Below are 288,358 nucleotides of genomic sequence, written 5' to 3'. Positions count from 1 at the left end.
AGTTCATAATGCTGCAGAGCTATGTTGTAATGGTGCACTCCGATCCACTCTAATCGACACTCTAATCACTGATTTCTGTGATTTCTTGCAGTGAAAAGTTTTCGGCAATTCAATAACAAGTGTTAAGGCTTTGTTAAGTGTTGTTGAACCACGCAAAATTGTTCTTTTAATTTTTCTTGCCTATGCTGCTTTTCCAATATGCAATCCAACTACATGTCTGCATATCAGACTAATTGGCTTGCACAGGCACCTCCACACCATTTCTAAAAGAAAATCCAGCTTAACTGGAACACTGTCCCAAAAAGGTAGCCGATCATCTTTTTGGAAGGCCGTATATTTCAAAATTATTATGAATCGGACAGATACAAAATACGACAACACAACGAATAAGCTATGCCTTCAGTATAAATTCACTAGCGCCCAGTGTAGAATTCAATCCGATTTGGATAAACTTCAAAATTGGTGTCTAGCTTAATGGATCGAAATGTAAACTCATGTCTTTTTACCGATCTAGTCGTCACCAGGCTATGCACTTTCTCTATGGGAATGCCTTAGAACGATTAACGATCTAGGTGTCCTATTAGATTTGAAACTTAAATTTACCGACCATATATCTACTATGGTTTATAAAGCTATGGGTGTGCTTGGTTTTCTTAAAATATGGTCAAAAGAATTTAATGACCCGTACATAACTAAAACGTTATATACATCATTGGTCCGTCCGATTCTTGAGTATGGATCGTGTTTCTGGAGTCCTCAATACGGAATACACCAAGATCACATAGAATGTGTACAAAAACAACTTAGAACGATGCTAGGTGACACCTAGCATGACGTTTCTATATAAACTTATTTATGAAAATGTAGACAGCCAGCATTTACTAACACGCTTAAATTTTAACGATCCTAGTAGAAGGACTAGAAACTTTCGTCCTCTACTCCTCAGGCATATGCCCAACACGATCCGTTCAGGGTATTATGTTCGGACTACAATGGTCACAACCACATCTTGTCACTTTGCTCCACCAACAATCTTAAATCGCTTATATTAACCGCCCTTGCTTAAACTATCTCGGATCTATTCCCGCGATTCGAGCCGTACATTACGCGGCAGCGTCCCTCGGTCGATTGGACGGGAAAAAAAAGCAAAAAAAAAAGTAAAAATATTTGTTATATAGTTTTATGAATACATTTGATATGCAGTGGGAACCGTGCAAAAAAAAAGTAAAAATATTTTTTAAATAGTTTTATGTATACATTTGGGCTCACTTTATAGCTTCTTTGTCACAGTTGTACGAAAAGTTTTAATAGCACAGGCAATCTCGACTCAAATTTTACTTGCTTCATAAACTTTAGACTCTCCTCGGGATTTCCGATCGTTGAGTTACATGACAGCTATAGAATATGGTCGGCCGATCCTTGCCCAAAATTGAATCTGTACCACGTCTATCTAATCTAATATTGACTCATGAGGTGATCCTGGTCAAGAATATATTTACTTTATGGAGACGGAGATGTATTCTTCGTTGCGTTGTGGAAACTATAATATCCTCTGCAAGGTTATTAAAACGGCAACAAGCTGTAAGTAGAATAATCTTTGGAATACTCATTCAAAGTTGAAATTTCCAATGTTATAAATTTATTTTTGTGCTACTACAATTTAACAATGTAAGTCCCCAAACATTTTTCAATGGAAGATTTTTTTTCTGCTTAAATCAATAAAGTTTAAAAGCTTTAATTTTTGATTTAAGCAGGCACTGTCAAAGTTCTATTTTTTTTTCTAAAAAAAATCAAAAATAATTATTTATTGTAATTGGATTTTTCTTGTAAAAAATGAAAATATAAAAATAATTTCTTGATTTTTATTTAACATATTAGAAGCACCTTCTCCAAAGTTCCAAAGTAAACAGAGCCCAAATGAATTATTCAACAAAATCAATTTATTTTATTCAGAATAGTTTTCTTCTGCTTCAATACAGCTTTCGGCACGATCCCAAAGTTTGTCGATCGAGTTTAGCTCGTTTGCCGGTATGGCCGCCAGTATGCCGGTGCAAGCCTTTTGAATGGCTTCTATGTCTGCATAACGCTTTTCTTTCGTGGGAATATCCATTTATTCGAAAGTCTCACGGTGCCATATCAAGTGAATACGAATAATGGACAACTTCGTCTCTTTATCTTAAAGCGGACGGACGTGTTTTTTTTGGCGCACTGCGTTATTATCAAATCTTTTATTAATTTACTTTAAAAAATTCGCTCTTTATTTTTATTTTTAATATTTACATTTATAGAAACAAATTCGCGTGTGCAGTAATATATTTGAAGGTAAAATAATAAGTTTATAAATTTTCTTCCAAACATAACTATGCTCTGCTTCTTCATCTCTTACGGTGTTGCTTCTATTGTCGCTCAATAGAGATTCTTGTTTCTATTCTTTGCAGTTTACACTAGCCTAATTGATCCCTTTAATCTCTCTTTTTCGTATCCCTGGTAAAGTGGTTTAAGGTACTTCAATAATAAAAACCAAAAAAAATAATAATTTATTGAATTAATAATCATGAAATTTAAACTTATTTGTGCGTTAAAGTCTTTTAATTAGACAATCACCTCATCCCAGCCTACCATCCACGGCTGGCTCTGTGAAAACTTTTTACATGCTAAGTATGCCGGGATCACGGCCTCAGTTTCGGATGCTATTTCACGTAGGTCTGGTCTCCACTTTTTCTGTGACGGTTGTCGTGCTGTTCAAAACGAAATGAGATCGTTCATGAGACAGAGTAAAAGTGGATTAAAAGAGTTTATTAACGGTTTTCGTAAAACCAATGACCAACTCCGTGCGCTCGACACACTGTTTAGTAGTCTTCTACTACTAAATGAGCCTCCAAAGCGAAAGAAATCCTCTTTTAGGGATGTGCTTGTGGCGAATAATCTTCAGCCTACTTCGCCGACAATTATGCAACCGCCTTTATCTCTGGCCACCCCGTGGGAAAAATTCGGCTTTCGAATATCTCAGTATAAATGCGCAACTGTCTGATATGGACTCTTTGGCATCGCTTCAAGTGATACCACTAGACCCAATAATTCAAACCCCCTTAAGAGTCACCGAACAGGGTAATGAACCGTCCGGACCCCCGGTATGAACTTTTTCTTTTTCCGTTGATTTTATTTCTTGAATCTTCTCTTTGGGAGACTAACAAGAGGTGTATCAATTCCGTCGCAGGCGGGATCTGCTAGAAACCTGAGTCAATCCCTGAGCGAGGAGATTTGGGTGCGAAGACGGTTTTTCTTTGTAGGACTCTTTTTGCTTCTGAATTTCGTCTTTCACTGCGTGGATGCCCAGATCCCGGTAGAGGATTTGGTTGCGAACATACCAAGGTGCCCCAGTGATAATTCCCAAGATTTTTGATTGTGCGCGCTGGATGATGTCTATGTTGCTGCTGCTCGCGTTCCCCCACAGCAGGGACCCATACGTCCAGATTGGCTTTAGGACTGAATTGTGGAGTAGTAGCTTGTGGAGTAGTAGCAGTGGAGGCTGCTGGCTTTCAGTTTTCGGTGCACCTTCTTGCATTCGATGTGCTTACGCCATGTTAGTCGTCTATCAAGGTGGACGCCAAGGTACGTTACTTCGTTAGCTTGAGGGATCTGCATACCGTTTAGAGAAAGTGGAGGGCATGTTTGTCTATTAAGAGTAAACGTTACATGTTTACACTTTTGTTCGTTTATTTTAATGCGCCAGTCGGACAGCCACCTTTCCACTACTATTAGATGATTAGCCAATTGGTTTGTTGCTGGCGTTGGGCATCTGGAGCGACTAAGGAATGTTGACGTTGTTAGTTGTGCTTTCGTAGGAATATCCGCAGTATACAAACATATAGACACGGGCCGAATGCGCTTCCTTGTGCATCTCCAGATTCGATGATGTAGTCGCCCGAAGTAGCTGCGTTGCATCTCACGGAGAATACCCTATTGTAGAGGTATGATTCCAGTAGCTTGTGGGTGTATGTTGGCAAATACGTTTTAATTTAGTGCATGAGTCCATTAAGCTAAACTCAGTCGAAAGGTCAGTAGAGCCGGCTTGCTCTTAATCGCCGATTTTTCCATTTCGATATCGCGGGTTGAAAAGTAAGAGTAGAAGCCGTTTCTTTGGTTCACTGAGTTTCTACGCTCGTTCTTTTGATCGTTGCTCAATGAGCTCATTGCGTGGACCAACTGTTAGAAATAGCTTGTCTATTGCTTTTAATAAATTGTAGTTAATTGGCGTCTTTCCGCTTAGATTTTTTTTTTTGTGTTGCAGTTTTCCCGGAGCTCGGGCAAATCACGTCCGCTCAGTTCGGTAGCACTTGCTTGATGGTACGAACTGATGCCGTAGTATTAGTTACGGCGGCTCCAAAACCCTTGCAGGTGATCCCACCATCGAAACACATTTTTGTTTCCCGGCTTTCCCATGATACTTCTTAGATTGATATCTCGGCTTACATCAAAACCAAAACAAAAGTCGACATAAAGGTGGTGGATATTACAAAATTTAAATACTCATACACCAGGCACATCTTTCATCTTTCAAAATGCGCGTGCAGATGTTCAAGAGATTTGCCGGCTTTTGGCCAGAGAACATTTTCGTCCAAGAACATTAGCCAAGTTCCGTAAATAAAAAAAAATAATAACCAAACCTGTGGGAATGAAACTCTTTTCTTTTTAAATGTGAGAAACCGAAGGGAAGGAGGAGTGTTTATTTCCGTAGACTTCAAATTCGCTTCTGAAGAGGTAAATCACAAGAGTTTGGTGAAATTGAATTTCTTTGTATAAAATCTATTTGTCCGGTCAAACTTACCTGTTCTTACATACCACCATCGGCCGAACCACCTACATACTGGCAACATACTTTCTGATGGTGATGGTCTGAGCAGGTAGATCTGGTAGTTATGTTGATAATTCACCGTCTTTATTGCTTAACTCGCACCACGACTTCCCTGCGGGCATGCCACTTGGCACCACGTTAGAAATTCTTAAGGTCGGCTGCTGGACTTTCGTTTCACTTCTGATCCTGATGGAATTACTCTTTCCAGAACTTTGCTCCTTTTTAACCCTGAGGATCCATATCATGTCACTCTTGAGGTTTTATTCGAAGACAATAGCTTAAGTAACCTTAAGGCTACACTTAAATCTCAGAAAGTTCGGTTCTTCCGTAAGGATGACTTTATGAAACTAAATAAGTTAATTTTGGAAATTTATTGTTCCGATCTATTGGCATGAGAAAATATAAACATTGCCTACACAAATTTTATCATTTTTTGAATATATTTTTCGGCGCATGTGTGGAGTCCGCTACAAATAATCCGCCTTGGTATAAAAAGCACCAATTAAATTTAAAGAACGTCATGAATATATTTGTCAATGACCTTTAATCCGAAAATGAACACGAAATTAATTATTTTTATTCATTTATGGGCGCATATGAAATAGAGTGAGACAAAAGCTCCAATTTATGATGCGTGTGCACTGAGAAAAGGGCAAGAGTGAGCCTGCCTTAGAACATGGGCTGAGTGAAAGCTCGCTAGCTTAATGCTAAAGATAAAGCCCATTGTAGCCGAGCGGCCGATAAGATAAATAAAGATAAGAGAAACAAAAAAAAGATAGGAAAAAAGGTATTATAGACTGAGTCGCCTAGCCTCGCCAAGGCGGCTTTCAGGGGGTATTAACGGAAATCTGGGGCATGCAGACACTACGTCTTCTCATATGAGTGCCCGGCGGCCACGGCCACATCCATAGCCTTCAGAGTACTGCATCGCTGCTCGAAAAATTCAGCCGTCGATTCCCAAGTAGGGATCCTTCATCCGACTTGGCCTGGGTCCAACCTTTGAAGGAGAATTTGGACAATGATGTTGATGGGGAACTGAATTATCGTCCCCAAATTTTTCAAGGCTCGCATGTGGGCATTAAATTTGTCTGAAAGCCTTCGAAGCTGAGCCACTGAGCCATCTTCCAATAGAGTGAGTTCCAGAATCCCATTTACTTGAGCCTGAAGTATTAAACGACATTCGAGCAGAGCGCAACGACGTATCGTGCTCGATTTCGGCATGCATCGTCGCTACAAGTTCAGACACGGTCATTCGCAACTCGCTGCTGATCTCCGAAAAGCCAATTACACAGTGTTACAAAAAAAATTACAAAAGTGAATGAACTTTTGAAGTGACATAGTAGGAATTGTTTATTGGGTCGAGTATATCACAAAACCATGTTTGAAATATTTGTAACACCCTCAAAATCTTGATTTATGGTTAAAAAACAGTTTTTCGGGACTTTTTTGCGCTTAAAAATTCCTGAACGCGTTTTTTTCAACACATTTTAAAATTTTCGGTGATTTTCAATAGTTAAATGTTATAGCTTTTGAAAAAAAAATATATCTTCGATTTTGTTAAACAAAAAGGACATAATTTTTACACGTGAAATTGAAGTTGTCAACTTTTATTCGTGTTTTTCGGATTTTGATGCCAGTTTTTCTCCGGTTTACTCCTGAGCGCACGCAAGGTTGAATTGACTTTTTTTGGGAAAAGCGTTATAACTTCACCAATTTTCAATATTTTTTGATGAAATTTGTCTCGTTTTATTCAGAATTAATGAGACAATATTGATATGTGGCAAAAATGACAGAATTTTTGTCAAAATTGGTTCATTAGATCTTATTTATATTGCACGTGGATATAGCCCTTAAGATGAAGCAACTTTTGATATTCGCTTATATCTGGCATAATTCGTTAACGCAAAACAAAGTCCTATTAGTGAAGCTACCAATTTTGTCCAGCCACCTGTGAAGCTTGGTGGTACGTAACACATACATATATATGTATGTACGGAGATAAGTTAGGTTTAATTTCAAATAATATTTACTGATTAATTGTAAGTTAAATGTATAGTCTAAAAGGAAATAAATGAGCATTGCAAATGAAGAGAGAGAAGCTTATTTGAATAAGAGCGCGGTAGGGAAGAAGAGTAAAGCCCTGCTGAGCGTGGCGCAATGATGGAAAGAAGGAAGAGGAAAGGAAAGGCAATCAAGAACAGCCATTGTGACTCGCTGCGCATGGTGAAATACAAAATGGCTGAGGAAAACGACCACCATTTCCCGACATCAGAAGTGGGATCACCGCCCCTACAAGATAACTCGGAAAATAGCTGGCGCAGACTATTAGAATCGCAAAATAGCTAAAAGCAACGCCGCAACCTGACACGCGCGCCGCATCCGCGATGTTACCGACATTCAAGCCTGAAGCTGCTGAAGCCGACGCGGCAGCATGGTGCAAAACGCCGGACGTGCACATCCACAAGAAGGTGCATCCATGGTGAAGACGCTCAGCAAATCGCTACTCGGTAGTGCATCGCAGTGGCTGTCGCAAATTTGTTTTCCTGGAATTAGCTGGTCGTAATTCCGAGAATTGTTCATGGAACGCTACGAAGGCAACGAGACGCCGGCAGCAGTGTTGCTCAATATGCTCAAGGATTGTCCCAATGCAAATGAATGCCTCTCGGTGTATTCCAGTCGACTAATTACATCATTATTGACCAAGTGGAAATCAATGACCCATGAGAAGATCGCCATATCCCTAGTCTTGGCTCATGCATCCCAAATTGACCCCAGACTGCAGCGTGTAGCGTTTACTACAAACATAAAAACGCGTGCTGAACTGCAACAACAACTCAAGGCGCACATGTTCAGCAGAAATGTAGAACTTTCTGGATCAGAGGGACCCGAAAAGAAGAGATTCAAAATGCAGACGCCGATTAGATGCCATAATTGCGGGAAATTAGCAATGGAGTGTCGCAAGAGAAGAACAGAAGCACGAAACGAGACTAGACCAGGCCAAAGCAACAACAGAACAACGATGAAACGAGAGAGATCAACAGTATCTTGTTTCAAGTGTGGCGGCGTTGGACATATCGCGTCAGTGTGTACGAGGGTAGTAGACATGTGCCCAGTACATCAGCATAACGGGACTGCAATTCAATTTGGTGAGAAGTTTCCATTTTTCTTTGATTCTGGATCAGAATGCTCTTTGGTAAAAGAAACAGTCGGAGCCAAGCTGGCCGGTAAAAGAATCCATAACATGGTTGTTTTGAGAGGCATAGGCGACAATGTTGTCAAGAGCAATATGCACATTTCGTCCACCATACAAATTTCTGAATTTAATTTTGAATTGTCATTTCACCTAATAGATAATAAGTGCCTTCAATATGATATGATAATTGGACAAGACATTTTTGAGCCTGGTTTTTGAGTAACCTTAGAAAGAGATAGATTCGATATCTACAGAACTTAAACCTATAAAAATGTAAATGCGATAGATCATAAAAGTAATGTTAATTTTGAGTTAAGTAATAGTGATAAGTTATAATTAAACGACATACTGGCCAAATATTCCAAATTTCTCATTGATGGCTTTCCAAATAGACGTGTTACTACAGGTTCTTTAGAATTCCGTTTAGTGGACGTAAACAAAACAGTAAGAGAAAAGATTCAGCAAATGCTAGAATCATACGTAATTCGACCACGTAGCTCCCCCTTCTCTAGTTCAATGTTACTTGTAAAAAAGAAGGACGGCAGTGACAGACTATGCATAGATTATCGAGAACTCAACGCAAATACTGTGTCAGATAGATACCCCTTGCCATTAATATCAGACCAAATACATGGCCAGTGGCTTCTATCAAGTGCCAATTCACCACGATTCGCTTTAGCGAACTGCATTCGTGACCCCAGAGGGTTAATATGAATTTTTAGCCATGCCCTTTGGCCTCAAAAACGCTTCGTCAGTCTTCCAAAGTGCCGTAGTTCGAGCTTTAGGGGATTTGGTTAATAAATAGGCAGTAGTCTACATCGATGACGTATTAACTGTTTCTAGTACTATAGAGGAAGCATTTGACAGATTGGAAACAGTTCTAAGCGTATTATCAAAGTCAGGCTTTTCCTTTAACATTAAAAAGTACAAATTTCTGCAAACGGAGATAGAGTACTTAGGTTTTCTTATAAGAGATGGCGAGCTAAAACCCAATCCTCGAAAAATACAAGCACTAACCCAACTGCCCAAACCAGAATCAGTCACACAAACTAGACAATTTATAGGTTTAGCATCTTACTTTAGGAAATTTGTCCCACATTTCTCAAAGGCAATGAAGCCTCTTTATCTGCTAACATAAAAAATGAACGAATTTGAGTGGAACGAAAAGCATGAGGAAACTTGAAAAAAAATCATTAAGGTGCTAACTAGTGACCCCGTGTTGATCATATTCGACCCCAATTTACCAATACAGCTGCATACGGATGCTAGCTATTACACATGGAACATGGTCAGCGCCGTGTAGTTGAGTATTACAGTAAATGCATCACAATAACAGAGTTAAAATATCACTCGTATGAACTCAAGACATTGGCGGTGTACAACGCGATCAGAAATTTCCGACATTATTTAAGCGGCAGAAAGTTCACAGTATATACGGATTGTAATTCTGTTAGTGCAAGTCAAAAAAAGCGGTATTGACACCGCGGGTTCATCATTGGTGGTTATTTCTGCAGTCATACGAATTTCAGGTGGAATACAAGAAATGGAGCCAAATGGCTCACGTTGACTGCTTGTCTAGGAATCCCGTCACTAGAGTAGAGCAGAAAAGTTTGTGTAATTTAGTGGAGGTACGAGTTGACTTGGCAACTATAACCCACAACTGGCTTATATCCGAACAGAAGCGTGATCAAGACATATCGCAAATCATGACCGAGTTAAATAGTAATGAAATGCAAAAAGAAATAGCTAATTCTTATGAAATCAGGAATAGTTTGCTGCATCGTCAAATTCAAAGAAATGGGAAGACATGATGGTTGCCAGTCGTACCCAGGGCATTTAGGTGGTCGGTGGTTAATCATGTTCACGAGGCTGAAATGCACTTGGGGTGGCAAAAAACCCTAGATAAGATTTACAAGCAATATTGGTTTGATGGAATGTCAAAATACGTGCGAAGATTTGTAGAAAATTGTGTGACATGTAAATTGTCAAAATCGGTGTCAGGTAAAATTTAATCGGAGTTACATCCCATTCTCAAAGTAGAGATACCATGGCATACGGTATAATCGATATTAGTGAGAAATTAAGCGAAAAAAAGAACGAGAAGGAATACGTCATAGTTCAAATTGATGCCTTCACCAAGTTTGTTTATCTGTACCACACCTGGTACTTGGACACGGTGAACTGCATACAGTCAGTGAAGTCTGCGATATCAATATTTGGTGTTCCTAACCGAATTATAGCGGACCAAGGTAGATGCTTCACAAGTAGCGAGTTTCGAAAATTCTGTTTCAATAACAAAATTGACCTCCATGTAGTAGCAACAGGTCCCAGTAGGGCAAATGGCCAGGTGGAGCGTGTCATGAGTATGCTAAAGGGAATGCTAACGGCTGTAGAGACGAGTGAACGAACATGACAAGAGGCATTGGGCGAAGTACACTTGGCAATAAACTGCACCATGATCCGGGTAACTAACCATAGTCCATTAGAGCTGATGATTGGGAACGAAGTGAGGCCCTTGGGAATGCTCCCTGTAAATGAGGAAGAGCGCGTAGACATGAATAAGGCTAGAAAGGAAGCTAAGGAAGGCATAAGTAAGAATGTTCAGTATGATAAGGCAAGAGTTGATAAAAAGCATGCTCAGGTAGTAAGGCATAGAATTGGCGATCATTTATTACTGAAAAACGAAGAGCGGCACCAAACGAAGTTGGATCCAAAATTTAAGGGACCCTTCGAAATTGTACAATTGCTAGATAGTGACCGATATTTGTTAAAATCATAGACAACTAGAAGAGTGTATAAATATCCGAATGATAGTGTGCGTAGTGTGCCTAAAGAGAGACTTTGGAATTAGAAGAAGAGCTAAAAAGTAGTGCGTGCAAGCAAGAGATCTGTGACCTAAGAGGGGTGCAGAGGAAAGATTTTATGCAGAAGAGAGCGTAGTACTCTGATTTGATGAGAGAAGCCTGCTAAAATTATGATTTTATGATGAGTGAATTGGTGATTGAGCTTGAGCGGAAGACAGCGTGTACTCTAAACTATGTGAAAGAGAAGAAAGTTATCCTGCTAAGCTAATCTCTAATGGATATCCAAGTGGTTGGGTTTCTACGGAAGAGAGCTTGTACTCTAGAGAATTTGAGAAGTGTTATCCCGTCAAACTAACGCTTGAAGGCACAAGAAATGCAATTGAATTGGTTTTGAAGTATGTATAAGTATGCTTTGTAATCATAGGGATAAGTTAAGTAATATAGGATATTGACAATGGAATGTGTTCTGATAAGTCTTGTACTATGCAAAGCAACGCGAGAACGTGTTATAGTCAGGAAGGCCGTGTCGGAGATAAGTTAGATTTAATTTCAAATAATATCACAGGCAACAGCAAAAAATCTTCACGCATAATTTCACCTGCTTCATAACCTTTAAGCTCTCCTGAATCAAAGTTCAAAACAAACATAGGTTCTATCACCCACAGTTTCCGCAGTACACCTAAGAGAAGAAATTGATCAAATTATACCATATATTTACCATATATTTTCAAAAAGTCATGGCTATCTAAAACGTATCTATTGCAGGTTCAGCTTGTTTAGTAAAGCTTTACAGAAGTTGTAGATTTTACAACTTTTTGTTGGTATATTGTACGATTGATATTTGAGTTGGGTTAAGATTAAATTTCAGATGAATTACCTATTACGCTTTCGAAGATCTTAATCAGGTTAAATGATAAAATGATTGGTCTAAAGTCGTTTAAAGTTGCATCAAAGTTAGGCTAATTTTGAAAAGCTTAAGCAACAAAACCGTTTGATATTTTCTTTCTCGCATTGCCTTTTGAATAATTTTCTCTTGTTCCGCATCTCTTCACATCTTACAACTTTTAGGTAACTCACTCAAGACACAAATTAAAATTGAAAATGATTATGGCTTATGTTCCCATATATGAAGACAGAAATTCCGTAAGCCACCAGACACCCACCGTCTTCTAAAAATGTTGGGTAAATAATGAAATACAATTCGAAAAATATGTTTCGGAATTTCGGAAAATATGTAATTTTGGAAAAATACTCAATTTATTTTGGTATTGCACTTAGGTACGTACAACAATTTTAAAACGTACCAAGCATGCACGAAGTGTAAATAATGCGTTTACGTCCGGTACATATATAAATATAATATAATTTTAGTATTTTTGCATATATTCTTTCAATTTATAAATTTGTCCATGAAACTTCTGCCACACTTCTTCGTGAATCGCGGAAAAAGTTAGCTAATATATTCCGAAAAAAATTGTTGTTCACAATCTAATTTTTTGTTTTAGAAACAAATCAGAATGCAAGGACTTGGTCTTCAAAGCATTAAGAAAAATCCTGCTGTAAGATTATATAATCAAATTTATCTGTTATGTATAGGTTGCATAATCAATAAAATTTCAGTTAATACCGCTTTATGTGTGTGTTGCCGCGGGAGCAATTGGAGCTGTATATTACATGGCTCGTCTTGCAACGCGCAATCCCGATGTTACATGGAATCGCACATCAAATCCCGAACCTTGGCAAGAGTACAAAGATAAGCAGTACAAGGTGGGTCAGCTGTCTTAATACATCCTTATAATATATGTACATATAAAAATCATTTTCTTTATTTATACATTCATATACCTTTTCTTTATTATTGAATAGTAGGTAAGAAACGCCCCCGAGCGACTCCATTAAATATGTCAGTACTCTGCGAAAATTGTATTTTATGTTTTATATCTATTCACTTCATCAATAGCCAACCTGTAGAAATGTTATTCGCAAGAATTAGTGACAAATATTTTATGGACCATGGCACTCTTTAGAAACGGATATTTTCGTATAGTGAGCTTTCCAGTTGTTTCTAATAGGTTTCAAATGTAATCATTCAACTAGAATGTTGTTCATACATTTGTACATGGAATACATACAGAGTGAAACTCTAAAATTGAATCACTTTTCATTTAAAAGACCCATAAGTCTGACAACATAAGATTCATGTTATTCATTGTGATCCTTGGTGGGTCCTTAATAGGAAAATAACACTATCATTGCACTATACACTTCATGCTTAAACATTTTTTAACCACATGGGCATAATATATTCTCAATTATCGAGAAGGAAAATATTTTTGTACAATGTATACAATACATTTATTGAGGATGTTTTCTTTGGCTATATGTATGTATATAATTTATAGAAAATGCAATGTTACGTTTGAAAATGTAATACATAAATGCTCACCCGCATATGTATTCTTATCTTAAGAAACACTGAATACATAAGAGACAACACCACAGTGGAGTGACCTAATTATGACCTAAGTATTTTCATTTAATGTCTACCTCTAAACGGTTCCTAATTTTCGTTTTTACCAAGTTTACTTGGCTAAAAACTCTCTCTACCTCAGCATTTGACCATGGCAATGAAAGCAGGCTGAGAGCAAAATTCACCAGGTCCTCATAGGGGTTGTTGCCGGCCAGTGGCGTAGATAGCTTTTTGATATGGGGGGGATATGACTCAGAATAATATCCTGTTTTTTTGTAAGTTTTATTTTACACTGCGATAATAATCCGCAATCTGCGATAATAATAATAATAATGCTGTACTGCACAGTCATCGCGTAAAAATGTGTTTCTTTTTCAATTTTGAGATTATATCATCTTATAATTCTCAGACCCAAGGGGGGGGGAGATTCTTTTTGGAAGAATTAATAGTAGATTTAAAAAAAGACAGAACAATGTTAATTCTTTGGCTATATAGAGTGTCTCCTCGCGCACGCTAAAGCGTGCGGTTGGTCGACTCGTGAACCTCCGTCCTCAGTGATTGAGCATGGGAGAACACCCGTCCGCCCCACAAAGACTTTGAACGCGTTTTACTCGAATCACGCATAACCCGAATACACAGGGGATTGTTAATTAACGAAGAACTGCCCCAATTTTAAGTGATTTTATTGAAAATAAAATCTTTCGAAGTCCCTATTATGAAGTATCAAACGCGTATAGGATGTAGAATGGCCTGGTAGTAGACTGAATGGCCAACGCCAACCAATTTTGGTTAACGCAGGGAAGAGGCCAGCAAACGAAAAAAATTAAAAGTTAAAAACTTTTGTAAAAAACGAAATGGATATTCATTTGAATTGATAGTTAAATATTGAAAGGCCATTTTATTGAAATGACTAGTGTGAGATGATCTGTTATGAAAACTTCTATCTCGTGCTTTAGGTCGTCAAGAATTTCCATTCGTACTTTCTTTTGGTTCAACCCACAAAAATTGGTTCAACGCGGTTAAATCGCTTGACGGTTTGTCACGACTGTTACACAGTTCCACTGTTTAGTAAGTGGTCCCATCCTGCTACAGCTAACTGCCTCTTATGAATTCCCCTTCCATTTGGAAAAAAAACAATATTCCAGCAACTCACAACAGGATTCACCGCTTATGCATAATTTTTGCTTATGATCATTTTATTGAAATTTAAAACAATTTTTTTTTTTCAAAAACCGATGAATCAAAAAATATATTATTATTGCTAAGGCCTCTTCTAGTTAACAGAATAAAAAAATATATTGTTATTGCTAAGGCCTCTTCTAGTTAACAGAATAAAAAAATATACAACTTTTATGTAATAAAAAATGTATTACCCTTGCAGAGGGTATTATAATTTTGGTCAAAAGTGTGCAACGCAATGAAGGAGACATCTTCGACCCTATGAAGTATAAACATTCTTAATCAGGATCACCTTCTGAGTCGATATGAGCATGTCCGTCTGTCCGTCGGTCCGTCTGTCCGTCTGTCTGTTTTTACACAAACTAGTCTCTCAGTTTTAAAGCTATCGAGTTGAAACTTTGCACACGTCTTTATTTTGTTTGCAGGCAGTAATATATATATGTATATATATTTATATATATTAATACAAATTTTATAAGGATCGGCTTACTATATCGTATAGCTGTCATATATTTGAACGATCAAAAATGGATCAACCTTGCTTGCAACCTTTTCAAGGTTCTTGGGGTTGTTTCATTAGAAAATTGATTTGATGTTAAAATTCTCATAAGGATCGGACAACTATATACGATCTGATATATATAATAATATAACTGCAAGGGTATATCAACTTCGGTTCCGCCCGCTTTCCTTTCTTATTTTTAATAAACCAATCAAACAATCCAACCGGGGAAACAGAATGAAAAATCTTTAATTCTTCAAAAAATTGTTCGATTTAGCTTAATTCTGTTTTATAGATTTAAATTAGGCATTAGAATAGTCAAAATATTTGCGAAATTCTTTCCTGAACTGGCGCTACAGAAATATGCCATTTGTGAAAACAACAATAGGCGTTTTTTGAAACAAAAAAATTTGTTAACAAACTTGATCTGCGTGGGTGTTATAGGAGCCTGCAGGCAAAATCTTATTGCTCTATCTCTTATAGTCTCTGAGATCCACTCGTTCATACAGACAGACGGGCAGACACACAGAAATCGACTTGGCGATTGTTTCTGATCAAGCATATATATACATAATGGGGTATGTTCCCCTAAAATTCCCCTATTACATATGTGGATTCACACGAATGCAATATACCATTCTACTCTACAAGTACCGGGTATAGAAACATAATTATCTATTAATTATCACATTATAGTCATAAAATTAAATTTTTCCCATTATTTCATTATCGGCGATAAAAAAAAATATACAATTTCAGACTTTTTTGATTGAACAAAATCCGATTTATGTAACTTGATATTTAGATCACCAGGAACGTACCCATGTTACATGCTCTTCGGTTTTTCTCGGAACTACTTTTTTTCAAATTCAAGTCAGTCAGAAAGATATGCCAGTATAGTTGGTTTTTGTAAGGTATATGTATATATTCAGGATCAACTTCTGAGTCGAAATAATCATAGCATGACATTTCATCTTTTGGAAGTGAGGTTATTGCGTTTTAAGTGTCAGTATGTTTTTGTCATCGATGTGTTTCAGTTTATGGCAATGATTGCCTATCCCGTAGCAGAGTGCACGAGTGGTTGCAACGTTTTCAATGTGGTCGTGAGGACATAAATGACGATGAACATGTGGGTCAACCAAAATCCGTGGTCACCGAAAATTCCATCGAAACTGTGCCTGAATTCGTAAAAATCAGCCGAATTCATCATTGAAATTCTTGGAAATAGAATTGAACATCTCCAAAACATCGACTTATCGCATTTTGACCGAACATTTGGGCTTACAAAAGGTGTGTGCACGGTTTGTTCCGCACAAATTGACTGACGTCCAAAAATTGCTCAGAATTCAACATTCGAATGACATCATTAAAGAGGCAAAAAAAGATCCGAACTTCCTTTACAAGATTGTGACTGGTGACGAAACGTGGTGTTTTCAATATGATCCCGAAACGAAACGCCAGAGTGCTGAATGGAAGGCGCCCGACGAGCCGAAACCCAAAAAAATCGCACCTGGAGAAGTCAAAAGTGAAGACAATGCTGATTTGTTTTTATGATTCCAAGGGTATTGCCCACAAAGAATTTGTTCCACCCGGCCAAAACGTTAATGCGGTATTCTATCTTGGAGTTTTGAAGCGTTTAGTGCGCCGTATTTGACGTGACCGGACCGAATATCGCGAAGATGAAAGTTGGCGTTTGTTGCACGATAATGCATGCGCCGTCTCATCGATCGACGCTTGTGACCGACTAAAATGTGATTTGAGCAAAAATCACATTTTAAACATCAACCACTCCCCTTACATGGCACCGTGTGACTTATACCTTTTCGGAACAATGTATTTGCCGATGAAAGGAAAGCGTTACGCAGCAGTAGAGGCCATTCAAAAGGCTTGCACCGGCATACTGGCGGCCATGCCGGGCAACGAGCTAAAACACTCGTTCGACATGCTTCTGGACCGTGCAAAAAGCTGTATAAAAGCAGAAGGAGACTATTTTGAATAAAATAAATTGATTTTGCCGAAAAAACTATTTGTTCTGTCTTTTTTTTAAAGTCCTGTTTAATTTGGAATTCACCTTATATAATTAAATCAGCATCGTTATAACTTATAAGTTTTATGTTTTTGGGAGTATTAAGTTGGGACTTTAAAATTTTTTTTGAGTCGTCTTTATCCGCCATATATAACTTCATTCAGGTTTCATTTTTTTGTTGTACCTTCATAATAACTTTAACAGATATATGTATATTTAACAAAATTAAATTTACTAAACTTTGTTTATTTTTTATTTCAGTTTTACTCGCCTGTGAGGGATTACTCTAAAACAAAGAGTGCTGCTCCGAATTTCGAGGAATAATTTTAATCGATTGTTATAGTTACGCAGTTCTGTTGAAAATATGAAATTTATGTAATTTTCACTGCAAAAACTAATAAAAATATTCCCGAAAAATGTGTGATTCTTCAGATGGCAATTTACGATTAGGTATTAGGAATGACTTGATGTTAAAACCATAAGTATGTCTGTATTCAACGTAAAACTTACAAGAAAGTCAAGTTGTAGTTTAGATTTTAAACCAGTTAAAGACGAATCTCAGGCATTTGTAATGGCCCTTTGGATCCTGCGTGCTTGTCAAGGCTTTTTGAAAAGATGTTTTTTTTACCAAGTACAAACAAGTTCGGATTGAGAAAAAGTCATTACTGGACGTATTCCTGGACGGATAGCAACTTGACTACATATCCACCACTCATCACTTTCCAATGAAGACACCTATCACCCAACTTCTATCATAGTCCTCGACAGGAGGCTTACCTGGAAAAAGCAGATCGAAGCAAAGAAGACCCACTTCTTACTAATTTCATTTTAAGTCTTATTGTACATCTCTTAAAGTTTCTTAAACTGTTTTAAGGGGGCAGGATGGTTTAAGACTTCAAAAAAAATTTTTTTTTTTTGATTTTTTATATAATAGAAAATTATCTCAATAATATCCTGTGAAAGTTTCATGTCGATCGGACTAAAGCTCGCTGAGATACCGATTTTCTAGTGACTTTCCATATACTTTTGCTTTTAAAACTTTAGACGCGTTTTCCTCAAAACAACTTTTTCAAGTAGGTGCGTAACGTAACTCAAAAAGTAATGCTCAGATCTAACATCTATAATACAATAAATACTTGCGGATGAATGAACGCTTTTTTTTACCATTTTTACGGGCAATAATGGGCTAATTTTTATGTAAAAATGGTACCTCCGACTTTACAACCGTGCCAAAAATCCAAAATCGCATATTCTTATACCCTTGCTGAAGGTATTATAATTTTGGTCAAAAGTGTGCAACGCAGTGAAGGAGTCATCTCCGACCCTATAAAGATCAGGGATCAGGATCACCTCCTGAGTCGATATGAGCATGTCCGTCTGTCTGTTTCTAAGCAAACTAGTCTCTCAGTTTTAAAGCTATCGAGTTGAAACTTTGCACACATCCTTCTTTCCTTTGCAGGCAGTATATAAGTCGGAACGGCCGGGATCGGTCGACTATATCCTATAGCTGCCATATAACTGATTGATCGGAAATGCTTCCAAATAACTGTTAACCGATTCGTGCGGTCTCAAAATAAGTGTTTGTTACTGAGACTTTGAGCAAAAAGTCTGAGAGCAACCGATTGAGTTGCTCGTATAAAAATTTTGCTCGCGCTCAGTCAAAGCACACTTTTTTCTGTTTTCGTTTGGTCTGCTCATTGTAGGACCGTTTGCTTCAGTTCGACGATTCAAAAAGTCTTTTGTGCATGTATGTGTGTATGTGAAGTTTAGTGGGCTCAACTTGTCAATTTGCTTTGTAAAATAAATGAATTTAAAAGGAAACTATTCAAATCTCTCATTGAGCGATGTTCGGTAGATGAGAGTTTCATGGTTTGCTCAAAACAAAACAAAACAAAGCCTGCTGCTCAGGGAGGAACCGAAACGGCATGCTTTGTTTCGGTTGCTCTCGCAAACACAGCATAAGCAAAAAAACGGTTAACAGTTATTTGCAAGCTATGGAAATGCCATAACTTTAGTGTTTTTTAAGTTAGAGGGTTGGGACACACACATGTTATATTTGACCAAAATATCTTATGTTTAAAATTTCATAAGGATCGGCCGACTATATCCTATAGCTGTCATAGAACGATCGGAATTGGCATAACTGGTGTTTTTTAAGTTAGAAAGATGGGACTTGGTACGGATTACTCTTTGGGCAAAATAATTCAATATGCCAAATTTCATAAGGATCGGTCTACTATATACGATCCACTATATAGCTAATAATATAAGATGCGTGGCGCCACCTAGCGGACTGCGACTCAACTGCAAGGGTATTGTTGGGCTAAGCAACCACCAGATAGGCTAATTAGAATATTGATAATTTGTTCATCTGCAGCGGCATTTAATCTTCTCTTTTGTCTCCCAGATTCGCATGCAGTTAGTTGTCATTTGTAGCGCATGCGCTTTTGGGAGCTTTGAAAGAGTTTCTAGGCCAAAGCTGCTTTCCTTTTTGCATATTTTGGAGTTGTTCTTTGACGGCCGCTATTTTGTTATTCATTCAGCGGCGGCTATGCCGACTGGCCGGATTTCTGCGCCCTTTTGGTGGCTCATTTCACGATGATGCCCTTGACCTATTGCGCAATCGTTTTATTAATCGGCGTTTAATTTTTCAGTCTAACATCAACGAGATCCTGCAGCTTCTTGAGGTCGAACCAGGGTCTGTTGCTACTTTGCGGGAGCTATCGGATCGGCATATGCGGGCTCTCATGAGTTCCGGATCAGCTGCCGAGATCCAAGGATGCTTGTTCATCCAGATTGTCCTTCAAAAGTTGGATCCTGCCACAAAAGCCAAGTGGGAGACACTCTCGCCGGAAACAACGACAGCCTTTCCGTCTCGGGAGTCCATGGCACTATTCTTGGAGCAAAGGTGTCGGACTCTTGAACGCGTCGACGTTTTTTTGGCTGTGTATCCACCAGCTAATCAAGTGGGCCGATGTAGATCTTCGAATAGCCGATCTTCGTGCATGATTATTAACGTCCGTCCAGCTCTTTGCGCCCTGTGTGGTGTTTTGGCGCACGCGCTTCCTACTTGTCCAAGCTTCATTACCTTGCCAATTAGTCAACGGTACACCGAAGTGCGACGGCTGACCCGGTGTTTTGTATGTTTGGAGGATGGTCATTTTGCACGCGGATGTTCAGCTTCCCGTTGCCCAACGTGCAATCGCCGACATCATGCCTTGCTACATCATTGCGGGCAGCTGTCCAGCTTTAACAATTCCCCACCAGTATGAGGCTTGGTTTTCACCGCTGGTGTTGCCGTTGCTGCCCCATCTTCCCAGCCTATCAACACCGTCTTGACTCAGGATCACCATGAAGTGCTTCTGTCAACCGCCAATATCCTCATCCATGGTCGATCAGGTGCCTTCCTGCCTTGCAGAGTGTTATTGGACTCTGGTTCAAAAGTTCATCTTATCTCATCACGGCTGGGAAGTCAACTTCAGCTTCGTCGCTCCAAATGCTGTGTAGCGGTCGTCGGTCTCGGCGGCACTGAGTTTGCTACGGATGGATCCTCCGTTAATGTGTGTGTGAAGTCTCGACTAACCACATATTGTGCGAACCTTGAGGCGGTTATAGTGTCTCATATTGCGGACTGTCAGCCCAGCCTTAAAATTGATATTTGGAAATTGAAGATTCCTCACGGCATAGCGCTGGCTGATCCCAACTTCCACAGACCGCAGGGTGTGGACCTGCTAATTGGAGCCAGCCTGTTCTTCAACCTATTGTCAGTTGGCCAAATCCAATTAGGTCACTGCCTCCCAGTAGCCCAAAATACACTATTTGGATGGGTGGTTTCTGGACGCATTGGACTATCGCGGGAGGCTGGATTGCCCTATGCAGAAGTTATTTCTTAAAAATAAAAATTCCTAGATACTCTCCAAATATAGCCATTTATCGTGTAAAAAAATTGAATAAATATATTCACTCAGAAATGAAAACTTTAAATTAATGCATACTATTTGAAAGCATTTGACGCTTTCAGTGTATATTGTGATGATAAAATATGTATATCATTTCTGTAGACTCCAAATTCGCTTCTTAAGAGGTAAAATTGCGAGAGTTTGGTTTTTTTTGTGTGTTGATTTTATTAAGTGAAGAATCTGTACATCAAATAAGTACCTTAACATCAAATGAAAGGGTATATAAAAAGTAATCCTACCCAAAATGTAATATAAGGACTATGAATATATAATTAACCTAGCAATACCTACCCGTTTATGTCGCCTTAATGGTTTAGCTGGAAGTAATTTGTGTGAAGCAGACGTCCGATGTTTTCTGCGGATTGATCTTTAGATTCCACGTTCCACAGTAACATAATACTCCTGCGGTCCATTGGCAGCTTTTCTATGACATTTGTAGTTTTTAATGACTGTAATATCATCTGCATAGGTCGCAATAAGTGCTTTGGAGGGAGATACCATATGTTGACTTTTAGGACTGGGTGTATCTGCAGTATACAATGAAGACCATAGTACGGAGCAGGCAAAAGATTTTTAAATTTGAATAGTAAGCCATCATGACACATTTTATAAAAGGCTTGCTGAATATTAATATAAACTGCGTGGGAATACTTCTGATCGTCAAAGGTCTGCAAGATATGTTGCAGCACTTTGTGCCCCTGTTCCACGGTGCCGTTTCCTCCTCGAATGCCGAATTGATGATCTGGCAGGAAAATTTTTTTAGTCATAATCCCTTTAACTCGATTTGTACGAAGTTTCCCCCTGATGGGTTTCTCTAGTTTTTTCTACGGAAGCCAAGTTAAAAGGAGTGAAGCGAACCTCTAGGTGCTGACCAAAAGCATTGGCTTGCTCCAATTCATTTTTTGCCAGTTCACCATCAGGCCATATATTTTGGTCCAAAAGATCTTGAAAACGATTTGATATTATTCGAAGGCGCCTTTTTCTCTTGATTAACTTTCTGGCTTCCTTTGTAGAAACAATGCCATAGCTTATAGGACGAAAACCAGGTTCTGGTGGCGTTGACGCAGTAGCAGCTCTCTATATATTATCAGTAAGAATGTGAACTGCATTCTCGATGTCTTCTCTAGAGTTCAGAACAGAATTAAGTTGGAAGGACCTCTCAAGATGTTTGAAACTATTGAGATCAAAACGGCTTGTAATTAAGCGTGGGCTTGGTCTTATCTGAACACCATTTATTTGTAAATTAACAACGAGAGCTTGGAGATCATGTAGACGGCGTTAAGCCTGTTCATTTTCATTTCTTACTATTGAGGCATAAGATAAACCTCCACTATTGGCTTTAGAAATGTTAGGCATTTTCTGAGTATGTTGTTATCCAGTTGACTGTTGTTGCTGATGACTTTGTTGTGGCTTTTGTCGTGTTGTTTGCTTCTTTGCAGAACCCATAGATCGTCTGAGGTAGTTTTGATACCACTGACAACCCTTGTAGCTTTCCGAATGATTGCCTCCACAGAGCATACATAGATAGGCGTTTGATCTTGGGGACGTAAACCTTTCTTTGTAAAATGGTCTCCGCCACATCAGAGTTATTTTATCATATATAGCATTACTTCCTGTTCAATTTTACATCATGGTTCGACCATGATCTTGGGTTATGTACCTGTAGAGCATCGATGCCAAAAGTTTTAAAATCGGAAACAATTTCACGATTCTGTGAGTTTTTTGTTCCTTCAATTGGTATGTATGGAGTTAAATATCCAGTTTATCAATATGGTCCACAATAGCTCTATAAGTTGTAGAGTCTTTGGGAAATATTCTATAGGATTATTGCAAGTTTTTTTCTAGCAATATGGTACTTTTTTTCATTATTAATTTGCTTATTATTAAGCTGAGAGTAGAATAATGATTTCCATCCATTTACAATAAGCAATAGTTTTGCTTAGTTTCTTCAAGGTTTCTTATGCGCTGACTGTATTACCTCTCGTGTGCGGCATGTGAGGGTTGATTTACTGCCACATGGGCAATAATGCAGTTTTGCAAGTACACGTGCCTTGTTTTCCAAATTAATAGTAACACAAAACAAATTTTGCTCACAATTCCTTGGGTAGTGTCACCAGACTACCCGAGTTTGGTTAAAATCATTTTGTCCAGTCTTTTATGTTTATCTTTAGCATGGTAACATACTGTTCCGACATACCACTAGGTCCGTACATCCTACATACTGGCAACATTTGTCCGCTATTCGATTCGTTTTTAATCTTCTGTCTGAGTATGACCAGCTGGTAGCTCTGGTTGACTACCTCAGAACTCATGTGGTCTACTTTTTATAATTCACCGTCTTTATTGCTTAACACGCATCATAACTTCACCGTGGGCATGTTTGACATGTCTCTTGGTCAAATGAACCACGTTAGAAATTTGTTAGTTCGCCTGTTGGACTTGTATCAGATCCAGATGAAATTACTCTTTCCAGAACCTTATCCGGAGGATTCATATCATCCCACTCTTCAGGTTTTAATCGAAACGAAAACTTTAATTGACCTTAAGCCTTCACTTAAATCTCTAGACTTTAAGGCTGACAGGCTGACTTTAAGAAACTGAATAAATTAATTTTGAATTTTGACTGGCCCGATCTATTGGCATGTGAAGATATAAACATTGCCTGTCATAAATTTTATTAAACTTTGAATATATTTTTCGTCGCTTGCGTTCCGTGGAAATATATGTCTGCTACAAATAATCCGCCTTGGTATACAAAGCCCCTAAATTTAAAAAACTTATGAAAACTCTTTTAAATAATTTTAAATCATCTTTCTGTACAGTTAGTTTTTCAAGATACTTAGTTACTCGGTCCGATTTCACTGTGCATAACGCAGAATGTTATAGGAGATATATTCGCCGCTGCCGGATTCCGTTTATTCAGGATCCGTAGAAGTTTTATAACTTTTTAAACACTAAGCGTAAACATGTATCTTTTCCTCCTTTGCTTACATTTGAAAACTCATCAGCGACCACTGATCAGGCAATGGTCAATCTCTTCATACAGTTTTTTCAAACAACGTATTCACCATTCCATCTCAGCTTTACACCTATAATATACAATCAGCCAACCTTACATTTTGCCCATATTTTAATAAAAGTGGTGTGTTATCGGATCGTCTTAAGGTTAAGCCCGTGTATTCGCCATGCCCAAGGGAGTACCAGTCTGTGTTCTGAAGAAATGTGCCGAGGCACTGTGCAAACCAAACAAAAATCCGACGCTGCCAATTATAGAGGCATTTCTAAATTGTCAGCAATTCCAAAGCAAAAAAAAGAGGCATCCACATTTGCAACAACTATGCAGTTCATTAATATCACCGTCAAGCATGGCTTCATCAAGCGCCGCTCCATCACTATCAACTTACTGGAGCTAACATTTTCGGACACGGATGGGTTCCGAAATGGCGTACAAACAGACATCATTTACACTGACTGCAGTAAAGCATTTAACTCTGTTAACCATTCGCTTCTTATAAGTAAACTCAGTCTTTTGGGATTCTTAACTGATCTTCTTATCTGGATTTCGAGCTACCTACTTTTTACACTTCTTATTAAAGACCTGCCACTTGCCTTAACTGATTCACTTTTAATTATGTACGCTGATGATGTTAAGCTTTGTCTTCAACCTAAAGCTTAATGGATCGTGTTGGCAGCTAGAACCAAGAAATCAGCAATATCAGCGGTACGAATGACCAACTGACCTGTGCATGCAAAACCAGTGAGCTGATTAGAAACCCAATACCATGCGATCTGAGTCAGCAGACCCAGAACTAGTATATAGTACTTACATCCGTTAACATTGACTTTACCATCTAACCTTAGTTCTCTTAAAACTTAAGGTCTCTTAACTTCTCTTAAACCTTAGTTCTCTTAAGGTCTCTTAATACTAACCTACTTCGAGTGGCTCCTGTGTAAATGGACCACAAGTAGAACTTTCTTTATCTTACCTTCTTCGAGTGTTGCTCCCGTGAAACGGACCACAAGTAGGACCGGCCGATACGGAATCAGCCGAAACCCTTTTCCATCTGTAATTGGAGGATAACCAACCCAGGACTTCAAGTACCTCACATCAACTTCAGCCTGATCACAGCAAGCGCCTGGTCAACCCGAGCAGTCCCTTGCAGAATCCACGTACTTTTAGTCAGAACTTTTATACGTTCTTTGTGTACGACTCCGGGACCTACCGTTATGCCCGTGAGTTCAAGTTCGACGTAGTGGCCGCATAATGCTCTATGGACGAACAGATTGAATTGTAAACTCATGCCATTTTATCGATATAGCCCTCACAAGACTACGTACTTTCTCTATGCGTACGCTTTTATCGATTCACTCAGATTAACGATCGGAGAGACAATTTATCCACGTTGCTCAAAAGGCGGTGGAACCAAGTGACGTCACAGGTGTTTCTGAGGTCAATAAATTTTTGCCGGCCTTGACCTGAGACGCGCCATTTAGATCGTTGCTGCAATAGGTTTAAATACTCTTCCTTCCATCTGGACCAGAAACATTGCTAAAGAAAGACGACGCGCTGCCAGGCATTCAACCAAACCGTTGATGTGATTTATGCCAGGTCTAACTCGCTGAAACTAGAAGGAGGCCCGCCATGGAAAAAATGACCAGGACATTCAGATCAGCGGGGTTCTCACAGAGAGAGACTAACGGCCTCGAATTAATCACCGCAGCAATATTGTAAACAAGCGTCTGAAACTCGTCGTACAGCTTAGCCTACGACCCTGTAAAAATTATACTTTGCTGTCTTAACAGCAGCTAACAGCCGCCAAAGTGGGGAGAACGGGGAAGGATGAACTTTTATTCAAGGGACTATGGAGGGCAAAATCTAGAAATGCACGATGATGCTCGTCGCTAAGAAATAACCTTTTAACTTCGCACAGTTAATTTTTGGCTCCAACGAAATTAGTGGCGTTGTCGGATCAGGCTTCATCCTGATAGAATTAAATCTTAAATCTCAGACTGGCTCATCTCGAATCCAGGATAACACAACTGACGAATCGCACCAACAAAAAAACTTATCTTTGTAGGCGGTTACACTGAGAACCTTTACACTGAGAACCTTTGCCTGCATTCTCACCATCAACTCAGGTCCAGCCAGCTCTAACTTCGGCAAAGTTAACGTCTTCAGAGGCGATACACCAGACTTCGCACATAGAAGTCTCAGCCCCTGACGACCTGGAAACTACGTAGACATACCCTCCATAGGCCTCGATTCTGGCGTCACAGAAGCCATGAATCTCCACATCTCCACAAGAGCTCCAAAAGAAAGTGGCAGCCGCGGAAATCCTGCACGTTGGATGTGACTGAAGCTACGGCACATCTTTTGCCACTCCGCGTTAAAAGCCTTATGAAAGCTTTCATCCTAAGAAAGCTGCTACCGCTTTTGCTTCTGAAAGAATATTTTCGCTTTAGTAATAAGTGAACCAACTAGGCCAAGCGGTTCGTACAACCCTCTATTGACCCTTGATGAACCCTTGATGAACCCTCTATGAACCCTTCTGGCGTCACAGAAGCCATGAATCTCCACATCTCCACAAGAGCTCCAAAAGAAAGTGGCAGCCGCGGAAATCCTGCACGTTGGATGTGACTGAAGCTACGGCACATCTTTTGCCACTCCAAAAATTTCGGAAAATTGGGCTGAAGGTCATTGATGATGAAGGCAACGATCGCAGTTAATTGCGCCGAGTAGTCTAATCATTGGAATTGCAACAGCACTGGGATTATGATGATGATCTGCTTCGTTGTGCCCATAGTTGCCAGGGCTCGCATATGCGAATTAAATTTATCGCTTACCGAAAGCTCGCGAAGACTCGTCACCGATGCGGATTCTACAGCCCTCAGATGCTGTATCTCATTAACATTTTTTTTTCAATTTGAACATTTTTTTATTGAATCTTCTCTTTATTTTGAGACTAACAATAAGTTTATGAATCTAAACATTAAAATTTAACTAACAGTAAACTAAGACTGCATTCTGGTTTCGCATCCCTCAAGTCGGTCGCTGGGTGGGTAAGCAATTGCAACATTGTAACACCTCTCGCCAGTTGGTTAGGGTGCAACAATAGCTTGGTAAAGTTATTTTCCTTCTGGTCTGCGATCACTTCTTTGACTGGTGGAATGTTTAAGTCGCGATCTATGTTTTCGTAACGAACGTCCCACGGTGCCCCGGTGATTGTTCTCAAGATCTTCGACTGAGCTCGCTGGACTATGTCAATATTGTTATTGTTGCCACTTTTCCATAACTGGGAGCCCTATATCCATAAAGGTTTTAGTACCGAGTTATACAGCAGGACTTTATATTCAAGGGTAAGGGGAGACCGAGCGTTAATAAGCCAATGGAGGCTGCTGGCTTTTACCTTTTGGTGTGTTCCTCTGGTACCAATGTGCCGGCGCCATGTGAGTCTTCTGTCGAGGTGTAATCCTAGATATGTCACTTCGTTTGCTTGTGGGAGTGGAGTGTTTTGCCTGTTCAGGGTGAACATAACGTGCTTGCATTTTTGTTCGTTCACTTTAATTCACCATTCTGATTGACATTGACCAGATGCTAGCTGCGCAGTTGCTTGCATCGAGCATTTTGAGCGGTTAAGAATAGCTGTATCATCAGCAAACGTAGATATTGTTTGTCGTGTGTTTCTTGGGATGTCTGCTGTGTAGATGACATATAATGGTAGCCCTAGCACGCTGCCTTGAGGAACTCCAGCTCCTATAGTGAAATCATCAGTTGTAGCAGTGATGCACCTCACAGCAGATTTTCTGTCGTAAAGGTAAGACTCTAAAAGCTTGTGGGTGTAGTGGGGGAGCATTTTCTTTATTTTGTACATTAGTCATTGCAGCCAGACTCTATCAAATGCTTCAGAGACGTCTAAAAATACGACAGTGCATTTCTGATGCTCAATTGTTCAATTGTTCCGTGCTTTTCACGAAATCCAAATTGATGTAACGGCATTCCTTTCTGAGTTTCAAAGAGTTTAGATAAGCAGGTCTGTACGACTTTGGTATTGAGTGGTCTTTTCCCGGCTTTGCTATCATTATTAAAATTGACTTTTTTCATCTCACTGGAAAATGGACAAGTTTTGCGATGGCATTGAAAACCTGGGTGATAGTGCAAACTGCGCATCATGGGAGCTCAATGATCATTTTGGGAGTTATGAGGTCGCAGCCCGGGGACTTTTTCGGGTTCAGTTTGTTTTTGATGATGTTAGCGATTTCGTTTGGGCGAAATTCAATTGGCTCATGTTGAAGCTGAGTCTCATATGATAAAGTCAGCAAAGTAAACGCACTAGCAGGTTGGAAGACATTTTTAAGGTGGTTACCAAACGTGCTGGCTCTGTCTGCATCACTGCGCGCCCATCCGCATGTGGGATTTCTAATAGGCATCACAGTTTTGTTCGGTGAGCTCAGAGTTGGGTGAGACTTTCATAGTGAGTGTTTTGTAATAGAAGTTGAAAATTGTTCTATGTAGCGGCGGTGGACAAATGCTTCTGCTTCCTTTAAGGCTTTAATGAGTTGGTGTGAGGCATGTTTAAAGCTTTTCTTGGCTGATGCTTGGCTTGGCGATCTGTGGAGATGCGTAAGCGTCGCTTTTCCAGGACGAGCTGTTCGATTTATAGCTTTGTCTTCTTTTGGTTGATTTAAATTGGTTGCATGTAATTTGAGGTGTTGAAACTCGAGATGCAGAGATGAGTACAGACCCGAGTTAATTAATAAAGCTGTCTACGTCGGCTTCACCGTTGAGGGGAGGACTTAGCTCGATGCGTGAGATAATATACTTTCTGTACTTAACCCAGTTGGTTTTCTGTGAGGTCAATTTTAATGATTGTTCCAATGTTTCTGGATGTCGGAGTAGAAGAAGCAGAACAGGCGAGTGATCAAATGAAAGATAGAAAAGGCATTCGGCGCTAATCAGATTTTTAGGGTTGTTTTTTTAGCAAAGTCTATTAAGTCGGGTAGTTTCTTTGGGTCTGCCGGCCAGTATGTTGGTGTGTCAGGAGAAACGTAGTCGAGCTTGTTCTTGGCTTTGGCATGAGCTTGAAAAATAAGCCGGCGATTACTGAACCTTTTGTTTAGCAGCTCCAAGGCGACGTTGTTGTTGATGTTCATCAGCCCCAAGGCAGAATCTCGAAGTCTGCGGTCAAGCTTCTCCACCTGGCTTACAAATGGGCCCACTAAGGTAGAGAACAGTGACCAGAATTCATGCCAGTCCGCATAACCTCCAAGTGAGAAGCCGAGGCAAAACCTGGAAAGTTCTGCCAACGATACATCAAAATTTCCACCAATTAAGTAGCGCACATAAACAAAAGATAACAGCATTTTGGCTCAAAAAGAGCTTCCTTCCAGAAGAGGCAGATTCGAAAAACGGGTTAATTTTCGCAAACAAATTATTTATTTCAGTTCATTTATTTACTGCGCAGCTTAAATTTTTAGTGACAAATAAATCAACTGAATATTTCCCCGAGCACAATCGAGGTTCACCAATGTAAGTTACCGAGCGTTTTCGGGTATCTGCAATTAATGTTCAGATTTTCAGCTTTAAGTAAAATAAAAATTCTGTTCGATTTAAATATGGGCGATTTAAATATAATATATATATAATATTAATTTATTAGATCTTGGGTGATATATTTAAAAAATAGTCTGAGGAATTGGAGACCGAGCTATGAAGTACAAGCAGGGGCGCAGCTCATCACTTGATGGTGCGGAGCGACCGAGATTTACCGCAAGAGAGCAAGGCAGCGCAACCGCATAACGGCAGATGCAGGTGGCCGATCGAATGCACGGAAGCGGGTATGTAGAGACGCGAAAAAAGTCATAAAGAGCGAGGGCCCAAAAGGAACCGGGTGACTTTACAGGCGTTTCTGAAGTCAATAAATTATAGCTGGCCATTAGACATTAGTCAGAAGAAAAGCTGTCTGTGTTATTTCTGTTGAACGTTCCCACAATCTCCATAAGCTTGCCGCGGCAATTGTTGCGAGCAAAGAACAAACAAAAACAGTTCGTTGCACAATGAATTGGTGTTCGCTGTACGAAGACTCGCTTATTAATAGTGGGTCTTCCAAGCACACCTTAGACTTGGATACATTTGCATGGATACGCATGGACTTGGATACGTGCATTTTGTTCTCATTGACGACCTCTTTGCCAAATCGCTCCATTGACATATCTTCTTTAACACGATAGCAGATCTACGCGCTACCGTTGGCTGATCCAACGCAGGCAAGACCGATCCAATCGACGTTTCCTTGATCGTGGTCTTTTTACACATAGCTTTCAACAACGTTCTCCAAACACCATAACCGACGGCTTGACTCATTGATCAACTGCTAATTCGTAGGACTGTGAGTTCTTCAGTTCTTTGCAGAGAAACCTCGCATTTGGAAAGTTAAGAAGGCAATGGCAATCACTTTCATAGGAAAATATCCTCAGACACTTTGTGGCCTGCAATTTTATTCGAAAAACTGTATTTTTTTGCAAGCCTTGATTTTTACTGAGGCAAGCTACTAATACACAGATTAAGGATCAGCTTCCTGTTCCACGGGTCCAACCCACTGTTTAATGCACACCAGATTCGATTACGCTAGTCCCATATCAATAAAGGAAACAAAGGATAAATCCAAGGAACCAAGGAAAAGGAACTCCAAGGATAAAAAGCCTGGTTTGCTGTTTTTGTCTGCCTAGCCACAAAGGAACTCCACATCATCCACACCCTTTAAAGCATTCATCGCAGCCTTTCAACATTTCATATTACGACACTCATTGTCGGCCGACCTTTATTCGGACTATGATACTACCTTTCAAGGAGGCAAACGCATTCTGGATAACATGCAAAGACTTGGCCAACTTCTTTAGCATTTGGCACTTGGCACCTAATTCAAAGATCTTATTACCCGATTCAAGGTTGTCAAGGTAACAAGGTCAGTTACTTATAGCCCATAACCACCGGTACTTAAAATATACTCAGCTGCTTTCGTCATAATCTCGTCATCTCGCATTCGTCAGTGCCTTCGCTATGGTGTTCTAAGGGTCTTAGTTTTTCCCCAGTTTTCTACGAAGGTTCTCATCCTGAAGGTATAAAAACCGATGTGTTCAACAATGGTTTACTATTCGTGTTCCTGATCTAACGATTTATGGAGCTTAACTTCTTGATGACTGTTTTACTTTCGATTTGCTTATCGATGAGCTGAGGGGCCTAACAGGATCTTACTGTTACTTTTTCTTATATGATTGATTGTGATCCGCTTGCTGAGCGTGCTGAGCCTTTTGATACGAGATGACAATAAAAAAAATTTGGTGGCAGTGCTACATTATCCATTTTGTAATATTTAACGTTTTTGCATATTTTTTCTCAGAATCTGCCCTCACGATGGCTTATAATATGGCAATATTGCTTTATACGTTGAAACCATGTATTTTTACTCAATGCTTCAAATTATATGCCTGGATCGTAGCATATTTGCCACCATAAAAGTCATTTATTCGTTTGGTTAGAAGCGATTTAATTCGAACCGAACTAGACCGAACGATATGTAACACATCACATGAAGTGAAGTTGGGTTGTACTTGAATTGATTTGAATTTTTGTGGCTGGTGATGTGATTGATTCGATTTCCGAAAGATGATTGGGGGTAACGCGGTCGGGCTTATAAGGAACTGGATAAAGCAGAGGCACCGTGGAACGTAATGGTTCTATAACGACACTATTAAAATAAGAGGTATCCTCATACCATTATATTTTTTTTTAGCGCGGTTCCCACTGCATACGTACAGCCCTCCTCCGGTCCAACCGACCGAGTGACGCTGCCGCGTAACGTACGGCCCGAATCGCGGGAATATATCCGAGATAGATAAGCGAGGATTAGGAGAAAGATATCACGAGGAAAGTGTCGCACAGATAAGGCGGTTAATATAAGCGATTTAAGATTGTTAGTAGAGCAAAGTGACAAGATGTGGTAGAGACCATTGTAGACCGAACATAATACCCTGAACGGATCGTGTTGGGCATATGTCGAACTACAATGGCTGAGGAGTAGAGAACGAAAGTTTTAGGTCCTTCTACTAGGAATGTTAAAATTTAAGCGTGTTAGTAAATGCTGGCTGCCTATATTTTTTATAAATAAGATTGTATAGAAACATGACACCCAGAATCGATCTACGGTTTGTTAATGATGGTAAGTTGATTAGTAAAAGTCTACTACGATAAGAGGGGAGATAAAGATTTGCATCCCAATTAAGTCCCCTAAGAGCGAAAGTAAGGAAGTTTTTTTGTACAGATTCAATGTGATCTTGGTGTACTCCATATTGAGGACTCCAGACACACGATCCATACTCAAGAATCGGACGGACCAGTGATGTACATAACGTTTTAGTTATATACGGGTCATTAAATTCTTTTGACCATATTTTAATAAAACCAAGCACACCCATAGCTTTATTAACCATGGTAGATATATGGTCGGTAAATTTAAGTCTCAAATCTAATAGGACACCTAGATCGTTAACCTGAGTTAATCGTTCTAAGGTGTTCCCATAGAGAAAGTACATAGCCTGGTGAGGACTAGATCGGTAAAAAGACATAAGTTTACATTTCGATCCATTAAGCTTTAGATTATTTGCTTAACACCAATTTTGAAGATTATCCAGATCGGATTGAAGTCTAGGCTCGGCGCTAGTGAATTTATACTGAAGGCATAGCTTAACATCATCAGCGTACATAAGTACAAGTGAATTAGTTAAGGCAAGGGGCAAGTCGTTAATAAACAGTGTAAAAAGTATGGGTCCAAGATGGCTTCCTTGGGGCACCCCCGATGTGGCGCGGACTAAACGCGAGGTAACATCTTTAAAGAAAACACGTTGGGTTCTCCCAGATAAGTAGCTCGAAATCCAGATAAGAAGATCAGTTGAGAATCCCAATAGACTGACTTTACTTATAAGATGCGAATGGTTAACAGAGTCAAATGCTTTACTGAAGTTCTTGTAAATGACGTCTGTTTGTAAGCCATTCCGGAAGCCATCTGTGATAAAAGATGTTAGCTCCAATAAGTTGGTAGTGGTGGAGCGGCGCTTCATGAAGCCATGCTGGCACGGAGTTATTATTGAACTACATAGGTGTTGCAAATGTGGAGTGATAAGTTTTTCAAAAAGCTTAGGAATTGCTGACAATTTAGAGATGCCTCTATAATTAGCAGCGTCGGATTTTTTCCCTTTTTTATGCAGCGGAATAATGAAGGATTCCTTCCACATAAGGGGAAAGATCGAAGTTTCCAGCGATACATTAAAGAGTTTAACGAGCGGTTTGCACAGTGCCTCGGCGCAGTACTTCAGAACACAGCCTGGTACTCCATCAGGGCCTGGCGAATACAGGGGCTTAACCATAAGAAGATGCGCTAACACACCACTTTGATCGAAAGATGGGCAAAATATAAGGTTGGCTGATTGGATATTATAGGTGTAAGGCTGAGCTGAACTGCTGCTAGGTGAATAGGTAGTTTGAAAAAACTGTGCAAAGAGATCGGCCATTGCCTTATCAGTGTTCGCATAAGAGTTCTCAAACGTAAGCAGTGGGGGAAAAGATACATGTTTTCGCTTAGTGTTTACAAAGTTATAAAACTGCTTCGGATCTTGAGTAAACTGAATCCTGCAGCGTCGAATATAACTCCTATAACATTCTGCGTTATGCACGGTGAAATTGGACCGAGCTACTAAGTATCTTGAATAACTAACTGTACAGCCAGATAATCTAAGTTTGTTTAAAAGTCTACTCATACTATTCTTTAAATTTACAAGGGGCTTTGTATACCAAGGCGGATTCGTTGAAGCGAACGGATATTTCTACGGCACGCAAGCGTCGAAAAATATCTTCAAAGTGTAATAAAATTTTTGTAATGCGATGTTTATATCCTCGCATGCCAGTAAATCAGACCAATCAAATTCCAAAATTAACTTATTTAATTTCATAAAGTCAGCCTCACGAAAGAAACGAACTTTCTGAGATTTAACTGTAGACTTAATGTCAATAAAGTAATTATTTTCGATGGAAACCTCAAGAGTGGGATGATATGGATCCTCAGGGTCAGAAAGGGGCAAAGTTCTGGAAAGAGTAATTCCATCAGGATCAGAAACGAAACATAAGTCCAACAGCCGACCTAAAGAATTTCTAACGTGGTTAATTTGCCCGAGTGACATGTTGAACATGCCCTCAGGGAAGTCATGGTGGGAGTTAAGCTGTAAAGACGGTGAATTATCAACATTTGACCACATAAGTTCTGGAATATTAAAGTCACCCAGAGCTATCAGGTGGTCACCATCAGACAGACGATCGAAAACCAACTGAATAGCGGACAAATGTTGCCAGTATGTTGGCGGTTCGGACGAAGGTGGTATGTAAGAACAGGTAACATACAAAGATTGATCGGACAAAGTGATTTTGATGCAAAGAAATTCAATGTCACCAAACTCTTGTGATTTTACCTCTTCAGAAGCGAATTTGGAGTCTACAGAAATTAGCACTCCTCCTCCCCTTCGCAAAGTTCTATCACATCTAAAAGTGGTGTACCTACTAGGAAAAACTTCGGAGCTTAATATCTCCGGCTTTAACCAAGTTTCTGTAAATACAATAATGTGGGATGCAAAAAAAGAACTATCAGAATACAGTTTGGGAAGTTTACTACGTAACCCTCTAGTATTTTGATAGGTAAGTGTTAATGAAGACATTAGTTTTTTGAAATTGAGGAAGATGAGGTGGAAGGTGGATCAGTGGCCTTAACATGTGGGAGTTTTACACCCACAGGTTTAATTATCTTTTTTTTTCACCGTACTTGGCTGATGTTCTTGGACGAAAATGTTCTCTGGCCAAAAGCTGGCGGAACAGATCGTCTTGAACATCTGCAAGGGCACACGTATTTTGAAAGATGACGTGTGCCTGGTGTAAGAATATTTGAATTTTGTAATATCCACCACCTTTATGTCGGCTTTTGCTTTGGATTTGATGTAAACCAAGATATCTATCTCCGAAGTATCAGGGGCAAGCCGGGAAAGAAAAATGTGTTTCGATGGTGGGATCACCTGCAAGGGTTTTGGTGCCGCCGTAACTAATTCTGCGGCATCAGTACGTACCGGGGGATCCGGACGGTTTATTACCCTGTTTGGTGACTGTTACAGGGGTTGGAATTATTGGGTCTGGGATCACTTGAAGCGATGCCACAGAGGACATATCGGACAATTCCTCATTGATTCCGAGACATTCGGAAGCCGAGTTGGTCATTGATTTTACGAAAACCACTAATCAACTCCTTGAAACCGCTTTTAGTCTGAACGACCTCTTGAACGATCTCATTTCGTCCTGAACAGCACGACAACCGTCAGAGCAAAAGTGGAGACCAGACCTACGTGAGATTGCATCCGAAACTGAGGCCGTGAACCCGGCACACTTAGCGTGTAAAACGTTTTCACAGAGCCAGCAATGGATGGTAGGCTGCGAAGACGAGATTGTCTTATTACAAGACTTCAATGCACAGACCAATTTAAAATCCATAATTATTAAAAATTTAAATAATTAATTTATTAAAAATTATTAAAAATTAGATAATTAATTTATTAAAAATTATTAAAAATTAAATAATTAATTTATTAAAAATTATTAAAAAAATTAATAATTAATTTAATAATATTATTTGATTTTATTATTGAGGAATCTTGAACCACTGTACCAAGGAAACGAAAGGGGGAGATTAAAGAGAGTTATTATTACTCCCCCCCGAAAGGGGGAGATTAAAGACAGTTAGTGCAAGTTAGTAAGATTCAAAGAAATAGAGATAAGAATCCCTATTGAGCGAGAGTAGAAGCAAAATAATAGCAACAACACCGTAGGAGATGAAGAAGCAGAGCAGGGCTATGTTTGGAAGGAAAATTAAACAAATTATTATTTTACCTTCAAATATATCACTGCACACGCGAAGCGATACGGATCTAAGAAATTGCAATTTGTTTTTATATATGTAAATAAATAAACACCGATTGTTTATAGAATTTATAGTTTAGTTTATAGAATAGCTTATTACAAATTTTACAAAAACGTAGTGCGCACAAAAAAAACACGTCCGTCTGCTTTAAGATAAAGAGAGGAAGTGAGGACATAAGGAGGACATTACATTGAAGTGACAATGGGGAGTCTTTTTGAGGGAGTTGGCTTGAGTTATAGTACCACCTTTAGAGAGTCTGGCAATCAATATGAAAAGATTCCTTTAAAGAACTAGAACGTGATCCCTGGGCAACTGAAGCCCAGGGTAAACGAGTCGGGTTGGGCCATTTCCCAAACACATCAGGTAACCTGGTATCGAATTGTATAATCAAGCCAGTCTGGCATATGTCTTATCACATCCTTACCGCAACGAAAAGGCGTAATCCTGGAAAGCAGGATGTGGTCAACTTTGGAACTCAAACTAGTCTAGTAAACCGATCGGGGTCACCGCGGTCCAGTCAGGAGCCTCCTGATCCAGGCTCGATGGGGCGTTGCACAGTGACCACCTGGTGTGAAGAAGGCGCAGCCCGAGCGCATGAGTCAGAACGGAGGGTTGAACCGGCCGCCGGGCACTTAAACCGCATATCCTGCCAGGTGTATGTCTGGGAGGTGTGTCTATTGGCGACCAACCTGGAACGGCGACTAGTGAGCGACGGGAGGACAAGCGCTGACGGCGGAGCCAAGCAGAAGTAGCGAGAATCAGACGGAGGAGCAGACTTCGAAATTATTAATAATTGAAATCAGTTTATTGTAAATAATCAAGGCTTTTAAATAAAGAGGGCATTAGTCAGAAAAAAAGCTGTTCAGTTAACGAGCATTTTTGGTATCTTTAATTTTGTGTTCTAAATATTGGTGTTCAGTTACTGAGCGTTTTCGGGAGCTATATTTAATGTTCGAAATATTGGTTTTAGTAAAAACAAGCACAGTTCAATTTCATACAATTTATTTAGAATGTTTTGGCTTTATACAAAGTGGTTTATGGATAGAGGCGACTGCGAGGGGGTGAATACCGAATTAGAATACCAACGCGTGAGCGCGGCTCAACGCTTGATGCTGCGGAACGATCGAGAGAGCCCGGGAGAGAAAGAGACAAACGCTAGTGCATGACGGCAGATGCAGGTGGCCGATCGAATGCACGAGAGCGGGCGATGCGAACATAAGTATAAAAGAAAGTGACGTCACGGCCTCAATAAATTATTGCCGGCCAATCTTCTTTCCGGCGGCTGCTTGATTCGACATACTCCCCCCGTTGGAAGATGAGCTTTCAACAGATTCATGAAGGGGCAGCAGGTAGCATTTGTTGATTGCCCGCCTTGTAGCTCCGGATGCCGTCCTCAGCAGCGCACCCGACACACTCCGTCGCCGTCGTCTTCATCCTCGATGCTACTGCAGCTGGGCGATGGCATCTTGGTAGCCATTTCGCTGCCAAAGTCCAAGAGCGGCTTCACATCCACACTGGGTAACATATGACCTATCACACTAGCCACCACTGTGCAGATCCCGGCAAGACGCTTCTCCATGCGCTGCTCGAAGTGACGACAGTGCCTGTAATATTTCTTCTTCTCGCTGAGCCCTTTGCGGAGGGGCTTATTCTTTGGCTCGGAAACAAACCTGCGATGAGACTCCACCTTCACTGGCTCCGTCTGAGGCTGGACGAGCAACTCTGACTGCTCAGCTGCCATGGACCTTACCATCCGGCCTCCACAAACAATCCAACCAAGCCGAGTTTTTTGGATGGAGGGCAAACCAGGAGACACATGAATTTGCCCCACACAAAGCAGTTCGTAAAATAGTCCAGCTCCGATTAGCAAATCAACTGGCTGAGGCTGTTGAAAATGAGTGCGAACTTGCATATGCGAATTAAATTTGTCCGAAAGCTCGCGAAGCCTCGTCGCCGATGCGGACTCTACGGCCCTCAGATTCATTATCTCATTAACATGAGCTTGAAAAATGAGCCTGTGAAGGTTTAGTCCTTTTGTTTAGCAGCTCCAATGCGACGTCATAATTTTTGTGCGTGAGCTCCAACGATCGAACAGTCTCCAAGGCAGATTCACGAAGGCAGGACCGCAACCGTTGAAGCTTCTCGACACGACTGATGAATGGGTTTGTGTCCACCATGGTCGAGAACAGTGACCGAAATTCAAGCCACTCCGCATAACCTCCACTAAACGTGGGAAGTGGCAGTGGCGGCAAAGCCTGAAAGGTTCTGCCAAACGATGTATCGAAATTAATGGCAGAAGATGCGTTGTTCAGCGTCGAACTCGCCGGCAACAGACTGGAGCGCCTCATAATCTCCTGATCCAGGATGAAGCGTGCCTCCCTCGCCGCATCGTTGGAGTTGACGCGCTGATCGCTCCTGAGTTCTGCAACATCCATCTCGGACAGCTCCTTGTGTGTGCTCTTGAAATCCGCAACGATTCCCTCCAATTCGCTGAGCCGCACATTTAACATCGCCTCCGGAAATGTCTCCACTGATTTTAAGGAGGACAACAACCCTTGACGATCCTCAAAAAGGACAGCCGAACTTTGGCTCAGGAATTCTTTCCTTCCCGGAGAGGCACAATCGAAAAACGGATTCATTTTTTGCAACAAAGAATTTATTTTATTTTGTTTATTTATTGGCAGCTCACGACCCGCTGTGCCACTTCTATATAACGGGGTAATATATGTATGAGCGATTGTAGCACTCTGCAAACAGCGTATGTATGTATGTCAACAGATGCTAATATTTTTTGCACAAATCACAAACCGAATAATTTTTTTTTAATTTGTTTATGTTTATATGTTTTAAGCCGCGCAGCTCAAATTTGCACAATCACGTCGGGGTTCACCAAATGTTCAGTTACCGAGCGTTTTCGGGAGCTATATTTAATGTTCGAAATATTGGTTTTAGTAAAAACAAGCACAGTTCAATTTCACACAATTTATTTAGAATGTTTTGGCTTTATACAAATACCGAATTAGAATACCAACGCGGGAGCGCGGCTCAACGCTTGATGCTGCGGAACGATCGAGAGAGCCCGGGAGAGAGCGAGACAAACGCTAGTGCATGACGGCAGATGCAGGTGGCCGATCAAATGCACGAGAGCGGGCGATGCGAACATAAATATAAAAGAAAGTGACGTCACGACCTCAATAAATTATTGCCGGCCAAACTTCTTTCCGGCGGCTGCTTGACCCGACAATTGGCTTTAATAAAAACAAGCACAGTTCGACTAATAGATTTTAATACAATTTATTTAATTGTTTTTGAGTTTCTACTGAAATTAGAATAAAGACATGGGAGCGCGGCTCAACGCTGGTAAATCGTGCCTCCCTCGCCGCATCGTTAAAGTTGACGCGCAGATCGCTCCTGAGTTTTGCAACATACAGCTCGGACAGCTCATTGTGTGTGCTCTTGAAATCCGCGACGATACCTTCCAATTCCCTAAGCCGCACATTTATCATCGCCTCCGGAAATGTCTCTACTGATTTCAAGGAGGACAGCAATCCTTGAAGATCCTCGAAAAGGACCACTGTACTTTGACTCAGGAATATTTTCCTTCCAGGAGAGGCACAATCGAAAAACGGATTCATTTTCGCCACAAACAATTTATTTTAGTTCGTTTATTTATTGTCAGCTCACGACTCACTGTGCAACTTCTATATAACGGGGTAAAATATGTATAAGTGATTGTAGCTCTCTGAAAACAGCGTATATATGTATGTCAACAGATGCTAATATTTTTTGCACAAATCACAAACCGAATAATGTTTTTTAATGTTTTAATTTGTTTATGTATTTTATGCCGCGCAGCTCAAATCTTTCTAAGCACAATCACGTCGGGGTTCACCAAATGTTCAGTTACCGAGCGTTTTCGGGAGCTTTATTTTTGTGTTCTAAATATTGGCTTTAATAAAAATAAGCATAATTTATTTAATTGTTTTGGGGGGATCCCGCGAGAGAGAGAGACAAACTCTGGCACGTGACGGCAGATGCAGGTGGCCGATCGAATGCACGAGAGCGGCGACGAGAATAGATCGGGCGACGCGAACACAAATATAAAAGAAAGTGACGTCACGAATTCAATAAATTATTGTCGGCCAAACTTCTTTCCGGCGGCTGCTTGACCCGAGAAAAGCTATCTGTATTATTTCAGGGTTCGGGCAATCACGTCGGATCATATATTTGGTAGAACGTTACCACAATCACTGTGAGCTAGCCGAAATTTCTGATGTATTGCTCGAATTGTTAAAAATGAGGCCACCTTTGTCCCATAAGTGACCGTATCCAGTTTGAAAACCTGCCACTCATCCTGGGTGGAATTCCGCCAAAGAATGCACTGCAGATAGCTGTCCTCGGGGAAAACTCTGACGCATCGGTACATTTTGCAAATATCTCCTGTAATGGCCACTCGATGGCAACGAAACCTTAGAAGAATGTGCAACAGCTTTGGTTGGATAACTGGACCAGACATCAAAACGTCATTCAATGAATACCCAGACGTAGTGGCAGCCGAACCATCAAAGACAACCCTGAGCTTGGTTGTTGAGCTGTCCTCCTTCAAAACGCAGTGATGTGACAGGAAATGCTGTCTGGCAGGTGGACTAGGCGGGACTGGAGACATATGCCCCAAGTCTAAATACTCCTTTATGAACGCAGCATACTGATCCTTTAATTGGGGCTGACGGAAAAGCTTCCTTTCGAGGGAGAGAAATCGCCGATGGGAGGTATTTCTGCTGGTGCGATTCTGCTGTGGCGCTGTCCTGGATTCGGGAGGAGCCCGCTCGTTTTAATGTTTTCGTCGCCAATCGAGTTTCAACAATCCAGAAATTAACCAGAATGATGGAATGACCTTATGTTCCTACATCTTTGATCCCGGCAGACATCCTCTCTTCCCAAGGAGTTAGTCACTGACAACTTGTGGTCCCATGGTCCTGCGTTTCTTCTTGGACTTCAAGGCCAGTGGCCAGCAGCGGTTTTATCTGAAAAACCCTCTCTGGAGCTAAGGGCAAGGGTTCTGCTAATCAAATCCCCGTACGTTGACGTGGCAGCTGGTTCCAAGCACGCCAACTCTTTTCCAGCACTGCAGCGTGTGTTCGCTTATGCACAAGTTCTCACAGCGAGTCCGTCACAAAGGTGTCACTGCTAGCGACATCAAGGCTGGAACCCACCTACTATTGCATCTGGTGCAGCGTGTGTATTTTCGGGATGACATAAAGGCGCTTCAGAATGAAAAGGAAATTTCGTCAGCCAGCATACTTGCCACATCCTCTCCTTTTTTAGACAGTTTTGGCCTGTTGACACACATTATGGCTGATCTCCCGGAGCAAAGAGTCAGCGGTTGCCATGTTTTCGGAGTGACTGGTGAGGATTTTTGCGGCCCATTTTACTATAAGCCAAAAGTTCGCAATAAAGCTCCCGTAAAATATTACGTGAGTGTTTTCATTTGCTTTGCTACTAAAGCCGTGCACTTAGAGTAAAGGATCTATCCACATCTGTGTTTTTACATGCTTTAAAACGGTTTATGTGCACTCGCCGAAAGCCTCAGCACATTTGGCCTGACAATGCGACCAATTTTGTTGGAGCTAAAAACGAGCTAAAGGAGCTGCTCTTCATAAGCGATGAGCATCAACGAGCGCTTCTGTGGCATTTTGGCATTTTATTCCTCCTAGATCTCCGCATTTTGGTGGACTCTGGGAAGCGGCTGTCAAAACCGCAACGCATCCTTTTTACCGGGCCGTTGGATCCTCAGTTCTTGGATTTGATGAGCTGCGAACTCTGTTTTGTCACATGCTGTCATTAACTCAAGGCCTTTATTGTCTCTTTCAGAGGATCCTGCAGACCTTGATGTTCTATCGCCATCCCATTTTTTAACTGGTGGCCCGTCAGTCAGTTTTATCGAGCCTGATATCACAAAGCTGAATTTCAACCGTATCGACAGCTGGCAGCGTGTGTCTTTCCTGCAGCAGTCTTTTTGGGCCCGATGGAAGGAGGAGTATTTAAGCCTTTTCCAGCAGCGCTCCAAATGGCGTGCGTCCGGCCCTGCCTTGGCGATTAACGATGTGGTGCTAGTCAAGGACGAGAACCTACCCCTCATGAAGTAGCCGTTGGCTAGAATTCTGGATCTAGTCCCTGGTCGGGATGGAGTGCCTCAAATGGCGGTGGTTAGAACCGCTTCTGGAACTACCAAGCGCGCAGTGACCAAGCTTTGCCTATTGTCCCTTAAGGATGAAGTTGAAGGACAGGCCCCAACTGGGGGGAATATGTCGGGTCAGGCAGCAGCCACTGCATAAATTCAATATAAATGTAACATTTATATATATAAATGTAATAATTATAGTTAAGCATATAATCATTTTTCTCATCGCTGTTGTTAGTCGCAAGCCGACTCTTTTCGGCCGCTCGGCTTTATTTTATCTTTCTTATTAAGTTAACGAGCTTTCGCCCGTTCTATGCTAAAATGCGGGCCCGCTTGTACTCTCTATCTCAGTGCATACGCATTCTAAATCGGAGCTTTCTGGCACTCCATTTCATATGCGAATAAATAAACATTTTATAATGTTGTGAAACAGATAATCCCCTTTTTTTGTTATTTTGTAAAAAAGGTAAAAAAAAAAGTCATTGAAAAGGCTCAATGACCAATCTTCGCGATGGTTAGCGCAATGATTAGCGCTTTTCGTAAAACAAATACCAACTCTGTGTGCTGTGTGTGTGTGTGGTTTAGTAGTCTTCCGCTGCTAAATGAGTCTCTAAAGCGTAAGAAATCGGCTGTTAGTGATGTGCTTGTGGCGAATAATCTTCACCCTGCTCAACCGACAATTATGCAGCTGCTCATATCTTTGGCCACGCCAAGGGCTGGATATCTCAGCAATTGTCTGATATGTCCTCTGTGGCATTGCCTCAAGTGATACCACCAGACCCATTACTTCAAAGCCCCTCAAAAGTCACCAACCAGGGTAATCAACCGCCCCGGTAAGAACTGTTGCTGCAGTATTAGTTACTGCGGCACCAAATTCGCTGTAGGAGATCCCACCATCGAAACAAATTTTGTTTCTCGTCTTTTCCCTGATATTTCTGAGATTGATTTCTCTACTTATATAAAGCCACAACCAAAGCTGACATAAAGGTGGCGGGCATTAACAAATTTAAACCTAATAACCCAGCACTAGTAGACGGCGCCAGAAGCGGAAATCAGCAGTATCAGCGGGAAGAATGACCGACTGACCGAAGTAAGCAAAGCCAGCTAGCTAGGCCGAAATGCATGAACAAGCAATTTGAGTCAGCAAACTCAGAGGTGGGTCACACTGTCATTAACATTGACGTTCATAACATTGACCTTCTCTAGACTTAGTTATGTATAATGTAGCAGCTTATATAAGAATTGTTCTTCTGAAATAAAGATAGTTTCGAATACAGAGTAGATCGGTTCGTTACTCTGACTCTCTTAAAACTATTTACTTCGAGTGGCTCCTGTGTAAACGGACCATAAGGAGAACTTTCGTCATCGAACTTACTTCGAGCGGCTCCTGTGTAAAACGAATCATAAGTAGACCTTCGGTATCTAATCTACTTCGAGTGCTGCTGCCGTGAAACGGACCACAAGTAGAACCCGCGTTACCCAATCTGCTTCGAGTGTTGCTCCGGGGAAACGGACCGCAAGTAGGAACAGCGTTATCCGTGAGTTCAAATTCGACGTAGTGGCCACACAACGCTCTACGGAGGAACGAGAAGTTTATTTTGGAATTTGATGTTTTATGAAACCGTTGCACCTTTTGACTTCGGAGAAGAATGATTTTGTTTGGAAATAGGATGTAAAATCATTTATATTCAATTTATTTATTTATTCTTGATTTATTGAAGGAGCAGCAAAGATGCCGCTCCAATGCTTCTATTGGATCTGATTTTACATTATTCTTTTAATTCTAAGTAAGGCTAAGTCACGTCGCTGTGCTGCCCAAAGACGGCGGCAGCAAGACGGCTATGTATATGCTTATATATATGTATGCTATGCTCTCGTAAGCGGGAGCACGAGGTATATGCACATGAGGTCCGTTCGTGTTACAATTCTGCCGGCGCTTGCACTTTTTGTACGTAGTGATCGGTTCATGTTTAGACCATTTAAGTTTGGTTTACACTGCAACAAAGTGTTACAGTGTTTACCCTTTAGGTACTCTTGGTACAGTGGCTATTCAATATGTGTGCATACTACATCTCCCTCCTTTTGGAAAATAACGTAATAATATGAAGTTATTGTGGGATCTAACTTATGACCTGTTTCGTTTTTTAGTAAAACTTTATCCCCTACTGATATATCTACATTTTTTACTTTCTGATCATATAGTTTTTTATTTCTATACTTATTTTCTTCTAACATAATTTTAGCTCTTTTATACTTCGCTACTTCGAGTCTATATTTACTCTCTTTAGCATAGTCATCTATGTTATATATTGTTTTTATGTTATCTATACTATTGAATTCTTTTGGTAAATTATTTGTTCAAATACTAACTCATATGGACAATAATTATGTGCCATTGAGGGGGTCGTGTTGAAACAAAAGACGAAATATTGAAGCCATACGTCCCAGTCGGTTTTATCAACCGATATGTAAGATCGTATGTATTCATTAAAAGTTCTATGACTTCTTCGATTGTCCCAACTGTCTGGTGGTGGTGTGCAGTAGATGTTATGTTTTTGATGTTCAAATATTTGCACAAGTCATTTATAATTGAATTCTTGTATTCTGTTCCCATGTCCGTAATTAACGTCTTCATTGGACCGTACTTCAGAATACATTTTTTTTTTTTTTCATACTTTTATCTTTTATTTGTTGGATCTTCTCTTATTAAGAGACTAACAACAATTTTTAAAATCTTAATCTAATACATAATTAGTTTATCTTTGTAAACATCTATACTATGGGGCCTCCGATGTCAACGGGCTGGAAGGTCATTTCTTCTTAATCGGGATTGTTGACTAACTTGGTTTAGCGATCTGGCTAGAGGATTTTGGTGCGTGGAGAGTTTCCTTTTGTATTTTTCCTGGAGTTGAGAAAATTTCGACTTTGACGAGAGATATACCTAGGTCTCTATGGATATCTTCATTGCGAATGTACCATCGAGCTCCAGTGATGGTTCTGAGCACTTTAGACTGTGCCCTTTGGATAACGTCTATATTGCTACTGCTTGCATTGCCCCAAAGTTCGGAGCCATACTTCCAGATAGGCTTTATGACTGAATTGTAGAGTAGTACTTTATATTCCAGTCGAAGTGGGGAACGAGGATTGATAAGCCAGTGCAGTCCTCTGCATTTATGTCTTAATTGGTCCCGTTTCGCTTCAATATGTTTTTTCCATGTAAGACGCCTGTCCAGGTGGACGCCGAGATATGTGACCTCATTCACAGAGGGGACTATGGTATTGTTTAGAGTTGGAGCGGGGCAAGGTTCGGCTCCAATGATGCTTCGTGGAATTTTTCTAGTGATAGCAAAGTAAATTAGGTCTGGCTTCTTCCGTGGGTCCGCTGGCCAGTATGTAGGCTTTCCCGGTGATAGAAAGTCTATTTTATTTCCTGGCTGTATCAAAGCGTTGTATAGTTGTCTACCCTTTGGGTTGGTTAGGCGAGAACCCCAGTGAGGGTGCTTGGCATTGTAGTCGCCGCCTGCTATAAAGCAATCGCCTAGTGTATCAAAGAATTGCATAAACACACAGACTGCACGCAAGGTGCCGTACGACTTTCAGTGTCCATATTCTTGGCAGTTTTAACACTGTAGAGGTTGGTTGCGCTCATGAGATTCCTCTTGCACGCCTGCGCTTGAAAGGGCTTCGATGATTTCTTTTATTGGTACCGACGATTCAATACCCTTTATGACCACTTAGGCCCTTGCTGCTCTTCAATTGGTAGGTGTAATATTTTTTCTGGTTGTTGTATAGGTATTTCGTGGCTAAGCGATGATTTTCCTCCGTGTAGACTTGGAGCTTGGTCTCCCGTATATTGCCCTTGGTCAGTGGCATTGTTATTTCCAATTAGCTTAGCGAGACAGTTTACCATATCGCTGCTGTTTTGATCACGTATGTAAATGGGTGGGGGCTTTTTCTTGGCTTTGGGAACTTCCGTATTCTCTTCATTATTACTGTCTTCGCTTAATATAGAAAATCTGTTTTCAGACAGAAAATTAATCGGTTCGTCTTGATTGTTGACTTTCATTGCTTTTGCAGCGTTAGCATTTTTTTCGGCTGAGGACTGAGCTTTCGTTTTACTTGGATATATCGGTCAATGCCCGTTTGGATTGTTGCTCGGGGGGGCTGAGAGACAGCTACCGATGTTGCTGTTGTGGTTGATGTACACGATGTGGTAATCGATGTAGTAGTGCTCGTTGTAGGCAAATTTATCGGAGTTGATAGACCAGAGGGTGATAGTGCTGGGGAGGTGCACTGCGCACTCCAGGTTACTGCACTGCTTGTGCCTGGGAGAGCGGGAGAGCATGATCTTGCACGCTTTTCGTTTGCGACGAATGAGAAATAGGCGTTGGAAGATCGTCTACACTCTGTTTCTGAAACAGAGAGCTTACTTTCGTTCATGTTGTTGTTGCTTATGTTAGGTACTGCAGGCAGGGGGGCCGCTCTTATTTCTTTAAATGAATGTGCACAAGCTGTTGGTTTAGTTTGTCTTGATGGCATTTCAATTTTTGAATTTAATAAATTTTGATTTTGTGTTAGTTATTGGACACTTTGGAGTTATTGGACTATTGGACATGAGTTCGAGACTTATGTGTGTCCAAAAGCGTCCTTTCGCGATTTCTAGAGCACACCACTTCTTTTGCTTTTTCACTGAGTTTTCTTGTATTTGCATAGCTGCTGGCGGAGCAGCACAGAAACACGTCCACTCTCTCTCGCGACTTCGGTGAACTCGGTTCAGAATAAACGATTCAAAAATTGCTTTAACGACAGTATTTGCGTTTTTATTTGCAACTGGTATGGCAACTAGATATTTTGTTAAGTCACAAATTAACGTGACTACATATTCATTGTCATTTTCTGATTTTGGTAATGGACCAATAGTTATTGTTAATGGGGTCTTTGTATGCGATATAATTTTCGCTTGCTGACATTTTTGACATTTTCTTACGTACTCAGTTATATCTTTAGACATACTTTTCCAGTAATAATGTCTTTTTACTTTGGCCAAAGTTTCTGATAGTCATACTGGATGACTTCCCTGAATGGGATCATCATGAAAACTAGACAAAATTGCTTCTTTTTCTTTTAAATTTGTTATTTGGGTCACCAGGTTGAGTAGCGCTACCCTTAATGTTTTCAATATTTTATTGCCCATTAATTTAAAATTATCTATTGAAGTATGTTCAAAGATATTTTCCCACAGTGCCACTTTGAGTTGGCTGATTTTATGTATACCGGCTTGCATTTCAAGCCTTTGGAAAAATTGACCTAAGTCAATAACTCCATTAGTATATAAATCGCTAACATCCTATCTTGCATTAATTTTTCTGCCTTGTTTAAATAAACATAACGTATCTTTTAAATGCAAGGTCACTACTTTACGTACTTCATCATTGTTTATGACGTCGTATACGTTGGGCTTAGAAGCTTTACTTAAAAATTGCATAGGCAATTCTTGTTCTTGATTTTCCGCGCAGAATTTTTGTCTAATTTTTGTTTTGTCTTGTAATATTCTGTAGCTCTTTAATGGTTATTCTTGATAACGTATCAGCTACATGATTATCTTTACCCTTTAAATATTCGACTGTAAAATCATATTCTTCTAATTCGAGCCTCATACGTGTCAGTTTGGAACTTGGGTTGATCATTGAAAATAGATATATTAGAGGTCTGTGGTCTGTTCTAATTATAAAATGTTTTCCATAAATATATGTTCGAAAATGTAATATTACCCAATGAATTGCAGCTAGTTCCTGCTCAGTAGTACACTTGTTGCTTTCTCCTTTTGTAAATGCTCTTGATGCGTATGCAATGGGAAGTTGGAGACCATTATGGTTTTGAGTTAAAACCGCTCCACACGCTTGTTTACTTGCATCTGTGATTATAAAAAATAATAAATGGCCATCACAACCCTATCGGGTCACAGCCTGTTGCACAATCTGCCTCCACGCTTTCCTGTCCTGGGCCCGCGCTCGCCAGTTGGTAACACCAGATGTAGACAGGGCTTCCATCACCTGGTCCTGCCAACGTATCCGGGGTCGTCCTCTCCTCCGTTTTCCGACGATTACCGCATCAAATACCTTACGAGCCGGAGCGTCTTCTTCCATACGGGCGATGTGACCCAGCCAGCGGAGTCTTTGAATTTTGACTCGGCTTACTATATCAACATCCCCGTACAGCTCATACAGCTCGTGGTTCCATCTGGTGCGATAAGCATCGCCAACGCAGATTGGACCAAAGATTTTGCGGAGAATCTTTCTCTCGAACACTCCAAGGGCAGCTGCATCGGATTGCACCACTGTCCAGCACTCCGCACCATATAAGAGTACTGGAAGAATGAGCGTCCTGTAGAGTGTTATTTTTGTCGGTCGAGAGAGAGCTCTACTGTTAAAGTGCCTACTGAGCCCAAAGTAGCACCTGTTGGCAAGTGTGATTCTCCGCTTAATCTCCAGGCTGACATCATTTGTGCTAGATATTGCAGATCCAAGGTAAATGAATTCCTTCACGGACTCAAAGCTATGGCTTCCTGCAGATAGCTGGGAATCAAGACGCCGCGATTCCCTGCTAGAGCACACCATAAACTTTGTCTTATCCATGTTAACTGCCAGTCCTACTTTAGCTGACTCTTTTTCAATAGCCCCGAAGGCTGCTGTAACATCACGCTTGGTTCGGCCAATGATATCAATATCATCAGCGTAGCCAAGGAGTTGGACACATCTGTTTGTTAGAATAGTGCCCGTCCGATGCACACCAGCCTTCCTTATAATACTCTCCATTAGAATGTTGAAGAGCATACAAGACAGCGAGTCGCCTTGTCTGAGACCACACTTGGTATAAAAGGTTTCAGATTGGTCATTTCCTACCCTGACAGAGCTGATGGTGTTGCTCAATGTCATCTTGCAAAGCCGTATTAGCTTTGCTGGTATACCAAGCTCAGACATGGCGGCATATAGGCGATCTCGCCGGGGACTATCGAATGCTGCCTTGTAATCGACGAAGAGGTGATATGTGTCGATCTGATTTTCGCAGGACTTCTCCAGGATTTGGCGCAAGGTGAAAATCTGGTCAATAGTGGATTTGCCAGGCCTGAACCCGCACTGATAAGGTCCAATCAGTGCTTCGGCATGGGGTTTCAGGTTTTCACACAGTACGCTCGTAAGGACCTTGTATGCGACTGGAAGAAGACTAATGCCACGGTAATTGGTGCGCAATGTGGCATCACCCTTCTTCAGGATAGGACAGATCATGCTGTGGTTCCAATCGTCGGGCATGCTCTCCGTAAGCCATATCTTGCTGATTAGTTTGTGCATGCTCCCTACCAACATATCACCAGCAGCCTTAAACAATTCAGCCGGCAGGCCGTCAGCACCTGCGGATTTATTGTTTTTAAGTCGTTGGATTGCATCCTTGACTTCGGCATGGCTCGGGGTCGGTACGTCCACATCAGTACCATAGATTGGGGTTTGTGGATCATACTCTCCATAGTCATCATGGCCAGAGCCAGCTAATAGACTTGAGAAGTGATCCCTCCATAACCTCAGCACAATCTCTGCATCTGTGATTAGGTTTCCGTCATCGTCCTTGCACGCAACTCCTCCAGTCTTAAAACCTTGGGTCAGACGCTTAACCCTCTGGTAGAAGTTACGAGCTTCATTCCGGTCTCTGCTGCTCTCAATGCTCTCACACTCACGCCTCTCCTGTTCTCTCTTCTTGCGTCTGAAGAGGCGTTTCTCATCTCTCCTCCTTGACCTGTAGACCTCGACAACAGCCCTTGTGGCCCCAGCTTGCAGTGTTCTTCCGTAGGCGGCGTCTTTTGCAGCTGTTGCGTCGCGACACTCCTGGTCGTACCATGGATTCCTCTTTGGGGTACGTTGGAATCCGACGACCTCTTCTGCAGAAGTTCGCAGGGAGTGGGATATGAGTGCCCACATATTGCTGATGTCTTCAGGTGTTGGAGTTGCTCGGCTCAGTAGGCCTGTGACTTGAGTGGAGAATGCATCCCTTGTCCGTTGTGATTGCAGCTTCCCGATGTCCAGCTTTCTCAACAGTCCTCGACGTGCAACCTTCGCAACACATAGCCGTGTGCGAATCTTAGCTGCAACAAGATAATGGTCGGAGTCGATGTTGGGACCCCGACAGGATCGCACGTCGAGTACGTTAGATGCATGCCTTGCATCGATCACAACATGATCGATCTGATTTCTGGTCAGTCGATCAGGAGAGAGCCATGATGCCTTGTGTATGTCCAAATGACGAAACCCAGTACTACGAACTACCATATTATGCGCTGCGGCAAAGCCTATTAATCTGAGACCATTGCTCGAGGTGGTCTCGTGTAGACTAAATTGCCCGACGGTGGCACCAAAGATGTCTTCTCGCCCTACCTTGGCATTAAAATCCCCAAGGAGGATCTTAATGTCATGGGAAGGACAGCGTCCGTAAGCCCGGTCGAGCTCCGCATAGAAAGCATCCTTGGTGACATCGTCCTTTTCTTCGGTTGGGGCATGCGCACATATCAGGCTGATGTTGAAGAATTTGGCAGTAATTCGGATCGTTGCAAGTCTCTCGTTTATTGGCAGAAAGTGAGAGACCCGGCGCCGCAGTCTGGCGCCTACAACAAAGCCACAGCCAAATTCATGCCGTTCTGGATGGCAGCTGTAGTAAATGTCGCAGTTCTTCTTCCTAAGGCAACCTTGTCCTAGCCATCGCATTTCCTGGATAGCAGTGATGTCAGCCCTACATTTATTGAGGGTATCTGCTAGCTGTTGAGCAGCACCTGGTCTGTACAATGTGCGTACATTCCAAGTGCATACTCTCAAATCATTGTCCTTTTTACGTGTGCCATGGTCGTCAACTTTAGATGGGTTCCGTTCCGAGGCTTCATCTGCTACATTCACTGAAGATTTGTTTTCCGTGGGTGGATTTCAAGTCCTACGCCACAACCTAGTTTGAAGAGCTAGGACTCTCGTCGCGCGCTTTAGTTTGTCAAACAACGGGTGTTGAGTGACAATCCAGGGAGAACCACGTGGAGGTAGTGCGTCGGCTTGAGGAGAGCAGTGATAAGGATCATGCTGGCATTCACCAAGTTGAGTGCAATCAGACACTTTACCTTATATAATCTCCCCCGATCTCCCCAGATCTCCCCGATCTGTGATTATACAGAATTCTTTACTAAAATCTGGATATTGTAGCAAAGTAGGTTCCATAAGTTTGGTTTTTAAATATTGGAATGCATTCTGACATTTATCAGACCATTGAAAAGGGACATTCTTTTTACATAATCTTGTTATGTACCTTGAATAGTCGGCGAAGTTTTTTAAAAAGCGTCTATAATAACACAGGCCGACAATTTCCAACTTTTTTTTTCCTCCACGCATAATTTTACCTGCTCCATAATCTTTAGGCTCCCCTGAACCAAAGTCCAGAACAAACATAGGTTCTATCACCCACCGTTTCCGCGGTACACCTAAGAGAAGAAATTGATCAAATTTTACCATATATTGAATTATGTAGGCCGTGAAATGGCTACGACCATCATTGTTTCCAGTACATATCATTTTTGAAATGTATTTTGATGCTGAAATGATTTCAATAAGAAAATAAAAATCTTCCATAGAAAAATGTTTGGGGAAAAATCATAGAAGAGCAAAAATTAACGTAGAAAATCTGAGATTTCAACTTTGGATGAGTATTCCAAAGATATGGTAACTGCTAGATACCATTTTTTAATTTTAGTTGGTACACATACATTTCAAAAATGATATGTACTGGAAACAATGATGGTCGTAGCCATTTCACGGCCTACATAATTCAATATATGGTAAAATTTGATCAATTTCTTCTCTTAGGTGTACCGCGGAAACGGTGGGTGATAGAACCTATGTTTGTTCTGGACTTTGGTTCAGGGGAGCCTAAAGGTTATGGAGCAGGTAAAATTATGCGTAGAATTTTTTGATGTTGGCCTGTGTAATTACAAAATGCTACGAAACGTCTAGCGCTGTCCGCGTCGTGCGGTACTGGGTAGTTCATAATGACATCATATTTCTTCTCGTCCGGAAGAATTCCTTTATCAGTGCATTTATGACCTAAAAAAGTCACTTCATGCATAAAAAATTAACAATTTTCTGGATGTAACTTCAGTTTATATTTCCTACATTTCTCAAAAACATCTGTCAAGTTCTTAAGCATATGTTTTTCGGAACAACCGATCACTATTAAGTCATCCATGTAAAGGAATGCTTGAGAAGGTTCTAGTCCAGAAAAATAGTCATCATTCTGTGAAATGAGTTAGGAGCTATTTTTAATCCAAAAGGTAGTCGCGTGAAGCGATATGAGCCCTTGCTCGTTGAAAAAGACGTTATATCTCTGGAACTTTTTTCTAGTTTAATTTGATGGAATCCTGACATTAGGTCAAGTCATGAAAACTATTTTGCTCGACCTAGTTGGTCCAAGATATCATCAATTCTAGGTTGTGGAAATTTATCAGATAGTAATTTTTAATTAATCTGGCGATAGTCAACCACTAACCACCATTTCTTTTCTTCTGACCCGGGGTATGGTTTCTTAGGAACAAGTAACAATGGGCTATTATATTCGGATACGGATGGTGCAACCATCCCTTCGGAGATCAACTTTCCTACTTGCTTTTATATTTCATTTACCTGACTATGTGGGCTTCGATAATTTTTATGTATACTGGCTTATCATCCTTTAATCTCAGTTTTTGCTCATAGAAGTTGTTTGTAGTTATTGGTTCGATTTCCAATCCGAATACGTCGCTATATTGGGTGCATAAGCTACTTAAATTGTGGAGGGAAGTTTTTTGATGGTTGGGATAATACAAATTTTTTTCTATTTTCTAGATTGGTTTTGACTACGTCGTAGTTCGAAAGTGATTCATATGTTAGATTGTCTGTACTGATTACTTGGTCGAAATTTGTTGTATTAAGTAGCTTTATATAGGCGTTATTGGATGTTGCTATGGTATTTGCAATGTAAATACCATGCTGAATTTCTTGATTCGAAATTATTACACTGTCTTCTTTTGAATAAAATTGTATTTTTTGAATAACTTGGGATCTTGCTGGCAAAAGTATTGAATTGCCAGAATTGTGAGCTATTGGTACGTTAATTGGGAATTTTAAGTTATTAGGTCTAATTACACGATGAAAATCGTGTGGAATTATATATTTAGCCGTTTGTATTTCAATGGAAACCAGACCTTTGGATTTGGTTATTTCTTGGCTTATTCCTTTTATGTCTATAATATAATTATCTTGGATGTCGTGAAAGATATCAAAAGTTTCTTTTAAAATGGATATGTCTGCACCTGTGTCTATTAAAAAGATAAGTTCTTTTTCAGTAGCTACATGAATAAATGAAACGAATATATTTTGACTGAGATTAATAGTGTGAACTCTTGCGTCTTTTACTGCTGAACATTTAAAGGGTCTTGGGGGTTTTCCGATGTATTTTGGGCAATTCTGACATTGTTTTGGTTATCGCCATTGTGGCCTCTGTTAGAGTTTCCGCCTCTATAGTTTCCTCTTTATTGGCCTCGTCCTCTATTGTTATTTTGGTAATTGTTGTTATAATTATTGTTGTTGTAGTTATTTTCGTTATTGTGATTTTTTTTCGTGTAGTTATTGTGATTTGAGCCGCGCTGTGGATAATTCTTGTAATATACAGTGTTTGATTGTCCCGTTGCTTCTGTGCAACTATTTACAAATTACGAGATAATTACAAGATACGGCATCGTTCATAGTATTGAAGGTACCAGCTTGCATAATAAGTTTTACCTTATCGATTGCACAATTTTCAGTCATTGCTTTGATAAGCTTGGATGCTGTATTAATAAATTCAACATTTGATTGTGCCATTGTATTATTGTTGCTTATGTTATCCTCTTATATGCTTGAGCTATCATCAGAATCTGTAGAATTATCTAGATCTGGCATTAGTATAGCTGAAACAGTAACATTATTTAAATCTTGCTCTTCTATTTTCAGTTTCAAATCTGTAAGTTCCTTTGGTTCTATTTGGTCAATGTCAGTTTGTTCTGTTGATTCCGGCTGATCACCAGTTTCCACTGTTAGAGAAGTGTTAAGTATGGTCGGTACTGATATATCTAAATTGAATTTTTGCTTAATTGTTATTAAATTAGATCGTAGTCTGATCAAAAATTTTGATACTTGGGACTTGGGACAATGATCTTGATTTAATTTTTCTCTCTGGCCATGTATTAGTATTCGTGCTTCATTAAAGCATTTTACTAGTATTTCCACAAGTTTTTTAATAGTGTTCTTTTGAATAAGCCTGTTTTGAGTAAGTGATTTATACGATTTGTCAATATCGTTTTTTATTTTATTCTATTCGTTATATAACTCATTCCATTGCATTTTTGTATATGGAGAATTATTTTCGGACTACTACCATAACAAGGGTTATGCCTATCATTTTGTTTTCTTCTATTACTGATCTTACCTGAACACCTGGGATGGTGCTTAATACGATCGCTTTTTGTGTTTTTGAGCAATGTATCAATGGAGAAGTTTCGAAATTAAATGTTTCAATTAGAAGGTATTCTAATTGGTTGATGCCTAATGGAGTCGTTGAGACATGTTCAACAATGTTCATTAAAGTTAGCATCCCTTTCGTAAACCTGTCTAATAGCTTCTATTGTGGTAATTTTTTAGAGTTTTTTTATTAATTGTCTTTAAAAATATATATTTTTATTTGTCTTTATTTATTTCCATTATCTTTTTTTTTTTTGTTGTTTTAAGAGTGTACAAATGGATTTTTTTTTGTATTATTAATATTATTTGCGCTCTTAATTTTTGTTTTTATTTTTAAATTTTGTCCAGCTCATTTGCCTGGCTCATATATTTTTTCTTCAGGCATTTATTATGTAATTTATATAATTTATAAAAACAATTTGCACACATTATGACAAAAATTATTTTTAATAATGTGTGTATTAATTCTAAGTTAATATTGTTTGGCTCTACTTTGTTAATAACGTTGGCAGTGGAGTCCACCGACTTAACGTCAACTATTGCCATTTTTGAAATAATTGTATTTGGAATATAATTAAAGCTGCCTGTTTCTTTAGAATATTTACTTATTGCATTACTTTGCATCTAATTTTACAGGTTTTCCTACCTATTATTCTGCATAGCTTTACGGGCTACACTTCTAATTGGGCAGAAAAGGTTCCGCTCAATTTTACATAAAGTCGTTTATAACTATAATGTAACGCAATACATTAATAATTCAACGCAGTGCATTAAAAAAAAAATATTTCTTGTTTGTTGTGCGCTCCTTGTAGCGCTGTCGGCTGCACAGGTCACAATATTCTCCAGGAGTCTGCGGCTGATGTCCTTTGTCCTAAGCGTGGGCGGTTCCGGGCTTTCCTCTCCTATGCTGCTTTATGCAAGTGAACTTGCATACTGGGGTTTCCAGCGGTCCGGGGCAGTCGTTCGGACACTCTTCGTAGTATTTTGTGTAACGAACTGTTTTAGCTATGTTTTGCTCGCAACAAACGCCGCGGCTAGCTCACAGAGGTTGAGGGTACGTTCCACCGAATTTATAGTTCGACGTGATTGCCCGAGCCCAGAAATAACACGTTATTGCTTCTTTTCAAATAAATCCCCTTTATTGTAAATAGTTTACAAAGCAATAAAAGGAATCTCACCGGCTGTCTGGCTCAGCCGACCGCTCGTCCTCCCGTCGATCCCCGATCCCCGCTCCGGGTTGGTGCCAATACGCACGCCCTCCCAAAGCTTGCGCCCGGCAGGTCGTGCGGTCCTGGTGCCTGGCGCCGAAACGGCTCTCGGTTCCCTTCGTTCGGACTCACGGACTCTGGTTGCGGGGCCTGTGTTGTTGATGTCTTCTGCTGCCGCTGCCTGTCCGTCGCTGCTGCTCCCTCGTCGTCGCTGCTCTACCGTTGCCGCTGCTCCCTCGTCGTCGCTACTCTACGGTTGCCGCTGCTCCCTCGTCGTCGCTGCTCTACGGTTGTCGCTGCTCCCTCGTCGTCGCTGCTCTCCTGCTGCTGCTCCTCCGTTTGGGAACGCCGTGGACCTCAGAACCTTTGGCTTGCCTGGACTTGCCCTTTCGCCGTGGCCGGCACCTAATCCGTGTTAACAGACCGAGTGGCTCACCTCCCAGGCATACGCCGGGCAGGATATGCTCCTCGCTGCTTAGCGGCCGGATCAGGGCACGAAGGGCCTTCCTACCCTACAGGACACGCCCCCGGTCGCGTTCGCCACTCGCCTCCAAACACCTGCGTGCCTACGCCCCGCAGGATCTATGGTAGGCCAGAGGTGTGGGCGTCGCGTCTCCTTTGACTCCAGGTGGATCGCTGTGCATACGCTCCAGCGCCTGGATCAGGATTCTCTTGACTTCCCGGGGTGTCCCTGCCTGGTTTCACTAGTGGGCTTGAGTTCCCGGGTTGGCTATCCCTCGCGTTACATGATCACACCTGGATTGAACGGTTAGGAGCAGACAAGGCGTACGCCAGGCTGATCCGTCGTTGCCGCCACTACACCAGGATACCTGTCGTGTCCGGGAATAACTCCACCCGACTCTTTTACCCTTGGGCCTCAGCTTTGCCGCGGATCCTTGATCCTTTTCCCCTGACTCCTTGCTCGATTCGATGCGCGTACCGCCGCCGGACTTACCCACAGGGGGTCCTTAAGCTATTTTCGTATATCCTTGCTCACTCGCTTTAATAGCCCGCACTGAAGACTGACGGACTTACCCACGGGGGGTCCTTCAGCCTGTACTCCTAACTCTTCAAGGAAGCTTTCCAACTTGAATGGCAGACTTAACCACGGGGGGTCTTTCATTCACTCTCCCAGCTTCCCTAGAAGACTCGGCTTCGATTCGCTCCAGGGGCCCTCCTTATATAGTGCCAGAGGCGCCCGTTAATCCTTGCGAATCCACTTCCTGCCGATAATCCTCAGCTCCTTCACTTTCTCCGTTAGCTTTCTCCCAGCCCGCCGTCTTTCTATCGGCGGGCTTTCTTTATTGTCCCCCCCCCCGATTGCCCCGTTCGGGCCTCCGATCCGCCTTATTTTGTGCCGGTAATCGGACTTCGTCCCGATACCCCGCGATCCCCCCCTGGACATTCAAATGCATTTCTGTGTTTTTGTGCATTTTGTAAACACAGCTGCGCGGTCGCCGGCCGCTTCGTTCCCCGCCGCCCCGCTGTTTCCTATGACCTTCGAGCGCGGCCGCGGAGGTAACGGCCCGGCCGGGACCGTTACGTTCCACGGTGACTCCTCTTTCGCCCTCTTCCGTGCGCGACGCCGTGCTGGTTCCTCTTGCCCCCGCTGCTGCCTCCGCATGCCGTCTGTGCTCGACGCATTTCTCCCTTGATACCTTTCTCTTCTTCCGTATTTCTAAACACAGCAGCGCTGGCCCATCCGATGCTGCAGTGCTGACTTGCATGTTCCCCCCCCCGCTGTTGCCCCTCTTGCCACCTGTCTTGGTGTGTGGGAGATCTAATCTCCTCACATTTGGTAATGGCTTGGGAGATGGTGGTTTAGTATTTGTATTTAAGGTTTTGATTCGTTCTGAGTGAGTTGCGGTTGGGTTTTCTTTCTTCTGGAGACTTTCATTTACGAATTCGAGCTCAGCAGCTAATTTTACTGCTGTCGCCCATGGAGGTGGATTATTTTGATATAATAGCCACTTAATGTGTGCTATCCTTTTATTTATTTTGTTTTTCCGACCTCCGCGTCCCATATCCGCACTCTACTCACTCAGACTTTTCCAGATACAAGTCACGGTCGCCATGTAAAGTCATTTATATCCAATTTATTTATTTATTCTGGATTTATTGAAGGAGCAGCAAAGGTGGCGCTCCAACGCTTCTATTGGATGTGATTTTACATTATTCTTTTAATTCTAAGTAAGGCTAAGTCTCGTCGCTGCGCTGCCCACAGACGGCGGCAGCAAGACGGCTATGTATATGCTTATATATATGTATGCTATGCTCTCGTAAGCGGGAGCGCGAGGTATATGCACATGAGGTCCGTTCGTGTTACAATTCTGCCGGCGCTTGCACTTTTTGTACGTAGTGATCGGTTCATGTTTAGACCATTTAAGTTTGGTTTACACTGCAACAAAGTGTTACAGTGTTTACCCTTTAGGTACTCTTGGTACAGTGGCTATTCTGGCATGTGTGCATTAGACAGAAAGTTCCATTCCATTCTTACACAAAAGCCGGTCTTAGTAATTGTGGATCTATGGATCTATGTGCCAGAGTGCAAAGATGGTGGGCGTATTTACAGTCTTTTACTTTTGACATACAGTATAAAAAAGGTTAACAAGTGTTGCAAGTGTTGACTTGCAAAATCCCAGAAAAACAAGTTAATCTGGAAAAAATATCAGTAAATTGGCTTTTGGCCGAACAGCGAAAAGATTCTGAAATTGTTAATATTGTGGATAAATAGAAAGAAAATTCTCTTGCTGAAGACATTGCTAAAACTTATGAGTTGAGAGCAGGAATATTATATCGAAAAATTAAAAGAAATGGTAGAACTCGATCTTTATCAATTTTCCCTCGATCGTTTAGATGGTCCGTAATAAATCAGGTCCATGAGTCCATCATGCATTTGGGATGGGAGAAGACCTTAGATAAGGCCTATGACTATTACTGGTTCGATAACATGTCCAAGTACATTCGGAAGTTCGTTGATAACTGTATTATGTGTAAAACGTCAGAGTCTTCTTCGCGTAAAGTTCAAGCAAGTCTTTATCCAATACAAAAAGTAAATACACACCATTGGCACGCCATTCACATCGACTTAACTGGGAAGTTGAGTGGCAAGTCTGATCAAAAGGAGTATATCGTTGTGCAGGTGGATGCCTTTACACACGCTTAAAATTGATGCTGAAAATTGCATAAATGCTGTCACGTCGGCTATTTCTCTGTTGGGAGTACCAAACTGCATGATAGCGGATCAGGGCAGATGTTTCGCCAGCACAAGATTTAGTGAGTTTTGTTCACAACAAAAAATTAAATTGCTTTTGATTGCGACTGGTGCAAGTAGAGCAAATGATCAAGTTGAACGCATTAAGAGCACCTTAAAGAACTTATTAACTGCCGTTGAAACTAGCAATCGATCTTGGCAATATGCCTTAGGAGAAGTTCAATTAGCTTAGAACTGTACGGTTAGTCGAGTGACAAAGGCAAGCCCTTTAGAATTGTTTATAGGTAAAGTTGCCCGCCAATTGGGAATGAATCCACCCTGTGATATGGTAGAAGAGGTCGACTTGTCTGAAGTTAGAGCTCGAGCAGTTCAAAATATTTTACCTGCAGCAGCATATAAAAAGAAGCAATTTGATAAAAACAAGGCTAAAGTTGTAGGACGCAAGGTTGGAGATTTCGTATTGTTAAAAAATGAAGAGAGGCATCAAACAAAGTTAAGTCCAAAGTTTAGGGGGCCTTTTCAAATAACTGAATTGTTAGAGGGGGATAGATATATACTCAGATCTTTGACAAATAATAGAAAATATAAATATGCTCATGATGACATTAGAAAAATGCCAGATGGACAAAAACCAGTTTAATTTGAAAGTTGTAATATGGATTTAATGAAAGTAATGAAAAAATTGTAACAGAAACGGTTGAAAGAGACAGTATTGAAATCAGGTAAAGAGAAACTGTTGCAAGAGACAGTACAGGTGCCTTAGGGGCTAATAATGAAATTTGTAATATTAATGTAAGCACAAGTGCAAAAGAATTGTTTTAATCATGGCGTGTGGCGCATTAGATAATATAATGTAAAAGCTGAATGGTTAATGATAATGTAATAATGAGTTATGTCAAAGAAAAGAATTTGTATTAGTTAAGAAAGAAATTACAGAAATATGAAGATGTAATTATTTGTAATGAAAATTAAAACGTTAGATGAGAAATGAGAATTTATATTTAAATAAACTCTTATAAGTTGATGGAATGGTAACAAAACATTTTTGGAAAAAATTGCACGAGGTCGTGTAAAGGTCAGGATGGCCGAGTCGGCGCACACTAAGAATGTGTGGAAGTTTGTATGAGTGTATGGTATGAGTGTCGCTTTAAGAAATGTCGTTTTAGCAGGGCGACAGTGTAGTGTCGCTGTCGCCGAGTGTGGTTTGGTGGTAAGGATAGAAGGAAGAAGGGACGACGCAGGCAGTGACACTTGCAAATTGGTCGTCGTGTGTGCAAAACCGAAACTTGCTGTGCTAATACGATGTCGGAAAATAACGGTGCTGCAACATATATGTATATTTATTTTTCTCAGCGTCGGAATATATTAATATTTAGGGTTCTGTTGTCGAAGGGGGTCGAATTGGTTAGAAGAATTTGTTAGAAGAAGGCATGTCGCTTGGGCAGCTACTTCCCGTTTATCTGATCTGTCGCTGAACGGCTCGATCAGCTACTCCCGGTCATCAGCACTGTCGGATACCTTAGGTTTCTCTGTGAATCAATCTACTTCTGATACGAGCATTGTTACTCCACCGGTAGGCCAAGTACAAGAAGTAGGTCCTATCATAGAACACACCTCAGTTTTAGGGCTGGTCGGGTTGCTATAGAGGTTGCTGTGGTAGTAGGGATGTGTCGGCCTTAGGTGCCAATAATTATCTTGTATCTCTAATCGGCTTTTAGATCCATGCATTCAAACAGAAAGATGGACGGACAAACATATACAAGAATATAGATAATGTTGGTGATGATTACTTCACCCTGTTACATACACTATGTCACTCTTTTACTTAACTTTCAATGTTGCCATATATTTTGAATGCAAAAAAAAGATTTTAAATTAAAATAAACAGAATATTACGCAATTTGTTTTAACTCAATAACGTTTATTTAAGCTTTCAACGTTTTAATTATAACGAAGCTGTTTATTTCTTAATTTATTTTTGAAATGCAATCTAGACAAAATTGACTGGAAATATTTATTGGACTTGAAGTCATTTTTGGAGCTGGTACGCTTGCAATCCATATTCCTTGCCTTTGTGCCATTTTTAATCGTGATGTCAACTGTTTCTTCCATTTTGTTCGGCGGTTTTGAAACCATGTTTTTATTTGAATCTCAGTTAATAAAAGGGATTTAGCCAATTCTATTCGTTTGTTAACACTGAGATACTTATCAATTTTAAATTCATATTCAAGGCGTTCTAATTGCTTTATGGTATATGCTTGCCGGGGCTTTCTTTCACCACACTTTTTTTTGTTGGCTTTACCTATTTAAAATTTAAAAAATTTGTTAAAAGCCATAATAAATCATTTTAAAAACTTTACCTTGGTAGTTTATAAGGCTAACCCAATAAGGAGCTGTAACACTTTTTGTCGACCTCTGACACGATCCAGGTTCGTTTAATTCATATGTAAAAGGAAAATACATATGATGTGAAAAATGGTTCGCATCATAATTGCCAAAATAGCAAAAATTATGATTGTAAACATCATAGAACTTTAAATTGTCTGAAAGAAACAGAATTAGGTTATATGTTAGTTCTCATAAGTGAATACTTTTAAGGTAATATAAATAAAGTTTTTTATGATACACTGTCATGAATAAAATTATTCAATAAAATAGGTTATATAAATATAATATTGTTATTTGTACAAAGCTACACCAATGTGAATTCTGGTGAGTAGTTGCGCTATGATCAGGATTTGGTTAGAATTATGAATCATTTTAGTTTTTCCGAAATCTCGAAACGAAATGTTTTTTTATGTTCTTTGCTCGCAACAAATGCAGCGTCTAGTTCATAGAGATTGTGGGAACGTTCTATCGAATTGATTGATTTGACGTGATTTCCCGCGCCTAGGAATAATACACGCAGCTTTTCTTCTGACTAGTGCTGATCTGGATTGATCGCCAATCGACGCAACTCCCAGGTATACGCCCGGCAGGATAAGCGTTATTGGTGTCTGGCAGCCGGACAAGAGCCTTCTTACCTTTCTGGACACATGCACTGTTGTGTTCGCCACTAGTCGCCTCACACCGGTATGCACACACCATGCAGGATTTGTGGCAAATTAGAGACTAGAACGGGAGGAGCATAGGTGCAGCTTGGATCTGGAGTCCTGGACCATGGTGCCCCAATCGGTTATACCGTTTCAGCTTATAGCTAATCGGGCTTGAGTTCCCCAGTTGGCAGAGTTCCATTTGCTTTGCAGGATCACGTCTGTTCGCTGCGGTAAGGATGGGAAAAGACATACGCCAGACTTGTCCGATTTACCATGATACCTGATGTGCTTGGGAAATGGCCTAACCCGTTTACCCAGGGCTTCAGTTGCGCCACGGATCACGGATCTTTTTTCACTTTTTTCTATCATCGTGATTAACTCTAAAGCTATCGAACTCCCCAAAAGCAGTCCTTCAGCTAGTCTCTTTTAGTTCTTTCAAGGAAACTCTTTAAATTGAACCGGACTCTCCTTTAAACATCCTTCTATCTGTCCGTATGAACACATGGATCTCAGACACTATAAAACATAGAGCAATAATTTTTGGCACAAAGATTCCTATAAATGAAGCCAAAAAAACGTATCAAAAGTATGCAAAAACATTTATTTTAAAAATCTTTATATACTTTGTAAGGTTATTTATATTAATAATCTTTTATTGATAGAATGGTGTGGGTAAAAGAGAAAGTACAGGGTACCGTATAGTCAAGTGACTCGATTATAGGAGCCCTTTCTTGATTTTTTTCCAGGTGTTGTCACTTCTGCCTATAACGACCCTTAATAACTTAACTAAGTAGCTAATATTTTTCTCTGTATATATATCTTATTTTTTTCTGTATATATATCGGATCGTATTTAGATGGCCGATCCTTATGAGAACTTCACCATCAAATCAATTTTCTAATAAGAATGCTGCCTCTTGAACAAGAAAGGAAAGCTAACTTCGGGCGAAGTTGAAATTGATATACCATTACAGTTAGGTAGCATCTTATATTATTATATAATTCGGATCGTATATAGTTGGCCGATCCGTATAAGAATTTCGCCATTAAATAAATTTTCTAATAAAAATGTTTAAATGTTGTACCAAGCATCTTTAAAAATAGCAAGGTTATGCCATTTCGGATCGTTCAGTTATATGGCAGTTATAGGATATAGTCGAACGACTTATGATCCGATCCTTATGAAGTCCCTTCCTTCCAGCTTAAAAAACTCGAAAGTTATGGAATTTCCGATTAATCAGTCATATGATAGCTATAGGATATAGTCGACCGATCCCGTTCCGAATTATATACTACCTCAAAACAAAGGAAGGATGTGTGCAAAGTTTCAAGTCGATAGCTTTTAAACTGACAGACAAGTTAGCGTAGAAACAGGCAGACGGACATGCTTATACCGACTCAGGAGGTGATCCTGATCAAGAATGCTTTATATGGTCGGAGGTGGCTCCTTGTAAAAAATATAAAAAACTTTTTATTTGAATTTTTATTATTTTATGTACAGTAGAAATGATTAGATTATTGGAAAGAAGAAATTTAGGTGATTAATAAATTTGTACCACTTTTATAACACTTTGAACTCAGAAGTGACAAACATGTATCCACATGTGCTGGCCACTATATATTCCACGACCCTTGTTGATTTGAGAAGAAGATTAAATGTAAGAGTGATAAGCATTCGCAGGTTTGAGGATTGTTTACAAGCTGGGTCAGTTCCTCTAGTAAAAACCGACCGAAAATGCAAGCTTCATGTCTTAAATGAGATAGTATACACAGTTCCACTCCAGACCTCACAGGGTAAAGACGTGCAACTACGATTATCCAAACCATCAGCTACAAGTGCTTATCAGTAATATTTTGCAAAAATAAACAGGTGTTCAAAAGAGATACAAAAAACTAACAACAATCACGCGATCATAAAAACTTCAACAAACATCAACAAACTTTTTTCCAAAAACCCAACCATAGAACAATACAAGAAAGGTAAGCTAAATTCGGGCGGAGCCGAACTTGATTAACCCTTGAAGTTAGGTAGCATCTTATATTATTATATGTATATCCTATCGTATTTAGTTGGCGGATCCCTGTGAGAATTATACCGTCGAATCATGTTTTTAATAAAATGCGATTTCGGATCGTTCAGTTATATTGCAGCTATAGGATATAGTCGGCCGATTCTTATGAAATTCGGATTGGATTACGTTGCCCCAAATTGAATTTGTACCAAGTCCCATCATTCTAACTTAAAAAACATCAAAGTTATGCCAATTACGATTGTTCAGTTATATGTCAGCTATAGGATATAGTCGGCCGATACTTATGAAATTTGGCAGATCAAATTACTTTGCCCAAAATGGAATTTTATACCAAGTCCCATTGTTCTAACTTAAGAAACACCAAAGTTTTGCCAATTCCGATCGTTCTATGATAGATATAGGATATAGTCTGCCTATCCTTATGCAATTTTGTACATAAGATATTTTGACCAAATTTAACATGTGTGGAATGTCTGCCACACTGTTATATACTGCCTGCAAAGGAAAGAAGGGTGTGTGCAAAGTTTCAACTCGATAGCTTTAAAACTGAGAGACTAGTTTGCGTAGAAACAGACAGACGGACATGCTTATATCGACTCAGGAGGTGATCCTGATCAAGAATATATATACTTTATAGGTTCGGAGATGTCTCATTCACTGCGTTGCACACTTTTGACCAACATTATAATACCCTCTGCAAGGGTATAAAATCGAACTAAAAAACTAAACTAAAAAGCTGCTAACAAACACCCCATCTAACAGATTTGGAGGAGTAGCCCTACTAATCCAGAAATCTATCCAACACTCACAAAGTAATATCAACGACGACGTAGATATAGCAGTGGATACTAAATCAAAACAAAACTTTAAACTATATTCCATCTACATTTCACCCAGCAAATCCTTCTCACGCCACAACCTGAACAACGTAGTTAGCACAAACAACGAAACTGTCATGTTAACTGGGGCTTCAATAGCTGGCACCAAAATTGGGGATCTACACACTCTAACTCAAGAAGTAACATAGTAGCTAAATTCATAGAACAATCCCAACTAACCCTTCTAAATGAAAAGTCACCAATACACTTCACTACACACAACACATTCACAAACATTGATCTTAGCTTCTGTTCTCCCTCACTCACCCCATACAAACTAGACTCTAATAGACGACCTCCATGGAAGTGATCACCTCCGAATTCTAATCCAGCAGCACTAACAATAATACAAAAAATTTTAAAATAAACCAAGTATAGCGCTACCAGCTTTTTGATAGCGGCCGAATTAAAAAAATTTCAATTCGGGTTTATAATTTTTTGAGAGCTAATTCCGCGCAATGTAACAAAATAGCGGACCGTTAATAACAAACCCAAAATATACAAGAGCTTTGGCGCAGAAGCTCTTCCAAAGCTCCTAAAAGTGCATGCGCTACAAATGACTACAAAGTGCATGCGAAACTGGGAGACAAAAGAGAAGATTAAATTCCGCTGCAGCTAAACAAATTAATTATTATCAATATTCTAATCGGCCTATCTGGTGGCTGCTTAGCCCAGCATCCTCTCCCCTATGGAAGGGTGGGCCTTCAATAACAATTCTGGAAGGGCAGCATCTTGTAATGGATTATTCCACGGGTTGTGTAGTTGCATTAAGACGATTTAGGTATCGTGCATGGCGAATAAAGCACACCAACTTCTTCCAAACCTTTGATCATGCATTTCTCCCCCAATAGACCAATGTGGGAATCGAGTTCTCGTAACGAGTGCAGGGGGTCTGGAACGTTGATTCTTCTCTGCTTTTCCTTCTGCATAGGGAAATATCCGTCCGCTTCAACGAATCCGCCTTGGTATACGAGGCATCTTAACAACTTAAAGAATAGTATGAGTAGACTTTTGAAAAACAGTACAGTTAGTTATTCTAGATACTTAGTAGCTCGGTCCAATTTCACCGTGCATAACGCAGAATGTTATAGGAGTTATATTCGCCGCTGCAGGATTTAGTTTACTTAGGATCCGAAGTAGTTTTATAACTTTGTAAACACTCAGCATAAACATGTATCTTTTCCCCTCTTATGCGAACACTGATCAGGCAATGGCCGATCTCTTTGCACAGTTTTTTCAAACTACCTATTCACCTAGCAGCAGTTCAGCTCAGCCTTACACTTATAATATCAAATCAGCCAACCTTAAATTTTGCCCATCTTTCGATCAAAGTGGTGTGTTATCGGATCTTTTTAAGGTCAAGCCCGTGTATTCGCCAGGCCCTGATGGAGTACCAGGCTGTGTTCTGAAGTACTGCGCCGAGGCACTGTGCAAACCGCTTGTTAAACTCTTTAATGTATCGCTGGAAACTTCGATCTTTCCCCTTATGTGGAAGGAATCCTTCATTATTCCGCTGCATAAAAAAGGGAAAAAATCCGACGCTGCTAAATATAGAGGCATCTCTAAATTGTCAGCAATTCCAAAGCTTTTTGAAAAACTTATCACTCCACATTTGCAACACCTATGTAGTTCAATAATAACTCCGTGCCAGCATGGCTTCATGAAGCGCCGCTACACCACTACTAACTTATTGGAGCTAACATGGATGGCTTCCGGAATGGCTTACAAACAGACGTCATATACACTGCTTTCAGTAAAGCATTTGACTCTGTTAACTATTCGCTTCTTATAAGAAAACTCAGTCTTTTGGGATTCCCAACTGAATTTCTTATGTGAATTTCGAGCTACTTATCAGGGAGAACCCAACGTGTTTTCTTTAAAGACCTCGCGTTTAGTTCGCGCCACATCGGGGATGCCCCAAGGAAGCCATCTTGGACCCATACTTTTTACATTGTTTATTAATGACTTGCCCCTTGCCTTAACTAATTCACTTGTACTTATGTACGCTGATGACGTTAAGCTATGCCTTCAGTATAAACTCACTAGAGCCCAGTCTAGACTTCAATCCGGTTTGGATAAACTTCAAAATTGGTGTTTAGCAAATAACCTAAAGCTTAATGGATCGAAATGTAAACTTATGTCTTTTTACCGATCTAGTCCTCACCAGGCTATGTACTTTCTCTATGGGAACGCCTTAGAACGATTAACTCAGGTTAAAGATCTAGGTGTCCTATTAGATTTGAAACTTAAATTTACCGACCATATATCTATCATGGTTAATAAAGCTATGGGTGTGCTTGGTTTTATTAAAAGATGGTCAAAAGAATTTAATGACCCGTACATAACTAAAACGTTATATACATCACTGGTCCGTCCGATTCTTGAGTATGGATCGTGTGCCTGGAGTCCTCAATATGGAGTACACCAAGATCACATTGCATCTGTACAAAAAAACTTCCTTACTTTTGCGCTTAGGGGACTTAAATGGGATGCAAATCTTTATCTCCCCTCTTATCGTAGCAGACTTTTACTAATCAACTTACCATGATTAACAAACCGTAGAACGATTCTGGGTGTCATGTTTCTATACCTTATCTTACCCTGTACCCTTATCATACCCTATCTTATTTATGGAAATATAGACAGCCAGCATTTACTAACACGCTTAAATTTTAACGTTCCTAGTAGAAGGACTAGAAACTTTCGTCCTCTACTCCTCAGCCATTGTAGTTCGACATATGCCCAACACGATCCGTTCAGGGTATTATGTACGGACTACAATGGTCTCTACCACATCTTGTCACCTTGCTATACTAACAATCTTAAATCGCTTATATTAACCGCCTTATCTGTGCAACACTCTTCCTCGTGATATCTTTCTCCTACTTTTTGCTTAACTATCTCGGATCTATTCCCGCGATTCGAGCCGTACGTCACGCGGCAGCGTCTCTCGGTCAGTTGGACCGGAGGAGGGCTGTATGTATGCAGTGGGAACCGCGCCAAAAAAAAAAGGCTGGACTGACAGTCTGCAATATGAGACACTTTATCCGACTCTAGGTTCGCAGAATATGTGGTTAGTCGAGACTTCACACACACATTAACGCAGGATCCATCCGTAGCAAACTCAGTGCCGCCGAGACCGGCGACCGCTACATAGCATTTCGAGCGACGAAGCTAAAGTTGACTTGCTAGCCGCGATGAGATAAGGTGAACATGTGAACCCGTGAGGCAAAAGTCTACGCATTCAAGTGTCCGGCACCTTTGCTCCAAGAATAGTGCCATGGACTCCCAAGATGGAAGGCTTTCGTTGTTTCCAGCAAAGTGTGTCTTCCCACTTGGCTTTTGTGGCAGGATCCAACTTCTAAAGGACATTCTGGATGAGCAAGCATTCTTGGATCTCGTCATTTGATCCGGAACTCATCTTCCGAATGAGCCCGCATATGCCCACTGAAACGATCCGATAGCTCCTGCAAAGTAGCAACAGACCCTGGCTCGACCACACGAAACTGCCGGATCTCATTGACGTAAGACATGAAAATTCAACGCCGATTGCTAAAACGATTGCGCAAAAGGTCATCGTAGTTCGCGTCAGTAGTTTCCAGCGCTCTCACCGTCTCCAAGGCTGATTCCCTCAGGCATAAAATGAGCCACCGGAGCTTTTCCATTTTCGTTAGGTCTATCGTGCTCGTAGCCAGGGCGTAGAAATCCGGCCAGTCGGCATAGCCGCCGCTGAATGTTGGTATCGGCAACGGTGCCAAGGAGGGGTCTGGCTTGTATGGCATGGGTGAGATACCGGCACCGCCGAGAAGTGTGGAGTGGGCCCACCTGAATCAGTCGCCAGCTGCGAGAATCTCCAATACAGCTTACTCCATATCTCTCTGAAGTTAAGCTTCTCCAACTCTTCTTGAAATCGCTGACGCAAGCGCTTTTCCACTGACTCCAGCGCCATAATGGTGCCATCCTCATTCGCGCTGCAGCCTTCACCTTATGATTCAGCGCCTCTATCTCCTGGCAGGTCACCTCTGCTCTTCTCCGCAGCATCCTTTCCCGGCTTGCGGCAGCATATGCAACAGTTTCACATCCAGACTCCATCCAAACGGAAATGCAAAACGAAAACCAAGAAATGTTTGTTTTTTTTTCTTTTTAGTAGCTTTTGATAGCGCCCGAATAAACAAAATTGCAATTCAGGTGTATAATTTATTGAGAGATAATTCTGCGCAATATAACAAAATAGCGGGCCGTCAATAACAAATCCAAAATATAAAAGAAGAACAAGAGAAGCTCTTCCAAAGTTCTTAAAAAAGCATGCGCTACAAAGACAACAAAGTGCATGCGAAACTGGGAGACGAAAGAGAAGAATAAATGCCGCTGCAGCTAAACAAAGCAAACGCACTTTTCAAAAGAGCAGATAAAATAAGAAAAAAAGAAGCTACATCCAAATTTACATCAACCATTCAACCTAACACACAAACAACAAAAATATGGAACAATATTCTATGATTTTGCGGTCTAAATCCTTATAACAAATACACTGCATAAGCAACAAAAACGTTACAACTAACGACAAACAAAAGAAGATAGCAATCCTACTCGCCCAGCACTGGTAATTTCAGCCAAGAATTCACATCCCACAAGTACAACACAACAACACTCAACCACATCCCGTCCAAATCAGCTATCGAAATTGATAAACCCATAACCAAATTTGAACGATTGCTCTCCAGGTATCAATAGAATCTCATACCCCACGTTAATAAACAACCCACTAGCAATACAAAATAGAGTACTCCATTTCAACCATATCTTTGAAAACTATATACCTCAATCCTTCAAAACTCATACCTATATTAAAAGTCCAGAAGGATAAAACCGACTTAGCTTCATACAGACTCATATCACTCAATTGCTGCGTGGGGAAAACTCTAAAGACTATGGTGGTACCTAAACAGCAACAAACTCCTACACCTTAATCGACCTCGGATAATGTGCTCTATGCAGATCACATCATTACAAAGTCGCTTAATACCAGGAAACATACTTCACTCATCTCTCTTGACTTTTCAAGAGCTTTTGGCTGAGTATGTATCGACTCTTTAGTCGATCAACTCGAATGGAAATTTAGCCACAAAATAATAAACTACATCATAAATTTCACCAAAAATAGAAATATAGCAGTCCGAATAGGGTCATTTTAAACTTGCCAATATCCTAACAATATACAAAGAAATTAAATTCAGCGCATATGCCGACGACTTCCTTTTATTGGTCAATTTAAAAAATCAAATAAACACTACCATAAATCTTACCCATATTTTTACGAAAATATATGACAAAATGTCAACATTTACACATTTGTAGAAAACACAGATGCAACTGCACAATTACAACAATTATTACAATTACAACAGAAAACTCTAGCATAAAAAACGTAACATCAATCAAAATACTTGAACTAAACATAAACAATACCCAGCAGTACCATTCACCCACGAATCACCCCAGAATCCGCCCGGAAATCTAAAACCAGCGGCTCGAAATTTTGTACAGAAATTTTTGAAAATGTCCTTTCGGCCCGGAATTCGATTTCAGGCATGAATCAGCCCCTAATCACCCCTGATTCAGACCTGAATCATCCCCGAAAAGAAAGCATGATTCCGCGCTGAAATTCGTGGATAAATCAGGTCGCATTCATGACCCAAAATCAAAGAAAAAAATTTCCCCTTATAATCCCCTAATTTGATAAACATTATTTTTAATGTATTCCTAAGAAATCTCTGTTAACTTATGTTGTAAACTAAATTAATATGTTAAGTAAGATTACATTATTAATATTGCAAACTTTATTTAATAATTAGTCACCCTGGTATTCGAACCATAGTGCTTTTGTGTACTGGTCCGACATGCAAGCCTCTAAGTTATCAAGGAATCGCGGACGGATCTGAAATAAATTTAAACACTGCCTTCTGAAACAGAAGTTTTGCGGTACGGAATTCTACCGCCCTGCTCATCCATCCTAACAGGAGAAATGATCGGAATCCTTGAAGCCATCAAGATCTCAAGCATCAAGAGGGGGCAATCGGTAATCTGCTCTGACACCCTTGGAGCGATCGATGCCATTGAAAACCCATTAAACTTAAACAAATATCCTGCATACATTCGATCACCACTGCAAACTAAACAACCAAAAATAAAAATATTTTGGATCCCAGGGCACTCCAATATTAAAGGAAAATTTCTTGCAGATAGAACTGCAAAAGAGGGAACAAAAATGCACATATGTATGTAAGGAACTTCAATAAATAAATGCAACACATGGTACAAAAACATTAACACTAACATCACTCACATATCAGCACTTTCTAAAATACCACAAGAAGAAATCAGCAGAATTGACCAAATTAAACTTATAAAACTTCGGCTTGGCATACAAGCATAACACGCAAGCACATCCTCGCCCCAACACGCCACGCAACTGCTATCGCTGCCATCAAAAACACCCCCAAAAACATGGAACACATCCTAGACTCCTGCCCAGCAATCTCTCAGAACAAGCAAAATCTACTTAAAAATCGGTCAGCCACTGAGTATCTTAAGAACCCAACTGCAGAAAACATTAAAGCAATTATCAAATTCCTAAAAAAAAACAAAATGCGGAAATTCAATAGAAATTTATTTGGACCTTAAAAATTGAATATGTCACTTCGAGACATTGTTACACAAAGATGTGAACATTTCTGTTATTGAGAAATTGAGTCAGATAATTCCGTGCCTTTGTGTTGACCTCTCTCCCAGGTCATCGAGAGTAATAACGAAGGTAGTCTAAAAAGAGTCTCATAAGTAAATTATTTAGTCTTCCGAAAGTTTCCCAGTTATCAGCGTTGTCTTAGGATGGTCTCATTCTAAGGACTATGAATGTGATTTATGGATTAATATTATCCATAAAAGAAGACAATTGCAAACTCAATGAATATTCATTTAGAGGTGCGCTTTCAAAAAAATATTAAATTGTAGGTACCAAAGTAGGAGAAACTAGCTTAGCTAGCAATTTAAGCCAAAGTTTGTTGGCTTGCTTCTCTGCTAACAACAAAAAGGCTTGTAGTTATTGTAACAGGCCATTCCACTTTCTACTCCAGTGTAGTCCGTTCGCTTGTTTTGTTATAACCCAAAGGTTTGAATTTCTTATATCAGCCTCCCTTTGACTAAATTTTTCGGGAAAAGGTCACACATTGCAAAGTGTAAATCAATTAGATGTCAAATTTAGAATGACGATTTTAGAAATGGTTCTGTAAACGACGCCGATCTTACGAACGCTTACGCGTTCAAACAAAGAATGGCGAACCATCAATTCAATGGCGAACTATCAATTTGTCGCAAAATGTTTTAGCCTTGTTTCTCAGCTTGGAAGCTGAGGACTTCTACAAAAGCCTTAAATCGGACTATGTTTGGTGCCTTTTGTTTGGCCGTATTCTATGTGGTGTTGTTTCCAAATAGGTTTTTGTTTGTTATACGATGCCAGGTCAGAGTGGAGCTAGTGGCGCAGTTATGCATCCTTATGGATTCCACTCCAAGGCCATCCTGACGACGCAGCCCTGCTTCTTTCTGATCCGTATCCGATCCATTTGATTTTCGTCTCTTTATCTGCTATTTCGCTCCCATTTCACGCCCCTGGTCTCTGTTGGTAACTCCACTTGGATGGAATATACTGCAGGGATGCTTCTAAAGTCATCTCAGCTGTTCTGTGCAGAAAATCTCCATGATTGCCTTCGCCATCTCTAAATGTGCCTGTTAGGAGTCATTTGTTAGGAGTGTACCGTCTAAGTCTCGTATGGGTTGGTATTGCTTATGATTGGCTCAGGATAGTTTGCCAATTAGCATGTTGTTGGTACGGCAGTATACAGCAGTATTGTATTGTCGCTCCTCGCACCTTCTTCACCAACTTGCATTGCACGGGGGAGCGCCCCATGCTCATTGCCCCATGCCCCATCCCATGCTCAGTTGTCGGGATTCGACTTGAGGCTGTTTCTCCTTCTGATCAGTTCTTTTATTCGTGACGATATCTAGTGAATCCGTCTCCGCTGATGGGTTCCAAGCTTAGGACGGGAGTGTTGCCTTCTTGTCTCTCGTCTCAGTTTGATTGACATATCGCTGACCACCTCGTCGTCACTGTCGATTGTCGCGCCCCTCCTGTTGCGTCCGTCGGTTAGGAAGTTCCATCGTCGTCCCCTAATTAAGATGTGGATCATTTCGTTACATGTATCTCCGTTTAAGAATGTCCATGTGTACTTATGAACTTCTTTATGGGGAATACAGTGCCTCCATTACGAATTGGAACATCTAACTTAATTCAATTTATACTCATTTTTGCTGCTTATGCCGTTACCGGTCCTTGATTGGTTCCAATCTATTGTTGTTAAGGCCTAGTTTCGCATTGAAGTATCCCATGACTATTTTAATGTCACCGCTCTTGATCCTAAATAAAAAAAACTTGACCAGAACACCTATAATTGCGGAAACCAACAAATAGTAGTAAAATATGAAGTTCATTTGACTTTAAAAGAAATCCAACAAAGGTGCAAAATAAGATTGAATAGCATTTCCGAATCGTGTCCAAATATCTGGACAATGCTCAGAAAAACTATTACATGTACCAGGGGGAGTCGCCCACAACTCCACTCACTGCACTACAAACAAAAACAGTACCGTGAAGAAATGTGGAAACTGCGGAGGCAAATTTACGGCAAATTATAGAGGATGTATGGTGTAAAAGGAGTTGAAGAGTCGCATGCGTCAAGTGACCGCAACGCGCAACCAAAATCCACAGAATGTGTACATTGCATTAAAAGATACGCCAGACGTCTTCTTCGCCAAAGCTTCAAGGTTCTCATTCGGTCCCGTAAATACCACCATCGGCTTTTCCTATGCCAATACTCTACGATCTGGAATGAAAAATCCAATTCAGCCTAACTCACAAAGCGCTCAACAGGCCTCAAAACAGCCACATAGAAAAACGGAAACTATGATGCTTACCCTCCAACAAAGTATGATGGAGCTTATGTCATTCATGAAAACGACCATGCAAACACTTGTTAAAAACGAGAACATAGTAATACAGCTGCTCTTCGCACAACAGTCTAAATAATCTGTCAGGTCAGGCAGCAGCCACGGCATAAATTGAATCAATAAAAATGTAACATATATATATAAATTTAATAATTATAAGCATATAATCATTTTCTCATCGCTGTTGTTAGTCGCTAGCCGACTCTTCTCGGCCACTCGGCTTTATTTTATTGTTGTCATTAAGTTAACGAGCTTTCGCCCGTAAATAAACATTTTATAACGTTGTGAAACAAATAATTCCTAGGCCTTTTTGTTATTTAGGAAAAAAGGGAAAAAAGTCATTGAAAAGACTCAATGACCAAACATTGGTGACCCCGACGTGATATAATTAATAAAATTAACAATTCCACGAGCATAAAACAGTGCGAGCATACCCGTTTCAGTTTTTGCGCGGTGTATTAACATATGTACATATGTGAATTTTTGAACATAAACGGCATGCAGTGCATCAGTGAAACAATTATTTTGTATTTATAGATAAATCATTTAATAATATAAATAAATACAATACATACAATTTTTATCTAATCCGCCAACATACATACATGCATACATACATACATACATACATACATACATACATACGTTCCACTTGCAAGTGCATTCGACTCACACAAGCGTTCATATATATATACATTCCACAACTCAGTGTACGGTTCTGAGCGCATAGTGGGATAAATCGTGTTCGCTGCGCTCAAATATAATTAAATATAATAAAATAAACAAGAATTATAATTTTGGCGCCAAAATTAATTTGTGCGTGTTTTTACCTAAATTGAGCGTATCTCAATTGTAGTGGCGATGAACTCCAGCGGCGCCGTCATAGGAGAACCCACTCCATCCGGAGTGCAATTTTTAAATTCAAAGCAAAGGGATTCTTCCTGGATTTGAAGAGGATCCAAGGCGCCCTGCAGCCAATGTCAAATGTGGAGGATGCTCTGCTCCATGTGCGTCACGGCCAGTTGGTCGCTATGTACGAGGATTTTAAGGCCTTCCACGGGGAGCTTGAAGAGTTAGACATTGCTGAGATAAGCAGCGACTTGCGATGGACAGTGTCTGAGCTTGTAGCTACGATGCATGCCGAAATCGAGCACAAGACGTCCTTGCGCTCTGCTCGAATTGCTGCCCATTCCACCTTTGCCAGCGAAGGTTCCAGTATCCAGGTGGAACCAGCGCTCAATCGAAGTTTTCAAGCCTTGCCTCCTCTTCCTCTTCCTATGTTCAGCGGAGGATATTCAGAGTGGGCTGAGTTTCATTCGGTCTTTTCGACGATCGTAGGCTGCAATCCTTATATAAGTAAGGTGAAAAAGTTTCAGAGGTTGCGATCTTGTCTTCCGGACTCCGCTTTAGAGGCAGTCCGTTCCTTGGAAATCTCCGAGGAGAATTATGATGTCGCAGTGCAGCTTTTGGAGAATCGATTTAATAACCGTCGGTTGATATTTCAGGCTCATGTGAACGAAACTCTGGGCCTCAATCTATTGGAAGGTGACTCAGTGGCAGCGCTTCGAGGGCTGTCCGATAAGTTCAATGCCCATATGCGAGCCTTAAAAAATTTGGGGACGACAGTTCAGATCGCCGGCTGCATCATTGTCCAGGTACTTCTTTAAAGGTTGGATCCAGCTACTCAGGCCAAGTGGGAGGAAGGTCAAAATGCCTCGAACTCGGATCTCATCCCTACTTGGGAGTCGATGGCAGAGTTTTTGGACAAGCGTTACAGGACTTTGGAGGCTATGGATGTGGGAAGACGTAGAGTCGCAAATAACAGTAGAGCGTCCTTTATTATTACTAATTCACCTGCCTCTTGTATATTATGCGGTGGGTGGTTCCATGTAATTTCTGCATGCCCAAGATTTTTGTCATTGCCCCCTGAGAGCCGCATTGGTGAGGCCAGGCGACTAGGTCTATGTCGGAAATGTCTCCAAACTGGCCATCACCTGCGGGAGTGCCTCGCTGATAATTGTCGCAGTTGTGGGAGGAGGCATCACAGTCTGTTGCATTTTTTGGAGTTACAGTCGTCCAGCAGCCAGCCTTCTGCTGTGCCGTCTACATCAGCCGCAGCCGAGTGCGACGAGCCAATCGGCGCTTCACCATCCACTGCTAATGCACTAGTTGCCCAGGGTCGCAGCAGTGGGATAGCCTTACTGGCCACAGCGAACATTCTCATTCGGAGTCGTTCTGAGGTTTTTGTTCCATGCCGGGCTCTTTTGGATTCTGGATCGCAGGTGCACGTGATTACGTCCCGACTGGCTAGTCAGCTGCAGCTTCGTAGACGCAAATCGTACGTGGCAGTGTCGGGCATTGGCGACACTGGCTTCGCGACAGACGGATTCTCAGTTGATGTGCTCCTACGATCCTATTGCTCTGAATATTCGGCCCTCGTCAACGCTGTAATCCGTAATCCGTCTTGGATGTCTCCAGCTGGAATATTCCGTCAAACCTCACTTTGGCTGATGCCCAGTTCTTTCGACTGCAGCGGATCGATTTACTTATCGGAGCCAGTCTATTCTATGATCAGCTGTGTGTTGGTCAAATCCAGCTCTCAGCCGGCCTACCGGTGCTGCAGAAAACCCGGCTTGGATGGGTTGTGCTGGTTCACATCTGGAGAGTCGCCCGCAAGGACGTTGTGAAGAGCCCAAGCCAGCTGGATGAGCGCTTAGAGTGTCTGCTCCGTAAATTTTGGAAAATCGAAGACTGCTCCAAGCCCATTGTGAAGTGGGCGAAAGAGGAATTGGATTGCGAGACGCATTTCGTGCAGAATTCTGCTCGGCTCGAGTCAGGCGCCTACGCAGTGAAGCTGCCGTTGAAGGTCAGCTCTGAGTTGTTAGGTGAGTCGTACTCACGAGCCGTGCGGCGATTTCTCTCCCTCGAAAGGAAGCTTTGCCGTCAGCCTCAATTAAAGGATCAGTATGCTGCAATCTTAAAGGAGATTTGGGGCATATGTCTCCAGCCCCGCCTAGTCCCTTTTAAGGGATGGGCAATGGTGGGCATGATTTTTTTTGTAAAATTTGTAAGTTTTTAGATGTATGCCATGAAGGGCATCGATTTTTTTGTACAATTTTAAAGTTTTAAGGGATGGTCAATGATGGAAATCAAATTTTTTTTTTAAATTTATATGTTTTAGGCTATGGGCCATGATGGTCATCTTTTGGTTTTTTAATTTTTTTATTTTTAAGACTTTGAGAATCAAGTATCTCGAAAAGTAAATGTTATTTTAAAATTTTAAATTTTAAAAGATGGTCATTGTTTATCACACTAATGGAAAACGAATTCAGTAGTTTTTTTTTGTAATTTTAACGAAAAGTAAAACGAAAAGTTTTTTCCAAAATTCTAAAAGATGACTATTTGTGTTCAATTGCAATTATTTCGATATTGAAAAACAAAAAATTCAAAAAGTCGATTTTGAAATTTTTGAAATATTATTAACTATGTTCAATTTTAAATAATTTCAAAACGGTAGGTGGTCATTTGAAAATATTGATGATCAATGTTTATCACACTATTGGAAAACGATTTCAGTAGTTTTTTTTTTGAAATTTTGTTTTACCTGTCAAAAAAATTAGCTAGACTGAACACTTAAATATTTCAAAAACTAAAAGTTTTTTCAAAATTCTAAAGATGACCATTGGTGGTCATTTTGTTTTATTTCGATTTAAAAAAAAAAATTCAAAAAGTCAAATTTTAAAATTTTCGAAAATTTTTCGAACATTTTCATTTCTGTATATTTTTCAAACGGGAGGTGGTCATTTCAAAATAGTAATGGTCATCTGATGGGCAATCGATTGCACCTTTTTTTTCCAAAAAATATCATTTCAACCGACACAACTTCTCGTAGCTTTGCCTGCGGATTAAGAGCTGATTCCGTAAAAACAATCAGAGACGGCGGTCTTTTGATAAAAACAAAAAACACACAAGCCACAAAACTTCTAAAACTTACCAAAATCGGAGATATGGAAATAACAGCTACCGAACGCAAGACACTTAATTTTTCAAAAGGCGTTATCTACTGTAATGACCTTAGATACATAGACGAAGAAGCAATCCTTCGAGAACTAAAACCACAGAAAGTAATTGAAGTCAAAAAAATAATGAAGAGACAAAACACCATCAATAACACCAACACCAACAACTACAACAACACCAACAACTACAGCAACACCACCAAAAACAACAACACCAACAACAACAACAACCCCAACAACAACAACAACCTTACAGAAACCGGACTGTTCGCGTACGCAACTACATTCCTCTCCCACTGCGTTGCAGAAAGTGTATCCGCTTCGGACACCCTGCACCCATATTCAAGAGCACCGAAAAATGTTTAAACTGCTCAGATGAAAAACACACTAGCGAAGGAGAACTCTGCAAAAAATGCCTAAATTGCGTAAACAATCCAGAAATTGACCCCCAACACAGCCCTTTGGACCGCAAATGTCCCACATTTCTTAAACAAAAAGAACTCACTGCCATAAAAACCACCGAAAAAGTCGATCATAGAACTGCTCTGGGTATATACTTTGAGCGACACGGATACAAAAGAAGAAACTCTTATGCAAACACACTTACAAACACCGCAACCACAATAAGAACACGATTTCCATGTACAAACTACATCCACATCCTGCGATCACAACCAAGCAAACACACTGTTGGCACCTATTGCCAAGACCTACTACCCAATCAAGATGCATCAGCAGGTCACAATATACAAGCATCAGACCCACTAGCCTATTGGCACACCTAGTAATAAATAAGCAATAAGCATAAACCAATATCCAACCTACTAAACCCGGCACTAGTCGACGGCACCGGAAGCAGAATCAGCATTATCAGCGGGAAGAATGACAGACTGACCGAAGCAAGCAAAAACTAGCCAGCTAAGCCGAAATGCGTATGCAAAGCAGTACATGAACAAACAATCTGAGTCAGCAGATTCAGAGGTGTGTGACCCTAGCAGTAACATTAGTTTTAGTACGTCCATAACATTGACCTTTCTTAGATTTAATGATGTATATTTAGCATCTTATATAAGAGTTGTTTTACTTTTTTAATTTCGAATTTGTGCTTGGCGTTTAAACCTCTGTAGTTTATAATACTTGTAAGGTTGATGTTGCGATTAAGTGCTTTCCAAGCTAATTTTTTTTTCTTTTTTTAACTGTGCTAGTTTTTTGTTCCACCAGGGAACCGTGTACGGCTTTGTATTTATTGAGGTTTGTAGGATGGAAATGTTTGCGCTGTGTAATATAATTTTGTTGTGCGACTTCTTTGTTGATGTTTAGTGTAGTGGGGAATATTTCGTTATTTATGTGTGTGAGAGTCTGGTATTGCTCCCAGTTGGCTTTTTTTAATATAAACAAGAAAGGAAAGCTAACTTCGGGCGGAGCCGAAGTTTATATACCTTTGCAGTTGAGTCGCAGTCCGCTAGGTGGCGACACGCATCTTATAAATTTATTTTGCTAAAAGATGAATCCAAAAGAGAAACTCCCATCCTTTTAACTTGAAAAACAACGAAGTTATGTCATTTCCGATCAATCAGTTATATGGCAGCTATAGGATATAGTCGGCCGATCCTTATGAAATTCGACAAATCGATTGTTTTTCCCAAAATAGAATCTGTACCAAATCCCATCTTTCTAACTTAAAAAACACCAAAGTTATGCCAATTTCGATCGTTCTATGACAGCTATAGGATATAGTCGGCCGATCCTTATTAAATTTTGTACATAAGATATTTTGGTCAAGTATAACATGTGTGGAAAGTCCCAACCCTCTAACTTAAAAAACACCAAAGTTATGGCATTTCCGATCAATCAGTTATATGGCAGCTATGGGATATAGTCGACCGATCCCGGCCGTTCCGACTTATATACTGCCTGCAAAGGAAAGAAGGATGTGTGCAAAGTTTCAACTCGATAGCTCTAAAACTGAGAGACTAGTTTGCGTAGAAACAGACAGACGGACATGCTCATATCGACTCAGGAGGTGATTCTGATCAAGAATATATATACTTTATAGGGTCGGAGGTGTCTCCTTCACTGCGTTGCATACTTTTGACCAAAATTATAATACCCTCTGCAAGGGTATAAAAATGGTTTTGAAAATTTGATTATCGTGTTTGGAGGGAATAGAGAGATAACTATCGGGAAATTGTCGCTGCCGTGGAGATTATCAAGTATTTCCGACTTGGCGTGTGGGGAAAATTTTGCTGAGCAGAGTGAAAGGTTGATATGCGTGTATGTGTTGTGTGTTGAGAAATGTGTGGGGGATTTGTCATTTAGTAAGATTAGCTGTGTGTTGTTAATGAATTGTTGTTCTATTTTTCCTCGGGAATTAGTTTTTGGGGAAGCCCAGGCAGGGTGCCATCCTTTAAAGTCTCCTAGAATTAGAGATGGTGTTTGGTTATTGAACAAAGTTTCTTCAAGCATTTGGTTTGTGACGGTTCTGTTTGAGGCAATTTATGTTGTCTTTATGAGCATATTCTTCTTGGATTTTATGTGTATTGCTAGAGCTTCAAGGTCGTTTTGAATGTTTACTTGAATTGACTTGTGTACTAATAGCGCTACGCCGCCAAATCTATTGGTGGCTATGTTTGTTAGTAGTGTGTAATTTATTGGAGCTGGTATATTGTTAGTGTATTGTATGTGTGTTTCTTGAAGTGTAATGATATTCGGAGAGAATTTTTCTATCAGGATAAGGAGATTATTATAGTTATTTGTATATCCTTGAATGTGCCATTGAATTAAAATTGGTGACATTCTGGTAGAGTAAGAAGTTCTAAGGTTGAACCTTAAAGAAGGGGAGATCTGTGGCTTTTAAACCGATTCGCTGTCGCTGTTAGTGGAATTTTTTTTTTTGTTGGAGGATTTGGCTTTTGATTTAGTTGGTTTGAAGTTAGTACACAGAGGGTTAGACTTATCTTTAGGGAAAATTTTTAGTTTAAGATCCTTTGTGAGTTGAGATCCGTATGAGGTTGATATTTTGGTGGGGTTTATGTTGTCCGTTTCCATGGATTCGGTGTCGACCTGGTCGTGTTAGTCGTGGTTTTGGAGAATTTTTTCCGGTGCCGGTGTTGTTTTGATTGGTGCAGATGAGGTTGATGGTGTGTGTTTGTCCGTAGAGCGTTATGCGTCAACTACGTCAAACTTGAACTCGCGGGAGTAGCTGTAGGTCCCGGAGTCGTAGTCAAAGAACGTAAATAGTCTGACTTAATTTACCTGGATTCTGCAGGGGACTGCTCGGGTTGACCAGGCGCTTGCTGTGATCAGGCTGGAGTTGAGGTGGGATGCTCGAAGTCCTGGGCTGGTTTTCCTCAAGTACCGGTGGTATGGTGGTTCGGCTGATTCCTTATCGGCCGGTCCTACTGGCGGTCCGGTTCACGGGAGCAACACTCGAAGTAGGTTGGGTAACGCGGGGTCTCCTCGTGGTCCGTTTCACGGGAGCAACACTCGAAGTAGTTCGGAAACCCGGGTTCTACTTGTGGTCCGTTTCACGGGAGCAACACTCGAAGTAGACTGGTATGCCGCGGGATCAACTCGTGGTCCGTTTCACGAGAGCAACACGCGAAGTAGGTTAGGTGACGCGGGGTCTACTTGTGGTCCGTTTACATTGGAGCCACGCGAAGTTAATAGTTTTAGAGAGTCCTACCTTGTGAATCGTTTTACACAGGATCACGCGAAGTAGGTCAATTTTAAGTGCCGTAGTTTCAACACTGAGTAACGAGTCGATTGACTCTGATTTTGCAACTGTCTTTATTTCAGAAAAACAACTCTTATATAAGATGCTAAATATAAATCATTAAATTTAAGAAAGGTCAATGTTATGGATGTGCTAAAACTAATGTTAATGCCAGGGTCACCCACCTCTGAATCTGCTGACTCAGATTGTTTGTTCATGTACTGCTTTGCACACGCATTTCGGCTTAGCTGGCTGGTTTTTGCTTGATTCGGTCAGTCGGTCATTCTTCCCGCTGATAATGCTGATTCTGCTTCCGGTGCCGTCGACTAGTGCCGGGTTTAGTAGGTTGGATATTGGTTTATGCTTATTTATTACTAGGTGTGCCAATAGGCTAGTGGGTCTGATGCTTGTATATTGTGACCTGCTGATGCATCTTGATTGGGTAGTAGGTCTTGGCAATAGGTGCCAATATTCTCCCCCCCCATTGAGGTACTCAATGATAGGGGCCGCTGTTTTGTTTTTTGCACCACTCTTAGTACCTCCGTTGATCATTTCGATTCTCTTCTTTCGGGTTATTGGTCCTTATTACGGGCTTATGAAATGGGCCTGAGCGGGACTCCAGCATCCTGGAGTTTATGGATCAATATTGTCGCAGCCTCCGATTACGCAGCTCCGCCCTCAACTTCTGGTATTATGGCCGCATCCTTCCTCGCCACGGTACCCCGCCTCTCTTGGGATGGCGGATCGCGATCTCATTATCGTGCAGTTCCGACCGTTTGGTCGTACTCGTCGTTCGGCTTGGAGCAGTGACGACAACCTTTCTACTGATAGTGGTGTTTCCTCGATGGGTACCATTGATGGGGATGCTTCTTAAGATTACCTTAACTTAATAAACCCTTCTTATAACTATGTGTGTCTTGCTTGCCTTTTACTGAGGAGTCCTTGGATCGCATACTTCAAATCTCTTGTGATGTCCATCCCTTGTCAACATGGCCAGACCGGTTTGTTGTTCGATCAGCTGGAATTCTTCTCCTTGAATTAATGCCGTCCTCTGGTGATGGGTTGCTGAGGTGTCTTTCCTGGCACACCGCGTGTGCCCTGCCCATGCGGCTATGAGGATTGCTACTCCTAACATTAGAGTTGCTAACATTGCTACAAACCATTCGCGATATTTCCAACGATGTTCAGTGCTCCGCGCTTTTGTCGTTGATGATGCATTAATTGATCGGCATCTTGGATATCCGCCACTTCCTGTTGCAACGTTTGTATGATCGTGGAGCAGACCTCGTATACCGTTGGACAACATTGTTTTATAGATTGGATACCTCGTTTGACTGTCTCGATCTTTCGTGCCAATTGACTGAGGTCAAAAAATGTGATGAGTGTCCACTCAGCAGATTTGATTGATATTCTATCGGTGGCTTCTATGATGGTCCCGGTCACGTTGTTGATTGGAGTGATGACAACAGGGTTACTAGCCTTCCTTTCTGGTGGTGGCGAGGTAGGCAGAGACAGTCCGGGTATCACCCAGACCAGTATCATTGTTAGGACATCAATTTTTTTTTTTAATTTTTTTAATTATTGATTGGTTTCCTCCTTCTTATTGTTGATTGGTAGCACCGCCAGTCGATGTATGGCCCGTGTTATATTGCCGGATGCTGTTCGCATTTCTGCAACTCGGATCTCGCCGTCTTTACCAGGATGGACTGCTACGATGCGTCCGAAGGGTCAGTTCAACGAAGCGATATTGTCTTCCTTTATTGTAACCAGATCACCAATCTTTACCGTCTTACAACTTCTTGTCCACTTTGATCGATTCTGTAACTCATGTAGGTACTCGTGGCTCCAGCGTGTCCAGAATTCTTTTCGTAATTGTTCGAGATGCTTCTACTGAGTGAGTAAACCTGTGCGTCGCCTTGATTGGTGAATATCGGGTGATGCCGTTAGAGGTTCCCCAATCAGGAAATGCCCTGGCGTTAGTGCCGTAAGATCCCTTGGGCTGGAAGTCAGATGTCAACGGGCGAGAATTTAGAATGGCTTCAATATGGATGACTATGGTTTCGAGTTCTTCATGAGTTAGTGTGGCGGTATATAACGTTCGTTTCAATAAATGCTTTGCTGATTTTACTGCGGCTTCCCCCAGGCCTCCGAAATGGGGGCTGAGGTGGTATAAATTTGAATTCTATGCTCAGATTTGCGCAGGTCTTGTGTGTAAAATTGCTTCCTTTACTTCTGATAATTCGTTGTAGGCTCAAACAAAATTAGTCGCGTTGTCACTATAGATTTTCGATGGTAGTCCTCGTCGTCCGCAAAGTCTCTTTAATGCCGCCAGGAAGGCTTGGGTAGTCAAATCTGTTACCACCTCTAGGTGTATTGCCTTGGTTGAAAAACAACAAAATACTGATAGGTACACCTTATGTGGTCGTTTTCCTCGGATTTTATAGTGAATCCAAAAAGGCCAGCAGTAGTCCACTCGGCAATTCTTGAATGGTCTATGTTGTTGAACTCGATCTGCCGGACTCATTATTTGATTCAACAATTTTGGTCCCATTCGGCAACATTGGATACAACGGCTAACTGTTTTTTAAGCCAGCTCCTTTCCTCTTAATGACACAGAGTTCTAAGCGTGGTAGGGTTTCATCAGTGGGGCTACTCGTGCCTTTGAACATAGCAATCGTGTGACAATATTGCCTGTCTTATTACTTGCTCGTAAATATGCCACTGCCCCATATGCTGCTTCTGATGAGTCTGCAAATACATGTAGCTGAATGCCTACGGATGTGCCAGCTGGGAGTGCACATCTTGGACTTCTTATTGTTGTCAGGATCTGAACATCATGTCTGAATGCTTGCCATTGATGGGTGAGTTCTGAACCCAGTTATCTTTGCCGTTGTTACAACTGGACCAAACAACCCTAGAGGGACAAAGATTTTTGCAAGTTCTGAACACACTTTTAGTGATGACTCCTGTGCCGCACGTCCTTGAAGCCAATCTCCGGGTGGATCCCAAATAATTCCGAGCGTTTTGACGGTTTGTTCAGTAAAATTGCTGAAATCAAGATTAATTTCTTCTTGATTTTCTTCCGGAATTTTCTTAGTTTGAATTTTGCTTCTCCCAACATGTTTATTAGTTGATCCTTTTTTCTTAGTGCTTCATCTATGGTGTGACATCCGCACAGTGGGCGATTTGGTCCCGCTAGCGGCATTTAATTCAAATTTTCAAACTTAAAAAACATTTAATATTTTTTCACATATCAATAGCAAATACTTTGATTAGATTTTTGAAAGCGTTTTAAAAGCTCTACGATCAGCTGATCATCAGCTGTGAGCGGTCAAACACACCATATGATTTTGCAAAGAGTTTTACACAATTTTTTCTTTTTGCGCGCGTTGAATTTGAGTTCCTCGGAAATTTACAATTTTTAGTGAATTTGTTAAAAGTTTGGCTTTTTATTATCTTCAAGGTATGTATTACAAAAAAAGTCAATGTTTGTGACCGGTCTATAGATGTGTAGCTCATAAAACGTAGTGGTAATTCAGTGTATTAACAACTATCCTGGATTAGCGTACACCTGTCTTCGGATACCCGGTGAGACAATCATCTACGTAACAACCCTGTCGCAGTGCAGCCGCACCCTGGGTCAGATGCTCAGGTGCTGTGTCCGCCAAATATTGCAAGCATCGGGTGGCTTAGTATGGAGCTGTTTCTGTGCCATAAGTAACCGTGTTTAGTTGATAATATTTTAATGGTTCCATAGAGTTGCGTCTCCATAATATAATTTGAAACTTGCGGTCATCTGGGTGTATCATAATCTGTCGGTACATTTTCTCTACATCTGATGTAAAAACATATTGATACGATTGAAACCGTAAGAGAATGGATAGTAATTCAATTTGAACTGTTGGTCCAATCCGTATTAGAGTATTTAAGCTTTTTCCACTTGTCGTCGTTGCTGAGGCGTCAAATACAACCCGAAGTATGGTGGTACTACTGTCAGGTTTTAATACACAATGGTGTGGAATGACATAATGGTTTGATGTTAATTGTTTGGTTGTCAATCTAGTCATATGCCCTAATTCCTCGTATTGATCCATAAATAGTACATATTGTTTCTGGAGATCAGGGTCCCGTTGAAGTCTCTTTTCCAATGCGTAGAAACGCCGATATGCCATTGGAAGGGAATTTCCCAATGTTTGTGGATCTTCCTTAAATGGTAGCCGTACACTTAATCTTTTTTCTGTCCCCCTTTTTATATTTTCTATGAAATGCTATTCGCACAACTTCTCATCCGTGGTAAGGGCCCTGTGGTTTTTTTCGAGGGTGTCTAACTTCCAAAACTGATCGAGCAGTATATCGATTCTTGGTTCCTCCATGGTGGATTACGGGGTCCGTTGAAGTAATGGTTGTCCTTGTCCTAGGTTTATATGTAGCGGTTCGATGAGTTGTGGAAGACACGAGCCACGAGCAGAAAATTGATCCCTTGTGGCTGATTGAAATTGGGATCTGCCAAATGCAGTTCTGGTGGAAAATTTTTCGGGCGCAGAATTGGCTCAGATGGTTGATTCGTCATGAGTTCTGGTAGTACATACGCCACAACTTGTGTTTTGAAGTTTGTGGTTAATGAGAACATATTTAATACTGTTCGGGAGTTCGCTTGTTTTGTGCCTCCTATGTCCCTTATGGTAATGTCGGATGGTGCTGATTGCACTCCGAGTTTATCAGCCAGTTCCTGAGAAATTAAATTCACTTGTGATCCGGAATCGAATACAGCGCGGCATTTGTGTCGTGCTTTGGTAGGACCTTGGACTTCCACTTCGGCGGTTGCGAGTAGTACATAAGGTGTTGTAAGTTGGCTGGTTGTGGATGCGCTTGTTCGCGTAGATGTACTATGCAGCATTGAGTGATGATTCCTTTTGCATATACTACATTTTTCAACCGGTGCTTGAGTTGATGAGCGAAACCCGTTATTGACCGCTGACTTTTGTAGCGTAGCTAGGCTGGTTGCTTGCCGCTCTAGATGGTCAAGCATTTGTGATTCTCCAGGTACCGGAATTTTAACGCATCGCTATACTCTTGATTGTGGACCAGTTCCGTAAAGATGTCGCAGAATCGTGGCCACTTCAAAAAATCTCCGTCAAATTTTGGAATGTCGACTGGTGGTATTACAAATGGAGAGGCCATCGCGGGTTTTTGTGTTGATACCGACATCGATTGTGATTCTTTGTTCAGAAATGAAAAATACTCTGCTCGTACGACCTGAAATCTGTCATCGGTATTTCCATCATTTTTTAAGGTTGGCTCCAGGTCGATGAGATCATGGTATCCCGTGACGATTTCTTTCCATAGGTCCTTCATGTGTTGTCTGATGTGTGTGAATAATTCCCGTCCTTCGGAGCGGTTGCACAGAAAGTCTTCCATATCATCTAACCGTCCTTCATGTCTGCGTTTTGATGATGTTAATTGAGGGTCTTCTCCCTCGGTTCCTTGTGCTTGTGCCTTTGGCTCAAGATTTTCTCCTGTTTTCGGGGCCTTTGTGACGGGCCTGACCCTGATGGGATTCCATCGGAAAATATGACTTCATATTTGTTCACAAGTTCTTCTAGCGCCTTTGTGAAATACTTATTTTCCGGGCTTAGTGCCAGCTCACGGAGCTTGGCGTTATTCCTTTTAAACTGGGTTCATGAGTGAGTGAACTGTTTTAGTCTCTCCTCGAAGTATCCTTCCTTGAGCTTTCGCTCTGTGGAGTCCCTAGTGAAGTTTCTTATTAGCCTTTGGATGGCTAAGTTGTTTTCAATTTGCTAATCAATGAGCATCTGGGTTACAGGGTCTGATTCTGATCCCATGGTTGTGGTGTACGTTTTTTAAGATGAACTGCCGTGTGGCTTGTGTTCAGGGTGTGATCCTATAGCAAAGTATCACATCGGGGTCACCATTATGCGGCAACTACGTCAAACTTGAACTCGCGGGAGTAGCGGTAGGTCCCGGAGTCGTAGTCAAAGAACGTAAATAGTCTGACTAAATTTACCTGGATTCTACAAGGGACTGCTCGGGTTGACCAGACGCTTGCTGTGATCAGGCTGGAGTTGAGGTGGGATGCTTGAAGTCCTGGGCTGGTTTTCCTCAAGTACCGGTGGTATGGTGGTTCGGCTGATTCCTTATCGGCCGGTCCTACTGGCGGTCCGGTTCACGGGAGCAACACTCGAAGTAGGTTGGGTAACGCGGGGTCTCCTCGTGGTCCGTTTCACGGGAGCAACACTCGAAGTAGTTCGGTAACGCGGGTTCTACTTGTGGCCCGTTTCACGGGAGCAACACTCGAAGTAGACTGTTATTCCGCGGGATCAACTCGTGGTCCGTTTCACGGGAGCAACACGCGAACTAGATTAGGTGACGCGGGGTCTACTTGTGGTCCGTTTACATAGGAGCCACGCGAAGTAAATAGTTTTAGAGAGTCCTACCAGGATCACGTTAAGTAGGTCAATTTTAAGTGCCGTAGTTTCAACACTAAGTAACGAGACGATTGACTCTGATTTTGCAACTGTCTTTATTTAAGAAAAACAACTCTTATATAAGATGCTAAATATAAATCATTAAATCTAAGAAAGGTCAATACTATGGATGTGCTAAAACTAATGTTAATGCCAGGGTCACCCACCTCGGTTCACGGGAGCAACACTCGAAGTAGGTTGGGTAACGCGGGGTCTCCTCGTGGTCCGTTTCACGGGAGCAACACGCGAAGTAGATTAGGTGACGCGGGGTCTACTTGTGGTCCGTTTACATAGGAGCCACGCGAAGTAAATAGTTTTAGAGAGTCCTACCTTGTGAATCGTTTTACACAGGATCACGCGAAGTAGGTCAATTTTAAGTGCCGTAGTTTCAACACTGAGTAACGAGACGATTGACTCTGATTTTGCAACTGTCTTTATTTAAGAAAAAAAACTCTTATATAAGATGCTAAATATACATCATTAAATCTAAGAAAGGTCATGTTATGGATGTGCTAAAACTAATGTTAATGCCAGGGTCACCCACCTCTGAATCTGCTGACTCAGATTGTTCGGTCAGTCGGTCATTCTTCCCGCTGATAATGCTGATTCTGCTTCCGGTGCCGTCGACTAGTGCCGGGTTTAGTAGGTTGGATATTGGTTTATGCTTATTGCTTATTTATTACTAGGTGTGCCAATAGGCTAGTGGGTCTGATGCTTGTATATTGTGACCTGCTGATGCATCTTGATTGGGTAGTAGGTCTTGGGTCAATAGGTGCCAACAGTGTGCTTGGTTGTGATCGCAGGATGTGGATGTAGTTTGTACATTTGAAGATGTTGATGTGAGCGTATTTGGAAATCGTGTTCTTATTGTGGTTGCGGTGTTTGTAAGTGTGTTTGCATAAGAGTTTCTTCTTTTGTATCCGTGTCGCTCAAAGTATATACCCAGAGCAGTTCTATGATCGACTTTTTCGGTGGTTTTTATGGCAGTGAGTTCTTTTTGTTTAAGAAATGTGGGACATTTGCGGTCCAAAGGGCTGTGTTGGGGGTCAATTTCAGGATTGTTTACGCAATTTAGGCATTTTTTGCAGAGTTCTCCTTCGCTAGTGTGTTTTTCATCTGAGCAGTTTAAAAATTTTTTCGGTGCTCTTACATATGGGTGCAGGGTGTCCGAAGCGAAGACACTTTCTGCAACGCAGTGGGAGAGGAATGTAGTTGCGTACGCGAACAGTCCGGTTTCTGTAAGGTTGTTTTTGTTGTTGGGGTTGTTGTTGTTGTTGTTGTTGGTGTTGTTGTTGTTGGTGGTGTTGCTGTAGTTGTTGGTGTTGTTGTAGTTGTTGGTGTTGGTGTTATTGATGGTGTTTTGTCTCTTCATTATTTTTTTGACTTCAATTACTTTCTGTGGTTTTAGTTCTCGAAGTATTGCTTCTTCGTCTATGTATCTAAGGTCATTACAGTAGATAACGCCTTTTGAAAAATTAAGTGTCTTGTGTTGTGATTTTGGTTAGTTTTAGAAGTTTTGTGGCTTGTGTGTTTTTTGTTTTTATCAAAAGACCGCCGTCTCTGATTGTTTTTACGGAATCAGCTCTTAATCCGCAGGCAAAGTCCACAGATTTCTCGATGATGAAAGGTGAAACGGTTTTAAATGAGGATTCTTTTTTACTTTTAATAACAATAAATTTTGGTTCTCCTAGTTGATACGATCTCAGCTACGAGAAGTTGGGTCGGGGGAAAAGATTTTTTTTAAAAAAAAGGGTGCAAGGGGTTTTTTTAAATCGAAATAAACCAAAATGACCACCAATGGTCATCTTTAGAATTTTGAAAAAACTTTTAGTTTCTGAATTCATTTTTCACAAGTAAAACAAAATTTCAAAAAAAAACAAGAAAGGAAAGCTAACTTATCTACCGTTGCAATGGAGTCGCAGTCCGCTAGGTGGCGCCACGCATCTTATATTATTAGATATATAGCGGATTGCATATAGTCGGCCGATCCTTATGAAATTTGGCAAATCAGATTATTTTGTCCAAAATAGAATCTGTACCAAGTCCCATCTTTCTAACTTAAAAAACACCAAACTTATGCCAATTTCGATCGTTCTATGACAGCTGTAGGATATAGTCGGCCGATCCTTATGAAATTTTGTACAAAAGATATTTTTGTCAAATATATCAAGTCTCAACCTTCTAACTTAAAAAACACCAAAGTAATGGCATTTCCGATCAATCAGTTATATGGAAGCTATAGGATATAGTCGACCGATCCCGGCCGTTATATACTACCTGCAAGGAAAAAAAGGATGTGTGCAAAGTTTCAACTCGATAGCTCTAAAACTGAGAGACTAGAAACCGACAGACAGACAAATGGACAGACGGACAAGCTTATATCGACTCAGGAGGTGATCCTGATCAAGAATATATATACTTTATAGGGTCGGAGATGTCTCCTTCACTGCGTTGCACACTTTTGACCACAATTATAATACCCTCTGCAAGGGTATAAAAAGCAAAGCTTCCAGCTCCTTTACATCCACCATACAACCAGAAACTCCTTCATCTAAAATATGGAGCAACATAAGGCGCTTCTGCGGGCTTAACCCAAGCAAACAAATTCACGCCATACATAATCCCAATAACAACACAACAACAACAGATACTCTCAAAATAGCCAACTCCTTCTCGCAACACTTCTCAGAGCTCTCAAGCGACCTAAACTTCTCAGACGAATTCTGAAATAACAAATATAAAATCAACTCAACCAATTATACACCGACCTCAACAGCCAAAACTATCGAGGAAAACATAACTCACCTTGAATTAATTGCAGCATTACAAACACTTAAAGGATCCACTCCAGGATTAAACAGAATTTCTTACGAAATGATACGCAATAGCTACCTTACCACAAAAACAGATTAACAAACCTCTTTAACCAAATTTTCGACAGCCACATACCTCAAACCTACAAAATAAGCTTAGTCATACCGATACTTAAACCAAAAACTGACAAAACAAACATCTCTTCATACAGATCTATTTCCCTCAACTGCTGCCTAGCAAAAACACTAGACAAAATCATAGCGAAAAGACTATGGTGGTATGTGACCCACAAAAATCCCTTAAATACAAACCATTTCGGCTTTAAAAAAGGCAAATCGACTTCGGATAGTCTCCTATACGTAGACTTCTCATAACGAAGTGGAAGAGGCACACCTCCCTCGTCACTCTTGACTTTTCAAGAGCCTTTGATCGAGTAGGTGGGCACACTATAATTGAACAACTCCAGGAATGGAAAACTGGCCGAAAAATAATCAATTATGTCAAAAATTTCATGCTCAAACATAAAATAATTGTCAGAGTCGGTGCGGACATGTCAAACTCACTCCCATTATCCAACGGTATCCCACAAGGATCACACTCTGAAACATAATATCTTTACACAGAGAAATTAAATTTAACGCATACGCCGATGATTTTTTCTCCATTATAAATTTCAGAAACAACAAAAACCTTAATTTCAACCTAGACAACTTATTACATGACATAAGCAGCTGGTGCTCATACTCAGGGGCATCTCTATCCTTAGATAAAGGCCAACATCTCCATATTTGCCAAAAACACAATTGCACTAGCACCATAAGCTGTAGCAATACACCAATACAACAAATAACAGCACTCAAAATCTTAGGGATAACCATAAACAGTAAATACAAATGGGACACACCCATAAAATCACTCCTTCCATCACTACACCAAAAATTTAATATCATAAAATGCCTCCCCAACCTCAAATTCAATTGAAACACACAAAAACTACTCCACGTCGCGAAAGCAACAGTCATAGCAAAAATGGAATACCTGTTTCTATACGGACAGGCTCCGAAAAGCGTGCTAAACAAATTAAAAACACCCTTTAACACTGCAATCCGTCTAGCCCTTGGTGCCTACTGAACCACACCCTTAAATAACTTGCTATACGAAGCCAACAACCTCCCATTAGAGCAAAAACGGGTCCTTCAAACAGCCAAACTCACAAAAAACCTTTTATTTTCCAAACAGCCAAACTCACAAAAAACCTTATATTTTCCAAAGATACACCAATACACAAACTTGTCAAACAAAGAAAATTAAAAAAGAACCCATCAACCATAGACCGCTCAATAAACCTTTGTCAAGCATTAAACCTACCCTACGAACCAGTTAAACTACAGAAATACCAGCCACCTTGGGATCTCCCAAACCTCATAGACACAACATTTAGAGTGCACAAGAAACAAACCACTCCACCAGACACATACAGGAAACTATAGGAACATACCAAAGACAGCCATAAAAAACAAAAATTCATATTTACGGACGGATCAAAAATGAACTCCACTATATCATATGCAAACACAACAGATACTCATATTATTAAATATGGTATCCTACCCCCACACTCATCGGTACTCTCCGCAGAAATAATAGCCATATTAGTAGCGATCGACAAAGTCAAAAACACAAGGGGAAAGTTCATGATCTGCTCTGACTCTCTCTCAGCAATTGATGCCATAAGAAACACAAACAACAACAATTTTTACTCCAACCAACTCAGATCACTCCTTACAAAACTAGCCCCAAAAATTAAATTATTGTGGATCCCTGGTCATGTAGGCAGAGCGGGCAACGAGCTAGCCGACCAAACAGCAAAATCGACATGGAAAATGCCCCTCATTTACACCCCAAACATTAATTTAACAGACATAAACAGACACTTAAAACTAAAATTCCTACTAAACATAGAACACTGCAATCAATGGTACAAAACCATTAACAAAGACAATTCAAACATCGACAGTTATTGCAGATCCTTCCATCCCAAATCAAGCAGACTCGATCAAATTAAAATAACTCGCCTTAGACTAGGACACACAGAACTCACACACGAGCACTACTTTAATCAAAACCAAACGTCACTCTGCCCCTTCTGTCAAGGCGACAATACCATACTCCACTTATTAAATTCATGCCTATCACTCCTCCCTACGAAACTATCTATCATCAAAAATACAAACCCACTAAATCTCCTTAACGAACTCAACCCTGATAATTTAGAAAAAATCTTAATCTTCTTAAAAACTTTAAACCTATACCACAAAATACATATTCCAAAAGTTATTTGCTTTGGGAGAAATTAGGGTAAAAGTAAAAAATTTTTTTATCACTAAAGTGGGGCTGGTGGACACATTTTAGTCCCAAGATAAAAAATCTTCTTATATATTCGCATTCTAAAGCTAAATACGCGTCGATTGGTACCTCAATCGACCCGATCCGACATTTCATTCAGAAGTTATTCGAAAAATTCGATTTTTTCTTCTTCTTCAAAATGAAGCCAGTTTGCGTCGGTTTGTCGGTTTGTCTGTTTGCACTATTTTTATCTTAAAAATCCTGAAAAAAATTGGAAAATGTTTGTTACTATCATATGAGCAACTATTGTCCTACAACTTTTTGAAATACCTTAAGCTTACGTCAAAAAATTAAAAAAACTTTGTTAATGAATAAATTCATAACTTTATAATTAAGAAAGATATTAAAAAGAGCTTTACACCGTTGAAATGGTTTTTTAAATATCAATTTCACTTTCTTTGAGACCAAACGTCTATATAGTACACAAAAAAAAATACACTGAAAATAAACTTTTTTTTTAAGAAAAAAAATTATTTTTCAAAATTTGGTCGACTGATCCTTTTTATATTGCACGTGGAGATAGCTTTTGAGATGACGCAACTTTTGATATATCGCTCATATCTGGCAAAATCCGTTAACTCAAGATATAGTCCTGTAAGTGCAGCTACCCATTTTGTACAGCCTCCTGTGAAGCTTGCATTTACTTATAAATGTGTGTGTATTTGATTGGCAACTTTGCTTTTTGGAGTCTGCATATATTTGGTCAATACCCTAAAAAAATGGAGTATATCTTTTCAGATTTTAGTTTATTTATTTAAAAATAAAATGCAAATAAAAAAGGACTTAAAAAGTAAAACGTAAACATTGACTCAAGTTGGACTCGAACCCAGGCCCTCCGTGTTAGGAACCACGACGCTCTCCACTCGGCTAACCTCGAACTTTGTTGCTTGATGGCAACTTTTAATCTAATTCTACTTTGTGTTTCTGTGTCTCATGTCTTAATGAGAAGACTCAGAAGATTGGTACTTCAACCGACCCGGTCCGACATTTCTTTCAGAAGTTATTCAAGAAATTCGATTTTTACAGTTTTTTCAAAATGAAGCCAGTGTGTCTGTTTGTCTGTATTTTTTTCTTGGCACTCCTGAATAAAATTGGAGATTTTTTTTAATGTCATATGACTCATATGATATGAGCAATTATTGTTCTACAACTTTTTGAAAAAGCTGTAAAAATCTAATTTCTTGAATAACTTCTGAAAGAAATGTCGGACGGGTCGGTTGAGGTACCAATCTTGAGGTCCCAAAGAAAAACAAGAAAAGAAAGCTAACTTCGGGCGAAGCCGAAGTTGATATACCCTTGCAGTTGTGCCATTTCCGATCGTTCAGTTATATGGCGGCTATTGGATATAGTTGGCCGATCCCTATGAAATTTGGCCAATAAGATTATTTTGCCCAAAATCTGTACCAAGTCCCATCTTTCTAACTTAAAAAACACCAAAGTTATGCCAATTCCGATCGTTCTATGACAGCTATAGGATATAGTCGGCCCATCCTTATGAAAGTTTTTACATAAGATATTTTCAAATATTTAAAAAAAAAAAATCCAAATAAAAAAGGGCTTAAAAAGTAAAACGTAAACATTGACTCAACTAGGATTAGAACTCAGGCCCTCCCGTGTTAGAAACCACAACGCTCTCCACTCGGCTAATCTCGAACTTTGTTGCTTGATGGCAAATTTTGATGTAATTCTGCTTTATGTTTCAGTGTCTCATGTCTTAATGAGAAGAATGCAAAATTTTATGAGTAGAACGCTTTATATGCATATGCCCCCACTGAGCATTTATTTTAGATATAATACATGTTTATTATATGATTGATCGGATAAGTTAGAAGGATGGGACTTAGTACAGATTGCATATTGGGAAATCTCATCCGATTTGCAAAACTTTATTAGGATAATTGGCTTAACTTTGTTGTTTTTGAAGCTAGAATGATGGGACTATCTATGGTTTCCGTTTTGGGCAATCTAATCCTATGTTTCATAAGAATCGGCCAACTATATCCTATACTTGCCATATAACTGAACGATCGGAAATGGCACAACCTTTCTATTTTTAAAGATGCTTGGGGCTGTTTCCAATATTTTTATTAGAAATTTTGTTGATGGTGAAATTCTCATAAGGATCGGACAACTATATAGGATCCGATATATATAATAATAACATAAGCTTCTGCTTAACTGCAAGGGTATATCAACTTCGGCTCCGCTTGAAGTTAGCTTTCCTTTCTTGTTTTTTATACCCTTGCAGAGGGTATTATAATTTTGGTCAAAAGTGTGCAACGCAGTGAAGGAGACATCTCCGACCCTATAAAGTATATATATTCTTGATCAGGATCACCTCCTGAGTCGATATGAGCATGTCCGTCTGTCCGTCTGTCTGTCTGTCGGTTTCTACGCAAACTAGTCTCTCAGTTTTGGAGCTATCGAGTTGAAACTTTGGACACATCCTTTTTTTCCTTGCAGGTATATAAGTCGGAACGGACGGGATCGGTCGACTATATCCTATAGCTGCCATATAACTGATTGATCGGAAATGCCATAACGGAAATGCCATTGGTGTTTTTTAAGTTAGAGGGTTGGGACTTTCCACACATATTATGTTTGACCAAAATATCTTATGTACAAAATTTCATAAGGATCGGCCGACTATATCCTATAGCTGTCATAGAACGATCGGAATTGCCATAACTTTGGTGTTTTTTAAGTTAGAAAGATGGGACTTGGTACAGATTACTTTTTGGGCAAAATAATTCGATATGCCAAATTTCATAAGGCCGACTATATACGATCCGCTATATATCTAATAATATAAGATGCGTGGCGCCACCTAGCGGACTGCGACTGAACTGCAAGGGTATATTAACTTCGGCTCCGCCCGAAGTTAGCTTTCCTTTCTTGTTTTTTAATAATTTATCATATAGTAGAACTCTCATAAGGATAGGCCTCTCATCTGTTAATTTGTTGAAATAATTTGGTTTCCCACAACTACGAAACAATTTTGGATTTTAAATACATTTTTGGACCAATTTTTAATTAAAATTTTTAAACTAACCAAATTCCAAAACCTTTGTAAATTAAAAATACGTATAACTTCAGAGCCACTGAAGCTATTGAAAAATTCTTTACGTCTTTGGAAAGGTTTTTAATTATTCCACCTTCTTGAATGTCAAAATCTATAGAGTTAAAAAAAAAGAGTTTTGATGTTTATCCTTACAATTAAAGTATTGCTAACTGTGTGAATCGCCTGTCCAGAGGTTACTTCCATACATATATATTCTATATATTATGCGTTCTGTTTTAAATAATTGAAGATCAATATATACAAAAAAACAACTGATATCATATAAAAAAACCTCTTGACGAGGTAAAGTACCGGTGACGAACCTGCATGCGAAACCCAAAATATCTGATATCAATTTTAGTGACGAAAATATGCTATATAGGTGTACAAAATTGCATATAAAAAATATTCTTGTTCGGCACGTGCAAGAAAAACAAAAAAAAATCAGTCACGTGCCGAACAAGAATATTTTTTATATGCAATTTTGTACACCTATATAGCATATTTTCGTCACTAAAATTGATATCAGATATTTTGGGTTTCGCATGCAGGTTCGTCACCGGTACTTTACCTCGTCAAGAGGTTTTTTTATATGATCTTTAATAATAAATAAATAAGTTAATTTCGGAATTTGATTGTTCTGATTCACTGGCATGTGAGGATATAAACATCGCATTATAAAAATTGGATTACACTTTAAACATATTTTTCAACGCTTGCGTGCCGTGGAAATATCCGTCCGCTTCAACGAATCCCCCTTGGTATACAAGGAACCTTATAAATTTAAGGAATAGTATGAGTAGACTTTTAAATAAACATAGATTATCTGGCTGTACAGTTAGTTATTCAAGATACTTAGTAGCTCGGTCCAATTTCGACGTGCATAACGCAGAATGTTAGAGGAGCTATATTCGCCGCTGCAGGATTCAATTTACTCAGGATCCGAAGCAGTTTCATAACTTTGTAAACACTAAGCGTAAACATGTATCTTTTCCCCCACAGCTTACGTTTGAGAACTCTTATGCGAACACTGATCAGGCAATGGCCGATATCTTTTGCACAGTTTTTTCAAACTACGTATTCACCTAGCACCAGTTCAGCTCAGCCTTACACTTATAATATCAAATCAGCCAACCTTATATTTTGCCCATCTTTCGATCAAAGTGGTGTGTTATCGAATCTTCTTAAGGTCAAGCCCGTGTACTCGCCAGGCCCTGATGGAGTACCAGGCTGTATTCTGAAGAACTGCGTCGAGGCTTTGTGCAAACCGCTCCTTAAACTCTTTAATGTATCGCTGGAAACTTCGATCTTTCTCCTTATGCTGCTAATTATAGAGGCATCTCTAAATTGTCAGCAATTCCTAAGCTTTTTGAAAAACTTATCACTCCACATTTGCAACACCTATGTAGTTGAATAATAACTCCGTGCCAACATGGCTTCATGAAGCGCCGCTCCACCACTACCAACTTATTGGAGCTAACATCTTTTATCACAGATGGCTTCCGGAATGGCTTACAAACAGACGTCATTTACAAGAACTTCAGTAAAGCATTTGACTCTGTTAACCATTCGCATCTTATAAGTAAAGTCAGTCTATTGGGATTCTCAACTGATCTTCTTATCTGGATTTCGAGCTACTTATCTGGGAGAACCCAACGTGTCTTCTTTAAAGATGTTACCTCGCGTTTAGTCCGCGCAACATCTTGGGTGTCCCAAGGAAGCAATCTTGGACCCCTACTTTTTAAACTGTTTATTAATGACTTGCCCCTTGCCTTAACTAATTCACTTGTACTTATGTACGCTGATGACGTTAAGCTATGCCTTCAGTATAAACTCAATAGAGCCCAGTCTAGACTTCAATCCGATTTGGATAAACTTAAAAATTGGTGTTTAGCAAATAACCTAAAGCTTAATGGATCGAAATGTAAACTCTTAAATTTACCGACCATATATCTACCATGGTTAATAAAGCTATGGGTGGTCTTGGTTTTATTAAAAGATGGTCAAAAGAATTTAATGACTCGTACATAACTAAAACGTTATATACCTCATTGGTCCGTCCGATTCTTGAGTATGGATCGTGTGTCTGGAGTCCTCAATACGGCGTAAACCAAGATCACATAGAATCTATAAAAAAAAACTTCCTTACTTTCGCTCTTAGGGGACTTAATTGGGATGCAAATCTTTACCTCCCCTCTTATCGTAGTAGACTTTTACTAATCAACTTACCATCGTTAACAAACCGTAGAACGATGCTGGGTGTCATGTTTCTATATAATCTTATTTACTTACACGCGTAAATTTTAACGTTCCTAGTAGAAGGACTAGAAACTTTCGTCCTCTACTCCTCATCCATTGTAGTTCGACATATACCCAACACGATCAGGGTATTATGTACGGACACAATGGTCTCTACCACATCTTGTCACTTTGCTCCACTAACAATCTTAAATCGCTTATATTAACCGCCTTATCTGTGCAACACTCTTCCTCGTGATATCTTTCCCCTACTCTTCTCTTAAACTATCTCAAATCTATTTCCGCGATTCGAGCCGTACGTTACGCGGCAGCGTCTCTCGGTCGATTGGACGGGAGGTAGGCTGTACGTATGCAGTGGGAACCGCGCGAAAAAAAAATTATCTCAATCTGTGTCAGCGAGATGATCTCAATGAATTCAATTGGCCGTGAGGAATTTGTCGAATCGCTTGATAATAAATTCACCGCCGTTGTCACTTCTTAATTCCTTTATCTTTATTCCTGCTTGCCGTTCTACCATACTTTTAAATTGCACAAGCTTGTCACGTACCTTGACCTTACTTCAGGAAATCCACATCGACATATCATTTGCATTATGACACATAATGCATCTTCAGCTATAGTCGGTCGGCAGCAAAAACTTTCTATTGCTTAGACTATTATTTGGGATATGTGAAGGTTATTGTTCGGGAGTGTGTTCGGAGTATACACTACTTAGCTCCGGCCATACAACTTCATAAAAAAACACAAAAAAAAATGCTCAATAGGTTTATACTATTTTTATACCCTTGCAGAGGGTATTATTATTTTGATCAAAAGTGTGCAACGCAGTGAAGGAGACATCTCCGACTCTATAAAGAATGGGTATTCTTGATCAGGATCATCTCCTGAGTCAATATGAGCATGTCCGTCTGTCTGCCTGTTTCTACGCAAACTTTACGCAAAGTTTTAGAGCTATCGCAGCTAGTACAGTATATAAGTCGGAACGGCCGGGATCGGTCGCCTATATCCTATAGCTGCCATATAACTGATTGATCGGAAGTGCCACTTTGGTGTTTGCTAAGTTAGAGGGTTGGGACTTTCCACCCACGGTATTTATCCAAATATATCCAATACCGGTCATAGAATGACAACAAAGGAACATACCTTTGTTGTTTTTTAAGTTAGAAAGATGGGGCTTGAAACAGATTCTATTTTGGACAAAATAATCTGATTTGCCGAATTTCATAAGAATGGGCCGACTATATCCTATAGCTGCCATTTAACTGAACGATCGGAAATGGCATAACTTTGGAGTCTTTTAAGCTAGAATGATGGGACTTTCTACGGATTCCATTTCGGGCAATCTTATATGTTTTGGGCAATTTCAAAAGGATCGGCCGACTATTTCCGATAGCCGCCATATAAGTGAACGATCGGAAATGGCACAACCTTAACTGCAAGGGTATATCAACTTCGGCTCCGCCCGAAGTAAGCTTTTCCTAAGCTTTCTATTTTTTACCAGTTTAAAAAATAACCAAAACAAAAAAGTTAAATATTTCAAAAACCAAAAAGTTTTTTGAAAGTTCTAAAAGATGCCCATTGATGGGCAAATGACTTTATTAATATATTATGAAAAAAAATTCAAAAAGTCAAATTTTAAAACTCAAAGGGGCAACTAAAAGCATTCTTGGTAAATCTAAAAGAAACGTCACTTATGACGTTTATTATTATTCTCGCCGTCCAAATAGGGATCGATTTATCGCTTTCAATAGATTAGATGTAAATAAACACAAGAGATTTAAAACCTCGGACTTTTTGTTAGAATACAATTTTTAACATTGGTGTCCCTGATATTATAGTGAGCAGAATAATCATTTATTTTCCGGCTATGAGGTTAAAGGTGTGTGAAAAAACTTTCACATTGCACTTTCACTGTAGAAGCTGGACCGCCCCACGCAGGCTAAATGGAGACGAGATGCAGGAGGAGCAGGGGATGGAGTGCATTCCAACTTGGGAGTTAACGACCAGTTTCTTGGAACAACGGTGTCGGATTTTGGGCAGTATGAATTTCACGATGGTCCCAGGCGCGTCGTCCACCTGGGGGAAGGCCCGGTAATCACGCAAGATCGTCATTTGTTGTTACTGTGGTGCTCTCCGCTCTATGCATGTGGCGATGAGTCATGATCCACTTATGTCCTAGCTTCATCAGTTTGCTTCCCGAGAGTCGCCTAGACAAGGCCGATTGTTTGTTTATGTAGCAAGTGTCTAAATGGATAACACTTATTACGAGTCTGCAACTTCTCGAATTGCAGTATGTGCACCGTATTCTATTACATTTCTGGGATCCCCTTTCTGGACTTTCGGTAAGCCTCTGTCTGCAGTCATATATACATACACATTAAACAGTGATGGTGACACTAAGGCTCACACACCCTCTGTTGGAACGTTGCAAGGAGTTTGAGCCAAGCGGATAATAGGTTGTATCTGCCTCAAACGATAGATCTTTTGATCGGCTCGAGCTTATTATATAAGCTGCTCTGCTGCAAAAATATTTAGTTGAAGTTTGGCTTGCCGGTGCTACAAAGCAAACCCTTCGGTTGAGTTGGTTGTGGAACCTCAGGCTTCGGAATAGCCAGGCCAGGGCCCATTTACCCCATTATTTATTTCCAACGGTGTCAGGTCTATTGGCCGTATGTTATTTGGTATCTATCTGTATAATCTAATATTAAATATTTTGACTTATAGTAGAAGTAGGTGACACAAATCCTATCAAATTAATCGATGTAGCTTCCAAAACTCAAACTAAACCACATTTTAGTTTCCCGTTTTAAAAATTAAAGGGATTTTTGATGATTTTGCTAGTACCAGAAACTTTGGTCTTAATTTTCCTGTTGTTGTAGCAGATAGTTGTCTTAGCAGTACATATAGTTTTCAGTCTTTAATGCGACGAGTACATGGTACAAAAATAAAAATTCTTGTTCTAAAAACTATAAAACATCTAGGCATAAGGCAGAATTAGAATGCAATACTACTATTAGGGCTCGTCCGTTCAAACCCTCATGTACCGAAAAAAATGTCGGTACATGAGGGTGGTGGATTAGGACTTGGGTAACGGCTGCTAAACATTGCTTCGCCCTCATCAAGGACCCTGGGAATTTTTCGCGTTTCCACTGCATTCGTACACCCCACCTCCCGCCCAAGCGACCGAGGGTCGCAGCCAAAACGTACGGCTCCAATCGCGGAAATAATTAAGAGCTAGTAAATGTATAGAATATATAAAAAGATTATAAATATAACGAAAAATAATTTCTGTGCTCTTGTAAGTAATTTAAAATGGATGTTTATCATATTTAAAAGGTAGGAAAGTGAAATATTGCGATCTATAGAGGATAATGCTGTGGATATGTCGAACTACAATGACTTAGGAATAGAGGACTAAAGTTTCTAGTCCTTCAATTCGAAACGTTGAACTGTAAGCATCTTAGTAAATGTTAGCTATCTACATCACCATTAATAAGGCTGTCTAGAAAAACGACACCCAGCATTGTTCTACAATTTTTTAAGGAGGGAAAGTTTATTAGTAAGAGTCTACTATGATACAAAGGAAGGTGAAGATTTTCATCCCCGTTCAGTTTTCTAAGACCAAATAATAAGTACTTCTTTTGCACGGTTTCTGTTCAGTCTTGATGAACCCCAAATTGGAGCCACCAGACACATGAAATATAGTCGGGAAATTAAAGTTTTACGTCTAAAACGACAACAAGATCATTTATCAGAGTTCATTTTTTTCAGATTTCAATTAACTGAATCAAATGCTTTACTAAAGTCTGTGTATATAACATCAGTTTCGGAAGCCATGTATGACAAAGAAAGCCAAGCCCAATAAATAAGAGTTAGTGGAGAGACGTTTAATGAAAACATGCTTACATGGAGAAATTAATGAAGAGCAAAGGTGCTGCAAATGGGGAGTTATTAATTTTTCGAATAACTTTGGAATCGCTGACAATTTGTAGATGGATCTGTAGTTGGCAGCATCGGATTTTTCCCCCTTTTTATGAAGAGGAATTATGAAAGATTTCTTCCACTTAAGGGGGAAAATCGAAGATTTCAAAGATAAGTTGAAAAGTTTTTGTTGAGGGTTGCCCAGAGTATTTTAGCACACAGTCTGGTACTCCACCGGGGCCTGACGAATAGACTGGTTTAACCTTTTGAAGATCCAATAAAAACTAATTTCAGAAAGAGATGTAAAGAATATACGGTTTGTTGGTTAAATTTTGTAGAAGAAAAAGATACGTTTTTCCTGTTTTTTTAGTGTTTACAAAGTTATAAAACTGCTTTGGATCGTTAGTGAGCTGAATCCAACAGTGGCGAACAGGGGTTGAAAAACTATTGTCAGTTTCATTTAATTTGCTTCTGCTTCTGAAAAATGCAGAAGTCGCAGTCGAAACAAATGTAAAAATCAAAAAGCGAACAAAATCAAAAATGTGGTGGCTACACCCACCACTGCATCTACATAGCCGTGGGTGACTGGCCACCTTCGCAGATCCTCTTTGGCAACAACCAATGGCCGTTACCCGTCGCATAGCTCCAGACAGCATTTCCTCTTGTTATCACGGATGGCAAGCTTCAGTGCTCTGCGCGGAGCCTTAAAGGCAAGGATCCGCTCTTCAAAATTATCGCTGGGTCTCCTTTCTTTTACGTATTTTGAGCGGTTGAAGTCAGTGTTATTGCTCCACCACGATGCCTCCGCACGATGCCTCCGTGAAACTCCCCACCAGGAGAGTGTTTGGTCTTTAACCTTGTGGATTTGGTTTCCTTGGACGTTCTTGCTGCCTCCCGGTTGAGCAAGAAATCTCGAGGTTGCTAGCAGTGAAGACATTGTTTATGCGCCAGCTGCTAACAGGGGACTGGCGTATGTTAGGTTTTTTTGCCGCAGCTCTAGATTATCTAATAACTAGCGGTTATCAAAGCCTACCCTGTGAAGTATGCTGAGGAGAGCTACGTCCACTTTTATCTTCCGCATGGTCTGCGCTAGTACATTCTGTACTCCAATGCACTTCAAGTTCAGCTGAAGCAATAGCGCAGCAAAGTCAGCATCCACTTCTGTCCTTCACTTGGCTCACTGCTGTGATTGTCCTGTCAGGTAAATTTAACGATTCTCGATTCAGCCTTTTAGAGCCTTCATTGAACTTTCACTTGTCCTGGTCAGTTTCAGTAACAACCCGCCCTTGATTGTGCTCCTCACCTTGTGTACGCTTGGACCTTAGGATCCTGCTGTACGTTATGTCTTTAGCCTGAATGACTATGGTGGAGGCAGCGAGGTCACGTGGAGGTACGTGGAAGGTTTGTCCCTTTCGCCACGCTGGCTTCATCTGAACGCTCGTGCTCTTTTTTTTTAATGCTCTTCTTGCTGGCATCGATTTGCCTCCTAGGTTTGCGCTCCTGTTGCCTGCCCGATCGAACTGCTAGCGGTCTGTACGACCTGGTCGTGCGTCAGTTCCAACCAGATGAATGTTCTTTAGCCTTGTAATAAGAATCTATTGCATCGTAGAGATGTGCCTCTTGTTCTTTTCTGCAACCCACGATTGGAGCTTGTTCACTATAGTGCCTAGCTTTGTCAGGTAATCATCTCCTCTTGTCGGGGTCACTACCCTATGCGCCAAGCATTTCCTCCAAGCGGAAGGGTTGGGATTTATCCTGCTCGATCGTCAGAGCCCTTTTTTTGGGCGGAGGAGTTGGCAATTGTTGTGCTCCATTACATTCACCACGACATAGAAAGCCGGTATTTTTCCAGTCCTTATCAGTCTTAATCATCGATCCAGGATGAGTGGTGTGCAGGTTTGTTCGTTGTGTATCAGCTAATCGATCCTAGTGTTCCTTCTGCCGGGAGCACCATTCTAAGATTATCCGAGTACATGGTGGTAGTGGTGTAAAGTGCCACGTTTATGGCACTGAGTAACGAACCTTGTAATATTGTTGTTCGAGATCAACTTTATTTGGTTCAGGGGAGCTTAAAGGTTATGGAGCAGGTGAAATTATGCGTGGAGATTTTTTGCTGTTGGCCTGTGTAATCAAATATACATTTAAATATTGGATAGGTTTGCTTCATTGCTTCAGTTTTAAGAATGTTACATGACTGTTTGTTTGTCCATATAGAAAATGAAGAAAGACCCATCCTGTTTACTAACAACTGAAGTTACCTTGGGCTTACCGCGATACTGAACCAGAGCCATCCTACACATCAACCTACCCTTATCCTGTTTTAAGCGAGTCAAATTAAAGGAAACACTATTTCTGACATTAGTTGGTTGTGCTTGAAGGCGGAGGTCATTCGGAATGATGTTATAATGAGAATTGAAGTTATCAGTACAAATACAAGAGTCAATGCATTGTCAAATACCATCTGGCTGACCTCAACTATCAACTATTTATAAGTGTGACCTAATAATCAGGTAAAAATACAGTTTTCGTCCGTATAGCGTTATGCCACTACGTAGAATTTGAACTCAAGGGCATAACGGTAGTCGGTAGTAGAAAGAACGTATAAAAGTTGTGACTAAATTTACCTGGGTTCTTCAAGGATATGCTCGGCTTAAATAGGCGCATGCTGTGATCAGGCAGAGGTTGAGGTGAGATACTTGAAGTCCTGGTTGGTTGTCCTCAAGGGTTTCTGCTCTGGTTTGCTTGCCCCGGCCAGTCGGTCATTCGTACCGCTGATATTGCTGATTTCTGTTTCTGGCGCCATCTATTAGAGCTGGGTTATTAGGACTTGGCACTAGGTGCCAACATATAGCAATACTCTTAAGGGCAATAGTCTGAACGATCTAATTGAATGATCGGAAATGACACAATTTTGGTGTTTTTGAAGATAGAAATTTGAACGGTCAAGATCACGAACAAATTTTTAAAAACAAATCCGTAGTTTACTAACTACCGGATGTGCCGCCGAGGAATATCCGACCACAGCTTCATTTGGCCGATCTTGATTTGTGCAGCCGCAAAATACTGAAATGTTGATATGAACAAAGTTTTTGTTGAATAGGGCATGATCCCTTTAGACCATATTGCCTAGAGCCGACTTCAGTATCGGACTAGAGCCGATTGCGCAATCGATCGAGATCTTCGGGTATTACTCTATTGCTACATCGGGGCATGGGGAATAAAAGGCTTTAACCTTAAGAAGATCCGAAAATAAACCCCATTTAAGATGGGTGTTTGAAAAAACTGGGCAACGGGAAGATAAGCAATTGCTGGAAAATTTCCGGAGGAAAACACAAATTTTAACGCTTAGTATTTAAAAAGTTTTTCAACTGCCTTGGATCCTGATTAAAGTAAATTTCAGTCTTCTTTAAATTTCATAGGTGCCTCGTATACCAAGGACATTTGTTGAAGAGGACTGCCACCGAGTCTCTGACACTAAAAGTGTTTTTATAAAATTGCGTCCTATTAAAGCTCTATTTTTCTGCTCTGAATGGATCTCGGCGGACACATGGGAACTCATCAGCAGACGGAATAGACTCAAGTCGATAGCGGATCACGACGGCAGAGCCAGAGAAGAACACAGGAAACTCTGGAAATTGGTGAAAAAATCAGCTAGACGCGACAAGAGAGCCGTACTGGACAGCATTGCAGAAAACGCAGAAAGAGCAGCAAATACAAAAAACATGCGCTCACTGTACCAGTTGATAGGCAAACTATCTGGAAGCTACCAGAGGCAAACCCAACCCATTCGAGACTCAGACGGTAGGCTCCTAGTAGACGACGATGCTCAACTTGAGAGATGGAGGCAACACTTCATGGAGATCAGCTGTACAGAACAACCAGGCAACACACAGCCCGACTTCAGAAGTATCGTACCCAACAGCAGCGTTAGGATACCCCCAACCCCTCCCTCAATCAGAGAAATACGAGATGCAATCAGGAGAAGTTAAAGAGCAACAAAGCGGCTGGAGAGGACGGCATATCTGCCGAACTCCTCCAGATTGACCCGCAACTAATGGCCGAAACATTGCACCCGCATTTCAAAGATATATGGGAAAGTGAGCGAGTTCCTGACGCTTGGAAGAGAGGAGTAATCGTTAAGCTACCAAAAAAGGGAGACCTCAGTGACTGTAACAACTGGCGAGGGATCACCCTGTTGAACACCAGCTATAAAATATTAGCGACCCTGCTGAACGAACGACTTATGGAGAAACTAGAGCCAACAATTCGAGATGAACAAGGAGGTTTTAGACCACTTAGGAGCTGCGTAGACCAGGCAAACACGCTACGCACAATAACCGAACAAGCCGTGGAATGGCGTTCGCCACTATACCTTCTATTCATCGACTTCCAAAAAGCGTTTGACTCAATAGACAGGGCGGCGATATGGCGTGCACTTGCAAGGAAAGGAGTGCCAATCAACATCGTAAACATAGTAAGAGCTATGTATGATGATGCGGACCAGGCAGTACTGCACAACGGAAAAATCAGTGCACCTTTTCAGACGAACACTGGCGTCAAGCAAGGCTGCCCTCTATCACCCCTACTGTTCAACCTGGTGATTGATGAGATCATGAGAGAAGTAAGCATGCATCGACGCGGGATAACTTGGAGCTTCACACAACACCTTGAAGACCTAGACTACGCCGACGATATATGCCTCCTATCACACAGACTCATCGATATACAAGCCAAGGCGTCCGACCTCGAGAAGAGAGCCAACGCAGTAGGCCTCTCCATCAACGCATCAAAGACCAAGGCGATGCGGTTTAATAACTCCAACCAAGGTAGCATCACCATCAGCGGTAAAACAGTCGATTTCGTCGACCACTTTACCTACCTTGGCACCATAATATCATCCAGTGGTGGAGTGGAAAAAGATGTAGAGAGCAGACTGTGCAAGGCAAGATCTGCATTCGGAAGATTGCACCGCATCAGAATTTCCAACAGTGACCTGTGGCGCAACACGGGGGAGGCTCCCATCCATCACCAAATCAAGAAGAAAAAATGGAAATGGATAGGTCACGCACTCAGGAAGAAAACAGACAGCATAGTCAGGAAGGCACTGGATTGGAACCCACAGGGAAGCAGAAGAGTGGGCCGCCCCAAGCTTACCTGGCGCCGTACTATAATGCAAGAATTATCCCGCAGCAACATCACGTGGGATTACGCTAAGCAAACTGCACCAAACAGAGTCAGGTCTTGTAAATGCCCTAAGCTCCCAAGCGGAGTAATAGGAGAAACAAAAAAAAAAAAAAAGCTCTATTTTTCAAAAAGATTGCAAAGCCGGATTGCAATTAAAAATATTATTATTACATTCGTTATTACATTAATTCAATCTTTAAAAAAAATTCGGACTAAAATCAAAAAATTAATTTTAATACCTTCATAATTAAACATTAGTGACGCTGACATGATTTATAAACATTGGAATATTTGTTTAATATAAAAAACATTCATCTAAAGAGTTACACAGAGCAAAAATCAGTGTTTTCTAAATAAATATAAAGTGTATTAAAAAAAGAGGAGTTGAAGTTGATTTACCCTTTCAGTTAGGTAGCAGCTTATATTATTATATATATATATCGGATCTCTATAGTTGACCGATCCTTATGAGAATTTCACCATCGAATCAATTTTCTAATAAAAATGTCGAAAACAGCCTCAAACATCTTAAAAAATGGCAAGGTTGTGCCATTTTTAATCGTTCAGTTACATGGCAGATATTTTAATAAAAATGTACTGAACTGAAGATGCTACGGTGGTTCTTAGAGCAAGAGGGGTAGCTTGTGCAAAACACATGGCTAAACAGTCCTTAGTGAAAGACTTTCACAAAAATATATTTTAAAAAGAAAAGAAAGCAAAGCTTTCTGCAAGGGTATAGCTGTTAAAAGTCGAAGCATTCCGGCCGTTTCGTTTTATTTAGCTTTAAAAATGTAAGTCTAACTCACAAAGAAACATATAGACAGATGGACAAACAGTTGGACAGACGGACCTATATTGGCTGAGGAAGTGGTTATGATTAAGAATATGTGTACTTTATAGGGTCGGAGATGTCTTCTTGACTGTGTCGCACACTTTAAAGCTGAGCAGCCAAAACTCCCTCCGATGTGGGTTCATTAGCATCAACAGTTGAGTCAATATAGCCATGGCCGTCTGTCTGTAAAAACGTGTTGATTTCAGAGACTATAAGAGATAGAGCTTTACGATTTTACACGAAGACTCGTATAAATAAAGTGCAAGGTAAATTTTTTTCCACTTTTTGCCACGTCCCTACCGCACCCAGAAATTTCATATTTCTGTATCGGAACCGAAGCTTAATAAACGTTGATCCAGACTTTATTCCTGCGGTATTTTTTTGCTTTGATCTGAGTTCTAGGATTCACAAATACCCTGTTTTGGAAAAATCCGTCGCAATCCCATTCGTCAAACCAATCCGTCAAAGGAAAATTAAAATAGGAAAGGCTAGAATAGTATATATAAATCGAATTTTTCCTTACAATGTATGGGCTATCTTTATGATAGTTTACAGTGTAAATGTACTTCACACAAATGTGCCTAAATAAATTTTAAAAATTTTAATATTAGTTTACGTAATATTGGTTAAATCTATATTTAAAGGGGACGCATCAAATATTTTTAAACAAACTTGTAATCTACCAATATTACGTAAAATAATATTAAAATTTTTGAAATTTATTTAGGCACATTTGTGTGAAGTACATTTGGAGGCACATGGGAGAAAATAATGAGTTATAATGAGGTATAATAACATATAGTCGGGAAACGCATTTACAAAAAATACAGAAGATAGTAACTTCCGACATCTAGTGCTCTGCCAAAATATTAAAATTTATTTTTTTATAATGAATACTTACTTAAATCTTTTTGTGTAGCCGTTGCGTGCTCTTTATTCTGATCATTTAGCTTCATATTGGATTTTGAATTTCTTAGAATGTTATCTATACTAAATGCTCCAAATTTTCCTACTTCCGGCACATCAAGAGTTTTAAGATTTGTGGATTTTTGGGTTGTGTAGGAAATTAAAGATTTTGAATTGTGTTTTATAAAACTTGAACAAAGATTGCTTTCGCTGCACTGCCGAATCATTTTAAATTTGATATTAAAACCAAGTCAAAAATTATATAATCTTCTATGTACATATATAACGATTTCTCCTAGTAAAATGGCTTGAACGGTACGAATAATTAACTTCTTGGCTCCACCCAGAACTCACACTTCACTTCACATATTTTTAAGGTGTTAATGAGAAACACCATATACATTAAAAATTTACTAACCAATCAAAACTTTGACATTCTTGTTTACTTTCGTGAATCGTGGGTACATATATAAATATATGTAGTTTTTATACATACTTATGCATTTTAATATGTACATTTAGTATACAAACATACAAAACAAAAGCTTACGATTTGTTAAATGTCATATCATGAAATTTTATAAACGAATAAGTATCTCTTTAAAAGAATAAGATGGTGATGAAGAAGAATAAGATTTAGAACTTTAGAACCGATTGAAATAAAACTTTTGAAGAACTTTAAACGAATAAATTCATTATTTTGATAAATCTAAGAAACAGAAACTAAATATTTTGAATGTTACAATAAAAAATATAAGTAACAAATTATTTTATATGTTTCCTTTTTATAATCGTATGCGGCTGAGAAAAACCCTGTGGACGATCGAAGAGAATTCAAAAAGAATAGTTGTAGCAGAGCGATGCTTGACAAAACCATGGTGTGGGGTGGAAGTAATGCTTTTGCAACAATGTTGCGATATTACAAGCTTCTCTAGCAGCTTGGTAATCGCACATATCTTAACAATTCCGCGGTAATTTTCGATAAGTGCTTTGGAACCTTTCTTAGCTTAGTATGAAGCGGAATAATAAATGAGTTATTCCATCACATGAGAAGGCATGAAAGGTCCTAGGATATTTAAAAGGATATTAAGAGGATATCATAGAATATCGGGGTAGTAGCTAATAATACAGCTTCCGAATTTATCAAGACCAGCAGAAAATGAGATATCCAGCAGAAAATGATAAATGTTGACGAAGCCTGAGATACATCAAGAGGGGAAAATTTAGAAAAATAAATATTTTATAGGGATATGTTGAATTAAGATCATATGAATCGGACGAAAAAGTTATTGCGATTAGTTTGTCTCGCGATTTAAAAAATTTGTGGCTATAAAGAATTATAAAAACATAGAAAGCGAAGACAAAAGAAATGCCTGCACTCTATTCCACTTAATAATTTGCTAAATTCCGTAATCCAACTTAAACCTTTAATATTATCTATTGCGGCGAAACGAGGCGAATTTTCTCAAAAGCGAAAATGAGCTTTTCTTGCGCTTCCGCAAGAACTAAAACAAATTTTAATTCATATCATTCAATTCCAAATCATATATATCAATTCAAATCAAATCTCAATATATATAAATACAATATCTTAATCTATTCTATCTATTACCTAGCAATACCTAGCTCAGAAGAATAGGGATTATTTTATAAGTTAGGGAAAGAGGAAAAGAGAGAGAACTAGATTTCGGTTTCATATTGACAAACGAATTGAAGGAGCATGGATTATTACGAAAGTAGACCTTTCCAATTCGCGATATAACGTTTATAAATTTAATTATTAAGAATGATAAACTCGTTACGAAGATAAACAAATTTTGACTTATGAAATAAAGATCCTGACTTAAGAAACTTTGCGTCCTGTTCTTGAGACGAGAAATGTCTTTATATAACCAAGGTGGTTTCATTGATGATCATCCCGGGACAAACTTCTTCAACGCGTTATGAATTTCTTCATGAAAAAAATACGTAGCAACGTCGATAAAGTTACAAGATGAAAGAAATCCGAAGGGTAACATTTTCTAAAATATTTGGTACGAGGCTGAATCACAAAGTATATTAGGAACATTGATTAACACAGAAACCAACAGTATATGTTCCCTTAGGTGTAAGTCCTCAGGAAGCGATAATGGCAAAGACCGTATTACAGACACAGAGGTCTGTAATAAAGAATAAAAAACATTTTTGACGGGAGCAGCACTATGAGGCTAGTTGGGATCCCGCTGGTGGTTCTTCTGACGGGTACGCGCACTAAGTAACGAACCTCTTACGGTTGAAGTTTGAGACTTTCTTTATGATGGTGAAGGTGATCTTTTATAAGAGCATAAATTACATACATGTGGCTTAACTAGTCAGTCAATGCAGGGCAATGTTAATGAAAGTACGCACAGTAAGGTCAAAGTTATTGGGTTATTTTGTATATCGCTTGGTATTGGGTTTCTGCTGAGTTCGCTGGTTTTTCTCACTCCGGTCAGTCGGTCTTACCATTGATATTTCTGATTTCTATTTCTGCCTCGATTCCGGTTATTTCAGGCGCCGTCTATTGGAGCTGGGTTATTAGGTCTTGGCATTAGGTGCCAAGAAAGAGCTTACTTAATTACTAAATTACTTACTTAATTTTACTTATTTTCTTTTCGTTTTAATTATAATAGTAATTAGTGAATTAGCTTGTTTTAACATACCGGCTTCATTTGGAATGAGTGGTTAAAATTCATTTCAGCGCTTTCATTTGCATCAATCGTATAATTCATGAACTGCTACAAACTAAAAATGTTGGTAAAGTTTCGTTTTCTATCTAGCGACCCCAGGAATTGCCCCAGAAATATATAGGTACATTAGATTTCAACGTAATGATTAATACTTAAATGGTCACATAAAAAGCTGCATATAAGATGTTGATCATTCTTTGATATCCTATTTTATTGTTTGAATTTTTTACATTAGTGGACTGCTCCAACACATATACAATAATTATTCTTTTTTCGTTTCGCTTTTTTTTTTTATAATAATAATTCATTCATATTTAATTCTTTATAAATCCAAATACATTATTTTTGTAGCAGATAGGGCGCCACAAAAACTTAAAACGCTTGCGGTACAAATAACAGACGTGGTAGTTCCAGATGAAGTAATTATTGTACCCATGCATAACGATAAAATAAATTGGGCCAAAAAAACCATACTACTTATAATAGCAATATCCGTTCCCAATCCACGCACACTCGTTTCACGCTTTGCCTCACCATTTTCATTTAAGTCAAACTGAAAAATTAAAGTATTATTAAAAAATACATTTCTCATAAAGGCTGTGAGCTCAAAAAAATTTTAGGTATGTTAGATAGATAGATCTTTCTTAGATTTTATCTTAACTTGAATTTTGTATCAGCTTTGTATCCATTCAAGTATACAAACTCTAACAAAGACAACAACAAAGAGACTATATGACAGAGATTGCTAAGGAAACATCGCAAGCTTTTGCGCAGCGGCAATGTGGTTGGAAAACATTTGAATAACGGACGACGCGAGGGCTAAAATTACGATGAGGAAAGTTATTTTAGCATCTTATTCTGCGGATAAGTCTGATCCAACGAAATCCCAACTACGAAACTTTGATGTTAGAGGGTAAGTTTCTGCCCTAGCGATGAATAGATATACATTTTAGCTTTGGTTGCTTATAACATAATTCTTCTTTGCTCCATTATTATAAAGGAGAAAGTAATACAGAAGCTATCGTGGAGCTCCAGCTATCACCGCTAGCCAAAAGGGTGAGCCAAGTCAACTTAACTTGATTTCCAAGTCAACTTAAGCCAGTAGAAAAGGGCAAGTCAATTTAATTTCGCCGAACAAAATCGAAAAAATAATCAGGAAGCAATGCTCAAAAAATGCTCGCATTGAGTACTTACTATTTAAAACCTTTTTCTTTTGGGTTCATCTGGAAATTCTTTAATCGGATTATTACTATTAGCAACTAAAACCGGTATCATAATGATACCGATCCCAAAAAAAGACCACACAATTCCGGCATCGTACAAACAAATAAGCTTACAATTTGTTTGCCTTTATTGCTCGAAAAATTCCTTTAAAAACGCATGAAAGCACGAAATGATATCACATCACCTCATGCGGGAAGCACTTTTTATTTTTGTTTTTTTATAAGCTACGTAATTCATTTTTCTTTGTGGGAAGTACATAGTGGGGAAAAACGCCTCTCAATAAACATTCTGGCTGCTAAACTTAATATTTTCTATTAGCATATTTGTGACAGAGAATGGAAATATTGCCCGGTTATTTTTAAATGATAAATTTTATATCTGACAAAGGTGTGTTTTCAGCTTATTTTAACTTAATAGTTCTGTTCTTTGACCCGACAGACTCGGACGTTTTCGACTACTTTTCTTTTAAGACTTCTTTGGCCAACTTGCTTCACCGCTCATCCACGAAGGGGTGCATTCGAACCGGATGTTACTACTTTACATTCGGTCATCCTGATCATCATCTGGCAACATTTTTTCGTTTTCTTGTACATATCTCTTGTACATTCATATTATCGCAACTGGTTGATGTGGCATTAGGACATTCAGCATCTGCAGCTTTTCTTACGTCGTATCTCCCTAATTTTGAACCGGGTTTTCTGCTGCCCGTCTAACAGTTCCAACATACGATCTTCAGAACGACTGTGCATTTTTGTTCCAACGTTATTACAAAAAGAGATACAAAAGGCTTCTATAGATGCATGCACGAGCATATTCATCGCCTCCTAAACCTGAGATACATTTTGGTACCACTTCGCAGGTTCTCCTGCTGAAAGCTTTGAAATTATTGTCTAAATTGCAAAATTATTGCAGCCAATTGGCGCGGTCGACTTGTCCATGCCCCCTTGCAATTCCTGTGGTACAATTCCGTACATGATCCACTTTATTCTTGTTTAGAAACTCGCCGAACGTATCTTACGTGAACTTTCATATCCTTGGACCACTCGCTCAGCTTCCGGATGACTTCGTCGTGTCCAGTTGCAGGGAAGAGCCATACAAAGTTTGAGAATGCGTCAACCATTGCTAGGATGTATTTTTACTGCTTCATTGACGCATCCATCGGGCCCAAATGATCTTTGTGCAGTGTTCGCAGCGGCTCGTCGCCCTTCTCAATACAGTTATACAGATTATCTTATTTTCCCAGCTTCCTACTGAAAATGATACATTTAATGCAGTTTTATAGCAAATTAATCACCTTCTGCTCCAGATGGGGGATAAAAATCTGCTGGTAAATCTTCTTTGGGTCGCCCTCTTCATGGGTCGCCCTCGAACTACCGAAAGGAACGGGCGTCATGCTTTGCCCGAGCTCCGGGAAAAGTGCAACATAATAATTGCAATAAAAAAATCTGGGGTAACCCAATTTAAGCCAAAAGAAGGTCTTGCTCACCCGCTCTGCTCACTCCGACTCCTGCGTCAAGGAGTTCGCAGTGTAAATCCCCCCTCCAATGGCGGAACCAAATTTCGCACAACCAACAAGCAGTGCTACAATTTCTGCAACCACAGCGACAACCACTGAAACTCAAAATGCCGCGACATCAACGACTACAGTGAGTGCAAAATCAACAACTTTGGAAAGTGCCAAAGCGGCCAGGTCACACATACTGGAATGGATCGCTACATCCAATTTAAGCGCAAGCTCAGCCCGCAGAGTAATCCGGTAGGCAATAAAAGAAAAATTAACCGCGTCCAGAAGATCGACGAAGGACCAGGCAGATCCAGTAGTAACACATTTGTCCTACTGGCGGAGGTTGACGAAAACCAACCAGCGCCAGACACCGCAAAACAACCCAAGGCCCATCCAATCTATATCAGGGAGAAAAATTTGAGTGCCCTGGTCAACCAAATTGCGGCGTTGATCGGGAACGGTGACAACTTTCATGTTGTCCCGCTTATCAAAGGAAACATAAACGAAACAAAGGTGCAAACCAAGACTGAAGAGCACTTCGGAAAAACTATTACACGCACCAGCTGAAAAGCAGCAAGGGCATACAAGTGTTAGTTAAGGGAATCGAACCCGATGTTACCGCCGCGGAAATAAAAACCGTCCTTAAAGAAAAGCACTTCGCCGCCAAGTCCAGTGCCATGCACTAACTGCCAAGAGTAAGGACACACTAGCTCATACTGCACACTTCGGGCTGTCTGTGTAGTCTGCGGGGACACCCAAAACTCCACCTACTGCACTACAAACAAGGACAGTACCGCGAAGAAATGCCAAAAGTGCCAAAGCACTCGCCTTTTCATTAAACGCTTCTTCAAAGCCCAGAAATAACCGAACACTCCCTCAGCCTCACGTCGTCAAAAATGAACTGGCTTAAATACAAAAAGTATGTGAATGCCCACATAGAACTCGCCCCTGAGTTTAACATGGAATTGGACATCGACTACACTAAGAGCGCCCTGGAAGAAGTACTTGTTGCGGCAGCTAAAATCTCTACTCCTCAAGGGAAGGAAGTAGACCGAACCAAATACCACAAATCTAGTCAGCAAATCGAACAGCTCGTGCGCTTGAGATCACCAGCTTCAAAGCAACGCCATAAGGAAGCAACACGATCACTCAACCAGGCTGTTCACCAACAGGAAGAAAACGCACAGCTGAGGTACATCCAGAATCTTTCACCAACAAACACAAAGTAGCCTCTGTGGAGGGCCCACCCAAATCTTAGCGCCCCAATCGAAATGACCACCCCGTTAAGAAACTCTTCAGGATGCTGGGCTCGCAGCGACGAAGACCAAGCTGAAACATTCGCTACACATCTCCAAAGTGTCTTCCAGCCAAACCCTGCCTCAAATCCCTTCCTCCTGCCAGTCATTCAGCCAGAGGCTACCCCTCAGTCAACTGCACCTTCGAAAAAGTCATAAGAGGGTTAAATCCAAAAAAGGCTCCCGGTGGTGACCTACTGACGCCAAAGATGCTGATCGAACTTCCAAAATGCACTATAGAGAAATGTACAACTCCGTTATCGTACAGACAAATAAGCCTTCTATCTTGTTTGTATAAATTGTTTGAAAAATGTTTGCTAGCTCGCATAGTACCACATGTGAAAGCTTGCAAAATTATCCCGGCACACCGTTTTGGCTTTCGAAGAAACCACGGAACCATCGAGCAATTGAACAGATTAACATCCGAAATACGCTCAGCCTTCAAGCAGCGAGAATACTGTAGCGCTATTTTTCTCGACGTATCTCAAGCTTTCGCACAAGCTACTGGAATCATACCTCTACAATAGCCTATTCTCTGTGAGATGCAACGCATCTACTTTTTGCGACTACATCATCGAAGCTGGAGTTCCACAAGGAAGCGCATTCGGTTTATGTTTTGTATACTGCGGATATTCCTACGAACGCACAACTAACAAACGTCGACGTTCGCCGACGATACCGCTATCCTTAGTCACTCCAGATGCCCAACGCAAGCAACAAACCAACTGACAATCACAATCGCGACTGTGCCTGGACTACAAGCCACTATTCTACAATTCAGTCCTAAAGACAATCTGGATGTGTGGCTCCCAGCTGTGGGGGAACGCGAGCAGCAGAAACATAGACATCATACAGCGCGCACAATCAAAAATCTTGAGAACTATCACTGGGGCACCTTGGTATGTTCGCAACGAAAACATCCACCGGGCATCCTCGCAGTGAAAGACGAAATTCAGAAGCAAAAAGAGTCCTACAAAGAAAAACTGTCTTCGCACCCAAATCACCTCGCTCGGGGACTGACTCAAGTTGTTTCTAGCAGATCCCACCTACGACGCAACGACCTTCCATGACTGCTAGTTAAGTTAAAAACTTCAAGAAATAAGAGCAACTTAAAAAAAAAAAATTTTTCTTTGGAACAGATAAATATCCCACTTTATGTGCGTTTTGAATACCTTCGCGCTCCATAAGCTTGGGCACCACAAGCATCTCGTTCCCGTCGACTTCTTTATACAACAAACCTCCTTTCAGCTTGAAGTCTTGATCATCCGCATTTTAAGGATCTCCACGATCACATAGATAGATTCACCATGAACAGACAGTTCTGTTGCCACACACATACTGTCTTGAGGGAATCGACTTAAAAAATCCAGGTGCTTTATTCGATTTCTAGCTGAGTGCTCTCGCTTGCAAAGCAAAAACCTTCATATACCGCAACTACGAACAGACTTTTCTCGGTAGGTCCTACTTATTTGCTGTCGAGCCAAATGTTAAGCCAAAGTTATCAACTTGAAGTTAATTTCCAGCAAATAATGACGGAACTTTTTCAAGGGTAGATATGCAGCTTTGATAGATATGACTTAGCTTTCGATGTTTTCTTGCTCCAATAGTAAACCGGGAACAACCCGCTTCCAGCTCCGAATCCATGTTTCGAATCGTACGTATGCAGTTCTGTTCGCGCTTCCCTCTTGTAAATTTGCAAAATAGGTTCATTTACCAAAGCTTGACATCCTTTTTCAACAAGTTCGTTAGCGGGCGTGTGTTATCGGCGTAATCTGGTTTAAATATTCTGAAAAGTACCGTTAGACCTAGAAACGACTGAGCTCCTCTGATGTTTTTTGAGACTCCAAAACACTGTTGTTTTTTCCATTCCCGGTCTGATACGTCCAGCGTCGATGACGTGCCCCAGAAAATGTATTCGTGCCTGCATGCAGCATTCTGAAAAACTCTTTCGGTCTTTTTCAAGCATCAAGCATTGGCGTCTCGGCGTAGATAATAATATCATCCAGGTACAACTGCATAAAATCCACATTGATTAGATCTTGAAAAATGTGCTTCACAAGTTTTATAAACACTGCTGGTAAATTTTTGAATCCAAATGGGGCACTGTTGAACTTAAACAGTCCTTCTCTGGTCACGAAGGCTGTATTCTGCTTACTTTTCTTTGCGATTGGCACATGAAAAAATCCGTTTTGTAAGTCCATGATTGTGAACCACTTTGCTACCTGCAGTTTCTCAGCACCCTTAGTGCACTATCCTTCTTTCTGACTACGACGACACGACTTGCTACGTTAGATCACGATTTTAGAACGACTTTCTCTGCCAATCCTGTAGGGGAATGCCGAAACGGTTTTACGACGGTTTTTGGCTGTTTTCGATCAATTTCTCCACGACTTGGCACAACGTTATACACATTTGCCTGACTTTAATGATCCAAGATCCATCTCCTTTGGTAAGAACATACATCATTCTGCGGTTGTTTATGTTTATCATCTTAAGACAGTTTCGATCAGAAACTACGTGTAGCCATGCACTCTGCTAGGACAAATCTGCGAGATGTCTCGTTTTTCATTACAACTGATGCCTTTGGAAATCAGATCCACAATTGAAACCGCGATTTTTCTTTCCGTTATGTGCATGCCTCTTTTACTCCTGATACTCATTTTTCTACTTGGTAACATTCAAACGCTCGTAAATTTCAAACTCCTTTTTCAGCTCCCTCAGGCACTTGCAGCGCAGCATTAAGCATTTGTATTTGTTTCCAATCAGCGCCTCCACTTCCACGTTTCCCATCGCAGCAATCTTTTCCATATGAAACAAGTATTCATGTAGCGACTCGCTTCCAAACCTTCTACGCTCTTTTAGCTTTTTATGCATATTTGCAGTATTCCAGGATCAAGAAAACCCATCCAACAGAAAATCCTTCAACTCGATATAGTCGTACACGTTACCCGATTCCAGGAACAGCTTTGCGTGGTCTTTCATTTTGATTCTGGCTTGTACAAACTACGACTCAGAAAATTGTAGGCCTCGGCATTTCTTTCGATAATTTCGAACCACTTGGAACCGAGTGTCCATCGCATTCATTTACAACATTTTCAAATTTACAACATTCTAGCTTATTTTAAGTTAATAGTTCTATTCTTTGATGCGACAGACTTGGACTTTTTCGACTACTTTTCTTTTACAACTTCTTTAACCGACTCTCTCGTCGAACTTGCTCGCCTCTCAATAGATGCCGATGCAACCTCCTCATACCAAAGGGTGCATTCGAATCTGCATGATTTACTACTTTACATGTATTTGGGTAATTCTCCAATGACGAAAGCAACATTCATACGCATTCCCACTTAAAAAAAGACATGTGCCAAGACTCTTTTTTGGCAAGTTCTATAATTGGTGCAAATATAAATTTTGGATGACTTTTTTTTCGAATATTCAAAAATAACTAGGGCAGATAGAACTAAACAGATAGAAGTTACTTTTTCAAAAACCACTTCAAACGCTGATTTTAGCGGAACCTGATGGAAAATTGGTTTTCAATCAATTTCAAAGCGTATCTTAGTAGTTTTGTTTCACTTAAAAATATTGGTGGTTTATTTAAAAATTAAATTTTATTCACTTTCTCACGAATTAATAATTTTGAAGCTTTAATATGGCCCTAGAGCCGCCCCACCTGGGCGACAACCGGTTCGCACCGCTTGCCATTAGCCCCCATCGAAAAAAAGAAGACAACCCCAAAAACTGGATATGGCATTTCTCGACCTTCCTATAAACTAATCTAACAATCTGAAGTATATAATAATTGCTTCCAGCAACACCGAAAAAACGATATCCCAATTCTCATGCTTTGCCGTCCTTAAAAATGATTTCAAAAACATTGTGACAATTTCGAACCTCAGGGACCGAAATTTACTAATGCTAGTAAGAACCCAAGCCGATGCTGAAAATTTTATAAACTCTGCTGAACTTACTAGTTTACGCAAAATAAAGTGCAAGCTCCATGCGGCCCTCAATTTTGTAAAATATGCTCCGGTTTATGCTCTGACATCCCTGATGAAGAAATTGTCAAAGAACTTAAATCACAAAAAGTGACGGAAGTGCAAAAATTTCTGAAGTCATACGATGGTGTTTCCAAGCGAAGTGGAGTCATCCTACTAACTTTTGAACTCTATAGCCTCCCAGCTAAAGTCGAAATTTCCTGGCACTCCGTTAAAGTTCGTGAGTACACACCAAACCCCATGCGTTGCATGACGTGCCAATTGCTCGGCCACTCAGCCAAGCTCTGTAAAAACTCTCCTCTCTGCTCTGAATGTGCCCTTCCCCCGCATATCCCAGGTAAATACACGAAAACTAGCTGTGCCAATTGTGCTGGTGAGCACTCGGCCTCCTCCCAACTATGCCCACAGTACCAAGAACAAAAGGAAATACTAAGAATTAAAACAACAAAAAAATGTACCATGCGTGAAACAATTTTCAAGACAAGGACAAATTTTTCGGGTAATAACCGTTTCCTACTCTTCGGTGACTAAATAATCACATCAACGCAGCGAAAACGCAAACCAAAACAAAACAAATGACAAAATAAAAAAAATCTTTTCCGATGAAACCCCAAACAGCTCCCATTCCGTTTCCCTTTCCCCACCCTCTTAATAATAATAATAATAATAATATTTCAACTTCACACACAAATAAATCGAATACCCAAAAACATAAAAATGACTCTTCTGACAATTCTATGAGTGTTTCATAATTTCTTCTATCCCAGATCTCAACGCAATAATATCCAATTTCTTTTTCCGCTTATGTCCATACAATGGAATATGAATGGATATTTTAACAATTTTCACGAGCTACAACTTTTGATTAACGATGCCAACCTAACCTTACAAATTTTGCTTCTCCCAAGCAATTTACTGCATATTTCTACAACTCAATCGCTAAAGCCTATGCTAAGCAAGGTGATAGCGTACTCATCCGGAAAGATATTCCTCAGAAGCCTATACCAAAAGGTATCGAAATCCTACAACCTAATATTTGTATTTTCAATACATATATACCTCCATCCCAACTCGTAATAGCCAATAAAATACTCAAAATAGTAGATCTTACCAGGAAACCAATCTTTTATGATGGAGATTTCAATGCTTGGAGTACAATGTGGGGGTCAACCTCATATAACTCAAGAGATTTCAAATAGAAGAGGTAATTACCAAATCAATCTTGACTATTTTTAATGATGGCTTAGCTACCCATCATTCTACCCACAACTCCTTCATGTCTTTTGACCTTACTTTAGCCTCCGCATCACTGTTCCCTTTCCGTAAGTGGCCCTGAAACGACTCTCTATATGGAAGTGATCACTATCCTATTGTTACACAAATTCACTTGCAAACCAAAAAATATTCCACCAACTCCGAAATTTAAAAAAAATAGGGCAAATTGGGATCTGTACCGCGCCGAGTGAAAAGTTTTGTTTAATTTTCCTTCAACCAACGACCTAAATCTGTTTGCAGCCAAAATCATAAAAGGAATTAGAGCAGCACCCTGTCAACATCAGCGAATTGTTCCTTGTAAGAGTCAAACGCTTCAAGATCTAAGGAAACAAAAGCCATCCCTTTGACATACTTATAAAAGAACCAGGAGCACTGCTGCTCTGATCTCTTACAGGAAATCACTTGCCCTGTTTAAATAAAATAGCAAAACGAGAATGCTTTGAACGATTTACATCAAATATTACCCCTTTATCTTCTACTAAGAAGACATGGTCCGATCTAAATTGCATAATTGGTAACTCCTCATAAAGCCTCAGAACAATTAAGTATAAAGATAAAGAGCTGCATCACTCTACAGACATTTGCGATGCTTTTGGTAACTTTTGGTCGGACTATTCCTAGGGCGACAACTTCTTTCACCAATACAAGACCCGCAAAGAAGAAATTCTCTCGCAGAAGTACACAGTAACCAATTGGTCCGCATCTGCTACTGATCTCGATTCTAATTTTACGTGTAGCGAGCTTGAATATGCCCTTCAATACGCGAAAGGTAAAATTCCCGATATAGACCGTATTTAAACTCAATGCTCAAAAATTTGCCCTCCGAAGCTAAGTATCGCCTATTAGAAATGTACAATGAAATTCTTGGTAAAGGCTCCTACCCCCACGTCTGGAAATCCGCCTTTATAATCCCAATTTTAAAGCCAAATAAACCAACGTATTCCTCCAGACCTATTTTTCTCCATCTCTGTTTAAGCAAGCCTCTTGAAAAAATGTTGGATAAAAGACTTATGTGGTTTATTACAAAACATAAACTTATCAGCCCCGACCAAACAGCTTTTAAACAACGACATAGCACTCTCGATTCTCTTCTGCATCTCCATTCTGGCACCTGATTTCGAAAAGGCTTTTGATCGCATAAGGGTGCATACAGTGCTGGTTCAACTTTCCCGGTTTGGGGTAAGTCAAAAGACCCTCAACTTAGCGAAGGCTTTTATGATCATCCGTTCAATCCGAGTAAGAGTAAACAACACTGTAACGAACTGTTTTTGCTGGTTGGTACTCGCCACAAATGCCGCGGCTAGCTTACAGAGTTTGTGGATCGTGCAACCGAATTTATAGATTCGACGTGAATACCCGAGCCCAGAAATAACACAGGGTGCTTCGTTTCACAAATATCCCCTCAAAAGCTTCCGCCCAGCAGGAAGTATGGTCTTGGTGCCTGGCGCCGGTTCGGCTCACGGTTACCTCCGTTTGGACTCACGTGCTCCGATTGCGGGGCCTAGGCTGCCCCTCTCCTGCCGCCGTTGCTGCTCTCCTGTCGTCGCTGCCGCTCCCGTCGTCGCGGCTGCTCCTGTTGTCGTCGCTGATTCTGGGTTTCGCTGCTTTCCTTCTGTGGGCGCCGGGGATCGTCGATATCCTTGTCTCACTGGGAATGCCCTTTCACCGTGGCCGGCACCTAATCCGTGTTAACAGATGAATAGGCTCACCTCCGGGCAGGATACGCTTCTAGGTGTTTGGTTTCACTGTTGGGCTTGAGTTCCCGAGGTGGCTACCCCTCGCTTTACAGGATTACACCTGGTCGTAACGGTCAGGAATCGTCAAGGCGTACGCCAGGCCGATCCGTCGCTATTGCTATGACACCAGGATAGCTGTCGTGTCCGGGAAAAAACCAACCCGACTCGATTTACCCTTGGGCTACAGTTCCGCCGCGGATCCTTATTCCTTTTCCCACTTGCTCCTTGACCTCTCCTTGTTCGATGACTCGTGTACAGCCGCCGGACTTACCCACAGGTGGTCTTTGAGCCACGGATCACAGATCCTTGCGCACTTGCTCTAAGTCCCGCACTTGAGACAGTCGGACTTACCCACGGGGGGCCCTTCAGCCTATACTCCTAATTCCTCCTTGTAGGCCCAAGACGTACTCCCGGGACCATCGCCTCCAAAACATTTGCTTGATTGACGAGACAAGCCGACATCGCCGAAAGCACGTTAGACCCTGCTGGTCCGAGGTCCGCGGAGCTGGTGGGGCGATGAGCGGCCCGCTTGTAAACAAGTGCCCGGGAGTCAACGCCTCGCCATCGCATGGATCCTGACTGAGGGCGACCAGGGACCTCACCAGGGAGTTAATCACGGCCGCGACTCCAACGAAAACGGTCTGCAGCTCCTCTGCGGACAACTTCGCGCTACTTTATAAAGCGGAACATGTAAACAAACAGCAGTTTTAAGTGAGAGGAAAATCCTTCTATTATTTCAAATAAGTATGAGGTAGACACCATTGCGGTTAATCCGATCGCATTCTTTTTTGCTTCCATTTGCAAAAGCTCTGGAGACGGATCAAACTCGTTGGGGACTCGTTGGCCACTTTTCTTCCGGTTCCGTTAAAAACGATGGACCTGTAAACCAGATCGATTCTACCGTCTCACCACCTCTTGACACGATATCTGCCAGGTTCTGTTTAGTTGGTAGATGCCGCACGTGCTATCCTCTGACCACCCTTGAATCTCAGCAACTCTATTTGATACGAACGTTGAAAATGGATGGATGGTGGGATGGATGGGAACGAATCCAATGAAGACAAACTTTTGAATCTGACCATAATATACTCTGTTCGATCGGTACTTTAATAAGAGGCTTGATTTTGCGGCATAGGTCTGCGGGAAGGTGGGCGGCACATATCCCAAGACGGGGGAGCGTCTTTGTCTTGAGCGGCGCTACTTTGGGCTTTGCAGTCAACAACAAGATCTTAATACCTTCTGCAGATTTGCAACGAATATAGACGGAGGATCTATAGGCTCTCAAAGATGCGTCAGAAAAGGCATGAATTTAAATTGTTGACATCGCCTTACTCATCACAAATCGCGGTATTGAGACATCTTCTAACTGTGACAAGGCAAGCTGAATTTTGTTCCACGCTGACTCCAAATGCAGTGAAATCGACTCATCTAAATCAAGCAACAGGATCTTTCGTTTAATAAGGATTGGGCATAATACCGAAATAATGTTCTGCTTTGTCGCCCTTTGACCCATGACTGAACTACCAATTTCAAATTTAAATACGTCATACGCAACCCAAGTTGAACCTGAGTTACTTCAGACTTAAGTGTCTTTAGCTCCTCCACGCAACCAGCACCCTTTAACATGTCGTCGTCATAAAAGTCAACCCAATACGTTTAGCAGCTCGAGGGAATATATATTTTGCGGATTCACTCAACCTCTTCAAACACCTTATGGCCTGGAATGAGTCTGTTGCAGTGCCATATGTAACGGTGTTGAGCTTGAACAATTTCAAGGACTCATATGGGTCTTTTCTCCACACTATCAACTGGTATCGGCTATCTGCTTCATTTACCATTACTTGGAGATACATCTTTTTTATGTCGGCTATCAGAACGAATTTGAGAAGTAGAGTTGAGTATAGATATTCCTGAATTGTTGGACCCACTATCAACACATCATTTAAACATTTCTATGTGGATGTCTTACAGGACGCATCAAAAACTCCACGTCGTCGTTTGGTCGTTGTACTTTGAGGCCGTAAGACACTATGACCTAGAGATTCGTATTCTTCCATAAATTCCAAATACATTTTCTTTAAGTTTAGATCTCGGATAATCTTCTCTTGACCGACAGAAAACGGTGTTTGGTTATCTCAAATGAGTTGCACAAAACGTGTGGATCAGACCTAAATGGAAGTCTGTTTTTAAATCGAATGAAGGCTGTATTCTAGTAGTCTTTCGATAATGTTCCTCACACAACTCCTGTGTTGCCGACAACATCGTTTTAGAAGATGGAACTTCTTCCAATGACCAGAATTTTTTTAAATTGAATTCTATTGATTCTATTGAGCGGCTGTTGAGGAGTTGAGGAATTTGCCATATATTTTTCCGATACCATCCATTCAAAGAGCGTTTTTTGTAGGTTAGACCCTACATAGGTAGGGTCTAATCTTTCGCGTTCACTGACTGGTCATGGTGATAGCCGGAAATTGTTTTTAAAATCTAAAAGTCGAACAGAAACTCACTACCATTGATTCTCGTTGTGTATGTTTTTCTTTATTTATTTTTTATTTTTTTTTTTTTTGCTCGGTTCCCACTGCATTCGTACAGCCCACCTCCCGTCCAACCGACCGAGGGACGCTGCCGCGTGACGTACGGCTCGAATCGCGGGAATAGATCCGAGATAGTTAAGCGAAAAGTAGGAGAAAGATATCACGAGGAAGAGTGTTGCACAGATAAGGCGGTTAATATAAGCGATTTAAGATTGTTAGTAGAGCAAGGTGACAAGATGTGGTAGAGACCATTGCAGTCCGAACATAATACCCTGAACGGATCGTGTTGGGCATATGTCGAACTACAATGGCTGAGGAGTAGAGGACGAAAGTTTCTAGTCCTTCTACTAGGAACGTTAAAATTTAAGCGTGTTAGTAAATGCTGGCTGTCTATATTTCCATAAATAAGATTGTATAGAAACATGACACCCAGCATCGTTCTACGGTTTGTTAATGATGGTAAGTTGATTAGTAAAAGTCTACTACGATAAGAGGGGAGGTAAAGATCCCAATTAAGTCCCCTAAGCGCAAAAGTAAGGAAGTTTTTTTGTACAGATTCAATGTGATCTTGGTGTACTCCATATTGAGGACTCCAGACACACGATCCATACTCAAGAATCGGACGGACCAGTGATGTATATAATATTTTAGTTATGTACGGGTCATTAAATTCTTTGGACCATCTTTTAATAAAACCAATTTCACCCATAGCTTTATTAACCATGGTAGATATATGATCAGTAAATTTAAGTTTCAAATCTAATAGGACACCTAGATCGTTAACCTGAGTTAATTGTTCTAAGGCGTTCCCATAGAGAAAGTACTTAGCCTGCTGAGGACTAGATCGGTAAAAAGACATGAGTTTACATTTCGATCCATTAAGCTTTAGGTTATCTGCTAAACACCAATTTTGAAGTTTATCCAAATCGGATTGAAGTCTAAACTGGGCGCTAGTGAATTTATACTGAAGGCATAGCCCAACATCATCCGCGTACATAAGTACAAGTGAATTAGTTAAAGCAAGGGGCAAGTCGTTAATAAACAGTGTAAAAAGTAGGGGTCCAAGATGGCTTCCTTGGGTCACCCCAGATGTGGCGCGGACTAAACGCGAGGTAACATCTTTGAAGAAAACACGTTGGGTTCTCCCAGATAAGTAGCTCGAAATCCAGATAAGAAGATCAGTTGGGAATCCCAAAAGACTGAGTTTACTTATAAGAAGCGAATGGTTAACAGAGTCAAATGCTTTACTGAAGTCAGTGTTAATTAGGTCTGTTTGTAAGCCATTCCGGAAACCATCCGTGATAAAAGATGTTAGCTCCAATAAGTTGGTAGTGGTGGAGCGGCGCTTCATGAAGCCATGCTGGCACGGAGTTATTATTGAACTACATAGGTGTTGCAAATGTGGAGTGATAAGTTTTTCAAAAAGCTTTGGAATTGCTGACAATTTAGAGATGCCTCTATAATTAGCAGCGTCGGATTTTTTCCCTTTTTTATGCAGCGGAATAATGAAGGATTCCTTCCACATGAGGGGAAAGATCGAAGTTACCAGCGATAGATTAAAGAGTTTAACGAGCCTGGAGTTTAAAGAGAACACAGCCTGGTACTCCATCAGGGCCTGGCGAATACACGGGCTTGACCTTAAGAAGATCCGATAACACACCACTTTGATCGAAAGATGGGCGAAATATAAGATTGGCTGATTTGATATTATAAGTGTAAGGCTGAGCTGAACTGCTGCTAGGTGAATAGGTAGTTTGAAAAAACTGTGCAAAGAGATCGGCCATTGCCTGATCAGTGTTCGCATAAGAGGGGAAAAGATACATGTTTATGCTGAGTGTTTACAAAGTTATAAAACTGCTTCGGATCCTGAGTAAACTGAATCCTGCAGCGGCGAATATAACTCCTATAACATTCTGCGTTATGCACGGTGAAATTGGACCGAGCTACTAAGTATCTAGAATAACTAATTGTACAGGCAGATAATCTATGTTTATTCAAAAGTCTACTCATACTATTCTTTAAGTTGTTAAGATGCCTTGTATACCAAGGCGGATTCGTTGAAGCGGACGGATATTTCCACGGCACACAAAAGTCAAAAAATGAGTTTTCAGTAAAATAAAATTTTTGTAATGCTAAGTTTATATCATCGCATGCCAGTAAATCAGACCAATCAAATTCCGAAATAAACTTATTTAATTTCATAAAGTCAGCCTTACGAAAGAAACGAACTTTATGAGATTTAAATGTAGACTTAAGGTCAATTAAGGAGTTGTTTTCAATTGAAAGCTCACGAGTGGGATGATATAGATCCTCAGGGTCTGAAAGGGAAAGGGCAAAGTTCTGGAAAGTAAGTCATCATAAGTCTAGCAGCCGACCTAAAGAATTTCTAACGTGGTTAATTTTCCCGAGTGACATGTCAAACATGCCCACAGGGAAGTCGTGGTGGGAATTAAGCTGTAAAGACGGTGAATTTTCAACATTTGACCACATAAGTTCTGGGATATTAAAGTCTCCCAGAGCTATCAGCTGGTCACCATCAGACAGACGATCGAAAACCAAACGAATAGCGGACAAACGTTGCCAATGTAAGAACAGGTAACATACAAAGATTGATCGGACAAAGTGACTTTGATGCAAAGAAATTCAATGTCACTAAACTCTTGTGATTTTACCTCTTCAGAAGCGAGTTTGGAGTCTACAGAGATTAACACTCCTCCTCCTCTTCGCAGAGTTCTATCAAATCTAAAAGTGGTGTACCTCCGGCTTTAACCAAGTTTCTGTAAATACAATAATGTGAGACACAAAGAAAGAACTATCAGAATACAGTTTGGGAAGTTTACTACGTAACCCTTTTGTATTCTGATAGATAAGTGTTGGAGAAGACATTAGTTCTTTAAAACTGAGGAAGATGAAGTGGAAGGTTGGTCAGTGGCCGTAACATGTGGGAGTTTTACACCCACAGGTTTGGTTTTTTTTTTTTCACCGTACTTGGCTGATGATCTTGGACGAAAAGATTCTCTGGCCAAAAGCTGGCGGAACAAATCGTCTTGAACATCTGCAAGGGCACATGTATTTTGAAAGATGACGTGTGCCTGGTGTATGAATATTTAAATTTTGTAATGTCCACCACCTTTATGTCGACTTTTGTTTTGGCTTTGATTTAAGCCGAGATATCAATCTCAGAAGTATCAGGGGCAAGCCGGGAAACAAAAATGTGTTTCGATGGTGGGATCACCTGCAAGGGTTTTGGTGCCGCCGCAACTAGTACAGCGGCATCAGTACGTACCGGGGGTCCGGACGGTTGATTGCCCTGTTTGGTGACTGTTACAGGGGTTTGAATTATTGGGTCTGGGATCACTTGAAGCGATGCCACAGTGGACATATCGGACAATTGCTCATTAATCCTGAGATATTCGGAAGCCAAATTTTTCTCAGGTCCGGCCCTTGGGGTGGCCTGAGATATAAGCGGCTGCATAGTTGTCGGCTGAGCAGGCTGAAGATTATTCGCCACAAGCACATCACTAAAAGAGGATTTTTTACGCTTAGGAGACTCGTTTAGTAGGTGAAGACTACTAAACTGTGTATCGAGCGCACAGAGTTGGTCATTGATTTTTCGAAAACCACTAATCAACTCATTGAAACCGCTTTTAGTCTGCCTCATGAACGATCTCATTTCGTCCTGAACAGCACGACAACCGTCACAGCAAAAGTGGAGACCAGACCTACGCGAGATTGCATCCGAAACTGAGGCCGTGAACCCGGCACACTTAGCGTGCAAAACGTTTTCACAGAGCCAGCAATGGATGGTGGGCTGGGAAGACGAGATTGTCTTATTACAAGACTTCAATGCACAGACCAATTTAAATTCCATAATTATTAAGATTTTAAATAATTAATTTATTAAAAATTATTAAAATTTCAATAATTAATTTATTCATAAATATTGATGAACCTTGTACCACTGTACCAGGGAAACGAAAGGGGGAGATTGAAGAGAGCAGTTAGTGCGAGTTGGTAAAATGCAAAGAATTGAGATAAGAATCTCTATTGAGCGAGAGATAGGAGCAATAGAATAGAAGCAACACCGTAAGAGATGAAGAAGAAGAGCAGAGCTATGTTTGGAAGATAAATTTATAAAATTATTATTTTACCTCCAAATATATCACTGCATACGCGAAGCGATACGGATCTATGAATTGCAATATTTTATTATTTTTATTTTTTTTAGTGAATAGAAATAAGCAAATTTTATGACAACGCAGTGCGGACAAAAAAAACACGTCCGTCCGCTTTGAGGTAAAGAGAAGAATTTTTTGAATTTGTGAATTATATTGGCCTGTAAGCGTTGAGCAAGATCTTCAGTAATGAAATCCTTTTTTGACCCTGAATTAAGTAATGCACGGGCCAATATGTGCTCGCCATTTTTTATTCAAACGCTTACGCTCGACGTTGCTAACAAAACCCTTTCCATGTGATGTAGTAGAAGGGCTATCTTTCGTTAACGCTGGAGGAGGATTTTCTGTTGGTGGTGGTAAAGCTAAGTTATTTTCAGTCACTGTGAATCGGTGCAGAAGTTTATAGTGCGATCTTGCACAGATTTGACATCTAGTCGTATTGCACTTCGCTACGGTGTGACATTTTCGGGGACAATTTAAACAGAGAGATGCTGACTTAACAAACTCAAACTTTTGCATTACAGCAAGGCGAGCGAACGGACTGCACTGGGCCAAAAAATGGTCTTGAGCGTTACAATAACTGCAATCTGGTTAAGTGTTGACAGAGAAGCAAGGCCAGTTTTCTCCTGTTTTGGCTTGCCAGTCTCCGATTTAATATTTTTACCCCTCAACGACGCAGACTTCTATGAAATTTCCGGGAGGCTGAACAATCATCTTGGCTTATTTGGTTCGCAAGATGAGACATTCGTTATCATAGACACTTTTTAGACTTTTAGCTTTGTCATAATTACTCTCGGTGACTTGGAATGCCTTGAAAGAAATTAAATGATTAAATTTCTCGATAACAGGAATGTTCACATCTTTGTGTACTAAGGTCTCGAAAAGACTTATTAAATTGTTCAACTCCGAATAATTTTCACTGAATTTTGGGAGTGCCAAACTGAGAAGTCGAGTTCGAGTTGGGGCTGCAGAAATTGCAGTATCTGGACGGGAGTCTTTAGCTGTATTGAAGGCATAACATAAGGTCATTACCCTTGCTTTGGTTGTTATTGCTAATTCTTCCAACTCGGCTCCAAATTCATCCATTTCGTCTAATTTCTCGATCTGGTCTTGCAACTCATTTGCTTTAGTGCTAAAATTGTCTCATCTAAAACCTGAAACATGCACTCTAGCTCGGTCTTTTCTCGGAGGAAGTGATCCAGCTTCCAGACGTTCCTCTAACCGGCGAATGCTTTTTACTCAAACATTTAATCTTCCTTTTAAATCATTAAGGGTCGTGAAATTAAGTTTCGGTTTATTACTCCACATTCTATCATATAAAAAAACCTCTTGACGAGGTAAAGTACCGGTGACGAGTATCAGTAAGTTAACTTACTTAAGGGGTTATATACAGTCAGGCGGTCAAAAAAATGCAGTTTTTGGGTATTTTTTTTTTCAAGGAAATATTTATTTATTAAAGTTGAATTTTTTCTATATTATTTTACATATTTTAAAGTTTAAAAAAATATATTATATCTGTAAAAATATTATTTCCTTTGGCCTCTGCAGCTTATCTCCCAATGGTCTTCGAAAAAAAAGTGTCTCGCGGTGAACATAATAACTATTTGCAGAATCATCAGAAATCAAAAATTCAAAAAGATGCTTTTAGTATATTAAAAAATGTAGTCCTTAATCGAAGGAATTAAAAAAATATCACTTTTTGACAAAATGGCAGCTTCCAAAAAAAAAGTTCATTTTTATGGAAAAAAAAATCGACTTCAAATGTTGATTTAAATTATAATTTTAATTTTATTTAAAAGATCTTCGATTAAAGACAGCAAAAAGTAGTTATTAATTTTGTGTGAAAATTAGAGCTAAATCGGTTCAGTGGTTTTCGAGAAATCGTGTTCACCGATTTGAGAAACATAGTTTTGAGAAAAATGATTTTAAAGTTTCACAAACAGTTTACATTGAGTTAAAAATTTTTTCTAGTTTTGTCTGTAACTTGGGAAATATTTCTCGAATCTTCATAAAAATTTTTTTCACAACAGAGAAATATATATTCTTTAAGAAAATGCAAAAAAAAAAAATCGATTTTTAGAAAATCCTGACTGTTAAGAGCTCGCTCTGGCCAAATAGCTGACACAGCGTCTGGCCGGATGCCCATGCATAGCCGGCGATCACTGCATATTTGCGTGGCCGCTATAAAACATATTTTGTTAGCTTTAAGTTTTAGTTTATGTTTGAGCTTCATACAATAAAGATTATTAATACTTTTCTCTTTTATGAATACTCCGGCACAGCCGTAAAAGTCAAGGACAGTAGCAACGGAGTTAGTAACTCCCACCATAGCTTCCAGCAAGAAGGAAGAACCACTAGGCAACCGCCAGGAACAACCACATTACCCGCATCTGAAGACATCGTCATCAGCAAAGGACCAATAACTACTACTACAACCTAACTTAATTTAGCTGGCGCCCAACGTAAAAGTCATGTAAGTGAGCACTTTCACGCATAATTCCTTTACGTCTGCATTAGTTTTGTTATAATAAAAAACAAAAAAAGACAAAAGCAGTGAAGTTTTGTTCCTTACACTGACAGCTAAAAAACTGCAGCCTCTTTAACTTTTTTACATTAATTATTTTCCATTAATTGGCTGACGGTTTAGCATTAACACATTGTATTTTTATACAATTTTTTTTTGAAACCATTTTTGGAATATTTACTTCCCAATATTGTTTGCATTTCTTTTTTCTGTATGAATAAATAAATAAACATTTTTATACAACAACAACACAAGTTGTAGAATAGAAAATTCTTGACCAAGATATAAAAAGTCACTAACTCAAAATTTACTCATAACTCATAATTCATATAATTGTGTGCATTTAATTCAGCTTTTATATGTCTCTTTGTCTTTCACAAGAATTCTTGGAATTAGCTGCGCAGTCTTGGTTATTTATTTTTCTTTTCCGTTTTGTTTCCCCACTCCATTTTTGAGAATACGATACGGCCGCGCATGCAGTGTGTGGCACTTTGTTATTTTTATTTTTCTTTGTTTGTCATAGCGGAGGCTCAGTCCCCCTCACCCTCCCAATTGCCTCTGTGGGCATGCAATTCGAGCATAAATTTATTTTTTTTTGTTTATTTCGGGCTGGGTATTTATACCCAGCTACAGCTCCACATGAGCAATCCCTTCCAACGATATAGAAGCGCAAGATAATTCTCCAGTGATTCTGAGTCCGAGACCGAAAGACCGGCCAGATTTTCCACCCCAAAAAGCGCAAACGCTAGAGCACTCATACACGCGAAAATGGCTTTCAGCATGGAACAAATGACAGCCACTATACAGGCGGCCGTTCAAGAAGCCAACATCGAAAGCCAACCTAGGGAAAATGAACTGCGCCTGACTATACAACAGCTGACCGAACAGGTCAATGCAGCTCCCGCGCAAGTGGAAGCTCCCGAAATCAAAGCCTATGAACTTAAGAAATTAGGGACAACGTCAAATGTGACGAGCCCCTAGATGCCGTCAAGTGCCTGCCCAAATTTACGGGAGTGTAGGACAAGCGGCAGTAGCCGCATATTATATATTTAGGAACTACGTAAATAGCTCGCGCCATTATCAGGCAGTTATCATTATTAGGAGTAAAATAAGAGGCCCTGCCGATGCCGAGCTATCCTCGTTTGACACTCTGCTGAAATTCGACGCGATTATAAATTGACTCGACTTTATCGAGCAGGAGATGGGTACTCTCAGGCAGGGAAATATGACCCTCCTGTGGGGTCATATTTCTCCTCCTGTGGGGTCACAAATACTATGACGAGGTCGAGAAACAACTCACCTTGCTCACCAACAAAGCCACCATGTCGTACGAAGCCTCGGCGGCAAAGGTGTTGTGCGACAAATTCCGGGATGACGCACTTCGAGTATTTATCTCGGGACTCAAGCGCAGCCTTACGGATGTCCTTTTTTCGGCAAAGCCGAAAGATATGCCTCGCTTTGGCACAAGAAGTAGTATCTAACCACGAGAGATACTCCTTATAAATCCATTTGCCAGAAGCCAGGATGACGAGGATAAAAAACAATATCCAAAGGCGCAAGAACACCGTCCGGCTCCTGCGCTGGCAAATTCCCAGACAAGCAACACAAGGCGCATGTGCACTCTGCCCCACACAGTGGAAGCACCCCCGAACCAATGGATGTTGATCCATCACTGTCCAGGATGCTTAAGCCATCTCAAGCCCCGGCATACCAAAACAGGAAACCGGCCGAGTCCGATCGATCGGGCCCATACAAAAGGCAGAGGGTTAACCACGTCGTACAGGGCGCAGGCGAATCCGGGGTAAAATATACCGCCGCAGCTTCAGACGCGACTCAAGAAATTGACGACGACGCCATTAAAGAATATGATTCGGACGTAATTAATTTTTCCCTGCTACCCGTCATCAGACGAAGAGTAGCGGAGCTAGAAATGAAGCTTTTAATAGACACGGGCGCGTCAAAAAATTTCATCCGTCCATACGAAGGGTTGAAAGGCATTTTCAAAGCAAATGCAAAGGCACATTCTATCCATGGTGTTACCACAATCACGAAAAATCCCTTTGTATCCCTATTAAACTTGAAGGCTACGTTATTCATCTTACCAGATTTGTCCTCCTTTGACCCCACCATCGGTCTTGACTTGTTAAAACAGGCAGGGGCATCGCTTTGCCTAGCTCCGAAGTAGAAAAGCTAGAATTCCAAGCATGCCCCAACGTAAATTTTACTGAAGTGGACTGCTCCAGTGCACCACATTCAGTCAGAAAAGCATTTTCAAAAATGCTAAGCGACAGGATAAATGCCTCCGCGAACCCAAATGAGGCGTTACCTTACAACACGTCAGTGGTTGCCACCATCAGGACAGTTGATGAGGAGCCCATTTATGCCAGACCCTACCCTACCTACCTAAATTCAAAACCTCCTAAAAAAAGGCATAATCCAGAAGTCGAGATCCCCCTACAATAACCCAATATGGGTAGTAGAGAAAAAGGGCACCGACGAGTCTGGCAACCATAAGATGCAGCTGGTATTAGACTTTCGAAAGATTAACGAGAGGACAATACCGAATCGCTACCCCATGCCAATTATCTCTATGATACTAGGGAATTTAGGCAAGGCCAAATATTTTCCAACGCTCGATTTGAAGTCTGGCTACGACCAAATTGCACTGGCGGAACGTGACCGTGAAAAAACTTCCTTTTCCGTAAACGGGGGAAAATACGAGATTGGCGAATCTGCCACTGCCATTCGGGTTGAGGAATGCTGCCAGATTCTTCCAAAGAACCATCGACGACATACTGCGAGAGCAGATTGGCAAATTTTTCTATGTCTATGTCGATGATGTCATCGTTTTCTCAGAAGACGAAAACGCCCACATACGGCACGTAGACTGGGTTTTAAGGCACGACGCCTGGACGACGCCAACATGAGAGTGTCAGCGCAGAAATCGGTCTTCTTCAAAAAAAGCGTTAACTTTTTGGGGTTCATAGTCACCAGCGAAGGGACTAGAACAGACCCAGAAAAGATCCGGTCCATCAAGGTCATTCATGGGCTTGGCTAGCTACTATAGGTGATTTATTAAAGATTTTGTATCAATAGCTGAGCCCATTTCGACCATCATAAAAGCAGAACATGGAAATGTCAGCAGATACGGATCCAGAAACATCCAGGTACAGTTTACCGAGCCACAACGGCTAGCCTTCGAAAAGCTTCGTAACATCCTGGCCTCTGAGGATGTCATCCTCAGGTACCCTGATTACAAAAAGGCATTTGATCTAACGACAGATGCCTCAGCATACGGCATTGTCGCAGTGCTTTCCCAAAAGGGACGACCCATTAATATGATCTCTAGAACCTTAAAGGACAGAGAGGTTAACTACGCTACCAACGAAAGGGAGCTGTTAGCCATAGTTTGGGCACTAGAAAAGTTGCGTCATCACCTATATGGGGTCAAATATATAAATGTCTACACTGACCACCAACCACTGACCTACGCGGTCTCGGATTCTAATCCCCACACAAAAATTAAAAGAGGGAAAGAACGCAATTTTGGCACTGCAAAAACCGAGTAACGGACATTTTTGCAATTGACGCGAGGCGGGAGATTCTCACTGCCGAGCACAACAGAGCTCACAAAGCTGCCCAGAAAAACGTGAAGCAGGTACTCTCCGAGTACTACTTCCCAAAATTGGCCAAAATGGCGAACGAAATAGACATTTTCTCCACAGATAAAGAGTATTTCCTTACGTGCATCGACAAATTCACGAAATTTGCCGTCGTCCAACCGGTTCCCTCTAGAGCCATAGAGGACCTCAAACCAGCGCTACTACAGCTGATGAACATTTTCCCTAAGGCAAAGGTCATATATTGCGACAACTAACCATCGTTAAACTCGCATCCCATCGTGGCCATGCTGAAAAACTACTTCAGCGTTAGCATTTCAAATGCACCGCCCCTCCACAATGTCTCAAACGGACAAGTGGAACGATCCCACTGCACTCTGGTAGAACTTGCTAGATGCCTTAAAATCGACAAAGGCATTAGCGATACCATAGAGCTCATCCTACTGGCTACGACCAAATACATCAAATCTATCCATTCGGTCATCGACAAGAGGCCGGCCCACGTGGTTCAGACTCAATCAAATGAGCCACAATAAGAAATACAGGAAGATAAAACTTGCCCAGGACAAGCTCCGGAACAGGGAAAACCCTTCCCGACCAAATAGTGTTCGAGGTTGGCGAAAAGGTCCTAGTAAAATCTAACAAGCGCCTAGGAAACAAACTCTCGTCGTTATGTGAAGAAAAAACCGTTGAAGCGGACATAGGGAATGTTGGGACTAGTTCCAGCATCAAATATCATAAATATTTCTATTTAATTCTCTCAGTGTAACTAGCCGCAGCGGTCCACTAATTGCCCGTTATCAGCTGTTCCATATTCTTTGTTTCTCCCAGATTCGCATGCGCTTTGTTGTTCTTTTGTAGCGCATGCACTTTGGGAGCTTTGGTGGAGCTTCTGCACAAGCTCTTAGGTTTTAGGCACTTGTAGATTCGGCGTTGTTTGGATCGGCCGCTGCATTTGTTTTGGGGTTAAATTGACCCATAATAAATTGAATTGTAAATTGAACCTCGTCTTATTAATTCGGTCGCTATTAAAACGCTGATAGCTCAACAGGGACCATAGTCCTCATTAAGGGGAGGGTGGACCACAAAGACAACCTTAGGTAGGCCGAGCTTGATTATTTTATCGCTCGCCTGATAATGTTTCATTTTTTTTTTTTTTTTTTCCTAGCCCCTTGGCATAAGTTTTATGCTTCCATTATTATTTTAATTACGCTTTGGTGGTGGGCTACCCAATATCAACAAAACTTACAGCACATCCAAATTACAGGTTCACAACCCTGATTTACCTTTCGGCCACAACATCGGCACGCGTCACGGACTATTCCAAAGCCAAATACATTCCCATCGTTGATGGCCGAATTCTAGTATGGGAGGAATTCGCGTTTGTAAAACACTCAGCGAATCTCTCGGAATAGAGGCGCGTCATAGAAGAAACTAATGGGATGACCGACATGTTCCCTCAATGTCACATGTAGAAACTCTTGATTGTTGATGTCGCCCATCTACGCGACCTGCTCGACTCGTTGAGCATCTATCATAGAGTAGCAAGAAGCTTAGACTTCCTAGGGTCCGCATTAAAAGTAGTGTCAGGAACGCCGGACGCGGAAGACTTTGAGAAAATTAAATTTAGAGAATTCCAATTAACAAATGCAAACAATAGGCAGGTCAATATTAACAATAAAGTACAAATTCAAATTAATTAAAATTCCGCTATCGTCAACCAACTTCTGGGGTCAGCTAAAAAGTCCCAAAATTGATACAGGCCACCAATTCGAGATAATTTTAACCCGAAATAGGATTATAACAATGGAGCTGCAGGGTTTAATACTGACAGTAGCCATCGTAGTCCGTATCATCCGTTAAGATTCTACAATCCGGTAACATCACGACACCATACTCAGGCTGGAAGATAACGTGAATGCGACGGCAATATCCACACAGTAGAAAACTGCTCCTCGACATCAGGGGCTATATTTCGTTGGCTGGCGCGAAAAAGATCATGTGCTCGAGAGCTCCACTCTAGAGGCATGGCGCATTGCGAGATCCAGCAACAAGATTTACATCCCATCACTTACGTTGATGAGGGTATTGTATTTATAAATGATAGCCCGGCTCGCGTGTGTGTGGATAATGGCACCTGTGCCCATGTAAGGGGCACATATCTCGTCACCTTTGCAGAAGGTGCCATCATCAATGAAACCCGATTGATGAAAAACGACACTGCCCAAAAAAGGGCTCCAGGAGTGGCCAGCTCGCTTCCCTGAACGTCACTATGGAACGCAACGTCCTCAGACTTCCTTACCTTCACCGGTTGAGTGAACGTAACCTGGGACACATTAAGGAGTTCGGGGAGAAGATCAAAAACCATCAATTGTATCAGATGGTGTTCATAGCGGGAGCAATACGCTGCGCTTTGATTTGCATTGGCTTGGCCTATCGGCGGGTCACTCAGTCTCGAAGAACCGCGGCCCAACTAAAAGAGGTGATCGCCCAAATAGGGTCAGCCGAGGGCGGCCTTATTCTTGAAGGGGGAGTAGTTAACTGAAGTTAACTACGCAACGGCAGAGTCCGATTACTTAAGAGCTCGCTCTGGCCAAACCGCTGACACAGCGTCTGGCCAGATGCCCATGCATAGCCGGCGAACACTGCATATTTGCGTGGCCGCTATAAAACATATTTTGTTAGCTTTAAGTTTTAGTTTATGTTTGAGCTTCACACAATAAAGAAGTCCTTTATTAATACTCCGGCCCAGCCGTAAAAGTCAATTCATTTGTCAAATTGGTTACTTAGCCTCAAGGACAGTAGCAACGGAGAACCCCCAACCCGCACCAATGGGAATGACGATAAATCCTTCCAGTTGCTAATAGTTGCTTTGTTTTATTTAGTTATAATAATACACAGAAATCCACCCGAGGGCTCCAAAATGTTTAATGAGATTATTTTATCTCTTAGAAATAACGAAACGAGGGGGCTGCGTAGATTATAAATGAAAAAAAAACGACCAAAAACAAAAAAAAGGCGTGCTTTCGACTGTACTTTATAATTCGATCTATATTCAATAATAAACTTAAGTCTAACTTATCTATTCCGGCGAAGCAGGGCGAATTCACAAGAGAGCGCAACTGAGCTTTTCTTTCGCTCCCGCTCCGCCCCATTCTAACTAATACTAGACTTCCAAATAACTTTAGTTTATTTTTCATTTTCCATTAATCTATCTAGTATTTATCTATCAATGTTCTTTAAATAAAAAAAAAAAAACGTTCGATTAACTAACTAATCAGATTGTCATGTTTTGAGTTGAATTTTAGATAAAAAGAACCGACAACAGGCTACCACAGTACAAAAGGACAAAAGGGAGGGTTTGAGTCAGAGGCAAGCTCAGAGGTCGACTGGTGGAAAGACAATCGGCGAAGTAGTTCGATCATATTGAGAAGTTTAAAGCACCTAGTTGGAACAGAGCAGCTGGAGATGAGACATCGTCAGCATTGGGCCAGGGTACAAACAAGGTTGAAACGATCGTCAATGAAAAAACATCTTGTTTTTCTTTAAAAAATTTATGGTTTGTTCCTAAAAGAACGAAAAATCTGTTTTCAGTTTTGTGTGCTCAAGACAGGTATCCAAATAGTTGGTTTAAGTCGTCAGTCGTCATCTGGTATTACTTTTCGACTCACTATAGTACATAGCAATAGGGACGTGTTGAAAAAGAGAGCCAAAATATAGGCGTAATGGCAAGAACATTTCAGTATTCTAACCCAGAAGCTAAATTTTCGTCAGCACAGAAAGACGCCAAAAGTTAAACATCTTTGAATAGTGGGATCGACGTGCTATGTGCACATTCATGGCCAGAGAAGAAAGAAGAACGACAAAAAAGCTGTAAAGGGACACTTGCTGGGTTACAATGGCGGTGAGAGATTTTGCATTACTCACCAGAGAAACAAAATGTGGTTGTGTCAGGAGACGTAAAATTACGAGGAAAATGTAGTAATTGTGAATCGTGTATTAACCTATCTTTTGTAGGTGTAGGTTACAAACACATCACAGAATACCAAGAAGAAGAAGACGAGATCACAGTGAGGAAAAAAAATTACGTGAGCGGTGAAGAGGCAATCCTTGGTGAAAAAACAACGAGAGAAGAATACAATCCATGAAGTTAAGGGCTCATTCAAATTTAACAAGACCACATCATCTGGATATATAACAGCAGCAAAAGTAAAATACCTTGTTCGCAGATTAAAGAAGAATCTATACGGGCTTAAGCAAGGGCCGAGATGTTGCCAAGAACGTTTTGGGGGCTATCTGAGGAAACGTCATTTTACAGCCAGCAAGGCAGATGCTTTTCAAAAATTATATGTAGTTAAAAAAAATGATGGTCAACTAAATTACACGGCTTATATAATTCAATTTATAGTAACATTTAATAAATTCCTTCTCTTAGGTGTAATCTGTGGGTGTTGGAAAAAAACACAACCGTTCGCTATGAAGAACAAAGAATATTTCTTGAGGCAAACCACAAAAGATATATGGAGAGTAGGTGATTCAACGACCTTGAAAACTTCTTACATTTTTGAATGAGCACTCAATAGCTTTGAAGTATTTTTTTTTTCAAATGAGTTCACAGCCTTTTAAAATACTTACTGTAGATAAATTATGGTAGTGTGCAACAAGTAGATATGGCATGGTGAAAAGCGTAGAGTACATAACTCCTGCCGTCCAACTAAATATTAAGACACTTAATTTGGCTCGAGTTAGTGCCATTAATGCCATTCCAATACTATAAAATATTAGTCCTCCAACATATACATGTTTAGCTCTTTAAGTAATAAAAGAAAAATTTTATTATTTCAAAGCTTTTTACGTTTATTAATAACTTACCTAAAACGAGCAATAAGCTTGTCAATAATAAGTGAATAAAAGGAGCATGAAAGAGAGTACATTGCCATACCCCAACATCCAAACCGAACTCCCTCTTCGTATCTTATTTGACGTTCGGAGCCTTGCGCTGCTTTTGGATCCCCTTTGAATACTGCCTCCCCTACAAAATCAGTAAAATACAGGGAATAACAAACATGAGCCATCCAACAGAAGAGATTAGTAAGGCATATCATTCTCAAGGAAAAAGGCATGTTTACGATCGATAACAAATAGTGGCGAAGAGACTCTATTTCCACAGATTTTTCTTGAAGAGAGCATTTAACTTCGTTAGCCATTTCTACATTACATGTTGTAGTAAAACTGGTTTCAATAATGTCGTTGATTTCGTTGGAATCATGAATTGGTGCGTCAGACCTTGCCTATGAAAACAAAATTATTTAAATGTTCTTATTATAAAAAAGTTTTTTTAGTATAGTATAAATCATAAATAAAAACCTCTTGACGAGGTAAAGTACCGGGGACGAACCTGCATGCGAAACCCAAAATATCTGATATCAATTTTAGTGACAAAAATATGCTATATATATATATATATATATATATGTACACTTATATAGCATATTTTCGTCACAAAAATTGATATAAGATATTTTGGGTTTCGCATGCAGGTTCGTCACCGGTACTTTACCTAAAAATATGCTATATATATATATATATATATATATATATATGTACACTTATATAGCATATTTTCGTCACTAAAATTGATATAAGATATTTTGGGTTTCGCATGCAGGTTCGTCACCGGTACTTTACCTCGTCAAGAGGTTTTTTTTATATAATATCAGTTTTTTTTTTTTTTTTGTATATATTGATCTTCAATTATTTAAAATAGAACACATAATATATAGAATATTGAAGTAAACTCTGGACAGGCGATTCACAGTTAGCAAGACTTTAATTGTAAGGATAAACACCAAAACTATTTTTGTCTAGCTTCATTCAAAAAGGTGGAATAATTAAAAACCTTTCCAAAGACGTAAAGAATTTTTCGATAGCAAAGGTTTTGGAATTGGGTTAGTTTAAAAATTTGCCCAAAATTCTATTTAAAATCCAAAATTGTTTCGTAATTGTGGGAAACCAAATTGATTAAACAAATTAGCAGATGTGAGGCCTATCCTTATGAGAGTTTCTCTAGTAAATAAATTATCAGAAAAAAAGAAAGGAAAGCTAACTTCGGGCGGAGCCGAAGTTGATATACCCTTGCAGTTGTGCCATTTCCGATCAATCAGTTATATGGCAGCTATATGGCAGGATATAGTCGAGGAGTAGTATACTACCTGCATAGCTTAGAAAATTAAGCTTTAAAATTAAGAGGCTAGTTTGCGTAGAAACCGACAGACAGACGGACAGACGGACAGACGGACATGCTTATATCGACTCAGGAGGTGATCCTGATCAAGAATATATACATTTAATAGGTTCGGAGATGTCTCCTTCACTGTGTTGCACACTTATGACCAAAATTATAATACCCTCTGCAAAGGTATAAAAATTAGAAAGGAAAGCGAACTTTGAGCGGCGCCGATGTTGATATAACCTTGCAGTTAAGCAGAAGCTCATATTATTATTATATATATCGGATTGTATATAGTTGTCCGACCCTTATGAGAATTTCACCATCAAAAAAATTTGTAATAAAAATATTGGAAAAAGCCCCAAGCATCTTTAAAAATAGCAAGGTTGTGACATTTCAGATAGTTCAGTTATATGGCAGGTATAGGATATAGTCGACCGATCCTTATGAAACATAGGATTAGATTGCCCAAAACGGAAACCGTAGATAGTCCCATCATTCTAGCTTCAAAAACAATAAGTTATGCCAATTATCCTAATAAAATTTTGCAAATCGGATAAGATTGCCCAAAATGCAATCTTTACTCAGTCCCATCTTTCCAACTTAAAAAACATGCCACAGCATAAACATATGACAGCTACAGGATATAGTGGACCGATCCGTATGAATTTCGCCCATAAGATGTTTTGACCAAATATAATATGTGTGGAAAGTCCCAACCCTCCAACTTAAAAAACACCAAAGTTATGGCATTTCACCAAAGTAAACACCAAAGTATAGACAAATAAAGTAAGAGTTGAAAGAATTTACTCTATATTTTCAAGTTTATTGCACACATACATCAAAAAACCCAGCAGTACTGAAATTCCTGTCACCACCTTTTCAGGACGTAATGTCAAATTTCAATAAGGTTTGCCCCTCGAACGTCAAAACAAAGTAGGCGAAGTAATCTCCGGCCCTCTGCTGCTGCTAGAGTTCGAGATTACGCATATTAATTCATTGTCATTCTAAATATTTTACTCGAATAACTTCAACCCCATGGTTCAATTATTAAGGTATCTGCCTGATAATCGTAAGGTCGTTGGTTCGATTCCAAGCAAAAAAATCTTTATTATGGGTTGATTTTCCTTTACTTTGATTTTTTTTTAATATCGCAGTCTCAAAAAAAACTGTTATATTCAATATTTTTTTTATTATCCAATTGAATACAATACAATTTAATATCTAATTGAAACAATAACTTTCGATTGGTATATAATTCTGTGAGGAGATTCGGGCACGGACGGCATGCGGGGGCATGCCGAAAGTTAACGGAGAGAGTAGAGGAGCGAAGGATTAACGGCAAGAAGCGAGATTTGCAAGGATTAATGGAGCAAATCGGGACCGAGTCTTCTAGGGAAGCTGGAAGAGTTGAGTGAAAGACCCCCCGTGGGTAAGTCTGACATTCAAGCGGGACAGTTTCCTTGGAGGAATTAGGAGTATAGGCTGAAGGACCTCCATGGGTAAGTCCGACAGTTTCAAGTGCGGGACTTAAAGCGAGTGCGAAAGATCTGCGATCAGTAGCTTAAGGACCCCCTGTGGGTAAGTCCGGCGGCGGTACGCGAGTCAGTCAAACAGTGGAAGTCAGGAGCAAGTGGGAACAGCATCAAGGATCCGCGGCGGAACTGAAGCCCAAGGGCAAAACGAGTCGGGTTAGGTTATTCCCGGACACGACAGGTATCTTGGCGATAGCGACGGATCGGCCTGGCGTACGCCTTGTCGGTTCCTGATCAATAAGTCCAGGTGTGATCCTGTGAAGCAAGGGATAGCCAGCTCGGGAACTCAAGCCCAACAGTGAAACCAAGCAGGGACACCCCGGGAAAGTCATTAGAATCCTGATCCAGGCGCTGGGGCGTATGCACAGCGTATCACCTGGAGTTAAAGGATACGCGACGCCAAAACCTCTGGCCTGCCATAGATCCTGCGGGGCGTATGCACGCAGGTGTTTGGAGGCGAGTGACAAACGCGACCGGGGGTGTGTCCTGCGGGGTAGGTAAGCCCTTCGTGCCCTGATCCGGCCGCTAAGCAGTGAAAAGCATATCCTGCCCGGCGTATGCCTGGGAGGTGAGCCGATCGGTCTGTTAACATGAATTAAATGCCGGCCACGGCGAAAGGGCTTTCTCGGTGAGCCAAAGATACAGAAGGTCCACGGCACCCGCAAAGGTGAAGCAGCGACGGAAGAGCAGCAACAGAAGCGGCGGCGACGGGGGAGCAGCAGCGACGACGAGGAAGCAGCAGCGGCGACGAGGGAGCGGCAGTTACGGACGAGCAGCGGCAGCAGAAGAGCAGCGAAGAAGATAACAGCAACAACACAGACCCCGCAACCAGAGTCCGTGAGTCCAAACGAAGGGAACCGTGAGCCGTTTCGGCGCCAGACACCAAGACCACACGACCTGCCGGGCGCAAGCTTTTGGAGGGCGTGTGTATTGGCACCAACCCGGACCGGGGATCGGGGATAGACGGGAGGACGAGCGGTCGGTCGGCTGAGCCAAGCGGCCGGTGAGATTCACCCTTTTTGTAAACTTAACATAATAAAGGGGATTTGTACTAAACGAAGCATACCGTGTTATTTCTGGGCTCGGGCAATCACGTCGAATCTATAAATTCGGTGGAACGTACCCCAAACTCTGTGAGCTAGACGCATTTGTTGCGAACAAACAATAGCAAAAAACAGTTCGTTACAATTCATTTAGATCAGTTGCCTACAAGAAATTTTTAAATTTAAAAAAAAAAATGTTTTACCAGTTTTTATAGTTAAACAAATTGTTGATGTAACACTTTTGGGTGTGCGATATAAAATAATAAATACTAGAAAAGTGTTGGCGGAGTAGGTTTGCCTGGTTTTTTTTTAGCTTTTAATCCATGATTTGGCCCAAAAACGGTGGTGGCTGTAATTTAAGTAAAGCAGAGTTTTATTTATACGCATTATTTGCTCAGTGGGGTATATGCATATAAAGCTTTCTAATCGTAAAAATGTGCAAATGTAAGTCTTCTCATTAAGACATAAGACACTGAAACACAAAGCAGAATTACATCAAAATTTTCCATCAACAACAAAGTTCGAGGTTGGCCGAGTGGAGAGCGTCGTGGTTCCTAACACGGAGGGCCTGGGTTGAGTCAATTTTATGCTTTACTTTTTAAGCCCTTTTTTATGTGGATTTTATTTGTAAATAAATAAACTAAAATCTGAAAAGATATACTCCATATTTTTTAGGTATTGACCAAATATATGCAGACTCCAAAAAGCAAAGTTGCCAATCAAGTACACACACATGTATAAGACAATGCAAGCTTCACAGGAGGCTGGACAAAATGGGTAGCTGCACTTACATGACTATATCTTGAGATCACGAATTTTGCCAGATATGAGCGATATATCAAAAGTTGCGTCATCTTAAAAGCCATCTCCACGTGCAATATAAAAAGGATCAAATGAGCAAATTTTGAAAAATAATTTTCTTTCTTAAAAAAAAGTTTATTTTTAGTGTATTTTTTTTGTGTACTATATAGACGTTTGGTCTGAAAGAAAGTGAAATAGATATTTAAAAAACCCTTTCAACTGTGTAAAGCTCTTTTTAATATCTTTCTTAATTATAAAGTTATGAATTTTTTCATTAAAAAAGTTTTTTTAATTTTTTGACGTAAGCTTAAGGTATTTCCAAAAGTTGTAGAAAATAGTTGCTCATATGATAGTAACAAATATTTTCCAATTTTTTTCAGGATTTTTAAGAAAAAAATAGTGCAAACAGACAAACCGACGCAAACTGGCTTCATTTTGTTTGAGGTACCAATCGACGCGTATTTATCAGAATATAAAAGATCTAGAATATAAAAATATTCTATCTGGGGACTAAAATGTGTCCACCAGCCACCACTTTAGTGATTAAAAATTTTTTTACTTTCCCAAATTTCTCCCAAAACAAATAACTTTTGGAATATGTTTCGACAAAAATTATCTAATTGAAACAATACCTTTCGATTGGTCTATAATTCATTTAGATCGGTTGCCTACAGAAAATTTTTAATTTTTCGGCTTTATATAGAGTTTCCTCGCGCACGCCAAGGCATGCAGGTCGTCACCACGTGGACTTCCGTCCACAGTGATAAAAGATATTTACGACAATTGTCAATTTGATTTTTCATTTCGATTTGATCTTTTGTTGTTTTCCCTTTTATTTTTTCCTTAAGTGTTAAAGTGTAAATCAAAATGTTCGAATCCAAATTAGCTGCCTCGCTTGCTAATTTAAAAAGGCACTTAGTGGCAAAACATGCCGATATTTTTAAGGCAACCGATAAGGATTTTTTTATAAAGACAAGCGAATAGGTGTGAAACCAGCTCTTGAAAATGCATTTTTTACTGTAGGATGTAATGCAAGTGTTACTGTAGGAAAGAGACACGAGAAATTGCATTATCCGTAACCGAGCAATCCATCGGGAATTGGTCGAAACCCAATTATCAGAAATTTCGTCAATAGAATAGACATTTTCAATTTGATTGTACAAAAATAACCCTAAAAATGTTATGAGTTATGGGCGTGAGTTAACGGCTAAGGAACAGAATACTAAAATTTATAGACCTTCTATTAGGAACGTTAAAAAGTAAACGTGATAGTAAATAATAGCTATCTACAACATCATTCATAAGCCTATGAAACGCATCGTTTTACGATTTGTTAGGTTGGGTATGCTTATTGGTAATTAGGGCTTGATCTGATGAAAGCAGAAAATATTAAAAATAGTGGAGCATTGGAGCAATAGGGGAGTTTCAGTAAGCAAAGAGGATGCAGTTCATCCCAATCAAGTCTTGCTAAAAAATTGTTGTGCAGCTTAAAAACGTGGTGTGTCCCAAGCCCGCTTCGCTTCTACCACCGAAGCTTTTTCCCACATTTAATGAGATTCCTTTTTATACCCTTGCAGAGGGTATTATAATTTTGGTCAAAAGTGTGCAACGCAGTGAAGTATCTCCGACCCTATAAAGTATATATATTCTTGATCAATATCACCTCCTGAGTCGATATAAGCATGTCCGTCTGTCCGTCTGTATGTTGGTTTCTACGCAAACTAGTCTCTCAGTTTTAGAGCTATCGAGTTGAAACTTTGCACACATCCTTCTTTTTCTTGCAGGTAGTATATAAGTCGGTACGGCCGGGATCGGTCGACTATATCCTATAGCTGCCATATAACTGATTGGTCGGAAATGCCATAACTTTGGTGTTTTTTAAGTTAGAATGATGGGTTGACTTGGTACAGATTCCTTAGTACAGCAAAATAATCTGATTTGCCAAATTTCATAGGGATCGGCCAACTATATCCAATAGCCGCCATATAACTGAACGATCGGAAATGGCATAACTGCAAGGGTATATCCACCCGAAGTTTGCTTTCCTTTCATGTTATTTTTCACGACTACCACCGACCGCAACCCTAAGATTACAAAGTTAGAGAAACTGATGTTGGTCAGATGTAGATCAAATAACAATAGATCTTCCATTTTTAATAACACACTTAAGGAGGGCACGACTCTGTACGTGGTTTCTGGAACCCCCATTATCAGCACAGATTTTTGAAAAATGAGTTACTCCTCATTGGAGCATTGATACTCAATCATTTTACCATGCCAGCATGGTTTCATAAGGCGTCGTTCCACCATCACCAACTTATTGAAGTTGACGTCCTCTGCAATAAATAACTTCCGACTTCAGTAAAGCTTTTGATTCAGTTAATCAATCGATTCTGTAAGTACATTTATTTGATAGTCAAATTCTCAAACGGATCGCCCAACTGTATACGATCCTAACTGTAAGGGTATATCAACTTCGGCAACGCCCAAACTTAGCTTTATTTTCTTGTTTATTAATGAACGCTGATACTTTGGACACAGAAATCTTCAGTATTAAGCTTCAGGTCCGAAACCCTCCAAAAGAAAAAAGAATATTTTGGAAAAGTGGCGATTTATTTCTCCACATAATCTCCTTTTAGCTCGATACACTTGCCCCAGCGATGATCCAACTTCTTTAACCCGTCTGAAAAATACGTCTCGAGGTCTGCAAAATAGACCTCTGAAGCGGCGACGACCTCCACATTCGACGCAAATTTCTGTCCAGCGAGTAACTTTTTTAAGTTTCAAGTTTTTCGGTTTTTTCAAGTTTTTGGATGCTACCCCATTTTGTAGCCCGCAGTTTGTAGCCCAATTCGACCAATTTGGCCGTGGCGAGGGCGGAAGTCGGTGCGTTGTCATGATAGAAGAGCATTTTTTCTTCGTCAAATGGGGCCGTATTTTCAGCAATTCGGTGGCGGCATAGTACAGCCCTGTGACCGTTTTGCCCTTCTACAGGGCAGATCACATCTTGTGAATCCCAAAAAACGATCCATCACCTTTCCGGCCGATGGATCAGTCTTAACCTTCTTCGGAACAGACTCACCGGGTGAAGTTCGACTGTTCCTTGGTCTCTGTTCAGTGGACCAGTGGCCCAGAAACTCCTTCGGATTTCGCTTAAACAGCATCAAAAGTTTAAAGTGGTCTTACGGTTGTGTTTGTTGTCCGGAAAGAGCAAACGCAGTACCCATCATGCCGACAGCTTTCTCATGCCCAAAATTTCGTGCAGGGTATTTTGAGATGCCTACTGTCTCAGCTATCTCGCGCATCTTCAATCAGCGGTGTGCCAATACTAAATCGTGGATGTTTATCTCGTTATCCTCCGTGGTAGCCAATTTCGGGGCACCTGAGCGTGAATCATTAAAAACCGAATTTTTTGAATTTTTTGACGGTCGCCATTAAAGGTGAAGAGTAATAGCATGCAAGCGCTCTTTGATTTCGCTGCGCGATTTCCTTTCCAAAAGCAAGAATCGAATCGCAGACCGATATTGCTCTTTCTCCCCTTTTTTATAAAATCCGCGGACACGTTCGCAGCAAAACAAAACTACGAGTGCGATTTGGCTCGACAGTAGCCGCCTACGAGAATGTACTACATGATAATAAATTTCTCTTGCGATAGTAACTCATCAGACGGTGAAGCTAAGTACTTATCGGACTGCCCTCGTAAACCCTCTCCTCTCAATGTAATCTTCAGGCCGTTTTATATAGTTGTTTAAAATGGTTTTTAGCTATTAATTTAATCCTTATTGGATCAAAATGCAAACGTATGTTATTTTATCGATCTTTATGGGATATGATTTCTTTATGGGATTGCTTTAGAAAAATTAACTCAGTTTTATGATTTTGGCGCCTCCATAGCTCTTCAATCGTTAATAAATCTAAGGGTGTTCTCGGCTTTATCAAAAGATGGTCAAAAGAATTTAATGACCCCTCCGTAGCTAAAAGCTTATATATATTCTTGATACGTCCTATTCTGGAGTATGATTCATGTGTATGGAATGCCCAATATAGGGTTTCTCAAGACCACCAAAAAAATGTCTTGCTATTTGCTCTTAGGGGACTTTTCGCGGGGTTCCCACTGCATACGTACAGCCCACCTCCCGTCCAACCGACCGAGGGACGCTGCCGCGAAACATACGGCTCGAATCGCGGGAGTAGATCCGACATAGATTAAGCGAAGAGTAGGAGAAAGATACCACGAGGATGAGTGTTGCACAGATAAGGCGGTTAATATAATCGATTTAAGTGCCAGCATGGCTTTATGAAGCGCCGCTCCACCACTACAAACTTATTGGAGCTAACATCTTTTATCACGGATGGCTTCCGGAATGTCTTACAAACAGACGTCATTTACACTGACTTCAGTAAAGCATTTGACTCTGTTAACCATTCGCTTCTTATAAGTAAACTCAGACTTTTGGGATTCCCAACTGATCTTCTTATCTTGATTTCGAGCTACTTATCAGGGAGAACCCAACGTGTTTTCTTTAAAGATGTTACCTCGCGTTTAGTTCGCGCCACATCGGGGGTCAAGATCACATTGAATCTGTACAAAAAAACTTCCTTACTTTTGCGCTTAGGGGACTTAATTGGGATGCAAATCTTTACCTCCCCTCTTATCGTAGTAGACTTTTTCTAATCAACTTACTATACTGTTTCTATATAATCTTATTTATGGAAATATTGGCAGCTTACCTAAGTACGGGGGCCTCATAGCATAGTGGTTAGTGTACTAGCTCGCTAAGCGTGAGGTCGTGGGTTCGAGCCCCACTCGTGTTAAGTGCATGGCCCTGCAAGTTTTTCGACGCTCGCGCATATGATGTAAGTAGCGAAAAGCTCTTGTTGGATTCTCGCTATTTATAATTATGTGCATGAGACCCGATAAACCGGCATTCCCAGATGTCGTTAGGTGGCAAGCCCACTTCTGAGATAGGTTGCACTCGGCTAATCACCGGATCGACTGAACAATAACGATTACAGAAACAAACACAAGATCAGAAAAAACACTCACACCCCCAGCCCGATGACAACCCGCCGCTTTTCGCAACGGACACGGATTGGACAATGGAATGTGAGGACCCTAATATGGAGCCTTCCAGAATTGCGCAGTTTCAATAAGGAGATGGGCATAGTTAGGATTGGAACCCTGGAGTGGAACCCGCAAGGAAGAAGAAGAGTGGGACGCCCCAAAGCTAACCTGGCGCCGATCTACAATACGCGAACTCGTAGTAATACATCACCTGGGGACTTGGCAAAAGAGAACAGCGCAGAATAGGGTCCGGTGGAATACACTTGTGGATGCCCTAAAGCTCCCAAGCGGAGTAATAGGAATAAAAAAAAAAAAAAAAAAAAAAAACCTAAGTACAAGTGAATCAGTTAGGGCAAGGGGCAAGTCGTTAATAAACAGTGTAAAAGTAGGGGTCCAAGATGGCTTCCTTGGGCCCAAGATGGGTAACATCTTTAAAGAAGACACGTTGGATTCTCCCAGATAAGTAGCTCGAAATCCAGATAAGAAGATCAGTTGGGAATCCCAAAGAAAAGAAGCGAATGGTTGACAGAGTCAAATTCTTTGATCGAAAGATGGGAAAAATATAAGGTTGGCTGATTGGATATGATAAGTTTAAGGCTAAGCCGAACTGCTGCTAGGTGAATACGTAGTTTGCAAAAAAATGTCCAAAGAGATCGGCCATTGCCTGATCAGTGTTCGCATAAGAGTTCTCAAACGTAAGCAGTGGAGGAAAAGATACATGTTTACGCTTAGTGTTTACAAAGTTATAAAACTGCTTCGGATCCTGAGTAAACTAAATCCTTAATTAGTTAATATAACTCCTATAATATTCTGCGTTATGCACGGTGAAATTGGACCGAGCTACTAAGTATCTTGAATAACTAACTGTACAGCCATATAATCTATGTTTATTTTAACGTCTACTCATACTATGCCTTAAATTTATAAGGTGCCTTGTGCCTTGGTATACACCAAGGCGAAGTTTATATCCTCGCATGCCAAGTTCCGAAATTAAATTATTTAATTTTATAATTTCAGCCTTACGGAAGAAACGAACTTTATAAGATTTAAGTGTAGACTTAAGGTCAATTAAGCAATTATTTTCGATTGAATCCTCAAGAGTGGGATGATATGGATCCTCAGGGTTAGAAAGAGGCAAAGTTCTGGAAAGAGTAATTTCATCAGGATCAGAAACGAAATATAAGTCCAACAGCCGACCTAAAGAATTACTTTTTTTTTGTTTGTATACTTCTATCTTTTATTTAGAGTATAGAGTTCTCTTATTAAGAGACTAACAACAATTTTAAAAATCTTAATCTAATACATAATTAGTTTATCTTTGTAAACATCTGTACTATGGGGCCTCCGATGTCAACGGGCTGGAAGGTCATATCTTCTTAATCGGTATTGTTGACTAACTTGGTTTAGCGATCTGGCTAGAGAATTTTGGTGCGTGGAGAGTTTCCTTTTGTATTTTTCCTGGAGTTGAGAAATTTCGACTTTGACGAGAGATATACCTAGGTCTCTATGGATATCTTCATTGCGAATGTACCATGGAGCTCCAGTGATGGTTCTGAGCACTTTAGACTGTGCCCTTTGGATAACGTCTATATTGCTACTGCTTGCATTGCCCCAAAGTTCGGAGCCATACTTCCAGATAGGCTTTATGACTTAATTGTAGAGTAGTACTTTATATTCCAGTCGAAGTGGGGAACGAGGATTGATAAGCCAGTGCAGTCCTCTGGATTTATGGTATAATTGGTCCCGTTTCGCTTCAATATGTTTTTTCCATGTAAGACGCCTGTCCAGGTGGACGCCGAGATATGTGACTTCATTCACAGAGGGGACTATGGTATTGTTTAGAGTTGGAGCGGGGCAGTTTTGTCTGTTGAGAGTATAGGTAATGTGTTTAGGTTTTTCACCGTTTATCTTTATACACCAGTCCGCCATCCACTTTTCTATTAGTGCAAGGTGAGAGGAGAGGCTTCTGGATGCCTCCAGCAGGCATTTAGATGTTTTTAGTATGGCTGTATCATCGGCAAATGTTGACATAGTTAGACGCTGGTCTGTTGGGATATCTGCTGTATATAGAAGCTATAGGGTGGGGCCGAGGACGCTTCATTGGGGTACGCCCGCCTTAATTTCGAACTCTTCTGTTGTAAAGTTTTTTTGTTTTACAGTGAACACTCGATTAAGCAGGTATGTTTTGAGCAGCTCATGACAGTTTTGTGGGAGTAATAGTTTTATTTTATATATAAGTCCTTGCAGCCAGACTCCGTCAAATGCCTGGGATATGTCCAGAAATATAGCAGAATAGTATTCTCGCTGTTCATAGGCGGTTCGAATTTCAGATGTGATGCGGTTCACCTGCTCTATGGTGCCATGCTTTTCTCGGAAGCCAAATTGATGTTCAGGGATTATTTTATTCGAAGTCATGTGGGGCGTGATACGGAGCAGTAGAAGTTTCTCAAAATGCTTTGATAAGCATGAAAGTAGACTTATTGGTCTATATGAAGAGGCCAAAGCTTTGTCTTTCCCTGGTTTCGGTATCATTATTATAATGGATTTCTTCCATTGTTGAGGGGAAGTGGCCAAGCTTTGCAATAGAGTTAAATAGAATTTTTATATAATTGATGGCGCACGCAGGGAGCTCCATAATCATTTTCGGCGCAATGAGATCATACCCTGGAGACTTATTTGGCTTGAGGTGCTCTTTGATGACCTTAGTGATTTCAGTTGTTTGAAATTCTATAGCTGGAATTGGATCTGGAATTGGTAGCTCTGGAAGAATGAAAAGTCACCTTTACAAAGGTGACTAGCGAAGACGCTTGCTTTTTCTTCATCGCTGCGCGCCCAAGATCCATCTGGTTTTCGAAGGGGCATATCTGCTTCTATGGGCAACTGTAAATTAGGATGGGCTTTCCATAGAGGACACCTGGTACTTTTTGGGGAAAGCTGTTCTATGTATGATTTTTGAGCAAGTTCTTCTCTGCTCCGTACTACCTTTGTGAGCCTTCGTGTCGCTGTTTTTAGCCTTTCCTTTGAAGAAGGGGATCTGTGTGCCTGCCATTCACGGCGGAGCTGCCGCTTTTCTCGGACTAGATTTTCTATATAGGAATTTGTGGCGGAGTATGGAGGTTTTTCTGTGGTCGCAGGAGTCGAGAGCTTTGCTGCTGAGGTCATTATGTCTTCCAGGTGGTTGACTGCATCTTGAATGTCCTTGCTACAGTTAATTGAGGGTCTTATGTTTATGTGAGAGCTTATGTACTTTTTGTACCTAAGCCAGTTTGTCCTTTTTGATGTGAGATAAATTTGATTATTTTGTAATTCGGCATGTTGAAATGGATGGAGAGGGACAACTGAATGGTCAGACGATAGGTCATCCAAAGGTTCGGCTCGAATGATGCTTCGTGGAATTTTTCTAGTGATCGCAAAGTCAATTAGGTCTGGCTTCTTCCGTGGGTCCGCTGGCCAGTATGTAGGCTTTCCCGGTGATAGAAAGTCGAGTTTATTTCCTGGCTGTATCAAAGCGTTGTATAGTTGTCTACCCTTTGGGTTGGTTAGGCGAGAACCCCAGTGTGGGTGCTTGGCATTGTAGTCGCCGCGTGCTATAAAGCAATCACCTAGTAAATCAAAGAATTGCATAAACTCCATATCAGATATGCAAAAACGTGGTGGGCAGTATATTGCATCTAGATTTGGATGACCTCCCACGGTCTGAATTCGTCTGAATTCGAAGAATTACTAACGTGGTTATTTTGCCCGAGTGACATGTCAAACATGCCCGCAGGGAAGTCGTGGTGGGAGTTAAGCTGTAAAGACGGTGAATTTTCAACATCAGAGCTATCAGCTGGTCACCATCAGACAGACGATCGAAAACCAAACGAATAGCAGACAAATGTTGTCTGTATGTTGGCGGTTCGGACAAAGGTGGTATGTAAGAACAGGTTACATACATAGATTGATCGGGAATAGTGATTTTGATGCAAAGGAATTCAATGTCACCAAACTCTTGTGATTTTACCTCTTCAGAAGCGAGTTTGGAGTCTACAGAGATTAACACTCCTCCTCCCCTTCGCAGAGTTCTATCGGTTTTATCTAAAAACTTCGGAGCTAAAGATCTCCGGCTTTAACCAAGTTTCTGTAAATACAATAATGTGGATAAAAATACAATAATGAAGATGAAGTGATAGGTTGGTCAGTGGCCGTAACATGTAGGAGTTTTACACCCACAGGTTTGGTTGATATTCTGATATTCTTGGACGAAAATATTCTCTGGCCAAAAGCTTTCGGAACAAATCGTCTTATACATCTGCAAGGGCACACGTATTTTGAAAGATGTCGTGTGCCTGGTGTATAAATATTTAAATTTTGTAATATCCACCACCTTTATGTCGACTTTTGGTTTGGTTTGGATGTAAGCCGAGATATCAATCTCAGAAGTATCAGGAGCAAGCCGGGAAACAAAAATGTGTTTCGATAGAGCGATCACCTGCAAGGTGATTTAGGTGCCACCGTAACTAAAACTGTGGAATCAGTACGTACCGGGGGTCCTGACGGTTGATTACCCTGTTTGGTGACTGATACAGGGGTTTGAATTATTGGGTCTGGGATCACTTGAAGCGATGCCACAGAGGACATATCGGACAATTGCTCATTAATTCTGAGATATTCGGAAGCCGAATTTTTCTCAGGTGTGGCCCTTGGGGTGGCCAGAGATATAAGCGGCTGCATAGTTGTCGGCTGAGCTGGCTGAAGATTATTCGCCAAAATCACGAGGATTTCTTACGCTTTGGAGACTCATTTAGTAGTTAAAGTCTACTAAACTGTGTATGGTCACAGAGTTGGTCATTGATTTTACGAAAACCACTTTTAGTCCGCTTTTAGTCTGCCTCATGAACGATCTCATTTCGACCAGACCTACGTGAGATTGCATCCGAAACTGAGGCCGTGAACTCGGCACACTTAGCGTGTAAGACGTTTTCACAAAGCCAGCAGTGGATGGTAGGCTGGGAAGAGGAGATTGTCTTATTACAAAACTTCAGCGCACAGATCAGTAATTAAATAATTAATTTATTAAAAATTCAATAATTAATTTATTAAAAATTCAATAATTAATTTATTAAAAATTCAATAATTAATTTATTAATATTATTGATGAACCTTGTACCACTGTACCAGGGAAACGAAAGGGGGAGATTAAAGAGAGCAGTTAGTGCGAGTTAGTAAAATGCAAATAACAGAGATAAGAATTTCTATCGAGCGAGAGTAGAAGCAATAGGATAGAAGCAACATCGTAAGAGATGAAGAAGCAGAGCAGGGCTATGTTTGGAAGGAAAATTAATCAAATTATTATTTTACTTCTAAATATATCACTGCACACGCGAAGCGATACGGATCTACAGATGGCTTTTTTTTATTATTATTTTTTGATTGCTTTTTTGATTATTTATTTTTTTTTTTATGTGTATAGAAATAAACACCGATTTTTTATGGAAAGCTTATTACAGATTTTATAAAAACGCAATGCGCACAAAAAAACACGTCCGTCCGCTTTAAGATAAAGAGAGGAAGGGCTTTAAGTCCGCTTTAAGATAAAGGGCTTAACTGGCATGCTAATTTTCACCTTCCATCTTATTATAGCAGACTCTTAAAAATAAACTTTAATACTGCTGGGTGTCGTTTTCTAAACACAACTATAGCAATGGCGATGTAAACAGCTAGCTTTAACGAAAATGTTTACATTTTAATGTTCCTAATAGAAGAACTTAAACTTTAGTTCTTTATTTTTCTTAGGGCATGATCCTCTGAGTGCTCCAACTCCAATGGTGTCTATCGCATCATCGCGTTTTCCTCTGCATTAAAAAAATTTCGACTCTAAATTTCTAACGATAAAAGAAATAGTTCTATCTCGTTATCTATTTATGACAATCACTCTATACGTTACATTAAGCGGAAGGCGCCCCTTGGTCGGTTGGGCGGCAGGTGGGCTTGTATTTTCAAAAACAGCGAAGTTGTATAATTTCAGATCATTCGATGTAGTTGGCCACCCCAAACATAAGAAAACCCAATCCTTCTTAAATAATATGGAAGTTTTGGCATTTCCGATCAACCAGTTATATGGCAGCCATAGGATATAGTTGACCAATCCCTGCCGTTCCAACTGATATACTTCGTGCAAAAAAGTTGGATAGCTTTAAAACAGAGAGACTAGTTTGCGTAAAACCAAACAGGAAGACGGACAGTCCACGATGGATCCAGAATACATATACTATATAGGGTCGGATATGTCTCTTTCACTGCGTTGCACAACCAAAATTATAATATCCTCTGCAAGGGTATTAAAAAGACTTGGACAAGGAAATGCATATCGAAGCATTGGAATTACACAAGAAGAACCACAACTCAATCGATGGAAGCGCCGTAAAGTAAGCGTGCAACAGTTCCATCTTAAAAGGACTTGCATCATTCTTGAACTATAGTCATAATGAATGAGATTGAGACACAGACAGCAAATGCACTCCAGGCGCCTGAATTGCGCCTATTATTTCTGCGGCGGCCATAATATCTTGCGTCGTTGCACAATCAATATGTATCGAATTATAAGCTATGTATCAATTGTTTGAGTTGTTGAGTTGTGTCAAGTTTTTAGTGCAACGCCATCATCCTATGCATCTCCCAGTTCGAAAATCATTTTCTGGGGTGGGCCCAGGGGGGCAATTTTGAAACTGGAATTATTCTTAACCAATGTTTGTCTTAAGAGGTTAATTCGGCATATGCTTTCAATTCGGTGACTTCCTGATTTCCAAGACTCAGCTGTGTGCCACAATGGTGGAATCATATTCTAGAGCTGTCATTTGTCATTGGCAGATGAGGTCTCATTGGGGGAATGGGCATCGGATTGTCCCACGAGCTCAGAATAGCTCAGAATAGAATGGAGAGGATAGTGGGCAGTCTCAACTTGCGAATAACGCTCCAGTCTAACGATAACACTCAAATTTACATATACGTTATACATAACGTTTTAAAAGCTTATATTTATTCTATTGGATATTTTATTCTATTTTCTATAATGATCTCTTGTTGGCCTAATACAAGGGAACTCAAAGACTATTCACATAAATAAATTTAAATAAAATTAAAAGTAGCATTCGCCAGTTACCATATTATTGGAATACGCATGCAAAGTGCAAAACTCAAATATTAGAAATTTTTCTAATACATTTTTCTATGGAAGAATTGCTTTTTATACCATTGCATAGAGTATTATAGTTGTTGTCAAAATCTGCAATACTGCGAAGAAGACATCTGCAACCCTTAACTCACACCAAAGAATTATGCCATTTTTGGGGGCGGTAAATTTAAAACAATCTTGACTTGATTTATAGGACTTCGTGAAAAATCTTATAAATCACGCGTTCTTGCAGCCAGTCGGACAGATGGGTTTTCTTATATCAACTAAGGATGTGATTCTGAGCAAGTATATATATTTTTTATAGTGTCGGCGACACTACAACATTCAACTTTAAAAAATTTCTCTATAATTTGGATGCGGCCTTGGTTAGCTTTTGTTTTTGTTTTTAAATAATTTTCCTAACAACTATTTTGTATACCATACCTGTTCATAGACATCTGGGGAATCCGCTTCCATTTCTTCAAAAGTTCCATATGTCGCAGAATTTTGCCTTGAAGGCTCTTGATCTTGAACGTAAATTTTGGACTGCGAATTCGATAGTACCCAAAGTGGTATTTCAGAAAAACTGGTTAGGGTTACAGTTACGCAGGTGACAAAAATAACTGTTATTATTGAAAAAACAGCCTTTACATGACCACCTAAACTCCTTCCTGGATAAAAAAAGATTAAAAACCGAACAAAAAGAATAAGTAATTAGTAACATACCAATTTCAGTTTCGTCCCAGTTGAGTCCACTCATTGAGTATCCGAAAAATCCACCTAGTCCCGCCATAACTGTAAATGTTGACAGACCTTTTGCATGATCCTCAGGAACACATACATCTAAGAGATAAGCACGGGCAGGGCTTTGACATGCGTCTGCGTCAAAGTCGAGGAGTACGGTTCCCAGAATAGTAAAAAATATTCCCCAAGGATGAGAATAAGCGTTTCTAACTTTGGATTCATGGTAATATTCATTTTCATCTCCAAACCAGTACCCCAAGAATTCTCCATTGGGTACTAAAATAAGTCCTTTAAAGAAAAAAAAAATTAAAATGATTTCTAAATCAAAAATATAATGTTTCACCATTAATTACACAGGCCGACAATTTCCAAATTTTTTTTTCCTCCAAGCATAATTTTACCTGCTCCATAATCTTTAGGCTCCCCTGAACCAAAGTGCAGAACAAACATAGGTTCTATCACCCACCGTTTCCGCGGTATACCTAAGAGAAGAAATTGATCAGATTTTACCATATATTGAATTATGTAGACCGTGTGGCGATGACCATCATTGTTTCCAGTACATATCATTTTTGAAATGTATGTGTACCAACTAAAATTAAAAAATGGTATCTAGCAGTTACCATATCTTTGGAATACTCATCCAAAGTTGAAATCTCAGATTTTCTACGTTAATTTTTGCTCTTCTATGATTTTTTCCCAAACATTTTTCTATGGAAGATTTTTATTTTCTTATTGAAATCAGTAGATCCTACCATGTTTTAATTTTGGATTTAAGGAAAAACTCGGAATAATGTTATTGAATTTAATATAGGTGGTTCAACAATATTTTCTTTAATTAAATTGGAGTTTTTAATCTCATATTTTCAAAAAGTCATGGCTATCTAAAACTGTTTCTATATTCAAAACGTATCTATTGCAGGTTCAGCTTGTTTAGTAAAGCTTTACAGAAGTTGTAGATAGCCATGACTTTTTGAAAATATGAGATTAAAAACTCCAATTTAATTTAAGAAAATATTGTTGAACCGCCTATATTAAATTCAATAAAATTATTTCGAGTTTTTCCTTAAATCCAAAATTAAAACATGGTATGATCTACTGATTTCAATAAGGAAATAAAAATCTTCCATAGAAAAATGTTTGGGGAAAAATCATAGAAGAGAAAAAATTAACGTAGAAAATCTGAGATTTCAACTTTGGATGAGTATTCCAAAGATATGGTAACTGCTAGATACCATTTTTTAATTTTAGTTGGTACACATACATTTCAAAAATGATATGTACTGGAAACAATGATGGTCGTAGCCATTTCACGGCCTACATAATTCAATATATGGTAAAATTTGATCAATTTCTTCTCTTAGGTGTACCGCGGAAACGGTGGGTGATAGAACCTATGTTTGTTCTGGACTTTGGTTCAGGGGAGCCTAAAGGTTATGGAGCAGGTAAAATTATGCGTGGAGATTTTTTGCTGTTGGCCTGTGTTATTTGTATGAATGTATTAATTTGGCTATTTTCGAGTCTTTATTTTCGAACCCTCTATCCTACGACAAATAAATTGTGCAAGAAATATGGATTATCATCATTCAAACAACGTACTTTAAAATTAAAACTTTTCTTTTAAACTCTGTAACTTTATCTCTTTGTCATTCCTCGATACTTTAAACCCATCCGTCTATAAATCAACATAAATTAACATCACTTAAGGGAACTTTAGAATTAGGGGATCCGTCCATTTCTTATATACTGATGGATCAAAATCAGTTTATGGAGTTTCTTTCAGCATAACTCATACAGAAATTATTAATACTGCTGATTTAACCCTTTTTCTTTAAAAATTGCAAATTAGCTCTGGCTCAAATGGATTATTTTGCAATATACTCGGACTTTATCATCCTAGCAATCTATACTCAACCTTCCCAAAATACTTCCAATGTTCCTTCCAACCAACATCTAAAAATAATTTTAATATGGATAGCACGATACTGCAATATCGCAGTGACACAGCAAACTAAAAAAGCACATGACTTCCCCAAATTCTTTGAAATTAATTAATTTTATGTCATATGAAAATATGGAATAAGAACAATACAAGAATATCAATCTAAAAAAGACATTTCTAAAAAATTATACTATTTCTCCTCAAGTTAACAATAATATATTATCATGATTCAATTTCAAAGACTAAAAAATGGTCACTCGAAACTTACGCATGAATTCCTTTTAAAAAAAAACACCTCCTTTTTGTTTGCGTTGCAATGAATAAATATCTATTCGCCACATATTTGAAAAAATACCTCTCTATTTGACAAAGAGGAAGGCATTACTCCCATCCAATAAATATTTCATTCCAATCAACATCAATATTAATTAAATCTTTAAATATTTAAAAGTTACTAGTTTATAACAATTCATTTAAAACTATTTATATCAAGAAATGACGATGCTAAGCTCCCAAATTATATCTATCTTTAAACCTTTGTTTTATATTTCCCAGGAGCTTGGTGGTAATGGTTGGTGGCATTCACGACAGTGGCGCTCTCCTCTCTATTGCCCTCTCTCTTAAGTTTGTTAAGTTTGATTTCGGCACACGAAGTGAGAATAAATAACATTTATGAAATTAGAAATTAGTTCAGTGTTACTGTTATGACATAACCTTCTTGAGCAAAGTTCTACTCAGGGCCTTTTATATCCAAAAACTTACGCCCTTACGATAAATAACGCCCGTGCATACCGCCCCTGGAATGCTGGGATCAGCATGATAGTGCTTGGACGTCCTTAGTTTTCGGTGTGGTATAGGTGGAGAATGGCAATGGACACAGCGTACAAAGAGAATTCGCTGGAGAATACCAAGACGGTTATTAATGAAGCGACGTGAACTAGTCCATCGACTAGTCCGGCGCTCCATCGATGCCAGAATTGTTTCAATAGCCATTGCCCTTCGACGACGCAAGCTTTGATGGACTTGTCAAAAAGAAAAGGTTCCGGGGGTGCCAATAAATTTCCTCCGATGAGGAAATGGCCAGGAGTGAGTGGAGTGGAAACAGATCGTTTGGGTCTGTTGATAATAAGCACAGTGGTCGTGAGTTTAAGCACGATTCGATCTGGGTGAGCACGGCGGACAATTCTTCAGGTCATTGTTTGGGTTTAAACGATACAAATGAGTCTTAACGGCCTTTACATTGGCCTCCCAAAGTCTGCCAAAATTAAAACTTTGCAAAAGTGCAATTGGGTGCAAAAGTGTGCAACTGTGCAAAAGTGCAATTGGATTCCACGTGCTGCCAGGGTAGGTGCGATGTCCATGTCCAAGGAATCTCGAAACTCCTTTTGCCACATGCGAAGGCATGTTCTGCTCCGATAAAATTGGTTCCTCTATCGCTGTATAGATGGTTGAACAGCCCTCTACGTCCAATAAAGCGTTGGAGAGCCCACAACAAATGTTTATTAGATAGTCCTGTGACTGCTTCAAAATGTATCCCCTTGGTTGCTAGATATACAAACACCGCAATATAAGCCTTGTATGTATGATGTCCGCGAAACCTAAAGGCCTTCAAGTTAAAGGTGCCGATGTAGTCGAGTTCAGTGGCTTCAGAGGCTCGTCAAGTGGGATTGACACAATGTAGGGGCAGATTCCCCATTAACTGTTCCCTTTAATCCAGCAGAGGACGATGGATGCATCAAAAATAAACAGACATGGGAATGTCGGTGGAGGAAAATTGCGTTAGGACCCATTTAGCCAATTGGGTAAGCAATACTGCGAGTTCAATTCGAGGAATTGTTATTGGATTAGTGGGTGTGACTAGACTCCGTCCTGCCAATAGGGCTGCGCTCACTCTCCCTGATTGATGTTGTTTTCGGAGATAAGCAAAGGCCTCGTAAGCTTGCAAAGAACCGTCACAGGTGACGTGTAGTTGATGTTTCCGGGTTCTATCGGTCTGGTGACCGAGCCATCGAGGAATTTTGAGATTCTCAATGTTTGGTAAGTGATGTCGGAATTTATAACGAGCTTGTAGAATTGAAGGTAAAGGGCCGTTCCAATCGAGAGCACATTGATTCTTATCGGGGGTATCGGACCGCCACTAGCAGATGTCCTTTAAAATACTCTTGGAAGCAATAGGGACAGAAACTATAAAACTTAAGGGATTGTAGAGGCGAGCGACTTTCAGTAGTCGAACGTCTAGTAAAAGAGGCCGGTATTTCAAATCGGTATTCCAAATCGTCCTCAAGTGGTTTCCAATAAAGTCCCAGAGTTTTAATAATCTTCTGGGAATTCACATCTACATTTCTTGTTTGAGTCATGTGCTGGTTATGAATGTCGTATAAGATCTGTGAAAGATTTGATGTCCATTTCCTGAGTTCTATCCCTGCCGATTTTAGTGTTGCGATAACTTGTTGAAATTGAGCTTCATCCTGGTGCATGTCGATAAATTCGTTGGATATCTTTGGCAAACACGTATCGATGTAACCACCATTTCATGATGACTCCGACTAAATCGTTTTGTAATGGTGGGCCGATGCACAACATGTCGTTGAGAGATTTCCCATTTGAAGTGGTACATGATGGATCATACTCTGCCCCAACATTGGTCGTCGTACTGTCTTCCTTTACAACGGCATGGTGTGGAAGAGTACATGATGCGAAAGTATGTTGGCCTCCAGGAGTGATCACGTAATGTCGAGCTTCTGCAGTGGTGACTTCAGAGAGTTTCTTAAGGTCAAAATATTTTTGATGTTGGAGTGATATTGCTCTTTAAGTTTTTTGTTTCTATTTAGCCTGCGTTCTAGAAGATGGAACCCATTGAACGCAATTTGATGAGACTTTCTGTTGAACTGTTCTTTGTCAAATTCAGTTTTTAACGGAAGCCGTACCAGGTATTTCTCATTGGGTTGTCTGGAGGCAGTACGCTGGAAATGCTCTGCAGTGTCTGAGCAGCTGCAGTCTGAGCAGCAGTGACCATCAGTACTGTGGTGGAATCGTCGCAGAATGTGGGTCGATTTGTTGATGGCCCAACTCAGAGTGGGCTGAGATGGTTTCCGTTTTCAATGATGTTGAGGAAGGTTTTCAAGTTTACAAAACTTGGAATGTCACTGGAGTTCCCCAAACGCATCCCCCAGACTTCTACCGTAAATATAGTCAGTCTGGCGATTAGATGATGAACTATCCATTGCGTGCTAGAATGGATATTAGTTTTGAGATGGTTGAATTCGTTGATGCATACGCAGGTTACGTTCATGCTTTATCTCCGATGAGTTTTCTTTTGCAAGGAAATGCAAGTCTTGATGATTTTTGTTGAATTGGTGGTTTTGTAGAATTAGTGGTGTTTAGTTTTCCGAGACGTGCTGTCCTTTTTAAAGTTTATTTGGAGTTGGTTGAGTTGATTATAAAGATCTTTCTGGAGCGCAAAAAAGCTGTCGGCGTAGCCGTTGTTTTTGACTCTGCACTGGAAGTGCTCGCTGCCTTGGGCTTGCTCATTGTGCTTTATGCACTCACATTTTTTTTCTTTTGCTTATTTTACTAAGTTTTTCATATAAAAATTCGCGTAAATAATCAAAAATCTACAGTTTTATTTTGTTTTTCTTTTAATTAAACATTGATTCGTAAACAAAAATATGTTAATTAGGATGTGAGACATTGAGGAGAAGTTGTCAACTCGGAGGAGCTTAGGCAATCTGGTCGCATAAGCAAGCATATGTACAATAATCATCTTTAATACTTAACCCGAAACTGAAGCTGTTTAAAACAATTCAATGCAAAACAATCCAACAAATGAGTTCACTGTTTCTTCTTTTTATTATTTTTCCAACTTAGGCAAAAAGTACTGAAGGCACTTTTGTTTGGTTTTGTTTGGCAAGCAAGCAAAGTTAGTACGAAACTTCAGTGTTAGATTAGGAAATACAATCCTCCTAGCCGCGCCAGCATTGCTCCTCGAATGAAAAAAGGGTGGTGTTAAGGGAATAACTAAGCCTAAATCTTCAATTAATGGGGGGTCGTGAAAGGACAATCTCGCATAGGAATTCCATGGCAGTGTTCCAAATGGCGCACCCCTGGCGCAGTAGTGTCTCTTGGTGCCATAGTCCTGGTGAAGGATGGAAATTTTCCCCCCATAAAGTGTATAATAATTTTATCGCTTTTGCCAATCGTAGCTTAATGGATGTGAATAAATGTTACTCCCAAAACTGACAAAAACCTCCAGCACGTATTAAGAGATGGCTCCTACGTCTCCAGGCGTATCATTTTAAAATCATTTATAAAACTGGCAAGGAAAATATACCTGATTGTTTATTCCGTTTGTGTGAGAGAGGACCTTCCACTTTTAATGATCTTAAGGGCGAACACAATTTCTAATAAGCTGAGGTGAATGGCGTTGATTCTAGCACTACGAACTCTATCCCATTGATTCTAGCACTCTATCCCATGAAGGCACCCTGTCGAATCGGCAAAAAAGCGACGACTACGATGTAGGGTATGGCCCCAAATTGACAGGGATACCGAAAATTTGTGTTAAAAAAAAAGAAAAAAAAGTTTCCAAATGGTTCGCCTTTCAGTCGCTACACGTCCACCACTTCCGAATAATTAATACATTTTTTTTCTTATAAAGTTTTACTCTAGGTACATGTAGTATAAGTTTCTTCGCTCAACTATATCACAATCAATTATTGAAACGTGGAATTTTTAGCAGGCTGGGTTACCCAAAAGAGGTGCGGAAAAATAGTGTTAGGCAATACGAGCGGAGAGTTTCGGAACTATTGCAACTTGTGCGGTATTGATCATGTAGTGTTAGAAGTAGTGTTCTGATCAGTTGGGTGACATCAGTTCTATGGCTCTTATGGTTTATGCCATAAAGAACTGGATGCCACGTAGAGTTAAAATACGACTTGTTCGGCTCTATGTCTTTATTTGAATGAATATGGTTTTCTTACTCTAAGGCTTGCTAGCTGTCGGCGCAGCGGCAGAGCAGCCGTTTTATATATTTTATATATAAGTCAAGTTACAGTATGTAGAAACGAGCAGAGAGTTATGCATTCACATATGTATATATGTGGTCAGCGTGGGAACCATGCTGACTCGGTTCTAAACGGTGAATGCACCGTGCAATTGCATATCATATTACGTATGCACTTGAAATGTGTTTTGGGCATTTGGCACGCTGTTGCTGAGTACATTGTTATGTACAAAGTGTTGCCGCTCAATATATATGTTGTGTAATAAGAACTCATGTGTGCATACACCACATCTCCCTCCTTTTGAAAAATAACGCAATTTCATGGAGTTTTTTTTTTTTTAAGATTTTTTTAGGTTTTTTGAATTTGTACTTAATAACGACAAAGAAAATGAAATGAATTAAAAATATTTATGTATTAAAGATATTTATATATGTATATATATATGTTATTATCTATGTATGGCCATACTAAATGTGGTTATGAAATCAAATGCTTTAGTCTATCCCTTTGAACTGTCTGTTTTTTGTTTTTTTTTCGTTAAGTATTATAATATTATTTCTATCTCCTATTTCCGTTACTTTATACGGACATTTATAATCTAACTTATGACCTGTTTCATTTCTTAATAAAACTTTATCTCCTACTGATATATCTATATTGTTTACTTTCTGATCATATAGTGCCTTATTTTTATTCTTATGATCTTCTATCATTATCCTAGCTCTTTTATATGCTACTTCTTCTTCGTATTTACGTTCTTAAGCATAATCATCTATATTATATATTGCTTCCATGCTATCTATGATATTAAATTGTATTGGTAAATTACTTGTTTTACCAAATACTAGCTCATATGGACAATAATTATGTGCCATAGAGGGGGTCGTGTTGAAACAAAAGACAAAATGTTGAATCCGTACGTCACAATCAGTTTTATCAATTGATATATAAGATCGTATGTATTCATTAAAAGTTCTATGACTTCTCTCTATTGTTCTAACTGTCGGGTGCTGGTGTGCTGTAGACGTAATATTTTTTTAATATTTAAATACTTGCACAAATTGTCTATAATTGAATTCTTATATTCTGTTCCCATGTCCGTAATGAACGTCTTCATTGGACCGTACTTCAGGATAAAAGATTCAAATTTTATCAATCAAATCAGCTTTAGGATTCGGAACAGGTATGGTTAAAGGGGTCTTTGTGTGTTTAGTTATTTTAGACTTTTGGCATTTAGAACATTTCTTTATGTACTCTTTGATGTCTTTGGACATATTTTTCCTGTAAAAGTGTCTCTGGACCAAGGTTTTAGTAATGCCTGTGTGACCACCTTGTATTGGATCATCGTGAAATGTAGACAATATAGCTTATTTTTCTTTATTATTTTTTATTACGGTAACCGGGTTGAGTAGCGCTACTCTTAATGATTTCAATATATTATTGCCCATATTTTTAAAATTATCAATTGAAACATGTACAAAGATATTTTCCCACGGTGCCACTTTAAGTTGGCTGATTTTGTGCATACCGGCTTACTTTTCAAGCCTTTGAAAGAATTGACCTAAGTCAAGGGTTCCATTAGTATACAAATCGCTAACATTATATATTGCTGTAATTTTCCTTCCGTGCTTAAATAAACACATATTCTTATTTACATGCAAGGTCACTACTTTACGTACTTAATCATTATTAATGACTTCATATACGTTGGGCTTTGAAGCTTTTTCTATGGATTGCTTATGCAATTCTATTTTTTCTTTTCCTGCGCAGGATTTTTGTCTACTTTGGTTTCTGGTAGTGACTTTCAGAATTTTAATGTTTAAATTTATGTATGTTTTTCAAGTCGGTGATTGTTATTCTAGACAGCGCGTCGGCTATATAATTATCTTTACCCTGTACTGTACTGTAAAATTATATTTCTCTAATTCAAGTCTCATTCGTGTTAGTTTGGAACTGGGATTAATCATTTAAAAAAAAAAAATGTTTCTGAAGTTCAAACGAAGCAGAAGCAAAGTTTTGTATCGTGCATTTTAAAAAAATTTTATAAAACAAAGAAAGTGACAGTCCCCAATTTAAATTCTACAGTATTTTAAAATATTACATCTGTAGTTGGGCTTCATCTTGTTGTAAAGATATCTGATTTTCATTTTGGACTTACATGGAAAATTACACAATATGCCACGAGCTCCTACATAGATGTTTTCCCGCACCAATAACAGCACGAGAAATGCATATGATGCAGCATATTGATACAGAATAGAAAGGAGAATTATTGCAATCCCTGGACTTGGAATGTGACACATTGTTTATAAATAGAAGGAAGCCATTCGAGTTTCTTCTAAGGAGTTCTAAGGATGTTCTAACATCATAACATGTTATGAAGAAAAAAATAAAAAAAGTCTGGCAGTACCCAAAATTTTTTTTAAATTTTTAATTTTTAGCTAATTGAGATAAGACAGTTTTTTTTTTATTCTCTGAATTTTTGTGTACTATGTCATAGTTCAAAAGTGGTTCATATTTTAAACTGTGAATATTTACTATTTTATCATTACTGGTTGTATTCAATAATCGGGCAAATGCCATAAATGTCATGTTGAACTCCTGATGAGATATTAATATACTCTCTTCATCTGGTGATGGATGAATCTTTCGGACAGTTTGGGATCTTGCTGGTAAAACACTGGAGTTATTACCAGAACTGTATGTATTAGAACATGAATTGGGAAATTCAAATTATTTGGTCTTCTTATTAGCCAATCTTCATTTGGTTTGAAATCTAACTGGCAATTGAATTTCTTAATGAAGTCAATGCCTATTATTCCATCACAAGGTATTGCAAAGTGTAATTTTACTAAATGAACATCGTGTGGAATTATGTATTTACCTGTCTGTATCTCTATTGAAATTAGTCCGTTTGTCTGTATTATTTCTTGGCTTATGCGTTGGATATTGATTTTCTTATTAATTTGGATATCATGAAAGATATCAGAAATTTCCTTTAAAAGAGATATGTCTGCACCAGTATCTATTAAATACAAGCTTTTTATTCGTCTTTACATTATAAAAGTCTATAAACATATTAATGATAAGATTGATTGTATGTACCGCATAACTGTCTATTGCTGAACATCTGAAGGGTGAGAGTTTTCCGAATTATTCTGGGCAATTCTCACATTATTATTTGTGTTAATGTTATTGTGGCCTCTATTCCAGTTGCCACGGCCTCTTGAGTTTCCTCTATATTGGCCTTGCCCATACTATAAAAAAAAATATGCATCGCAGTGCAATACAAAAAAATATGCAACGCAGTGTATGGGGGAAACTTTTTTTTGCTCTTGGTAGCGCTGTCGGGCCGGTGCTGGCTGCACAGGTCACTCCAGGAGTCTGCGGCTGTTGTCCTTTGGTCCTTTGGTCCCGGGCAGTTCGGGGCAGTCGTTCGGGCACTCTTCGTGGTATCTTGGATTTCAGGCCATCATGGCCGACGGCGGCATACAGGCACAGGACCTTCTTCATCTGGAACTTGATAGTGGACTTGACTTCCTCGGGGCCGAGCAGACGGGGAATCTGCTTGATGAGCGACTCGGAGGCCAGGAAAGCGTCATAGGAATTGGCCAGTTTCTTCACCAGCTTCTTCTTGTTCTTGTTCACCTTCTTTAGAGGCTCGGCGTTCATGGACTCGACGTTATTGGCCTTGGCCTCACCGCAATGCTGCTGATCGCTGAGGATGCATAACTTCATCTTGGGACGGGATATGTGCTTCAACTTGACGGTTGCTGGAACATCATATTTTCGCACATCTTGCGCAGGGCCGGTTTTCTATTAGGCAGGACTACTATTGTGCTTGCTGCTGCTACTGCTGTTGCTGGTATTACCGAGTGGTGTTGTTGGCTGCATTAGGATGTTGATTATTTGCTTGCTACTTGCAGTTGTTGTTGGTTTATTATCTCCAGGTTCTTTTGAACCTTCACGGTCGCCATGTAGTGTTAGATGTAGTATTCTGATCAGTTGGGTGACATCCAGTTCTATGGCTCTTATGGTTTATGCCATAAAGAACTGGATGCCACGTAGAGTTAAAATACGACTTGTTCGGTTCTATGTCTTTATTTGAATGAATATGGTTTTCTTACACTAAGGCTTGCTAGCTGTCGGCGCAGCGGCAGAGCAGCCGTTTTATATATTTTATATATAAGTCAAGTTACAGTATGTAGAAACGGGCAGAGAGTTATGCATGCACATATGTATATATGTGGTCAGCGTGGGAACCATGCTGACTCGGTTCTAAACGGTGAATGCACCGAGCAATTGCATATCATATTACGTATGCACTTGAAATTTGTTTTGGGCATTTGGCACGCTGTTGCTGAGTACATTGTTATGTACAAAGTGTTGCCGCTCAATATATATGTTGTGTAACAAGAACTCATGTGTGCATACACCACAAGCAAATCACAACATCACCCTAATGGCCACAGTCAAAAAACGGGGTACAAAATATAAACACATCACTAGTCAAACGTCTTAAGATAGCCTAAATGCACAAAAAAAAACATTAAATATGAAATCTGAACCTTTATACTCATATACAATGTCACACATTGTATAATTTCATTGGACGACAGGCACGGCTCCAACAGGATTAATGTTCAACAGAGTTATTCGGGGATAAGATCCCGCAAAAACAAGATAAGGCACCTACCTACTAGTTTGCGGATTCAGTTGAATACATAAAATATTTGGGAAATAACAGACAAAAGAAGGGGAACATAACTAGTAAGCATAAACTTCGGATACAAGGTGCTCCTTAAAAATGTAGTTTTCCCCACAAGACAGGTCTTTGCCCCGCAATCTGACGGAAGTACGATCTTTTGTAATACGATCTGTGGTGTATCGGAAGCTTATCTCCAACTTCGCTACCAATAGTTTTTTAAAAACTGATAGAGTTTGCATTTGTGCCTTCGTTTAATCAGTAGTTCCATTAGGAGACTTTTCTTTCGATTATTGGCTAAGTATTTTTAGTTGTTGAAACTTTGCGCACAACCTTATTTACCTTGCAGGTAGTATATAAGTCGGAATGGCTGGGATCGGTAGATTATATCCTGCCATATTAGAGATTGATCGGAGAGATTAATATTAGATGCCATATTACTGATTGAGTGGAAATGCCATAACTTTGGTGTTTTTTAAGTTAAAAGATTGGGACTTTCCACACATGTTATATTTGGTCAAAATATCTTATGTGCAAAATTTCGGCCGACTATATCCTATAGCTGACAAAGAACGATCGGAATTTGCATAACTTTGGTTTTTTTTTTAAGTTAGATGGGACTTGGTAGAGACTTCATTTTGATCAAAGTTATCTGACTTACCAAATTTCATAAGGATCGGCCGACTATATTTTATAGTTGTCATATAACTGAACGATCGGAATTGGCATGACTTTGGCGTTTAAGCTAGAATGATGGGACTTTCTACGGATTTCAGTTTGGGCAATAGAATCCGATCTTGGGCGATAGAATCCAAATTTCATAAGGATTATATCCTATAGCCGCCATAAAACTGAACGATCGGAAATGGCACAGCCTTGCTAGTTTTAAAAATGCTTGGGGCTGTTTCCAACATTTTTTGTAAAAAACTGATTTGATGGTGAAGCTTTCGTAAGAATCAACTATATACGATCGATATAGATAATATAATATTATAAGCTGCTACCTAACTGCAAGGGTATATCAACTTCGGCTCCGCCCGAAGTTAGCTTTCCTATCTTGTTATTATATTACCACAAATAGACTTGATCAAGGTCTAAATGAATGATGTGAAGGAAAAAAAAAACTTTACATTGCACGGACGTTACTATGCGGTCTCTTGGGGACTGGCCGACCCCTCAGTTTCAATCAGGCTTATCATGATAAGCGGGCTATGTCATGATGGATGCACCCCTTTACGCCTACTCGTGGGTCCAAATACGAACATGAATAAAAATATAAATAAAAACAGCGGAGAACGGAACTCCCCAAGAAAGTCCGGAAATGGGATCATGGATCCGTCAATCTCCAAGGCAGACATAGGCCAAAGAGATGCTGAGATGGCGAAGCCCCCCACTGAGGGACAACGTCCGGAGGCGAGTCACGCCGGTGTAGGGGGAGATGCCAAGGCACCGACCCCCAAAACGGGGCCCACTATGGGACCACCGAACGGTGTGGGGGGCAAGATCCCAGGGTCGAGCTCCTCTTGCACCGGCGGTATCCCTAAGGAAGGCCCCGGTCCGGCGACTGCTGGCTCCGTGCAGCGGAAAGGCTCCTATAAGGATAGGAGGAGAGCGGCCTTCATTCTGATGAGGGCAGACCCATCGGCGGAATCCAACCCCGATCAGGCTGAGATAATAAAGTGGGCGAGGGAAATCCTGCCTGACTTTCAGCCAGCAAAAGCGGGAGTGAGACTGGATCTGAAGAAGCCGACAGGAGTAGGCGACTCTGCCAAGGATAGCGCACAAAGTGCAAAGAGGCAGAGGTCGACTGATGGTGGAGCGCCCCTAGCGAAGAAGAAGAAGGTGCAGACGCAACAGAGTAACAGATCTTTCGCCGATGTTACTAAGGGTAGGACCATCATTGAGGTTGTTGACAACTGCTCCAAAGATGGCCTGATCCCCAAGGAGCTTTGGCGGAGGGTGGTGAATGAGCTGCATGGGCGCTTCATGGAGGAGATGCTCAAGAGCGGAGGACCTCCACCGGACTGCGAGACGCAGTGTGGTACGGTGAGGATCTACAAGTCGGATGCGAAGAGTAAGCCAGGAGGCATCGACTTGGAGATAGACGCACAAGACTTATGGAAGACAGCGGTAGGAAGAAAATCGACCATAGGATGCGAAAGGCAAAAAGGGTTGCCTGGGCCAATTTTTGCACCAACACCCAGAAGACATTAGAGGCCGCCCGCCTAAGAAAGATTCTCTCTACTACAGCGCCCATCGTAGGTTATATTAAGAACACGGATGGACAACCTCAAGCCAGGAATCCCTGGAGACCCTTATCAACGTGCACTTCCCGGGTTGCTCATCGGAAGGAACAACCCAGGTGATGCGTAGCCAGGGCCACCAGGGCTCACTCAACTACCTACTTAGTGACAGAAATCTTAAATGGGCAATAGATAGTTTTAAACCCTTCAAATCTCCGGCCCAGACGGTATTATACCGGCTCAGTTATCAAGGCCCGGTTTTACCCTAAGGAAATGGATCAAGAATCTTCAGTACAGTCTTCACTACTAGTATGGTACCAAAGGCGTGGCTGTGCACGAAGGTTGTATTCATACCCAAGGCGGGCAAACCATCCAACGGCACCCCTAAGGACTACAGGCCTATAAGTCTTTCATCCTTCCTCCTTAAGACTAAGAAAAGACTCTTGAGCCTCCATCTCCAACTAATCGTTAGCCTAAATGACATCTCATGCTCTCAGCATGCTTACAAAAGGGGCCAATCAACAGACACAGCCCTGCACGAAATCACTATGATCGCCGAGCGAGCGATCAACTTTAAGGAATACGCACTTGTTGCTTTTCTAGACATAGAAGGGGCCTTCTAGTAGACAACATCTTGCCGTGCTCAATAATTGATGCACTGACGGGACTTGGAATAGGCGACCGATCAATTCACCTAATACGGCAGATCCTGGTCAACAGGAGTGTCGAGGCTACTCTTGGAAGTTTGACTATTCGAAGATACGTCAAGAGAGGCACCCCGCAAGGAGGTGTACTCTCACCACTACTCTGGAACGTGGCGGTTAACAGCCTACTGCGATCCTTAGAGGGTGGCGGCTGTAAGATCATTGCTTACGCGGATAATGTTGCTATTGCCTTCGTAGGGAAATTCCCGCAAACACTATGCGACCTAATGACAGGAAAGCTCGAAGTACCAAATCTAAGGCTTCCGAAGCTCCTAGGGGAAACACTAGTTCTTAGTGATAGTGCGAAGTACCTAGGTATCACACTAGACAGGAAACTGGACTGGAAGCTGAACACCGCAGATAGGACTAAGAAAGCGGCAATAGCACTTTATAGCTGCCGCAAGGCGGTAGGCCTGAAATGGGGAATGTCCCCAAAGATAGTCAGATGTTTATACACAGCGATCATCAGACCAATCTTATTCTATGGAGTTGTGGTCTGGTGGCCAGCCCTGGACAACTCCTTATGCAGGAAAAGGTTTAGAAAAACGCAGCGTATGGCGGAAGTCTGTATAACAGGCAGTCTACGCACTACGCCTAGCGACGCCCTAGATATCATCCTTGACCTACTACCGCTACGGTGTAACACTTCGGTGATGCTAGGTCCCCCTAGGTACCTAACCTAGCATGAAGGTCCCTACCTGGCGTTGAAGTCAATATAGCGCACCACAGAGTGTCGTCACTTTGTCCAATCCCGAAATAACGTTTTTTGAGTTTTGAGAACTGCCACAGATTTCTTCAATCCAAGAAGCTCTCCTGTAATTGAGTTATGGGCACTATGCTGGGTTTCTTTTTGAAGTGTTCGAGGAACCACCATACCTAAGTCTACTCTTCCTGTCGACTCAGACCGTCGGCACGTGCCAATAGGACTGGTTTCAATGTCAGCTCCCAAAAGCTTCCAGGTCACATCAGTCCCTAAGGTCGCTTTGGAACATGTGGGAATCCTGCTTTCTGCTGCGGTGTTTGATGTCCATTTGATATTTCTATAGCAGCTCGATGCATCAAGATAATTGACTCTCAGGAGCTTTAAACTTAAAAAGCTACGCAAAGGAGGCATGATCCGTCTGTAACAGTAACTTTCTACCGAAGATATGGTGAAGAAAGTGTTTTCTGGCTTGAACAACTAGTTATAAGTCTCGCCGGGCCACTTAACGTCGCTTAACGCCAGAATGAAGGGTCCAACTTTGTTCGGGAACGTAAGAATGGGTGTGCTAGTCAGGGCTTCTTTGAGACGAATAAATACCTTTTGAACTGTGTGACCAGTTAAATGTGCGGCTTGCCTAAGTCACTTCATGCAGAAGGGGGCCATTGGTAACGAAATTCGGGATAAGCTTCCGATAGTGCGATATGGGCATAGGCCCGAACCTAGAATCGAAACCAAAGTCTCCTAATGGAGAACTACTGATCAAACAAAGGCACAAATGCGAACTCTATCAGATTTTAAAAAACTATTGGTAGCGAAGTTCGGGGTAAACTTCCGATAGTGTGATAGGAGCATAGCCCGTAGCTTAGAATCGAAAGCAAAGTCTCCTAATGGAACTACTGATCAAACCAAGGCACAAATGCGAACTCTATCAGTTTTTAAAAAAATATTATATCGACCATTGGTAGCAAAGTTCGGGATAAACTACTGATAGTGCGATAGAAGCATACAAAAGATCGTACTTCCTTCATATTGCGGAATAAATTTTACTTTCTGTATCTTCTCCGAAACAACCTTTAGGTCGTCGCGTTCGACAAAGCGTCCTAAACAGCTCACTTCGGTTCAATAGAAGAAGCCCTTTTGGGGGCTTAGTAGTAGTAGTAGTTTCTTAATACTTCAAACACCTTTTCCAAGTGGAATAGGTGCTCTGGGAGTACCGTCTGGGAGTAGACGAAAACGTCGCCCGAATAGACTAGCGTAGGTTCCCATCCGGGGCCGCCGAACAGGCCGTTCATCACACTCTCAAATTTGGCAGGGGCGTCTATGAGTTTTGAGTCTAAAATGCAGGGAGGTTCCATGGCGATAGTCCACACAAAATCGATTGGAACCGTCCTTCTTCTTTACATGTCGTTTACGAGAGTTCCCACCTTCGCTTTTCGTGACAATGCTTGCGACGTAGTGGTTAATTAATAGGTCGAAGTCATCATCATGGTTAGCGGAGATGGCATTTCATGTTTTAAGGTTTCTATTGGCGATTTCTGCAAAGTCGGGTCGTGAAGCAACTCGACGAATTTCATTTGCACCAAGACGATGTTTGCGGAAATGTTGTGAAGGTGTCGACTAAGAAAATTCCGTTCAACACGCTTAGCGGCAGTTGAGTATGGGCTTCTTAAACATGGCCACAGTGTGTTGATTGAAGGTGAAACATCTAACTGGAGATGAGCTTCACTAGAAGCTGGGATGTCGGGTCGGGGGCTTCGAAGGCGACCGAACCCCGTACCACAGTGAAAATGGAGTCATAGATGCTTTAGGTTAACGGTGGCTTGGTTGCGAATTCCACCTGAAGAAAGTGGTGCGAAAGCATTTGACCGGTAATGACTATCGTGAAGTAAGCACGGGTTTTGGAAAGTCCCTACAGGGCTTTGCTGCAAGTAATGACTCTTTGGGTTGATAGCGAAACTGCGGCTTCTGTTACTTTCTTTCCTATTACTTTCACAGGTTTCACATAGGTGGGGTCTACGTGGAATGCACAGGTATACGTAACCTAAGCGGATTTGGTTTGGAGGGAAGCAAATGATGGGACCTTAATCCAGGAAACTTCAGGGTGTCGAAGTATCTATTAAGTCATAAGAATTTAATATTAAATCACAAAAGATACAAATGTATACACAATAAAAACAGAGACATGAAAATACAGAAAAGAAAATATTAGGTGGAGGCTGTACATAACCACTCAAGAAACCCTTGCCTCATTAAAGGGACTATGCATCAATGTGTCCACATGGGATGCGTTACTGGTGGTCTTGCTTACTCATAAGCTTGATATGACGAATAGGGGTCTATTTGAGATTTGAATTTTATTTTTTAAAAAAGTCAAAAAATCTGGCGTGCGCATCCAGTATGTCAGAAAGACAATCATTGTGCTCCTATTGCAATGCTTCATATCACACTTTATATAAATGTGAGGAGTTTCACGCTAAAATAGTAACCGAAAGATTAAGTTGGGTACAGAAATTCCTTGCAAATCTTCCACTCGCGCAAGAACTACACACATTTGTGGACCCCTCAGAAAAGGTCTATGGCGCAGCAATATACGTATAAGCTACGTATATAAATAAGAAATCCTGGGTGAGACTACTCTGTTCCAAGTCCAGAGTAGTACCCACAGCAAAGCAATCCTTGCCCAGAGTTGTGCGCAGCAGGCCTAGGCGCAGAACTCACTTATATAGTCAGACAAGATTTACGCTTGTTTTTAAACAAGCTTGCTAGGTTCTTTTGGATGGATTCATCTCTCTTGTTAAAGTGGATTAATGCAACGGCATTCACTTACCACACTTTTGTGGCGAATCGGATACCCAAAATTTAAGAAGTAACGGAACAGTCTCAATGGCGTCACGTATCAAGCTCTCGAGCAACAGTATGTGGTTTTATGGGCCCCTGTTCCTACATGGATCAAGGGAGAACTGGTCTAAGGGGTCAGCCATTATTTCAACGAATTTAGAACCAAAAGCAAAATTCGTCAGCTTGGCGGACGCTAAGTACACATTTGGAGGAGAGATTTACAACTGCAAGCACACTAATTCCTTTTACAAATTGCAAGGGATTGTTGCTGCGGTTCTGTTATAATGCTAACAGAGCGCCAACAAAGGCACTCTATGTCTACGCACCATTATTCTGCGCACGATTCAGCAAATCGAATTTATCGCGGAGTGCAAACATCTCAAAAGTTACAAAACAGTGGAAAAAAACAGTTCCCTTGTATCATTGACTCCCATCCAACGATGATCCAACGATCTAATGGGTTAATTCGAGTAGGAGGTAGACTAGAGGATTAAAACCTGTCCTATGATGCAAAACATCCAGTTTTGCTCCCCACAATTGTAATAATGATCCTAAGAGAACTACATGAGACCAACTTGCATTGCGGTGCCCAAGCCTTGAGTGCAATTTCTCGTCTACAATATTGGATAATCAAGGACAAAACCATGTCAAAAGGAATTGTACACAACTGTGTCCGATGTACCAGAGTCAAGTCCAAATTAATGAGTCACCAGCCGAAAGAGTTCTTTAGCTCTGGAGAAGATTACTGCAGCCCCATATGGATTCATCATAAGATTCGAGGCAAACGACCCGACACGGCTTATATAGCAGTATTTTGTTGTTTCTCCACGAAAGCGATTCACTTGAAGTTGGTAAGCAATCTGACAACAGACGCCTTTTTGGCCGCTCTCCGCCGGTTTCTTGGACGTCGAAGAAAGTGCCAGACGATCCATTGCGATATTGAAACTAATTTTGTTGGAGACAAAAATAAATTGAAGGAGCTGGAAACCACAACTTTTTCAACCAATGCCAAAGGCATCGTAATCAACATTGCAAAAAAAGAGAAATAGACTTCAAATTCATACCCCCACGAGCATCATCATTCGGCCTGTGGGAAGCTGCGGTGAAGTCCGCAATACGGCTGCTTGTATCAATTCTTTGACGATTGAACACCTCAACACGGTGGTCGTTGAGGTAATTCTCACTTCTATCACTCAGTCTGAGGAGCCTCCTGAACAGCCTCTCAAGGGGAAGCCTCTCAACAATACCCATGCATAATGGTTCCACTAGCCGTAGCAACGCCAATTAAAGTAACGGAGTTCAGAAACAAGCCAGGAATATTCTACGAACTTCTAGGAACCACGAGAATGGAAATTTCAGAATGGATAATTATAGTATATTACGACTTGGATCCATACGAAAGATATAAAGGTATTTTCAGTTGGGTTAATAGAGCTCTTACACATGTGCCAGGAATTGATAAGCGTAGCATCATGCAGTTCCATTCTGGACCATTTTAAACATCTGTTTGTAGAGCGTGAGGAAGGAAATAATCTAATGCATCACTTTCGACAACGCAGATCACTGTTTAATATTGTTGGATCCATAGCCAATTCATTATCCAGTGTATTCGATTCCACGTACCCAGAGGATATGGCCAAAACTATCACTAAGATTAAGGGTAATGAGGACTTTCTCCTACAATTGCTTCAGAACCAAACATTTATTGTTGACGCCGCCATCAATTTGGTGCGAAAAGGAAGTTTGGCTATCAACAACAGCCTAAGATCTTTGGAACAACAGATGACCCTCATAAAAAAGCAACAAGAACAGTACAAAGACGAGCACAGCAATCTTGTGCACTCCAGCATGGCATGGTTAAAGACAATGGCATGGTTAAAGACAAACCAATCTAATCAATGGATCTGCGCAACTAAAGACCAAATAGCTGTAGGCAACGGAGTTTTTTCAAGCAAGAACTGCTGACATGTAATCGACAAAATATTGTAACACGATCCACAGTTTTGAACTGTTAATTTATCATTTTTACGTTTCTTCTATAATTCCATTTATTTACCACCTAAGAAATTTTCATGTTCCAATTTAGCTATAAATATTGAACTTTTACATTAATAAAGTCAGTCTTAGACAAACTTTTCTGAACTTATTCAGTCTCCACGTCCAATTTTTTCAAGTGCAAGTTGCGGAAACAAACTAGCAATCGGTTTATGTACCTTTTGCTTCCCTTAATCATTACAGATTAACAGTACTGGAGTGATCTTTAAAGAGCCTAGAAAAGAGTGATTTTTTAGAGTCTAGCGGGGTTGGGGAGGACACTTGTGGGGAGCTCAGGGCTTCAGGGCGCGACCCAGCGGCCCTGGTCACTTTGTGACCATATTCTTTTTAAGGATGAAAGGATCCGAGGAAAAAGGGGCTTAGATAATTAGGAAAATCAGAGGCCTATCGAATGGCGAGAGAAACGGGTATTTTGGTTACAATATTCTACGTTAGGATCTAACTTAAGATGGTTTATCAGGTAACTCCGGATGTCATCCACAGTGACATCCCGGATAAGGCGGGAAACAAGAATGGCTTAACGGGAAACAACCGCTTAAGCGTAAGCGCAGAAGATTTGACCTCCCATGGGTGTGGCGCCGGCGCTCTGGCACTAGAGGCGGTACGGCAGCAGCGGCATGTGGGTTGACTAACGTCGGAGGTTCCAAGATGATTGACAGATCCTTAATACTGAACGGTTCCATTCTATGATGGATTCTTTTTAAGGATGAAAGGATCCGGGTCATAAAATGCTTGAGATGCCTGGAGCTCGGGCACATGTGGAAAAAATTACAGAGCGCCATCGATCGCTTACATATGTGCCGTAGCAAGGACGGCCACATGGCCAAAGACTGTGCGGAGGAACCCGAATTAGCGAAGGACACCTGACACGTGGCTGCAAGTGGCAAGCATCCGATATTCCTTGTGCGCCTTTTCAAATAGAAAAATCTCAGCCATTGTGAGGCAATCGCTGCTAAAGCAGGTAAACTGATTCCCAAGGTGACAGGACTAAAATGGAAGGACCTGTCTTTGGATCGAGAAGCACTCTCGGTAGCATTCCAGAAGTTCAACTAGGTCCCATCATCTTCCCCTGAGGTATAAGCAAACGATCTATCAAGATCAATAGCAGCAAGAAACCGTGCAAAAGAGGATCAACAAAGAGGGCCCTGAAATTGACAATAAAAGCCAGCAAACGCGAGAGTTTTAAGATCTGAAAAGAAGATTGACGCATGGGGAACCGCGTGCAAAGTTGTCATGAGAAAAAATAAAGGGCTGGAATATTTTAAGCCAGCATGCCCTACCCTCCTATGGAAAATAGTGAAGTCGCTGTTTCCAAAGCACCCGCCCAAATGGGAAATACTAATAGCTCGAGACGCGGAGCCCTTCACGACAATTTCGGAGAACGTTGAGAATTACCCAAAAAGGGCGGTTCCTTAAACGTAAGGAGGTGGAGCAATTTCTCAATGCAGTCCAAGGAGGCGATAAAATACCTAAGAGTCATATAAACCAACAGGCTGTCCCTCGGCTCGGTACGTAACCAATAGAGCAGCAGAAATATAAGGAGCTCTCTCACGGACGCTGCCAAACGTTGGAGGCTCCAAAGAAAGCAGGAGACGGCTTCTGGCCAGTATCGTCACGTCGGCCTTACTGTATGCAGCGCCGATATGGGCTGCATCAGACAAAGGACATCAACGACCTAAAAAGACTTTAGGGGCATCAAAGAGATTTTCTATATTCTGGCAAATAAAGCGGAGAAAATCTACGAATTCACTCAACTACGGAGAAAGAACGTACCCCGAAAGGCCACGAAGAAGTTTGCCCGACCAGGAGCACTATCCCAACGACAGAATAGGTGGGATTCAGCAGAAAGGCAGATGGACGCATAGGATAATCCCCAACATCCAGAAGTGGAACGGAAGAGACAACTGCCAGGTAAGCATACCCAGTTTCATTCAGGCCACAAATTACTTAAAACAATCATCAATTTCAAGGATAACTCGATTACCCTTTATTGTGTAAACTGGTGTAATTGGTGCAAATATAAATTGGCTTTTTATTTTTAGAATATTCAAAACAAACTAGGTCTGTCGCACGCGACACAGACAGACGCTGATTTCAGCGAAATCTGATGGAAAATTTGTCTGCAATCCATTTTAAAATGTTATTTATGTTATTATAACGTTATTAATATGTTATTTAATTGTTCTTAGTAACTCTTTTTGATTCACTAAAAAATATTTGGTCGCTTTTTTTTAATTCAATTTTATTCAGTATCGCACGCGACATGTTCTTTTATGTTGTTTTTTAATTTTATAAATAATCGAAAAGAGAATTGGATACTGTACACATTAATAAGGGCTTAATTTGGAACAAAGCAAAATAGAAGGTATAGTTTTCAAGCTAAACAAAAAAGTTTTGTTTGGCTTAATGTCGCATGCGAAAATGAAAGCAACTGATAGTCTGATAAAAATTTACAAGAATTAGCAATAGCATAGTTATTTTTACAATTTTTTTAATCTTTGGGTATCGACCGACATTTAAAATAGTGAATATCAATTCATTTTAACTCTCTTTACGAAAATTATTTAAAACAAACAAGAAATGAAAGCTAACTTCGGGCTGAGCCGTTAGAAAAGTTAGAAAGATGGGACTTGATACAGATTCCATTCTGGGCAACTTAAGCCGATCTGCAAAATTTTATAAGGATCGGCCTTTTATAATGATATATCGACTATATTCTATAGCTACCGTGTAACTGAACGATCGGAATTGGCTTAACTTTGTTGTTTTTGAAGTTAGAATGATGGGACTTTGTGAGGGTACGAATATTATTATTTCGCTTCGAAAAATAAACAGAGAAGATAAACTCTTAAGTAAATATACTTTAGTCGATAAATAGTAGTCTATATCGATTATTCGAATAAAATAACTCGATAACAGATCGCTGTTACAGCCCTTTAAAGCTGTTAAGGCGAACAATCTGGCAACCCCGTCTATCTGACAATTTTGACAAACGAATTTCCTCTTAATTGACTTGTTCTTTTGCGATCAAAACGCCAAAGTGAACAGTTGTCTATATCACAATTATATAGTGAATAATGTCCCCAAACGTGGAAATAGTTAGAGTACCCAATACGGTACACGAGTGTTTGTGGTTGTGGCGCACGTGTGTTTGTGGTTGTGGCGCAAAAAAAAACCTCCAGGTGAGCCGACCGATATGTCGCCAATTAGTATAATAATAAAAATGTTCTAGGTAGTGTTACAAAACTCCCCCAATCGTTTACGTAGCGCCCACCAAAAGCCTACGGCTAGCAAAGTATTGAGTTTCGATCCAGAGGTCTACGGCGGAGCCACCGCGTGTATCATCGGCCAGGCATCCAGGAAAAGCTTTCCTCGATCAGCCCCTAAACGTGCGCGAAACCGGTCCAGACTCGATCCACGAATGGCGAGGTCTGTGGCCGGCGACATGTGCGTGATTGGGGCCGCAGTGAATCAGCAGCGGAGTTGGAACCTGGCCAACCAAGAGCGTGGAGGTGACATAACCTCACTTTCCGGCGCAGAACCTCATGTCATATAAGCCGACCTCGACCATGTGATGGGCTAGTTCGACGATCGCTGCGGCAAACATCTCGTCCATTGTAACGATTAAACAACAACAACCAGGAGCGAAGCGCGACAATCTGTGCCAGGATTAGCGTATTATTAAGTAGAATTTAACATTTTTTTTATTTTTGTGAATTATATTGGATTGAACCTAGACTCATCTTCTTTTCCTGTAGAGCATTGATCAAATTTTGGCAACATGTACATCAAAACTTCATAATTTAATTTGAATTTAACCCGTTCACCCAAAACATCCAGCGCTCTCGTCTACAGGCCTGCGGACTTCGAGGGATGGTTGCGTAAGTAAATATTTCGACTTGAACATGTAACAGTGCCTCTATAGGAAAACGTATGAATAGTTAGTTCATATCCAAATGATTGGTTAGACGTTGTTCTTCCTTAACTCCTAATTTACTACATATATAAATATTTCTTTATCTACACATTTCTATATTACATTCCAATTTATTAATTAAGCTGTATTAAGATCATTTAGTAGAATTAGGAACAATTAGGAGTAAGGACTTAGGTTAAGCATGCAGTCTGAAGAAGAAGCAACCTTGTTTTTGTCATGAATTCGGATATTTGAAATGAAGTAAATTTTTAATTTTATGGGCACCTGAGCTGAACGATTTCAATATATATGGGTAAGGGCAGCAATAATTCGTTGTTGATTCTTTACAGGTAGGGCGGGCCAAGCAGAAGAACCTCACCACCTTACTCCTTCAATAGCAAGGTTTCCTGTCTCGACTTCGTATCCTTCCAAAGGACTGTAACCCCCTTCCTAACTCTGTCTAAAAATTTTTATTGTGTGGCGGTGATGCTGATTAGGAGTAACCGACCCCATTGCCTCTTCCCTGAGCTAGGCCGTTCCCGTAGGCAGAGTATGCAACCAATCGGTATCCACTACACCGCGTTTGTCACAGAATAAAATGGCGCCCAACGTGGGTCTAGCAAAATATCTAGCTAAGCAACAAACAAAACACCACATCGCAGCCTATGCACTCACGAGCTATCCTCCAACCTATCCTAACAGTCAGCATTCTAAAGAAGTTTCTTTAGTTTCAAAAAACCCTTCTTTTTGATTCTTCTGGGTTTGTTGTGTTTTGGAAAATCCTCAGAACCAGAGCAGGGAACAAATTAAGGATTAGAAAAGATGTCTCTCTAGAAACATCCTTTTTTTATATGTATTTAAGGAATAAGGAGTCGAGAATGTATTGGCAATAACTCCTTCTTACCTCTTTGATCAACTCATCAAACCATAAATATTCATAAATTCGAGAATTGTAATTGTTGGAAAATTCAGCAATACCTCATTTTGCAATATTTTGGCAGCAATTTTCTCCCTCTATTATTGTCAGTAAGTTGCCTAAAAGAAATTGAGAATTATATTGCACTGTGATTGGGCTTGTATGGAGCCGCGGCCATAAATACTTTCCGTTGAGATATCAATGTGAAATTTTTTCCAAAAATATAAAAAAATATTTTTAATATATAGTAAAAAAATTGGATACATCGGACGACTGTATCCTATTGCTCTCATAGCACCGTAGTAAGTATGGCAGTAGTATTATATGGCAATGGTGCTCTATGCAAATACTTGCTTACTTACCAGTAGAATTACAGTGCTAAAATTTCATTATTAGGCATCCAATTTATTTGTATTTAAATTATTTAGAGTATAAAATATTAACTCCTCTCCTCCTTCCCACAAGCTTTTCAAAATATAATGAAATGAGGTTCTAAAGTTCCTTTTATGATATGTATATAAGAATAAATGTATTTAAAAAATTGGGAGTGAAATAAATATTAACAAATATCTTCTAATAAATCAAATGTGCTGGGAGAAAAATTAGATTTGTCTCTTTTTGGTAGTTTCCTTTGACTTGTTATGAAAGGGTCTGAACGCAAAAGAAGTGTATTAATTAAGTCTGTATTTGTCAATACGCGAGACATCTTCCGAGTATGTTGCAGCCGGCATTTGACAGCAACGCATGCTCTATCACTTTCGCACCGTGAATTAAAATTTTATGCACTGTTGCTGGAAGATAGTACCATGGATATATTTTTATCAACTGCTTAGCAGTATCCAACGCATAGATTTCGAATTTTTTAGCATTAATGGAATATCCTGATGCTAAAGCTTGCAATATCGTTGCGCAGCGGGTTATGACTTCTTCATCAATGCCTGTAATATCAGATGCCAAGCTCGGGTTACCAAAAAATTTCCTGGCCATATTTCCTTCGTTGGAAGTTCCTCTGCCTCCGTCTCTAGGCTTATCAACAATTATTCCCATTTTATCGCGAAACTGCACTTGTACTCGTTCTTTTCTTTGCAGTACATTAAGCTTTTGTTCTTAACGCGTTGCACAATTTACCATCTACCATAGTAAGTTGCAGGCTATGATTTATAAATAATTTTTTATTGGGACTTTCAAATTCGGTTGGCTTTAGGTTATCTATTTTATTTTTGAAGTACAGTTCTTCTTTAACGGATAGTGTGGCTGTTGCCTTTTTAAATTGAAGTCTGACTGGTCTACTGGCGTGTAGATGATGGTCTAGGATTTTTCCATATTATTTTTGAGTTACTTTCAGATATAAGCTGAAGTGTTTGAAAACTTTTGCTTATATTCACTGTGCCCTGTACTGCCATCAAAGCCCCATTTTCCAATTAATGTTAGTGTGTTCTCCGTGCCATCAAGACAATTTTCAGTTACAGGTTTTTGGAGCTCTAAAATGCTTGATGCTGTGTTGTCTAGTAGACTCTGCAGCTCAACTTCTGCATATGTTTCTACTACTGTTATATTTTCTGGATATCTTAAGGTTTTAAATTTGAGAATTTTCTCATAGCTTGGCAATATATTGCATGAAGCTTCACTATTTATAAATTCACGAATAAGCAAGTATTGATGTTTCGTGATTCCAGTGACCATTAAAAGCGATGAGACCTTTTCCATATTTGTTTCGGATGAAAATAGGATGAGCGTAAAACAGAAGCTGCAGACTCATCTTGTTTTTCTAGCAGAGCTATCCGACGACGTTTTGTCCTTTTTGAGGACTCAGCAAAATCTATTTTGGGTCGTCCACGTTTAGCACTTGCAATCCCTTATTGAGGTGGCTCAATTATAATTGTTTCAATAGTGTTCAGCCAATTAGATTGATGTTTAACAATTGAATTCTTAAAACGATTGTATTTGGCCCAAAAAGTACAATATTTTTTGCAAATATAACTAATGCAATTACTAAGTGTTGTCATTTCGATTGCGTAGCCTTTGTGTTTAATGCTTTCTTCTATTGCACTAGTAATTTTGGGTCGTCCACGTTTAGCACTTGCAATCCCTTATTGAGGTGGCTCAATTATAATTGTTTCAATAGTGTTCAGCCAATTAGATTGATGTTTAACAATTGAATTCTTAAAACGATTGTATTTGGCCCAAAAAGTACAATATTTTTTGCAAATATAACTAATGCAATTACTAAGTGTTGTCATTTCGATTGCGTAGCCTTTGTGTTTAATGCTTTCTTCTATTGCACTAGTAACTCTCCGATTTTTTTCTGCATCAACGCCCTTTTCTTTGCAACAAATATCAAAGACGTGCATGCGTAAAAATTCGCACTTACAAGAAGCACCTATTAAAAATGAAAACATAAAAATAAGCGAAAAAATAATATGCGAAATTATCGACAAACAAAAAAGACGAAAACAAAAGAAACATCATAAAAGCAAAGGAAGAGCAGCAGATTGCGTCGCGAATTTGACCTTGACAGCTTGAGTTTATTAATGAGTATATACACATAGGCAAAAATCGGCAGTTGAACTTAACATTTTTATTACATGAAAACATTGGCAAATGCACTGATATCACTCATAAAGGGGGAATCGGGGGGGAACATATCTAAAAGTCTACTTAAACATGAAAAAGACGTTCATATAATACACAAAAAATGTATAGTTAATTAAAAACACATAACGAATAAAATATTTATCAAATAAATTTCACAATAAGTAATTAGTAAGTAAATACCTTCAACTTTAAAATTAATGTTAAATAATAAAATTAGGACCTCTCTAACAAACGTTTGAACACTTTGAAATCCAGTAATATTTTGACGAAGAGGTAACTTAACGCCGCTGCGCTTCAAAACTAAACACTTGTTCACGCTTTGCATTCTATTTTTAGAAAGTCCCGTTAGATTTCTGAAAAACCTGGTTTGCCATTGAGAAACTTGGACATTATGTAGACTTTTTGTTTACTTTTCGCAAATTTTCTGTTCTGCGGATTTTTTGAATTATGGCCTATGGGCGCAACCACTGTGTATTGGTTGGTATATTCAGCAGTATACTCTTTCATTTAACGCAATGAGCACATCAGGTTGTTTTAAATTCAATAGGGATATGAAGATACAGACAGAAAACCTTGTAATATATTAAATGAAATTGATACAGCAAAGACAAGATAAGACCCAGATATCCCATAAATTTCAGGTTTCCGAAATTAAATAGGGAAAATAATAGAATTAATATCAATCAACTTTCGTTTTCTTTCTGTTGTTGTTGAATATCAAAATCGAAACAATGTCAGTCCGGCGTAGTCCTGAAAATAGTTCAAGATTGGCCGTTGAGTCGGTGCAATACTCCATATATAATGATACCAACGCCGAGATAGAATTTGTCGAAACTCCGTGTCAACACCACTTTCATAGAACGTTCGTAACTGCATGGTTACTGCAAAATGAAACGTGTCCAAATTGTCGACAACCATGCTTATCTTCGCAGCTCAATAATAGCACGCGAGGAGCAAAAGACCCTACCTTAGAAGTTCCGAGGGTTCAAAACGGATCCAATTTAAACTCGCGAACAGGTGCGGTTCCTAGAACTCGTCCGAATACCAGACCTACCACAAGGTCAACCACAAGGGTATCCAATAATCGTCCGAGCACCACCTCGCAAGCTCAGCGTTCACCACGTGCTGGAGGCTCGCAAAGAGCGACTAGCGTTTCAGAAGGGAGAATTCAGAGCTCATAACCAATGCTTTAGAAGCATATCAAACCCAACTCTCTTAGACATTGTGGCAATGCAAAACTTTAACATACCTACTTCTCAAAGACACTCACTTGAGTGAGATTCGGAATTACCGACAGCCGACCCATTGCAAAGTCTGCTTTTCGATAATCAGGTGTCAGGTAACCATAACATATCCGACAATCGTTCACTGGAGAATCTTAGAGAGAATCACACCATCCGACCTGACCAAATTTCAAGCTTAATTGTTCACTGAAAGCTATAATTTTCCGGCTCACCAAAAGACATTTCCGTAGAAGATTTTATATATCGAGTAAATACTTTAACACGTCGCTCATTAAATGGGAACTTTGATCTTTTGTATCAGTATGCGAATTTGTTGTTTGTAGGCCCAGCTCTAACTTTCTTTTGGCGATGCCATAGGAGTTCAGAGGAGATGAATTGGCGATTACTCTGTTCTTGGTTAAAGGAACGATATAAAAACCAACGATCAGATCAGGACATTCGAGCCGCGATGCGTAGAAGAAGGCAGGGAAATAGTGAATGTTTCGACGATTTTCTGGATTCCATCCTAGCCATCGCCAATGCGCTATCTGAACCCATTTCTGACTCAGAGTTGGCTTAGACAATCAGAAACAACCTAAGATCTGACCTAGGACACGACCTTCTACATATAGAAACCCCAACTATAGCTGCTTTACGTAAGCACTGTCACCGTCATGAAGAGTTCTTTAAGAATCTAAGAGCTAAAAATAGTTCAAGTTACCCACCGGTAAGGCGGAACGTAAATGAAATTTCTTTAGACGAAGAGCCCGAAGAATCCTAGCAAGGAAACCAACCACAAATTTTGGCGATTCGAAATGAGAATCGAACGAAATGCTGGAATTGTGACAAGTTAGATCATAGATTCAAAGATTGCCCTCAGCCTCATCGAGTATTTTGCTACGGGTGTGGCGCGATAAATATATATAAGCCAACTTACCCAAAATGCTCCCAAAAATCGGGAAACTGCCAGGCGGACAACCGTGCCAATCCGAGATCAGATGCACGACTGTAGACTCGGGCGAGGAGAAGCATAAATCAAATGAAAGCATAGTTGGGTCCTAACCACCCAAAACAGACACCGGACAATTCCCATGACCGACATATCAAGCCATATCATGTTCGGTTAAGAGAATACACTGAAATCAGACGAAGAATATTTACAAACGATACTTGCCAACAAAAGTCGCGCAGCAGCACGACTACGAGAATTCTGGAAATCAAAAAATGGCTACAATAGTTGCGTAATATCAGCAATAAGTAAAGTAAGCAATGACATCCGTCCGTACGCAAATGTAGTCGTGATCAATTAACCGTACTTAGCGTTGCTAAATAATGGTGCGAATAATAGCGTAGTCGGAGGAGCGTTAGCTAAAAATATTGTTTCAGGAAAATATAAATGCAATAAGGCTTACGGCCACGTACGAACCGCAGATGGAACAAAACAACCCACCTTCGGCACTATCACAGTTAAGACTAAATATAACTAAATTGAAGCAGAAATTGAGTTCTTAATATTACCATCGATCACACTCGATGTTATCTGTGGAATAGACTTCTGGGAAATATTTTGAATCTCTGTTTCTTTAGGAAACCAAGTAAATGAAATAAACTTTGAAAAAGATTCTTCCAAACTTAAGTTATCACCTGTGGATCGATTTAGACTCAAAGGTGGAATAGATTTCTTTGTGGAATAGATGGAATAGATGGTGGAATAGAAAGGTAAACGAGGTCACGATAAAAGACTCATACCCGATTCCGAATCTAGAAGGATTGCTAAGCCGTCTTTCCCCAGTCCACTGCACTTAAAAAATTGATTTGAAAGATGCCTTTTGGCATCTTTATTTATAAAAATAAAAAATAAAATAAATAAAATAAATTTAGACCCTCAGTTCCGACCTAAAACAGCATTCACCGTTCCGAATAGGCCATTATACCAATTTAGAAGTATACCTTTCGGACTGTGCAACGCCCCTCAGACAATGTGTCGATCGATAGACCAAGTAATACCGTATCAAATAAAATCTCACGTGTTCGTCTATTTGGATGACCTCCTTATCATGTCACCAAGTTTCGACGAGCATTTAAAGCACCTAACAGAGGTGGCGACGCGATTACGCCACGCAGGCCTTACAATCAATGTATAATTAGATGTAGATAATAAGTGGAATTGTATGAAGTATATAGTTAGTTTAGTATAAGTTAGTTTAGGGCGGAGCGGGAGCGCAAGTGAAGCTCTCACTTGCGCTCTCCCATGAATTCGCCCCGCTTCGCCGCACTAGATAAGCTAGGCTTAAGGTTTTGTTAATATGAATATAACCGAATTTATAACGTCGAAGAGTGCACGCATTTTCGTTTCGTTCGTTTTTTTTCGCAACATAATTTAATTCTACAGCCACCGATTTTTCCTTTCGTTTTTCGCGACGAGATAAAATAATCTCGATAAACATTTTGGCGCCCCCGGGTGGACTGTAGTGTAATATAATTAAATATATAAGCAACAAAAAATAGTGACAGTGACACATAAAATATATATAACAATATATATAACATACATATATATATCCAAAAAGAGTTGCTCGCGACGGTTGTGGTGGTGAATTCACAAATAAAAAATTTAAGAATTCTCCGCGTCGCGAAATAAAACTTCTCCATAGCTGCTTCTGGAAGGATTCGTCGTCCCCATGCACTGCACCTGCATCAATTGTGAAAGGAAAGTGGCCGCAGGATTAGAGGATCCGAAAGCAGAACCCCAGGTATTTGTGCAAAAAATTGAAAGTTGAGATAAGACAAATTAAAATCCGTCTTGTGCTGGAATATTGCACCCTCCTTTCAATTCTTGGCGCATACGTACGTAGAAAAAATAGTAGAGCAAAAATAAATAACAACATATATAAAAATTCTAAAATTTTAATTATAAATATATGTGCTAACCTAAATGTACTGCCTGTGGATAAAATAAAAAAGAGAATATTGATATTATTTGCAATCACTGTCGCCCCCTACCCCTCGTTCTGGAATTTACAAATCTTCCAAATAAATACTAAAGTGCAGCCAAAAATTATTTTAATTATTTCAGATAAAATAAAGGTGCTTATATATTTGGTTTACATACATACAAGTAGATGCAGCGATAATATTCTCGTTTTCGTTTCCCACCGTTATCCGCTGCTGTATGTATGTATGTATATGCACTTTTTGGCGCGTATAGTTTACCGGTCTGCCAAGTGACGCGCTCCCCTACAATTTGGTCAAGCATATTGGTTTCGGTGTCATTGGCGACCAACTATTTTTTTGGATACTCTGTGCCTCGACTATCAATAATTCGTTATCAATTAATTAATCAATTTAGATTTGGTTAAATTTAATAAATTATTTATTATATTTAAATAAGATTAATTAATTATTTTCGTTTTCGCATTTTCTTGTTGTTGAATTAAATTCAATAAATTTTTAAATAAATTTTAGAAAAATTTAATAAATAAAAAATTTAATAAATTTTTAATATTAATATTTTAAAATTAATAAAAAATTTTAAATAAATTATTAAATCTTAAATTTGCATCGTTTTCGTTTTTGTATTGAAAAAACAAATTTTTTTAAAATGGAAAGTACTAAACAAAAAATTAATTCCACGACTCTTATTGACTTAAAAAAAAAGATTAAATGTCAAAGTTAAAAGCATTCGCCGGTTGGAGGAACGTTTGGAAGATGGATCACTTCCTCTAAACAAAACCGAGCTAGAATGCAGGCTTCAGGTTTTAGATGAGGCAATTTCTAAAGCAAATGAGTTGCAAGACCAGATCGAGCAAATAGATGAAATGGATGATTTCGGAGCCGAGTTGGAAGAATTAGGAATAACTACGAAGGCAAGGATTATGTCCTTATGTAATGCCTTGAATTCAGCTGAAGACTCCCGTTCAGCTACTGCAATTTCTGCAGCCCCAACTCGAGCTCGACTTCCTAGTTTGGCATTGCCAAAATTCAGTGGAAATTATTCGGATTTCAAAAATTTCATAAGTCTTTTCGAGACATTAGTTGACAAAGATGTGAACATTCCAGTTATCGAGAAATTTAATCATTTAATTTCTTGCCTCTCTGGTGAAGCCTTAGGAACTGTCAAGGCATTCCAGGTCACCGAGAGTAATTACGCCAAAGCTATCGCTAGTTTAAAAAGAGTTTATGATAACGAATGTCTCATCTTTGCGAACCAAATACGTCAACTGTTCAGCCTTCCGAAAATTTCCCAGCCGTCTGCGTCGTCCTTGAGGGGTCTCATCGACACTGTATCATCAATTTATGGATCACTATTATCCATAGGAGATGATACTAAAATTGCAAACTCAATGATTATTCATTTAGTTTTGAGTAGAGTGGATCCAGTGACCAAGCAAAAATGGGAAGAGTCACTGGATTATGAGGAATTGCCGCTGTGGTCCGATTTCGAAAAAATACTAAATCGTAGATACCAGCATCTGTCCGCTGAAGAGACTGGCAAACCAAAACAAGAAAGAACTGGGTTCGGCAAGCAACTAAATAGAACTTCGTTGGCTTGTTCTTCTACCAACGCCAAACCAGCTTGCAGTTATTGTAACGCGAACAACCATTTTTTGGCCCAGTGTAGTCCGTTCGCTCGCCTTGCTGTAATGCAAAGGTTTGAGTTTGTTAAGTCAGCCTCCCTATGTTTGAATTGTCTGCGAAAAGGTCACACGGTAGCGAATTGTAAATCGACCAGGTGCCAAATCTGTTCAAGATCGCACCATAAACTTCTGCACCGATTTACAGTGACCGAAAATAGCTTAGCATTACCACCACCCACACAAAATCCTCCTCCAGAGTTAACGAATGATGGCCCTTCTACTTCACATGCTTTGCATGCGTCGTCTGTAGAAAGGGTTTTGTTAGCAACGTCGATCGTAAGCGTTCGCACAAAAAATGGTGAGCACATCTTGGCCCGAGCATTACTTGACTCAGGGTCACAAATGAATTTTATTACAGAAGATCTTGCTCAACGCTTACAGATCCGTAGGGAGGAATCGTGCATCAACTTGCTTGGAATTGGTCAAACTAATTCACAAGTTAAGAAAAAGATACACACCGTGGTGAAGTCGAGAGTCAATGGTAGCGAGTTTCCGTTCGACTTTTGGGTTTTGAAAACCATTTCAGGCTATCACCCTGATCAGTCAGTGAACGTAAAAGATTGGACCCTACCAAAGAACTTGCCGTTAGCAGACCCATATTTCTACAAACCTCAGCGGATAGATATGCTAATTGGAGCTGAGTCATTTTTCGAATTGTTGTCCGTTGGCCAAATAAAACAAGGTCCGAACCATCCCATCCTTCAAAAAACTCTCCTTGGGTGGATAGTGTCGGGAAAATATCTGGCAAATTCCTCAACTCCTCCACAGCCAGTCTCTAGTCTGAATTGCCAAGAGGAAGTATTAGAGTCAATAGACAAAAACTTGAAAAAATTCTGGTCGTTGGAAGAAGTTCCTTCTTCTAAAAAGATGTTGTCGCCAGAACAAGAGCTATGTGAGGAACATTATCGGAAGACTACAAGAATACTGCCTTCAGGTCGATTTGAAGTTAAACTTCCATTTAAGTCGGATCCAAGCGTTTTGGGCAATTCATTCGAGATAGCCAAACGCCGATTCCTGTCGCTCGAGAGAAGATTATCTCGAGATCCGAACTTAAAGAAAATGTATTTGGAATTTATGGAAGAATACGAATCCCTAGGCCATATGTCCCCTGCAAGCAATGACGTTCTTGCTTCTCCACACTACGTCATACCCCACCAGTGTGTCTTGCGGCCGCAAAGTACAACGACCAAACTTAGAGTCGTTTTCGATGCGTCCTGCAAGACATCCACACAAAAGTGTTTAAATGAGTTGTTGATGGTGGGTCCAACAATTCAGGAAGAGCTTTACTCAACTCTTCTTAGATTTCGGCTAAACAAATTCGCTCTGGTAGCCGACATAAAAAAGATGTATCGTCAAGTGATGGTAAATGAAGCAGATCGACGATACCAGTTGATAGTGTGGAGAAAAGACCCGTCTGAGTCCTTGAAATTGTGCAAGCTCAACACCGTTACGTATGGCACTGCACCAGCCCCATTCCTGGCCATAAGGTGTTTGAAGAGGTTGAGTGAATCCGCGAAAAATACATTCCCTCGAGCTGCTAAAGTTATTGGGTCTGACTTTTACGTCGACGACATGTTAACGGGTGCTGGTTGCGTGGAGGAGCTAAAGACAATTAAGTCTGAAGTAACTCAGGTTCTTCAAAACGCTGGGTTTGAATTGAGCAAGTGGTTTTCAAACTCGCCTGAAGTTACTGCATCCGAGAGCACGGTTAAGCCAATAACACTTTCGGACTCAGAGCTGACAAAAACATTAGGAATCGTTTGGGTTCCTAAAGATGATGTATTTAAATTCGAAATTGATATGTCAGTCATGGATCAAAGGGCGACTAAGCGGAATATTCTTTCGGTGACGTCAAAGCTTTTCGACCCTCTTGGCTTATTAAGCCCGATCCTTATTAAAGGAAAGATCCTGTTACAGGAACTTTGGCTCAATAAGCTAGATTGGGATGAGTCCATTCCACTGCACTTGGAAACCGCATGGAACAAGATTCAGCTTGCCTTGTCACAGTTAGAAGAGATCTCAATACCGAGATTTGTGATGAGTGAGCCAATGTCACCAATTGAAATTCATGCCTTTTCTGACGCATCGATGAGAGCCTATGGAGCCTGCGTCTATATCCGTTGCAAATCTGCAGAAGGTAGTAAAGTCTCATTGTTGACAGCAAAGTCGAAAGTAGCGCCGCTCAAGACAAAGACGCTCCCCCGTCTTGAGTTATGTGCCGCTCACCTTCTCGCGGACCTCTGTCGCAAAATAAAACCTCTTATCAAAGCACCGATCGAACGAAGTGTATATTGGTCAGATTCGGAAGTTTGTCTTCATTGGATTCGTTCCCATCCATCGTCGTTGTCAACGTTCGTATCAAATAGAGTTGCTGAGATTCAAGAGTGGTCAGAGGATAGCACGTGGCGGCATGTACCAACTAAACAGAACCCGGCAGATATTGTGTCAAGAGGTGGAGACGTAAAGGAAACGATAGAATCAATTTGGTTCACAGGTCCATCGTTTTTAACGGAGCCGGAAGATAAGTGGCCAACGAGCCCTCGGTTTGATCCGTCACCAGAGATTTTGCAGATGGAAGCAAAGAAGAGTGCGGTCGGACTGACTGCAATGGTCTCTACCTCATATTTGTTGGAAGTGATAGAAGGATTTTCCTCTCACTTAAAACTGCTGCGAGTGTTCGTTTACATGGTCCGCTTTATAAAGAAATGTAAAAAATTAGTAGTTCCTTCTGATAATGTACCTTCCCCTGTCGAATATCGAGACGCGTTTAATAAAATTGTCCAGATAGTCCAAGAGCACGAGTACCAAGAGGAAATTAAAAATGTTAGAAAAAATCTTGTTGTTAGCCCAAGCCTACAGAAGCTAAGTCCGTTTGTTCATGAAACCTCTCAGGCTGGGCTTACCTTTTCGTTGTTGCGGGTCGGGGGGCGACTAGCTAATGCTCCTATTTCGTACGATGCCAAGTTTCCAGTATTGTTGACGAAGCGCTCTCAATTTGTTCAGAGCTACGTCCGATACTTGCACGAGTCGAATTTTCATGTGGGTCCACGAGCACTAGTGAGTCTCTTGCGACAGCGCGTTTGGATAGTAAACGCGCAGGAAGTCTGCAGTCAGATAGTGCGGTCATGCATACGATGTTTTAAATGCAAGCCTCATCTGATGACTCAAATCATGGGAGATTTACCCCTAGATCGAGTTCGTGCTCTCCGCCCATTTTCCATATGTGGCGTGGATTTCTGTGGCCCTATTGAGACGACCTTGAAAATTCGTGGTAGGCCACCATACAAGTCCTACATTGCCCTGTTTGTTTGTTTTTCGTCTAAAGCAGTACATTTAGAAGTAGTTTCCGATCTGTCAACTGATTCCTTTCTATTGGCTTTTCAAAGGTTCGTTGGGCGCCGAGGATGTCCGCAGACCGTGCACTGCGACAACGCGACGAACTTCGTCGGAGCGAGTCGCCACTTCGCGGCACTGCGGCACCAGATCGAGAGCGAAGCGGACGAGCTGCGGCAATACGCATCAAAAAAAGGATGCGTATTTGCGTTCATACCGCCGCGGGCTCCGCACATGGGCGGACTATGGGAGGCAGGTGTGAAGTCTGCAAAGAACCAACTCCTACGAGCGGTGGGCAGCGCGAAGTTGACCGCAGAGGAGCTGCAGACCGTCCTCGTTGGAGTCGAGGCCGTCCTGAACTCGAGGCCCCTGGGCGCCCTCAGTCAGGACCCAAGCGACGGCGAGGCGCTGACTCCCGGGCACCTGTTGACAGGCGGGCCGCTCATCGCCCCACCAGCACCGCGGACCCCGGACCAGCAGGGTCTAACGTGCTTGCGGCGATGGCGGCTTGTCTCGTCAATCAAGCAAATGTTTTGGCAGCGTTGGTCCCGGGAGTACGTCTTGGGCCTACAGGCGCGGTCGCAGTGGCAGCGGGAGCAGGAGGACGCCAGGAAGGGCGATCTGGTCCTGGTCGCCGAGGACGACCAGCCGCCCCAGCAGTGGATCACCGCCAGGGTCGTCGAGACTCACGCCGGCGCGGACGGAAGGGTCAGGGTCGCCGACGTCAGGACGAGTAGAGGAGCATTGTTTCGGAGAGCAGTCCACAAGCTGGCAAGGCTGCCAATAGTTGAAGCCTAAGGAAGGCCTTCAACGGGGCCGGTGTATAATTAGATGTAGACAATAAGTAGAATTTTATGAAGTCTAGTATAAGTTAGTTTAGGGCGGAGCGGGAGCGCAAGTGAAGCTCTCACTTGCGCTCTCCCATGAATTCGCCCCGCTTCGCCGCACTAGATAAGCTAGGCTTAAGGTTTTGTTAATATGAATATAACCGAATTTATAACGTCGAAGAGTGCACGCATTTTCGTTTCGTTCGTTTTTTTTCGCAACATAATTTAATTCTACAGCCACCGATTTTTCCTTTCGTTTTTCGCGACGAGATAAAATAATCTCGATAAACAATCAATTTAAGAAGAAGAATAAGAAGAGCCAATTTTGCCTTCGAAAAGTCGAATACCTAGGTTATGTAGTGGGTGATGGAACACTGCACGTGAACCCAGAAAAGGTCAATGCGGTATCTCAGTTTCCTATCCCCAAAAACCAACAGCAACTGAAACGTTTTCTTGGTATGGGCGGCTGGTACCGTCGATTCATATCCCAGTATTCAACAATAACAGCCCCACTTACTAATTTACTTCGCGGAAAGATCTTTAGCTGGAACGAGGACGCTCAGAAAGCTTTTGACGAAGTCAAATCAAAGCTTTGTACTGCGCCATTCCTAATTCATCCTGATTACGACAAGCCTGGCGACTGGTATTTCCAGAGATTGACTTGCAGTCAGATGCATTCGAATCGGAGGATTACCGTCAGCTAAAGGACCGTGTCCAAAAATTCAGTGTACCTGGATTTCGAGTCATGGATATCTATATATCGATTCTGCGGATATGGAGCAGGCTTTGCTAGCGGAAATCAAGAAGTTGACGATGCAAATTACAAACTTATAGTTCCACGCGAATTGAGAGCAAGCGTAATTCTGCCCATGACCAACCAACATCGTCGCATGGTGGGGTGGCCAAATGTCTCTAGCGACTTCGGAGAAACTTATATTAGCCAAATATGATGCTAGATGTGCGCAATTATATAGCGCAGTGCGATATTTGCAAAACCTGTAAATATCCGACGCAACGTCTTTGACCGCAGATGGGTGTGCAAGCCACAAGTGAGAGACCATTTCATCGGATCTATATTGACTTCATTGGTCCATTTCAAAGAACCCGGAACGGAAATATAGGCATATTAATTCTCCTAGATCATTTTTCCAAATTAACTTGGCTAATTAATTATTTATAATATGAGATTTTTGTTTGTTTTGGTACTCCGGAGGTTTTGGTTGGCGATAATGGCACTCAGTTTAAAAGCCAGCTCTTCGTCGCCTTATATCCAAGCACGGAATCCAACATACTTTCACTGGTGCTTACTCCCCGCAATCCAACGCGGTGGAGCAGGTCAATCGGTCGATCAATGAGGCCCTACGATCATATATTCGGTTAGATCAAAGGTTGTGGGACTTATATATAGGAAAAATTAATTCTGCCTTGAGAAATAATATTCACCAATCAATTGGAGAATCCCCCTACTATGTAATCTTTGGCCAGCACATGCTAACTCATGGATAAGATTATAAGTTGTTGAGAAATATCCAGATGTTGTCAGAAGGATCAGCCAAGGTGTCTAGAGCAGACGAGTTTCCGAGAATACGAGCTGAAATCGTGAAGAGATTGACAAAAGCTTACGAGAAAAACCGAAACAACTACGACTTACGAGCTCGACATCAAACATTCGAAGTGGATCAGGAAGTCATAAAAGGAAATCTCGTTTTAAGCAACCAGGCTAAGCATATAAACGCCAAATTGTCACCTGTGGGAATCAAGGCCAGAAGAAGGGAGAAGAGAGGGCAGTCGTTATATCTGCTCGAAGACAACAATGGAAAGGAGTTAGGAGTTTTTCATGTCAAAGACCTTTGGTGAAGTACCCTTTTTCAGCTTTCATCTCCTTCTATTATCAGGTCGATGTGGTGTGAAGGTACGAATATTATTATTTCGCTACGAAAAATAAACAGAGAGGATAAACTTTAATGTAAACAAACTTTAGTCCTTAAGTAGTAGTCTATATCGATTAGTCGAATAAAATAACTCGATAACAGATCGCTGTTACAGCCCTTTAAAGCTGTTAAGGCGAACAATCTGGCAACCCCGTCTATCTGACAATTTTGACAACCGAATTTCCTCTTAATTGACTTGTTCTTTTGCGATCAAAACGCCAAAGTGAACAGTTGTCTATATCACAATTATTAAGAACCTCATGTCATATAAGCCGACCTCGACCATGTGATGGGCTAGCTCGACGATCGATGCGGCAAACATCTCGTCCATTGTAACGATTAAACAACAACAACCAGGAGCGAAGCGCGACAATCTGTGCCAGGATTAGCGTATTATTAAGTAGAATTTAACATTTTTTTTATTTTTGTGAATTATATTGGATTGAACCTAGACTCATCTTCTTTTCCTGTAGAGCATTGATCAAATTTTGGCAACATGTACATCAAAACTTCATAATTTAATTTGAATTTAGCCCGTTCACCCAAAACATCCAGCGCTCTCGTCTACAGGCCTGCGGACTTCGAGGGATGGTTGCTTAAGTAAATATTTCGACTTGAACATGTAACAGTGCCTCTATAGGAAAACGTATGAATAGTTAGTTCATATCCAAATGATTGGTTAGACGTCGTTCTACCTTAACTCCTAATTTACTACATATATAAATATTTCTTTATCTACACATTTCTATATTACATTCCAATTTATTAATTAAGCTGTATTAAGATCATTTAGTAGAATTAGGAACAATTAGGAGTAAGGACTTAGGTTAAGCATGCAGTCTGAAGAAGAAGCAACCTTGTTTTTGTCATGAATTTGGATATTTGAAATGAAGTAAATTCATAATTTTTATGGGCACCTGAGCTGAACGATTTCAATATATATGGGTAAGGGCAGCAATAATTCGTTGTTGATTCTTTACAGGTAGGGCGGGCCAAGCAGAAGAACCTCATCACCTTACTCCTTCAATAGCAAGGTTTCCTGTCTCGACTTCGTATCCTTTCAAAGGACTGCAACCCCCTTCCTAACCCTATCTACAAATTTGTATTGTGTGGCGGTGATGCTGATTAGGAAGTAACCGACCCCATTGCCTCTTCCCTCAGCTAGGCCGTTCTCGTAGGCAGAGTATGCAACCAATCGGTATCCACTACACCGTGTTCGTCACAACTTTCTACGATCCGATATATATATAATTATATAAGCTGCTACATAACTGCAAGGGTATATCCACTACGCCCGAATAATAGAAGTTTTCAAAGATTAGTTCATAATTGGATGTAAAGCTATCCAAAATTGGATGTAATGTAGTATGCACATATATTGAATATCTACTGTACCGAAAATACTTAAAGGGTGCGCACTGTAACACTTTGTTGCAGTGTTTATATATTTCAAAGTCCCGGTCATAAATCCTAAGTGTCCGATATTTCGGTCCGATCGTTATGGCTTAGCCCACACACGGGAAATGCTTGCGTCGGCATAACTGCAACGAACGGATAGCATATGCATACCCCTCGCGCCTACACTTGAGAGCGCATAGCAATATACATAAGTATATAGATACATAGCCGTCTCTCTGCCGCTGCCTGCGCAGCTATGAGACTTAGCCTTAATTATACTTAAAGAATATTGTAAAAACCAGAGACATTTCGATCGTTGGAGCCATTGCTGCTCCAACCAAATAAAATACAAATATACAAATCTAAACTAAGAAAATGGAATTACTTAAATTACCCAAATACAACGACAAGGATCAACGAGGAATATACATCATGGCGACCGTGACATGAGTCCTGGAGGACTTAGGAATCTGAAGATATTTGGCTAAAAGGAACCAAAGGATGGAAAAATACAAAAGGATTTAAAGGAAAATACATCATACGGGAAGAGCGTAATACAAGGAGGAGATACGAAAAAACACGTCTGAGTGAGTAGAGTGTGCACAATGGTACGTGGAGGTCTAAAAAAAATCAACAAAAGAATAGCCCGCATAAAGTGGCTGCTATTTGGTCAATCAACACCGCCCGCATCAAAGCTATAACGAGCTTGAATTTCTAAGAGATTCCCTCCAAAACAGAGTACCACAGAGCACAACTCACTCGGAAAATCAAATAAAAGTGATAAACCAAAAACTAATATCGAAACAAAATATTTCCAAGCCTCTGCCGAAACGACAACAGGTCTGCCCGACCGACTGCCCCGGACCTCTCAACTCTGCAGTATGCAATTGCACATGCGTAAAGCCGAAGACTAGTACGAAGACCAACCCAGAACAGTAGCAGCAAATAGCAAGCGTGGGAGGCACGACCGCCACCTGCGCCCTCGAGGGAGCGTCAGCGTAGCCAAACCGGCGACGGCCAGCTGACGTGGAAGGAAGGAAGAAGTAAACCAAGCCTGGGAGCAAAATTTTTCTTTCCATGCACTGTGCTGCATAATTTTTTTGATTGCACTGCGATGCATATTTTTTTTTATATCCATAATATAATATTTTGTAAAATTGAGCGGAACCTTTTCTGCTCGATTAGACGTGTAGCCTGTAAAGCTACGCAAAAAAACTAGGTAGGAAGCTTGTTAACTTAAATGCGCAGTAATGCGATAAGTAAATTGTCAACAGAAGATCTTTATAATTTTAATGAAACAAAAATAAAAGTATATGCAAAACCCACCAAAATGACGTTGGACATAAAAACAGTGGATTCCACTGCCAATGTCATCAACAAGGTAGAATCTACCAACGTTGATCTAAATTGGGTACATGTACTTTTAATAATCATTGTCGTTATTATGTGCGCCGCTGTTTTTTATAAGATTTACAAGCTGCATAATAATTGTCTGAAAAAAAGGTATATGAGCCGGGGAAATGACCTGGATAAAATATAAGCAGCAAAATAATTAAAAATAAGAAAAATATATATATAGCACAAACAACAGATTACACATAAATGTTAACACCTAAAAATCTAAGAAAATAAAATAAAAAAAAAATAAATAAATAAAAAAAAAATATATATATAAAATATTTCAATATATTCCTCTCACAAAGTACGGCCAAACTAAAGGCATGGAATGGAACAAAATGTACACAGAATTATCAAACATTAAAATTAATTTTGACAGATCATATAAGTCACTAACCCAGATAGACCTATCCAAAAGAACACGGTTAGGAAGCATGTTGAAATATTAGTAGTGTGCTTTAATAAAGCACGAATGCTCATACATAATAACAGGGAAAGGTTAAATCAAGATCATTGGTCACAGGTATCGAAACTTTTGATTCGACTACGATCTAATTTAATATTTGTTAAACAAAAGTACAGTTTAGAAATATCGGTACCAACCGTTCTAAACACCCCAATAGCAGTTGACACTGCACCTGACCCAGAATCAACAGAAGCAAATGAATCAGAGTCAGAAGAGCTTCCCAAAGTAAACCTCAAAATAGAGGATGAAGATTTGAATAATCTTACTATTCCAGCGGTATACACTGATCTGGACAATTCAACAGATTCAGATACCTCCAGTGTAATAGAAAACAAAATAATTAGCTTTGTCACAATGGCACAATCAAATATTGATTTTATTAATACAGCATCCAAGCTTATACCAGTTTTTTATGGTAAGTCTGAAAATTTAACAAGTTTCATTGATGCTTTACAAATAATAGAATCAATAAAAGGCGAGCACGAAGAATTAGCTGTCTCCATAATAAAAACAAATCTAAAAGGTGTCGCCAGAAATCTAATCGGAAATGAAACAACAATTACTGAAGTAATTTCTAAACTAAGAGGCAACGTCAAGGGCGAAACTGTAGAAGTATTATCAGCGAAGCTGATGAACCTACAGCAGCGCAATAAAACTGCTAACCAATATACACAAGAAATTGAGCAGATGACGAAAGCCTTAGAAGGTGCATATATAACGGATGGTTTACCTTTAGAGCTAGCCAGAAGTTATTCCACGCAGCATGCAGTCAAAGCAATGACTAAAAATTGCACAATCGATAAGGTAAAACTTATCATGCAAGCTGCCACCTTTAGTACTATAAACGATGCTGTTTCCAAATTTGTCAATAGTTGCACTGAAGCAACTGGACAGTCAAATACTGTTCTATATTTCAAGAATTATCCACAGCGCGGCTCAAATCGCGGACGTGGAAATTATAGAGGTAATTCTCGTGGTAATTACAATAACTACAACAACAATTACCAAAATAACAACAATAACTACAACAACCAAAATAACAGGGGAGGACGAGGTCAATATAGAGGAAACTATAGAGGCCGTGGAAACTCGTACCAAGGCCCCAATGGCAATAATCAAAGCAATGTCAGAATTACACAAAATACTAACCAAAGCACTTCGGGAAACTCCCAAAGCCCTTTAAATACTCAATAATAAAAGAAGTCTGAGTTCACACCATTAAGCTCAGCCAAAATATATTTGTTTCATTTTTCAATGTAGCTACTGGAAAAGAGCTCATCTTTTTAATAGATACAGGTGCAGACATTTCCATTTTAAAAGAAACTTCGGATAACTTCCAAAACATCCAAGATGATCACATCATAGACATAAAAGGCATAAGTCAAGAAATAACCAAATCCAAAGGTTTAGTTTCTTTGGAGATACAGACAACTAAATACATAATTCCATACGATTTTCATATCCTAAATTCACATTTCCCAATTCCATGCGATGGAATAATAGGCATCGACTTTATAAAAAAATTCAACTGTCAATTAGACTTCAAGCCATCTGAAGATTGGCTTATAATTAGACCCAATAATTTAAAATTTCCAATTAATGTACCAATAACTCATAGTTCTGGCAATAATTCAATACTTCTGCCAGCAAGATCCCAAGTTATTCGGAAAATTGAGCTTAACTCAAAAGAAGACAGTGTATTTATTCCAAATCAGGAAATTCAGCATGGCATTTATATTGCAAATACCATAGCAACATCTAATAATGCCTTCATAAGACTACTAAACACAACAAATACCGACCAAGTAGTCTACGACTACTACGATGTAGTCAACACAAATTCAGACAATAGGAAAAAATCCGTACTATCACAACTTTCAAAAAACTTCCCTCCACAGTTCAAGTCACAGCTTTCTAGCTTATGCACCCAGTATAGCGATAAACAGAAACTGAGATTAAAAGATGATGAACCCGTATATATAAAGAACTATCGAAGCCCACATAGTCAGGTGAACGAAATACAACATCAAGTAGGTAAATTAATCTCTGACGGGATTGTCGAACCGTCAGTATCTGAATACAATAGCCCATTGTTACTTGTTCCTAAGAAATCATCCCCCGGGTCAAATGTAAAGAAATGGCGATTAGTAATTGACTACCGCCAGATAAATAAAAAAAATACTATCTGATAAATTCCCATTATCTAGAATTGATGACATTTTAGATCAACTAGGTCGAGCAAAATACTTTTCATGTCTTGACTTAATGTCAGGATTCCATTAAATTGAACTAGAAAAAGGTTCTAGAGATATAACGTCTTTTTCAACGAGCAACGGCTCATATCGTTTCACGCGATTACCCTTCGGATTAAAAATAGCCCCTAATTCGTTTCAGAGAATGATGACTATTGCGTTCTCTGGTCTAGAACCTTTTCTAGCATTCCTTTATATGGATGACTTAATAGTAATTGGCTGTTCCGAAAAACATATGCTTAAGAACTTAACAGATGTTTTTGAGAAATGTAGGAAATACAACCTAAAGTTACATCCAGAAAAATGTTCATTTTTTATGCATGAAGTGACTTTTATAGGTCATAAATACACTGATAAAGGAATACTTCCAGATGACAAAAAATACGATGTCATTATGAACTACCCAGTTCCGCACGACGCGGACAGTGCTAGACGTTTCGTAGCATTTTGTAGCTATTATAGACGTTTTATAAAAAATTTCGACGACTATTCACGGCACATAACAAGATTATGTAAAAAGAATGTTCCTTTTAAATAGACGGATGAGTGTGAAAATGCATTTCAATACTTAAAAACAAAACTTATGGAACCTACCTTGCTACAATATCCAGATTTCACTAAAGAATTCTGTATAATAACAGATGCAAGTAAGCAAGCATGTGGAGCGGTTTTAACTCAAAACCATAATGGTCTCCAACTTCCCATTGCATACGCATCAAGAGCATTTACAAAAGGTGAAAGTAACAAATGTACTACTGAGCAGGAATTAGCTGCAATTCATTGGGCGATATTACATTTCAGACCATATATATATGGAAAACATTTCTTAATAAAAACAGACCACAGACTTTTAATATACCTTTTCTCAATGATCAATCCCAGTTCCAAACTGACACGTATGAGGCTCGAAATAGAAGAATACGATTTTACAGTCGAATATTTAAAGGAAAAAGATAATTATGTAGCTGATGCTTTATCAAGGATAACCATCAAAGATCTACAAAGTATAACTAGAAATATATTGAAAGTCACTACCAGATATCAAAGTAGACAAAAATTCCGCGCGGAAAATATCTTTGAACATACTTCAATAGATAATTTTAAATTAATGGGCAATAAAATCTTGAAAACATTAAGAGTAGCGCTACTCAACCCGGTGACCCAAATAACAAATTTAAAAGAAAAAGAAGCAATTTTGTCTACATTTCATGATGATCCAATTCAAGGAGGTCAAACTGGCATATCAAAAACTTTGGCCAGAGTAAAAAGACACTATTAGTGGAAAGGCATGTCTAAAGATATAACTGAGTACGTAAGAAAATGTCAAAAATGCCAGAAAGCCAAAATAACTAAACACATAAAGACTCCTTTAACAATTACAGACACACCAATAAATGCTTTCGACAGAGTGATAGTGGACACCATTGGTCCACTGCCAAAATCAGAAAATGGCAATAAGTATGCAGTCACTTTAATATGTGATTTAACTAAGTATTTAGTTGCCATACCTGTACCGAAGAACCTCATCACCTTAGTTCTTCAATAGCAAGGTTTCCTGTCTCGACTTCGTATCCTTTCAAAGGACTGCAACCCCCTTCCTAACCCTATCTACAAATTTGTATTGTGTGGCGGTGATGCTGATTAGGAAGTAACCGACCCCATTGCCTCTTCCCTCAGCTAGGCCGTTCTCGTAGGCAGAGTATGCAACCAATCGGTATCCACTACACCGTGTTCGTCACAACTTTCTACGATCCGATATATATATAATTATATAAGCTGCTACATAACTGCAAGGGTATATCCACTACGCCCGAATAATAGAAGTTTTCAAAGATTAGTTCAAAATTGGATGTAAAGCTATCCAAAATTGGATGTAATGTAGTATGCACATATATTGAATATCTACTGTACCGAAAATACTTAAAGGGTGCGCACTGTAACACTTTGTTGCAGTGTTTATATATTTCAAAGTCCCGGTCATAAATCCTAAGTGTCCGATATTTCGGTCCGATCGTTATGGCTTAGCCCACACACGGGAAATGCTTGCGTCGGCATAACTGCAACGAACGGATAGCATATGCATACCCCTCGCGCCTACACTTGAGAGCGCATAGCAATATACATAAGTATATAGATACATAGCCGTCTCTCTGCCGCTGCCTGCGCAGCTATGAGACTTAGCCTTAATTATACTTAAAGAATATTGTAAAAACCAGAGACATTTCGATCGTTGGAGCCATTGCTGCTCCAACCAAATAAAATACAAATATACAAATCGAAACTAAGAAAATGGAATTACTTAAATTACCCAAATACAACGACAAGGATCAACGAGGAATATACATCATGGCGACCGTGACATGAGTCCTGGAGGACTTAGGAATCTGAAGATATTTGGCTAAAAGGAACCAAAGGATGGAAAAATACAAAAGGATTTAAAGGAAAATACATCATACGGGAAGAGCGTAATACAAGGAGGAGATACGAAAAAACACGTCTGAGTGAGTAGAGTGTGCACAATGGTACGTGGAGGTCTAAAAAAAAATCAACAAAAGAATAGCCCGCATAAAGTGGCTGCTATTTGGTCAATCAACACCGCCCGCATCAAAGCTATAACGAGCTTGAATTTCTAAGAGATTCCCTCCAAAACAGAGTACCACAGAGCACAACTCACTCGGAAAATCAAATAAAAGTGATAAACCAAAAACTAATATCGAAACAAAATATTTCCAAGCCTCTGCCGAAACGACAACAGGTCTGCCCGACCGACTGCCCCGGACCTCTCAACTCTGCAGTATGCAATTGCACATGCGTAAAGCCGAAGACTAGTACGAAGACCAACCCAGAACAGTAGCAGCAAATAGCAAGCGTGGGAGGCACGACCGCCACCTGCGCCCTCGAGGGAGCGTCAGCGTAGCCAAACCGGCGACGGCCAGCTGACGTGGAAGGAAGGAAGAAGTAAACCAAGCCTGGGAGCAAAATTTTTCTTTCCATGCACTGTGCTGCATAATTTTTTTGATTGCACTGCGATGCATATTTTTTTTTATATCCATAATATAATATTTTGTAAAATTGAGCGGAACCTTTTCTGCTCGATTAGACGTGTAGCCTGTAAAGCTACGCAAAAAAACTAGGTAGGAAGCTTGTTAACTTAAATGCGCAGTAATGCGATAAGTAAATTGTCAACAGAAGATCTTTATAATTTTAATGAAACAAAAATAAAAGTATATGCAAAACCCACCAAAATGACGTTGGACATAAAAACAGTGGATTCCACTGCCAATGTCATCAACAAGGTAGAATCTACCAACGTTGATCTATATTGGGTACATGTACTTTTAATAATCATTGTCGTTATTATGTGCGCCGCTGTTTTTTATAAGATTTACAAGCTGCATAATAATTGTCTGAAAAAAAGGTATATGAGCCGGGGAAATGACCTGGATAAAATATAAGCAGCAAAATAATTAAAAATAAGAAAAATATATATATAGCACAAACAACAGATTACACATAAATGTTAACACCTAAAAATCTAAGAAAATAAAATAAAAAAAAAATAAATAAATAAAAAAAAAAATATATATATAAAATATTTCAATATATTCCTCTCACAAAGTACGGCCAAACTAAAGGCATGGAATGGAACAAAATGTACACAGAATTATCAAACATTAAAATTAATTTTGACAGATCATATAAGTCACTAACCCAGATAGACCTATCCAAAAGAACACGGTTAGGAAGCATGTTGAAATATTAGTAGTGTGCTTTAATGAAGCACGAATGCTCATACATAATAACAGGGAAAGGTTAAATCAAGATCATTGGTCACAGGTATCGAAACTTTTGATTCGACTACGATCTAATTTAATATTTGTTAAACAAAAGTACAGTTTAGAAATATCGGTACCAACCGTTCTAAACACCCCAATAGCAGTTGACACTGCACCTGACCCAGAATCAACAGAAGCAAATGAATCAGAGTCAGAAGAGCTTCCCAAAGTAAACCTCAAAATAGAGGATGAAGATTTGAATAATCTTACTATTCCAGCGGTATACACTGATCTGGACAATTCAACAGATTCAGATACCTCCAGTGTAATAGAAAACAAAATAATTAGCTTTGTCACAATGGCACAATCAAATATTGATTTTATTAATACAGCATCCAAGCTTATACCAGTTTTTTATGGTAAGTCTGAAAATTTAACAAGTTTCATTGATGCTTTTATATCTAAAAGGTGTCGCCAGAAATCTAATCGGAAATGAAACAACAATTACTGAAGTAATTTCTAAACTAAGAGGCAACGTCAAGGGCGAAACTGTAGAAGTATTATCAGCGAAGCTGATGAACCTACAGCAGCGCAATAAAACTGCTAACCAATATACACAAGAAATTGAGCAGATGACGAAAGCCTTAGAAGGTGCATATATAACGGATGGTTTACCTTTAGAGCTAGCCAGAAGTTATTCCACGCAGCACGCAGTCAAAGCAATGACTAAAAATTGCACAATCGATAAGGTAAAACTTATCATGCAAGCTGCCACCTTTAGTACTATAAACGATGCTGTTTCCAAATTTGTCAATAGTTGCACTGAAGCAACTGGACAGTCAAATACTGTTCTATATTTCAAGAATTATCCACAGCGCGGCTCAAATCGCGGACGTGGAAATTATAGAGGTAATTCTCGTGGTAATTACAATAACTACAACAACAATTACCAAAATAACAACAATAACTACAACAACCAAAATAACAGGGGAGGACGAGGTCAATATAGAGGAAACTATAGAGGCCGTGGAAACTCGTACCAAGGCCCCAATGGCAATAATCAAAGCAATGTCAGAATTACACAAAATACTAACCAAAGCACTTCGGGAAACTCCCAAAGCCCTTTAAATACTCAATAATAAAAGAAGTCTGAGTTCACACCATTAAGCTCAGCCAAAATATATTTGTTTCATTTTTCAATGTAGCTACTGGAAAAGAGCTCATCTTTTTAATAGATACAGGTGCAGACATTTCCATTTTAAAAGAAACTTCGGATAACTTCCAAAACATCCAAGATGATCACATCATAGACATAAAAGGCATAAGTCAAGAAATAACCAAATCCAAAGGTTTAGTTTCTTTGGAGATACAGACAACTAAATACATAATTCCATACGATTTTCATATCCTAAATTCACATTTCCCAATTCCATGCGATGGAATAATAGGCATCGACTTTATAAAAAAATTCAACTGTCAATTAGACTTCAAGCCATCTGAAGATTGGCTTATAATTAGACCCAATAATTTAAAATTTCCAATTAATGTACCAATGACTCATAGTTCTGGCAATAATTCAATACTTCTGCCAGCAAGATCCCAAGTTATTCGGAAAATTGAGCTTAACTCAAAAGAAGACAGTGTATTTATTCCAAATCAGGAAATTCAGCATGGCATTTATATTGCAAATACCATAGCAACATCTAATAATGCCTTCATAAGACTACTAAACACAACAAATACCGACCAAGTAGTCTACGACTACTACGATGTAGTCAACACAAATTCAGACAATAGGAAAAAATCCGTACTATCACAACTTTCAAAAAACTTCCCTCCACAGTTCAAGTCACAGCTTTCTAGCTTATGCACCCAGTATAGCGATATATTCGGATTGGAAACCGAATCAATAACCACAAATAATTTTTATAAACAGAAACTGAGATTAAAAGATGATGAACCCGTATATATAAAGAACTATCGAAGCCCACATAGTCAGGTGAACGAAATACAACATCAAGTAGGTAAATTAATCTCTGACGGGATTGTCGAACCGTCAGTATCTGAATACAATAGCCCATTGTTACTTGTTCCTAAGAAATCATCCCCCGGGTCAAATGTAAAGAAATGGCGATTAGTAATTGACTACCGCCAGATAAATAAAAAAAATACTATCTGATAAATTCTCATTATCTAGAATTGATGACATTTTAGATCAACTAGGTCGAGCAAAATACTTTTCATGTCTTGACTTAATGTCAGGATTCCATTAAATTGAACTAGAAAAAGGTTCTAGAGATATAACGTCTTTTTTAACGAGCAACGGCTCATATCGTTTCACGCGATTACCCTTCGGATTAAAAATAGCCCCTAATTCGTTTCAGAGAATGATGACTATTGCGTTCTCTGGTCTAGAACCTTTTCTAGCATTCCTTTATATGGATGACTTAATAGTAATTGGCTGTTCCGAAAAACATATGCTTAAGAACTTAACAGATGTTTTTGAGAAATGTAGGAAATACAACCTAAAGTTACATCCAGAAAAATGTTCATTTTTTATGCATGAAGTGACTTTTATAGGTCATAAATACACTGATAAAGGAATACTTCCAGATGACAAAAAATACGATGTCATTATGAACTACCCAGTTCCGCACGACGCGGACAGTGCTAGACGTTTCGTAGCATTTTGTAGCTATTATAGACGTTTTATAAAAAATTTCGACGACTATTCACGGCACATAACAAGATTATGTAAAAAGAATGTTCCTTTTAAATAGACGGATGAGTGTGAAAATGCATTTCAATACTTAAAAACAAAACTTATGGAACCTACCTTGCTACAATATCCAGATTTCACTAAAGAATTCTGTATAATAACAGATGCAAGTAAGCAAGCATGTGGAGCGGTTTTAACTCAAAACCATAATGGTCTCCAACTTCCCATTGCATACGCAGAGCATTTACAAAAGGTGAAAGTAACAAATGTACTACTGAGCAGGAATTAGCTGCAATTCATTGGGCGATATTACATTTCAGACCATATATATATGGAAAACATTTCTTAATAAAAACAGACCACAGACTTTTAATATACCTTTTCTCAATGATCAATCCCAGTTCCAAACTGACACGTATGAGGCTCGAAATAGAAGAATACGATTTTACAGTCGAATATTTAAAGGAAAAAGATAATTATGTAGCTGATGCTTTATCAAGGATAACCATCAAAGATCTACAAAGTATAACTAGAAATATATTGAAAGTCACTACCAGATATCAAAGTAGACAAAAATTCCGCGCGGAAAATATCTTTGAACATACTTCAATAGATAATTTTAAATTAATGGGCAATAAAATCTTGAAAACATTAAGAGTAGCGCTACTCAACCCGGTGACCCAAATAACAAATTTAAAAGAAAAAGAAGCAATTTTGTCTACATTTCATGATGATCCAATTCAAGGAGGTCAAACTGGCATATCAAAAACTTTGGCCAGAGTAAAAAGACACTATTAGTGGAAAGGCACGTCTAAAGATATAACTGAGTACGTAAGAAAATGTCAAAAATGCCAGAAAGCCAAAATAACTAAACACATAAAGACTCCTTTAACAATTACAGACACACCAATAAATGCTTTCGACAGAGTGATAGTGGACACCATTGGTCCACTGCCAAAATCAGAAAATGGCAATAAGTATGCAGTCACTTTAATATGTGATTTAACTAAGTATTTAGTTGCCATACCTGTACCAAATAGAAATGCTCATACTGTCGCTAAAGCAATATTTGAATCTTTTATCCTGAAGTACGGTCCAATGAAGACGTTCATTACGGACATGGGAACAGAATATAAGAATTCATTTATAGACGATTTGTGCAAATATTTAAAGATTGAAAATATTACGTCTACAGCACACCAGCACCCGACAGTTAGAACAATAGAAAGAAGTCATAGAACTTTCAATGAGTACATATGATCTTACATATCGGTTGATAAAACTGATTGGGACGTATGGCTTCAATATTTTGTCTTTTTTTCAACACGATCCCCTCTATGGCACATACTTATTGTCCATATGAGCTAGTATTCGGTAAAACAAGTAATTTACCGAAACATTTTAATAGCATAGATAGTATAGAAGCACTATATAATATAGATGACTATGCTAAGGAGAGTAAGTATAGATTAGAAGTAGCCTATAAAAGAGCTAGGGTTATGTTAGAAGCAAATAAGAAAAGAAATAAAATACTATCACTGTGGACGGAAGTCCACGAGGTGACGACCTGCATGCCTAGGCGTGCGCGAGGAAACTCTATATATAGCCGAAGAATTAAAAATTTTCTGTAGGTAACCGATCTAAATGAATTATATACCAATCGAAAGGTATTGTTTCAATTAGATAATTTTTGTCGAAACATATTCCAAAAGTTATTTGGCTTGGGAGAAATTAGGGTGAAAGTAAAAACATTTTTTATCACTAAAGTGGGGCTGGTGGACACATTTTAGTCCCCAGATAGAATATTTTTATATATTCGCATTCTAGAGCTAAATACGCGTCGATTGGTACCTCAATCGATCCGACATTTCATTCAGAAATTATTCGACTTCTAGTTGTCGGTTTGTCGGTTTGTCTGTTTGCACTATTTTTTTCTTAAAAATCCTGAAAAAAATTGGAAAATGTTTTTTACTGTCATATGAGCAACTATTGTTCTACAACTTTTTGAAATACCTTAAGCTTACGTCAAAAAATTAAAAAAACTTTGTTAATGAAAAAATTCATAACTTTATAATTAAGAACGATATTAAAAAGAGCTTTACACCGTTGAAATGGTTTTTTTAATATCAATTTCACTTTCTTTGAGACCAAACGTCTATATAGTAAAAAAAAAAAATACACTGAAAATAAACTTTTTTTTTACGAAAAAAAATTATTTTTCAAAATTTGCTCGACTGATGTTATTTATATTGCACGTGTAGTTAGCTTTTGAGATGACGCAACTTTTGATATATCGCTCATATCTGGCAAAATCCGTTAACTCAAGATATAGTCCTGTAAGTGCAGCTACCCATTTTGTGCAGCCTCCTGTGAAGCTTGCATTTACTTATACATGTGTGTGTATTTGATTGGCAACTTTGCTTTTTGGAGTCTGCATATATTTGGTCAATACCCTAAAAAATATGGAGTATATCTTTTCAGATTTTAGTTTATTTATTTACAAACAAAATCCAAATAAAAAAGGGCTTAAAAAGTAAAACATAAACATTCACTCAACAAGGACTCGAACCCAGGCCCTCCGTGTTAGGAACCACGACGCTCTCCAATCGGCCAACCTCGAACTTTGTTGCTTGATGGCAAATTTTGATGTGATTCTGCTTTGTGTATCAGTGTCTCATGTCTTAATGAGAAGACTTACCCATGCACAATTTTACGAGTAGAAAGCTTTATATGCATACGCCCCCACTGAGCATATAATGCATATAAATAAAACACTGCTTTACTTAAAATACAGCCACCACCGTTTTGAGACAAATCATGGATTAAAAGCTAAAAAAAAAGAAGGCAAACCAATTCCTCCAATACTTTTCATATATTTATTATTTTATATCGCACACCAAAAATAAATTGTTACATTCAAAAAGTGGTTTAACTAGAAAAACTGGAAAAACGTTTTTTTTTTTATTTTGCGCATTTATTTTAGATGTAATACATGTTTATTATATAATTGATCGTATATGCCATAGCTTTGTTTTTTTTTTTATAAGTAAGAAGGATGGGACTTTCTTTGGATCCCACTTTGGGAAAATTTTCCGATCTCACAAATTTTGATAAGGATCGGCCGACTATATTCTATAGCTGCCATATAACTGATCCATCGGAAATGCCAAAACATTGGTGTTTTTTAAGTTGGAGGGTTGGGACTTTCCACATATGTTATACTTGACCAAAATATATTATGTACAAAATTTCATAAGGATCGGCCGACTCATAGAACGATCGGAATTGGCATTACTTTACTGTTTTTTAAGTTAGAAAGATGGGACTTGGTACAAATTCCATTTTGGGCAAAATAATCTGATTGCAAATTTCATAGGGATCGGCCAACTATTTCCAATAGCCGCCATATAACTAAACGATTGAAAATGGCACAACTGCAAGGGTATATCAACTTCGGCTCCCCCCAAAGTTTGCTTTCCTTTCTTGTTTTTTATAATTATATAATTTATTATATAGTAAAACTCTCATAAGGATAGGCCTCACATCTGTTAATTTGTTAAAATAATTTGGTTTCCCACAACTACGAAACAATTTTGGATTTTGAATAAATTTTTTTTTAAATACATCAAATTTTTAATTGAAATTTTTAAACTAACCAAATTCCAAATCCTTTGTAAACTAAAAATATGTATAACTTCAGAACCACTGAAGCTATCGAAAACTTCTTTACGTCTTTGGAAAGGTTTTTAAATTCCACCTTTTTGAATGTCAAAATCTATGGAGTTAAAAAGCAAGGGTTCTGGTGTGTATCCTTACAATTAAAGTATTGCTAACTGTGTGAATCGCCTGTCCAGAGGATACTTCTATATATGTATATGAGTCAGAATTCGTGAAACCGATCACTAAAAATGAGTCGGTTTTGTTTTTCAAATTAAATGTGGTCAATGTGTAGCTCGTAAGCAGTAAAAGTAATTCCCAAAATATAATTTCCAAAAAAAATGTATTATGCTAGTTATTGACATAAACAATTTCTTGACATTTTTTTTTCGTTTCGCTATATCTCATAATCTATTCGCTCAAATGGAATGAAATTTTCACAGCTTTTTACTATTTTGTCGTAGTTTATAATGAAATTTTTGTCAAAGCGAATTCTTTTTTATTTTTTTATTTATAAATGTTTATTTAAACAAAGTTTTTGCAAAGTATCGTTCTGGAGCATCAAAAATTCTGAAAAAAATTATAAATATAGCGCTAGCACACTCTACTTCCAGGGCGGTCATGGAAGTAGAGTGTGCTAGCGCTCGCACTCAAAGACGCTACGCGTGCAGCGCTAAGTTCAAACTATCGTATCTTCTGAACAAAAAATCCGCACACTTTGAAATTTTTATATGTTAATAAATAAGACCTATAGAATATTTATAATTTTTTTCAGAATTTTTGATGCTCCAGAACGATATTTTGCAAAAACTTTGTTTAAATAAACATTTATAAATAAAACAAGAAAGGAAAGCTAACTTCGGGCGGAGCCGAAGTTGATATACCCTTGCAGTTCAGTCGCAGTCCGCTAGGTGGCGCAACGCATATTATATTATTAGATATATAGAAGATCGTATATAGTCGGCCGATCCTTATGAAATTTGGCAAATCAGATTATTTTGTCCAAAATAGAATCTGTCCCATCTTTCTAACTTAAAAAACACCAAAGTTATGCCAATTCCGATCGTTGTATGACGGCTATAGGATATAGTCGGCCGATCCTTATGAAATTTTGTACATAAGATATGTTGGTCAAATATAACATGTGTGGAAAGTCCCAACCCTCTATCTTAAAAAACAACGAAGTTATGGCATTTCCGATCAATCAGTTATATGGCAGCTATAGGATATAGTCGACCGATCCCGGCCGTTCCGACTTATGTACTACCTGCAAGGAAAATAAGGATGTGTGCAAAGCACACTCGTTTCAACTCGATAGCTCTAAAACTGAGAGACTAGTTTGCGTAGAAACCGACAGACAGACGGACAGACGGACCGACGGACAGACGGACATGCTCATATCAACTCAGGAGGTGATCCTGATCAAGAATATATATACTTTATAGGGTCGGAGATGTCTCCTTCACTGCGTTGCACACTTTTGACCAAAATTATAATACCCTCTGCAAGGGTATAAAAATAAAAAAGAATTCGCTTTGACAAAAATTTCATTATAAACTACGACAAAATAGTAAAAAGCTGTGAAAATTTCATTCCATTTGAGCGAATAGATTATGAGATATAGCGAAACGAAAAAAAAATGTCAAGAAATTGTTTATGTCAATAACTAGCATAATAAATTTTTTTTGGAAATTATATTTTGGGAATTACTTTTACTGCTTACGAGCTACACATTGACCACATTTAATTTGAAAAACAAAACCGACTCATTTTTAGTGATCGGTTTCACGAATTCTGACTCATATATATTCTACATATTATGTGTTCTATTTTAAATAATTTTAAATAAAATTGATTTCAGATATTTTGGGTTTCGTATGCAGGTTCGTCACCGGTACTTTACCTCATCAAGAGGTTTTTTTATATGATATGATCATAAAGTAAGGGATATAGATATATCAGTAGGTGACCAAGTTTTTTTAAAAAACGAGACAGGTCATAAGTTAGATCCTAAATATACAGGTCCGTGTATAGTAACGGAAATAGGAGATAGAGACAACATTATAATAACAAATAATAAACATAGGAAACAAACAGTTCATAAGGATAGATTAAAAATCTTTATTTCATAAATTGTACTTAGTATGGCCATACAAAGACACACATATATAAATAAATAAATAAACATATTTTTTTAATAATTTCATTTTCTTTAATTCTGATAAGATAATCGAAAACAAATAAAAAAAAAGAATATGTTTTAATTAGATATTTTTATTATAAAAATAACTTCATTATATTACGTTATTTTTCAAAAGGAGGGAGATGTAGCATGCACATATATTGAATACCCACTGTACCGAAAATACTTAAAGGGTGCGCACTGTAACACTTTGCAGTGTTTATATATTTCAAAGTCCCGGTCATAAATCCTAAGTGTCCGATATTTCGGTCCGATCGTTATGGCTTAGCCCACACACGGGAAATGCTTGCGTCGGCATAACTGCAACGAACGGATAGCATATGCATACCCCTCGCGCCTACACTTGAGAGCGCATAGCAATATACATAAGCATATAGATACATAGCCGTCTCTCTGCCGCTGCCTGCGCAGCTATGAGACTTAGCCTTAATTAGACTTAAAGAATATTGTAAAAACCAGAGACATTTCGATCGTTGGAGCCATTGCTGCTCCAACCAAATAAAATACAAATATACAAATCTAAACTAAGAAAATGGAATTACTTAAATTATCCAAATACAACGACAAGGATCAACGAGGAATATACATCATGGCGACCGTGACATGAGTCCTGGAGGACTTAGGAATCTGAAGATATTTGGCTAAAAGGAACCAAAGGATGGAAAAATACAAAAGGATTTAAAGGAAAATACATCATACGGGAAGAGCGTAATACAAGGAGGAGATACGAAAAAACACGTCTGAGTGAGTAGAGTGTGCACAATGGTACGTGGAGGTCTAAAAAAAAAATCAACAAAAGAATAGCCCGCATAAAGTGGCTGCTATTTGCTATTTGCTATAACGAGCTTGAATTTCTAAGAGATTCCCTCCAAAACAGAGTACCACAGAGCACAACTCACTCGGAAAATCAAATAAAAGTGATAAACCAAAAACTAATATCGAAACAAAATATTTCCAAGCCTCTGCCGAAACGACAACAGGCCGACCGACTGCCCCGGACCTCTCAACTCTGCAGCATGCAATTGCACATGCGTAAAGCCGAAGACTAGTACGAAGACCAACCCAGAACAGTAGCAGCAAATAGCAAGCGTGGGAGGCACGACCGCCACCTGCGCCCTCGAGGGAGCGTCAGCGTAGCCAAACCGGCGACGACCAGCTGACGTGGAAGGAAGGAAGAAGTAAACCAAGCCTGGGAGCAACATTTTTTTTTCCATGCACTGCGCTGCAAATTTTTGATTGCACTGCGATGCATATTTTTTTTTATATCCATAATATAATATTTTGTAAAATTGAGCGGAACCTTTTCTGCTCGATTAGACGTGTAGCCTGTAAAGCTACGCAAAAAACTAGGTAGGAAGCTTGTTAACTTAAATGCGCAGTAATGCGATAAGTAAATTGTCAACAGAAGATCTTTATAATTTTAATGAAACACAAATAAAAGTATATGCAAAACCCACCAAAATGACGTTGGACATAAAAACAGTGGATTCCACTGCCAATGTCATCAACAAGGTAGAATCTACCAACGTTGATCTATATTGGGTATATGTACTTTAAATAATCATTGTCGTTATTATGAGCGCCGCTGTTTTTTATAAGATTTACAAGCTGCATAATAATTGTCTGAAAAAAAGGTATATGAGCCGGGGAAATGACCTGGATAAAATATAAGCAGCAAAATAATTAAAAATAAGAAAAATATATATATAGCACAAACAACAGATTACACATAAATGTTAACACCTAAAAATCTAAGAAAATGAAATTAAAAAAAAAAAATAAAATAAAAAAAATAAATATAAAATATTTCAATATATTCCTCTCACAAAGTACGGCCAAACTAAAGGCATGGAATGGAACAAATTGTACACAGAATTATCAAACATTAAAATTAATTTTGACAGATCATATAAGTCACTAACCCAGAATAGGCCTATCCAAAAGAACAAGGTTAGGAAGCATGTTGAAATATTAGTAGAGTGCTTTAATGAAGCACGAATGCTCATACATAATAACAGGGAAAGGTTAAATCAAGATCATTGGTCACAGGTATCGAAACTTTTGATTCGACTACGATCTAATTTTATATTTGTTAAACAAAAGTACAGTTTAGAAATATCGGTACCAACCGTTCTAAACACCCCAATAGCAGTTGACACTGCACCTGACCCAGAATCAACAGAAGCGAATGAGTCAGAAGAGCTTCCCAAGGTAAACCTCAAAATAGAGGATGAAGATTTGAATAATCTTACTGTTCGTCCGTACAGCGTTATGCGGCAACTACGTCAAACTTGAAATCACGGGAGTAACGGTAGGTCCCGGAGTCGTAGTCAAAGACCGTAAATAGTCTCGACTAAATTTATCTGGATTCTGCAAGGGACTGCTCGGGTTGGCCAGACGCTTGCTGCGATCAGGCTGGAGTTGACGTGCTTGAAGTACTGGGGTCGTTTTCCTCAAGTACCGGTGGCATGGGGGTTCGGCTGATTCCTTATCGGCCGGTCCTACTGGCGGTCCGTTTCACGGGAGCAACACTCGAAGTAGGTTAGATAGCGCGGGGTCTGTTGGTGGTCCGTTTCACAGGAGCAACACTCGAGCTAGACTGGTATGCCGCGGGGTCTCCTCGCGGTCCGTTTCACGGGAGCAACACTTGAAGTAGTTAGGTAACACGGGGTCTACTGGCGGTCCGTTTCACGGGAGCAACACGCGAAGTAATGAGGTGACGCGGGGTCTACTTATGGTCCGTTTCACGGGAGCAACACTAGAAGTAGACTGGTATGCCGCGGATTCTTCTTGTGAATCGTTTTACACAGGATCACTCGAAGTAGGTTGATTTTAAGTGCCGTGGTTCAGACACTGAGTAACGAGATGATTGACTGATTGATGATTTCGGAACTGTCTTTATTTCAGAAGAATAACTCTTATATAAGATGCTAAATTATACATCATTACATTTAAGAAAGGTCAAAGTTCTGGACTTGCTAAACTTAGGTTAATGCCAGGGTCACCCACCTCTGAGTCTGCTGACTCAGATTGTTTGTTCACGTACTGCTTTACACACGCATTTCGGCTTCGCTGGCTGCTTTCGGTTTGCCTCGGTCAGTCGGTCATTCTTCCCGCTGACCACGCTGATTCTGCTTCCGGAGCCATCGACTAGTGCCGAGGTAGTAGGTTGGATATAGTTTTATGCTTATTACTAATTATTTATAGGTGAGAAATTCGGTTAGTGGGTTTGTATATTGCGACATGCTGATGCATATTGATTGGATCAAATTACTAAGTGTGCATATAGGGTAGTAGGTCTTGGCACTAGGTGCCAACATTCTCCCCCCCCCCATTGAGGGACTCAATCCAATGCGGCTGGGCGTTGTTGTTGGATCGTCTCAGTGAACCGATGTGTACCCTTGCGCTAGAAAATATTGTGGATCTTAAAACTAATTACTCAAAATCTAATGTTAATACCAAAAAAAATTGTAAATCATGTGGATGAGATCTCTACCAACGATAATTCTATCCGACCTGTTGTCTCCTTCGCCTTGTTGCGCGCCCTCGTAACCATTCTCCTTGGGCATCCCATGAAGTACTACACCTTTTTTCTGGTTGGTCAGCGCGCATACAGGACTCTTGGTCCTGTCTTGACCTTGCTTCTTGCTCCCTTTCGGAGATGCATGTGACCCATGCCAGATAGGAGGTGACTTCTACTTCTTGACTTTCCTTGGTTACTGGCCCTTGCACTCTGTGCCCTTCAGTTGTGAGTTGACAACCTTGGGCTTGTGGTTTGGGGTCCGTCTGCGGCTCTTCTTGTTGATCTTGTCGTGGCTCGTTATCTTCTTGTTGATCCGCAATGAGTGGGGAACTATGTACTCTTCCGGATTTTACTATTTGCTCCTTGCCGATGCATGCAATCAAACCTGGTCGTGGCTCGTTAGCTTCCGGTGTCCAAGCCGTCGTATTACCGACGACTTGTTCTGCCTTGATATTAGGAGCTGATTCCGGTCGCACTGGCCCCATCACAATCCATCCAAGCGCGGTATTTTTTAGTAGTGGTTGTCCTTCTCCCAAATATGTCTGTTGTGGCCTCATAAGCTGGGAGATGATTTCTGCGCCCAACAACAGATCAATATTCTGGGGCTGCGTAAATTCAGGATCGGCTAAGCGCAACTGAGGTGAGATATTTCTTGACGCTTGAATAGGGTGGGATGGTTGATTGGGCATTATTTCCGGTAGTACAACGACGTTGATTTGATCTTCGAAGTCAGTGGTTAATGATGATAGGGTCACCACAGCGTTTTTTCGTAATCTTGTTGTTGTTCCTCCCAGTGCAGCGATGTTCAGGGTTGATGGCTCCAATTGTAGTCCAAGTGTATCAGCCATCCTTCTGGTGATTATGTTAATCTGTGATCCAGAATCTAGGAGTGTGCGGCATTGCTGATGGGTTCCGGCTGGGCCATGTATTGCCACTTGGGCGGTTGGTAACAGAACGGTGGGCTTATCTGTTAGCAGGGCTGTGGCTGAACACACCAATTGTGAGGAACTGGATCGAAGTGGAGCAGCCGACGTATTTTTCTGCATTGTTAGTTTACTGGTTGCCTGACGCTCAAGGTTTTCTAACGTCTGCTTCAGAGATTGTCGATTGGTTGGATCGGTGACGGCTAGTTCTAGAGCTGACAGCGTGTATGGATCCAATCTTTCCTCAATCATGTGTATCAAGATTGGGTCCCAGTTGTCTGTTGACACTTTGAGTGCGTCGAGAGTGGCGACCGTTCGGAGCACGGTATCATGTAAGCTGCGCAGCTGGTCCGCTGATCCATTTGTTCTTGGGTGTCCGAAAAGCTCTTGAATCGCGGATTTAATTAGCAGCCGTTCATTGTGGTATCGATTCTTTAGTCGTTGCCATGCATCCTGGTAACTGGTCTGTCCGCCAATCGACGTTGCGATTAGGTTTTGTGCTTCACCTGTTACATGATTCTCCAAATGACGGAATTTTACTGCATCGCTGTAGTCTTGATCGTGGATGCATTCCGTAAAAATTTCGTAGAATCGTAGCCAATGCCGGTAGTCTCCGTCAAACCTTGGAATTTCTACTGGTGGTATTACAAACGGAGGTGCAATCGCGGGTTTTTAAGTATTTTTAAGTATAAGTATTCTGCTCGTACCACCTGAAATCTGTCATCGGTGTGTCCATCATTTTTTATGGCTGGTTCCAGGTCGATGAGATCATGGTATCCCGTGACGATTTCCTTCCATAGCTCCTTCATGTGTTGTCTGACGTGTGTGGACACTTCCCGTCCTTCGGTGCGGTTGCACAGAAAGTCTTCCATATCGTCAAGTCGTCCTTCATGTCTTCGTTTTAATGATGTTACGTGAGGGTCTTCTCCCTCGGTTCCTTGTGCTTGTGCCTTTGGCTCAAGATTTTCTCCTGTTTTTCTGGGCCTTTGTGACGAACCTGACCCTGATGGGATTCCATCGGAAAATATGGCTTCATATTTCTTCACCATTTTCCGGGTTTAGCGCCAGCTCACGGAGCTTGGCATCGTTCCTTTTAAATTGGGTCCATGAGTGAGTGAGCTGTTTTAGTCTCTCCTCGAAGTATCCGTCCTTGAGCCTTCGCTCTGCGGAGTCCTTAGTGAAATTTTTTATTAGCCTTTGGATGGCTATGTTGTTTTCAATTTGCTCATCAATGAGCATCTGGGTTACAGGGTCTGATTCTGATGTAATGGTTGCGGTGTAAGTTTTTTGAGATGAACTGCCGTATGGCTTGTGTTTAGGGTGTGATCCTTTAGTAAAGGACCACGTCGGGGTCACCAAATGTTCGTCCGTACAGCGTTATGCGGCAACTACGTCAAACTTGAACTCACGGGAGTAACGGTAGGTCCCGGAGTCGTAGTCAAAGACCGTAAATAGTCTCGACTAAATTTATCTGGATTCTGCAAGGGACTGCTCGGGTTGGCCAGACGCTTGCTGCGATCAGGCTGGAGTTGATGTGCTTGAAGTACTGGGGTGGTTTTCCTCAAATACCGGTGGCATGGGGGTTCGGCTGATTCCTTATCGGCCGGTCCTACTGGCGGTCCGTTTCACGGGAGCAACACGCGAAGTAATGAGGTGACGCGGGGTCTACTTGTGGTCCGTTTCACGGGAGCAACACTAGAAGTAGACTGGTATGCCGCGGATTCTTCTTGTGAACCGTTTTACACAGGATCACTCGAAGTAGGTTGATTTTAAGAGCCGTGGTTCAGACACTGAGTAACGAGATGATTGACTCTGCTTTGGGAACTGTCTTTATTTCAGAAGAATAACTCTTATATAAGATGCTAAATTATACATCATTACATTTGAGAAAGGTCAAAGTTCTGGACTTGCTAAACTTAGGTTAATGCCAGGGTCACCCACCTCTGAGTCTGCTGACTCAGATTGTTTGTTCACGTACTGCTTCACACACGCATTTCGGCTTCGCTGGCTGCTTTCGGTTTGCCTCGGTCAGTCGGTCATTCTTCCCGCTGATCACGCTGATTCTGCTTCCGGAGCCATCGACTTGTGCCGAGGTAGTAGGTTGGATATAGTTTTATGCTTATTACTAATTATTTATAGGTGAGAAATTCGGTTAGTGGGTTTGTATATTGCGACATGCTGATGCATATTGATTGGATCAAATTACTAAGTGTGCATATAGGGTAGTAGGTCTTGGCACTAGGTGCCAACACTTACTATTCCAGCAGTATACACTGATCTGGACAATTCAACAGATTCAGATACCTCCAGTGTAATAGAAAACAAAATAATTAACTTTGGCACAATGGCACAATCAAATATTGATTTTATTAATACAGCATCCAAGCTTATACCAGTTTTTTATGGTAAGGCTGAAAATTTAACAAGTTTCATTGATGTTTTACAAATAATAGAATCAATAAAAGGCGAGCACGAAGAATTAGCTGTCTCCATAATAAAAACAAATCTAAAAGGTGTCGCCAGAAATCTAATCGGTAATGAAACAACAATTACTGAAGTGATTTCTAAACTAAGAGGCAACGTCAAGGGCGAAACTGTAGAAGTATTATCAGCGAAGCTGATGAACCTACAGCAGCGCAATAAAACTGCTAACCAATATACACAAGAAATTGAGCAGATGACGAAAGCCTTAGAAGGTGCATATATAACGGATGGTTTACCTTTAGAGCTAGCCAGAAGTTATTCCACGCAGCATGCAGTCAAAGCAATGACTAAAAATTGCACAATCGATAAGGTAAAACTTATCATGCAAGCTGCCACCTTTAGTACTATAAACGATGCTGTTTCCAAATTTGTCAATAGTTGCACTGAAGCAACTGGACAGTCAAATACTGTTCTATATTTCAAGAATTATCCACAGCGCGGCTCAAATCGCGGACGTGGAAATTATAGAGGTAATTCTCGTGGTAATTACAATAACTACAACAACAATTACCAAAATAACAACAATAACTACAACAACCAAAATAACAGGGGAGGACGAGGTCAATATAGAGGAAACTATAGAGGCCGTGGAAACTCGTACCAAGGCCCCAATGGCAATAACACAGGCCGACAATTTCCAACTTTTTTTTTCCTCCACGCATAATTTTACCTGCTCCATAACCTTTAGGCTCCCCTGAACCAAAGTCCAGAACAAACATAGGTTCTATCACCCACCGTTTCTGCGGTACACCGAAGAGAAGAAATTGATCAAATTTTACCATATATTGAATTATGTAGGCCGTGTAATGGCGATGACCTTCATAGATTCCAGTACATATCATTTTTGAAATGTATGTGTACCAACTAAAATTCAAAAATGGTATCTAGCAGTTACCATATCTTTGGAATACTCACCCAAAGTTGAAATCTCAGATTTTCTACGTTAATTTTTGGTCTTCTATGATTTTTCCCCAAACATTTTTCTATGGAAGATTTTTATTTTCTTATTGAAGTCAGTAGATCATACCATGTTTTAATTTTGGATTTAAGGGATAACTCGAAATAATTTTATTGAATTTATTATAGGTGGTTCAACAATATTTTCTTCATTTAAATTGGAGTTTTTAATCTCATATTTTCAAAAAGTCATGGCTATCTAAAACTGTTTCTACATTCAAAACGTATCTATTGCAGGTTCAGCTTGTTTAGTAAAGCTTTACAGAAGTTGTAGATAGCCATGACTTTTTGAAAATATGAGATTAAAAACTCCAATTTAAATGAAGAAAATATTGTTGAACCACCTATAATAAATTCAATAAAATTATTTCGAGTTATCCCTTAAATCCAAAATTAAAACATGGTATGATCTACTGACTTCAATAAGAAAATAAAAATCTTCCATAGAAAAATGTTTGGGGAAAAATCATAGAAGACCAAAAATTAACGTAGAAAATCTGAGATTTCAACTTTGGATGAGTATTCCAAAGATATGGTAACTGCTAGATACCATTTTTGAATTTTAGTTGGTACACATACATTTCAAAAATGATATGTACTGGAAACTATGATGGTCATCGCCATTACACGGCCTACATAATTCAATATATGGTAAAATTTGATCAATTTCTTCTCTTAGGTGTACCGCGGAAACTGTGGGTTATAGAACCTATGTTTGTTCTGGACTTTGGTTCAGGGGAGCCTAAAGGTTATGGAGCAAGTGAAATTATGCGTGGAGATTTTTTGCTGTTGGCCTGTGTAATCAAAGCAATGTCAGAATTACACAAAATACTAACCAAAGCACTTCGGGAAACTCCCAAAGCCCTTTAAATACTCAATAATAAAAGAAGTCTGAGTTCACACCATTAAGCTCAGCCAAAATATATTTGTTTCATTTTTCAATGTAGCTACTGGAAAAGAGCTCATCTTTTTAATAGATACAGGTGCAGACATTTCCATTTTAAAAGAAACTTCGGATAACTTCCAAAACATCCAAGATGATCACATCATAGACATAAAAGGCATAAGTCAAGAAATAACCAAATCCAAAGGTTTAGTTTCTTTGGAGATACAGACAACTAAATACATAATTCCATACGATTTTCATATCCTAAATTCACATTTCCCAATTCCATGCGATGGAATAATAGGCATCGACTTTATAAAAAAATTCAACTGTCAATTAGACTTCAAGCCATCTGAAGATTGGCTTATAATTAGACCCAATAATTTAAAATTTCCAATTAATGTACCAATGACTCATAGTTCTGGCAATAATTCAATACTTCTGCCAGCAAGATCCCAAGTTATTCGGAAAATTGAGCGTAACTCAAAAGAAGACAGTGTATTTATTCCAAATCAGGAAATTCAGCATGGCATTTATATTGCAAATACCATAGCAACATCTAATAATGCCTTCATAAGACTACTAAACACAACAAATACCGACCAAGTAGTCTACGACTACTACGATGTAGTCAACACAAATTCAGACAATAGGAAAAAATCCGTACTATCACAACTTTCAAAAAACTTCCCTCCACAGTTCAAGTCACAGCTTTCTAGCTTATGCACCCAGTATAGCGATATATTCGGATTGGAAACCGAATCAATAACCACAAATAATTTTTATAAACAGAAACTGAGATTAAAAGATGATGAACCCGTATATATAAAGAACTATCGAAGCCCACATAGTCAGGTGAACGAAATACAACATCAAGTAGGTAAATTAATCTCTGACGGGATTGTCGAACCGTCAGTATCTGAATACAATAGCCCATTGTTACTTGTTCCTAAGAAATCATCCCCCGGGTCAAATGTAAAGAAATGGCGATTAGTAATTGACTACCGCCAGATAAATAAAAAAAATACTATCTGATAAATTCCCATTATCTAGAATTGATGACATTTTAGATCAACTAGGTCGAGCAAAATACTTTTCATGTCTTGACTTAATGTCAGGATTCCATTAAATTGAACTAGAAAAAGGTTCTAGAGATATAACGTCTTTTTCAACGAGCAACGGCTCATATCGTTTCACGCGATTACCCTTCGGATTAAAAATAGCCCCTAATTCGTTTCAGAGAATGATGACTATTGCGTTCTCTGGTCTAGAACCTTTTAAAGCATTCCTTTATATGGATGACTTAATAGTAATTGGCTGTTCCGAAAAACATATGCTTAAGAACTTAACAGATGTTTTTGAGAAATGTAGGAAATACAACCTAAAGTTACATCCAGAAAAATGTTCATTTTTTATGCATAAATACACTGATAAAGGAATACTTCCAGATGACAAAAAATACGATGTCATTATGAACTACCCAGTTCCGCACGACGCGGACAGTGCTAGACGTTTCGTAGCATTTTGTAGCTATTATAGACGTTTTATAAAAAATTTCGACGACTATTCACGGCACATAACAAGATTATGTAAAAAGAATGTTCCTTTTAAATAGACGGATGAGTGTGAAAATGCATTTCAATACTTAAAAACAAAACTTATGGAACCTACCTTGCTACAATATCCAGATTTCACTAAAGAATTCTGTATAATAACAGATGCAAGTAAGCAAGCATGTGGAGCGGTTTTAACTCAAAACCATAATGGTCTCCAACTTCCCATTGCGTACGCATCAAGAGCATTTACAAAAGGTGAAAGTAACAAATGTACTACTGAGCAGGAATTATCTGCAATTCATTGGGCGATATTACATTTCAGACCATATATATATGGAAAACATTTCTTAATAAAAACAGACCACAGACTTTTAATATACCTTTTCTCAATGATCAATCCCAGTTCCAAACTGACACGTATGAGGCTCGAACTAGAAGAATACGATTTTACAGTCGAATATTTAAAGGAAAAAGATAATTATGTAGCTGATGCTTTATCAAGGATAACCATCAAAGATCTACAAAGTATAACTAGAAATATATTGAAAGTCACTACCAGATATCAAAGTAGACAAAAATTCCGCGCGGAAAATATCTTTGAACATACTTCAATAGATAATTTTAAATTAATGGGCAATAAAATCTTGAAAACATTAAGAGTAGCGCTACTCAACCCGGTGACCCAAATAACAAATTTAAAAGAAAAAGAAGCAATTTTGTCTACATTTCATGATGATCTAATTCAAGGAGGTCAAACTGGCATATCAAAAACTTTGGCCAAAGTAAAAAGACACTATTAGTGGAAAGGCATGTCTAAAGATATAACTGAGTACGTAAAAAAATGTCAAAAATGCCAGAAAGCCAAAATAACTAAACACATAAAGACTCCTTTAACAATTACAGACACACCAATAAATGCTTTCGACAGAGTGATAGTGGATACCATTGGTCCACTGCCAAAATCAGAAAATGGCAATGAGTATGCAGTCACATTAAAATGTGATTTAACTAAGTATTTAGTTGCCATACCTGTACCAAATAAAAATGCTAATACTGTCGCTAAAGCAATATTTGAACCAAGTTTTATCAAAAAACGAGACAGGTCATAAGTTAGATCCTAAATATAAAGGTCCGTATATAGTAACGGAAATAGGAGATAGAGATAACATTATAATAACAAATAATAAACATAGGAAACAAACAGTTTATAAGGATAGATTAAAAATCTTTATTTCATAAATTGTACTTAGTATGGCCATACAAAGACACACATATATAAATAAATAAATAAACATATTTTTTAATAATTTCATTTTCTTTAATTCTGATAAGATAATCGAAAACAAATAAAAAAAAAGAGAATGTATTAATTAGAAATTTTTATTAAAAAATAACTTCATTATATTACGTTATTTTTCAAAAGTAGGGAGATGTAGTATGCACATTAGGGCGGTTCGATTTGTAGGGGGTGAAAAAAATCGCTTAGGCACATATGATTTTTGGATTCTTGGGATCAAAATAAGAAACTTTGATCAAGAGACCATACCTCTAAAATGAATTCTGATGTCCCTCGTTTTAACGTGAAGGAAAAATCCTGTTTTGACCCATTTAGAGTGCCCCAATCGAGTCCAAATGTATGAACGACCCCCCCTAACTTTGGAGGGTCGACCCACCCATGCTTGTGGTACTCCCCTAGGATCCCACAGGAGGGATTCTCCCTTACAAAAATATCACAAAATCACTGCACCTAAAAGTATGCTATGAAAATGTAACTCAAAACCTGTTGCTCCGCCCACCGCCTCTCCTCCTTTTCGTCCCTTGGTGGCCCCAGGGGGGTACCACAGGGGGGTATGGGTGGGTCGACCCTCCAAAGTTAGTGGGGGTCGTTCATCCATTTGGACTCGATTGGGGCACTCTAAATGGGTCAAAACAAGATTTTTCCTTCACGTTAAAACGAGGGACATCAGAATTCATTTTAGAGGTATGGTCTCTTGATCAAAGTTTCTTATTTTGATCCCTAGAATCCAAAAATCATATGTGCCTAAGCGATTTTTCAATCGACCCACCCTAATGCACATATATTGAATACCCACTGTACCGAAAATACTTAAAGGGTACGCACTGTAACACTTTGTTGCAGTGTTTACATATTTCAAAGTCCCGGTCATAAATCCTAAGTGGCCGAAATATAATCCGATCATTATGGCTTAGCCCACACACGGGAAATGCTAGCGTCGGCATAACTGCAACGATAGCATATGCATACCCCTCGCGCCTACACTTGAGAGCGCATAGCAATATACATAAGCATATAGATACATAGCCGTCTCTCTGCCGCTGCCTGCGAGCAGCGCAGCTATGAGACTTAGCCTTAATTAGACTTAAAGAATATTGTAAAAATCAGAGACATTTCGATCGTTGGAGCGGCACCATTGCTGCTCCAACCAAATAAAATACAAATATACAAATCTAAACTAAGAAAATGGAATTCCTTAAATTACCCAAATACAACGACAAGGATCAACGAGGAATATAAATCAGTAAAGCTAGATGATGTTAAGCTTTCTCTGAAATACAAATCCTCTTCAGCCTAATGCAGACTTCAGTTCGATCTAAATATTTTTTATTGTTTTGCCAATGTTTTATATGCAGACTTATGTCTTTCTATCCAACACAATCTTTCTCATCCTTCTTGCCGCATCCTTCTTGGTATTTTATTTTAAGTTTAAAGGTTGGTTAAATTTAAAAGGACACAGGATAAATATAAATATAAATATAATACTCTTTGGGGACATATTCAATGGACATATGCAGGCCCTCATGAGTCCCTCATGAATTTACGTCGGCCGAAATTCAAGGGTGCCTCCTCATCCAGATCATCTTCCAAAAGCTGGACCCTGCCACAAAGACCAAAGATGACAGCCTGCTCACTTGGGAATCTATGGCTCGGTTCCTGGAACCGTATCTTGGAGACGGTGGATTTGGCCTTAGCTCCGCATTTGTCAGCGAATCAGGCCATTTAACAACCGATCCTGCATGCTCCTGAATGCTCCGCCTGCTTCATGTGCCCTGTGCGGCATCCTGGCACATACTGTGCCTTCTTGACTAAGGTTCCTCGCCTTGTCAGTTGAGGAACGATACGATGATGACCGACGTCTTGCCCTCTCAAGCCTCAAGTCTGAGCACTTAGCTCGCGCATGCTCGCAGATGTAACTTGCAATCACCAACATCATGCGCTATTTCATCTTTGCGAGCAATTATCTAGCGCCACTTCCGTTCCCGCTTCCGGTTTAGATCCGGTCAATGAAGCTGTGGTTGCGACCTCTCAGGCTCCTCCTGCTAATAAGTCTCCCAGGGTCGGTGCGCTGAAGTAGTGTCCTTGCCCAGCGTCAACATTCTCGTCCGTGGCAGATCAGGAGCTTTTTTTTCTTGTCGAGCGCTACTTGACTCCGGCTCACAACTTCATCCTTCATCGTTCCAAATGCTCTGTAGCAGTGACTAGCCTTGGAGACGCTGAATTCACTACGGATGGAGCATCGGTTAACGTTTGACTGAAGTCACACCTATCGACGTATTCTGTGTAAATTAAGGCAGTTGTGGCGTCTCACATCATAGAGCGTCAAGCAGGCCTAAACATAGATGTGTCCAACTGGAAGGTTCCCGCCAATGTGGTTCTAGCTGATCCGAACTTTCACAGAGCTCAGCATGTGGATCTGCTGATTGGAGCAAACCTATTTTTTGATCTGCTCTCAGTCGGGCAAATCCAGCTAGGAGACGGTCTGCCTCTGGTGGAGACGACACGTTTTGGATGGGTACTTTCTGGAGGATGTGGCACCTCAGAAAAACCTCATTTGACAGCCTCATGTAAGATGATGACTCCGCAAACCCTTTTCACGATCGCCTCGATTATCTTCTCCATTAATTCTGGGAAATGGATGCCTGCACTGCGCCTATCGTCCAGGCTACGGCTCTAGTGTTGTCCCCCAGGTCTTTTATGTGGACGACCTCATATCTGGTGCCCCAACGAAGACTGAAGTGATTGAGATAATAGCTTAGACATCGAGCCTGTTGAATAAGGGTCAGTTTTAATTAAGGAAATAGTGCTTAAACATCCCAGTGGCTTTGGAAGGCGTTCCCGAAGGTGATAGAGAGTCATACTTAAAAATTGACGATGGCAGTCCGTTCACAAAGACTCTTGGATTAGCATGGGATCCTTCTGCTGACCTACTGCTGTATTCCTTTGAAACTCCTCAGCCCACCGCCAAACCAACCAGGGGATCTATACTAACTTCCGTCGTTCGGTGTTATGGCCCGATGGGCTTAGTAGGTCCTGTAGTCACCTAGTGCAAAGATCCTATTGCAGAAGCTGTGCCGAGAAAATTTGCCATGGGATGAAAGCCTTCCTCAATCCCTTCTCTCCGAATGGTTACAATTCCGTTCCAGTTTTGACCAAACTCAGCGAATTAAGTTTCCTCGTTTAGTCATTCCCTGCCAAGAAAGGGTGGAGGTCCACTGATTCTGCGACGCTAGCTTGGATGCGTATGGACCTTGCGTATATGTATTGTCAGGGTCTGATTGTCGGCTGTTATGCTCAAAGAGTCGAGTGGCACCCATTAAAACTCAGACAATACCGAAGATAAAACTCTCTGGAGCTGAGTTACTAGCAAGACTGATGGCTGAAGTTGCTGATCTTGGAACATATAAAGGTATAAATATACTATTGTTGGTTTGACTCCTCGGTTGCCCTATCCTGAAATAAAGATGAACCTGCTCGATTTAACGTGTTTATTTCTAATCGCGCCTGTTCCGTACAGGAGCCTACCAAGGCAATGAAATGGCGTTATATTCCTACTGCTTTTATCCCAGCCGATCAACTGTCAAGAGGTTCCCTTCCCACTGAGCTATTAAACTCCCAGCTTAGGTCCAAAGACCCTCCATTTTTTTCGCTTTTTTCGCGCAAAGCCTCGTCTACTGGAGCATGTCTTGACTGATCTTCCGACCGAGAGAGTTGAAGGATTCCAAAGTTTTAATGTCACAGGTGAGGGTTTTTGCGGGCCGTTTTTCTACAAGGCAGAGACTCGGAATAAGGGCCCTATCAAATGTTATGGGAGCGTATTTATCTGCTTCAGTACGAAGGCAATCCTTTTGCATTTAGTCAAGGACCTTTCCACAGCTTCGTTTCTGAGCGCGCTCCAACGGTTTATTTGTACGCGACGTAAACCAAGACAGATATGGTCGGATAATGCCACCAATTTTGTTGGTGCCAAGAATCAGCTTATGGAGTTGAAGCGAAGATTTCACAGCCAGGATCACCAGGCTTCTCTGCACGATTTTTGCCTGTCGGAGTCTATCGAGTAGCGGTTTATTCCTCTACGCTCTCCCCATTTTGGCGGTCTACTTAGATGCGCTAACTCCGGCTCCTTTTCGAAATGGCGGGCCGCCTTCAACGTTCATCGAACCAGACCTTACTGTCCTAAACTTCAATCGTCTGGATGGGTGGCAGAGAGTCTCCTTCTGGCAGCAAGTGTTCTGGGCGCGTTGGAAAGAGGAGTATCTCACTCTGTTGCTGCAGCGTTTCAAATGGAGCACCCCTGGCCCTGTAATTTCTGTTGGTGACATAGTCCTTGTGAAGGATGAGAATCTACCCCCAATGAGGTGGCCTCTGGCCAGGAAACTAGGTGTGACGGAATGAACCTTGTAGCCATACTTAAGAAAGCGGTTGGAACGACTAAGCGTGCGGTGTCTGTTGAAGATCCAACCTTCAACGGGGGGAGTATGTTGAGCCAAGCAGACAAAGGCGAAGCTATGTAAAATAATTTGTGAATATAAATATAAATATAAATATAAATATAAATATAAATATAAATATAAATATAAATATAAATATAAATATAAATATAAATATAAATATAAATATAAATATAAATATAAATATAAATATAAATATAAATATAAATATAAATATAAATATAAATATAAATATAAATATAAATATAAATATAAATATAAATATAAATATAAATATAAATCTTCCATAGAAAAATGTTTGGGGAAAAATCATAGAAGACCACAAATTAATGTAGAAAATCTGAGATTTCAACTTTGGATGAGTATTCCAAAGATATGGTAACTGCTAGATACCATTTTTATACCCTTGCAGAGGGTATTATAATTTTGGTCAAAAGTGTGCAACGCAGTGAAGGAGACATCTCCGACCCTATAAAGTATATATATTCTTGATCAGGATCACCTCCTGAGTCGATATGAGCATGTCCGTCTGTCCGTCTGTCCGTCTGTCCGTTTCTACGCAAACTAGTCTCTCAGTTTTAAAGCTATCGAGTTGAAACTTTGCACACACCCTTCTTTCCTTTGCAGGCAGTATATAAGTCGGAACGGCCGGGATCGGTCGACTATATCCTATAGCTGCCATATAACTGATTGATCGGAAATGCCATAACTTCGTTGTTTTTTAAGATAGAGGGTTGAGACTTTCCACACATGTTATATTTGACCAACGTATCTTATGTTCAAAATTTCATAAGGATCAGCCGACTATATCCTATAGCTGTCATACAACGATCGGAATTGGCATAACTTTGGTGTTTTTTAAGTTAGAAAGATGGGACTTGGTACAGATTCTAGTTTGGACAAAATAATCTGATTTGCCAAATTTCATAAGAATCGGCCGACTATATACGATCTTCTATATATCTAATAATATAAGATGCGTGGCGCCACCTAGCGGACTGCGACTGAACTGCAAGGGTATATAAACTTCGGCTCCGCCCGAAGTTAGCTTTCCTTTCTTGTTTAATTTAAGTTGGTACACATACATTTCAAAAGTGATATGTACTAGAAACAATGATGGTCATCGCCATTACACGGCCTACATAATTCAATATATGGTAAAATTTGATGAATTTCTTCTCTTAGGTGTACCGCGGAAACTGTGGGTGATTGAACCCATGTTTGTTCTGGACTTTGGTTCAGGGGAGCCTAAAGGTTATGGAGCAGGTGAAATTATGCGTGGAGATATTTTTCTGTTGGCCTGTGTTATTGACTGAATTATCTATGCTGAAATTATCATATTTTTTTACTGAGATAGAAAAATTATACCTGAACATAATTGATTTCATAATAGGAAAAATAAAATTACTGTCGAAATAAAATTTGTTTTTATAGTTACCAATAACTATTCCTATTGACAATAGAAGAATAAACGGCCTTCGACGACCCATGTTCAATTTACATCGATCAGATAGCGATCCCAATATAGGGCATACAAAGAATCCTACTAACGGAGATAATGCCCAAACCAGAGTCATCTGTTGATGCCTAACTCCGATTTTAAGAAGAGTTGGAGACACAAAAGCAGTCTCCGCTGCATACGAAAATTCAATTCCCATCACAGCAGCTGAAACTCGAATCAATTCAGCTCTCGACTTTTTTCTGAAATCAAAATCAATAAGTGAAGTTATTACTATTTTGTTCGGATTTTAATTTCATAACATTTCACAATTGTTTATATAAATTAAAAAAAGAAATGGCGGCGATAATCGGCTTATCAATTATAATACGTTACTTTTTATTTTAACTGCCAGCAAATTTTCTAGTTACATATTTCTTAGCTTTAAAAAAAGTAAAAGAATGGAGTAATTAAGGGAGAATTTCCGAAAGGAAAGCTAACTTTGTGCGTGGCTGAAGTTAATGTTCTCTTGCAGGTAGGTGCCAGCTTATATTATAATATATACTTCGAACCAGAAATATTTTGCAAATGTCGGGTATAGTTCGCCTGCACCATTCCGTCATTATTAATATGATTTATTTTCAAGCTTCCATCTTAGAAAACCCCAATGTTATTGGCGGGAAGATGTGGCTCCCACGTTTATTTAGCGGACACCAATTTACTTTCTTTTCTAGTCTTTATTAATGTCAAAACTTCGTGTTTAGCCACTCGTGCTACTAAAAGCAATGGTGGTCAACGTTATTATACGGTCTACATAATTCAATTCTTTTAAAATTTTACAAAACGGATTATTTGGCCAAACGAAAGATAGGCCAATGTAGGAAGCGTCAACTATCTATCCTCAAATAAATCCAAGGTAATTTGCGATCTTTCAGTCCAATTTTTTTTTTGTTCAGATCGTTGTTCCGATCACTATAAAACTTCATTCGGATAAAAAGACTTTCTAGAAATACCATAACTATGGCAATCACATTAATCCAAGAGATTCGATGAGAGAATATTTGGCGTAGAAACAGACAAATGGACATGAAAAATATATAGAAACATCAAGAATATATGTATTTTATAGGGTCTGGGGCAAGCCGGGTGACAAATGTTTGTTTTCATGGTGGGATCAGTTACTAGTTCTGAAACATCAGCTACAGGGGGCTCGAACGGTTGATAGGCCTCTTGGGTGACCTTTAATGGGGTTTGAACCTTTAGGTTTACCTTTACCTTTAAGGTACAGCTCTTGGGGTGCCCAGTGATATGAGCGGCTACATAGTTGTCGGCTGAGCATAGTGAAAATTCTTCGTCACAAGCACATCCCTAACAGCGGATTTCTTACGCTTTGCACACTAGCGTAGCTATCATAGATGCTCTAGAGAATAGAACAGATGAAGACTACTAAACTACGAATCAAGCGCACAGTTCATTGATTTTGCAAAAAAAAAAAACGCTAATCAACTCTTGATTATTGAAAATCTACTCTTAGTCTATCTCATACACATCGTCATCGTCATGCACTATGACCACTGATATACGAGCTTTTTTCAGTCGATTCGGAAATATTTCTACGCCCATAGAGGTCACGCCATATGGGTTTCTACCCAAGTACCAAGTATGGGAGGCACGGAATTAGAGGTGCTCCAAAAGGTTCGAATAGCTAAGATAAAAAGACTAGCTTCACCATATAAACCTGACCATCAGGCAACCATTTCATACGCTGCGTTTAAGTCATCAAGCTGATTTGGATAAGCGTCGACATCTTGTGAGGTAAACGGTCTTTTTGTTCTCCAAAAGGCAAAGGGAACAACAGAGAAACAACTCCGGAACCTTCCCCAAAGAAAATTCACTATAGAGCTGGACGTCGGTTGAACACCTGCTCAACAGCCGGGAGCATTTTATGTTAAGTTATAGCAATGAATATTAAATAGAAAAACATTAAAATAACGCGAACTAAACATGTTACGAACAACAATCCAATTAATAAAATCGGCAAACTATTTTAGCACAATCCACATTTTATTTGTTTATTTATTTTTTTTACTTTGTCCAATATTATTATTATTTATCACCTAAGTGTGGTATATTTATGTACCAATATCCATGAAATTATTTAGCTATAAACATTTGTTTAATTTATATAAATTTTTAACTCATTGCTCTTTTCATATTTTCAAAAAGTCATGGCTATCTACAACTTCTGTAAAGCTTTACTAAACAAGCTATAATAAATTCACTACTAAACAAGCCATAATAAATTCAATAAAATTATTTCGTGCTTTCCCTTAAATCCAAAATTAAAACATGATATGATCTACTGATTTCAAAAAGAAAATAAAAATCTTCCATAGAAAAATGTTTGGAGAAAAATCATAGAAGACCAAAAATTAATGTAGAAAATCTGAGATTTCAACTTTGGATGAGTATTCCAAAGATATGGTAACTGCTAGATACCATTTTTTAATTTTAGTTGGTACACATACATTTTAAAAATGATATGTACTGAAACAATGATGGTCATCGCCACACGGTCTACATAATTCAATATATGGTAAAATTTGATCAATTTCTTCTCTTAGGTGTACCGCGAAAACTGTGGGTGATAGAACCTATGTTTGTTCTGGACTTTGGTTCAGGGGAGCTTAAAGGTTATAGAGCAGGTGAAATTATGCGTGGAGATTTTTTGCTGTTGGCCTGTGTTATGAATCAAGTTTTTACTGCCGGGTGTTAGTCTGTGATGGCCATTCCCACCTAATCAACTCCCCATCAACCGCCCCATATTTTTAAGTTGATCCTCAGGTGATCGAGTATCCGAATGTCACCAATGTCTTCAGTGAAATTCCTCTACCTTTGGTGGCAATAATAGCCAAGGACAACCCACCGCTCGCGAGGTTTCTACATATAGTAGCAGCACTGTTCTCTTTTAGAAACTAGCATCGTGGGGGCTGTTAGTCAACATCAATGTACTATTCTAAAACAATGTAGTTGTTTGGAGTTATATATTATTATATATTCTGTCAAATGTACTATTGTGAAGATGGCATCTTTCAAAAAAACTTACAGGGGGTGCTCATTTCTGGTACAATTTCAAGAGGCACTCCTGTCATGATGCGAGTTTCAGCTGTAAACTCTAATGTTTGATGATGTTATTTAAACTTTGAAGATGGCATAACATTCTGATAATAGTTTCTGGAGTTAATAAACTTTCTGAAATAGAAACCACTTTCATTGCTTCTAGTGAAACGTCACATAGTGTAGGGAAATTGGAAGGATACCAGGACGGTTACTTCTATCCGTAGGAAACCTCTGAAGATCTGGTTCGAAATGCCCCAAATATCGTTGCAGCAAAAACTTAGTTAAGCGAATTAAAAGGAGCATCAGCAATACGGTATTATTGCTTATCGCAGTCTATAGAGTATCAATTTATACCAACGAGGTCCTAACTTCGGTAACTATTTGAAAGCTGTAAAAATAGCAAAAACACAATGTCATAGGGTTTATTGCTACTACAGAATCGTAGGTCTTGCTTCAATAAGGGCCTGGAGGGGTTCTTGATCACAAAAAGGGGTCTTGATCACAAGAAGGGTTCTTGATCAGTCCTGACGCGTGATCATTTTTTGATCACGGAGGGCCCGCTTTCGGAATCAGCGAGCCAAATCTTACACAAATGAAAATAAACAGATTGGGTGCATGGCAGCGAAAGTTTTCTTTAGCAAAACGGGATGAATGAGTGTGACGGGTCATGCAATCGCCGGAAAAATCTGACCGACAATAATTGTTTTACCTAAAATACCGGTGATGTCTTTCACCCAGCCCCCCCGTGTCGATCTGCCACCTACATTTTTCGTGGTGAACAAGCGTTGTCCCTTTCACCCGGTATCGTCTCTCCGCCGCTCCGCAGAATCAAACGTTGAGTATATACATAACTATAAGGTAGAACCATAAAAAAAATATTTTGATTAGGGATTGTGTAGAAGAATCTAGCTATTAAGAAGCTCAATTACTCAACAAAGCAGGATACTAGACGTATAAGTCTGAGTTAGAGTGAAAAATTAGTGGTCGTTTCTTTATATATGTTGATATTTTGGTCAACAGCCAGATAAAGAGGTAGTCGGTTATTAAACATTAAAGTACCAATTAAACTCTGGTAAGGATACCTTTTCATCTCGTTCTCGTCGAATGCCTCTGGTCGCTTCAGGTTGCTTTTTGCTTCAATTGGTGTCAATGCAGGTTTGCATTCTGTCATACCAAATCTCTTCAATATGGTATCGATGTACTTCTCTTGTGAGATGAATACGCAATTTTTTGTAGATCTTGTTGGAATTCCATTCCCAAACACATCTTCACTCGGTCGATATCTTTCATCTGGAACTCTGCGCTGAGATGCGATTTGATTTGCTGCAGCCATTTCGGATTATTTGAAGTTAATAGCAAATCATCCACGTAAATCGTCACCAGTAGAATTTTCTTCTCCTCCTTTTTTATAAACATGCATGGGTCCTGCTCGGTAGGCTCAAGTCCAATTTCGTTGAGTTTTGTAGTCAGCTTCTGATACCAACGTAAGCCTGACTGTCGCAATCCATAAAGGGCCTTCTTGATTAATTAGACTGGATTTTTCATCCGCTTTACTGCCTGAATCCACTGCTTGGCTTCTTTGACGTATTTCGCTTCTGGATTCTTCTGATTGGAACCAATTGGAACTCTTGATGCCAATTTTTCCATAAATCGTTGAAACCTTCTGGGATGTTCATGTACACGTCTTCCTCCAGTTCACCGTTTAGGTATGCCGTTACTAGGTCCATTTGGTGGATCTCCATATCAGACTGTATCGCTAAGGCTGCCAATAGTCTAACTGATGTGAATTGTGCAACGGGGGAGTACGATTCATAGAAGTCTTCGCCTGGTTTTTGTGCGTAGCCCTTTGCCACTAGCCTCACCTTCTTCTTACCCTTGGATGTGCCATCGTCTTTGATTCGGAAAACCATTTTGTTGCCAATTATTTGTCGGTTGCTTGGACGTTCAACAACTTGCCAAGGGTTGTTGAGAACATGCGCCAAAAATTCGTCTTCAGCTGCCCTTATCCAGCCGATCCCATTTGTTGAGCTTTTCGCATCGTCGATTGTCGTTGGATCGTCTGCGTCCATCGCAAATGCCATCTCACACTCCTCGAACGTTTCTTGGGAGGATGAGCCCATGCTGTCTTCTTGACAGCTCTCGTTGCCCTCTTTTGCTGCCTGTTGATATATTTTGCGTGGTCTTCCACGCTGGCCGGTCCTGACTGATCTGGGACGCCCTTTACCAAAACGTTGGGGCTGGGGTTGATCTTCAGATTCTGCATCGCTGGATGACCCACTTTCTTGCTGCTTTTGTAGCTCAATGCATGCTATTCCTGTGCCTATGTCCACTTGTAGCTCGTCTTCGTAAATCTCTTGCTGTGCTCAAAAACTTGACGTCACTACTGGTGATTATTGAGCGTGATCCTGGAACATACAATCGGTAGGCTTTCGATTCTTCAGCGTAGCCAACAAATATGCATTCTTGTGATCGAGACTCAAACTTGCCTTTGTTTGTGCCTTTCACCAATGCATATGCTTTTGTGCCGAATATTCTCAGATATAGCACTGTTGGGACTTTTCCAGTCCAGTATGTATATGGTATGTCACCACATATTCCTTTCGTCGAACATCTGTTTCGGATGTAACAGGCGGATTTAACTGCCTCTGCCCAAAGCATAGGGGGTGCACCCGACTGTTTCATTATGCACCTGGCCATCTCGATGAGAGTGCGATTATGCCTCTCCGCTATGCCGTTCTGCTGCGGTGTGTGCGGCACTGATAGCCGCCGACCAATCCGTGCTTCTCCAGAAAATCATCGAAGGCTCTGTTGCGATATTCTAGTCCATTATCGCTCTGCAATGTTTTTATTGTCTTGCCTGTGAAATTCTCAACAAATGATTTATAAGTCTGAAAAGCTTCAAATACTTCATTTTTCCTTTTGAGGAAATATATTTTACAGTAACGGGAGTAGTCATCAGTAAACGTGGCAATATACTTGTAGCCACTTATGGACTCCGTTCGCATGGGGCCGCATACATCACTGTGTACAATTTCTAATAGGTCTTTGGTTCTCTTTTCTTTTGCGCTCGGGTAACTTTTTGCGGTTAGTTTTTCACTTAAGCAAATTTCACATTCTGAGAGTTTTTCTTCGCGATTTAATTTCATACCGTGGACTTTCCCTTTTATGGCCATGCCTTTTAAGTCATTTTCGTTAAAGTGTCCCATACGATAATGCCACAAATCGATTTCTTTAACGTTAGAATTCACCACATTGTTCGCCTGTTGTTTTTCGGTATTCAAATAATATAAGTTTCCATACCGTTTCGCGCTTATCCAAACTTTATTATTTTGCATAATAATTGCCTCATTTTTTCGGAAATGTACCTCGTACCCTTTGTCGGTCATTTTTGAAACTGACAATAAATTTTGGCGCAAATCTGACACATGAAGCACTTCTTTAAGAATTATTTCTTTCTTTTGTTGTTTGTTTTTGACTTCAATATTAATGTCGCCAAATACCGTTTACCCTAGTTGTATTATTATTTGCCAAATGCAAAGTCTTTTCGACCTTTGTTACACTCTCAAACATATTTCTGTTTGAACTCATATGTGCCGTACAACCGCTATCTAGGCACCACATTTCGTTATGCATTTCCACTGAATAACCATATTCGCAAATATTTAGCGCTTCTTTCTTATTTTCCGTTTTACTCGCGCGATTCTCGTTATTTTCATTTTTCTGTCTATTCTTGCAGTTTCTTGCTAAGTGTCCCGGCTTATTACAGTTATAGCAAGTTCTCGTTTCTTTCTTCTCTACTTTGCCTTTTCGGCGGTTAGCGTATAATGCGTTTTGTTCTTCTAATATTTTTAAGCGTAACACTTCTGGCCCTGGCAAATCGTCTCTTGTTTCCATGGCACACCTAAATGTTTCGTAAGAACCCGGCAGACTATAAAAGAGAAGGATGGCAAGCAAATCGTCGCCTATTGCTACGTTGATTTCTTTTAACTTTTTCACTGCGTCTAAAAATTCGTTGACATGTTGCCTCATGTCGTTACCTTCTTGCATTCTCGATAATGCCACACGTTTCAGCAGACTCGCTTTTTGCGCTGGTCCCGTTGATTGAAACGTTTCTTGTAACCGTATCCAGCAATCTCTGGATGTCGCACAACTTTCAATTATATTTAATTCCGATGTACTAATCGAGAGTAATATATCCGCGCGCGCCTTTTCATCTTGCATTTTCCATGCATCCCGATCTTCATTTTTTTTTGGACAAATGTTTGTACCATCTACGTACTGCCATAGTTCGTTTTTCACGAGCACTGCACGCATTTTCAATTTCCATGTGTCATAATTCTCCGCGCTTAGCGGTTCAATTTTTATAAAACACTCGCCATTTTTCATAGCTTGCCTATTTTACAATTTACACTTTTTCTCAGAACTCTTCGTTTCAATCTCTTGACTATCGCGGTCTGGGCCCATAACCTGTTGATATTTTGGTCAACAGCCAGATAAAGAGGTAGTCGGTTATTAAGAATGAAAAGAAATATAAAGTGCAGTTTATTAAATTGTTGATAATATGATCGCGTCCCTTACATTGGACTTTCGTACTTTACGTTTGAGTTAGAACTGAACTTGAACAAAAGAACTTAAGAACTAATACATATTGGAACAGAGTTGCCAAGTTGCTGCTTTGATACAAATATATGCGTATATTACAACAATATACTCATCAAGTCTCAATATATTGTTGATTTTGAATTTTGGGAGAATAGGACGGAAGCTTTTCTAGTACAGGCTGTTTTATTTGAAGTTTAATCTATATTTATCTTTACTATCTATTCTATTTTATCTGATTCTAGAGTTTAGATACGAGCTTCAAGTCTATTTAAAAATTTCCGTTAAAAGAGAAATACAGCTAAATGTGTGGTTAGGCCGATTTCATACTATTAAATAAGTATATAATTCTCTGCAAATTGCTTATGGTGGTGGTTTATGAAATGGTTTCTTACCAGAATTGCGATCCTACCGATTTTTCCATCGGGTTGATATTTGTTGTAGCGCCAGAAAACTAAATTATATTTGAACGAGTTGCTAAAAAAAAACGTTGGCTTCGCAATACCTAACAGAATCTAGTTTAAACACTTTCACATTAATACCGACATCGTGAATAGAATGTCGTCAGAGGTTGAACTACAGCAAACTAAAATTTGACGCAGCACGTACGTATTGGTATATCTTAAAAATATCTCCTGTAATAGTGACCACCTAGGACCCAAACTGAAGCAAGGTATGAAAAACGTCGGGGCATCATTATGGAAATAGCACTGCTGGAGGGCGAGCCAGCAGTACCGTGGAACACAACTCTCAACTTAGTTGTGGATCTGGCAAATATATATTGAGACCGGGCGGAATTTCTGTGATGTGAGACAACTTTCCTTACGTACTTCGGGAAAATATATACTGAGGCTACATTAGTGCTGAATTCAGCGTCTCAAGGTCACCGCTACCGAGCATTTCGAACTGTGAAGCTAGCCAGCCGCAATGTGATGACATGAACTTTAGAGCCAGAATCTAGTAACGCTCAGCAAATAAGGAAAGAAAGGAAGCAGAAGAAGGAGAAACATCCGCGGGCTAAATGGTCAAACTTGAGGTTATAAAAGTGTCTACGTCAGCCCTCGTGATTCACTAGAGGATCCAGCCACCACAAGACACTCTGTTCTGCCGATGTTATGCTAACGCCGTCCATTCGCGTTCGCTCTTAATATCTAATTTCGGGTCGCCCGCTCTCTTGCACTCGATCGGCCACCTGCGTTTGCCGTCATGCGCTATCTTTGTCTCGCTCTCTCGCGGTATCTCGGTCGCTCCGCAGCATCAAGCGTTGAGCCGCGCCCCTGCGTTTTACTTCACTTCTTCGGTCGGTCTTCAACACTTCAAACCTTGCACAAATTTGTAATCAACAAAATTCTCAAAAAATTCAAAATAAATTGTGCTTATATATATAGATCAAACTGCATTTGCGTTTACTTAAAAACCAGGAATTCTGAACTTATTTATAGGTGCCGAAACGCCTGTAACGCCCTCGGTAACTTAACATTGGTTACCCCATCATGATTGTGCTCGGGAAATTAATTAGTTAAATTCCATTGAAAATGTGTGCTGCGCGGTTTAAAATAAAAAAAATAAAAATGGGGTATAAATTAAAATACACATTAAAAAAAAACATTCTGTGGGTTGTGATTTGTGCGCGAAATATAAACATCTATTGACATACATACGCATATTGCATTCGTTGTTCGCAGAGTGCTATAATCGCTCATATATTTAATTCCCCGTAATACGAAATGAATCAGTTTTTTTTTGAGTCAAAGTGCTGTGATCCTTTTTGAGGATCTTCAAGGATTGCTGTCCTCCTTAAAAGCTGTGGAGACATTTCTGGAGGCAATGATAAATGAGCGGCCTAGCGAATTGGAAAGCGACTGTCCGAGTTGGATGTTCCGGAAGTCAGGAGCGATCTGTGCGTCTTCAACGATGCGCCGAAGGAGGCACCTGAACCAGGAGATTATTCGGCGCTACAGTTTGTTTCCTTGATGGTAATAAACGCTACTTCCGCTTCCAATTTTGATGCATAGTTTGGCAGAAATTCCCACTTTTAGCGGACTGGCTTGAATTTCGGTCACTGTTCTCTACCATGGTGAACACAAACCCATTTATAAGCCGGGTGGAGAAGCTTCAGCGGTTGCGGTCTTGCCTTCGTGAGTCTCCCTTGGAGACTGTGCGATCGTTGAAGCTGACGGACAAAAACTATCGGTCTAAAAATCTGCCGGACAAATTTAATTCGCATATGTGAGCCCTAGCAAGCATTTGCAGAACGAAGCAGATTTCCAGCTTCATCATAACCCAAGTGATGTTTCAGAAGGTTGATGTAGCCACAAAATCTAAGTGGAAGAAATGCAGGGAGACTTGAATTCCATTCCAATGTCCATTGCTAGTTTCTTTGAGCAGAGATGCCGTTCTTGGGAGAGGATGGATTTGCCTGCGACGTCATAGGCACCAAACCCTGCGGTAGGACGGCATAGACCCCTTTAATCCAGGTAAGTCTGCATTTATGATTACAAACTCGTCCGTTGCCGCATGCCTGTTCTGTAATGGCCATGCCCACATAATAATTTCCTGCCCATCGTTTTTAAGTTGGTCGCCTGGGCATCGCAATGTAAATGTAAACATTTAGGCAATGTTTTTTTAAAGATTTATGCCTTAGTGCCTTGGATTTGATTACCTTTATAGACATTGAAATGCTTCAAGCTGCCGTGCGTGTGAACTTTCCAGCTGGTATCCAAGGTCAACACCCCTTTCCCAACTTTTCCACAACCAACTCGCTGTTTTTGGTTTAGCGGCCGCTGCCGTTAATTTTTTCGACGCCTGGAGTTCTACTGCCCAACCGACCGCTGCTCGATTCTGGCTCGCAGGTACACATAGTTACTTCAAGGGTGGTAAAACAGCTGCAGCTACGGAAGATGAGGTCTCTGGTGTCTGTATCTGGTATAAGTGACGCAAGGTTCTCTTCAGATCCCAATACTCGGAATACTCGACTGCGATCGTAGCTTCCAACATAACTGACCTTCATAGCTTCATCACGGATGTCAGCTATTGGAAGATTCCCGCTAGACATTGCTGGATGTCAGCAATGTAAAGCTAGCGGATCCTTATTTTCACCAGTTTGAGCGAGTTCATTTGCTAATTTTTTTTTTCCCTTTGCATTTCTTGAATCTTCTCTTTGGGAGACTAACAAGAGGTGTATGAAATCTTATATTTTTAACTTAACTAACAGTCATGTTGACTGATACAGAGTTAGACGGCCCTAAAAATCGATTGCTGGGTTGGAAGGTCGCTGCGTCGCAGGCGGGATCTGCTAGAAATCCGAGTCAATCCCTGAGCGAGGGGATTTGGGTGCGAACACAGTTTTTCATTGTAAGACTCTTTTTGCTTCTGAATTTCGTCTTTCCCTGCGAGGATGCCCAGATCCCGGTGGATGTTTTCGTTGCGAACATACCAAGGTGCCCCAGTGATAGTTCTCAAGATTTTTGATTGTGCGCGCTGTATGATGTTTATGTTTCTGCTGCTCGCGTTCCCCCACAGCTGAGAGCCACACGTCCAGATTGGCTTTAGGACTGAATTGTATAGTAGTGGCTTGTAGTCCAGGTACAGGGGTGATCGTGATTTATGATCCAGTGGAGGCTCCTGGCTTTCAGTTTTAGGTGCAACTTCTTGCATTCGATGTGCTCGTCTATCAAGATGGACGCCAAGGTACGTTACTTCATTAGCTTGAGGGATCTGTATACCGTTTAGTGAAAGTGGAGGGCATGTTTGTCTATTTAGAGTAAACGTTACATGATGACTTTTGTTCGTTTATTTCAATGCTCCAGTCGAACAGCCACCTTTCCACTACTATTAGATGATCACCCAATTGGTTTGTTGCTTGCGTTGGGCATCTGAAGCGACTAAGGTTAGCGGTATCGTCGGCGAATTTTGACGTTGTTAGTTGTGCGTTCGTAGGAATATCCGCAGTATACAAAACATATAGACACGGGCCGAGTGCGCTTCCTTGTGGAACTCCAGCTTCAATGATGTAGTCGCCAAAAGTAGCTGCGTTGCATCTCACGGAGAATACCCAATTGTAGAGGTATGATTCCAGTAGCTTGTTTAATTTTGTGCGTGAGTCCATTAAGCCAAACTCGGTCGAAAGCTTAAGATACGTGGAGAAAAATAGCGCTACAATATTCTCGCTGTTCGAAGGGTGAGCGTATTTCGGATGTTAATCTGTTCAATTGCTCGATGGTTCCGTGGTTTCTTCGGAAGCCAAATTGGTGTGCCGGGATAATTTTGCAACCTTCCGATGTGGTGTTATTCGCGTTAGCAAGCATTTTTCAAACAATTTAGACAAACAAGATAGAAGACTTATTGGTCAGGCTTCAGTATCATTATAATGATGGATTTCTTCCATTTTTTTGGGAAATAGCCAAGATTAATGATACCATTAAATAGTTTGCAGACGACCTCTATAGCGCATTTGGGAAGTTCGATCAGCATCGTTGGCGTCAGTAAATCACCACCGGGAGCCTTTTTTGGTTTTAGCCCTCTTATGACTTTTTCAATTTCGTTCGGCCGAAATAAGGGTGCAGTTGACTGAGGGGTAGCCTCTGGCTGAATGACTGTCAGAAGGAATGAATTTGAGGCAGGTTTTGGCTGGAACACACTTTCGAGATGTGTAGCTACTGTTTCAGCTCGGTCTGCGTCGCTACGAGCCCAGCATCCCGAAGAGTTTCTTAACGGGGTGGTCGTTTCGATTGGGGCGCTGAGATTTGGGTGAGCCCTCTACAGATGATACTTTGTGCTTGTTGGTGAAAGATTCTGGATGTACCTCAGCTGTGCGTTTTCTTCCTGTTGGGGAAGAGCCTGGTCGAGTAATCGTGTTGCTTCCTTAAGGCGTTGCTTTGAAGCTGGTGATCTGCTGTTTTGCCTATCCCGACGCGTGCGCCTCTTTTCTCGCACGGGCTGTTCAATTTGCTGATTAGATTTGTGGTATTTGTTTCGGTCTACTTCCTTCCCTTGAGGAGTAGAGATTTTGGCTGCCGCAACGAGTACTTCTTCCAGGGCGCTCTTAGTGTAATCGATGTCCGATTCCATGTTAAACTCCGGGGCGAGTTCTATGTGGGCATTCACGTGTATTTAAGCCAGTTCGTTTTTGGCGATGTCAGGCTGAGGGGGTGTTCAGTTATTTCTGGGCTTTGAAGAATCGTTAAAGCACAGGCGAGTAGTCTGATGAAAAGTCCGATAATGCTTTGGCACTTATTAGATTGCAAGGTATGTTTTTTGTCACCGCAAAATCAGTAAGGTCTGGGAGCTTGCGTGGGTCGGTTGGACAGTATGTGGGACAGGAGAAACATAGCCCAGTTTATTTCTCACATTTATAATTGCATTGTACAATTGCCTTCCTCTGGGAGTCACTAGACGTGATCCCCAGTGCGTGTGTTTAGCGTTGTAGTCTCCGGCGGCTATAAATCGATCCCCAAGTGAATTGTAGAAGTCCATAAATTGACCTTCCGAGATTGTGAAACGAGGAGGGCAGTAAACGGCAGCGGGTGAAAGGCTTCCGTTTCTTGACTGAATTTGTATCGATGTGGCCTGCAAGAAGTTTGTTTCAAACCTTTTGTGAAAATGGTGTTTCAAACGTTCTCTGATTAGAACTCCAGTTCCGCCGTGGGCTGGGAAACCGCCGATTCCCATCTGGATGATCTGTGCGATAGATTGTATAGCCTTTTATTTGAAAGTTTTATTTGCTTGTAAGATACGTTTCCACCAGTAGCATAACTTCAATATGGTTATCGATCAAGAATCGTGACAATTCTAGTTTATGCCGTGAGACACCATTGGCGTTCCACATTGAACAAGATTTGCATGGTCGTTTTCATGAATGACAAAAGCTCTAACATACTTTGTTGTAGTGTAAGCATCATAGTTTCCGTTTTGCTATGTGGCTGTTCTGGGGCCTGTTGAGCGCTGTGTGAGTTAGGCTGATTTGGATTTTCCATTCCAGATCGTAGAGCATCGGCATAGGACAAGTCGTTGGTGGTGTTTAGGGGACCGAATGAGGACCTCTCAGGTTTTGATGCAATGTACACATTCTGTGAATTTTGGTTGCGCGTTGCGGTCGCTTCACGTATGCGACTCTTCAACTCCTTGTACACCATCATCCTCTATAGTTTGCCTTATGGTTGCCTCGGCAGTTTCCACATTTCTGTACTGCTCTTGTTTGTAGTGCAGTAAGAGGAGTTCTGGTGTCCCCGCAGACTACACAGACAGCCCGAAGTGTACAGTATGACCTAGTGTGTCCATACTCTTGGCAGTTAGTGCATTGCACTGGACCGTTGCGTTTATGTGGCTCTTCAACTGTGAATCTCCGATGCAAAAGATATTGTAGATTGGGTGGACTTCGTTCTTCTTCAGAGACCTGCTTTCTGGTTCGAGGTCGACCTTGAAGAGGGGTTGTGGCTTTTTATCTTTACTTAGAATGTGAATAACGTTCTTGGCGGCGAAGCGCTTTTCCTTAAGGGCGGTTTTTATTTCCGCGGCGGTAACATCGGGTTCGATTCCCTTTACTAACACTTGTATGCCCTTGCTGCTTTTCAGCTGGTGCGTGTAATATTGTCCAGATATTTGGACACGATACGGAAGTGCTCTTCAGGGTTGGTTTGCACCTATGTTTCGTGGATGTTCCCCCGATCAACGCCGCAATTCGGTTGCCTCCAGTTTTTCTCCCTGATATAGATTGGAAGGGGCTTGGGTTTTTTTTGCGGTGTCTGGCGCTGGTTGGTTTTCGTCAACCTCCGCCAGTAGGGCAAATCTGTTACTACTGGATCTTCATGGTTCTTCGTCGATCTTCTGGACGCGGTTAATTTTTGTTTTATTGCCTGCCGGTTTACTCTGCGGGCTGAGCTTGCGCTTAAATTGGATGTAGCGATTCAATCCAGTCTGTATGGCGGGAGCTGTTTTGGCACTTTCCGAAGTTGTTGTTTTTGTACTTGCTGTAATCGTTGATGTCGCTGTATTTTGAGTTGAAGTGGATGACGATGTGGTTGCTAAAATTGCAGCACTGCTTGTTGTTGGTGCGAAATTTGGTTCCGCCATTGGAGGGGGGGTTTTACACTGCGAACTCCATGACGCGGGAGTCGGAGTGAGCAGAGCGGGTGAGCAAGACCGTGCGCTATGGCTTTCAGCGCTCAGTAGAGCCCGCTTGCTCTTAATCGCCGATTTTTCCATTTCGATATCGCGGGTTGAAAAGAAAGAGTAGAAGCCGTTTCATTGGTTCACTGAGCTTCTACGCTCGTTCTTTTGATTGTTGCTCAATGAGCTCATTGCGTGGCACTTATTTATTTAAAACAATGCAATAGTTTTTGTTTTAGCACATCACAACTGTTAGAAAAAAGCTTCTCCATTGCTTTTAATAAATTGTGGTTAATTGGCGTCTTTTCGCTTATATTGGGTTACCCCAGATTTTTTTTTTTTGTTGTGTTGCAGTTTTCCCGGAGCTCGGGCAAAGCACGTCAGCTTAGTTCGGTAGCACTTGCTTGATTGAGGCCAGTATTGAGAACGGATTTTCGCAATTAGTGCCCGAGGGCCAGAGTCCAGGTTCTTCTGAGTGAATCACTATAGCCGAAGTGACGGGATGGCCCTTGGGAAGAATAATCGGATGACGTCCATCAAAATCCAGCTCAGAGTTCCGCAATCGCCCGTCGGTCTGCATCGCAGCCTTGACCTTCCGATGCAGGACCTCCATTTCCTCCATGTTACCTCTGCGCGTCTCCGCAGCTTCCTTTCACGGCTTGACGCAGCAGATGCAGTAGCTTCAGCTCCCGACTCCATTGTGCAATTAAAATAAAATGCAACTTTGTGACAACAAAAACAACGGTGCTTAATGGCACTTTTAATGCTGATCACGATAATTAACCGAGATTAAATCGCGTCGGGGTCACCAAAATGTTGAGCTATTAATATTTTTTAATAGCGGCCAAATAAATACACGACTCCGCAATTCAATTTCAAACAAATTTCAATGCTTTTATTCGAGGGTTCAATCTAACCAAACTCGCAGCCGCTCAAGTTAGTGCCAAAAATACAAGTGAAGTCAAAGCTTAGGAATAAAAACTCAGAACAATGCACTTGTTTATCATTTCGCTGTCAAGAGGCGAGGCGGGGGGACGCACACAAATGCAAGATGTGCTAGTGTGCAGAAGCTCTACAAAAAAGCCCCAAAGCGCTACAAATACCAGCAAAGCGCATGCGAACGGGGGAGAAATAAACAAAAACAGAACTGCTGATACACCCGCCGCTGCTCCTCAGATTTAGAATATAAATTATTTTACATATCTTCGCCTTTGGCTGCTTGGCTCAACAGCTAGTATTAAGCCTTTACACCATGGTGATGCAGCTAGTATTAACACGTGGTGATGCAAATCTGCATCATACCGGTTAAATTCAATATCTGAATCATAGCGGTCAAAAGCTGATTATTTTTCCCGCCAATTTGGTGAATGTGATAATCTGAATTGGTTATGCAGTTTCTCATCCAAATATAAATAACAAAAGAAGTTAGAATCATATTTATGAACAGGTAAATATTATATTTAGTTGAGTTTTTGTGTTTGTTGCATTATAATACGAATAAATCAACAATTTCGCTTTGTTGTTTGTTCGATATATGTAAAAATACAAGGTAAAACCATAACAATATAAAAAAAAACAAGAAAGGGCTTTCCTTTCGGGCGGAGCCGAAGTTTATATACCCTTGCAGTTGAATCGCAGTGCGCTAGGTGGCGACACGCATCTTATATTATTAGATATATAGCGGATCGTATATAGCTGGCCAATCCCTGTGAAATTAGGCATATCGAATTATTTTGCCAAAAGAGGAAACCATTGAAACTCCCATCCTTCTAACTTGAAAAACAACGAAGATATGACATTTCCGATCAATCAGTTATATGGCAGCTATAGTATATAGTCGACCGATCCCGGCCGTTCCGACTTAGATACTGCCTGGAAATAAAAGAAGGGTGTGTGCACCCTTGTGAAGAAGTATCAATTCGATAGCTTTAAAACTGAGAGCCTAGTTGGCGTAGAAACGGACAGACGGACATATAAATTTGGACCTATATATTTAATCTATGCAGATATGCACTCGCATGTACGAAAAATTTAATATATAGCCCGCAATCATGAATTAAGTGATATTTTTGAACGAAAAAAAATAAAAGTCACAAATAATAATTATTTTTTTATCAGAAAATAATAACACAGGCCAACAGCAAAAAATCTCCACGCATAATTTGACCTGCTCCATAACCTTTAGGCTCCCCTGAACCAAAGTCCAGAACAAACATAGGTTCTATCACCCACAGTTTCCGCGGTACACCTAAGAGAAGATAAATAAAATTTTACCACATATTGAATTATGTAGGCCGTGTAATGGCTATGACCATCATTGTTTCTAGAACATATCATTTTTGAAATGTGTGTGTACCTACTAAAATTAAAAAATGGTATCTAGCAGTTACCATATCTTTGGAATACTCATCAAAAGTTGAAATCTCAGATTTTCTACGTTAATTTTTTCTCTTCTATGATTTTTCCCCAAACATTTTTCTATGGAAGATTTTTATTTTCTTATTGAAATCAGTAGATCATACCATGTTTTAATTTAAGGGAATTTAAGGGAAAACGCGAAATAATTTTATTGAATTTATTATAGGTGGTTAAACAATATTTTTGTCAATTAAATTGGAGTTTTTAATCTCATATTTTCAAAAGGTCATGGCTATTTACAATTTCTGTAGAGCTTTACTAAACCAGCTGAACCTGTTTGCACATTTCTTCGCGGTACTGCCCTTGTTTGTAGTGCAGTATGAAGTGTGCAGTATGAGCTAGTCTGTCCATACTTTTGGCAGTTAGTGCATTGCACTGGACCGTTGCGTTTATGTGGCTCTTCAACTGTGCTTCTCCGATGCAAAAGATATTGCAGCTTGTAGATTGGGGGGACTTCGTTCTTCTTCCGCGAGCTGCTTTCTGGCTCGAGCTAGACCTTAAAGAGTGGTTGTGGCTTTTTATCTTTATTTAGAATGTTAATAACGTTCTTGGTGGCGAAGCCCTTTTCTTTAAGGGCGCTTTTTCAGCTGCTACGTGGGTTTTTTCGGTGTCTGGCGCTGGTTGGTTTTCGTCAACCTCCGCCAGTAGGGCAAATCTGTGACTACTGGATCTTCCTGGTTCTTCGTCGATCTTCTGGACGCGGTTAATTTTTGTTTTATTGCCTGCCAGTTTACTCTGCGGGCTGAGCTTTGCGCTTCAGTCTGTATCATCCAATCCAGTCTGTATGGCCGGGGCCGTTTTGGCACTTTCCGAAGTTGTTGTTTTTGTACTCGTTGTAATCGTTGATGTCGTGTGTGTTGTTGGTGCGAAATTTGGTTCCGCCATTGGAGGGGGGGTTTTACACTACGAACTCCATGACGCGGGAGTCGGAGTGAGCAGAGCGGGTGAGCAAGACCGTTCCCTATGGCTTTCAGCGGTCAGTAGAGCCGGCTTGCTCTTAATCGCCGATTTTTCCATTTCGATATCGCGGGTTAAAAAGTAAGAGTAGAAGCCGTTTTTTTGGTTCACTGAGCTTCTACGCTCGTTCTTTTGATCGTTGCTCAATGAGCTTATTGCGTGGCACTTATTTATTTAAAATAATGCACTAGTTTTTGTTTTAGCACATCATAACTAATAGAAAAAAATTGTCTATTGCTTTTAATAAATTGTGGTTAATTGGTGTCTTTTCGCTTATATTGGGTTACCCCACATTTTTTTTTTTTTTTTTTGTGTGTTGCAGTTTTCCCGGAGCTCAGGCAAAGCACGTCCGCTCAGTTCGGTAGCACTTGCTTGTTGCTAATTGGAGCTGAATTATTTTACAAGCCGCTTTGTGTGGGGCAAATTCATTTATCTCCTGGTTTGCTTCCAGGTGAAGGCCGTGTTAACGTCCTTATGGCAGCTGAGCGGTCACTACTGGTTAACACCCAAGGTCCTTTCGATAAGCGGCTCAATCAACATCTTCGCCAGTTTTGGGAAGTGGAAAATTGCACCGATTCGGTTAAAGGGTGGAGCCTATACAGTCAGGTTGCCAATTAAACATAACTCTGGGGTACTGAACGACTCGTACTCGTAAGCTCTACGTCGTTTCCAGTCGTAAGAGAGGAAATTGTCTCATCAGCCCGAACTACGCGCTCATTATTCGGCCTTTATAAAGGAGTATCTTAACCTAGGTCGTATGTCCCTCGTTCTGTCAGAGTTGCATCGAGCATGCAAATTTTTTTCTATAACAAATAAATGCGTGAGTTGTTTTTGGATGAAGCGTCGTGTATTGGGAATGGCATGCTCCTTCGACGTAACCGGCAGTGATTTTTGCGGTCCTTTCTTTTATAAGTCGGAGGGTCGCAACAAGGCCAGCATAAAATTATACACCAGCGTTTTCATCTGTTTCACGACAGAGGCCAATTAGAGCTTGTGAAGGATCTGTCCACCGCCGCCTTCTGCATGCACTGAGGAGATTCATTTCCATCGGAAGGAAATGGTCGTTAGATATGACGGAGTATGTCGGGTGACTCCACTAAGGACGGCGTACAAAGCTACAAGGCGGGCAGTAAATAAATTTTGCTTGCTGCCCCTTCAAGATGCTGTTGAAAACTCATCTTCCAACGGTGGGAGCAGGTGGGAGCAGCCGCCGCAAGTCTGGTCGGCGATAATTTATATATATAGATCAAACTGCATTTGCTGTTCGGAATAGATTAAAAAGTGGACGAGGCCAAATCATAAGGTGTTACAGTTTTATCCACTATGTTCATGGACATGGTGAGTTACAATAGTTGTCGAAGTAAGGAGTTCGATCGAGGCAGGGTAAATTAAATTACTTCGCCACTGCAACATTTCTGCAAGAGATTTTTTCGCTTTCTTAGCATGGCTTTAGTACCTGTACAAGTCCTTTATTACCATGTAGTTTGAACAGTAGGGTGATGTCATATAACTATTAATAAACCTCAAATATGTCCGTTTAATTGATTAGGGCGTTTAGCTTTTATTCTCTTTTTAGTTTCTTTTATATCATATAACTATCCAAACGAATTAGTTTTCGTCAACAAAGTACTTTTAAGTATAGGTAAAAAATATTTGCCTTAAAGTTACGGGCATACACGAATATGAAATCGGAATATAGATTAGAAACAATCTACAAAAAACTAGGATACCATTAGAGCATAGAAGGCTAGGAATAAAAAATATATATTTCAAAATAAAGTATTATACAATACTAGCTGTCCCGGCAGACTTCGTACTGCCAGCTGTTGTTTTTTTTTTGTTGCGTTCAGAATCTTCTTTTGTGACAAAACTTAAAAGTTTTCAAACTTAAAAAAATTATCTGATACAGTAAGAACTGAAGATAGCTAAAATTAAGTTTCGCGGAGCTATCATTTTAATCATTTTCAATCCCAAAAATTAAAGAGTACCCTCTTATTTTATTCAACTTCATTTATTGAATAAAACCATAAAGTTTTATAATTATTTTCGATACATCATGTTGCTTACTTATAAAGAGTTTTCCTGAAATATTGGCTATTTATAAAATTTAAATTTGATATTCACAGACACACACTGTTAAAATACAGTGTGTTAATTAATTAAAAGCTTTCTCATAAACTATATTTTTTGTTTTATTTTGTGGTGCGTAAATAAACAAAGAAGACGGTTTTCCGACGCCCGAACACGCGACGTCTAATTGTCCATGCGCGAAATAGGGAAACTCCAAGTTGATTCCACAAACTTCTAACGATTGTCCTTCCGATTTATTTATAGTCATCGCAAAATCCAGACGTACTGGAAATTGTAAGCGTTTAAAATCGAATGGTGTGTCCGTTGGAATCATTGGTATCCGCGGGATCAAGACATCCTCTCCTTTGTATTTTCCTTTTATGATTGTTGTCTCAATGACGTTATTCATCAGTCTTTTCACAGCCAGTCTTCCAGTATTATGGCTATCAGATGGCATCCGATCCAATGCTATTTTGATCATGTTTACTAAATTGTTATTCTGATGAAGAAACATTTGTAATTGTTGGACAATGGTTCTCTTTACTGTTGGTTTGTGAGCACAACGAATATTAATTTCCGCATCTGAATTGCCCATAAAATAAATTTGTAAAAATTGATGATCTGCATCAGGTAGTGGTATCAGAGTTCCCAGTAAGTGATAAAATTGTCCTTGTATCTGTGATTTTTCAAAATTTGGCCATTAATTATTTCCTATATATATATTTGAATACAAACTTGAATATTTTTATATAATACCTTAAAAGTGGCCATGAAATTGGCTTGTATAATATGTGTAGCACCAAATGATGGCATCTGAACACAGTTGTTATATTTCTGAATGTTGGTCAAGAAGTGCTTCGAATCATTTCTGGTGGTGGGACCAATTGTGGCAATTTTACTTTGCCTTCAGCGCAACATAATCCAGTAGATTTACCAGTGTACTTTAACGCCTTACAATATTTACAAATTGTTTTCATATCCCCAATTTTTACTGATTTGTCGGCACAATAATCAATTGCCGGATCATAGTGGAATGCAGCTCGTTCAAGAATCACAGGAGCACTGCGTCTGCGGATTCGCTTAGTTTCATTATGTCTAGCTTGCTGTTGATGTGTTTAATGTGCACGAACTCGTTGCATTCTAAGCCTATCTCCTACATTGCCACTCACTAAAGAACGCAATTCTGACATAGCAATACGACTATTTTCTTTATCTGTGCGGTTAGCACTTGAGGTAGCTCTTCGCACATTTAATTGACTACGACGACCTAAGTCAGGCCGTCTTCTCCTCGGCATCGTAAATTGTAATTAATCAAAGTGAGAAAATTTCCCGCAAAATTTGAGAAGTGAGAAAATTTCAAATTAACATTTTTTCCAATTTTTTTCAAAATTTTTCAGTAAACACAATATTGGTTTGTCACATAAAATTAACTGAGCAGAGAACAATGAGTAGCTGTTAAACAATGTATCACGTACCGGCGCCTACTATTATTGTAGAAAAAAGAGAAATTAAAAATGTTGTCTAAAAAATAAAAATAAAAATTTAGGGGTGGACTACCCCTAACATTTAGGGGGATGAAAAATAGATGTTGGCCGATTCTCATAGATACCGGATAAGCACAAAAAATTTCATCAAAATCGGTCAAGCCGTTTCGGAGGAGTATGGCAACGAAAACTGTGACACGAGAATTTTATATATTAGATTATATAACATGACATTAATTATAAAAAGTCTATTTTGGTCTATTTGATATTAAGAAATGGAAATAACACAATAATAATAATAATAATATAATAACAAACAAGAAAGAAACGCTAATTTCGGGTGGAGCCGAAGTTGATATATCCTTGCAGATAAGTAGCAGCTTATATTATAATATATGTATCGGATCATATATTGTTGGCCGATCCAGAGAATTTTACCATCAAATAAATTTTTTAATAAAAATTTTGGAAAGTTATGTTTAAAACTGAGAGACTAGTTTGCGTAGAAACAGACAGACGGGCATGCTCATCACCTCCTGAGTCGAGGTGATCCTGATCAAGAATATACTTTTTAGGGTCGGAGATGTTTTCTTCACTGCGTTGCACACTTTTAACCAAAATATAATACCCTCTGCAAGGCTATGAAAAGGATAAAAAGTTCATAAGAAAAATAAAAATCCTTTCCCTAGAAAAACTTCTCTAAGGAAAGGAAAGCTAACGGCGGTGCTGAAGTTGATATATTCTTGCAGGTGAACACAACATATCATAAGCATCAAGGAGGGAAAGAAGCTTCCCAAAGGAAGTTTGAACTCAAGTTCTTGAAGCTAAGCAAAAAATCGCAAGGTCCAGATCCGTTTGTGTGTCGTGAAGGAAGGCTCCATATCCTACCAGGCATTCGGAGCAGCAGTAAATAGTGAGCACCACACAGTGAGAGAAACGACTGGTTTAGCGGCGATAAATTCAAATTTTACCTTTAATTTTGCGCCAATATCATTTTGTAATAGATTACAAATATAGATTATAATAGATAAGATAAAAACACTTTTCGTTTCGCATTTGTCTTTATATTCGCTTCGCTGTAAAGCTTCAAATACAACATATGTACCATCAGCTGCTATTAACCGGTTTTCTGCAAATTTTGACGACACGCTAATATTTTCATAAATTTTTCTTTTATGAAAATGTTTTCTATTATAAATAAAAATGGAAAGAAAATGTTTTCTATTATATACAAAAGAAGGTATGACATTATGATGTGACCTGTAAAAATTAATGCATGTGACCTGTGATTTCGTTTTGTTCCAAAACCGGGCTGAATATGAATATTTTTTTTTAAAGTTCATCAACGTTTTGTGCTGCGAAAATTTCAAAATTGAGCCGCATATTCCCGCATATTATTTTCAAATCCATTTTTTTATGTCCAACGTCAGTGTCCAAGCGAGTACATTTTTATACCCTTGAAGAGGGTATTATAATTTTGGTCAAAACTTCCAGATCAAAAGTTTCTCCGACCCTATAAAGTATAAAATATATATTTTTTTATCAGGATCACCCCCTGAGTCGATATAAGCATGTCCGTCTGTCTGTTTCTACGCAAACTAGTCTCTCAGTTTTAAAGCCATCGAGTTGAAACTTTGCACACACCCTTCTTTTCTTTGCAGGCAGTATATAAGTTGGAACGGGATCGGTCGACAATATCCAATAGCTGCCATATACATGATTGATTGGAAATGCCATAACGTCAAGTTAGAAGGATGGGACTTTCTATGCATTCTAATTTGGGCAAACTGATACGATCTGCCAAACTTCATAAGGATCGACCGTCTATATCCTATAGCTGGCATATAACTGATTGATCGGATATGTCATAACTTGCTTGTTTTTCAAGTTAGAAGCATGGGGGCTTCAATGGATGCAAGGATATACATATAAACTTCGGCTCCGCCCGAAGTTAGCTTTTCTTTCTTGTTCTATATGGCAAAAAGAAAAAGATATTTCCAAAAAAATCTTTTGGCTGTGAACACATACATCTATGGTAATATCATTGCTAAAACTATTTATGGAGATCATAAAATAATTTTTTTTTTTAACACAATAAAACAATAATAAATCCCCGCTAAACCAGTCGTTTCTCCCACTGTGCAGCGGCGACAACAGCAGCTTTCGATAAGCGCAGAGCTATAGCAGCAGAAAGCCGCGCGACTTAGTTTTAGCGACGCGAAAGCAGAAGCAAACGGCACGAGCGCGCAGTTCCGAAGGAAACCACGAACCGAACCGGCTGCCGGGTACCACGCATTCTTCCTCGTGTAGTCCTGGGGAGTAGAAATCTTGGCGACCGACCCGGTTCACTCACGGGTGAGCGTCGGGAAGACAAGCGCCGGGGGCGAAGACGAGCAGGAATCGTCGAAGAAACATCAAAGATCTGGCGTAGGATGAGAACAATTTGTAATAAAATTATTACAATGTGAAGAATAAAACCCGTTGAATAAAAGAGGCATAAAAACCATACAATCCTCTGCACGGGTATGACAATTTGTTATAGACATTTTTATTTTTTTATTTTTGTTAAGTTACTGGGCATTTCGGATAGCTGCGATTAAGAATTCGAGTTTTTAATAAAATACAAATTCTATACGATTTAAATATAAGAGTAATGTAGCGTTAATAGATCAATAGTCACTTTGGACAGCAGTCCACGAGGTGACGACCTGCATGCCTTGGCGTGCGCGAGGAGACTCTATATATAGCCGAAGAATTACAAAGTTTCTGTAGGCATCCGATCTTAATGAAAGGTATTGTTCGGAAGGTATAATCAATACCATCCGATCAATACCAATCGAAAGGTATTGTTTTAATTGTCGATTGATACCTCAACCGACCCAATTTTCTTTCAGAAGTTATTCAAGAAAGTTATTTTCAATCCTGAAAAAAATTGGAGATGTTAGTAACAAACATATGAGCAACTAATAAAAAAAAATGCATAATTTTATAATCACAAAAGATAATAAAGCTTTACACCGTTGAAAAGGATTTTTAAATACATATCTATTAAAGGTGCAGCCACCTGTGAAGCTTGGTGTTACGTACACATACATACTCATACGTAGTACGAACTAGACGTCTGCATGATTACATTCATAACATACGTCTAAATGAGTACATTCGAATGGAATAGAATGGAGTGAGAGGAACGATGCATCGTGGTTTCCATGGAAATAAAAAAACATTGAATGAGTGCAAGCATGTGTTCCTCTCTTCATTTGAGACATCAAACGAAATGAGAGAGAATGAACGAAACGAAAAGTGAAATGACAGATTTGGCAATGTCTTGTATACCCGAATCATTCGAGTTGTTTCTTATGATTTGGGCACATTCCCTTTCTGAGAGCTGCAGCAAAAAGACGGAAATATGTACAATCAATTTATAAAAGAAACCGACGAGCTTGTATGTATATATTTTTTCCGCTATTGCACAAAAGCAGCGCGGTTTCGGAACGCACCTTTTCAAACGCAAGAAATTTAATAACAGAGAAGCGTTGTCAAATATCCACTAACTCAGAAAATATCAACAAAACAATGTTTTTGCATTCCAATTTAAATAAGTTATAAGTTATCGTTAATTTAGAAATAAATAAAATAAAAAACAATAAATATAAAGCTTTTTCGGACTCGAAGAAAATTCACTGCATTTAATTTGTTTTTATTTCCTTTTATTTACATTTGCAACTCGAATCATTCGAATGAAACGTCTCTGTTTTCAACGTTCTCAATTCACTCTATTCGTTTCCTTCTTCTTGATCTTTGTGCAAATGAGTAAGCGTAAGAGAGCCAACCCCCTCACATCATGTTGGCTTTGCTCTCAAATTCACTCAACTCATTTTTAGCATTGTGCAATGCACATTGAATGTGTGTTTTTTGCCACTCATGCAGATTGCCACTCACGGCAAAGTTATGCCAATTCCGATCGTTCAGTTATATGGCAGCTATAGCATATAGTCGCCCGATCCTTATGAAATTTGGCAATTTGGATTACTTTGCGCAAAATGGTATATACCAAGTCCCATCTTTGTAACTTTAAAAACACCAAAGTTATGCCAATTCTGATCGTTCTATGACATTGTAGATAAGATATTCTGGCCAAATATAGCATGTTTGGAAAGTCCATGGCATGGCACAACCTTGCTATTTTTAAAGAAGCTTGGGGCTGTTTGAAAACATGATACCCAACTGCAAGGGTATATAAACTTTGGCTCCGCCCGAAGTTAGTTTTTCTTTCTTATTTAGATACTCATTGCCTTGACTATAAATTAATTAATTAATTATTTTCGTTGTTTTAAAATAAATAAATTATTTAATTATTAAAATATATAAATTTTTAGTAGTACTTAAAAATGTTATTATAAAAGTAATATTTATTAAATTAACTAATTATTTTCGTTTTCGTTTTTTATCGAAATTAAAATTTATTTTATTTAATTAATTAACAACTTTAAATAAATAATTTTAAATATTAAAATTTGCATCGCTCTCGCTTCTTTTTAGAAACGAAATAATTTTTATAGAATGGAGATTTAAAAAGATCAAATGTTAAAGTAAAAAGCATTCGCCGATTAGAGGAACGTTTGGAAGCTGGATCACTTCCTCTACAAAAAAACGAGCTAGAGTGCAGGCATCAGGTTTTAGATGAGAAAATTTTTAAAGCAAATTAGTTGCAAGACCAGATCGAGTGATTACATGAAATGGATGAATTTGGAGCCGAGTTGGAAGAATTAGCAATAACAACCAAAGCAAGGGTAATGACCTTATGTAATGACCTGGACCTTATGTCCAGCTACTGCAGTTTCTGCAGCCCCAACTCGAGCTCGACTTTCCAGATTGGCATTACCAAAATTCACTAATAATTATTCGGAGTTCAAAAATGTTATATGTCTTTTCGAGATCTTAGTACACAAAGATGTGAACATTACTGTTATCGAGAAGTTTATGATTCAATTTCATGCCTGTCTGGTGAAGCCTTAGGAACTAGGAACTCAAGGAATTCCTGGTCACCGAGAGTAATTATGACGTAGCTATCGCTAGTCTAAAAAGAGTCTATGAATAACGTAAATGATGTCTCGTCTTTGCGAACCAAATATGTAAATTTTTCAGCCTCCCGAAAATTTCCGTGCCGTCTGCGTCGTCGTTGAGGGGTCTCATCGACACTGTGGTATTGATTAGGACTATTGTTGTAAAAAGGCCTCCCAGGTATTCCACAATTAAATAATAACAATAGTTTTCTAATTTTTCTTTTTTTTTTTACTTTTTAACACAACTGGTCTGTTTCAAGTATGAGACTAAAGTGAAGTAAAAGTCAAGCAATAGAAATTAGTACACCTTTTGTGTTACCAGCTTGTGTTTGGTCAAGAATCTTTTGCTTATATAAAGTTAGTGTTATTCAATACACCTCCTCAAAAGATACATTGAACAATTTAAAAAAAAAGTTAGTGTTTCAACAAGAAAGGAAAGCTAACTTCGGGCGGAGCCGAAGTTGATATACCCTTGCAGTTCAGTCGCAGTCCGCTAGGTGGCGCCATCCATCTTATTTTATTAGATATATAGCGGATCGCTTATAGTCGGCCGATCCTTATGTTGGCAGATCAGATTGTTTTCCCCAAAATAGAATCTGTACCAAATCCCATCTTTCTAACTTAAAAAACACCAAAGTTATGCCAATTTCGATCGTTGTATGACAGCTATAGGATATAGTCGGCCGATCCTTATGAAATGTTGTACATAAGACATTTTGGTCAAACATAACATGTGTGGAAAGTCCCAACCCTCTAACTTAAAAAACACCAAAGTTATGGCATTTCCGATCAATCAGTTATATGGCAGCTATAGGATATAGTCGACCGATCCCGGCCGTTCCGACTTATATACTGCCTGCAAAGGAAAGAAGGATGTGTGCAAAGTTTCAACTCGATAGCTCTAAAACTGAGAGACTAGTTTGCAAAGAAACAGACAGACGGAGATTTAAAAAGATCAAATGTTAAAGTAAAAAGCATTCGCCGATTAGAGGAACGTTTGGAAGCTGGATCACTTCCTCTACAAAAAAACGAGCTAGAGTGCAGGCATCAGGTTTTAGATGAGAAAATTTTTAAAGCAAATTAGTTGCAAGACCAGATCGAGTGATTACATGAAATGGATGAATTTGGAGCCGAGTTGGAAGAATTAGCAATAACAACCAAAGCAAGGGTAATGACCTTATGTAATGACCTGGACCTTATGTCCAGCTACTGCAGTTTCTGCAGCCCCAACTCGAGCTCGACTTTCCAGATTGACATTACCAAAATTCACTAATAATTATTCGGAGTTCAAAAATGTTATATGTCTTTTCGAGATCTTAGTACACAAAGATGTGAACATTACTGTTATCGAGAAGTTTATGATTCAATTTCATGCCTGTCTGGTGAAGCCTTAGGAACTAGGAACTCAAGGAATTCCTGGTCACCGAGAGTAATTATGACGTAGCTATCGCTAGTCTAAAAAGAGTCTATGAATAACGTAAATGATGTCTCGTCTTTGCGAACCAAATATGTAAATTTTTCAGCCTCCCGAAAATTTCCGTGCCGTCTGCGTCGTCGTTGAGGGGTCTCATCGACACTGTGGTATTGATTAGGACTATTGTTGTAAAAAGGCCTCCCAGGTATTCCACAATTAAATAATAACAATAGTTTTCTAATTTTTCTTTTTTTTTTTACTTTTTAACACAACTGGTCTGTTTCAAGTATGAGACTAAAGTGAAGTAAAAGTCAAGCAATAGAAATTAGTACACCTTTTGTGTTACCAGCTTGTGTTTGGTCAAGAATCTTTTGCTTATATAAAGTTAGTGTTATTCAATACACCTCCTCAAAAGATACATTGAACAATTTAAAAAAAAAGTTAGTGTTTCAACAAGAAAGGAAAGCTAACTTCGGGCGGAGCCGAAGTTGATATACCCTTGCAGTTCAGTCGCAGTCCGCTAGGTGGCGCCATCCATCTTATTTTATTAGATATATAGCGGATCGCTTATAGTCGGCCGATCCTTATGTTGGCAGATCAGATTGTTTTCCCCAAAATAGAATCTGTACCAAATCCCATCTTTCTAACTTAAAAAACACCAAAGTTATGCCAATTTCGATCGTTGTATGACAGCTATAGGATATAGTCGGCCGATCCTTATGAAATTTTGTACATAAGACATTTTGGTCAAACATAACATGTGTGGAAAGTCCCAACCCTCTAACTTAAAAAACACCAAAGTTATGGCATTTCCGATCAATCAGTTATATGGCAGCTATAGGATATAGTCGACCGATCCCGGCCGTTCCGACTTATATACTGCCTGCAAAGGAAAGAAGGATGTGTGCAAAGTTTCAACTCGATAGCTCTAAAACTGAGAGACTAGTTTGCAAAGAAACAGACAGACGGACAGACGGACATGCTCATATCGACTCAGGAGGTGATCCTAATCAAGAATATATATACTTCTTAGGGTCGGAGATGTCTCCTTCACTGCGTTGCACACTTTTGACCAAAATTATAATACCCTCTGCAAGGGTATAATAATACTTTTATTCGGACATTTGGGTATTCTGGAAACAACACAAATGATCCACATTCGTTGTTGGCACCTAGTGCCAAGACCTACTACCCTATATGCACACTTAGTAATTTGATCCAATCAATATGCATCAGCATGTCGCAATATACAAACCCACTAACCGATTTTCTCACCTATAAACAATTAGTAATAAGCATAAAACTATATCCAACCTATTAACCCAGCACTAATAGACGGCGCCAAAAGCAGAAGCAGCATATCAGCGGGAAGAATAACCGACTGACCGATGCAAGTAAAAACCAGCCAGCTAAGCCGAAATGCGCAAGCAGTACATGAACAAACAATCTGAGTCAGCAGACTCAGAGGTGGGTGACCCTGGCATTAACCTTAGTTTAGCACGTCCAGAACTTTGACCTTTCTTAGATTTAATGATGTATAATTAAGCATCTTATATAAGAGTTATTCTTCTGAAATAAAGACAGTTCCGAAATCAGAGTCAATCGTCTCGTTACTCAGTGTCCACGGCACTTAAAATCAACCTACTTCTAGTGATCCTGTGTAAAACGGTTCACAAGTAGAATCCGCGGCATACCAGTCTACTTCTAGTGTTGCTACCGTAAAACCGGACCACAAGTAGACCCCGCGTCATATCATTACTCCGAGTGTTGCTCCCTTGAAACGGACCACGAGGAGATCTCGCGGCATACCAGTCTAGCTCGAGTGTTGCTACCGTAAAACCGGACCACCAGCCGACCCCGCACTATCTAACCTACTTCGAGTGTTGCTCCCGTGAAACGGACCGCCAGTAGGACCGGCCGATAAGGAATCCGCCGAACCACCATCCCACCGGTACTTGAGGAAAACCACCCCAGGACTTCAAGCACGCCACATCAACTCATGCCTGATCACAGCAAGCGTCTGGCCAACCCGAGCAGTCCCTTGCAGAATCCAGGTAAATTTAGTCAGGACTATTTACGGTTTTGACTACGACTCCGGGACCTACCGTTACTCCCGTGAGTTCAAGTTTGACGTAGTTGCCGCATAACGCTCTACGGACGAACATTTGGTGACCCCGACGTGATCCTTTAGGATCACAACTTGAACACAAACCTCAACGCAATTTAACTCAAAAAAAAAAAAAAAAAAAAAAAAAAAAAAAAAAACAAAGGGAGAGAGGAGAGATACATTGCAACAATGGGATCAGAATCAAACCCCGTAATCCAAATGCTCATTGATGAGCAAATTGAAAGCAACATAGTCATCCAAAGGCTAATAAGAAACTTCACTAAGGACTCTGCAGAGCGTAAACTCAAGGGAGGATACTTCGAAGAGAAACTCAGACAGCTCACTCACTCATGGACCCAGTTTAAAAAAAATGATGCCAAGCTCAAGGAGCTAGCACTAAGTCCTGAGAATGAGTATTTCACAAAGGCAAAAGCGCTAGAAGAGCTTGTGAAAAAATATGAAGCAATATTTTCGGATGGAATCCCATCAGTGTCAGGCCCGTCACAAAGGCCCCGGAAAACAGGCGAAAATCTCGAGCCAAAGGCACAATCATCACGAGGAAACGAAGGAGAAGACCTTCGATTAACATCATTAAAACGAAGACATGAAGGACGATTAGACGATATGGAAGACTTGCTGTGCAACCGCACCGAAGGACGGGAAGTGTCCACACACGTCAGACAACACATGAAGGAGCTATGGAAGGAAATCGTCACGGGATACCATGATCTCATCGACCTGGAACCAGCCATAAAAAATGATGGACACACCGATGACAGATTTCAGGTTGTACGAGCAGAATATTTTTCGTTTTTGAGCGAAGAATCGAAATCAACTTCAGCATCAACACAAAAACTCGCGATTGCACCTCCGTTTGTAATACCACCAGTAGAAATTCCAAAGTTTGACGGAGACTACCGGCATTGGCTACGATTCTACGAAATTTTTACGGAACCTAATCGCAACGTCGATTGGCGGACAGACCAGTTACCGGGATGCATGGCAACGACTAAAGAATCGATACCACAATGAACGGCTGTTGATTAAATCCGCGATTCAAGAGCTTTTCGGACACCCCAGAACAAATGGATCAGCGGACCAGCTGCGCAGCTTACATGATACCGTGCTCCGAACGGTCGCCACTCTCGACGCACTCAAAGTGTCAACAGACAACTGGGACCCAATCTTGATACACATCATTGAGGAAAGATTGGATCCACACACGCTGTCAGCTCTAGAACTAGCCGTCACCGATCCAACCAATCGACAATCTCTGAAGCAGATGTTAGAAAACCTTGAGCGTCAGGCAACCAGTCAAGTAACAATGCAGAAAAATACGTCGGCGGCTCCACTTCGATCCAGTTCATCACGATGGGTGTGTTCAGCCACAGCCCTGCTTACAGATAAGCCCACCGTTCTTTTACCAACCGCCCAAGTGGCAGTACATGGCCCAGCCGGAACCCATCAGCAATGCCGCACACTCCTAGATTCTGGATCACAGATTAACATAATCACCAGAAGGATGGCTGACACACTTGGACTACAATTGGAGCCATCAACCCTGAACATCGCTGCACTGGGAGGAACAACAACAAGATTAGGAAAAAAGGCTGTGGTGACCCTATCATCATTAACCACTGACTTCGAAGATCAAATCAACGTCGTTGTACTACCGGAAATAATGCCCAATCAACCATCCCACCCTATTCAAGCGCCAAGAAATATCTCACCTCAGTTGCGCTTAGCCGATCCTGAATTTACGCAGCCCCAGAATATTGATCTGTTGTTGGGCGCCGAAATCATCTCCCAGCTTATGAGGCCACAACAGACATATTTGGGAGAAGGACAACCACTACTAAAAAATACCGCGCTTGGATGGATTGTGATGGGGCCAGTGCGACCGGAATCAGCTCCTAATAGCAAGGCAGAACAAGTCGTCGGTAATACGACGGCTTGGACACCGGAAGCTAACGAGCCACGACAAAGTTTGAGTGCATACATCGGCAAGGAGCAAATAGTAAAATCCGGAAGAGTACATAGTTCCCCACTCGTTGCGGATCAACAAGAAGCTAACGAGCCACGACAAGATCAACAAGGAGAGCCGCAGACGGACCCCAATCCACAAGCCCAAGGTTGTCAACTCACACCTGAAGAGCACAGAGTGAAAGGGCCAGTAACCAAGGAAATTCAAGGAGTAGAAGTCACCTCCAATCTGGCATGGGTAACATGCATCTCCGAAAGGGAGCAAGAAGCAAGGTCAAGAGAGGACCAAGAGTCCTGTATGCGCACTGACCAACCAGAAAAAAGGTGTAGTACTTCATGGGATGCCCAAGGAGAATGGTTACGAGGGCGCGCAACAAGGCGAAGGAGACAACAGGTCGGATAGAATTATCGTTGGTAGAGATCTCACCCACATAATTCAAAATTTTTTTTGTAGTAACTTTAGATTTTAGTAATTAGTTTTAAGATACACAATATTTTCTAGCGCAAGGGTACACATCGGTTCACTAAGACGGTCCAACAACAACGCACAGCCCCTATTATTGAGTACCTCAATGGGGGGGGAGAATGTTGGCACCTAGTGCCAAGACCTACTACCCTATATGCACACTTAGTAATTTGATCCAATCAATATGCATCAGCATGTCGCAATATACAAACCCACTAACCGATTTTCTCACCTATAAACAATTAGTAATAAGCATAAAACTATATCCAACCTATTAACCCAGCACTAATAGACGGCGCCAAAAGCAGAAGCAGCATATCAGCGGGAAGAATAACCGACTGACCGATGCAAGTAAAAACCAGCCAGCTAAGCCGAAATGCGCAAGCAGTACATGAACAAACAATCTGAGTCAGCAGACTCAGAGGTGGGTGACCCTGGCATTAACCTTAGTTTAGCACGTCCAGAACTTTGACCTTTCTTAGATTTAATGATGTATAATTAAGCATCTTATATAAGAGTTATTCTTCTGAAATAAAGACAGTTCCGAAATCAGAGTCAATCGTCTCGTTACTCAGTGTCCACGGCACTTAAAATCAACCTACTTCTAGTGATCCTGTGTAAAACGGTTCACAAGTAGAATCCGCGGCATACCAGTCTACTTCTAGTGTTGCTACCGTAAAACCGGACCACAAGTAGACCCCGCGTCATATCATTACTCCGAGTGTTGCTCCCTTGAAACGGACCACGAGGAGATCTCGCGGCATACCAGTCTAGCTCGAGTGTTGCTACCGTAAAACCGGACCACCAGCCGACCCCGCACTATCTAACCTACTTCGAGTGTTGCTCCCGTGAAACGGACCGCCAGTAGGACCGGCCGATAAGGAATCCGCCGAACCACCATCCCACCGGTACTTGAGGAAAACCACCCCAGGACTTCAAGCACGCCACATCAACTCATGCCTGATCACAGCAAGCGTCTGGCCAACCCGAGCAGTCCCTTGCAGAATCCAGGTAAATTTAGTCAGGACTATTTACGGTTTTGACTACGACTCCGGGACCTACCGTTACTCCCGTGAGTTCAAGTTTGACGTAGTTGCCGCATAACGCTCTACGGACGAACATTTGGTGACCCCGACGTGATCCTTTAGGATCACAACTTGAACACAAACCTCAACGCAATTTAACTCAAAAAAAAAAAAAAAAAAAAAAAAAAAAAAAAAACAAAGGGAGAGAGGAGAGATACATTGCAACAATGGGATCAGAATCAAACCCCGTAATCCAAATGCTCATTGATGAGCAAATTGAAAGCAACATAGTCATCCAAAGGCTAATAAGAAACTTCACTAAGGACTCTGCAGAGCGTAAACTCAAGGGAGGATACTTCGAAGAGAAACTCAGACAGCTCACTCACTCATGGACCCAGTTTAAAAAAAATGATGCCAAGCTCAAGGAGCTAGCACTAAGTCCTGAGAATGAGTATTTCACAAAGGCAAAAGCGCTAGAAGAGCTTGTGAAAAAATATGAAGCAATATTTTCGGATGGAATCCCATCAGTGTCAGGCCCGTCACAAAGGCCCCGGAAAACAGGCGAAAATCTCGAGCCAAAGGCACAATCATCACGAGGAAACGAAGGAGAAGACCTTCGATTAACATCATTAAAACGAAGACATGAAGGACGATTAGACGATATGGAAGACTTGCTGTGCAACCGCACCGAAGGACGGGAAGTGTCCACACACGTCAGACAACACATGAAGGAGCTATGGAAGGAAATCGTCACGGGATACCATGATCTCATCGACCTGGAACCAGCCATAAAAAATGATGGACACACCGATGACAGATTTCAGGTTGTACGAGCAGAATATTTTTCGTTTTTGAGCGAAGAATCGAAATCAACTTCAGCATCAACACAAAAACTCGCGATTGCACCTCCGTTTGTAATACCACCAGTAGAAATTCCAAAGTTTGACGGAGACTACCGGCATTGGCTACGATTCTACGAAATTTTTACGGAATGCATCCACGATCAAGACTACAGTGATGCAGTAAAATACCGTCATTTGGAGAATCATGTAACAGGTGAAGCACAAAACCTAATCGCAACGTCGATTGGCGGACAGACCAGTTACCGGGATGCATGGCAACGACTAAAGAATCGATACCACAATGAACGGCTGTTGATTAAATCCGCGATTCAAGAGCTTTTCGGACACCCCAGAACAAATGGATCAGCGGACCAGCTGCGCAGCTTACATGATACCGTGCTCCGAACGGTCGCCACTCTCGACGCACTCAAAGTGTCAACAGACAACTGGGACCCAATCTTGATACACATCATTGAGGAAAGATTGGATCCACACACGCTGTCAGCTCTAGAACTAGCCGTCACCGATCCAACCAATCGACAATCTCTGAAGCAGATGTTAGAAAACCTTGAGCGTCAGGCAACCAGTCAAGTAACAATGCAGAAAAATACGTCGGCGGCTCCACTTCGATCCAGTTCATCACGATGGGTGTGTTCAGCCACAGCCCTGCTTACAGATAAGCCCACCGTTCTTTTACCAACCGCCCAAGTGGCAGTACATGGCCCAGCCGGAACCCATCAGCAATGCCGCACACTCCTAGATTCTGGATCACAGATTAACATAATCACCAGAAGGATGGCTGACACACTTGGACTACAATTGGAGCCATCAACCCTGAACATCGCTGCACTGGGAGGAACAACAACAAGATTAGGAAAAAAGGCTGTGGTGACCCTATCATCATTAACCACTGACTTCGAAGATCAAATCAACGTCGTTGTACTACCGGAAATAATGCCCAATCAACCATCCCACCCTATTCAAGCGCCAAGAAATATCTCACCTCAGTTGCGCTTAGCCGATCCTGAATTTACGCAGCCCCAGAATATTGATCTGTTGTTGGGCGCCGAAATCATCTCCCAGCTTATGAGGCCACAACAGACATATTTGGGAGAAGGACAACCACTACTAAAAAATACCGCGCTTGGATGGATTGTGATGGGGCCAGTGCGACCGGAATCAGCTCCTAATAGCAAGGCAGAACAAATCGTCGGTAATACGACGGCTTGGACACCGGAAGCTAACGAGCCACGACAAAGTTTGAGTGCATACATCGGCAAGGAGCAAATAGTAAAATCCGGAAGAGTACATAGTTCCCCACTCGTTGCGGATCAACAAGAAGCTAACGAGCCACGACAAGATCAACAAGGAGAGCCGCAGACGGACCCCAATCCACAAGCCCAAGGTTGTCAACTCACACCTGAAGAGCACAGAGTGAAAGGGCCAGTAACCAAGGAAATTCAAGGAGTAGAAGTCACCTCCAATCTGGCATGGGTAACATGCATCTCCGAAAGGGAGCAAGAAGCAAGGTCAAGAGAGGACCAAGAGTCCTGTATGCGCACTGACCAACCAGAAAAAAGGTGTAGTACTTCATGGGATGCCCAAGGAGAATGGTTACGAGGGCGCGCAACAAGGCGAAGGAGACAACAGGTCGGATAGAATTATCGTTGGTAGAGATCTCACCCACATAATTCAAAATTTTTTTTGTAGTAACTTTAGATTTTAGTAATTAGTTTTAAGATACACAATATTTTCTAGCGCAAGGGTACACATCGGTTCACTAAGACGGTCCAACAACAACGCACAGCCCCTATTATTGAGTACCTCAATGGGGGGGGAGAATGTTGGCACCTAGTGCCAAGACCTACTACCCTATATGCACACTTAGTAATTTGATCCAATCAATATGCATCAGCATGTCGCAATATACAAACCCACTAACCGATTTTCTCACCTATAAACAATTAGTAATAAGCATAAAACTATATCCAACCTATTAACCCAGCACTAATAGACGGCGCCAAAAGCAGAAGCAGCATATCAGCGGGAAGAATAACCGACTGACCGATGCAAGTAAAAACCAGCCAGCTAAGCCGAAATGCGCAAGCAGTACATGAACAAACAATCTGAGTCAGCAGACTCAGAGGTGGGTGACCCTGGCATTAACCTTAGTTTAGCACGTCCAGAACTTTGACCTTTCTTAGATTTAATGATGTATAATTAAGCATCTTATATAAGAGTTATTCTTCTGAAATAAAGACAGTTCCGAAATCAGAGTCAATCGTCTCGTTACTCAGTGTCCACGGCACTTAAAATCAACCTACTTCTAGTGATCCTGTGTAAAACGGTTCACAAGTAGAATCCGCGGCATACCAGTCTACTTCTAGTGTTGCTACCGTAAAACCGGACCACAAGTAGACCCCGCGTCATATCATTACTCCGAGTGTTGCTCCCTTGAAACGGACCACGAGGAGATCTCGCGGCATACCAGTCTAGCTCGAGTGTTGCTACCGTAAAACCGGACCACCAGCCGACCCCGCACTATCTAACCTACTTCGAGTGTTGCTCCCGTGAAACGGACCGCCAGTAGGACCGGCCGATAAGGAATCCGCCGAACCACCATCCCACCGGTACTTGAGGAAAACCACCCCAGGACTTCAAGCACGCCACATCAACTCATGCCTGATCACAGCAAGCGTCTGGCCAACCCGAGCAGTCCCTTGCAGAATCCAGGTAAATTTAGTCAGGACTATTTACGGTTTTGACTACGACTCCGGGACCTACCGTTACTCCCGTGAGTTCAAGTTTGACGTAGTTGCCGCATAACGCTCTACGGACGAACATTTGGTGACCCCGACGTGATCCTTTAGGATCACAACTTGAACACAAACCTCAACGCAATTTAACTCAAAAAAAAAAAAAAAAAAAAAAAAAAAAAAAAAACAAAGGGAGAGAGGAGAGATACATTGCAACAATGGGATCAGAATCAAACCCCGTAATCCAAATGCTCATTGATGAGCAAATTGAAAGCAACATAGTCATCCAAAGGCTAATAAGAAACTTCACTAAGGACTCTGCAGAGCGTAAACTCAAGGGAGGATACTTCGAAGAGAAACTCAGACAGCTCACTCACTCATGGACCCAGTTTAAAAAAAATGATGCCAAGCTCAAGGAGCTAGCACTAAGTCCTGAGAATGAGTATTTCACAAAGGCAAAAGCGCTAGAAGAGCTTGTGAAAAAATATGAAGCAATATTTTCGGATGGAATCCCATCAGTGTCAGGCCCGTCACAAAGGCCCCGGAAAACAGGCGAAAATCTCGAGCCAAAGGCACAATCATCACGAGGAAACGAAGGAGAAGACCTTCGATTAACATCATTAAAACGAAGACATGAAGGACGATTAGACGATATGGAAGACTTGCTGTGCAACCGCACCGAAGGACGGGAAGTGTCCACACACGTCAGACAACACATGAAGGAGCTATGGAAGGAAATCGTCACGGGATACCATGATCTCATCGACCTGGAACCAGCCATAAAAAATGATGGACACACCGATGACAGATTTCAGGTTGTACGAGCAGAATATTTTTCGTTTTTGAGCGAAGAATCGAAATCAACTTCAGCATCAACACAAAAACTCGCGATTGCACCTCCGTTTGTAATACCACCAGTAGAAATTCCAAAGTTTGACGGAGACTACCGGCATTGGCTACGATTCTACGAAATTTTTACGGAATGCATCCACGATCAAGACTACAGTGATGCAGTAAAATACCGTCATTTGGAGAATCATGTAACAGGTGAAGCACAAAACCTAATCGCAACGTCGATTGGCGGACAGACCAGTTACCGGGATGCATGGCAACGACTAAAGAATCGATACCACAATGAACGGCTGTTGATTAAATCCGCGATTCAAGAGCTTTTCGGACACCCCAGAACAAATGGATCAGCGGACCAGCTGCGCAGCTTACATGATACCGTGCTCCGAACGGTCGCCACTCTCGACGCACTCAAAGTGTCAACAGACAACTGGGACCCAATCTTGATACACATCATTGAGGAAAGATTGGATCCACACACGCTGTCAGCTCTAGAACTAGCCGTCACCGATCCAACCAATCGACAATCTCTGAAGCAGATGTTAGAAAACCTTGAGCGTCAGGCAACCAGTCAAGTAACAATGCAGAAAAATACGTCGGCGGCTCCACTTCGATCCAGTTCATCACGATGGGTGTGTTCAGCCACAGCCCTGCTTACAGATAAGCCCACCGTTCTTTTACCAACCGCCCAAGTGGCAGTACATGGCCCAGCCGGAACCCATCAGCAATGCCGCACACTCCTAGATTCTGGATCACAGATTAACATAATCACCAGAAGGATGGCTGACACACTTGGACTACAATTGGAGCCATCAACCCTGAACATCGCTGCACTGGGAGGAACAACAACAAGATTAGGAAAAAAGGCTGTGGTGACCCTATCATCATTAACCACTGACTTCGAAGATCAAATCAACGTCGTTGTACTACCGGAAATAATGCCCAATCAACCATCCCACCCTATTCAAGCGCCAAGAAATATCTCACCTCAGTTGCGCTTAGCCGATCCTGAATTTACGCAGCCCCAGAATATTGATCTGTTGTTGGGCGCCGAAATCATCTCCCAGCTTATGAGGCCACAACAGACATATTTGGGAGAAGGACAACCACTACTAAAAAATACCGCGCTTGGATGGATTGTGATGGGGCCAGTGCGACCGGAATCAGCTCCTAATAGCAAGGCAGAACAAGTCGTCGGTAATACGACGGCTTGGACACCGGAAGCTAACGAGCCACGACAAAGTTTGAGTGCATACATCGGCAAGGAGCAAATAGTAAAATCCGGAAGAGTACATAGTTCCCCACTCGTTGCGGATCAACAAGAAGCTAACGAGCCACGACAAGATCAACAAGGAGAGCCGCAGACGGACCCCAATCCACAAGCCCAAGGTTGTCAACTCACACCTGAAGAGCACAGAGTGAAAGGGCCAGTAACCAAGGAAATTCAAGGAGTAGAAGTCACCTCCAATCTGGCATGGGTAACATGCATCTCCGAAAGGGAGCAAGAAGCAAGGTCAAGAGAGGACCAAGAGTCCTGTATGCGCACTGACCAACCAGAAAAAAGGTGTAGTACTTCATGGGATGCCCAAGGAGAATGGTTACGAGGGCGCGCAACAAGGCGAAGGAGACAACAGGTCGGATAGAATTATCGTTGGTAGAGATCTCACCCACATAATTCAAAATTTTTTTTGTAGTAACTTTAGATTTTAGTAATTAGTTTTAAGATACACAATATTTTCTAGCGCAAGGGTACACATCGGTTCACTAAGACGGTCCAACAACAACGCACAGCCCCTATTATTGAGTACCTCAATGGGGGGGGAGAATGTTGGCACCTAGTGCCAAGACCTACTACCCTATATGCACACTTAGTAATTTGATCCAATCAATATGCATCAGCATGTCGCAATATACAAACCCACTAACCGATTTTCTCACCTATAAACAATTAGTAATAAGCATAAAACTATATCCAACCTATTAACCCAGCACTAATAGACGGCGCCAAAAGCAGAAGCAGCATATCAGCGGGAAGAATAACCGACTGACCGATGCAAGTAAAAACCAGCCAGCTAAGCCGAAATGCGCAAGCAGTACATGAACAAACAATCTGAGTCAGCAGACTCAGAGGTGGGTGACCCTGGCATTAACCTTAGTTTAGCACGTCCAGAACTTTGACCTTTCTTAGATTTAATGATGTATAATTAAGCATCTTATATAAGAGTTATTCTTCTGAAATAAAGACAGTTCCGAAATCAGAGTCAATCGTCTCGTTACTCAGTGTCCACGGCACTTAAAATCAACCTACTTCTAGTGATCCTGTGTAAAACGGTTCACAAGTAGAATCCGCGGCATACCAGTCTACTTCTAGTGTTGCTACCGTAAAACCGGACCACAAGTAGACCCCGCGTCATATCATTACTCCGAGTGTTGCTCCCTTGAAACGGACCACGAGGAGATCTCGCGGCATACCAGTCTAGCTCGAGTGTTGCTACCGTAAAACCGGACCACCAGCCGACCCCGCACTATCTAACCTACTTCGAGTGTTGCTCCCGTGAAACGGACCGCCAGTAGGACCGGCCGATAAGGAATCCGCCGAACCACCATCCCACCGGTACTTGAGGAAAACCACCCCAGGACTTCAAGCACGCCACATCAACTCATGCCTGATCACAGCAAGCGTCTGGCCAACCCGAGCAGTCCCTTGCAGAATCCAGGTAAATTTAGTCAGGACTATTTACGGTTTTGACTACGACTCCGGGACCTACCGTTACTCCCGTGAGTTCAAGTTTGACGTAGTTGCCGCATAACGCTCTACGGACGAACATTCGTCTAGAAACAGTTTTAGAATCAAATCAAACTAGTTCTAGGATTAAGGAAAAACCCAGAAAAACCTTAATCAAATCATTGGTTAAAAAAAACTTCAAACAAATAAGAAAAAAAACATAATTTTGTTAAATTAAATTACACAGTGTAACAAAAAAAACAAAAGTGAATGAACTTTTGAAGTGACATAGTAGGAATTGTTTATTGGGTCGTGTATATCACAAATGTTTGAAATATTTGTAACACCCTCAAAATCTTGATGTATGGTCAAAAAACCGTTTTTCGGGACTTCTTTGCCCAGGCAACGGCTTCGTGAGGACATCAGCTACCTGGTGTTCTGTGAAAATATATTCTAAAGTAATTAGTTTCTTTTCAATTTCTTCTCTTGAAAAATGGTACTTGATATCAATGTATTTTTATCGTTTGTGGCGTGCAGGATTATTAACTATACTAATGCATCCTTGATTATCTTCTAGTATTTTGATTGGTTTTTTTAATTTAAATTTTATACTGGAGACTAACGATTTTAACCATAAAGCTTATCTTACTGCTTCAAATAAAGCCATATATTCCGCTTCTGTCGAAGAAGCAGCTACTGAACTTAGTTTCTTCGTATTCCAGCAAATCACATTAGAGCTAAACATTTTAAATATAAATCCAGTTGCACTTTTTCTATCGGACACACTTCCTTCCCAGTCAGAATCAACATAGCCAATAATTGTGTAGTTAAAATTTTCGTTTTTGATAAAAGTTAATTTTAGATCAACAGTACCCTTTAAATATCTTAAAACTCTTTTCAGATTTTGCCATAATTCTAAATTGTTTTTGTTTGTATATCTACTAAAAATACTTATAGCTGTACTTAGATCAGGACGGGTACATAACATTAGATACATTAAACAACCAATCAGATTTCGGCACGGCGCACTATACTCTTCATCTGAGTCTAAGGTGTCATAATTCAACTTAGTTGGAAGTGGTGTCTGACTGCATGGCATTCTTCCATATTGAACTTCTTTAAAATATTATTAATGTATGCTGATTGACTAAGATATAAATATCCATCTCTTCTTTCTACTTTTATTCAAATAAAGTGTATAATTTCACATAAGTCTGCCATCCTGAATTTGCTCATTAGGAAGGTCTTAAGAGAATTCATTGGCAATCCCTCCGGAATCTTCATAAAGATTTTCTCTTTCAAAATTTCATTTAGGAATGCCGTCTTAAAATCCATATGGTGAACTTTTAAATTGAATTGGTTTGCTATGGATAGAATGAATCGAAAGCTAGATATTCCTGCAACTGGAGCAAATGTCTCATGATAATCTAACAAGTATTCCTGAGTAAAACCCCGAGCTACCAATCTGGTCTTATATTTAATTTGCTCGCCATGCTCGTTAGTTTTTATTGTAAACACCCACTTGCAATCAACAATATTCTTATCTAAAGGCTGATCAACTAAAGTCCAAGTTTCATTATAAGAATGCGAATCTAATTCCTCTTTTACAGCTTCTTCCCACTTAGTTCTGTCAGTTCGACGTTTAATATCATTGTAGTTTATTGGGATGTCATGACATAAAGTGTGAGCATTCATTAAGCAACTGTTTAAAGACCAATAAGACGTTTTTCGCTTGTCTTTTAATCTTTCACTTCTTCTGACTTCATTTTCAACTACTTTTAATTGCATACTAGGCAACTCTTCACCAATGATAATAATTGGATCGGAATTATTAAAAGTTGTTGTCTCACTAGGCTATTTATCTGATTCAAAATTATCAGATTTCTTATCCGTACTCTCATTCATAGACAGTACTCATAGACAGTTGTAAATTATTAATACTATCATTCTGAATACTTTCTACCAGTTCCATACTCTCATTCTGAAACTCTGAGTCATTTTCCACAGTCCTAGTGCTCTCATCAACAACAGCTTCACTCCAAAATCCTTTATTTAATTTAGATCCATTAATCATTTATCTAGCCTTTTCAGTTATGGATCTGACCATGCGTTCAGATACTCCATTTAATTGTGGTGTATGTGGAACCGTCAAATGGTATTTTATGCCTTTTTTGCTACAATAATCTTTCATCTCATTTGACAAATATTCTCTGCCATTATCGATGTAAAGATTCACAACCTTTAAGTTAAAATGAGCTTCACTCTTTGCGATGAAATCTTTAAAGAAGTGAAATACATCGGATTTATATGTCATCACGTAAGTTACACAGTAATGTGTATACTGATCGACAAAGATTACATAATAGTTTTTTCCATCAATACTAGAAGGAGTTATTGGACCACAAACATCTGAATGAATTATACATAAAGGCCTACGTATATGTTCTTTATTCTTAGTTTTTTTAAATGGAAATCTAGCTTGTTTACCATTTATACAAGCTTCGCATAATTCATCATTCAACCTAACATCTTTTACAAGTTTTACATCTTCAAACAAATTATTTAGTACAATTTCTAAAAACTTTTCCTTGCTAATGTGTCCTTATCTTTCATGCCACAAATGATAGTTTTGATTTATTTTTGAGTAAGTTACATATGCTTCATGGTTTATTTTTAAATAAACCATTGATATATTATTTTCACACGTACCTTCAAGAACTTCTTGTCCATTCATCGAAACGTGCACTCCCTTTGAATTGAGTTCAATTGTCATGCCTGCAGCTTGCATCTTCGAGACGGACAGTAAATTCTGTGGAACATCTTTGCAGAACAGAACATTTTCGAGTGTAATATTCGTATTAAGATTGCTGTAAAGTTCCCTTTGCAGAAGCATATATTTATGCACCTTGCTTTGCAATTGCAATCTCGATTGGCGTATCCAGGGTAGAATAAGTTGAGAACAGATTTATGTAATTTATCATGTGGTCTGAAGCTCCTGAGTCCAATACGAAGGATACATCAGCTTCACCTGTATAATTTCTGCCCTGCCTCAACATAAACGCACCTGTTTGGACATTAGCAACTTGTGCTTGTTTTTTTTTAACTTGGTTCACTAAACCCTTTTTGAAACTGAAGAAATCTTTCTTGAAGTGACCTTTCTTACCGCAATGGTGACATTTTAAATAGGATTTAAAGTTCTTCATGGATTTTGCCTTAAATTTTGATTTCAGATGCAATGCCTTTTATTTGTTGTTATTGAAAAATATCACTTGAAATACTTTATTGCTTGTGTCCTTGCTCAAATTCTTTATTTTAGTTTCATGGTCAAATAAGCCGTTTTTGACAAAAGAAAGAGTAACATGTTCGGCAGATAAAGTTTTTATCGCTGTAAAAACTCCATCATAATTTGAAGGTAATGTTAGAAGAAGGTTAGCTACTTTATCCACCTCCTCGATATTTGCTCCCGATGCCATTAATTCGCAGATTAATTCGTCAAATTTATTGAAATGAATAATGAGAGGAGTATCACCATTTAATTTAAATGTCAATAATTGTTTCCGCACTGAGAGCATAAATCGAATCTAATTTTTCAAAAATTTCTTTAGCAATCGAATTATTATCAGCAAATGATAAAAAAGAGTCGCTCAAGAATTCTATTATGACGCTTTTTGCTGACCTCTCTGCCTTTGTCCAGATCTCATTTACTTCTTGTGGTTTTTCCTTGTCAATAACAAATAAAACATCATTTTCAGCTAAAAGTGCCTTTACACGAAATTTCCATACGGAATATTTTTCACCACAAAAAGGTAAAATATTCTAGAACTTATTCATTTTTGTTCTACTATTTGGTACTTATTGAGATGCGTTTTCTTCAATTTTCAAATATATTCACACATATATGCATACGTTTATGACTCAGCAAATTATTTAATTGTGATTTTTTTTTTACTTTTGACTGTAATAAAAAGGCCTCCCAGGTATTCCACAATTAAATAATAACAATAGTTTTCTTGGTTTCTTGGTTTAAAATGATTTTTTAATCATTTTTCTTTTTTTTTTACTTTTTAACACAACTGGTCTGTTTCAAGTATGAGACTAAAGTGAAGTAAAAGTCAAGCAATAGAAATTAGTACACCTTTTGTGTTACCAGCTTGTGTTTGGTCAAGAATCTTTTGCTTATATAAAGTTGGTGTTTTTCAATAGAGATGATACTAGCTTGCAGTTATTGTAACGCTCAAGACCATTTTTTTGACCCTGTGCAGTCAGTTCGCTTACCTTTGTTGTAATGCAAAGGTTTGAGTTTGATGATTATATGTCAAACCTGTGCAAGGTCGCAGCATAAACTTTTGCACCGATTTACAGTGACTGAAAATAACTTGGCGTTACCACCACCATCAGAAAATCCTCCTCCAGCGTTAACGAATGAAGTCCCATCTACTTCACATGTATTGTATGCGAGGTCCCTAGAAAAGGTTTTATTAGCGACGTCGATCGTAAGCGTTCAAACAAAAAATGGCGAGCACATATTGGCCCCGGAATAACTTAGGCTATCACCCTGACCAGTCAGTGAACCTGAAAGATTGGGCCCTCCCAAATAACGTGCCATTAGCAGACCCATATTTTTATAAACCTCAGCGGATATATTAATCAGATATGTTAATTGGAGCTGAGTCTTTTTTCGAACTTTTGCCCGTTGGTCAAATTAAGCAAGCTCCGAACCATCCCATACTTCAAAACTCCTTGGATGGATAGTATTGGGAAAATATATGGCAAATTCGTCTACTCCTCAACAGCCGGTATCTAGCCTGAATTGCCAAGAAGAAATATTAGAATCAATAGACTACAATTTTAAAAAATTCTGGTCGTTGGAAGAAGTTTTATCATCTAAGAAGATGTGGTCGCCAGAAAAAGATTTGTATGAGGAAAATTATCGAAATACAACTATCTTATACAGCCTTCATTCGATATGAAATCAGACTTCCATTTAAGTCGGATCCAAGCGTCCGACAGACGCTCAAGAAAGAAGATTATCTCGAGATCCGAACTTGAAGAAAATTTATTTGCAATTTATGGAAGAATACGAATCCCTAGGTCATATGTCCCCTGCAAGCAATTATATTGTGCAGGCTCGACACCGTTACATATGGCACTGCACCAGACCCATTTCTGCCCATAAGGCGTTTGAAGTAGAAAAATACCGAGAAAAATACAAGCCCTCAAGCTGCTAAAGTTATTGGGTCTGACTTTTACGTCGACGACTTGTTAACGGGTGCTGGTTGCATGGAGGAGCTAAAGACACTAAGGTCTGAAGTAACTCAGGTTCTTCAAAACGCTGGGTTTGAAATGAGTAAGTGGATTTCAAACTCGCCTGAAATTACTGCATCCGAGAGCACCGTCAAGCCAATAACACGTTCGGACTCAGATCTGGCTAAGGCATTAGGAATCGCTTGGGTTCCCAAAGATGACGTATTTAAATTTGAAATAAATAGTTCAGTCATGGGTCAAAGGGCGACTAAGCAGAACATTCTTTCGATGACATCAAAGCTATTCGACCCGCTTATTAATCCCAATTATTGTTAAAGGAAAGGTCCTGTTACATAAACTGTGGCTTAATAAGCAAGATTGGAATAATGGATAGACTGCATTTGGAAACAGTGTAGAACAAAATTCAGCTTGCCTTATCACTGTTATAAAATATCTCAAGCATCGATGAGAGCCTATGGAGACTGCGTCTATATTGGTTGTAAATCAGCAGAAGGTATTAAAGCCGCAAAATCAAGCCTCTTATTAAAGTACCGATCGAACGAAGTATATATTGGTCAGTTTCAGAAGTTTGTCTTCATTGGATTCGTTCCCATCCATCGTCGTTTTCAACGTTCGTATCATATAGAGTTGCTGAGATTCAAGAGAGGATAGCACGTAGATGCATGTACCCACTAAACAGAGTCCGGCAGATATCGTGTCAAGAGGTGGTGCCGTAAAAAAGATGGTAGAATCGATCTGGTTTATAGATTCATCGTTTTTGACGGATCCGGAAGAAAAGTGGCCAACGAGTCCCCGGTTTGATACATCCGCTTTTGCAGATAGAAGCAAAAAAGAATACGGTCCGATTAACCGCAATGGTCTCCACCTCATATTAATTGGAAGTGATAGAAGGATTTTCATCTCACTTAAAACTGCTGCGAGGTTTATTTACATGTTCAGCTTTATAAAAATGTAAAAAATTTATTTGTAAAAATGAGTAGTTCCTTTTGATAGTGTACCTTCACTTTTCGAATATCAAGAAGTTTTTCATAAAATTGTCCAACTATCTAAACGAGCACGAGTATCAAGAAAAAATTTAAAAAATTCGAAAAAAACCTGGTTGTTAGCCCAAGTCTACAGAACTTAAATCCATTTTTCCATGAAGCTTTTCAGGTTGGGTTTACCTTTTCGTTGTTGCGGGTCGGGGGGCGACTAGATAATGCTCTTTATCGTAGGATGCCAAGTTTTCAGTATTGCTGACAAAGCGCTATGTTCGATACTTGCACGAATCAAATTTTCATGTGAGTCCACGAGCACTGGTGAGTCTCTTGCGACATCGTGTCTAAGTGCGTGATATTAGGCATGCGCTGTTTTAAATGAAAGCCTCATCTGATGACTCAAATCATGGGAGATTTACCCTTCAATCAAATCCGTGCTCTCCGCCCAATCTCCATATATGGCTCCATATTAAGACGACATTGAATATTCGTAGTAGGCCACCCTACATGTCCTACATTGCCCCTTTTGTTTATTTTGCGTCCAAGGCAGTTCATTTAAAAGTAGTGTCTGATTTGTCAACTGATTCCTTTTTATTGGAATATTAAAGGTTCGGTGGGCGCCGAGGATGTCCGCAGATCGTTTACAGCGACAACGTGACGAACTTCGTCGGAGCGGTTCGCAACTTCGCGGCAGCAAATCGAGAACGAAACGGATAAACTGCGACAATACGCATCAAAAAAATGATGAGTATTTGCGTTCATACCGCCGCGGGCTTCGCACATGGGCGGACTTTGGGAGGCAGGTGACAAACCTGCAAAGCACCTGCGAGCGGTGGGCAGCACGAGGTTGACCGCAGAGGAGCTGCAGACCGTTTTCGTTGCAGTCGCGACCGTGATGATCTCGAGGTCCCTGGTCGCCCTCAGCTATGCGACGGCGCAGCGTTGACTCCCGGGCACTTGTTGAAAAGCGAGCCGCTCATCGCCCAACCAGCACCGCGGACCTCGGAACAGCAGGGTCTAACGTTCTTGCGGCGATGTCGGCTAGTCTCGTCAATCAAGCAAATGTTTTGGCGGCGATGGTCCCGCAACGGGGCCGGTGAAGCGTTAAAAGATAAATAATTATTTAAATAATTATAATAGATAGATTAATGGAAAATGAAAAATAAACTAAAGTTATTTGGAAGTCTAGTATAAGTTAGCATTGGGCGGAGCAGGAGGTAAAAAAAAGTTCAGTTGCGCTCTCTTGTTAATTCGCCCCGCTTCGCCGCAATAGATAAGCTTGGCTTAATTTATTATTGAATATAGAGCGGGCGACGCGAAAAGAGACATAAAGTGCGAGCACGAGTGGACTCCCTTCGTTGGAAGATGAGCTTTCAACAGCATCTTGAAGGGGCTACAAGCGAAATTTGTTGACTACCCGCCTTCTAGCTCCGGACGCAGTCCTCAGAAGCACCACCTGACACACATCTCCGACGGCCATTTCTGTTACTCTCGAAAGGGGTCACTTTATTGGCGGCAAATTTTCGTCCTTCGCCAGCACGATGCATTCACAACAATGCCATGACTAGAGCCGCGGCATTTAGATCGTTTCTGCAAAAGGGTTAAATACTCTTTCTACCATCTGCACCAGAAAAATTTCTAAAGAAAAAGAGCGCATTGCCAAGCACCCAACCGGTTGATGTTGCGTTTTTCCAAATCTGGCTCGCTGAAACTAGAAGGAGGCCCTCCGTGTAGAAAATGATAAGGAGTGGGGACATCCAGATCAGAGGGAGGGGCTAACGAACTCGAATTAATCACTGCAGCAATATTTTACACAAGCGTGTGAAACTCGTCGGTCTTTAGTACAGCCGAGCCTACGACCCTGGTAAAATGATACTTGGCTGCCTTCAAATCAGCTTCCCAAAGTGGGGAAAACGGGAAGGGATGAACTCAGTGTTGCCAATTTCGCTTTTTTCCCTTCAAATCTGGCTTTTTATAAAGGCGGTTTGCTAGAAAAATTAAAAAACGGCGGGCAGCGGGAATTCTGACTTTTTTTGTTTTTGCGTATGATTGTTAGATAAAGTATAGTTTTAAGATTACCTTTCAAAATACCTAAATGTAACAAACATCTGATTCTGGTCACTTTAAATAGATCTAACGAGCAACGCGTCAGCTTAAGAGAAACTTAAAAAAAAATTTAAGAATGCCAAAGGACTGTAAACATAAAGTTCGGAATGCGTGGCTCAAAAGCGAAGACTTAGGCTTGTAGAGACGACACCGACAAAAGGCGAGTCTTGTGCAGTAACTGCAAATGCACAATTACCGCGTAGCTTTCCGATTTGCGCGCCCTTGCCGTGACAAAAAAACACAAAAGTGCTTCGGGTGGATTTTAACAACCCAACATATTAGATTTTGGGACTGTTGGGACTTGTGCCAGCATCAATTATCGTAATTATTACTAATTAGTTCTGTCAGTGTAACTAACCGCAGCGGTTCACTAATTGCCCATTTTCAGCAGTTCCGTATTCCTTAATTCTCCCAGATTCGCATGCGCTTTGTTGTTCTTTTGTAGCGCATGCACTTTGGGAGCTTTGGTGGAGCTTCTGCGCAAGCTCTTAGTTTTATGCACTTGATATGCGGCATTTGTTTTGGGGCTAAGTTGACCCATAATAAATATTGAAAATAGAAATTGAACCTTGTCTATTTAATTCGGCCGCTATCAAAACGCTGACAGCGTAATAGTGACTTTGCCAATCAAAACGATAGAACAGGAAGCGGGGAATTCAGGAATGCACTAGCTTTAATTTGCTTAATTGATTGTTTGGCTCCAAAGAAATTGGTGACGTTAAAGGACCAGATCTGTCGAGGCCTGATAGAAATGAATATCCTCAGTGCATGCAGAAAGGCGGCGGTGGACAGATCCCTCACCATCTCTAAGTAGACGGCCTTTGTCGTGAAACAGATGAAAACTCTGATGTAACATTATATGCTGACCTTGTTGCGAACGTCCGACTTATAAAAGAAAGGACCGCAAAAATCAATGCCGGTTACATTGAAGACCTGATAACCTTCCACTCTCTCCTTCGGAAGACCGCCCATTACAAGCTCCAACAAACGTGGCTTCATCCGAAAATATCTTTCGCATTTATTGATCGCCTTGAACACAGTCTTTCTCCCTCCAATCGGCCAATACTGAGAACGTATCATCGTTCATAACGATCGAGGTCCAACGTGCATGTTCTGCTCATGAAAGCTACGCAATGGCTTCTTGGCAAAATTCATGGGGGGACGACCATCGTAATCTAAGGATGAATTCGTTAGCCGCCCGTCTAGTCGAAGCAATCCAAACTGATCCAAAAAGAGGATTAACGAAGCCAGCGAGCTGGAGGAGGGAACCATTCCCATTGTCTGCAACGTCTTTATTTCATCACTCAAATGAGCGAGCTGAACAGCCCACAAAAGCATGCGAGTCCCCTCCTTGAGATCATGAACGGTAATTCCTTTATAACGGATCCTTCTACCAAACTTATAGACATACGCAAAAACTCGCTCCAGCCAGCTTTTACTTCGGCACAGGGTTCCACCAGAGCTCCAGAAGTAAGCGCCAGCCGCGGAAATCTTACACGTTGGATATGACTAAAAATCCGGGATAACTACTGCCTCTCCGTGTAAAAAGAGATAAGCTTTCATCCCAAGAAAGTTTCTCCAAACACAACTTTTGCAAGATTATTTTTGTCATACAACTAGGCCAAGCGGATTGTCCAACCGCGGTATTGATGATAAGACTGACCGTCGGGACGTGGACTGAAGAGCAGAAAAAGAAAGCAGCAGTTGATCAGTGGAAGGATCCCAAGCCAATCCCAGCGTTTTCGTCGTCCACGTAAAAATCTCGAAGCTAGGTTTCGGATCCTACTGGATAATCCTCGACCTCCTTATTAGCCAATTGGTGGTTGATAAATGGGAAGGTTTCTGGATTAAGGGCAAACCAGGTGATTTTGATGATGATGAATTTGCCCCACACAAAGCAGCTCGCAAAATAAACCAGCTCCAATAGCAAATCCACTCGCTTAAGCTGAAATTGAGGATCCGCTAGCTTTACATTGTCGGGAATTTTACAATAGGTTGATGTTGGAGGCTACCATCGTAGTTACTTGCGCCGAGTAGTCCGAGCATTACAAGCAGACTTGCACAGAAAACCCATCTGTAGAGAACCTTTCGTCACTTATACCAGATACAGACACCAGAGACCTCATCTTTCGTAGTTGCAGCTGTTTTGCCACCCTTAAAGTAACTAAGTGTACCTGCGGGCCAGAATCGAGCAGCGCTCGGTAGGGAGGTAGAACTCGGTAGGGAGGTAGAACAAGTGGTTTCCCCCCTGGGACCCCCCTAGGGATTCTCCCTTACAAAAATATCACAAAATCACAGCACCTAAAAAGTATGCTATGAAAATGTAACTCAAAACCTGTTGCTCCGCCCACCGCCTTTTCTCCTTTTCGTCCCTTGGTGGCCCCAGGGGGGTACCAAAGGGGGGCATGGGTGGGTCGACCCTCCAAAGTTAGTGGGGGTCGTTCATACATTTGGACTCGATTGGGGCACTCTAAATGGGTCAAAACAAGATTTTTCCTTCACGTTAAAACGAGGGACATCAGAATTCATTTTAGAGGTATGGTCTCTTGAGCAAAGTTTCTTATTTTGATCCCTAGAATCCAAAAATCATATGTGCCTAAGCGATTTTTCAATCGACCCACCCTAATATATATATATATATATGAGCGTTTGTATCACTCTGCAAACAACCGATGCAATAGTTATGTAATAGATGTTTCTATTTGTGCACTAATCACAAACCAAACAAGGTTTTTTTATGTTATCGATTAAGCCTGCGCGGCTTAATTTTCAATGGAAAATAATGAAACTAAGAGCTCAACCAAAGCGCAGAAGCTCAACCAAAGCTCTTAAATCCGCATGCGCTACAAATAACAACAAAGTACATGCGAAACTGCGAGACAGACAGAATAAATGCCATTCCAGCTTAACAAAATATCATTATTCTAATCTTATTTGCTAGTGGCTGTTTAGCCCAACAATCACATTAGCCATTTAGGCAGACATTTCGCCTTTAATGACGGCATCGGAGAATATGAACAATAGGATAAGCGCAACGAAGTTGTGCCAGCATCAGCTTGTATAATTAAGTTATATATAATACAGATTTTAGTTAATATCCAGTTAAGCCCCTCCCGAAAGCTTCAATTCCTAGATGTGTGATCCCAGTTGCCCATTCAATCTTTGGAACATCTTTTGAGCGTAGCTCGTGATCGTTCTCTAAAGTTTGGAAGCAGCTTAGGAAATCTTACTAACTTATATTTGATGTTGGCTGGTGAAACAATTTAAATTTGAAAGCTCTCGAAAATATTGCTCGACGCATCATTTGGGTGGAAATTATGTGAGAAATCGGTTTTTTTTTGTTGAATAGACTTCAAGCAACGGGCGTTGGCGTGTTATAAGCGTAAAATTCCATATAATAAGTTATGCAATTTTTTAATCACCTTAATCATCTTAAAAATTTGGGTTTACGTCAGTTTCCTTGCAATTGATAGGTTTTATTGTCTATTTAGCCAAGATAAACTTCGAGCCTTATATCCAGTTAAGCCCCTGGCTAGGCAGGACGGTTAATATTTACCAAACGGCCAGGAGTACATTCGATTTTTACACTAACATTTAATTGATCAAATGCCATCCAATTTTGTATGTGGAATGATGATTGGGTTACGAAGGGTTATGGTGAGGTTGTTGTGGAAGGCCTTTGTGATTCTACCATGTCATAGAAAAATGTTTAAAAGTGGAATAAAGACTTCAAAGAGGATCAAGGACAAGATACAAAAATCAAAGTCATCATGACAGTTTTGTTCGATTTTCGTTGTGTAGTGCAAAATGAATTCCATCCACTAGGCCAAACAACAATTATGGGCCAACTACTTTTGGTTTGTGCATCACCCATTTTCGTGCCCATTTCGCCAAGAATCTGACAATTATCGTTCCGCGGCAACCATATTCTCTTTATTTGGCTCTGTGTGACTCCTGGTTATTCCCAAAATACGAAAAACCATTCCGGGAACGTGATTCAAGTCGGTTAAGGAAATAAACGTTGAATCGAAGAAGGCGCTGATGGCTATGCCGGAAAGGGGTTATTTTGGCATGTTTCGAGGATTTGAAAAAACTTTGGAATAAGTGTATTTTATCGGAAGGAGATTTTTTTAGGAAGATTACTAGGGGATAAAAATGATTTAAAAAATATATCATGATTTTTAATTTATTATAAAATTTCACCTAAGTCCTTCTCTGTTCGCACGTTCAAACGGTTCATATTATATATAACTTATAAGTTAAACACTTGTGTTTTAGTTCCAATTAGATTTATATTAACTATTTATGTCCACAACGTTGTTCGCATTTTTACGTCTCCTTACCACTGTGACTGGCCATAATGGTTTTCAATATATATATATATATAGTATCAGACAATCGTATTGAAAAATATCTTACCTATATATATGAGAAAAGTCACTTTCAGCTCTGACGTTTCCTTTAAGTTGACCACTGACTGTGTTTTCTATTTGTTCGGTAAATTTTTTTAAATAATCCTCATTAAACTTATTACAGGTTTCTTTAATGCTGTCCCTCCATTGATGTAAGCGACCTGTTATACCCTGATATTCATGTAATTTTTCCATATTACTTTCCTATAAATTAAAGTTTGTTTCCCTATTGAAACTTAAACCACCATCGAATATGTATGATAATTAGGTTTGAAATATTTTTCATTGAACAGAAGCCATTTAGTAGTACTGACTTTTTATACACTTTAGAGGGTATTAAAGTTTTATCTAAAAGTTTGTGATGTAGTGAAGATGATTCCTTCGACCAAATGAACTGTATTAATTCTTGATCAGAATCACGTCAGAATGAAGTCGATTTCATAATTTCGCTCTGACCCCCTCTTTATCTTTTTTATCCTGCTAGGTGCACATTTTAAAGTTACCATATCAATCTTTTTCAAACGTCTTAGCTTTCGTCTAGGGATTGTAAATATTATCTATCTACTAACTAAAGGGTTATTACCCTTTTTTTGTTTTTAATTTATCCATTTAATATACTTTATGCGTAATTGGTTTAATCCTATATTTTTCTTAACAAAACAAAAAATCCATTTGACTGAAAGAGTATAAAAACCTTCGGCCCTTCTCAATTCGTATTTTCTGTCTAGTTTAATG

The 288,358-nt window shown here is 40.1% G+C and overlaps 3 protein-coding genes and 3 long non-coding RNA genes across 10 annotated transcripts; 2 read left to right on the top strand and 4 right to left on the bottom strand.

Annotated features, from left to right (window-relative positions):
* The first annotated feature begins 12,172 nt into the window (after positions 1-12,172).
* On the top strand, positions 12,173-17,446 carry LOC6493878 (cytochrome c oxidase subunit NDUFA4). 2 transcript variants are annotated; one of them, XM_001958566.4, is made up of 4 exons: positions 12,173-12,301; positions 12,358-12,411; positions 12,473-12,619; positions 17,291-17,446. In XM_001958566.4, the coding sequence occupies exons 2-4, from the start codon at positions 12,370-12,372 to the stop codon at positions 17,351-17,353; spliced, it is 252 nt and encodes an 83-aa protein (XP_001958602.1). In that variant the 5' UTR covers positions 12,173-12,301; positions 12,358-12,369; the 3' UTR covers positions 17,354-17,446. The 2 variants fall into 2 exon arrangements, with proteins under 2 accessions (XP_001958602.1, XP_044570925.1); XM_044714990.1 differs by having other exon boundaries at positions 12,241-12,411.
* Positions 17,447-61,566: 44,120 nt separating this feature from the next.
* LOC26514902 (proton-associated sugar transporter A) lies at positions 61,567-287,939 on the bottom strand. Of its 4 annotated transcripts, none has more exons than XM_032453847.2 (7): positions 287,631-287,938; positions 233,876-234,138; positions 158,903-159,208; positions 158,621-158,847; positions 141,223-141,641; positions 140,986-141,160; positions 61,567-61,693 (listed from the first exon to the last, which is right to left on the bottom strand). In XM_032453847.2, the coding sequence occupies exons 1-7, from the start codon at positions 287,816-287,818 to the stop codon at positions 61,685-61,687; spliced, it is 1,587 nt and encodes a 528-aa protein (XP_032309738.1). In that variant the 5' UTR covers positions 287,819-287,938; the 3' UTR covers positions 61,567-61,684. The 4 variants fall into 4 exon arrangements, with proteins under 4 accessions (XP_032309738.1, XP_014765680.1, XP_032309739.1 ...); XM_014910194.3 differs by lacking the exon at positions 61,567-61,693 and adding an exon at positions 112,645-113,018 and having other exon boundaries at positions 287,631-287,939; XM_032453848.2 differs by lacking the exons at positions 61,567-61,693; positions 287,631-287,938 and adding exons at positions 112,645-113,018; positions 277,573-278,968.
* Positions 139,889-140,738, top strand: LOC116655756. The gene is made up of 2 exons (XR_004310802.1): positions 139,889-140,254; positions 140,368-140,738. It is a non-coding gene; the product is annotated as an uncharacterized LOC116655756 (long non-coding RNA).
* Positions 168,968-169,960, bottom strand: LOC6506078 (60S ribosomal protein L10a-2). The gene has a single exon (XM_032453849.2). The coding sequence runs from the start codon at positions 169,601-169,603 to the stop codon at positions 169,103-169,105; it is 501 nt and encodes a 166-aa protein (XP_032309740.1). The 5' UTR covers positions 169,604-169,960; the 3' UTR covers positions 168,968-169,102.
* On the bottom strand, positions 183,266-199,714 carry LOC116655757. Its single transcript, XR_004310803.2, has 4 exons — positions 199,703-199,714; positions 190,586-190,589; positions 185,175-185,178; positions 183,266-183,601 (listed from the first exon to the last, which is right to left on the bottom strand). It is a non-coding gene; the product is annotated as an uncharacterized LOC116655757 (long non-coding RNA).
* On the bottom strand, positions 254,251-255,428 carry LOC116655755. Its single transcript, XR_004310801.2, has 2 exons — positions 254,903-255,428; positions 254,251-254,822 (listed from the first exon to the last, which is right to left on the bottom strand). It is a non-coding gene; the product is annotated as an uncharacterized LOC116655755 (long non-coding RNA).
* Positions 287,940-288,358: the final 419 nt, after the last annotated feature.

Source organism: Drosophila ananassae, chromosome 2R, assembly GCF_017639315.1.
Source record: "Drosophila ananassae strain 14024-0371.13 chromosome 2R, ASM1763931v2, whole genome shotgun sequence".
Classification (NCBI taxonomy): domain Eukaryota; kingdom Metazoa; phylum Arthropoda; class Insecta; order Diptera; family Drosophilidae; genus Drosophila; species Drosophila ananassae.
Note: the sequence above shows the minus strand (reverse complement) of the source record. Positions and strands in the feature narration are given on the sequence as shown.

Bases quoted from the DNA above. Each gene is read 5' to 3' on its own strand.
- LOC6493878 (XM_001958566.4), top strand. From the start codon at position 12,370: ATGCAAGGACTTGGTCTTCAAAGCATTAAGAAAAATCCTGCT. The intron at 12,412-12,472 runs GTAAGATTATAT...ATAAAATTTCAG, and splicing joins GCATTAAGAAAAATCCTGCT to TTAATACCGCTTTATGTGTG. The intron at 12,620-17,290 runs GTGGGTCAGCTG...TTTTTATTTCAG, and splicing joins ACAAAGATAAGCAGTACAAG to TTTTACTCGCCTGTGAGGGA.
- LOC6506078 (XM_032453849.2), bottom strand. From the start codon at position 169,603: ATGAAGTTATGCATCCTCAGCGATCAGCAGCATTGCGGTGAGGCCAAG.
- LOC26514902 (XM_014910194.3), bottom strand. From the start codon at position 287,818: ATGGAAAAATTACATGAATATCAGGGTATAACAGGTCGCTTACATCAA. The intron at 141,642-158,620 runs GTATGGTATACA...TTGTTTTCATAG, and splicing joins CCCCAGATGTCTATGAACAG to GCAAGGTCTGACGCACCAAT. The intron at 113,019-140,985 runs GTAAGTATTTTA...TTAATTTTTCAG, and splicing joins ACTACCATAATTTATCTACA to TTTGACTTAAATGAAAATGG.